Source organism: Oncorhynchus clarkii, chromosome 33 (genome assembly GCF_045791955.1).
Source record: "Oncorhynchus clarkii lewisi isolate Uvic-CL-2024 chromosome 33, UVic_Ocla_1.0, whole genome shotgun sequence".
Taxonomy (NCBI): Eukaryota; Metazoa; Chordata; class Actinopteri; order Salmoniformes; family Salmonidae; genus Oncorhynchus; species Oncorhynchus clarkii.
The window spans coordinates 15,403,782-15,662,861 of record NC_092179.1 but is presented as its reverse complement, the minus strand read 5'-3'; the positions used below and the strand labels follow the sequence as shown (position 1 = coordinate 15,662,861).

Sequence of the window (259,080 nt, the reverse complement as noted above, 5' to 3'; positions counted from 1 at the left end):
ACACACGCACGCATGCACACACACATACACACACCCCTTCACACCGAGCTAATCCAGACATGTTCATGTCTGAATGTTCACACACAGTGGTGAATGTTCTGTGTGTCGTTGTAGCGTGAGACAAACTACTATAGATCCCTACACATCCCAGCAGTTCTGAGTCCGTCCTCTATTCCACACCCAAAACCCTGAGCCCAGGCAGGAGGAGGAGAATCCCCAATGCGGTCCCAAAATTCCCAAAACCAGAAATCGAGAGTGCCTCCTATGTGATCTGGGACCGTTGGGCTGTGCCTGCGAGGGGAGATGTGAGGCTGTGTTCCTCGTTTATCAGGGACTGGCATCGCTGTAATTTCAGTGTTCAGATGCTATCGCTCCTCCTTCCCACAGGAGTAAACAATAACAAGCTCAAACACAATAGACAAACAAGACCTGCTGGGGGCACACACACACACACAGTCACACACACACACACACACACACAGTCACACAGTCGCAGACACACACAGACACACAAATGCGACGCCAAGGAGAAACATTTATCCAGGCTCACTAACGTCACACAGGTCACAGATGTATGTAAGTACATTAAGCCCTCTTAACTGGTTTGTGGTCTGTCCCTTATAATAATCAAGGTTAGGGCTCTAGTAACGGATGTACCCGATGCTGAACTTACATCAGCTGTTATGAGGAAAAAAATCAATAGTGTGTTTTAGGTTAAGTTGTTAGGATTGTTTTTGTACCTGGTACCACTATCAGATATCAAGGTAAGACCCAGATGCAGACCGTGTCGAAGTAACAATGTCCATTACAAGAACAGGGGCAAAGGTACAGGACGGCAGGCAGGCTCAGAGTCAGGTCAGGCAGAGGTCGGTAATCCAGAGATGGGGCAAAGTTCTACCGACAGCCTTGTTGAATCAGAGATCTACTAATGTTCTACTGACAGCCTTGTTGAATCAGAGATCTACTAATGTTCTACTGACAGCCTTGTTGAATCAGAGATCTACTAATGTTCTACTGACAGCCTTGTTGAATCAGAGATCTACTAATGTTCTACCGACAGCCTTGTTGAATCAGAGATCTACTAATGTTCTGCTGACAGCCTTGTTGAATCAGAGATCTACTAATGTTCTGCTGACAGCCTTGTTGAATCAGAGATCTACTAATGTTCTGCTGACAGCCTTGTTGAATCAGAGATCTACTAATGTTCTACTGACAGCATTGTTGATTCAGAGATCTACTAATGTTCTGCTGACAGCCTTGTTGAATCAGAGATCTACTAATGTTCTGCTGACAGCCTTGTTGAATCAGAGATCTACTAATGTTCTACCGACAGCCTTGTTGAATCAGAGATCTACTAATGTTCTGCTGACAGCCTTGTTGAATCAGAGATCTACTAATGTTCTACCGACAGCCTTGTTGAATCAGAGATCTACTAATGTTCTGCTGACAGCCTTGTTGAATCAGAGATCTACTAATGTTCTGCTGACAGCCTTGTTGAATCAGAGATCTACTAATGTTCTGCTGACAGCCTTGTTGAATCAGAGATCTACTAATGTTCTACCGACAGCCTTGTTGAATCAGAGATCTACTAATGTTCTGCTGACAGCCTTGTTGAATCAGAGATCTACTAATGTTCTGCTGACAGCCTTGTTGAATCAGAGATCTACTAATGTTCTACCGACAGCCTTGTTGAATCAGAGATCTACTAATGTTCTGCTGACAGCCTTGTTGAATCAGAGATCTACTAATGTTCTGCTGACAGCCTTGTTGAATCAGAGATCTACTAATGTTCTGCTGACAGCCTTGTTGAATCAGAGATCTACTAATGTTCTACCGACAGCCTTGTTGAATCAGAGATCTACTAATGTTCTGCTGACAGCCTTGTTGAATCAGAGATCTACTAATGTTCTGCTGACAGCCTTGTTGAATCAGAGATCTACTAATGTTCTACTGACAGCCTTGTTGAATCAGAGATCTACTAATGTTCTGCTGACAGCCTTGTTGAATCAGAGATCTACTAATGTTCTACCGACAGCCTTGTTGAATCAGAGATCTACTAATGTTCTACCGACAGCCTTGTTGAATCAGAGATCTACTAATGTTCTGCTGACAGCCTTGTTGAATCAGAGATCTACTAATGTTCTGCTGACAGCCTTGTTGAATCAGAGATCTACTAATGTTCTACCGACAGCCTTGTTGAATCAGAGATCTACTAATGTTCTGCTGACAGCCTTGTTGAATCAGAGATCTACTAATGTTCTGCTGACAGCCTTGTTGAATCAGAGATCTACTAATGTTCTACCGACAGCCTTGTTGAATCAGAGATCTACTAATGTTCTGCTGACAGCCTTGTTGAATCAGAGATCTACTAATGTTCTGCTGACAGCCTTGTTGAATCAGAGATCTACTAATGTTCTACTGACAGCCTTGTTGAATCAGAGATCTACTAATGTTCTGCTGACAGCCTTGTTGAATCAGAGATCTACTAATGTTCTACCGACAGCCTTGTTGAATCAGAGATCTACTAATGTTCTACCGACAGCCTTGTTGAATCAGAGATCTACTAATGTTCTACCGACAGCCTTGTTGAATCAGAGATCTACTAATGTTCTACCGACAGCCTTGTTGAATCAGAGATCTACTAATGTTCTACCGACAGCCTTGTTGAATCAGAGATCTACTAATGTTCTGCTGACAGCCTTGTTGAATCAGAGATCTACTAATGTTCTACCGACAGCCTTGTTGAATCAGAGATCTACTAATGTTCTGCTGACAGCCTTGTTGAATCAGAGATCTACTAATGTTCTACTGACAGCCTTGTTGAATCAGAGATCTACTAATGTTCTACCGACAGCCTTGTTGAATCAGAGATCTACTAATGTTCTGCTGACAGCCTTGTTGAATCAGAGATCTACTAATGTTCTGCTGACAGCCTTGTTGAATCAGAGATCTACTAATGTTCTACTGACAGCCTTGTTGAATCAGAGATCTACTAATGTTCTGCTGACAGCCTTGTTGAATCAGAGATCTACTAATGTTCTACCGACAGCCTTGTTGAATCAGAGATCTACTAATGTTCTGCTGACAGCCTTGTTGAATCAGAGATCTACTAATGTTCTGCTGACAGCCTTGTTGAATCAGAGATCTACTAATGTTCTACCGACAGCCTTGTTGAATCAGAGATCTACTAATGTTCTACCGACAGCCTTGTTGAATCAGAGATCTACTAATGTTCTGCTGACAGCCTTGTTGAATCAGAGATCTACTAATGTTCTGCTGACAGCCTTGTTGAATCAGAGATCTACTAATGTTCTGCTGACAGCCTTGTTGAATCAGAGATCTACTAATGTTCTGCTGACAGCCTTGTTGAATCAGAGATCTACTAATGTTCTACCGACAGCCTTGTTGAATCAGAGATCTACTAATGTTCTACCGACAGCCTTGTTGAATCAGAGATCTACTAATGTTCTACCGACAGCCTTGTTGAATCAGAGATCTACTAATGTTCTGCTGACAGCCTTGTTGAATCAGAGATCTACTAATGTTCTACCGACAGCCTTGTTGAATCAGAGATCTACTAATGTTCTGCTGACAGCCTTGTTGAATCAGAGATCTACTAATGTTCTACTGACAGCCTTGTTGAATCAGAGATCTACTAATGTTCTACCGACAGCCTTGTTGAATCAGAGATCTACTAATGTTCTGCTGACAGCCTTGTTGAATCAGAGATCTACTAATGTTCTGCTGACAGCCTTGTTGAATCAGAGATCTACTAATGTTCTACTGACAGCCTTGTTGAATCAGAGATCTACTAATGTTCTGCTGACAGCCTTGTTGAATCAGAGATCTACTAATGTTCTACCGACAGCCTTGTTGAATCAGAGATCTACTAATGTTCTGCTGACAGCCTTGTTGAATCAGAGATCTACTAATGTTCTGCTGACAGCCTTGTTGAATCAGAGATCTACTAATGTTCTACCGACAGCCTTGTTGAATCAGAGATCTACTAATGTTCTGCTGACAGCCTTGTTGAATCAGAGATCTACTAATGTTCTGCTGACAGCCTTGTTGAATCAGAGATCTACTAATGTTCTGCTGACAGCCTTGTTGAATCAGAGATCTACTAATGTTCTGCTGACAGCCTTGTTGAATCAGAGATCTACTAATGTTCTGCTGACAGCCTTGTTGAATCAGAGATCTACTAATGTTCTACCGACAGCTTTGTTGAATCAGAGATCTACTAATGTTCTACCGACAGCCTTGTTGAATCAGAGATCTACTAATGTTCTACCGACAGCCTTGTTGAATCAGAGATCTACTAATGTTCTACTGACAGCCTTGTTGAATCAGAGATCTACTAATGTTCTACTGACAGCCTTGTTGAATCAGAGATCTACTAATGTTCTACTGACAGCCTTGTTGAATCAGAGATCTACTAATGTTCTACTGACAGCCTTGTTGAATCAGAGATGTACTAATGTTCTACTGACAGCCTTGTTGAATCAGAGATCTATTAATGTTCTACCGACAGCCTTGTTGAATCAGAGATCTACTAATGTTCTGCTGACAGCCTTGTTGAATCAGAGATCTACTAATGTTCTACTGACAGCCTGGTTGAATCAGAGATCTACTAATGTTCTGCTGACAGCCTTGTTGAATCAGAGATCTACTAATGTTCTACTGACAGCCTTGTTGAATCAGAGATCTACTAATGTTCTACTGACAGCCTTGTTGAATCAGAGATCTACTAATGTTCTACCGACAGCCTTGTTGAATCAGAGATCTACTAATGTTCTACCGACAGCCTTGTTGAATCAGAGATCTACTAATGTTCTACCGACAGCCTTGTTGAATCAGAGATCTACTAATGTTCTGCTGACAGCCTTGTTGAATCAGAGATCTACTAATGTTCTGCTGACAGCCTTGTTGAATCAGAGATCTACTAATGTTCTACTGACAGCCTTGTTGAATCAGAGATCTACTAATGTTCTACTGACAACCTTGTTGAATCAGAGATCTACTAATGTTCTGCTGACAGCCTTGTTGAATCAGAGATCTACTAATGTTCTGCTGACAGCCTTGTTGAATCAGAGATCTACTAATGTTCTGCTGACAGCCTTGTTGAATCAGAGATCTACTAATGTTCTGCTGACAGCCTTGTTGAATCAGAGATCTACTAATGTTCTGCTGACAGCCTTGTTGAATCAGAGATCTACTAATGTTCTACTGACAGCCTTGTTGAATCAGAGATCTACTAATGTTCTGCTGACAGCCTTGTTGAATCAGAGATCTACTAATGTTCTGCTGACAGCCTTGTTGAATCAGAGATCTACTAATGTTCTGCTGACAGCCTTGTTGAATCAGAGATCTACTAATGTTCTGCTGACAGCCTTGTTGAATCAGAGATCTACTAATGTTCTACTGACAGCCTTGTTGATTCAGAGATCTACTAATGTTCTACCGACAGCCTTGTTGATTCAGAGATCTACTAATGTTCTGCTGACAGCCTTGTTGAATCAGAGATCTACTAATGTTCTACTGACAGCCTTGTTGAATCAGAGATCTACTAATGTTCTACCGACAGCCTTGTTGAATCAGAGATCTACTAATGTTCTGCTGACAGCCTTGTTGAATCAGAGATCTACTAATGTTCTGCTGACAGCCTTGTTGAATCAGAGATCTACTAATGTTCTGCTGACAGCCTTGTTGAATCAGAGATCTACTAATGTTCTACTGACAGCCTTGTTGAATCAGAGCTCTGCTAACTTGCTTCTATACATTTATGGAAGGCACGCATTTGTTATCAAATAACGCCAGCCGCTGGACATTGTCTGAACTGCAGGAGGTTGAGTCAGAGCGCAGTGGAAGTGGAGTAGAGTAGAGAGAGACATCCAGCTGAGTCCTGGCTCCAGGCCCAGTTAACTCTCACTGTCTGCCATCCTGCCAGTCTGGACCACACCCTCCTTACATCACACAAATAACACACACCTTTCTGTCCATTTAGACTGGCCCCCCACCACCACCAATACCACACCTCTCTATCCTGCTGTGTGGCGTCCTGGCAAATCAGAACTTGAGAAGACCACACAAACATCCTCTTCCTACACTTCACACAACCATGCTATAATGTCCACCCTAAGGACATGTGGGTAATTCTACCTCGGACAAGGCTTACTTTCTTTACTTACAGAGAAGTGGGGAGTTTAGTTTAGTAGGATCCCCGACAGCCACTGTACGTGAAGCAGCTACTCTTCTTGGGGTCCACATAAAACGTACAATTACATGACAAAGTGCAAAACGGTTGTAGACAAGAACAACATAAGATATTACATTTTTTAATAGTTATATATTGGAAAGACACCAAGAGACAGCAAAAATACTATTTACACACTACTCATATATAGTATCGTCAGAATGTATTCAAATCTAAATGGATAAAATATATGTTTTTCTCACCTATCTACACACAATACCCCATAATGACAAAGAGAAAACACGTTTTTAGAAATTTGTACAAACGTATTAAAAAGGAAATATGGGGTTGAATACGGAAATATGTAAATACATCTCATTTACATAAGTATTCACACCCCTCAGTCAATACTTTTTAGAAGCACCTTTGGCAGCGATTACATCTTTGAGTCTTTCTGGGTCTCTAAGAGCTTTCCACACCTGGATTGTGCAACATTTGATCATATTTTCTTTTCAAAATTCTTCAAGCTCTGTCAAATTGCTTGTTGATCCATCCTCAGTTTCTCCTGTCACCGCCATTAAACTCTGTAACTGTTTTAAAGTCACCATTGGCCTCATGGTCAAAACCCTGAGCAGTTACTCTCTAAGAACTGAGTTTGGAAGGATGCCTGTATCTAGTGACTGGGTGTATTGATACACTGTCCAAAGTGTAATGAATAACTTCACCATGCTCAAAAGGATATTCAATGTCTGCTTTTTTGTATTTGTACCTATCTAACAATAGGTGCCCTTCTTTGCAATGCGTTGGAAAACCTCCCTGTCTTTGTGGTTGAAACTGTTTGAAATTCACAACTGGACTGAGGGACCTTACAGATAATTGTATGTGTGGGGTACAGAGGTGAGGTAGTCATTCCAAAATCATGTTAAAACACTATGATCCATGCAACTTATTATGTGATTTGTTAAGCAAATGTTTACTCCTGCACTTATTGAGCCGTATCATAACAAAGGGGTTGAATACTTACTGACTCAAGATATTTCAGCTTTTCATTTTTAATTAATTTGGAAAAACATAACTCCACTTTCACATTATGGGGTATTGTGTCTAGCTCAGTGACCAACAAATCTCATTTGAATCCGTTTTAAATTCAGGCTGTAACACAACAAAATGTGGAACAAGTCAAGCGGTGTGAATACTTTATGAAGGCATTGTATACATATTCATATTCGTATATGCAGTGCAGTTAGATTTGAACTTTAGAAAGAGGAGTGCTGCTTTATTTGTCTTTTAAAGCTAAACTTGCTTTTTTCCTGAATAACTTCTGGTGGCAGAGCATTCCACGATGACATGGCTCTATAAATAACTGAAAGACGCATTAAATCTGTTTTTGGTTTGGGTACCGTGAAGAAACCCATAGTAGCGTATGTATGTACAGTATGTTTGTATGTATGTATGTACAGTATGTATGTATGTATGTATGTATGTATGTACAGTATGTATGTACAGTATGTATGTATGTATGTGTGTACAGTATGTATGTATGCATGCATGCATGTATGTATGTATGTATGTATGTATGTATGTATGTATGTACAGTATGTGTGTATGTATGTATGTACAGTATGTGTGTATGTATGTATGTATGTATGTACAGTATGTATGTACAGTATGTATGTATGTATGTGTGTACAGTATGTATGTATGTATGTATGTATGCATGTACAGTATGTATGTACAGTATGTATGTATGTATGTGTGTACAGTATGTATGTATGTATGTATGTACAGTATGTATGTACAGTATGTGTGTATGTATGTATGTACAGTATGTATGTATGTATGTATGTACAGTATGTATGTATGTATGTGTGTACAGTATGCATGTATGCATGCATGCATGTATGCATGTATGTATGTATGTATGTATGTATGTATGTACAGTATGTGTGTATGTATGTATGTACAGTATGTGTGTATGTATGTATGTTTTTATGTATGTATGTATGTATAGTATGCATGCATGTATGTATGTACAGTATGTATGTACGTACAGTATGTATGTATGTATGTATGTATGTGTGTATGTACAGTATGTATGTATGTATGTGTGTATGTATGTATGTATGTATGTGTGTATGTATAGTATGTATGTATGTATGTACAGTATGTATGTACGTATGTATGTATGTATGTATGTGTGTATGTACAGTATGTATGTATGTATGTATGTGTGTATGTATGTATGTATGTGTGTATGTATGTATGTATGTATGTATGTGTGTATGTATAGTATGTATGTATGTATGTATGTATGTTTGAACTGTATGCAAATAGATTATACAAGTGGTTCGGCATTTTCAACACCAAAATGTTTCTAAAAAGACTAGAAGAGAAGTAGTCTCCTCAACTAGAAGAGAAGCATTTATCCTCAACCCTCAACCATGAAAAACTATCATGCATGTTGTTGATGTTAGTTCTGTATGTGCAGCTAAGGGCAAGGCATGCTGCTTTGCTTTGACACAGCTGCAGCTTTTCTAGGCCTTTCTTTGCTGCATCTGACCATATTACCAGAAAGTTATCAAGATGGGACAACATCAGAGCCTGAACAACTAGTACAGTTGATATTTGCATCAAAAATTCAGAACATCTTTTAATAACAGACCTATCCCCATCTTCACAAGACCTTTGGTCAATATGACTTGACCTTGAGTACTGACCACCCAATGTTACTCCTAGGAGTTTAGCTTGTTCTATGGTCACATACTTTATGCACAACTCCAGTTGAGGTTTAGGTCTAAGAGACTGCTTTGAACCAAATACAATGCTTTTGGTGTTTGATGTATTTAACTACCCATTCTGGCACTGACTGCAACTCCTTGCAAAGAGTCTCAATGAGCTCACTGGCTGTAGGTGCTGATGTGTAGAGTGTGCAATCATCAGCGTACAAAGTCCTTTTATCTTTGTGTAAGACAAGTGGCAAATCATTTGTAAAAATAGATAAAAGTGACAGCCCAAGGCATCTGCCCTGAGGGATACCACACTGTACATATCTAATATTAGAGACATTTCCATTGAAGAACAGTCTCTGAGGTCTATTGGATAAGTAGCTCTCCAACCATGTGACGGCAGGTGATGTAAAGCCATAACAAGTGAGTTTTCTCAATAACAAATGATGATGAATAACATCAAAGACTGCACTGAAATCTAACAATAAAGCTCCAACTATCTTATTACCCATTTATTTTAGACAATCACCAGACATCTGAGTCAGTGCAGTACAAGTTGAGTGCCCTTCCCTATATGAATGCTGAAAGTCAGTAGGTTTCTTGTTTTTGAAAAATAGCATTGTATTTGTTCAAACACAATTTTCTCCATCAGTTTACCAAGAACAGGCAGGAAACTGGTGCCGAAGAACATGGCTGACGTTTTACATTCTCCCAACCAATTGTGCTATTTTGTTATTTTTTGTGTTTTGTGTAACTTATCTTTAAACTTATTATGCACATAATGTTGCTGCTACCGTCTCTTATGACCAAAAATAACTTATGGACATCAGAACAGCGATTACTCACCGCAGACTGGAAGAAACTTTTTCCTTTAACGAGTCCGACGAGAAGGATATCCTGCTTTCACTGGAACAGGCCCTGATCCACGCCTTTTGAGTGAAGAAAAGACGCTGAAAAAGGAGACGCAAATCGGGGATCCTTCTGAGAATCCAGAGGCGAGCTAGTAAACTCCCAATGCCTTCCATTCTCCTTGCTAACGTGCAATCATTGGAAAATAAAACTGATGACCTACTATTAAGATTATCCTACCAACGGGACATTAAAAACGGTAACATCTTATGTTTCACCGAGACGTGGCTGAACAAAGATATGGACAACATAGAGCTAGTGGGATATTCCACGCACCGGCAGAACAGACACGCTACCTCTGGTAAGATGAGGGGTGGGGGTGTGTGTTGTCTAAAATTAAAGAAGTCTCGTGTTATTGCTCACCCGAGGTAGAGTACCTTATGATAAGCTGCAGACCACATTACCTACCAAGAGAGTTCTCATCTGTATTATTCATAGCCGTCTATTTACCACCACAAAGCGAAGCTGACACTAAGACCGCTCTCAAGCAACTCCATAAGACCATAAGCAAAGAAAAAAATACTCACCCAGAAGCGGCGCTCCTAGTGGCAGGGGACTTTAATGCAGGCAAACTTAAATCAGTTTCACCAAATATTTACTAGCTTGTCACGTGCAACCAGGGAAAAAATTATCCCAGACCACCTTTTCTCCACACACAGAGATGCATGCAAAGCTCTCCTTCGCCCTCCATTTGGCAATTCTGACCATAATTCTATCCTCCTGATTCCTGCTTACAAGCAAAAACTAAAGCAGGAAGTACCAGTGACTTGCTCAATACGGAAGTGGTCAGATGATGCGGATGCTACACAGACTGGAATATGTTCCGGGATTCATCCAATGGCATTGAGGAAAACACCACCTCAGTCATCGGCTTCATCTATAAGTGCATCGATGACGTCATCCCCACAGTGTCTGTACGTACATATCCCAACCAGAAGCCATGGAATACAGGCAACATCCGCATCAAGCTAAAGGCTAGAGCTGCCGCTTCAAGGAGCGGGAGACTAATCTGGACGCTTATGAGAAATCCCGCTATGCCTTCAGACGAACCAACCTACTACACCGGCTCTGACGCTCATCGGATGTGGCAGGGCTTGAAAACTATTACAGACTACAAAGGGAAACCCAGACACGAGCTGCCCAGTGACGGGAGCATACCAGGTGAGCTAAATACCTTTTGTGCTCCCTTCGAAGCAAGCAACACTGAAGCATGCATGAGAGCACCAGCTGTTCTGGATGACTGTGTGATAACGCTCTTGGTAGCCGATGTGAACAAAACCTTTGAACAGGTCAAGGTTCACAAAGCCGCTGAGCCAGACGGATTACCAGGACGTGTACACAAAGCATGCGCGGACCAACTGTCAAGTGTCTTCACTGACATTTTCAACCTCTCCCTGACTGAGTCTGTAATACCTACATCTTTCAAGCAGACCACCATAGTCCCTGTGCCCAAGGAAGTGAAGATAGCCTGCCTACCTGATTACTGCCCCGTGGTACTCACGTCGGTAGCCATGAAGTGCGTTGAAAGGCTGGTCATGGCTCACATCAACAGCATCCTCCCAGAAACCCTAGACCCACTCCAATTTGCATACCGCCCCAACAGATCCACAGATGACGCAATCTCATTCGCACTCCACACTGCCCTTTCTCACCTGTACAAAAGGAACACCTATGTGAGAATGCTGTTCATTGACTACAGCTCATCATTCAACACCATAGTGCCAACGAAGCTCATCAGTAAGCTAAGGACTCTGGGACTAACCACCTCCCTCTGCAACTGGATCCTGGACTTCCTGGCGGGCCGCCCCCAGGTGGTAAGAGTAGGCAACAACACATCTGCCACGCTGATCCTTAACACGGGGGCCCCTCAGGGGTGTGTACTTAGTCCACTCCTGTACTCCCTGTTCACCCATGACTGTGTGGCCAAACACGACTCCAACACCATCATTAAGTTTGCTGACGACACAACAGTGGTACGCCTGATCACCAACAACGATGAGACGGCCTATAGGGAGGAGGTCAGAGAACTGGCAGTGTGGTGCCAGGACAACAACTTCTCCCTCAATGTGAGCAAGACAAAGGAGCTGTTCGTGGACTACAGGAAAGGGTGGGCCGAACAGGCCCCCATTAACATTGACGGGGCTGTAGTGGAGCGGGTCGAGAGTTTCAAGTTCCTTGGTGTCTGTTATGTGTTAATAACATTTAGACTACATTACCCAGCAGGCTGTGCAGGAGGCAGAGGGTTAAAGAATGCCTTGCATGGCTAAACATGGAGTTTAGCTGAAGTATATGTTCATTAAAAGTAGTTAAGATAGTAGTAGTAGTAGTTAGATACTGTAAGGGATTTCCTCCTCTTCATCCCGAAGAGGAGAGGCGAAAAGGATCAGAGGACCAATATGCGGCGTGGTAAGCGTCCATGGTTCTTTTAATACGAAAATGTACACATGAACAACTGAATACAAAAACAATAACCGTGGAATGAACGAAACCCAAAACAGTACCGTGTGGTGAACAACACAGACACGGAAACAAACACCCACAAACACACAGTGAAACCCAGGCTACCTAAGTATGATTCTCAATCAGAGACAACTAATGACACCTGCCTCTGATTGAGAACCATACTAGGCCGAAACATAGAAATACCCAAATCATAGAAAAACAAACATAGACTGCCCACCCCAACTCACGCCCTGACCATACTAAATAATGACAAAACAAAAGGAAATAAAGGTCAGAACGTGACAGCTACACGTTTTTCTCTCATGGTCAGAAACAGGGAGTCAGTTTTGACCAGTATTTGGCTGAGCTGAACACACTGAGCAAAACGTGTGAATTTGAAAATCTGAAAGACTCACTAGTGAAAGACAGGATAGTCTGTTGGCATACTTGATAATGGACTCAAGGAGAGATCGCTGCGTGAGCAAGATGTAACTTTGGATGAAGCAGTGAATATGTGTGGAGCAGCTGAAACCACCAGAGCACAAGGTAAAGAGCTGTGCAGGGATGAGACCTCAGTGTATGAAATAAAAAGAGGGGACCAACACACACAATGCCTTACTAAACAAAAACAAGCAAAAGAGAGAAATCAAAACACTACATGTGGAAAATGTGGATTTATCCACAAGCCCCAAAAAAAAATGCCCTGCATATGGCAAATCATGTGACAACTGTGGGAAAAACCCAAGCTGAGGCTACAAAGAAAAAGGTTCACACAGTCGAGGAGATGGGAGAATTCTTTGTTGATTCTGTGGAAATATGCAATGCAGTAAATGCTGAATGGATTGTGCCATTGAATGTGAATGAAACTGTAATACCATTCAAGCTTGATACTGGAGCACAGGTAAACCTGTTGTCGCTGGATGACTACAAAACACTGAAGGTGAAGAGCAAAATACACCCGGTGAAAATTAAGGTCACTGGTTATACTGGGGAGAACGTACCAGTCAAAGATAGCTGCATAGTAACTTTACAGCACAAAGGAAAACAGTTCAGAGCACAGCTGCTGATTGTGGAAAAGGGTGTACAGCCTATTCTAGGAATCAATGCATGTGAAAAGCTCAATTTGTTGAAAAGAGTGTATGTAGTGACATCACAGACTGAAAATGACCAAGAATCGCTACTGGCTTAGTATGAGGATGTGTATGAGGGTCTTGTATGTTAACCAGGAGAACACAAATATGTACTGATGACAAAATTACTCCAGTTGTGCATGCATGCAGAAAGGTTTCATTTGCACTGAGGAAAAAGCTCAAAGAGGAACTCGGACGCATGGAAAAGATGGACATCGTCACAAAAATGGATAAACCTACAGACTGGGTAACCTCACTGGTTATTGTGGTGAAAAAGAACGGCGATCTCAGGATATGTCTAGACCCGAGAGATCTCAACAAAGCAATCAAGAGAGAGCATTTCAAGTTGCCAACCAGAGAAGAGATAATGTTGCAGTTTGCTGGAGCAAAGTGGTTCAGTAAGTTTGATGCCTCATCAGGATTCTGGCAAATGAAGCTAGATGATGCAAGCTCAAGGCTATGCACATTCAACACACCTGAGGGCAGGTACAGATTTCTTTGTCTACCATGTGGGATTCTCTCAGCTCCAGAGGTCTACCACAAGACAATCCACATCATCTTCGAGCACATTCCAGGAGTGGAGACTATGATGGATGACATCATCGTCTGGGGGTCCACAAAAGAAGAACACAATGCGAGAGTGAGACAAGTGCTGGACCTGACACGGAAAGTCAACCTAAAACTAAACAAGGACAAATGGGAGTTTGGTGTGAAAACACTTACCTTTGTGGGAGACGTACTTTCTGAGGACGGAGTCAAACCAGACCCGAGGAAAACATCAGCCATCAACAACATGGAGCGCCTGAAGACCAAGGACAATGTGAGATGCTTCATGGGCATGATCACCTACCTTGCAAAGTTCATACCTCAGCTGTCAGCACAGTCCGCTCCACTCAGATGCCTTCTGGAACAGAAAAATGAATGGGAATGGTCCCATGAACAGGAAAACTGCTTCAAAAACCTAAAGAAGACAATCACAGAAGAGCCAGTGCTCAGGTTCTATGATCCAGAGAAAAGCACAAGGATTTCTGCAGACGCGTCACAGTTTGGCCTGGGAACAGTTCTTCTGCAACAGCATGACAACACATGGCAACCCGTCACTTATGCGTCCAGAGCCTTGACAGGCGCAGAGACAAGGTATGCACAAATAGAGAAAGGCTCCTCATTATCAGCTTCTACCTCCAAGCCATTAGACCGCTGAACATTTCATAAAAATCCCCACAAGACAATCTACATTGACCACCCCCCCCCAACACTGCTGCTATTCACTGTATGTTTGTTGCCTATGCATAGTCACTTCGCCCCCACCTACATACATGTACAGATTACCTCAACTAGCCTGTACCCCCGCACACTGATTAGGTACCAGTGCCCCCTGTATATAGCCTCGTTATTGTTATTCTTGTTGTGTACTTTTTATTATTACTTTTTATTTTAGTCTACTTGGTAAATATATTCTTCTTCTTGAACTGCACTGTTGGTTAAGGGCTTGCAAGTTAGCATTTCACGGTAAAGTCTACACTTGTTGTAGTCGGCGCACGTGGCAAATAAAGTTTGATTTGATTTGAACAGATTGGGCAGCTGTTTGAGCCAGCAAAAGGGGGCTTCACTATTTTTAGGTAGTGGAATTCCTTTAGCATCCTTCTACACTTGTGGACACAAACAATTAAAGACATGACAAATAGGGTTGGCAATACAGTCTGCTACCATGGCGACTGTCGAACCCTTGCATTTCCTTCCCGGAACCCTCCTGGACTCCTGAGGACACATGGCAATACACACACTGTAACACTCATGTACAGACAGGTATACACAGACATACTTACACACGGCAGGCAGTGACACACAGGTTAGCCCTGTCTGGACCGAGACAGGAAGACACAGCATCCCCACTCAGATGAGGTTACACTCAAAAGAGGCGCTATAGAGTGGGACAGACACACACTGGTTAATATAAAATCTTATGGATGTGTTAGCATAGTATTGGCGCTAAGCTCTTAAGAGCACCTTTTGCACTCATTTTTAAAGGTGTAAAAATAACAGACAAGAAATAGCATCCGGCTTTATTTTTCTAAGATGCTGGGCTGAGACTCATCTGATATCACGAAACTAACACCGCTTACAAGACCTACTACAGCAACAACAAAAACTCTTGAAATAACAGGAATAATGAGAACCCTTTATAAAGGTTATATAGCAATAGGTCAATAACAAGTATAGATGGTTTATAAATCTTTAATAACTCATTGGTTACACAGTGAGTAAATTGTGTATGACTGCACTGTTCATAAATGAACTGACGAAACGTTGCAGCCCCGGATACCATCAATGAAAAGCGTACTTAACCTTTCATCCCATTTCAGTCGTAGAATCAAGTTCTGCAACAAAATGACCAACATAAACATTACCATTGACTGTATTTAACAGAACAGTTATATCAGTGGGATAACAATATTGATAAATGCAGGTGGGATATACATTAGATATCACACAAACTCGTTGAATAACCAGTTCATTCATTGTTTCTTTGTTACATAGAATATCGCTGTGTTGAAAAATGTTGATCTACACCGAACAAAAATATAAACGCAACATGTAAAGTGTTGCTCCCATGTTTCATGAGCTGAAATAAAAGATCCCAAAACTTTTCCATACGAACAAAAAAACATATCTTTCAAATTTTGGGCACAAATTTGTTTACATTCCTGTTAGTCAGCATTCTCCTTTACCAAGATAATCCATCCACTTGACAGGTGTGGCATATCAAGAAGCTGATTAAACAGCATGATCATTACACAGGTGCACCGTGTGCTAGGGACAAAAGGCCACTCTAAAATGTGCAGTTTTGTCATCCAACACAACTCCACAGATGTCTCAAGTTTTGAGGGAGTGTGCAATTGGCATGCTGACTGCAGGAATGTCCACCAGAGCTGTTGCCAGAGAATTTAATGTTAATTTCTATACCATAATCTGCCTCCAATGTTGTTTTAGAGAATTTGGCAGTATGTCCAACCGGCCTCACAGTTCCAGAACACATGTAACCACGCCAGCCCAGGACCTCCACATCCAGCTTCTTCACCTGCAGCATCATCTGAGACCAGCCACCCAAACAGCCGATGACACTGTGGATTTGCACAACCAAAGAATTTCTGCACAAACGGTCAGAAACTGTCTCGGGAAGCTCATCTGCGTGTTCGTCCTCCACACCAGGGTCTTGACCTGACTGCAGTTCAGCGTTGTAACCGGCTTCAGTGGGCAAATGCTCGATGGCCACTGGCACACTGGAGGGGTTTGCTCTTCACGGATTAATCCCGGTTTCAACTGTACAAGGGAGATGGCAGATAGCGTGTATGGTGTCATGTTGGAGAGCAGTTTGCTGATGTCAACGTTGTGAACAGATGGCCCCATGATGGCGGTGGGGTTATGGTATTGGCAGGCATAAGCTAAAGGCAACAAATACAATTGCATTTTATTGATGTTAATTTGAATGCATCAATACGTGATGAGATCCTGAGACCCATTGTCATGCCATTCATCCTCTGCCATCACCTCATGTTTCAGCATGATAATGCATGGCACCATTTCACAAGGACCTGTACACAATTCCAGGAAGCTGAACATTTTTCAATTCTTCCATGGACTGCATACTCAAGACATGTCACCCATTGAGCATGTTTGGGATCGACAGTGTGTTCCAGTTCCCGCCAATATCCAGCAACTTCACACAGCCATTGAAGAGTGGGACAACATTCCACAGGCGACAATCAAAAGCCTGATCAATTCCATGTGAAGGAGATGTCTCGCCGCATGAGGCAAATGGTGGTCACCAGACACTGACTGGTTTTCTGATACCTTCTTTTTTTTAAGGGTCTGTGATCAACAGATGCATATCTGTATTCCCAGTCATGTGAAATCCATAGATTAGGGCCTAATTAATTTATTTCAATCGACTGATTTCCATATATGAATTGTAACTCAGTAAAATCTTTGAAATTATTGCGTTTATATATTTTTTCAGTGTAGACAAATACCATAACTTTTATTTCAAAGGAATTGAGTGCAATGATAACCTTTTGAGAGATACATTGATCTACATTGAACTTTTTATAGTCCCGTACCCCTTCAAACATTCAACCTCCAGCTGTCGTACCCCCTCTAGCACCAGGGTCAGCGCACTCTCAAATGTTGTTTTTTGACATCATTGTAAGCCTGCCAGACACACACTATACGATGCATTTATTAATCATAAGAAAGGGGGTGAGTTTTTGTCACAACCAGGCTCGTGGGAATTGACAAAGAACTCGTATAGGACCAGCGCACAAATAATAATATATTAATAATCAATAATTTGGCTCTTTATTCATCAAACATTGTGAATAACTCACCACGGGTTAATGAGAAGGGTGTGCTTGAAACGATGCACATAACTCTGCAACGTTGGGTTGTATTGGAGAGTCTCAGTCTTTTTCCACACACTGTCTGTGCCTGTATTTAGTTTTCATGCTAATGAGGGCTGAGAATCCACTCTCATATAGGTATGTGGTTGCAAAGGGCATCAGTATCTTGACAGCGAGATTTGCCAGGCAGGATACTCTGAGCGCAACCCAACCTAGAAATTTGGCAGTGGCTTCTGATTAAATGATATTGTCACAGAACCGCTTGTTGCAATTTTGATGAGGCTCTCTTGTTCAGATATCGGTAAGTGGACTGGAGGCAGGGCATGAAAGGGATAACGAATCCAGTTGTTTGTGTCATCCGTTTCGGGAAAGTACCGTAATTGCGCACCCAATTGGCAGCAAAAGCCTCTCAACTGCTTGCACGCGCATTACCACTCCACTATGTCTTCCTGTCATGGCTTTTGCGCCATTAGTACAGATACCAACATATCTTGACCACCAAAGTCCATTTGATGTCACAAAGCTGTCCAGTACTTTAAAAATATCCTCTCATTTTGTCCTGATTTCCAGTGGTTTGCAGAATAGGATGTATTGCTTAATTGACCCCCCCCCCCATAAACGTAACGGACATATACCAGGAGCTGTGCCAGGCCCACCACATCTGTTGACTCATCCAGCTGTAATGCATAGAATTTAATGGCTTGTATGCAAAGCATTCATTGTTTCAAAACATCCCCTGCCATGTCACTGACGCATCGTGAAACAGTGTCGTTTGATGACGGCATTGTCTGTATGGTGTTTTGGGCCTTTCCCCCCAGCTATATCCGCGGCAGCAGAATAGTATGGGGTTTACCTGTCCTAGCCACTCGGTAGCTCACCATAGACGCTTCTAGCCACTTCTTAATGGTATATGTTGCTTTTATACGCGTCTTAAATCTCACTCGAAAAACTCCCATGGTTTATTTTTCAAATTGGCATGTTTTGTTTCTAAATGTCTACGCAAGGGTGAAGGTTTCATCGAGTTGTGAGATAGTACTTTTGCACATATAACACACTGTGGTTGAGGAAAGGCACTACTCCCAATATAAGTGAACCACAAATCAATGTAGTTATATTTGCGCCTCTTCGATGTTCCCACATCCGTCTGTTGTTCGGTGCTTTCCCGGGTAAGGGGGCAGTAGCTCTTCAGCTGCATCAGATTCACAACTGTCAGTGTCCATGTTATCTGGGCTAACAACAAATGTAGAATTACTGATGCTAGCATTGGATGTGCTCGTGGAAGCAGAACAACTTGCGTCGTCGACAGGTGCAGGTGTAGTACTGCTAGTAGTGGCAGTACAACCAATAGAGCTGGTATGTGTCTCTTATGGACGCGGACCTTACTTTATTTATCAATTTTCGAGCAAATGGAAAGAGCAGCAGCTACGTTTGGCAACATACAGATCGTTAGTGAAATTCCTGCGAGAGTAACGGTTAATGTAATTGGATGTTAATTGTTTGACATGGTGTTATTTCACTGAAGACTAGATGGTTTAATTTTATTTTTGGCAGTGAAACGAGGCTACTCAGGCGAGAGAAGAAAAAAAATCTCCCAAATGTATAAATTGACTGTTTGAAATTAGGGGGAATTAAAAAATATATATATATTTGAAATGCATTTTTATTTGGCGGAAAACAAAACAGCAATGTAAAATTGTAGCCTAGGTTTATGTTCAAACATCTCAACACTCATCTTTTTCATGGTCACAAGTAGGATTTATTGTGAGTGGAACTAGGAGGACATCTGAAGGGAACATGTTTCTCTGTAAGAGGTTAATTTTTCCCTCATATATTTTACAAATAGAAGCACAAATGTTCACAAACTCTCGACGACAGCCGTTTGAAGTATTTAGAAGCATGTATTCCAGAACCACTGGCGATGGATGGCAGGAGGACCTCATCCATTTATCTGAAACCACAGAGAACACGCATTCAGATAAACAGGATGAAATCAAAATACCCAACCAAAATATCACAGTAAATGTGAGGGAATAACAGGCTTTCTAATCTGCTTTTAACAAAACACAGGATACATGATCGAACACTCTAGGCCCTAGAGGGAGCTATTCTATCTTAGACTACAGTGGGATGGTTTTCCGAATAGCACGTTTTTCTTCCTTTCTGTGTCCAGTGAGTGTATCCTAGAGACTTTTACCTACGATCACATGATTTAGGTCCTGATACCAACATGATGGGTTGGAGTGGAGTAATAAGGGTGACAAAATAATGGTTAGTGAACAAACTTAAAAATAACTCCATGTTTAATGACAAAGAATGGGTGGGCTCATGCAAGGAGTCAAATTATTTTCAAAGACGTAGGTAGCTAATCAAGGTTAAGAATGAGTGGGGTTGTTTTGTGTGTGGGGAAAAAAACATTACTGAGGGACAGATCAAACACCAAGGCAGAGTGAAACAGAGAGGGGCAAAGAGTGAAACAGAGAAAGAGCAAGATGGGCAGAAAGAAACTGACATCGTGAACAGTACTCACAGGGCAGCAGCTCCAGAGATGATCTCAATGAGCTCCTTGGTGATGACAGCCTGCCTGGTACGGTTGAAGGTGAGGGTCAGCTTATCAATCATTTCAGCTGGAGGGGAGAGAACAGAGCCAGGGTTGATATGAATCAGAGAACAAAGCCATCAAAGTGCAGGCACACAGACCTGGCAACCAGATTAGCTGATATTGTAATATCAATGGCAACCCTAGAAGCATTACACTAGGTCAATCAAGCAGTAGAGGGAGACTGAGGAAGATAATCACAAAGGACTACAGCTACTGTGTGTGCTATGAGGCAGGCAGGAAGACTACGACTTGATCTGGATGGTAAGTTGGTGGTTGAAGATATCCCTCTAGTGGTGTGGCGGCTGTGCTTTGGCAAAGTGGGTGGGGTTATATCCTTCCCGTTTGGCCCTGTCCGGGGGTATCTTCGGATGGGGCCAAAGTGTCTCCTGACCCCTCCTGTCCCAGCCTCCAGTATTTATGCTGCAGTAGTTTGTGTCAGGGGGCTATGGTCAGTTTGTTATATCTGGAGTACTTCTCCCGTCTTATCCGGTGTCCTGTGTGAATTTAAGTATGCTCTCTCTAATTCTCTCTTTCTTTCTCTCTCTCTCAGAGGACCTGAGCCCTAGGACCATGCCTCAGGACTACCTGGCATGACGACTCCTTGCTGTCCCCAGTCCACCTGGCCGTGCTGCTGCTCCAGTTTCAACTGTTCTGCCTGCGACTATGGAACCCTGACCTGTTCACCGGGCGTGCTACCTGTCCCAGACCTGCTGTTTTCAACTCTCTAGAGGCAGCAGGAGCGGAAGAGATACTCTTAATGATCGGCTATGAAAAGCCAACTGACATTTACTCCTGAGGTGCTGACTTGTTGCACCCCCGAGAACTACTGTGATTATTATTTGACCATGCTGGTCATTTATGAACATTTGAACATCTTGGCCATGTTCTGTTATAATCTCCACCCGGCACAGCCAGAAGAGGACTGGCCACCCCTCATAGCCTGGTTCCTCTCTAGGTTTCTTCCTAGAATTTTGCCTTTCTAGGGAGTTTTTCCTAGCCATCGTGCTTCTTCACCTGCATTGCTTGCTGTTTGGGGTTTTAGGCTGGGTTTCTGTACAGCACTGAGATATCAGCTGATGTAAGAAGGGCTATATAAATACATTTGATTTGATTTAAAAGACAAGTGAGGAAGATGAGCAATAAGCCAGTTGTTATAGAGGCTGGGGAGGAGGAAGATGCTCACAGGCGTTCTTGCTGGCGCTGTCCATAGCGGTCATCCTGGCACTCTGCTCGCTGGTTGTGGACTCCTTCAGGCCAAAGTAGATGATGTTGACCAGGGCAAACTCCTGGTAGTTCCTCAGCACGTCAGCATCAATGTCATCATAGATGCCCATGTTCTCTGTTACAGAAGTGGAAAAAGAAGACATATGATATCAGTCGGTCATTTTGTGGGGCATACATCTTAAAGCAGTCGGTCGATTTTTATCCCCTAGTCGATTGATGTACCGGTGCGTCAACCTATTTTACCAAAAACATCCCCATCAAAATCTGTCAGTTTAAGTTGGAGATGGGGTTTTTTCTTCATTGGATGCGTCTCAATCCACCGATGTAGCACTTCCACATTTGCAGTGAAAGGTGGCAGAACATGAGACATTCCGAAAATTGTTATTCTCGCGAAAACGTTTGGCCTACAAAACTATTATGAGCACTCTGGAAAGGGGACTCTCACAAACACAATAGTGTCTTCCTTTTCCTCAACCCCCCCCACCAAACGTCAGGAGACTCACATGAAGTCAGTACTGTCGATGTGGCAACTTCTGTTTGGTAGCGTCTGAACCGATTGGGCAACAAACTAATAGGACCCCTACTGCTGAAAGAAGATTCTCACGAACCCGATGGTGTTCTCCGTTTTGCTCTATGACCCCCACAAGTGTCATGGGATTCATCTGAAGGTAACCGGTACTAGTTTTAAAAAACAAATGGAAGTATAAGAGGTAGTTGTGCCTACCCCCACCCCCCATCAAAACCTCATCGCTTATGATTTATTTTTGGACTGTCCTTTTTGCCATGTATGAATGTGTTATTCAAGGCATTTCCATGGGCGTTAATAGTCAAGGCCAAAATCTATATTATTTGTATATATTCTTTTGAAACATAAAGGGGTCTTAAAATTGTAAATCAAATAGCTAAATGATCCATAGTATGACCACCTTAAAACAATTCCATTTGTCAGCTTAGCAACCCCCCCCCCAACAACTTAGATTAAAGAGTGGAAGCGACCTTCAAACCAATGGTGTTGTACCTGAATTAGCAACAGTATCAATGGAGAAGATGGGCTTCTCGTCAGTCTTGTAGGAGATCACAGACCTGAATGAGGGGGGAAAATAACATCCCTTCAAGACTTGTTCTGATAATTGGCTATGTAGTTTGAAGGATAAGGATGGGACTAGACTTGACGTGAATCTTCCCATTCAAACAGTTATCTCCTTATAGTGGCTCAATTAAGAAACCATTTGGAGGAGACAAGACACTGAAATGTGGCTGTGGAAGGAGTCCATTCATACCTGAATCTGTTGTAGATTACAGCACCCTGGTCAAACTCGTAGCCCATGTTGAGCAGCTCTGTGGCGACAATGGACGCGTCGGTAAAGGTGGGGGGCTTGCGGCCCACCTCTTTGCAGCTGAGCAGCAGGTAATTGCTATGTGTCCTGGGTTGCGAGGAGGGAGGGAGGGAACACTTGTCAAGATAATAAACTAAATTCCAAAAGGAAACCACTAGACTGGACCTGTTGCTGTGGGCATCAGTAAAGTGGCTGTATTTCTTGGTTATCATTCTGTACCTCTGCAGGATGTTCCTCAGCTTGTCCCCCACATTGACTACCATCACCTCCTTGCCCTCGCCGGTGAGGTTTGCAATCTTGGCCTTGATGGCCTTGGCCACATTGGAATGGACGGCGCCACAGAGACCACGGTCAGACGACACACCGATCAGGAGGTGCTTGTTGGCCACTCCCTCCGGGGCCTTGATCTCAGCCTTCTCGTACAGGGCTGGAGGACACACAGGCAAGAGAAGAGGGACCGTCAACAGGTTTGTTGAATGCCATTGGCAAACACCAGAAAAACATTTCCAATAAATGTGTGTGAAACGACCGTGACAGTACAGGGATAGTATTCAAGAAGCGCCTCAGTACCAGGTCTAATTTAGGATCAGGTCCCCTCTGTCCATGTAATCTTATTCATTATGATATAAAAGGCTAAACTGATCCTAGATCAGCACTCCTACTCTGAGACTATGAATATAGGCCCTGACCTACCCCTGCCTTCTCACTATGGTCCTAATAGAGGACCATAATAACAGACAGTGATGAACTTCACATAGAAACCATCCATTCCCTTAGACTTTAGTGTGTGTGTGATATATATATATATGAGAGAGAGAACATGCAGAGTTAGCAATGACATACCCACAGCACCATTTCCATAGACGCGGGCGGGCTTCAGCTGCCTCTCAGCGCGGGCATACTTAGCAGCGGCCACCATCTTCATGGACTTGGTGATCTTTTGGATGTTCTTGATGGACTTCAAACGGATGGTGACTAGAATGGGAAAGATGGATGCCACGGACTGACTAAACATTTGAGGTTCAATAACATTGAGACGCACAACTACAATATCATCATGATTCAAAAAAGTTTCACTTGTGCATAAGACTTAAAAAGAGGAAGCTAAAGGGTGAATGTTATGTAACACAGAGTAGTTAAAGAGATGGCAAGGTAAACACTTACTGTCTTTCAAGGTAGCCATGTTCCTGACCTGCCCACTACAAAACAAACAGAATTAGCTAGGTAAGTTAGAACATTATAATTGCAAGTTCGCGACATAACGTGGACATCCTCAATTCAGGGTTTATAAACCAATACAAATAGCTATGCATGTTGTTTGTACAACTATACTAGCAATCAGCTAGTTAACGTTAAACTACAGTCCATGTCACCAGATAATAGTTAGCATGTTAGGTTTATCCAGAGAATGCATGCTAACTTAGTTAGTGGGAGGGACAGTGAATGACAAGAACTGAACGCTGTTCTGAAAACATCTGGCATCGTACGAATTACTAAAAGGACCATTTAATCAACGTTAGTTAGTTGTCACACACTTCAATGACATGGTTAGTAAGCTAATGTCAGTTTAGGCTGAACCTGACCATTCACTCTGCACCACACACCATCTGCGGCCTGCGGGTTAGCGCGCCCTTGCAATGTTTCACATGGCTCGTCAACGCATACGGCGTACATTAGTGATTTATGTGTACGACAGCACAATGCTCAAAATCATGTTTTGAAATATACGTAATTTTGCTAATAAAACGTTACCATTGTGGGAGGAACACCAACGCGCTGGTCCTGGCGAACATAATTACTTCGATGAAGGTCAGACTCGCAGGACTGCGCAAGCGCAAGTAAATGGCAGGATGTGGACGGAAAAACAAACCTCGCGTTACTTCAAAGTACACGTAAAATGATGACGAAATACCGACGGAAGCGGCAGATTTTTAGGAGGAAGGAGAAGTGCATAACAACGTTTGAACGTGTTCGAGGCTTATTTCGAATTTAAATAATTTATATGTAGACGATTATTATTTGACATGGGGAAAGAGGGTTTTCTAAGCCCAAAGGCGATCGGGAATAGGATCAAAGCAAAAGGTCTTCAAAAATTGCGATGGTATTGTCAAATGTGCCAGAAACAATGTCGAGACGAGGTAAGAAAGATGGCTAGCTAAGTTAGCTATCTAACGTCATGTAGCGTAACGTTTGGAATATTTGCTAGTAGGTGCAAGCCAAATGTTGCAAGCGTTCCTAAACGATCAACTCGTTGGGACAGAATGTAAATTAACCATGTAAGTTGGCGAGCTAGATAGACTGTATTGTCCTCAGGAAAGTAACTCTAGAGCTTGATCAGGGATGTCAGAAGTTAGGTTCTACACACTAACGGTAACGCCCGGGACAAGAGCCAGTTTAGGTTGAACTAGCTTTCCCTTTCTGCCCATAGAATGGCTTCAAATGCCACTGCATGTCCGAATCCCACCAGAGACAGCTGCTGCTGGCCTCGGAGGACCCCAACAAGATCATGGACAACTTCTCACAGTGAGTCCATCTGCATTTACTTAGGTCTGGCTGTTGGTATGTCGTGTTCTATAACACTGTCTCCAAAAACAATGTTAAAATGACATGTCAATAATGGTGTGATGATGAGTCAGGGGAGGTGTTCCACCAGTGGACTTATTTGCTTTCTACTCTCTCCACTCTTCCTCTCACCAAGGGAGTTCAAGAATGACTTTATTGAGCTGATCAGAAGACGCTTTGGTAATTCTTCTGAAACTATATATTATAAGTGCATGCAATATTACACTAGCTACTTATAAAGAGACTGTAAGACAAACCTCAACCTGACTGAATCGCTCTCTCGCTCTCTTCCCCCCTCCAGGAACCAAGCGAGTGCAAAACAACATTGTCTATAACGAGTACATCAATGACCGAGAGCATGTCCATATGAACTCCACCCAGTGGGAGACTCTCACTGAATTCACCAAGTGGCTGGGGAAAGAGGGTACTGTCACGCTCATACCCCTTAGAACAGAAGTTATGTGTGTTTGTCTGTGTCTGTCTGATCCCTGACATTGCTGTGTCTGATGACTTCTCCCAGGTTTCTGTAAGGTGGACGAGACACCCAAAGGCTGGTACATCCAGTACATCGACCGGGACCCAGAGACCATCCGGAGGCAGGAGGAGCTGGAGAAGAAGAAGAAGCAGGACCTTGATGACCAGGAGCGCAGTGCCAAGTTCATAGAGGAGCAGGTCCGCCGAGGCCAAGGAGGCAGGGAGCCAGAGGTGAGGGAGTACCACTACTGCCCTCCTCTGACTAGGAGGTCATATTACACTCGGGTGTCTGCTGAACAGGGACTGGCCAAGGGTTGTGTTTACCAGGGATGTAATGATTCACTTATACGCATCGGCACCCGGTACAAATGTTTAAGATACAGTGCATCATAAAATCTATTTTAAAATTATACAAACCCCCAGTTCACTGATGTTTTTTCAAAAATACCTCTAATCTTTTGTGACTGAATGTATGTGTCCTTTCCTCCAGTAGCCTATCTAACTAAGCATGTCAATTCATATGACAGTCATTGATCTCCAAGTCAGATAACAGGGTGGCAGGTAGCCTAGTGGTTAGAGCATTGGGCCAGTAAACCAAAGGTTGCTAGATCGAATCCCCAAGCTGTCGTTCTGCCCCTGAACAAGGCAGTTAACACACTGTTCCTAGGCCGTCATTGTAAATAAGAATGTGTTCTTAACTGACTTGCCTAGTTTAAAAAAAACAACTGTGCACAGAGCAGCTTGCAGAGCCTGTTGGTATTATATACGGTATTATTATGGTATTATATACCTGTTGGTATATCTGTGCGGTACAATCAGCATTCAAATTGTAAAATGTAAAATGGCTTTCGCAATTCTGAATCTTAGGCTTTATTAGTTGGATGACAACCAATATAATTTGTTGAGTCATTGTTACCACTGTAGGAAATTACTTACTTGTTGTTTTACTCGAGTTGTATAGGCTACCGGAGTGGTCACAACTCTCATCTTTCTAACTTCTGATTGGGGCCTTTCGATTGCCAGGTTCACCTTAAGAAATAGTTTTGGTGGTTTTGCTTTAAACAATCAGTTATTTTTGTCATTTTTACATGAACAGGTTAAAGTTGTAATTTCATAAACATTTTGCAAGCCGCAATGTAGGCCGGTGGTCGGAGCGGGAGAAGACCAGCTCACCTGTGTAATGTTCCAAATGTTCACAACCATTCTATTTTGAGACGGGGGTGAAATCCAAAGCTGTGTTATATTCATTTGCTATTTCAGCTAATTTCTAAAGATAAATATTGACATTTTACTAGCAAAAAAATGACAAATTAATAAGTAGGTGAATGAGATTTCAAAAGTGAGGGGACAAAAAGCATAAATTCCTCTCCTAATCAGATAGTGGTAGATGCTCAGTCTGCCCTCTGGCTCAGCTCAGGCGCCTACACACACCATACATCATTCTCACGCACACACAGCTCAGAGATGTAATCTCTGACAGAATTCACATCCCTGCTGTTCAGCAAAGATACTGTTTACCTATGACATGTCATGGAATCATAACAATCTGTCCCTCTTTTTTTTCAGGAAGCACCAGTCTTCACTGAGTTGAAGCGAGAAAGTGAAGAAGAGAAAAGTATTTTTATTTTTTATGTAGATAGCTCATGATGCATTTGGTCAGGAATTATGCTGATTACACCGTTATGCCCGCTCTTCTCTCACTGGTTATATTTTTGATTATATTTCAGTTACCTTCAATCTGGCCAAGGGCTCCTGTTCCTCTGCGGATGGCCCATCTAAAGCCAGGTACAGTAACCTGGATCTCAGTAAGAATGACTCACTGTCATCAATGGCAATGCAAAACAGCAAAAGTAAATGACTGTGGGGATTTCACTCTGATTAACACTGTGTCTACCTCTTCCCCTTAGTGTGGCCCTGGGTCCCAGTGCCCTGAAGGCAGCAGGATCAGGGAAAAGGAAAGATGCGCCCTCCACCTCAGAAGCCAAAGAGAAGAAGAAAAAGTCAGCCCTGGATGAGATCATGGAGGTACGGTAGTGTTTCCAGTTCTCCCTCTCAGCTCTGACTTGATGCACTGTCAAGTTAACTCGGTGTTAAACACGTGCGTATGTAACCCTTTGTGAGCTGTGTTGTGTTCAGATGGAGGAGCAGAAGAAGAGGTCTGTGAGAGCGGACCACTGGCTGCACTCCGGCATCGTAATCAAAGTTGTTACCAAGAGACTGGGGGAGAAATACCACAAGAAGAAAGGAGTCGTCAAGGTAACACATTAGTTTCACACATGGTGGATGATTTGGGCCAGTTTTGTGTTCTTAGTAGCTTATAAGAGGTTTATAGTCAATAGAAGAATATCATACAGTTGAAGTCGGAAGTTTACATACACCTTAGCCAAATGCATTTAAACTCAGTTTTTCACAATTCCTGACATTTAATCCTAGTAAAAAATCCCTGTTTTAGGTCAGTTAGGATCAGTTAAGAATGTGAGATGTCAGAATAATAGTAGAGAGAATTATTTCTTTCAGCTTTTATTTCTTTCATCACATTCCTAGTGGGTCAGAAGTTTACATATACTCAATTAGTTTTGATAGCATTGCCTTTAAATTGTTTAACTTGGGTCAAACGTGTCGCGTAGCCTTCCACAAGCTTCCCACAATAAGTTGGGTGAATTTTGGCCCATTCCTCCTGAAAGACCTGGTGTAACTGAGTCGGGTTTGTAGACCTCCTTGCTCGCACATGCTTTTTCAGTTCTGCCCACAAATTCTCTATGGGATTGAGGTCAGGGCTTTGTGATGGCCACTCCAATACCTTGACTTTGTTGTCCTTAAGCCATTTTGCCACAACTTTGGAAGTATGCTTGGGGTCATAGTCCATTTGGAAGGCCCTTTTGCATCCAAGCTTTATCTTCCTGACTGATGTCTTGAGATGCTGCTTAAATATATCCACATCATTTTATTTCCTCATGATGCCATCTATTTTGTGAAGTGCACCAGATCCTCCTGCAGCAAAGCACCCCCACAACATGATGCTGCCACCCCCGTGCTTCATGGTTGGGATGGCGTTCTACGGCTTGCAAGTCTCCCCCTTTTTCCTCCAAACATAATGATGGTCATTATTGCCAAACAGTTCTATTTTTGTTTCATCAGACCAGAGGACATTTCTCCAAGAAGTACGATCTTTGTCCCCATGTGCAGTTGCAAACCGTAGTCTGGCTTTTTGATGGCGGTCTTGGAGCTGTGGCTTCTTCCTTGCTGAGTGGCCTTTCAGGTTATGTCGATATAGGACTCGTTTTACTGGGATATAGATACTTTTGTACCGGTTTCCTCCAGCATCTTCACAAGGTCCTTTGCTGTTGTTCTGGGATTGATTTGCACTTTTCGCACCAAAGTACGTTCATCTCTAGGAGACAGAATGCGTCTCCTTCCTGAGCGGTATAACGGCTGCGTGGTCTCATGGTGTTTATACTTGCGTACTATTGTTTGTACAGATGAACGTGCTACCTTCAGGCGTTCGGAAATTCCTCCCAAGGATGAATCAGACTTGTGGAGGCCTACAATTTTTTTTTTAGAGGTCTTGGCTGATTTCTTTTGATTTTCCCATGATGTCAAGCAAAGAGGCACTGAGTTTAAAGGTAGGCCTTGAAATACATCCACAGGTAAACCTCCAATTGACTGAAATGATGTCAATTAGCCTAAAAGAAGCCATGCCACCATTTTCTGGAATTTTCCAAGCTTTTTAAAGGCACAGTCAACTTAGTGTATGTAAACTTCTGACCCACTGGAATTGTGATACAGTGAAATAACATGTCTGTAAACAATTGTTGGAAAAATTACTTGTGTCATGCACAAAGTAGATGTTCTAACCGACTTGCCAAAACTGTGGCTGAAAAACGAATTTTAATGACTCCAACCTAAGTGTATGTAATCTTCTGAATTCAGCTGTATGTATTTAGGCTAACAGTTGTTGTGTGTTGTAGGAGGTGCAGGATAAATACACGGCCGTAGTGAAGATGATTGACTCAGGGGACAAACTGAAACTAGACCAGAGTCACCTGGAGACGGTCATCCCTGCTCCAGGTAACCTAGTTCTCGCCATGGTTACACACACATGTCCACAGGAAATTGATCATTTTCAAACTGTACATTTGACTTGATATCTGTAATCTGGCCTGTTATTTTACCAAATCGAATAATCAAGTCTAACTCATCTGTCCCACAGGTAAACGGGTCCTGGTTCTGAACGGTGTGTACAGAGACACAGAGGCCCTACTGGACTCCATAGACGAGAGAAAGTTCAGTGCCACCCTCACACTTGACTCGGTAAGGACCAGGCACAAAATGGCTCTCGTCATGCATCAGTTTCTACCGTTTGGTGTTGGAATAGATGTTTGGTGTGGCAACTGCTTTGGGATGATATGAATGGTTCTTATTTTCTCATACAAGGGTGTGTTTTTCTTCCTCAGGGTCGGATGAAAGGGAGGAGGGTGGACGGGATCGCCTACGAGGATTTCTCCAAAATGGCCTGATCTATCATGACTTCCGTTACATGACAGCGTAACCCAAGAGCCCCTACCCTTCCACTGAGAGGCCCATCAGCTGAGAGACTCTACTGTGTCAGAGTTACCCTCTGTAAATATCCCAGAATGCATTTTCTATGGAGGTATCACTTCCTGAGTTAGCCGAGTAATGATTGGGGGGGGGTTGTATTTTTATTTTGTATTGTTATTAAATGGTTCTCTGCAAATACATTTTAATGTTGTAATATTACTTATTGAATGAAGTACAACACAATTGACCTATGTATTGATTGAAAAACATTTGTATTTTGCCATGTAAGATGAGGTCTGAGAAATACAACAGTCATTGGAATGTTCTGGTTAAGAAGTCTGTGTGTGTGTACATAAAGTTCAAAGCCGACAGTGTAGTCTTCATGAAAATAAAGAAACATTCACACAGCTATACATACTGATACTGCTTTTTTATAACCTGTTGTAAAGAGTGAGAGTTGTCAGACAGAGCTGTGATATGAAAACAGGTAATAACACATGTGTCTAGTCAAATTGGCTGCAAATGTGTGTGTCTCCTGTACCTGTGGACTAGGATATCCATTATAACTATGCCCTGTCTCTTGCTGCCTGGGTTACATGGTACCCCCGTGTGCCTTACGATTGGTCGCTCAGAGCGGGAGCGGCAGGAAGCTGTCGAGTCGCGGGACGATGTAGTTGGTATAATGGCCGTCGATGAAGCCTTTGCCACTGTTGTGGATGAACCAGCAGAAGACGTCAGATCCGCGTTTCTTATCCCGCCTGTAGTCCTTCTGCCAGCCCCTGTCACACACGTGGACTAGTTACAACCTCGTCTACAAGCCTCGTCGTGTTAGCACTCACATGCACTATGTCCCACTGTGATATGGTGGAAGGATTGCCTCAACAGAGATGAAGTTTACTGACTTGAGTATGTGTGACATGCTGATGTTATTCCTATAGTGGTGTGTGTGGTTTACCTGGCAGCAGGGATGTGCATAAGAGAGTGTGTGTTCTTACCTGGTGACGACCAGCTTGTTGCCCTTCACCTCCATGGTGGCCTCCTTCTTCAGAGGGTCAGCTCCCTGGTGCAGGTTAAACACCCTCACCTCTGGCTCCTGGCCAAACTGACCTACACACACACACACACAGGTCAGTGAAACCTAGTGAAGTAGGCTGTAATTGAATATAGGGATACTGTTGCAGGATTCACTATAAGGGTGATGTAGGGTATCTTGTCAACTCATGCAATTAGCTTATAGCATTATTGTATTCTTGGTGACCTACCTATAAGGCCGTGGGCCTGAGAGGAGTACTGGTTGTTGTTGGGGATATAGAGGCCCAGGAAGTCCACGTGGGTTGGGTGTTTCTTCCACACACGATGTAGCAGCACCATCACAGTGATCTTGTCATCCACCGTCACCATCACCTTGGAGTCCTTCACTATGGAAACCTTCACCCTGAAACACACAGGGATCATAGCATGTGGTTCAAACAGGAAACCGTGTCCGTTTGAAATGTAGTTTTTTACCTTGCCATAGTAAAACAGGCTGATGGTGCCTGACCAGCGGTTCGTGTGTGTCTATGTGTGCGGGCGTGCATGTTCCTACCTGTCCTGGGTAATGTCGGCCGTGGCTCCCCAGGTGAAGGAGTGGTTGTTCCTGCCGTCAGTCAGGTCGATACGGTCGGTGGTGACTGACACCCTGATGCCGTCAGGCTGGTAGAACACTGATATGGTGCCAAAGTACGTGTTCACCTTCTCCTTCTCCTTCTCCTCCACCCTCTTAGAGCCAACCAGCTGGCCATTCACCACCACACCTAGAGGACAACGAGGGTGGAGGATAGAGTTAAGAGGACACAAGCACAGACACACACATTTTTGCAACCACACACACACTTACCTGCACCGGGGTCTGACACCAGATTGAGGATGTGTCCAGGCTCTGAGTCGATGTTGAAGCAGACGTCCATGTTGTTTTTAGGCAGGTGGACGATGAAGTGAGGGTCGTTTTCCACTGTCACACAGAAAACACACAGACAGACAACCGTTACTATGGTGACACAATGGACATGAGAGTATTACCCACTGCAAAATTGCCAGGTAGGGAGGTAGGTGATATTGATGGCCCAATGCAGCTGTTTTTATCTCAATTTGAAATGATTTCTGGGAACAATTAAGTAACTTACTGTGATTGTTTTCAATTAAAATGGTCAAAAAGAAACAAAAATAGTTACATGTGGACAGTACCAAAACAAAATATCTAATGATTCTGTCTCTTAGCAGCAAAATCTGCACTACTGGGATAGTTGTATAATATGTATAACATTCTATTTAAATTGAAAAACTCAAAGTTTTGAATCCAGCGTTGTTTTCTGTACCAGTTCATAAACCATGTGCCATGGAATCAATACATCGAAAATCTCTTCCCAACTATTTTGCAAATCTATATGGCACAGCTGTCATTTTTTGGGTCCTAAAATGAAACTGGTATACTTTTTTATTTATCGCAATTTTCTTTAGCCAAAATGAGGTAAGACATCCTTACTAATCTGATAGAGAACCAGTTTGGATTTAAGTACAACTTTTGAATGACTGAAGCCTTTATTGAGAGGTCTAATATTTAATCATTATTGTCCTCCGAATTCATATTATTTATATAAATAGGCCCATTTAATTTGGTCTGGCTTGCCGTTCCAAATAAAATGGAATCTTCTTTGTCCATATAACTTTAAAAACAAGTTGCTATGTAAACAGTAGTCAAGGCCATAAGCAAATAGGTAAACTGGGATATGACTAGAGTTAATGAGGGTGATTTTTCCACAATAGACAATAGACAGGTTCCACAGTATCAAGATCTTATCTATTTTGCTAACTTTCTATTAAAATGCATTGTAACGAGATCATTGCTTTTTTTCGGGATATGAATACCAAGTATGTCCACTTCACCAACAGACCATTTTATTGGTAAATTACACGCTAATGTAAAAGTTGTATTTTTTGTGATCCAATGCATAATATGGTACACATCATCATTTGGTTGTAATCCAGAGAGGTTAACACAAGTATCTAGATCATCTTTGTGGCTGTGGAGGGATCCAAACTGTGGATTTAAAAGAAAGCATGAATCATCAGTGTACAATGACACCTTTGTTTTTAAGCCCTGGATTTCTAGGCCCTTGATATTATTGCTGGATCTGATTTTAATATCTAACATTTCGATGGCCATTGTTTTACTCCTCTTGACAGTTTAAAACTTTCTGAGAATTAGACATTATTGACTATTTTACACCTAGGGTTGAAAATTGAAATATTCCACGCATTTATATATAAATTCCAGTCGTACTTTGTTAAAAGCCTTTTCAAAGTCAGGTATGAATAGCGGGCATCGTTTCCCAGATTTTTCGTAGTGTTTTATTGTTTCCAGTTTCCAGTACTTGTCTTATATTATCTCCAATGTATCGTCCATAAAAAACCTGTCTGATTAGGATGATAAATATCCGACAATAACTTTTAAATTCTAAGTGCTATGCACTTTTCTAGAATCTTTGCATCACAACACTGAAGTTAAAAAAAATGCTTCTTAGCAAAATGCAATTTCTCAAGCAGGAATTTAGCTAGGACTGTCTGGGAGTGGTCTGAGAGAGGGGCCTAATGGGAGGGATGTGTAACCTGAAAAGTAGCTGTTATAGGCAGAGAGGAGTGCAAACTCTCTTTGTTATTGGTCTATTAACTTATATCGCCTGGTGATGTCACCAGGCAGTCCAAAAACCCCACCCAGCAAAACAAGCTGAAATTTCAGGCAGACTTTTCAAATAGCTCTTTCACTAACAGTGCATTATCATAATATTCACAATTGGACAGCATTATTCCAACCTCATAGTGTGGAAATATAAAACACAGGATATTCACGTTTTTGTCCACACTGCCCCTTTAAAACACAGTGTATGTGTGTTTATTATGTATGGTGATATGGAGAGGTAGAGAAGTATTATACTGTAGCACAGATGTGTATAGAGGTGTTTGTGTGTTGTAATTGTCACCTATGGTGATGTGATCTGGTAGGGGCCTCTCGGCGTGGCTAGGGGGGGCAGGTGTGGTCATCCGGACCCAGGGGGGGAGGCTGTGAACTATCTGCATTGGAGTCCTTTGTCCGGGACCAGCCATACCAGATCCTCCTACACACACACACACACACACACACACACACACACACACACACGCACACACGCACACACGCACGCACGCACGCACACACACACACACACACACACACACACACAACGAGTTTGGGATAGCTTCATTCACTCTCTTGTACTCATGTACATTTACAAGCCCAAAGAAGGGGGGACTCAGGTGATTTTGATCAGGCACCTGCACAGCAGCCCTGTTTGGGGTCCCTAGGGGAGTCAGCGAGCAGCCTCTCCTTGGCCTCCTCACTCTCCACCAGTAGGGCAGTGAGGGGCGTGACAAACTGGTGCTCCACAGCCAGGTTCAGGATCCTCTGTGTGATCTTCCTCTTCTTACCAGCAGTGGGGGCCAGGGACCTGCAGGGAACAGGGATATAACATTCACAAAACGTTACTCCGTATGTTTATTCATGCTCTATAGTCTGGGTCAAAGTGCTGGCTATTTATAGCACAATCTTTTTATTCACTCCTTAGATTGAAAATAACGATGTGTTTAACTCTCTCTCTCCCTTTGTCCCTCTCTCTCACCTCTCGGCCAGTAGCTGGTTGACAGTGATGTAGGCCCACATCTGTCTGGCGAAGCCAGTGAAGGCATGCTGCTGCTGGGCCAGCGCAGCGTCTAGCTCCAGGTAGTCGGCTTCAGTCTGTAGGGACAGGTCCAGACGATCCTGGGAAGAAGAGGGGGACAGAGAGAGGGTAGGACACAGGTGAGTGTGTATGCAGTGGTGTAAAGTACTTAAGTAAAACTTTTTGAAAGTACTACTTAAGTAGGTTTTTTGCGGTATCTGTATTTACTTTACTATTTATATTTTTAACAACTTTTACATTTACTTCACTATGTTCCTAAATAAAAGTATGTACTTTTTACTCCATACATTTTCCCTGACACCAAAAAGTACTTTTTACATTTTGGATGCTTTGCAGGACAGGAAAATGTCAAATTCTCCCACTTATCAAGAGAACATCCTTGGTCATCCTTACTGCGTCTTATCTGGAGGACTCACTAAACACAAATGTTTTGTTTGTTAATTATGTCTGATTGTTGGAGTGTGGCTATCTGGTTTGGTTTATATAAGCAATTTCAAATGATTTATACATTTCCTTTTACTTTTGATTCTTAAGTATATTTTTGCAATTACATTTACTTTTGATACTTAAGTATATTTAAAACCAAATACTTTTACTCCAGTAGTATTTTACTGAGTGACTCACTTTACCTCGAGTCATTTTCTATTAAGGTATCAAATCAATCAAATCAAAGTTTGTCACATGCGCCATATTTCTTAATTTTTTACCTAGGCAAGTCAGTTAAGAACAAATTCTTATTTTCAATGACAGCCTAGGAACCGTGGGTTAACTGCCTGTTCAGGAGCAGAACGACACTAGGCTACCCTGCCATCCCTCCCATAAAACAGGTGTAGACCTTAAAGTGAAATGCTTACTTACAGGCTAAGGTATGTGTGTGTGTAGGAAAGTAAAGAAACAAAACAACAGTAAAAAGGCATTTGAAAAAAGAGTAGCAAGGCTATATACAGACACCTGTTAGTCAGGCTTATTGAGGTGGTATGTACATGTAGGTATCGTTAAAGTGACTATGCATATATGATGAACAGAGAGTAGCAGAAGCGTAAAAAGAGGGGTTGGCGGGTGGTGGCACACAATGCAAATAGTCCGGGTAACCATTTGGTTACCTGTTCAGGAGTCTTGTGGCTTGGGGGTAAAAACTGTTGAGAAGCCTTTTTGTCCTAGACTTGGCACTCCGGTACCGCTTGCCATGCGGTAGTAAAGAGAACAGTCTATGACTGGGGTGGCTGGGGTCTTTTTAGGGCCTTCCTCTGACACCGCCTGGTGTAGAGGTCCTGGATGGCAGGCAGCTTTGCCCCAGTGATGCACTGGGCCGTACGCACTACCCTCTGAAGTGCCTTGCGGTCGGAGGCCGAGCAATTGCCGTACCAGGCAGTGATGCAACCGGTCAGGATGCTCTCGATGTTGCAGCTGAAGAACCATTTGAGGATCTCAGGACCCATGCCAAATCCTTTTACTTTCCTGAGGGGGAATAGGCTTTGTCGTGCCCTCTTCACGACTGTCTTGGTGTGTTTGGACCAATCTAGTTTGTTGTTGATGTGGACACCAAGGAATTTGAAGCTCTCAACCTGCTCCACTACAGCCCTGTTGATGAGAACGGGGACGTGCTTGGTGCTCCTTTTCCTGTAGTCCACAATAATCTCCTTTGTTTTGGTGACTTTGAGGGGTTGTTATTCTGGCACCACCTGGCCAGGTCTCTGACCTCCTCCCTACAGGCAGTCTCGTCGTTGTCGGTGATCAGGCCTACCACTGTTGTGTCGTCAGCAAACTTAATGATGGTGTTGGAGTTGTGCCTGGCCATGCAATCGTGGGTGAACAGGGAGTACAGAAGAGGGACTGAGCTACCTATCCTCACCACCTGGGGGCGGCCTGTCAGGAAGTCCAGGATCCAATTGCATAGGGAGGTGTTTAGTCCCAGGATCCATAGCTTGGTGATGAGCTTTGAGGGTACTATGGTGTTGAACGCTGAGCTGTAGTCAATGAACAGCATTCTCACATAAGTGTTCCTTTTGTCCAGATGGGAAAGGGCAGTGTGGAGCGCAATAGAGATTGCATCATCTATGGATCTGTTTGGGCGGTATGCAAATTGGAGAGGGTCTAGGGTTTCTGGGATAATGGTGTTGATGTGAGCCATTACCAGCCTTTCAAAGCACTTCATGGCTACGGACGCGAGTGCTACTACAGGTCTGTAGTCATTTAGGCAGGTTGCCTTTGTGTTCTTGGGCACAGGGACTATGGTGGTCTGCTTGAAGCATGTTGATATTACAGACTCAATCAGGGACATGTTGAAAATGTAATTGAAGACACCTGCCAGTTGGTCAGCACATGCCCGGAGCACACGTCCTGGTAATCCGTCTGGCCCCGCAGCCTTGTGTATGTTGACCTGTTTAAAGGTCTTACTCACGTTGGCTACGGAGAGCGTGATCACACAGTCGTCCGGAACAGCTGATGCTCTCATGCATGCCTCAGTGTTGCTTGCCTCGAAGTGAACATAGAAGTGATTTAGCTCGTCTGGTAGGCTCGTGTCACTGGGCAGCTCGCGGCTGTGCTTCCCTTTGTAGTCTGTAATAGTTTGCAAGCCCTGCCACATCCGACGAGCGTCGGAGCTGGTATAGTACGATTCAATCTTAGTCCTGTATTGATGCTTTGCCTGTTTGATGGTTCGTCGCAGGGCATAGCGGGATTTCTTGTAAGCTTCCGTGTTAGAGTCCTGCACCTTGAAAGCGGCAGCTCTACCCTTTAGCTCAGTGCGAGTATGACTTTTAGGTACATCTTCCACCACTGTGTGTATGAGTGTGCATGCGTGCATGTGTATGTATGACTCACAGCGAATGCGGTGGTGAAGCTGTTAAGAGTAGTAGACTCAGAGGGCAGCACCTTCCCAGCCACCACCAGCTCTGAGCCACTGAAGTACTTGTCAAAGTGGTTCTGGGTGACGTCAGAGACAGAGTCCTCTGGGAACTGAACCGTGATCTTCCTCAGGAGGGGAGACGAGACCTGGCTGTAGAACCGCTGGAGGGGAGAACGGAGGAGGGAGGTCAGAGATGGTGGTGAGAGAGGCAGTGAAGATAGAGTGTTTACACAAGAATAGGAGGAGAATTCAGAGGAGAGGTAGTCATACAAAGGGGGATGAACAGAGGGAAGGGAAGGAGGAGGAGTAGTGATGCAACTATATGCAGGATTAGGGAGAGAAGGATGAATGGGAGTTTTAGGGACAGAGGTCTGTCGTACCCGTATCTGATCTGAGGCGTCGTGGCTGGTGTAGATCCTCTGGGCCACGCCCCTATTCTCCATGGCGATGCGTTCCAGGAAGTCGTAGTCAACATCGAAGCCGATGCCCAATGAGAAGAGAGAGAACTCCTCCCTCATGACCTTCTTCACATTCTTCTGGATGGCGCTGAGCTTGATCTCTCCTACAGAGAGAGGGAGAGATGGTGGATGACAGTAGCATAACAGTATGAAGGGCAGTACACCACTAGAGGTTATTAGATGGGGCGTGAGGGGGAAAATGAAGGGGGGTGAAGTGGTATGAGGTGGGTGATGAAAAGTCAGTCCGTGTCAGTTTTGGGATCAGCAGCGGTGTGATGTCTCACCGACAGTGGGGTCTCCATCAGACACCAGCATGATCATGGAGACAGAGCGTGGGTCGATCATGCCCTGATTGGACGCCTTCACCAGCATCTGCACCGCCCTCATCAATGCCTCGTTGATATTGGTGCCTGGATCGGGTCAAAGAGCAGTGAGAGCCAATCAGATACACATCCAGACAACCTTTCGTTATCCACCACTCTGTCCTCTCATCCTCTTTCCTCTGTCTCTCCCCATGACTTAAATCCATGCAACCTCCTACTTCCTTATAATCCTCCACATCTCTCTCTTTCTCTATCACTCTCTTTCTTTCATCCCTCCCTTCTCTCTCACCTCCATTGGGTTTGATGTTCTGGATGTATTTCTTGGCCTCAGCCACCTGTATGGTGCTGCCTGGAACCAGCTCCTCACTCCAGCAGCGCACATTGTGGTTGAAGTCAACAATGCTGAAGTAGTCATCCATGGTCAGGTCATCCAATATGGTCTGCATAGCCTCCACAGTCTGAGAGAGAGAGAGAGAGTTATAGAGCAAGAGAGAGCGATAAAGTCATAAATGAGATTGGACAGTCATTTTAGTGCAGTTTCACAGAATACCCACACAAGGGCGGTGTTGCATTTGTCAGGCAGGCCCTGCCGGTTGTGATGTACGACTGATGAGAGATGTACGACTGATGGGGCACAGATTGACCCCTGTGAGTTTTTCTATGGTTACGTCACACACCTGCTTCATCTTGACTCCCCACATAGATCCACTGACGTCAATGACGAACACAATGTTTTTCGGGAGGGGGGAGAGATTGGCCGGGGCGAAGAAATGCACAAAATGCCCGTCAGAAACCTAGTAGAAACATTGAAATAACAGTGACCAATACTTCCTGTATTACATTTCTGTTACAAAGTAAAGTGACACAAAGACTGTGTTACTACATGTGTTTCTGTCAGTGTGTGTACCCACATGTAGTTCCCCGGCATTGCTGTCTCTCAGGACGTCGTATTTGACGGTAAAGATGCCATCGATAGCGCTGGTGGTGCAGTTCTCGCACTTCCTCTGCTGCTGGAGCGAGGGCTTGAACACCACGTGAGCCTTGTCCTTCGAGGAGGTGAGTTTGGCCATGCCGCTGAAATGCTCTCCCAAGGTGTTCGGTGTCTCCACAGAGGCGATGCCGTTGGGCTCATAGATATACACATCCACCTGCAGAGAGACAGGGAGAAGGCCCAAATATGCTGACACAGAGGCACTGACCTATCAAATACAGTCGTTAAATACCACACACAGGCACGCACACACACACACACACACACACACACACACACACACACATACACACATACACACACACACACACACACACACACACACACACACACACACACACACACACACACACACACACACACACACAGGTAAGCTCTCTCACCTGGAACTGGGGCACCAGGCGTCCAGGCTGCAGGTATAGTGAGTGTTCATAGAAGCCCAGCTTCCTCTGCATCATTTCCTGGTAGTGCAACTCAAACTCTATCTTACTGCCGGGAGGTACGTGGACCTCCGTCTTAAAGGTCTCCATGTCCTGGGAGTTAGCCCTGTGGTGTAGGATTACCAGCTCTATAGTCAGTCACAGGACACTAGAAATGTCTTATGCAACAACAATGTCTGTTATACACGGCATAGACCATTATGAATGGCATAGGATTCATAACGGTCAAAAAATGGGTGGGAACCCATTTCCCTGTATTGTCCAAGATGTCATTCTTCAGTATAGCTACACTAAATACCATGGCCATGGTGCATTGTGGGCTGTACGGTACCTGACGAGGCCTGCGGCCTTCCCTCTGGCTCTAGCCTGAGCGTAGAGGTTCCTAGCCACAGTCTTCTCCTTCACTGAGCCCACAAACATGATCCCATTCACATTCCTAAAAACAACACACAACATAGTCCACAGCTCTGTCCATTAAGTCGAGGATTGTATTTCAGTGTGATTGTGATTGAAATTTGAGATTGTGCTTTTTATTCTGATTGAGACGGTTGCTCACATGGTGAAGTTGGTGATGAAGGCTCGTTTGGGGATCTGGACGTTGAAGCCAATGCTCTGGGCATTTGGACCAGAGTTGACCACAGAGCTCTTGACCGTGGTGTGGCAGAACCGCGACGTGATGCGGCTCTCCACCCTGTAGCTCTTAACCGTGATGTCATCACCCCGGATGGCCTACATAGGGAGGTGGAGAACGTGAGACTGACTTTGGCTGTGATGTCATCGACTAGGGACGAGTGCCGTTGCATAGGAATTGTGAGTCAAGCTCTCTACAACTTTACATCTAAACCACATAAAACAAGTGGTTTAGGGACACTTCTTTTTCCCATCTACAAATCTGAATATCTGACTGAAAAATGAATAGGAAACATGTTTCTTTGGAGTATCTACTTATACACTGAGTATAAATAACCTTAAGAACACCTGCTCTTTCCATGACACAGACTGACCAGGTGAATCCAGGTGAAATCCTTATTGATGTTACTTGTTAAATACATTACACTCAGTGTAGATGAAGGGGAGGTTAAAGGATTTTTAAGCCTTGAGACAATGGAGATATGGATTGTGTATGTGTGCCATTCAGAGGGTGAACGGACAAAGCAAAATATTTAAGTGCCTTTGAACGGAGTATGGTAGTAGATGCCAGGCGCAGCGGTATGTGTCAAGAACTGCAACGCTGCTGGGTTTTTAAAACTCAACAGTTTCCTGTGTGTATCAAGAATGGTCCACCACCCAAAGGACATCCAGGCAAATTGACACACCACCGTGGGAACCATTGGAGTCAACATGGGCCAGCATCCCTGTGGAATGCTTTCGACACCTTGTAGAGTCCATGCCACAATGAATTGAGTCTGTTCCCGAGGGCAAAGGGGAACCTCAATATTAGGAAGGTGTTCCTAATGTTTGGTGTAGTCAGTGTATAACAGGCTGAGAATTCTGAGAAAGAAAATGACACATTTTACCACAGAAACGTTAAATGGATGTAGCAACTGCAGAGTGAAGTCAATAACCTGTCTGTCAGCGGATTCTCTTCAAACAGGACCATTGATTAGTAGATAAGAGGACTAAACTCTGCCACATTGGACAGAGGGGTCGAACATCAAGCAGAGACCAGAGAGAGAAACCTACCTCAAAGTCTTCTTGCTCCTCACTGGTCAATATCGCCCTCTGGATACACACAGAAACAATCAGCTCTGTACCAATCAATCAAGCTAATGTATTTTATAAATCTCTTTTTACATCAGCAGTTGTCACAAAGTGCTTTACAGAAACCCATTCTAAAACCCCAAATAGCAAGCAATGCAGATGCAGAAGTATCTGTACTGTCCCATACTGCACTCAGAAAGAAAAGTTTCATATGTAACAGTAACTATAGGTAGGTGGTCATGGCATAACAATTCTATAGACATTCTAAATAAAAATTTGGAATTGTCAGTAAGCCTTATAGGACTGTCATTGGGTTCAATCCATTGACCTCTACATAACCCCTTTATCAATAGTTCAGAGGTCAATGAATCAGACTGCTTGCTTTTACATGTTGATGGTATTCTATTTCTGTAACTGGGCAAAAACAAAAACCCACCTCAAGACAGGATCATTTCCCTCATAATATGTTGCATTATTGAATCAATGGCATGTTGAATATAAGAAGATTATTAACGATTGTGAATAGCAAACTATGACATTATATAACATTAATTCAGACAAATTGTTTGGGAAAAAAGAAAATAAGAGTTTCATCTCACCTTAAATCGTCCATGTTGTTTCTCTAATGACTGGTAGAACAAAAGGGCCGTTTGTAAAACAGAGAATAAAAGTTGTGCATTAATCAGTCACATGAACGTCGCATAAAATATAGTTCTGTTAAAGGAACGTTATCAAAAAACAAATTTGACAGAGAGAACGCTGTTTCTACACACATTTGTATATTTAAGGCTCCCCATTAGCTGCAGCTACTCTCCCTGGGGACCATCAGCATTCAGGCAATTAAGACACATCTATAAAACAATCTCGTTGTCGTATAACAGTTGATATCGAAAAATATGAACTCACCGTTTCCGTCTCCCACTCGCCCTCGACCACAAACTCAAAGCAGTGGGTCTGGTGTAGGGCCAGCAGGCCTAGGAGGAGAGCCAGGCGTCTCATGGTTCCAGGCCTGTATGTGTTGCCTGAGGTTTAACACTCCCAGATATAGTCCTTCAGCCGGGACCCAAGAGGCAGCAGAGAGATCCCAAAAATAAGGGTTAAAAATCCACCGAGTGCTGATAGACGCTTGGCCCCAGTCAATATTTGTTGTGTTTCACGTAACCCGGAGAGGGAAACTTTGAAACTTGACCTGCCGTGTAGGAGGGTAAACACAGCATATTTGGGATCATACAGGTTCGGTTTACGGCTGGATTTCTCGTTGATTTATGTAGGTCTAAACTCTGCAACACGCCCAGACAATCAGAACTGGGTTTCCAATGCTGGTATGTACAGATTTAAACGCTGGCATGCTGTAGCAGTTGTTTCCTCTCTCTATGTGATCATAATAGTACCGGTGGATTGGCCACGTGGCAGTGGAGCTAACGTTTGGACTTTAGACAGGGTTCAAACATTACATTTGGCGCCATATTTGGCCATTTTGCATGGCAATCACTGTGAGGTCACGTCAATTCCATTTTTGCTGTGCAATAACAATAGAACAAAAACAGAAATAGAGGGAACAAATTGACCTTTGGCACCATGCTGGGTGTGCACTGCATTAAAGGAATAATCCACTAAAAAACAATATTTTGGTATTTGTAGTCCACTGTTGATACAGTCCCAAAATGTTTTGCATGTGAGCAATCAAGTTTTCAAGATATGGGACTTTCAAAAAGCACATTGTAACTTGCCACATCATTGTGATGATGAAAATCCCTTGATTGCTTGACTGCTGACGTGCAAAACACTTTGGGACTGTATCAAAAGTGGACTAATGCATTTAAAAAAATAGTTTTTGAGTGGATTATTCCTTTAAGGTGGAAGCACTGTTCCTGAATTATTCATTGACCAATCATAGGGAGTCTCTCGCAAGCTCTCTGGGGGAATCATGCAACTGGGTTTAGTTTTTGAGGGAGTGTGGTGCTGAGACGACTACTCATACTTTTTCTGACCAGACAGCATCAGATACATGGGCTACGTATGGTAAGACACAGGAGCACAGTTCTGCGAGCTAGTTTCAGCAGAGAGGAAGAGGCGAAGTGAGAGGGCTAATAATATGTAGACCTGTCACGTTCTGACCTCTATTTCCTTTGTTTTTGTATTTATTTAGTATGGTCAGGGCGTGAGTTGGGTGGGCAGTCTATGTTTGTTTTTCTATGTTTTGGGGCAGTTCTATGTTTTCGGCCTAGTATGGTTCTCAATCAGAGGCAGGTGTCATTAGTTGTCTCTGATTGAGAATCATACTTAGGTAGCCTGGGTTTCACTGTGTGTTTGTGGGTGATTGTTCCTGTCTTTGTGTAGTGTTCACCAGATAGGCTGTATTAGGTTTTGAGTTCTCACGTTTCTTGTTTTTTCGTTAGTTTGTTCATGTATAGTGTCATAATAAAATACAATGAACAACCACCACGCTGCGCTTTGGTCCGCCTCTACTTCACAAGAAGAGAATCGTTACAAGACCTAAGCTTGTCACCTGCAATCGAGCCTTTGGGACAATGACTCGCATTGATAGGATGGAGACAGATCTCTGATTTCAGCCTCTTGCAAATTAGAAAGGAAAGTTGGTGGGTGCACAGTGCACTGTTCAGATGCTGGCTTCCCCTAAAGTAAATTGATGTTTTGTCAAAATTATATCATTACTCCTGTCTAAATAAAATAATTGAAAATGCTTTACCAAAGAGCTTGACTTAGCCACAGATGACCATTAGCTTCCTTTAAAAAATAGCTGTGGATTGTTTCAAATCACAAGTGCATGGGCCTATTTGGGAAGCCAGCACTTTGGGCAGCGCGAATGGCAATAGGCCAAGCTGATTTTTGAGTTGTGGCTGTCAGTGGAAAGCATCTAAACTATGTGTTTGGAGTATCATTTCAATTGTTGAGGCAGGAAGAAGGGGAGGGTTGTGTTGTGAAGATATCAATCAACCAATCAAATGCATATATAAAGAATTTTTTTCATCAGCCGATGTTACAAAGTGCTACACAGAAACCCAGCCTAAAACCCCAAACAGCAAGCAATGCAGATGTAGAAGCACGGTGGCTAGGAAAAACTCCCTAGACAGGCAGGAACATAGGAAGAAACCTAGAGAGGAACCAGGCTTTGAGGGGTGGCCAGTCGTCTATGGGCATCTTTCTCCAGAATGCCTGCACTCTGCTCTCCAGAATGTGCTCTGCTGTCTGCCGCCAATTCTTGCACGTTCATTGTTTCATTTTGTGAAACAATGAACTGTTTGTGAATTGTTTTCCCTTTGATTGGTTAGGTCTACTGGTTATATATGTAACCAGTAGACCTAGTAAATGTAGCATTAATCCCTGTTATTTGGTTACATTTACTACTCTTAATGCATGCATTACAGTCATTTATGGTTCTCATTCTCAGAGTGGAATGTTGTTAGCAAAATTCACAACCTGCTACACTTGTGAGAAACACAGCGGTCTAAGCCACTACAGCTCAGTGCTAGAGGTGTCACTACTGACCCTGGTTCGATTCCAAGCTGTATCACAACCAGCTGTGATTGGGAGTCTCATAGGGCGGTGCACAATTGGCCCAGCTTCTGGGTTAGGTTTAGGCTGTCACTGCAAATAGGAATGTGTTCTTAACTGACTTGCCTAGTTAAATAAATACAAATAAAAATAACCAACAGAGAATGTTTTTTTAACACAAACTGAACCATTTTAATGTAAACTGCCATATCTTACACATGTTCTATAAATCTCTCCTGCAGAGTATGCTGTAATCTGGTGTGATATGCGTGTTTGGAAACGATTCAGCGCTTGATTAAGACGGCGGGAAGAATAATTGGTATAATGTAGATCCAGATTCAGCTTCCACCCTGTATACAAAACTTGAAAGCATATAACAGGACAGTACTCATCCCCTTCACTCAAAATTAAATCACAGCAGCAGCAGGACAAGGGGAAAGAAAATGAAAACAGATAGATATGGGGACTCTTTTATTCCAACAGCCATTAGGTCGTATAATAGACAGTCAAGTATACAGTATGTTGCACTTTCACTTTCAATGTGTGGCTTTAGCACTTTGAATGAATTCTATTGTGTAGTTTCTGTGTTCTCATGTTTTATGTACTGTCTTTTTAAGCACATGACCAAATGAATTTCCCCCTGGTGGGATAATAAAGTTGATCTGAATCATCTAGGAGATTTGTCCATTTTTGTTTCTCTATCCTAATAACATTGAGGGAGTGTGTGAGACCTAAGCACACCAACCTTCTGAGTTGATACACTTCCCTAGCAATAGCTCAAGTCAAGACATATAGAACAGGAGTAGAGAGGTTAATGTGATTGAAACCTACATTTTAATCAGGATATTTTCTGTATTTTTATTTGTCTGCTTTTTTTAACTAGGCAAGTTAGTTAAGAACAAATTCTTATTTACAACTGCCTTTTTCAGGGGCAGAACAACAGATTTGTTTTACCTTGTCAGATTAGGGATTTGATCTAGCAATCTTTCGGTTACTGGCCCAACGCTCTAAGGCCTAGGCCTATGTATTTGACTTAGTTGATGATGGAAGTTACAGGCCTACTACTGCATTGGCCGATAGGCTATCTCTGAGTTCCATGTGCTAATTTCTGGTGCTCTTGCATAAATGTAATTTATCTTTTAGATTTGTATGATTTTAATTAAGATTTTTAAGAGTAACTACATGACAATCATTTTGAAAATATAAAAACATTATTATTGAAATTATACTGTTCCTTGAAAATATGCATATTAAAATAATCAAATCTGGCACACAGATTGGTAGAAATGGTAGGATAAATTGGAGAAACTGTAAGCTTCCCCAAACTTTGAACTCACAAGCTGCCTATGGTCTTTATTATAACACCCATTAGTCAAATTTGTGCAAGCACAAGCGTGTGCACACAGGAAGTCCTGCGGAAAAAAAAGGCCCGCCTATAGAAATCAAATGCCTTTCCAACTGATTCATTCTGGCACCGGCACTGTTGTGGGTAGACTACTAGCCTATATTTTGGAGTTACTTTTTATTTTAGTGGCTGTCAGGTCCCCAGGGGCAAAATATGGGGCGGCTGCATATCTATATCTTCCAGGGTACATTCATTTACCTATGTGCCAAAATTGTTGCTTCTATCACAAAGAGCCCAATTGAGTCTACATGTTCATCTTAGCCACACCACCAGTATACAGTGATGGCAATTTGCATATACTCCAGAATGTTATGAAGAGTGATCAGATGAATTGCAATTAATTGCAATGTCCCTCTTCGCCATGCAAATGAACTGAATCGCCAAAAAACATTTCCACTGCATTTCAGCCATGCCACAAAAGGACCAGCTGACATCATGTCAGTGATTCTCTCGTTAACACAGGTGTGAGTGTTGACGAGGACAAGGCTGGAGATCAATCTGTCATACTGATTGAGTTCGAATAACAGACTGGAAGCTTCAAAAGGAAGGTGGTGCTTTTAATTGTTCTTCCTCTGTCAACCATGGTTACCTGCAAGGAAACACGCGCCGTCATCATTGCTTTGCACAAAAGGGCTTCACAGGCAAGGATATTGCTGCCAGTAAGATTGCACCTAAATCACCATTTATCAGATCATCAAGAACTTCAAGGAGAGCTGTTCAATTGTAGTGAAGAAGACTTCAGGGCGCCCAAGAAAGTCCAGCAAGTGCCAGGACCGTCTCCTAAAGTTGATTCAGCTGCAGGATCGGGGCACCGCCAGTACAGAGCTTGCTCAGGAATGGCAGCAGGCAGGTGTGAATGCATCTGCATGCACAGTGAGGCGAAGACTTTTGGAGGATGGCTTGGTGTCAAGAAGGGCAGCAAAGAAGCCACTTCTCTCCAGGAAAAACATCAGGGACAGACTGATATTCTGCAAAAGGTACAGGGATTGGACTGCTGAGGACTGGGGTAAAGTAATTTTCTCTGATGAATCCCCTTTCCGATTGTTTGAGGGCATCCGGAAAAAAGCTTGTTCGGAGAAGACAAGGTGAGCACTACCATCAGTCCTGTGTCATGCCAACAGTAAAGCTTCCTGAGACCATTCATGTGTGGGGTTACTTCTCAGCCAAGCTAGTGGGCTCACTCACAATTTTGCCTAAGAACACAGCCATGAATGAAGAATGGTACCAACACATCCTCCGAGAGTAACTTCTCCCAACCATCCAGGAACAGTTTGGTGATGAACAATGCCTTTTCCAGCATGATGGAGTACCTTGCCATAAGGCAAAAGTGATGACTAAGTGGCTCGGGGAACAAAACATCGATATTTTGGGTCCATGGCCAGGAAACTCCCCAGACCTTAATTCCATTGAGGACTTGTTGTCAATCCTCAAGAGGCAGGTGGACAAAAAAACTTTACAAATCTGACAAACTCCAAGCATTGATTATTCAAGAATGGGCTGCCATCAGTCAGGATGTGGCCCAGAAGTTAATTGACAGCATGCCAGGGCGGATTGCAGAGATCTTGAAAAAGAAAGGTCAACACTGCAAATATTGACTCTTCGCATCAACTTCATGTAAATGTGAATAAAAGCCTTTGACACTTATGAAATGCTTGTAATTATACTTCAGTATTCCATAGTAACATCTGACAATAATATCTAAAGACACTGAAGCAGCAAACGTTGTGGAAATTAATATTTGTGTCATTCTCAAAACTTTTGGCCACGACTGTACATTCCTCCATATTAACACCGAAATCATAGTAAATTGTGTTTTTTGTTTGTAAATAGTTGCTTGACAAAGTCATACAATTTCAGAAGGACAACAAAACGGTTTCGAAATTATGAGGTTTTGCTCAATTTACCCGTTTGCACTTTTAAGGTTAAATAATTTTGCCTTTGTGTCATACTGCATAAGTGTACGCCATTTGTATTTATAAATGCAGTTAATAAGCAAAACTATGAACCTTCTTGAGAGTTCAAACGTGACAGTGACACATGGCTAAATGAACCACATTGCCCTTGAAGTCCAAGTGATTTGTTGGGGTGGAAGTGAAAGTGGGGTCAACTTCAAGGCGAATAGTGAACGAAGACTATAGAGGTAATTGATGGGCTTTGGAGTGGCGTACACATTGTAATAGTTGTGTGCCTGTGTGTGTGACTCGGGTCAGGCGCTTTTTCTCTCAGCCCCGGCGCGACAAATCCAGTCGAGGTCGAAGACTCCGCGGGTGGGCGTGCCGCTGCGAGTCAAGTGTCCTCAGTCATCCATCGTCTCACAATTCGGTCACTCTGATCCGAACGACCCGCAGGCTCTTGTTCGTTAATACTGTAAATGGATATGGACGTAAACATGCTGTTTTTGACGTTACTGATGTGTTACAATCCGTATGTTTTTGGACTGTTTGAGGATATTAATATTGAGAAGGATCTTTCTCCCGACTTTGATTTGGATATTGTGAGTGTCATTTCCACTCTGAACTATTTAATTTGGCAACATTGATATATATATTTTGAGAGCGTCATTGGAACCCTATTTAACAAATCTACTTTGTTTCCCATTTCAGTCTCCCCGTAGAGTGCCTCGCCAGGTGAAATCCATGCTTACTAAGGTAAAGATTACAAAGTTGAATGTCTTGACATTTCTGCCCGTATGCATCTTTTGCGCTCTTGTGTGTCATTGTGTGTGTTGACTAGGCTACTGTAGACTAAATATCATCCGCATTAATTATCAGAGATCTGCATGTTGCATACTGTTGTTCATTGATAACAATTGAAGAATATGTCACAAAAAGTATTTCGTGAAAGCAGAGTAGAGGGATGGGTAGTTCAGCACTGCAGTTTGTCATCCTCGAAAACTCTCATTGGGTGTGACACGCAGAGACCTGACAAGCGCACCGGGCTGTACTGCAGATACGTGGAAATCGCTGGACATCCTATCCAGAAATACAATCAAACATATAAAATATATCCCGCCAACGTGGTGATAAGGAGTTTGGAACGATATGCCACTGGAAATGAACGGAATGGAACAGTGGCCAGTGCGCAGCATGTGTGTGTGCGTGAACGCAGTGCTGTGCTGTCCCATCGACGAGACATGAAAAACATAAATCACTGGCAGATTTAAATTAACCAAATGTATTTCAAACCTAAGGTATCAGCAATAAACATGAACCTAACATGTTGATGTCCAATCGCGTAGGAGACCAAACCGCATATCCAGGAGCTCTCGGTGAAGACCACCATTATCTCCCGATACGCCTTCACCGCGGTGTCGTGCACCATGCTCAACCGGCACTCCGCCGCCGCCGAGGGCGTCTTCCAGTTCCTGATTCCCAAGAACGCCTATGTCTCGAACTTTACCATGTAAGCGCCAAAACGCAACAGATGCGTAATTGTATTTTTTTTTTTAAATGTTTTACTTGTAGCCTAGATAGATGCTTCTGGGTAATAGATCATGTCAGTCTGAGTCTAATATGGTTCAGATTGTGTACACGTGTTGCAAGTGAACTACAATGTATCATTCCCCCTCAATTTATTTAGATTTCTCATTTATTTTCTCACTTTATTGTTGTGTGATTGCTACCCCTCTTTGCCATATTCTCCCTCTTCCCATGGCATGCCATTGTGGCCAGTCAATCATTGTATTGGTTTATGAGGGCTCTGTTGCTCTGGGAGAGGTTAGTGTGGGGCCTGTGACTGTTCAGTGGTGCAGAGGTCATTTACTATGTTGTGGTCACAAGCCTTCATTCATCTCCATTTACTAGATTGTTCACTGGACCATGAGAGACATAGTCCAGAAGCCTCGGAAGAAGCCTGTGAAAGGCTTGCCTGTTTACTTTTATGTATCACAGTAATATAGGCCTAACACAATGACATTAGGATTTCCCCAATGATTCTTAGACAGAGTTTTGAACTGTAAGGTTTACTTACTAGGGTGATCCTTATCATCATCTCCACTCTTAACCCCTGACCTCTACCCTGAACACAGGATCATTGGGGGGCGTGTCTACCCCAGTGAGGTCAGGCCCAAGGAGAAGAAGGTCAAACAGGGGAAGGGGGGTGAGGCCAAACCCAAGAACAAGGAGAAAGGTGAACAGAGGTAAAAGTGTGTGTGCTTGTGTGTGTGAGTGTGTTCTGTGTGTGTGTGTGTGTGTGGCCAATCACCAGTGTCTAACCTTGTCTGCCAGTACAACCTCTAGAGTCCTCTGGAGTCACTAGCTACTACTCTGCCAGTAGAAACAGGTTCATATCCCATATAAAAGCCTATTTTAAAGATGCACCCCGGCTATTTTTGAACTTTTCATGTTGAAATACAAAACTCCACATATAAATACAGTAATCTACACACACTTATGGTAAAAACAAAATAGTGCTTTTTTTTGTCACAAGTGAAAACTTAATGGAGTAAGGCCATTCAATGAGTTGATTTTATGATGCCCTCTGGCCTCCACCTTGTTTTTGGGAACAATAGAGGAGCAATGGAGAACCAAAGAGGAAAGGCTTCTGTGCCTTTTGTTAAGTAAATCAGGTGTTAAACGAGGTGAAAAGGAGACTGGAGTGCGACTTCAAACACCAACCTGACCACAGAAGATGTGTTTCTGACCTGCCTGGAGTTGAGCAGCAGGGCTCGATCATAGCTCCAGAGACTGGAAATGAAGAACTATTGTCACATAAATCTGTGACCAGTCTCTGACAGGAAGAAATTACATTGTGCTTCTACTTGCCAGTCCATAAAATCCCACTTGTAAAATGAAACCAGATTTACATAGAGGGTATTACATTTTCACAGAGAGGGAGAGAAGGAGAGTGATAGAAAGCATAAGGGAGAATGGGAGGGAGAAAATAAAGAAGGAGAGAGAGAGATAGATAGATAGAGGAATGGAAATGCTTATTGGTTAGTCCAGTGCTGAGTCCAGTGAGGAGTGCTCCTGGCAGTCACTGCCCTTCCACACTGATGATGTCACTACTTGGAATGACTCATTCCCTACTCCTCCTCTTTCCCCAACTATTTCTCTCCCTTTTTTTCCCTCTATATTCTTCTTATTTCTTCCTCCATTCCTCCCCTCTCCCCTCCCCAACTCTCTCTCCTCCTCTCTTCTCCCTCAGTAGCGAACCAGAGGTGGAGGTGTTCAGGATGGGGGCCAGTATCCCAGGTCGTAACCGGGCCATGTTCATGCTGACCTATGAGGAGCTGCTCCAGCGGAGGCTGGGGAGGTATGAGCATGTGACCAGCCTGAGACCCCTGCAGCTGGTCAGCCGTCTCAGTGTGGACGTCACCATTGTGGATCACTCCACCATCACCCACCTGGAGGTGCTGCCACTGCGCAACGGCAAGAGCAACACGGCAGTAGCCAGTGGTGCCAGTGCAGCGAAGACACCTGGTACAGTTTGAGTGTGGGATGTGTTGAGTCTGTGCTTTGTCCATACTAGGTGTGTAATATACAGTGCATTCGGAAAGTATTCAGAACCCTTTATTTTCCCCACATTTTGTTACAGCTTTATTCTAAAATGTATTAAATACATGTTTTCCCTCCTCAATCTACACACAATACCCCATAATGACAAAGCGAAAACGGGTTTTTAAAAATGTTTGCAGGTTTTTACAAATACCTTATTTACATATGTATTCAGACCGTTTGCTATGAAGCGGAGCTCAGGTACATCCTGTTTCCATTGATCATCCTTGAGATGTTTCTACAACTCGATTGGAGTCCACATGTGGTGAATTCCATTGATTGGACATGATTTGGAAAGGCACACACCTGTCTATATAAGGTCCCACAGTTGACAGTACATGTCAGAGCAAAAACCAAGAGGAGCTCAGGAGTTCCTCTGTGGAGATGGGAGAATCTTCCAAAAGGACAACCATCTCTGCAGCACGACAGACTTTGCCAAAAGGCACCTAAAGGACTCTCAGCCCATGAGAAACTAGATTTTCTGGTTTGATGAATCCAAGATTGAACTCTTTGACCTGAAAGCAAAGTGTCACGTCTGGAGGAAACCTGGCACCATCCCTACAGTGAAGCATGGTGGTGGCAGCATCATGGTGTGAGATGTTTTCAGAGGCAGGGACTGGGAGGTTAGTCAGGATCGAGGGAAGATGAATGGAACAAAGTACAGAGAATTCTTGATGAAAACCTGCTCCAGAACTCTCAGGACCTCAGACTGGGGCTATGGTTCACCTTCCAACAGGAATACCCTAAGCACACAGCCAAGATAAAGCAGGAGTGGCTTTGGGACAAGTCTCTGAATGTCCTTGAGTGGCCCATCCAGAGCCCGGACTTGAACAACGGACTTGTTTGATCACATCTCTAGAGAGACCTGAAAAGAGCAGTCCAGCGACGCTCCCCATCCAACCTGACAGAGCTTGAGAGGATCTGCAGAGAAAAATGGGAGAAACTCCCTAAATACATGTGTGCCAAGCTTGTAGCGTCATACCCAAGAAGACTCGAGGCTGTAATCGCTGCCAAAGGTGCTTCAACAAAGTACTGAGTAAAGGGTCTGAAAACTTATGTAAATGTGATATTTCAGCTTTATATTTTTTATAACTTTACAAACATTTCTAAAAAACAGTTTTTGCTTTGTCATTATGGGGTATTGTGTGCAGATTGATGAGGGAAAAAACTATTTAATAAATGTTAGAATAAGGCTGCAATGTAACAAAATGTGGAAAAAGTCAAGGGGTCTGAATAATTTCCGAATGCACTTTATCTAACATTAGATAATTTTCAGATTCCAACAGATTCCAATCTATTTAACCTTCCTATGAGCAATGTTGAGCATCTCTAGTTCAGCACACCCTTCCCCACACACACACACACATACGTGTGCACACGTGCGCACACACACACACACACACACACACACACACACACTTCCCAGCTTTTTCTCACACACACTTAATGTTTCCCTACCACCAGCCAAGCCTGCTCTTCCCGTTTCCACGGTGATCAAACAAAATAAGACGTTCTGTAGGATCACCTTCAGCCCCAACATCGTTCAGCAGGCTAAGATCACCACCAGTGGCATGCTGGGAGAGTTTGTGGTGCACTATGACGTGGAGAGAGAGCTGGGGATAGGAGACATACAGGTCAGATTTCACACACCAAAAACACACACACACATCCAACGCTCCCGCGATTAGTGTAAATGTGTCATGCCGTGACCAGGCCTGTCCAGACATGGTAGATATAAACATGTTAAACTATGTATCTCTGCTTCACAGTATACATGAAAACTGCATGCATTAATCAAGGATCAAACAGGACAAATACACATCTCTCTCATTCTCACACACACTCTCACACATCCTGGTCCCATAGCCTTCATCCACCGTCAACACATTCATTTTCCAGCACCATATCCACCCCCTCCCGGGTCACTCTACAACCACACCGTCAGTCCAGCAGCCCTGTGGACACTGTGTTGGTGGGCTCTGTTTAACTGCTCATGGCTACTGAGAACTGTCTAACATTTCTCTGGTTCTCTCTCAGGTTCTGAATGGCCATTTTGTGCACTACTTCGCCCCAAAGGATCTGCCGGTGGTGCCCAAGAACGTGGTGTTCGTGATCGACACCAGCGCCTCTATGCTGGGCACCAAGATCAGACAGGTAGCCAGTTACGGTCAAACCCTTCTCATCACACCAGTGTCCAATGCTTAGATAGGGTCAAGACATCTTGTTCTCTCGTTCTCCTTTTGTTGTTGTTGTCATTAACATGGTTTCCTTCTGAATACAATGATGAAAAACATATACTGTATAGCTTATGGGGAATCTGTGAGTTTTAATAAATTCCAGGTGGAGTCAACTTTAGTTTGACTTTAGTCCTTCACATTTCTGGGATCAAGCCGTTAAGATCCTGAGAGATCCTGAATTAGTGTAGTAGCGGAGGATGAATATTACCCCCAGTCCGCCCCCTCTCCGATCTCTGGAGCAATACTCCCACACTGGTCTGGTGATATCAAAATCAGATCCTTCCTTCTGGGAGATTGCGTTATAATCCCTCTGGTATCATCTGATACTTCATCTGAGCAGCTGCTCCACTGCAGATCCAGAAACCCAAAGACTTAGAGTGGCAAAAACAGAAAAGAGAAACTGATTCATGCACACTCTGAAAAACTGGAAACATGCTCAAAGTTCACTATTGCAGTCGTATTGAATTGAATGCTATGGAGGAGAGACGTCATTGTCTCTGGCGCAATGTAAACACTCCAGATGGCAGCATCATCACCCCTTGATCCCTCCCCCGTTCCCCTCCACCCCCAGTGGACCACTCTGTAGTGAACAAGTGGGCTTTGATCTCTCCCTACAATAGAGCCCTCAGTCTGTCTATGGCTCTGACCCTTGCCCCCTACAGTCTATAGGCATCTGGTAACCCCTCTAACTCTATCATACCCACTCGACTCCAGATTTCATATTCATTTAGTAGGCTTTTCGTTCTGTGCAACTTCTAAACCCCAGGACAGTCGAGAAACAAGCTGTAGCATGGATACGGTAAATAGCTGTGGTGTGTGTGTTTACGTGTATTTGTGTGTGTTTGAGGGGGTGAGAGAAACAGAGTTTCTGGAAATGGAATCTCACAGCTGTTCCAAAGGGCCGGGTCTTTGAGTGGCAGCGTCAGGTTAAGTCCAACCATTACAGAGTTAGCATGGCAACAATACTGCTCCCAAAAACCATGACTAAAACATTACATCTTGGTGATTACCACGGTATTGGTGCTAATAGAAACCATGACCATGGGTGTTATTATAGCCTTTTGTGTGACAAGGTGTCTCTTCCCGTCGGGAAAAGTTTTCCAGGCCTGTTTGGTTCACTATTCACAACTGAATAGAATGATTTTACACGAAGACAAAGGTATTACAATGATATCATTTGATTTATTGATGAAAGCAAAACAAAAATGCTCTCTCTCTGTCTCTCGCCCCTCTCCCTCCCTATCTCTCAGACTAAGGATGCCCTGTTCACTATCCTGAGGGACCTGCGTCCAGGCGACCGGTTTAACTTTGTCAGCTTCTCCAACCGTATCAAGGTGTGGCAGCCCAACCGCCTGGTCCCCGTCACGCCTCTCAACGTCCGAGACGCCAAGAAGTTCATCTATATGCTCCAACCCACTGGAGGTGAGAGAGATAGAAACACAGAAGTGCATTCTGGGATAGAGGAAGATTAGTTGTTTCACTGATAGGCCTAATCAGAATCATTTAAGGGTGCTTATATTTGTCCTTTTTACACACTTCTACAAGGGTGTAATGGAAATGTGTTTCTTGCATTTCCAACTCCCCCTGTGACAGCCCTAGGGAGTGGGGTCACGGTCAGGGTCACCATTAAATGCCTTGCTCAAAGGCATAGTTACATATATATCTGTTACTAATCACTATTTCCCAAGATCAATCTCACTCTCCATCCCTCCTCTACCAGGCACCGACATCAACGGTGGCATACAGACGGGCTCCTCATTGCTAAGCGGCTATCTGAACGCAGATCCGGACGCCAACCACCACAGTGTGTCTCTCATCATCTTCCTGACAGACGGGCGGCCCACGGTGGGCGAGCTGCAGTCTCCCAGCATCCTCAGCAATGCGCGGACGGCGGTGAAGGAGCAGTTCTGTGTGTTCACCATTGGGATGGGGAACGATGTGGACTACAGGCTTCTGGAACGCATGGCCCTGGAAAACTGTGGGATGATGAGGAGGATACATGAGGATTCAGACGCCAGCACCATGCTCAAAGGGTGTGTGTGTGTGTGTGTGTGTGTGTGTGTGTGTGTGTGTGTGTGTGTGTGTGTGTGTGTTTGTGTGTGTGTGCGTGTGTGCGTGTGCGTGTTTGTGTGTGTGTGCGTGTGCGTGTGTGTGAGAAGTGTTCAGTAGACAGCTAGTACAGAGGATAAGGCAGAAGTGGTTAGACTTTATTCATTATAATGAATTATAATCAAATGGTATAGAGAACGTCGGAGGGGAGATATAGGAATGTGTGTGTGACAGAGATAGAGAAAGGGAGCGAGAGGGAAATAGAGAGAGAGAGAGAGAGTTGTTCCTAATGTTCAGTAGACAGCTAGTGCAGAGGAGAAAGCAGAAGTGGTTAGAATTGATTCCTTATAATCCATTATAATCAAATGGTATAGAGAAGGTCAGGGGGTGAGATAAAGGAATAGGAACTAGTGAAATAATAACAAATGATACACATACTGAGAGAAGGCTCTTTAGAGTCTTGAACTGCAATCTTTCAAACCAAACCAAACACACACACATTCGGCGACAGCCTTACCGGACACTTTTCTGAAGTGTTTGTTTAGGAGTGAGGGGAGGAATGTGTGTGACTGTGTGTTGTGAAAGGGCCGTCTGGGTATGTCTGAGGGCTTAATTGATAGCCTCCTGAGATAATAACAGAGGAGAGACCTAGCTGAGTCAGCACACAGTTAAAGAGGTGAGGAGGTTGACTGTGCTACGGTTCAAGGCCTGGCTGGAAAACCAACACATTACAAACACACACAGGTTGTGTCCAAAATGGCACCCCATTCCCTAATCCCTACATAGTGCACTCCGTTTGACCAGGAACCACAGGGTGACATTTGGGACGCAGGCATACTCTCCGTAATACATCACCATCCCTAACCGGATCTCTGGGGGGGTGAGTGTGTATACACAGTCTCGCAGACATTTGAGGCCCCTAGAGCGTATCAGAGAGTAGTATACACAATGTCTTGATTCTTGTGTCCATGATACAGTGAAGTAGCTAAGGTACTGTACTGGGTGCTAGATTAAAAACATGTTATAACATGGTAACACTTTCCCTCTTTCACTCTTCCATATCTCTCTCTCTCCCTCCCTCCATGTCCCTCCCTCCCTCTCTCTTCCTCTAGGTTTTATGATGAGATAGGCACTCCACTGCTCTCTGACATCAGGGTGAATTACACAGAGGACTCAGTCCAGTACGTCACCCAGCACCTCTTCACCAACTATTTCAACGGCTCAGAGATTGTAATCGCCGGCAAATTGACCAATCAAAGTGCAGACTCCCTGCACGTCCAGGTCACCGCCAGCAACAGCGACAAGAGCATCGTCCTGGAGACAGACGTGGCGTTACGGCAAAGGGAGGTGGAGACGGAAAGGCATGTGAAGGAGGCGGCGGCCGGGGTGGGGTCAGGGGACACAGGGGCGGGCACGACAGGGTCAGTGGCGGATGATTTCGTGGAGCGCGTATGGGGTTTCCTGAGTGTGAAGGAGGGGCTGAGGTCCAGGCTGAAGAGCCACACCAGCAGGGAGAGAGAGGGACATACCCAGCAGGCAACTGACCTCTCCCTGACCTATCACTTCCTCACGCCCCTCACCTCCCTCGTGGTGGAAAAACCTCAGGTGCTGGCTGACGGAACCATGGCCGAGGACACACCCACCCCCACCCCTGTAACCACAGAGACAAATAAGAAGGCTGCTTCAGCCAATGAGCTGTCGGATGAGACGGAAGGGGAGGAAGACACGGCTCAGAGCCTGCACTTGAAGAAAGACCAGCCGGGCGGACAGAGTTCCAGAATTACCAAGACAACGGGTTAACAGGCTTGATTGAGGCTTTTGTTTCTGACTTAATCCGTTTGATCAAATGCTTCCTGTTATCGATGCCAACGCCAACAAATAGAAACTGAGAGGTATTTTTGGACTACTGAAAACCTGTGAAAATCAAAGTCTGTTTTGTCTATAGGTAAAGTTGTGAAGAAGCCAGTCCAAAAATCTATAACCATCTCCAAAACATCAGGTTAGTGGTTCTGAGGCTCTGTTAGAGGGAGGGGGACACACACACACACACACACACACACACACACTGAGACTGAGACTGAGAGAGAGGTCAGTAGACTAAAGAAGAAACGTGAGAAGACATCAATGAACCTGTCATTGCTGCTGCTTTCTCATCTCCTGAATCTTTACTTAGCTCAGCTCTCACAGGCCCACTCAAAGCAGGAAACAACTAACTGCGATAACTACCAGGCAATAACTAACTGCCTACAACTAACTCAAATCAAATCAAATGTTATTGGTCACATACACATGGTTAGCAGATGTTAATGCGAGTGTAGCGAAATGCTTGTGCTTCTAGTTCCAACCATGCAGTAATATCTAACAAGTAATCTAACAATTTCACAACAACTACCTTATACACACAAGTGTAAAGGAATTAATAGGAATATATACATATATATACAGTGCCTTGCGAAAGTATTCGGCCCCCTTGAACTTTGCGACCTTTTGCCACATTTCAGGCTTCAAACATAAAGATATAAAACTGTATTTTTTTGTGAAGAATCAACAACAAGTGGGACACAATCATGAAGTGGAACGACATTTATTGGATATTTCAAACTTTTTTAACAAATCAAAAACTGAAAAATTGGGCGTGCAAAATTATTCAGCCCCTTTACTTTCAGTGCAGCAAACTCTCTCCAGAAGTTCAGTGAGGATCTCTGAATGATCCAATGTTGACCTAAATGACTAATTATGATAAATACAATCCACCTGTGTGTAATAAAGTCTCCGTATAAATGCACCTGCACTGTGATAGTCTCAGAGGTCCGTTAAAACGCAGAGAGCATCATGAAGAACAAGGAACACAACAGGCAGGTCCGAGATACTGCTGTGAAGAAGTTTAAAGCCGGATTTGGATACAAAAATATTTACCAAGCTTTAAACATCCCAAGGAGCACTGTGCAAGCGATAATATTGAAATGGAAGGAGTATCAGACCACTGCAAATCTACCAAGACCTGGCCGTCCCTCTAAACTTTCAGCTCATACAAGGAGAAGACTGATCAGAGATGCAGCCAAGAGGCCCATGATCACTCTGGATGAACTGCAGAGATCTACAGCTGAGGTGGGAGACTCTGTCCATAGGACAACAATCAGTCGTATATTGCACAAATCTGGCCTTTATGGAAGAGTGGCAAGAAGAAAGCCATTTCTTAAAGATATCCATAAAAAGTGTCGTTTAAAGTTTGCCACAAGCCACCTGGGAGACACACCAAACATGTGGAAGAAGGTGCTCTGGTCAGATGAAACCAAAATGTAACTTTTTGGCAACAATGCAAAACGTTATGTTTGGCGTAAAAGCAACAGAGCTCATCACCCTGAACACACCATCCCCACTGTCAAACATGGTGGTGGCAGCATCATGGTTTGGGCCTGCTTTTCTTCAGCAGGGACAGGGAAGATGGTTAAAATTGATGGGAAGATGGATGGAGCCAAATACAGGACCATTCTGGAAGAAACCCTGATGGAGTCTGCAAAAGACCTGAGACTGGGACGGAGATTTGTCTTCCAACAAGACAATGATCCAAAACATAAAGCAAAATCTTCAATGGAATGGTTCAAAAATAAACATATCCAGGTGTTAGAATGGCCAAGTCAAAGTCCAGACCTGAATCCAATCGAGAATCTGTGGAAAGAACTGAAAACTGCTGTTCACAAATGCTCTCCATCCAACCTCACTGAGCTCGAGCTGTTTTGAAAGGAGGAATGGGAAAAAATGTCAGTCTCTCGATGTGCAAAACTGATAGAGACATACCCCAAGCGACTTACAGCTGTAATCGCAGCAAAAGGTGGCGCTACAAAGTATTAACTTAAGGGGGCTGAATAATTTTGCACGCCCAATTTTTCAGTTTTTGATTTGTTAAAAAAGTTTGAAATATCCAATAAATGTCGTTCCACTTCATGATTGTGTCCCACTTGTTGTTGATTCTTCACAAAAAAATACAGTTTTATATCTTTATGTTTGAAGCCTGAAATGTGGCAAAAGGTCGCAAAGTTCAAGGGGGCCGAATACTTTCGCAAGGCACTGTATATGGATGAGCGATGGCCGAACGGCATAGGAAAGATGCAGTAGATGGTATAGAGTACGGTATATACATACGAGATGAGTAACGTAGGGTTCGTAAACATTATATAAAGTGGCATTGTTTAAACTGACTAGTGATACATTTATTACATCCAATTTTGAATCATTAAAGTGGCTAGATTTGAGTCAGTATGTTGGCAGAGGCCACTAAATGTTAGTCTGATGGCCTTGAGATTGAAGCTGTTTTTCAGTCTCTCAGTCTCAGCTTTGATGCACTTGTACTGACCTCACCTTCTGGATGATAGCAGGGTGAACAGGCAATGGCTCGGGTGGTTGTTGTCCTTGATGATCTTTTTGGGCTTCCTGTGACATCGGGTGGTGTAGGTGTCCCGGAGGGCAGGAAGTTTGCACCTGGTGATGCGTTGTGCAGACCTTACTACCCTCTGGAGAGCCTTACGGTTGTGGGCGGAGCAGTTGCCATACGAGGCGGTGATACAGCCCGACAGGATGCTCTCGATTGTGCATCTGTAAAAGTTTGAGTGTTTTTGCCAAATTTCTTCAGCCTCCTGAGGTTGAAGAGGCGCTGTTGCGCCTTCTTCACCACGCTGTCTGTGTGGGTGGACCGTTTCAGTTTGTCCGTGATGTGTACGCCGAGAAACTTAACTTTCCACCTTCTCCATTACTGCCCCGTCGATGTGGATAGGGAGGTGCTCCCTCTGCTGTTTCTTGAACTCCACGATCATCTCCTTTGTTTTATTGATGTTGAGTGTGAGGTTATTTTCCTGACAACACACTCCGAGGGCCCTCACCTCCTCCCTGTAGGCCGTCTCATCATTGTTGGTTAACAAGCCTACCACTGTTGTATCGTCTACAAAATTGATGATTGAGTTGGAGGCGTACATGGCCACGCAGTTATGGGTGAGAACACACCCTTGTGGGGCCCCAGTGTTGAGGATCAGCGGGGTGGAGATGTTGTTTCTTACCCTCACCACCTGGGGACGGCCCGTCAGAAAGTCCAGGACCCAGTTGCACAGGGCGGTGTCGAGACCCAGGGTCTCGAGCTTAATGAGGGTACTATGGTGTTAAATGCTGAGCTGTAATCGATGAACAGCATTCTTACATAGGTATTCCTCTTGTCCAGACTGTCGACAGCTAACTGCCGACAGCTAACTGCCGATAACTAACTGCTTACAACTAACTGCCTACACTGGTATCTGGTGATATCTGATTATACATACATACAGTGTAGTCGTTTGTGCTTCACATTCACAGAAATATACAGAAACTTGTATTTAACAGACCTGGGTTCAAATACTATTTCATATACTTTTCAATACATTTCCAAACAAGTATTCAGATACTCAAATACACTGACTCAAACATACTCCCATGCATTTAACCCAGGTATTTCAAAATAGCATTTAAATCAGTATTTTAAATAATAAAAAATAAAAAACAACAACTTTCAAATACAATTTGGTTGACTATTTGGTTTTAATAACTATTCAGATACTCAAATAAAAGTACTTGTTTTGGCTGTGTATTTGAAAATACTCAAACACACAGAAAAAAGTATTTCAATAACAAATACTTCTATACACATGTATTTGAATCCAGGTATGCATAGATGTACTATTCCCTCATATTCAATACCAGTGTCTCTCCAACCCGTCTCTCTCACACCAACCCCTTGCCACAGCGGACGGCGATCCCCACTTTGTGGTTGAGTTCCCCCTCAGTAAACTGACTGTGTGTTTCAACATCAACGGAGAGCCAGGACACATTCTCAGAATGGTATCTGACCACAAGCACTCTGGTAAGACTGTCCTCTCAAGAGATTCTGACTTTATGTTTGATGTTTGGTTATGTGTTTTCATATGATTTGTGTGGTCTATTTGTGTGTGCGACCGTGCGTGTGTATGTGAGTCTAGGTGTGACAGTAAACGGTAAGCTGATAGGCGCCCCGGCACCAGCGGGCAGCCACAAACAGCAGAGGACATACTTCAACACCATTACCATCGTGGTGAACCGACCCAAACGTTCCTACATCGAGGTCACCCCCAAGAAGGTCATCCTGGATGGACGTGACCGCCTGGTCCTGCCCTGCGACACCACAGTCTCCGTGGAGAGTGGCGGGCTTGCGGTGACGATAGTGGGAAAGTCCACCGTGACCGTAACCATAGGAGGAACCATTAGTTTCGTCATACTGGTGCATCAGTACAAGAACCCTGCTCCCTATCAGAGAAACCACCTGGGATTTTACATCTCCAACAGCAAAGGGCTGTCACATGACTGTCATGGACTACTGGGTAGGTATCAGAAACTACTAGTGGGATGTCGGGGAAGGGGGCTTGAGCCGAAATGGAATTGGGCCCTAGTGAGGATTACCATTGTTTTGCCTATAGCTCTGTGGTTCTGTTCCATTCTGACCCTCTCTGATTCTACTTCCAGGTCAGTTCCTGTATGAGGAAGTGGGACTCGCAGAGCTTTCTGGCAATGCTACAGCAACAGGAGACAACAGCACGTCTTCACAGTCACCCATCCTGAAGGTCAAAGGGCGTTCAGTGCCGGTGGTCCAGAAGACCCGGCGTATTTACAGCGGACGTCAGAGCGTGGACTGCTGGTTCGCCAGGAACAACGCAGCCAAGCTGATCGACGGACAGTATGAGGACTATGTGGTGTCTCACCTGTTTGACACGGGCGATTGGCCCCACGGAAGTAACGGAGCCTGAAACAGGAGCCAATAAGGAGCCAGCAATGTACATGTCCCACCCACACTGGAACAATAACCCAGGTACAGCTATAGTAGCCAACAGGCTCTTCTCATATCCTCTGACACTAAACCTCTAAATCATCTTTCTTTTTGCCCCACATACTCACACTCCAAACACTACTCTACTACCCATAGTGTTAGAGGACTCATCTTTGTAACTGTGCCATATAGCGTCTGTGACATCATGGGCAGTGTCATTGAGTTTATCTCCATTTTAAAGTAGTAAATTTTCTTCTTCACAATTGGCTGATCCCTCCTGATGACCTAGTAAGACATGACTCCAACTGGGTCACCAGGAGAGATCAGCCAATGAAGTTGGAAGTCCCACCCAGTTGACTCCATTAAAATGGTTGAAGCCCTCAATAGCACAGCCCATGCTAATACCGCCTTTTGGCCACTAGAGGCCTCTATCATTCTCTATGCTACTACCCCAGCCACCCATCCCCCTCCAACCATGTCTTTCAACCCACTTCGTATTGCCTGCTTCCTGTTGTTCTTCAGTTTTTTCCTCAGGTGCACCTGCTCTGAATAACCAACCATCATATTCTTCAATATATTTTTTTACTATTTTTAATATAAATGTAATAAGGACATTGTTTGACTTGTATCATTGTATACTGTCATTTTGTACTTGTAAATATAACCCTTATTGAACCTGATGAACTTTTTGTGTGTAAAAACAAGATTTATTGGTAAAGATCAACTTTTTTTCTGAGCAGCTCTAGATTGTAAGAACACTTGAAACATAATACTAACAAAGTAAACAGTTCTATGAACGTAACTAACAGTTAACACAAACATTCAGTATAAAGTATGTGCTGTATGTGACCCAAGCAGGAATCACACTCAAAACTAGTACTGTGCTCCATCCTACCGAGTCAATCCCATCAAGGGCTTTAAAGACAATGTCCTCATGTTCACAGGGCTCACATTCACGGTAAATGCTGCTCAATCGGAAATTGTGTTTAACAGCCGCATTGTCTACAATTCTATTAGGACTGAATCCAGGCCTTAGTCATTGCAGGAAGACAGGCTCTTTACATGCTAGGTTTAGGTGCTAACTGGGAAAGCAAACAGGTGAACCCGATCATGTGGCGACACTGCTTAGGATCACACCTGGTCACCCCTAACTAACCCTTTCCTCTACATGTCCCAACGACTATCTCCCTCTCTAACCACCCCCCTCATCCCTCCTGTCATCAGTTTGGGGTCACAGAGGTGTACTACTCCACGTCCCGCTCAGGTGTGTCATCGAGCTCAGGGGCCACCGGGCTGAACTAAGCCAACAAAGGAATTCAACACCCGTGTTTGTTATTATACAATTTCACTTTAAATTATTATAATACAAAACAGTGACAACAGTTAAGACAAATAACAGACATTTTTCTCGTATCATATATGAATATATTATGGCAACATGGCACTTTCAAGTGGAAATCCATTAAACATTCAAACTATTTCAGTCACAATTAAAAATTATGTTTCCACAAACACATACATGATGGACTGGAGCAACGCTAAATAAAAAAAGATTTTAAAAAATGATCTAAAACAGTGAATAATTAGAATAAATGCAAACAGTGTAGTGGCGCAGGTCCTCACAGTACCTGTTCCAAACATTTGAGGTCACGTGAAATGACAGTCTCACAATCAGAATCTTTCATATCACATTAAAATGGTTCCAGGAACATAACTCAATGAATACAAAAATGGCAGTACTGTATTTTCATGTTAGAGTTAACAGCTCTATGATTGAGAAATGGGATCTATAAGAATGAACATACAATTGTAAACGGAACACTATTTTGGTATCTCGGGTAATCTCCGAATTGACCGTGATCATTTCTGGGATACCACTTGGAAATCTCCCATTACTGCAGGTTTAACCACAAGTAATATGAACACAGTCAAATAGACAAGAGAAGAAAATACATTAGAACATTCAAAATCACAAAGCTCTTTACTTCATATCAGAAACATTGCAAATATTTGGATAAATCCAAATCAATCCCAAAATGGACATCCATGAGGAATATAAAATGATCTGGTCCATTTTCCACCTTGTTAAACATCCTCTGGAGAAGTGTGAAGAACTGTTCCAGACCAGACCACTACAGTCCAACTCAGATAAAACATTTCCAACTTTAAAGGTCCAACTGCTCGGGCTGAGTTACAATAGTCTGACAACTGATATGAGTGGACGTTGAAATCCATATGATTGAAACTACCCAGCCCTTCCACTTGTTAGTGGCAAAGGAGGAAAGGAGACAAGGACACTAGTAGGGGATTCTACTGAAAACTACAGGTCCAAAACGTATTTAATTACAGATCATTAGATGATGCATGTCGAGGTTTGAACTAAGCAGTTATCTGTATGATGAAGGAAAACAGAGGAGATTGTACTGACACCTTACCGCTACTCTTTAGAAGTTGATACGGTATGTCAAGGAGCTCTTTGGAGATCAACAAACACCCTTTTCACAAAATCCCCCCGTGAGAGAGGACAGATTTACTCTTTCATCATCACTGTGCTCTCTAATCATCTCCATTACGAGACACTTTATAGCCCCCACCAAGCGTATAGCCCCCTCCATCATAAAGCATAGTTAATATAACATTCAACATCCTCTAACAGCCAAGTCATCAAAGACATCATTGGGATGTGTACAATGAAAAAAAGCAAATGCGTGTGATTTGTTTGTGTGTGGTGCAGGTCAGTGTGTGTGTCAGGGTCTTTTAGAGAAGGATACCAGAGCTACACCTCCACCCAGCTAGGTATTATGCCCACTACTGGGAGGCTAGAGTGGGACCCTCCTGGATCCATTGTTGAACTATCCTCCTCCTCAGCGTCTGTGTCGACGGGCAACAGGACCTGGATGAGGTAGAAACACGTCAAGGAACAGATACACAAACATACAGACATCGTCACACAGATACGTGAGCAGCTGTCGGCCAGGATGAGGTAATGTGTCCAGGTCTGGTGTGCTGTTATTTCCAACCCAAGGCTATAAAATTCCACTTTATTCCCAGTCTGGAATATTGTCCAGACCACTGCTCCACCATATATAATCACAACATAGCGGAATTCCAGAACCTCAAACGCTTTATGGAAAGCCTTTTATGGCATAATAAACCACCATATTACATTCAGAAAGTATTCAGACCCCTGGACTTTTTACACATTTTGTTATGTTACAGCCTTATTCTAAAAATGGATGCAATTTAAAAAATACCAAATCAATCTACACACAATACCAAAAAATGTCTGCAGCATTGAAGGTCCCCAAGAACAGGGTTGCCGTCGTCATTCTTAAAAATGTAAGTAGTTTGGAACCACCAAGACTCTTCCTAGAGCTGGCCGCTCGGCCAAACTGAGCAATCGGGGGAGAAGGGCCTCGGTCAGGGAGGTGACCAAGAACTCGATGGTCACTCTGACATAGCTCCATAGTTCCTCTGTTGAGGTAGGAGAACCTTCCAAAAGGACAACCATCTCTGCAGATGGTAGAGTGGCCAGACGGAAACCACTCCTCAGTAAAAGGCACGACAGCCAGCTTGGAGTTTGCCAAAAGGCCACTAAAGGACTCTCAGACCATGAGAAGCAAGATTCTCTGATGAATCCAAGATTGAACTCTTTGGCCTGAATGCCAAGCGTCACATCTGGAGGAAACCTGGCACCATCCCTAAGGTGAAGCATGGTGGTGGCAGCATCATGCTGTGGGATGTTTTTCAGCAGCAGGGATTGGGAGACTAGTCAGGATGGAGGGAAAGATGAACGGAGCAAAGTACAGAGAGATCCTTGATGAAAGGATCCTCATCCATGCTCCTCATCCAACCTGACAGAGCTTGAGAGGATCTGTGGAGGAGAAATGGGAGAAACTTCCAAAATACAGGTTTGCCATGCTTGTAGCATCATACACAAGAAGACTTGAGGCTGTAATCACATCCAAGGTGCTTCAAAAAAAAGTACAGAGTAAAGAGTCTGAATATTTCTGTTATTTTATTTTTATTACATTTGCAAAAAATTCTAAACTTCTTTGCTTTGTCATTATGGGGTATTGTGTGTAGATTGATTTTTAAAAATTCCATCATCAATTTTAGAATAAGGCTGTAATTTAACAAAATGTGGAAAAAGTCAAGCTATCCAAAAACTTTTCGGACATTTTGGATGAGATTATGGTAGTGTGTGCATGCACGCAATGCAGACATCTTGGATGAGATTATGGTAGTGTGTGCATGCACGCAATGCAGACATCTTGGATGAGATTATGGTAGTGTGTGCATGCACGCAATGCAGACATCTTGGATGAGATTATGGTAGTGTGTGCATGCACGCAATGCAGACATCTTGGATGAGATTATGGTAGTGTGTGCATGCACGCAATGCAGACATCTTGGATGAGATTATGGTAGTGGGTGCATGCACGCAATGCAGACATCTTGAATGAGATTATGGTGGTGTGTGCATGCACGCAATGCAGACATCTTGAATGAGATTATGGTGGTGTGTGCATGCACGCAATGCAGACATCTTGGATGAGATTATGGTAGTGTGTGCATGCACGCAATGCAGACATCATGATGAGATTATGGTAGTGGGTGCATGCACGCAATGCAGACATCTTGAATGAGATTATGGTGGTGTGTGCATGCACACAATGCAGACATCTTGAATGAGATTATGGTGGTGTGTGCATGCACGCAATGCAGACATATTGGATGAGATTATGATAGTGTGTGCATGCACGCAATGCAGACATCTTGGATGAGATTATGGTAGTGTGTGCATGCACGCAATGCAGACATCTTGGATGAGATTATGGTAGTGGGTGCATGCACGCAATGCAGACATCTTGAATGAGATTATGGTGGTGTGTGCATGCACGCAATGCAGACATCTTGAATGAGATTATGGTGGTGTGTGCATGCACGCAATGCAGACATCTTGGATGAAATTATGATAGTGTGTGCATGCACGCAATGCAGACATCTTGGATGAGATTATGGTAGTGTGTGCATGCACGCAATGCAGACATCTTGGATGAGATTATGGTAGTGTGTGCATGCACGCAATGCAGACATCTTGGATGAGATTATGGTAGTGTGTGCATGCACGCAATGCAGACATCTTGGATGAGATTATTGTCATGAAAGAAGCAGAAAGGGGGCTTTCCCAGCCTTCCTCTCTCACCGATATGAGGCCAATCCCAAATAAATGATCTTCATTCAGATACTGTACACTCAGACCAAGATGTCTATCGATGTTATGTCTGTGTTTCATCCCATAAGGAAACAGGTTGGAGATGTTAGGGCATTTACCTAGTCCGTTTGACAGCATACACCAGAAAGGCCATAACTAACAGCTCTAGAATAACTAAATGTTTGGCTGTTTATGATAAAAGTAAACAGCCTTCTCTGAACACCATATGGCCACAGCTGACCATGGGTGAAACCATTCCCCAACACTATCCTACAGACCGTGTCGGGAACTGAACTCAAACTCATTGCACACAGACTATTGACCAACCAAACTCCAACAGCTCTCCCTAATCAATGCCCTCCTCTCTCCCATGGACATAGTTCTCTCCCTCTTTTTTCTCCTCCTCCACTCCACTTTCCATAACATCACTGAATGGAAATTAATTCCAAATGTCACTTATTCCCGGGATGAAGGGATGATTTGTTGCTGCTTGGCAGAGTACCAGGGACGAAGAGGGAGAGAGGGCAACACTGCCAGTCTGTCATAATCATTGTGACTCCAGAGAGAGGGTGAGAAAGAGAGAGAGGACAGAGTGAGAGAGAGGAGAGTGTACAGTAACACATTGACTGCTGTGTAGGAGGTCAATTCTCTCTGATTCCCCAACACAGGAAGCTTCTGTCGACAGTCTCACTACTCCAATATACCGTAAATGATTTCCCACTCAAATAGACCAACACTATACACCCACTGGAGACAGTTAACTAATATCATAATGGCATCACTATTCACCACATACTGTTCTCTCACCAAATACAATTCTCACAATGGATCCATTGAAACAAAGTGATCACACACTTACGGTGGACTACAATCTCAACAGATTAGGAGCAACTCTACAACATGAAACACAGAAGACACTTGACTCAACGACGTGACAACTGGCAGTCCGATCTAGCGCCATCCATCCATCACTCGTGTCTTACCAAACAAGAAATGTCAATGACATTGCTATGACACTCATATTTTCCAGAACAGCCGGGACAAGACAGACATTGATTCAATTCCACACGGTACAATCCAACTCGGGTAACTGACCCACAGAGAAACAACACGACAAATTGACGGGCGAAAACAGAGAGAGAAACAAAAATGGAGAGAAAGGGGGATTTTCCCTGACTTAAGTCTTTCCTTGACAGTAACTGTGGGCCAGTTGCCCTTTAGACCAACCCAGAGAGCAGTGTGTGTGTAGGTGTGTGTGTAGGGGGGAGGGGGGAAGCCCCCCCCCTTCACTGTGACAAACATCTATCATAACTCTCACAGCCATCTTGTTTCTTGTCTTTCTCAACAAACACACGTCTTTAGCCAGTGTCCTATTGGGATATGTAGTGTCACGGTGATGTTTGGTGGGAAAGTCTCTTTGGCACCCATGGGCCTTAATGTTGTATCATCAAACAATGTCCCTTCATGATGCCACAGAGCAGTAGCTGCTGTAACAGCCTCCTCTCTTCTGGGAAGGCTTTCCACTAGCTGTTGGAACATTGCTGCGGGGACTTGCTTCCATTCAGCCAAAAGAGCATTAGTGAGGTCGGGCACTGACATTGGGCGATTAGGCCTGGCTCGCAGCCAGCGTTCCAAATCATCCCAAAGGTAGTTGAGGACAGTGCTCTGTGCAGGCCAGTCAAGTTCTTCCACACTGATCTCAATAAACCATTTCTGTATGGACCTCACTTGGTTGGAAGCACAGAATTGTTGGAAAGTTGGAAGCACAGAATCGTCTAGAATATCATTGTATGTTGTAGCGCTAAGATTTCCCTTCACTGGAACTAAGGAGCCTAGTCTGAACCATGAAAAACAGCCCCAGACCATTATTCCTCCTCCACCAAACTTTACATTTGGCACTATGCATTGGGGCAGGTAGATTTCTCCTTGCATCCGCCAAACCCAGATTAATCCGTCACACTACAAGATGGAGTCCAATGGCAGCGAGCTTTACACCACTCCAGCCGACGCTTGGCATTGCGCAACGTGATTCCAGGCTTGTGTGCGGCTGCTCTTCCATGGAAACCCATTTCATGAAGCTTCCGACTAACAGTTCTTATGCTGACATTGCTTCAAAGGGCTGTTTTGAACTTGGTAGTGAGTGTTGCAACAGAGGACAGATGATTTTTATGTGCTATGACTTCTGCACTTGGCGGTCCACGTTCTGTGAGCTTGGGTGGCCTACCACTTTGCGGCTGAGCTGTTGTGGCTCCTAGACGTTTCCACTTCACAATAACCGCACTTACAGTTGACCAGGGCAGCTCTAGCAGGGCAGAAATTTTACAAACTGACTTGTTGGAAAGGTGGCATCCTATGACGGCGCCACGTTGAAAGTCACTGAGCTTTACGCTATGGGCCATTCTACTGCCAATGTTTGTCTATGAAGATTGCATGGCTGTGTGCTCGATTTTATACAATGGTCAGCAGCAGGTGTGGCACACGAGACACCCATCTTATTTACGCCCATCTCAGTGAACTAATCCATTGCGGAGGCCGTGGGGGTGGCACAGTCCAAGAAGAGGAGTGTGGCTGCAAGTCTCCCTCCAGAATGGGCTCCCTCCTGACAATTTGTGTACATTCATTGTTTCATAAATTCATTGTGTGAATTGTTTGCATTTGACTGTTAGTTTATATCAATTTCCCATTACATCCATTTATCACCAGTAGTACATTTACAGTTCATTCCTATAATATCTAATCTACAAAAGTTTGGTTGGTTAAGGTAATGTCTTTTAATGCATTAAATATAATATTTCAGATTTTACCATTCTTATTGTTGGAGTGGGCACGTTGTTTGCAGAGCGCATAACCTATGCTACACTTGAGAGAAACAAGTTTTGGTTTATTTCATTCCATTTATGAGTTTTGTTCATTTAGTCTGTCTTTTGTTTGGAGCGTTCCTGTCGAGGTTGAGTAAGGACATGCACCTGATTAAGCATAGAAGTGGGTCTATAGGCTACCTTGCCTGAGTGCAAATGTAGGCATATAAATGTGCCCATTTGGGGATATGGTAGTATTTCTGATTGGCTTAATGCACGATCACTAATGAGCTGTAGAGCTTCTCAAAGTAATGTTTTCTTCACCTCAAACAAAGTAGGTTTTCACATCCATTGAAAATGACAATTCCTCAATGTATTTAAAAAATATATATTTCCAGCTCTCTCCCTTTCAATAACCACTCAGGATAAATGGTATGCTCTGATCCAGTGGAAACATAAAATAAGCCAAACTGATTACTTCTTATCCCTTAAGCAAATAGCCTACAGCTGTGTTTGTCCCGAGCTCATTAGCATGGACAACTTTGAGGGCCCAAGATATTTTATACAATGTTGCAAGGAGTTTCAGGCCAGACCCAAGTAAATAGTTGATACAATGTTTCAACGTTCGCTGCAGGCAGGCCATGCGTAGCCAATGTGTTTTATTGGATATACTTTTACCAGGACATTTTCTACCTGCAGGCAGCAATGTTTTAATTTGTTGGCTTTATAGGCTATTTTTCTATAAGTTACTTTTTAGGTTTGTATTATTTTCATTTAGATTTGAATAGAATTTTGATTAACCACATGACAATGATTTTGAGGTACGAAGATGTTATTATAAAAATGTGCATATGAAAACTATGACTGGCACGCAGATCGGTAGAAATGGTAAGATAAATGGTCATTCCACATGAGAAATGTTGCCGACTCCTTGTGTAGCCTATTACCGGCAACTTCAGGAGAGTAACGGCAGAATCTGGAAAAACCATTAGGAGCAGGAGGAGGTGAACTTTTTATTCTGGTGATCTCTCAAAATAAAAATATCAAAATAAAAATATGTTTTAAATTTGACCAATGATTGGTCGAAAGAACAGACGCCTTTCGTTTTTTTTTTTTTTGTCGGGGACATCTCTAGTTAACCGACACTCACCTGTGACTCGTCGCCAGTAACCCACGGCACCGTGGAGACGACCTTGGTCGAGGGGTCACAGGAGTCGTCCAGGCTCTTGTACTTCCTCATCATCAGACTGTCCACCACCCAGAACATGATGGACTACAGAGGGTCACACAGAAAACAAACTCAGTCAGTACAACTGGTGTAGTGGTGGATCCAAAAATACAAGCGTAGTGCACTGTCTGGGATACAAAACTCAGCAAAAAAAGAAACGGTCTTTCAAAGATCATTTGTAAAAAAAAACACAGATCTTCATTGTAAAGGGTTTAAACACTGTTTCCCATGCTTGTTCAATGAACCATAAACAATTAATGAACATGCACCTGTGGAACGGTCGTTAAGACACCAACAGCTTGCAGACGGTAGGCAATTAAGGTCACAGTTATGAAAACTTACTAAAAACTAACTAAAAAAAGGCCTTTCTACTGACTCTGAAAAACATCAAAAGAAAGATGCCCAGGGTTCCTGCTCATCTGCGTGAACATGCCTTAGGCACGCTGCAATGAGGCATGAGGACTGCAGATGTGGCCAGGGCAATAAATTGCAATGTCAGTATTGTGAGATGCCTAAGACAGCGCTACAGGGAGACAGAATGGACAGCTGATCGTCCTCGCAGTGGCAGACCACGTGTAACAAGACCTGCACAGGATCAGAACATCCGAACATCACCCCTGCGGGACAGGTACAGGATGGCAACAATAACTGCCCGAGTTACACCAGGAACGCACAATCCCTCCATCAGTGCTCAGACTGTCCGCAATAGGCTGAGAGAGGCTGGATTGAGGGCTTGTAGGCCTGTTGTAAGGCAGGTCCTCACCAGACATCACCAGCAACAGCTGGACCAGACAAGACTGGCAAAAAGTGCTCTTCACTGACGAGTCGCGGTTTTGTCTTACCAGGGGTGATTGTCAAATTCGCGTTTATCGTCAAAGGAATGAGTGTTACACAGAGGCCTGTACTCTCGAGCGGGATCGATTTGGAGGTGGCGGTTTTGTCATGGTCTGGGGCGGTGTGTCACAGCATCATCGGACTGAGCTTGTTGTCATTGCAGGCAATCTCAACGCTGTGCGTTACAGGGAAGACATCCTCCTACCTCATGTGGTACCCTTCCTGCAGGCTCATCCTGACATGGCCCTCCAGCATGACAATGTCACCAGCCATACTGCTCGTTCTGTGCATGATTTCCTGCAAGACAGGAATGTCAGTGTTCTGCCATGGCCACCGAAGAGCCCGGATCTCAATCCCATTGAGCACGTCTGGGACCTGTTGGATCGGAGGGTGAGGACTAGGGCCATTCCCCCCAGAAATGTCCGAGAACATGCAGGTGACTTGGTGGAAGAGCGGGGTAACATCTCACAGCAAGAACGGGCAAATCTGGTGCAGTCCATGAGGAGGAAATGCACTGCAGTACTTAATGCAGCTGGTGGCCACACCAGATACTGACTGTTACTTTTGATTTTGACCCCCCCCTTTGTTCAGGGACACATTATTCCATTTCTGTTAGTCACATGTCTGTGGCACTTGTTCAGTTTATGTCTCAGTTGTTGAATCTTACATTTATACAAATATTTACACATGTTAAGTTTGCTGAAAATAAACACAGTTGGGGACACGTTTATTTTTTTGCTGAGTTTACATATACCACAGGAGGTTGGTGGTACCTTAATTGGGGAGGACGGCTCATAGTAATGGCTGGAATGGAATGAATAGGACAGTATCAGACTCAAACACATGGTTTCCATTCCAGCCATTATTATGAGCCATCCTCCCCTCAGCGGCCTCCTCTGACATATACACAACATTATGTAGAGTGTTATTGCAGGCTGGTTGAGACTCACGTTGACAATGACGGGCACGATGAGCATGACCAACACAAGGTCCACCTGAGGGTTAGGGATGTAGTCCAGCAACACAGACTGCAGCTGGAACAGTAGCATGCAGAGAAACACAGCGTCACAACACACACTTTCAATTTGGGCAGGGCAAAATAACAGGCGCGTTACACAAAAGACTGTCATCCAATGACATTTAGATCGTCAATATTTTGCACTATAATAGAGCGAGTATCTCTTTGGCTCTCTGCTGTGGAACATGTGTGAGATTGGAGCTAATGTGATGATTATGTGGTATTCACCATGTCAGAGAGAGAGAAAAAAAACTCAAAGTATTAGATTTGTCTGGAATGAGCTACGGTATGTTAATGACAGTTTGTGCCCCCCCCCCCCCCCCCAGCCTTCTCCCTGAGAAAAAGCCACAGTGTCCCAAAGCAATGTGTACTGAAAAAAACTAAATGACCCTCTTCAAGAGAGGAGCAGTGAACAGAGCAACAACGACCCTAAAACACAAAGAAGGTTTGAGCAGGAGATCCACAGCCTCAGTCAAATAACCAACCAAACAAATTGTCTAAAGACCCTAATCCCAGGGGCTAGATGATATTCATTTGGCTGAAGGTCAATGTTCCCATTCTGTTCAAAGGACAACTCTTTCTCTTTGTTCTCTCCAAAACCTTTCATCCTCCCTTTCTTTTTCAGCCTTGACTTTCTGTTGACTTTAAATTGTCACCAGAGATTTCAAACACAGAACCGAGAAGAAAGAACATGATTGACACTTCCGCTCTCTCTCTCTCGAGTGGGTAGAGTCTCTCAGTTCTCTCAGGATCTGGGTTAGCCCATGTCCCTGGAGCAGGTGGTTGTGGGTACTGTAGGCCTACTCACGTTGGTCCATCCTGGAATGAGCAGCACCAAGCTGACTACACTCTTCTCCAGGACCATGATGAGAAGGTAGACACCACACTGACCGAGCCACGCTGCGGCCTGGGGAGGGTCACCTGGTCAGACAGAACAGACCATTACTTAATGACCACACAGAAACCACATGCACTGGCCAACGGACTCAGATCGTCACCTAGGGAAGATCAGCCATAGAGAGGACGACAGCAGACTGCACATTGACCCCATAGAGGCATTCATACACACAGACAAGCACCCACAAACTCAGTGCGCTGGTCTAAACACGTCTAAATACTATTTGCATCTCTCGGTCATCTCAGTGTACACAGACAGGAACATGTCTCTGTCATTAACAAACACTCTGCACCTGGGAACACAGCAGAGAGAAAGACAAGAGAGAGACAGACGAGAGACACAGACAGCGAGACAGAGACAGAGAGAAGTGAGACAGCGGAGAGAAAGGTATAAGAGAGAAACTGCATGTTGTTGTTCAGCTCTTTAAGAGGGACAGAGAGGATTTACAACTAACTCTACACAAACGGCTAAAAGTATTACTATTTGTTTAGTTTTCAGGACCAATAGTTATGACAGAGGGACAGTATTTGTAGCAGGCTTTTGGGGGAAAGGTCCCCACACAGAGAGAGAGTGATACAGATCGGATGGAAACTAAAGCCCACTAAAACATTTGGCCAGTGGTCATGGCACAGCTGCATTTACAATCCGGTGGATCATAATAATCAATGGGGAAAAAAACATGAAACAGAACCAAGCGCAGATACAGTAGAATATTACTTTGTGGAATACAGTAGATTAACAGACTGACATTTGAAATCTTATTTTGGTTATTTTTTCCCCCATTAAGATTTATGGACAAAGCGAGTGCAGCAATTGGCTAGAACTTAATCCCACAAGTCATCATCGCCCATCGGAGGATGTTTTTCATGCAATATTCTCATGAGCCTACAGCGGCCTCCAGTGGTGAAAGGAAGAAGTGTCAACCTTCCTGAAATATTCTGAAAATTAACTGGCACAACCCTCTCCAACGACACAGAACAGTAGATGTCTGAACTTTGGTCAACCTCCAAACATTTGACACAGCATAAACAGATGTCTAGGAGACTCACCGTATTCTCCAAAGGTGAGCAGTGTGAACTGCTTGTACTCCACGATCCTGGAGACAACCTTGACCCCTGCCCAGATGACCAGCATGCCTAGCGTGGCATCGAGCAGGAAATTTATCAAATACCTGTGGAAACCCACCAGGAAGTGAGTCAGTGATTTGACATGGGGCAGCAGGTAGCCTAGCGGTTAGAGTGTTGGGCCAGTAACTGAAAGGCCAGTGGTTGGAATACACGAGCCAACAAGGTGCAAAATCTGTCAATGTGTCCTTGTGCAAATTAGGTGATAAGTCCCTTGCACTAGGGCTACCATACTACTATGGATGACAGTGTAAAACAACACATTTCACTGCACCTGTCTGCTGTATGTCACAATAGAACATCTTATTTATTTATCATAATGATTGGTTGAGGCTTTAGATTGGAATGTGGTTTCTGCAAACCTGTCCAATCACAGCTATGGACTCACAGGGAACAGGGGTCCATTTCTGTGAGGTTGGAGAGGAACACATTGGCGAAGTGGATGAAGAGAGCGCCAATGGCCTGCTTGGACATGTCGTAAAACCTGTAGAGATGGGGTGAAATGTAGGATGGTCATCACCATGGTGACTTGTAATAGCCAAATATATAAGTCAACAAACATTAACATCTCTAAATCTAATAGAATCTTTGATCCTCAGCCATGTGATCAACCAACGGTCTCCGGTTCTTCCCTGGGGGTTTTGATACAGTCTCTGATAAAAAACACTGGTCTCTCACCAGATCCTCCACGGTCTTCTGATCCCTACGGGTTCACGGAACCTCTTCACTGTAGATAGAGATGGAGAGACGCAGGGAGAGAGAGAGAGAGAGAGAGACAGCCATAGAAGAGTGAAAAATTCCTATCTCTGAGGGTACATGTCCTCTGTGGGTCCAGGAGAGATGGATAAAGAATGGAACAAGTCAGAACCACATGCTCCCTCAGTCCACCCATCCCCATCAGGACACTGGTAGCTCAGGGCCACGTGTCTAACAGGAACCCACTGTTCCTCTCTCCCCATCTAACACAAGGTCTGAGTGTGTGACTGTTCACATACCAATCATCATGTTGTGGCTGCAGTTTGACTCATTATCACCCCAAAACTATCTGAAGGTTAGAATGCAAAGCCAGAATTGGTGCCTGGCATAAAATGATAGCAACTGTATCTAAGAACTCTGGCATGCAAAAGGTGTGGCCAGTGGTCTGTCAATGGGAGGAAGTCACCAAAATAGCCAAGAGGAAGAGGACTCTAAACAAAGATGGCTGCATCTTGGCAAGCGGAGGAGAGGCATTGAGATGGACAGGGTAGCTCTGCCGTGCATACCAGTGCAGCGCTTGGCTGAGTAGACCCTTGATTTTCAGCAGTATATTAACATACTTGGGTACTCTGGCTGACGCAGTACACACACACACACAGCTAAATATTGATATTCTTACTAATAAGTAACTGTGAGAAGGTCAAAGCTATTTGATCCTCCACTCACCTTTAGAGTCTGACCCCTTTCTGTCATAAATCACTCTGTTGTAAAGTACATGACTACAAAATGTCCTCTCACTGTAGATAGAGATATAGACAGAGCCTCTTCTCTTATATTCAAAAAGGCATGTATGTATTCGGTAGGATTTTATGACCACCCTCTCAAAGTAGTTTGCTCCATCATAGACCATAAACGTTCACCCCGGTCTTGAAGAGGATTTTCAATAATAAGAATAATATAAATTAAATGGGTTTATAGATCGTTTACCAGTAGTTTATCGTTTAGGGATAGTTTATAAATATACAATAGTCTAGTAGTTATAGGACACATTCGAGATCGTTTACATTTGTGTTGATGGGCCACGGATGACATATGGCTACGCGTGGCGCTGAATATTTAAAATTTAGCACATAAAAGGATATGGGAAACATTCTTATAATAGACTATTTAAATGGAATTATAATATAATTCTATATTTATTATCAGCCTTATAAAGTGCAACAGCAGCCTATCGGAATGAAACGTCAAATAGCATAAACAAACAAACTGCCACGTGCTCACAGATGGAGAGGAGCTCTGCAGTGGATACCAGAGCAGTGCTTGGCTGAGTAGACCCTTGATTTTTCCTTTAAAAGTGATTTCCAAGTATTTTATTTTAAACATGGCCTGCTATTTCGAAACAATAAGTTATCCTATACAATTATACTGCTCAGCCCTTGAAACATTGTTACGTTCTCGTCTGAAAGATACTCACCCATCAATGTGCTGAAGGTAACTATGGCCAGCAACCCTTGAATCAAGACTCCGAATCTGTTTGTCAAAGCCCCGTTATCGCATCCCTGAGGGTTCGCCTTCGTAATGTCTGACATATTCGAAATCTCAAAAATGGCATTATTAAACGGTCTTTTGACCAGAAAAACACCATTGTATCCGTAAATGTCCATGTCGAATACTTTAAAAACACCCGAAGCAGACAAAGGACAGGGGGCACTTCCCCTGTTGTTTGCGAGGAGAGATCTAGGAGCCTTCCAATCTCAAGAAAAACAAAACGAATTTGTCATGCTATCACTGCTCAATGCCTCTCTCGCGAAGTTAAAACAAAAGTATTTTGCGGGGGGGGGGGGGGGGGGGGGGGGGGGAGCCACCGAAAATGCGAAAACTAAAGTCAGGAACATGGTTAAATGTTCTACTCAATATCAACTGCAAAATACGGGATTCTGACGTCACCTCCTGCTGTTGAATTCCTTGGATCTCTGCGAGCGTTTGTTCCTTTTGTTAATTGCGGTCACGCGCTCCGGTCTCCGCAGTAGGGGGCCATCAATGTCCCGAGCGCCATTTGAAATGCTCTTTAACAGTTACCACGTTCTAATCACATGTATAGAGTTTAGCCTATAATTTAATCTAAATGGACGACCTTTGTTATATGAATTATCTATAATACAGCAGTCAGATGATGTGTCCTACACATGATGAGAGATAACAATAGTGGCTTTAACACTAAGCCTTGAGGCAGTCATTTTGACTTCATATTAATTACATTTAAATGTTTCTTCCATTTTTAAACTAATGCCTAAATAAGTCTATTTATCGCATACATTTGTGTTTAGAATTTCGATTTCAGAAACATAATTTGTGTTATATCCAGTTTTAAAAAGACATGTATTTCTTTCTTCCGCTCATTCACCGCCAGTCATTCACCGCCAGTCATTCACCAGCAGTCAGCCTGCTTAGGTGATGATGGCCCATCTAAACTACACCTAAACTATATTGAAAATAATTTCACAAATACAATAACAGATTTAGCCTAAAAACAATATTAAATTGACAAAAGTCTGATGGATAAACATATTGTCAATTGTCAAATTGATTATGAAGAGACAGTGCAGTTTATGCAGTTCAGTTGGAATTGACACAGAGGCAGGGAAACAGAGCACCAGAAAATGACTTTTTCAAATCCTCTGAGGCTCCTACAGAGTTGTATGCAGGTAAAACCTTCTGACTTCTATATAGTATTAGAAAGAGTCGATTCTGAGGTTTCCAACGCGCTTACCTTTGCCAATAACTCTAAAAATTGAAGAGATTAGCTCTATTTCAAAATATCACATTTTCCAAGAATAACTGTCCAATGTGCAACACTGATATCCTACACTAACATAAACCAATGAAAATTATCTTTGATTTGTTTTATTGGGTAACGTATTCTAATGTTACCCAAGCCTTCATAACACACAACCAAATGATTATTTGTGCAATAGTATATGAAATATATTTATAAGACTGTTATTTTGCAGTCAGAATAACTGCTCATTGGCTCAAAGTGGGATCCCTCACGGCCTTTCTAGTGTTAATAAGCAAAAACGACTTTGAATGGCCATGGCCTAGTCATCAAGCCACTATTGTCCAGTTATGGAATGAGGAGGGAATTGGAATCGAATTAATTACTGATTAATAACGTAGTCAAATCTATATCCATAGCCTATGGGTTTGCAATAGGCCTATGGCATTTTATTAAATCCAAAGGTTTATGATAGGCCAACTCCATGGTCATTGTCAAGGCAGGCTAGATGAATTTGGGAGTTATTGAGTTGTAGAGACAAACCATCACTTTTCTTCTGACTGGCACACAGACAAAGGGCAGTGGCCCGTGCAATGCATGCGTCGCACGTGGGGGATAATCTGTTCCCCCGCGCACTTGTTAAAGCCTCTTCTATGGCAGATCAAACCGCGCGTTTCTTACCAACCATCTGTTACCAGCACCTCACCACCACGTGCACACGCACACTTCCCTCCGCGGGGATGGACCGCGAGTGGCGAAGTCGCGGAGAGGCATTCGCGTCACCAAAGGGGTGCGGATGAGGCCGGTGGTGGCTAGGCAACTCAGACTATTCGGTAGGCCTATTTAAGGGACTGCTTTTTTTGTTTGAGTAGCAAGTGGAAAATGATGCTCATTCCTAATAGCACTGTTATGGGATGGTGACAGCCGAAGGAGGTTGCAGGATTTACCAAAATCATGATCCAACAAGTAGGTCTATATTGCGCAATTTAGATTTTGCATTATTGTGCCGCACTTTAAAACAATTGATTTACTCACAGTCTATACCAAATAGTATAGCCTGACATTCTACACACCTAAAACCTCCACAATACACTGTTGTAACTATAGTTTTCAAACAATCATGCATATTTTTTATGTACATTTATTTAGTCAAAAGAATATCCTCATAAGATATGATACCCAGTTCAAGACAGTTTAAAATGTGATATTTCATACACGCATCATGTCTGTCTGTTCCCATTCAGTTGTCGAGTGGGCCTACACACGCTCTGCCACTAGAGGATAGCATTGACTTTGGTATGAAATACCTTTAAATGTTACAGTAATGCTTGAACGCTATATCAATTATTTGATGAAATGGACAATCTTCCATATGGAGTAGGCATGTTAAATATGTGTCATTTAGTGAGAACAATAAAATGATGACAGCCACTTTAGTACATGAGGCATTCCAAAAATGTGACAGGACAGTAGGGCTGCTTCTAATGCAATATCCATTGAATGCGATGCTTTTGTTACATTGTCATGAAGATACCCTGATCATATTATAGTTGATAATACAATTCAATTTATGGAAACTCAAAACGTTCATGCCTTGCTGAGTCGCCTTCAGTTTGGGACTTTGGAGACATGGGCCGAACTGGGACCATATGAGGCCCGTATACCCCCATTTGCTTCTGGACCCCATGAATACAAAGGCTTGGTTGACGGACAGAATGATCATGAGCGTACTCGCTTTTATCAATGCATTGCTTATCAATGAATTTCAATGGTTTCATCTCATGTAGGCTGCTCTAAGTGTTTTAATAAAGTGCATAAACGTTTTCAGTTTTCAGTCAAGTGGAAACAGTTTTGACATTATGCACTAACATTACAAGAACAACACAAATTGAGCTGTTAAAAACCGATATCATTTTAACTTGTCTTTTAAATGAATACGACTTCTGTGCAGTATGTTACACTGAATTCCCTTGTAATCAGTAAGACATTCTGTCTCTCGTGCACACTGAACATTGAGTTATGTTTCATTATATGTTAAATAGCATAATTCTTAAGAAAAACACACAATTAACCGAAAGAAAATGGGTTAGCACATGCATAGGCCTATAGTTGGTTAATTGGTTTGAAAGTCAAATAGTTGTTAGACAAGCATTTTTGGCTCCAGGCTTAAACAGGTTTTTATCTTTGACTATACAGTATGCCTATTGGCTCCTGTTTGGATTTGTGTATTGGACACTTATATTTCACATGTAAAAACACCCTTAATAGAAGATATTAACTATATTCCCATTTTTAAACAATGAAAACAATTAGTCTCGACAATAAAAATAAAAATAAAAAACATCTATCATGAATTGGTCTCCCGAGTGGCGCAGTGGTCTAAGGCACTGCATCTCAGTGTTAGAGGCGGCACTACAGACCCTGGTTCGATTCCATGCTGTATCACAACAGGCCGTGATTGCCCTGCGTCGTCCGTGTTAGGGTTTGACCGGGGTAGGCCGTCATTGTAAATAAGAATGTGTTCTTAACTGACTTGCCTAGTTAAATATAGATTTAAAACTTGTTTCAGAATTGTACAAATGGTGGCTTCATCATTGTGTAAACACACTGGTAACAATAACTATGTGTTGTGTATTTCAGCTATGAAAGACCGAGGGGTTAAAATATGGGGTGGGTAGTCTACTTCGACATTCTATTTATAATTGGCTGAACAAATTTCGTAACTGCACTAAAGGTCATTGAAGGAGTTGGTTTGAAAATAATCTGAAGATTTTTTGGACATGCGCAGATGTGAGATGCCATATTGGAACGAGCTCTGTGCTGTGCAGTTGGAAGACGTCGCTCGCTGGCTTCCACCGAACGAAAAAGGCTCGCAAATTTGATTCGAAAAAAACATAATTAAGGTAAGACAGGTGACAGGTTGACGCTTCTTTAAATATTTATGTAGGTTACTAATCCAGAGCCGTCGTTTTCTCGACGAAATATCTACCGTGAATGGTTTTTCCTGGCTAAAACCTTTAACCATTCCTACCCGAGGCTGTTTCTCTAGAAACAGAAATACTGGCGTATTCAGGAGCCAAGTTGTTCAAAGTGTTTTTACGTGCGTAATTATAGCTTTCACATGCGGTGAGAACGTCGCTTCGTGGCACTTTAAATTTAGTTAGTATGATTGTTTTTCTTTATTTAATGTAAACCTTGATGCAAAATAAATTGGTTACATAAACATTTATTTTAATGCTTGCCGTGCATAGGAAAAACACATTTCAATAAGCCTGATAAATGAATTTCCATCTAACGGTCTGCTTTCTACTGAAAACGATAAAATAGTGAAATGCTCATAAGTTCACACCACTGACTTCGTTTTAAATGTTCATATTTACAGTTTAAACGTGTAGGTGTGTCATGCTTTTTCCACAGATAGGTGCGCAAAGGCATCGGAAAATACCGGACATTGCCAATATGCCAAACCACTTTCAACATGGCGGGTTTTGGTGTGTAAAAAACTGCATGTAAAATCTTTGAATGAGGAAAAAAATGAATTACTGCAGTTAACCGTCCAGTTTTAGTTTCTTTTGATGCACATTAACAAGCTCTAATGAATTAAATTAGAAGTGGACGCTTAGCAATAACGTTAGAGTTTTTTTCCGCTGCAATACTTTGTGAGCAAAGTACATTAGCGAAGTGCGAAATACAAATGACTGACTGTGTAACGCGCCGAGAGGACTTCGACGACACCCGTATCCCACGAATGCACAGTACGCCTAGCTACATTTCCTGTTTCACTTTATCAGCTTTAGCAGTTACAATCCATTTTTTTTCTCGTTATTTAGTAGACATAGAATAATGGTCTGATGAGCGGTTCCGTTTGTCTTTTTAATCATCCATCAAGGTTCTAACATCCAATCTTGATGATTGTAAAATTGCACGAGGTAATTCTTCCAATCCGACGTTATGCCAAATTTCTATGATGAAGTTTCTACTTGGGTTAAACCGCGCATATATCCATTTAATTATTTATTTTTTTATTGCGGGCGGTCAGCAAAACCGGAGTTTAGCTGCACATTATTCTGATGATCCCTCTTCGGAATTACATTCGGCTCCATAATGAATATAAAAATAAGCCACGCTTCCGAATGAACAGTGATGTGCATGTGCGCACTCATGCATATTCAGGCTGCGTATTGCCATAAAACCCTAAAACATACGGTAGTTCCGCGGCTGTCATATGTGAGATCGTTTTGCCTTGGTACTGGTGTAGCCTAGATGGAATGGAAGTAAGCAACATCACAGAGAAGATCTCGCCTCTTTACAGTAAAACCCTATGAAGTGTCCAGGGATCTGGTATAGGGGTAAAGATGATCAAGGATGCATGGTTATTGATGGTTTTATTCATGTACTCCTCAGCGCCGTTCATAATCGATATTTTGGTAGCAGATGCCATTGTATGGTTCTAATGGAAGAACAGATGAAACATTGATGGATTGGCACTGCTCTGTGAGTGAAGACAGAGAATTGTATTAGCCAAGAACAACTTACATTACTAACACATCTTTCACAGTGATTTACATAACACAATGATATGGAAAACGGATGAATTAAGTCATTAGGTCAAGGCTGTGACTTGACATCGTCAGTTCAGAAGTGTCTGCTGTAGTTTTAGGTGAAATAATGGCAAAGGGTAACCACATCCCCGGGATAATTGCTCATGGGAAGTGTCTGGCTGACTAGATTAATTGCAATGTAAAGAAAGCCAAATTTAGTTTTCTCCACTAAGAGTCTTCAGTGAGGTGTGTGGATGAATGATTCACAGGAGTTTAAAAATATATATATTTTCTTCTTTTGACCCGATCATGAGCGACTCAATGTCTGGAGGAGAGATAATGAGAATCACGTGGCACAAGAGTCAACATAACAGACACAACGTGCTCTGCGCAGAAAGGCTGTCCAATGATTGGCCTACATCGGATGTTTTTTCTTCAAAGAAGATAAAGACATCTTATTAAACAACACGACATTTGGAATAAGATCAAACAACATCCATTTCCATCTATTTTCGATTATTTTTTAGTTTATGGAAAAAGTAATCACATAGACCTTCTGGTGTGATGTTACTCAAACAATGGCTTGATGCTGGAGAAGTTTCCTGAAGACTGCTGCTGTAGGCAGTAGGCTGCCCATTGGTATGTTTTCTCATTACCTCTGTGCATTGTGGCCTGTCTGTCTGTCTGCCCGGGGCAGTTGTTTGCACTTCAGTCTTTTAAATATCTCAGTCAGCTGATCTCACACAGCATCACAGGCTGTTTAAGGAACACACCAGGCTAGATGAGCCATAGAGACAAGACACGATATTCTACTGATATATTATACTAATACATCATAGATACTAACAAATCATGAAATCTCTCTTTGGATGTAATATTGTAGATTACATAGTGAGTGATAAAACAGAAGTGTAGAAATCGTTGAGAGATCATTACTCTTAACAGGATAAATTGTTTCAAATTTTGATACCTACAAACAAAAACATGACGGGAGATGAGGAAGGACACACCCAGCCCAAATAGTGTTAGTTAATCTGTTAATTCCCCATTAAATCTTTCTATTGTCCTGGTTGGGGTTTCAGAGAAAGGCAGCTAAGGGACGGCGTGTGGTGCCTACTGGACTCATCAGGGCTAACCCATTACACCACCCCCCCACCATCTCAATCTGACGAGGTTTTAACCAGGAAAAACCTGCGTCTCAGATTAACACACAGATCAGCCTAATCCCCAGGATCCAATCTGGGCTGCTCACTAGGATACTGGGGACGAGTATGGACCAATATGTTTCAATTTAGTGATTTAGTTAGGATGCTTTTGTTTTTAAACAACAATTAGTGAACAAAATATATCAGAATTGGACTGCCTGTTTAAACGCAACCTTAGATCCTCCTGGCTGAATGCTATAATAGTGAACCTTTTCGATTTAAATCAGTGAGAACATTTCTGGGATAAGTGACCCTCTGTCTGTGAGATACGTTGCCCGGATCTCTATATCCTGTAAACCTACATGTACATCTGTGATTTTCTCTGATTGTGTCCGAGACATTGTGGTTTATACTACATTTGAGTTATTTAATGGACCCTGTGGACTGTGATCTCTGATAGTTTCTGGACTGAAGTCAGTAGATGGATCATATGTTTGCGTTCCGGAGAATGTGGACTATCAGACAGAGTGGAGAGGGACAGGGGGCAGCGTCATGTGAGTCCAATTAGACCAGCTTGTTGTTTACGCTATGGATATATGTGTGTTTGGATCCCTGCGTGACAGAGAACACATTCAGAAGGATTACATGTTGTGAAAGGACACAGCTATGCAATTAAGCATCGAGGTGATTTGAATGCATTTCCAATGATGTTCCTCATGCTATAAAAACGCATGATGACAAGCACAAAGCATTGCCTATTGCTCTTTTGAATGGGGATTTGAATGCTTAGGCAAATTTGCGAAGTCTGCAGAGAGTTGTTTTTGTGTATTAGTTTGATTGAAGGGAATTGGTATGAATCTGCTCTATGAATCAGTGTTAATTGAGCATTTGATGGAAGTGCGTGCAGTTCGAGTGAGTCATAGCGGAGGCTGAGCGAAATGGCAGTCATCCCAAAATATCACAATTGTGACCATGTGATCTGGCAAAGAGACAGAGTGGAAAAACAATAGGAAAATATTTTGTTTGTTTTTCTCTAAGATCTTTGAGATAAAACACAATTCTGAGTAAATTATGACTAAGCGTTATGATTCCTGTATGAGCGATTTAAGTCATTTGAAATACCTCTTCTTTCGTAATGGTTTATGTAACGCTGATCTTTGTGGCGTGTGTCGGTCCTGTTCATCTACCTTATTTCAACTGTGATTGGTTATCTCTTGTGGCTGAAGAGCTGTGCTGAGGCATGCAAATCCACGACAGCAGAAACTGCACATTGCTCTCGCAGACTGTACCAAGCAGAGACATCGAAATACACTGTGCTGAGCAGGTATTCTATGCTGTACATATACCATTTGTAGAACAGAGGCTATTCCTTCTGTGCAGTGCTTCTGTGCAGTGGGCTGTTGTGTAGGCAAAACCGCTCGTTCTCTCACAGAGTATTCGTGACCATTAAAGTTCAATCAGGAGAAACGACATCTCTGCCTTTAGATTTTGTGGCATAGAGAAAGTTAAGATATCAGACAGGGGAGGAGATAAAAAATAATACTCTGAGCAAAAGAGAATGTTTTGGGATTGTCACCCCCCCCAGACATTATTTCCTAAGTTCTTAATGATGAAATGCCTAATGTATGCTATGTTGTAAATGTGAACATGAATTAATGCCCCCATTTCAGATTACTCTGATGTTTTTCTTGCTGTACCCAATGATTTATGAAAACTTGCTTGGTGAGTCCTCATTGTGGTTTGTGGTACACACTTTATTCTAATATTTATGAAATGCATTGTTATATTTGGTAACACTTACTTATTTTCCCTCGACTCCAACCCCATTTGATGCATGGAACGGATGTGGGTGGAGCTCTGTCTACATAAGGGTGCTAATACATTTTCAAAAGCTCTGACGAAGGCCTTGAGGCAGACACGTAAAGCTCATTAAAGAGCGGTGACGCTATCAAGAGCAGTGTGCGGGTTTCTTCTTTTTCCTCATCTGTATGGTCTGAAATAATTGCCCGTATTGTCTTTCGTTACAGTTTAGATGGACATGGTATGGATTTTAATGCTCCATTCCTACTTAACTCCTCCTTTGTGTGACACAGTGGAGGAATGAGGGAGATGCAGTGAAGACTGGGGAGTCTGAAGACAGACGGACAAAGGGTAAAAGGGTAAAGGTTACCAGGAAAAGAGCAGGATGCAGTCCCGCCCACAGGACAGGCCGTTGGCCCTCTCCGCGGGGAAATCCCACAGCCCGACCAATGGGAGAGAAGAACGGGTGTACTCAGGTGAGGGATTTTACCTACACTTTTTACTCTTCGATCCCTTCCTCATTTTTTGTCTGCCATTGTTTGATGACACGTGAAGCGCACAACCGTTTATCTCCATTGTATCACAATTACAACAGGGGGTTGTGGTTTCAAAATGCTCAGTGATTGCATTGAAAAGCAGCCATTTTCCAATTTTTCCCATTCCTTTTGACATGCCACACCATTATTGACCTTTATCGAGGTCTCAGAATGCTTGTAGTGCAGGGCTATTCTTTTGTTTTGATTGTTCAGCAGGAATCTGCAGCAGCCACTGTGTCAAACTGTGAGAGAATCTGGTCCAGTTTACCTGGTCAGTGGTGTGGGGATGTATGAGCTGGCTCTAGAGTCATAGTTAGTCTCTCTGTCATTGTTTTCCTGTGTTCACTTCCTTGTTCTGTAATGTTCAGCCCGACAAGGTGCTTCTTATCAGATGAACAGACTGGAAAAGTGGAACTCGGATTAAAAGAAATAGAAAACAGGAATGTTTTGTCGGGCGGACAGGAAAGAGGAAATGCAACTCACCTAGGAACATTTTCTCAACACTACAGTTGATCTAACATCTTCTTAATTATAAACATATTTTTAAGGAAAAAGTGCTTTTCTGACTCCCAAATACAAGATTGCTTTTTGTTAAAAGCAGCGTTCGTAACGTGACCCCTTTGAATCAGGTGGAGATGGATAGTGGAAGGTATGATGTTATAGCCTTTGTAAAGGTCTGGGGATGTGGAGTGTGAACACACAAACACACACTACTATGTGTAAAGGAGAAGTGCAAGCCTAGCAGATTCTTTTCAGAAAACCCCCGACTGCAACAACTGGTAGTTTCTTCCCTCTCATTAGTGCAGGTTAAGTCCCACACACAAAGTCCCATGAGACACAGCCTAGAGGGGAGAAACCGCACACACACACACACACACACACACACACACACACACACACACACACACACACACACACAGAGAAGACACATTATACCTTGTCCAAGTAACAGTCTCCCACCGGCAAATTAAACAGTTCTCACCTTGAGGAGAAATATTAGTTGAATGATGTAGGACCTGGAACACACACACACATAAAACTCACTAAAGATCAGATACATTTTCAAGTGACCTCATTTGGATGGTTGAAAAGAGACTGAATTGCATTTCAGCCGGTTCCTGCTGTGTTCTGTATAAAGTTCCTTCCCCGTAGATTTAGAGAAATGACATTGGTGTGTGTGATCAGATCTCACCCTGCTTGTCTCATTAAATCTGTATGTTATGCTTATTACGACGTATCTGTTTACATAGTGACTTTGATCGTTGCAGAATGAAGGCGTACACATTTTTTCCCCCACTCCACACTAACTGTATTCCACTTGACTCTTTCGCTCGGGACTGAGGAAACATTCTGTTTTACTTACAACATTATTCTTGTTTCATTGCTTTTTCTCCACTCCACTGCATTGTATTTTATTTTAATTTGATTTAACCTTCATTTTGACAGGGAGTCGATGCTAAGACCAAGGTCTCTTTTCTAGATGAGCCCTGTTTAGCACAGGAATACTCATAAAAATACACTATACACATTAAACTACATATCCAAGAAATTAGAGTTCAAAAATCACAATAATGGATTTAATTTAACTGCAGATAATATTGTTATAAAGGCCACTTCCTTAGTAGGTGACGTCAGAGATCACCATGTCAGAGAAGTGGGTGCTCGGGACGATAGACGAGTTTCCCACTAGTAATTAACAGTTGGAGGGCTGTTCAAGTGGATTGTTTCCAGTCATATGTGATATGTTCCCACTTCCCACTTGGTTACGAACGCACCATGACACTGCCTCTTTAAGTGCCAGATGCACAGTTGTGACTCTGATGAAGAGGGCTTGTCTGTAGCATGGGACATCAACCATTCCGGGTTAATGTAATGGTCTGTACCTGTTAAGTGCCTTCACAGTGTGCACTGGTCAATTCATTGAAGGCTTTGGCTTGCATATATAGAGCAGATACTGTTTGCTGAAATGAATGCAAGAGGGACGTTTGTAACGTGGCTCTAGCTCTTTCACGAGGTGCTGAAACCCTCTGTTCTCAACCACCGAGAATGGGTGCATACCTGCGGCTCTAAACCAAAGACTAAATAATTATAAACATAGTCCACCTATCACTCCTGTAATTTCTTTGGCCCAGTCAGAATCAGCTGCCAAGGAATGCTTGAATGCAGAGGTGAGACGATGTTCTGTTTCTTTGCTCTTCTGTCTTGCTCCGGTATACTGGGGTGATGTCAGCGTATGTGTCAACATATTTGAGGTGTTGGCAGATGCGTAGGCCATTCTCGTTGAGCAGTGGCGACATACTGTTAATGCTTTATCCACAACTCTCTGTCCATCTGTGTTGTAATCTACGAGGAAGCCAAAATGTTCCCAAACTGGAGATTTAAACGATGATGGAAGAGATCCCCCATTTCTGGTTTATCGACCCCCACCACTCACCATCGTACAGAACTAGCTCCCAGCTGCGCCTCACCAAAGGACAGTTTGAAATGAGCCAATTAAGATTTTAATTTGGATTACAACGTGCGCATAGGCTCAAGTTGTTTGAACGGAATAGACTGAAAAAAGATTCCAGCTCAGATTTAGTGAAGAGACGTAGGACTGTACATTTGACACGTATTGATTTAGCACATCCAGGGCAACTTACATACATTTGAGTGCATACATGTTCATACTTTTTTCACCCATACTGGTCCACTGCAGGAATCAAACCCACAACCCTGGTGTTGCAAGGCCCATGTTCTACCAACTGAGCCACACAGGACCTCTGAAAGCCTATAGGGCTAGTGTTTATTTAACATTTTTATGTGTTCATTCGGGTTCAGTGTGAACCGAACTTTGATACAGAATGCAGGGATGTGTATTGAACCTATCGCCTGCAATAAATAATAACTGTGTCCAAGGGCTTCAATACAGTGGCATCCGCATTCATATAGACAATATCACCCTAGTCTGTAACCGGTATGAATGTCGACTGAATGATTTTGTTTCTGTTAGTTAATGAAATGAAACATGTCATTATTGAGTGTGATGGTTGTTTTTATGGTGATCTTTAATGTTTTGTGACTGGGTTGGTGGCAGTCAAAATGGTTGACGGCACTTTCTTCCTATCAGACGCAGACTCCATGGAGGAAGAGGCCGACTTTAATTGGGAGGAGTACCTAGAGGAGACGGGGGCGACCGCTGCACCCCACACCGCTTTCAAACATGTGAGTGAGAAACACACGTTTACATTTCCATAACCCCCACAACATCTTGTAAACACTGTTGTTGAATGAGTGGCAATCACGCAAATCCCTTTAAACATGTGTTTGAGTGAGAATGTACTTTAGCTAATGATGTTAAACACAGTGTAGTTAGGCTCACAGGCTCAGTCATGACTTACTTGCTGAAGACCACACTCAAACACAGTCACATATTCAGAGTCACTGCTGTTGACTGAGACTCAAATACCAAATCAAATCAAATCAAATGTATTTATATAGCCCTTCGTACATCAGCTGATATCTCAGTGCTGTACAGAAACCCAGCCTAAAACCCCAAACAGCAAGCAATGCAGGTGTAGAAGCACCTGAGCATACCAGAGATGACATACCCTGCATCGTCATTGTTGCATCTGTGCATTCGGAAAGTATTCAGACCCCTTGACTTGTTCCACATTTTGTTACGTTACAGCCTTATTCTAAAATGGATTAAATCGTTTTTTTCTCTCATCAATCTATACCCCATAATGACAAAGAAAAAACGGAAATACCACATTCACATTAGTATTCAGACCCTTTACTCAGTACTTTGTTATAGCACCTTTGGCAGCGATTACAGCCTCAAGTCTTCATGGATATGACGCTACAAGCTTGGCACACCTGTATTTGGGGAGTTTCTCCCATTCCCCACAGATCCGCTCAAGCTCTGTCCGGTTGGATGGGGAGCGTCACTGCACAGCTATTTTCCGGTCTCTACAGAGAGGTTCGATCTGGTTCAAGTGCTGCTCTGGCTGGGCAACTCAAGGACTTTCAGAGACTTGTCCCGAAGCCACTCCTGCATTGTTTTGGCTGTGTGGTTAGGGTCATTGTCCTGTTGGAAGGAGAACCTTTGCCCCAGTCTGAGGTCCTGAGTGCTCTGCAGCAAGTTTAAATCAAGGAGCTCTCTGTACTTTGCTCTGTTCATCTTTCCCTTCATCCTGACTAGTCTCCCAGTCCCTGCCGCTGAAAAACAACCCCACAGCATGATGCTGCCACCACCATGCTTCACCGAGGGATGGTGCCAGGTTTCCTCTAGACGTGACGCATTCAGGCCAAAGAGTTCAATCTTGGTTTCATCAGACCAGAGAATCTTGTTTCTCATGGTCTGAATGTCCTCTAGGTGCCTTTTGGCAAACTCCAAGTGGGCTGTGGTGCCTTTGACTGAGGAGTGGCTTCCGTCTGGCCACTCTACCACAAAGGCCTGATTAGTGGAGTGCTGCAGAGATGATTGTCCTTCTGGAAGGTTCTTCCATCTCCACAGAGGAACTCTGGAGCTCTGTCAGAGTGACCATCGGGTTCTTGGTCACCTCCCTGACCAAGGCCCTTCTCACCCAATTATCAGTTTGGCCAGCTCTAGGAAGAGTCTTGGTGGTTCCAAACTTCTTTCATTAAAGAAGGATGGAGGCCACTGTGTTCTTGGGGACCCTGAATGCTGCAGACATTTTTCGGTACCCTTCCCCAGATCTGGGCCTCGACACAATCCTATCTCGGAGCTCTACGGAAAATTCCTTCTACCTCATGGCTTGTTTTTTTGCTCTGACATGCACTGTCAACTGTGGACAGTCGTGTGCCTTTCCAAATGATGTCCACTCAATTGAATTTAACACAGATGGCTTCCAATCAAGTTGTAGAAACATCTCAAGGATGATCAATGGAAACAGGATGCACCTGAGCTCAATTTCGAGTCTCATAGCAAAGGGTCTGAATACTTATGTAAATAAGGTATTTATGTTTTTTTTTATATATATATATATATATATATTTGCAACAATATCTAAAAACATGTTTTCGCTCTGTCATTATGGGGTGTGTAGATTGATGAGGATTTGTATTTATTTGATCCATTTTAGAATAAGGCTGTAACCTAACAGAATGTGGAAAAAGGGAAGGGGTCTGAATACTTTCGCCAATGTGCTGTACACAGTGTATGTCTATTTTGGCGTCATACACATGTACATTCCTGTGTGACATTTAGCATTGATTCCATTTAATCCAACCCACACCAAACCAGCCAGCCTGAACACAACCCACACAATTACTCAGAGATTATGACTCAGGCTCCATGGAAGTTGGAAAAAGATGGAAAAAGGCATGTATATCTTATAATGTAGCGGAAAGAAAGAAGCGTACAGTATAGAAGTAGACCTTCAGTGTGTTTAATGACGTTGACTGATTTCATAGATGCCAGTTTAAGCGGGCTCAAGCTCTGTGTGTGAAGTCCATGAGGGGTGCGCTGATGTGATTGCCCGTTTTTTATTTTGTGATTGCCCGGGATTGCCCGGAATGGGAGTGTTTGAATATTTGAATGGGAGTGTTGCTGGTAAGTGGACTGAGTCACAGGAAAAGAGCATGATTTCCGCTGAAAATGTGAAATGGTGAAATATCTCTCATGCTCTCAACAGACCTAGTGCCAATTGAAAAAGTGATTAATTGTGGGGTCTTTCTGTCTCGCTCTCTGTCTCGCTCTCAGTCTTCTGTCTTTGTCTCTGTCTCTCTCGCTCTGCCTCTCTTACGTAAGCCATCCAGTGTGATACAGCATATTTGCTTTGTTTTTATCAGGAAGTCATGAAGCCATTTGCATTGTTTTTAGTTCTAAGATGTTGGCTTTTTTCCAGTAACACAGGCAGTGTGTGTGCGTTTGTGTGTTGTGTTTTTTATATAATTGGTTTTTAGATATGTGTGAGTGGGAGCCTGTGGCTATGGTTGAAACACATTACATTATCCATTTCCTGGTACTAGCCCATAGATATGTTCTCTCTCTCTCATCCTCATGTTCTCTCTCTCTCTCTCTCTCTCTCTCGTCCTCAAGTTCTCTCCGTGAGTCACTGTCCGTAAGTGGTTGAAAGATCAGTGGAACTTTAAAGAACCGTTGACTCTTGTGAACAAACAGATTCATAAACAGATAGTGTGGATGGGGAGTTTTTAGAAATGACCTGTTCATTACCTGTGGCCCACCTGTGTTTTACTCTGTCAATCATGGCTCAGCAAGCCATTCAGACTTCCCTCATTTTGCATGTAGACCTGTGGTGTCATCCACTTTAGAACGTCAATGTATAGATGTGCTTTATCTCGCCCAATGCACTTGATTGACCTCTTAAGTGCAAGCCCATTTAGAATCAAGCTCACCTATCACTGTCAGTAAGGGCTGCCTCTTGTGTGACATGGTGCTCTCTGATTGGCGTTCGCAGGTGGACATCAGCCTACAGAGCAGCTTCCAGCCGGGGATGAAGCTGGAGGTGGCCAATAAGAGCAGGCCAGACACTTACTGGGTGGCCACCATCGTCACCACCTGCAGCCAGCTGCTGCTGCTGCGCTTCAGTGGCTATGGAGATGACCGCAAGGCCGACTTCTGGTGTGATGTCATGACAGCCGAACTCCACCCAGTAGGCTGGTGCACCCAGAACAACAAGACCCTCCAACCCCCTGAAGGTAGGGGCAGCACCTGGGAACACGCACGCACACGCGCACACACACACACACACACACGGGGCTGTGAATTTTATATTTGCGTTTTACACTTGAATACATACAACTTAGCCTATAGTGGAAAAACACCCTCTTCATCTGCTGCTTTATAGATCATATACTGAACACACACCTGTAGCTGGACTTTACCTGACCTACTAGTATAATACAACACCTGTAGCTGGGCTTTACCTGACCTACTAGTATAATACAACACCTGTAGCTGGGCTTTACCTGACCTACTAGTATAATACAACACCTGTAGCTGGGCTTTACCTGACCTCCTAGTATAATACAACCCCTGTAGTGGACTTTACCTGACCTCCTAGTATAATACAACACCTGTAGCAGGACTTTACCTAACCTCCTAGTATAATACAACACCTGTAGCTGGACTTTACCTGACCTCCTAGTATAATACAACACCTGTAGTGGACTTTACCTGACCTCCTAGTATCATATAACACCTGTAGCTGGACTTTACCTGGCCTCCTAGTATAATACAACACCTGTAGCTGGACTTTACCTGACCTCCTATTATAATACAACACCTGTAGCTGGACTTTACCTGACCTCCTAGTATAATACAACACCTGTAGCTGGACTTTACCGGACCTCCTAGTATAATACAACCCCTGTAGTGGACTTTACCTGACCTCCTAGTATCATACAACACCTGTAGCTGGACTTTACCTGACCTCCTAGTATCATACAACACCTGTAGCTGGACTTTACCTGACCTCCTAGTTTAATACAACACCTGTAGTGGACTTTACCTGGCCTGTTAGTATAATACAACACCTGTAGCTGTACTTTACCTGACCTCCTGGTTTAATACAACACCCGTCGCTGGACTTTACCTGACCTCCTAGGATAATACAACACCTGTAGTGGACTTTTTCTGACCTCCTAGTATAATACAACACCTGTCGCTGGACTTTACCAGACCTCCTAGTATAATAAAACACCCGTAGTGGACTTTACCAGACCTCCTAGTATAATACAACACCTGTAGAGGACTTATCTGACCTCCTAGTATAATGCAAAACCTGTAGCTGGACTTTACTTGACCTCCTAGTATAATACAACACCTGTAGTGGACTTTACCTGACCTCCTAGTATAATACAACACCTGTAGCTGTACTTTACCTGACCTATTATAATACAACACTTGTCGCTGGACTTTACCTGACCTCCTAGTATAATACAACACCTGTAGTGGACTTTACCTGACCTCCTAGTATAATACAACACCTGTAGCTGGACTTTACCTGACCTCCTATTATAATACAACACCTGTAGCTGGACTTTACCTGACCTCCTAGTATAATACAACACCTGTAGCTGGACTTTACCGGACCTCCTAGTATAATACAACCCCTGTAGTGGACTTTACCTGACCTCCTAGTATCATACAACACCTGTAGCTGGACTTTACCTGACCTCCTAGTATCATACAACACCTGTAGCTGGACTTTACCTGACCTCCTAGTTTAATACAACACCTGTAGTGGACTTTACCTGGCCTGTTAGTATAATACAACACCTGTAGCTGTACTTTACCTGACCTCCTGGTTTAATACAACACCCGTCGCTGGACTTTACCTGACCTCCTAGGATAATACAACACCTGTAGTGGACTTTTTCTGACCTCCTAGTATAATACAACACCTGTCGCTGGACTTTACCAGACCTCCTAGTATAATAAAACACCCGTAGTGGACTTTACCAGACCTCCTAGTATAATACAACACCTGTAGAGGACTTATCTGACCTCCTAGTATAATGCAAAACCTGTAGCTGGACTTTACTTGACCTCCTAGTATAATACAACACCTGTAGTGGACTTTACCTGACCTCCTAGTATAATACAACACCTGTAGCTGTACTTTACCTGACCTATTATAATACAACACTTGTCGCTGGACTTTACCTGACCTCCTAGTATAATACAACACCTGTAGTGGACTTTACCTGACCTCCTAGTATAATACAACACCTGTAGCTGGACTTTACCTGACCTCCTAGTATAATACAACCCCTGTAGTGGACTTTACCTGACCTCCTAGTATCATACAACACCTGTAGCTGGACTTTACCTGACCTCCTAGTATCATACAACACCTGTAGCTGGACTTTACCTGACCTCCTAGTTTAATACAACACCTGTAGTGGACTTTACCTGGCCTGTTAGTATAATACAACACCTGTAGCTGTACTTTACCTGACCTCCTGGTTTAATACAACACCCGTCGCTGGACTTTACCTGACCTCCTAGGATAATACAACACCTGTAGTGGACTTTTTCTGACCTCCTAGTATAATACAACACCTGTCGCTGGACTTTACCAGACCTCCTAGTATAATAAAACACCCGTAGTGGACTTTACCTGACCTCCTAGTATAATACAACACCTGTAGCTGTACTTTACCTGACCTATTATAATACAACACTTGTCGCTGGACTTTACCTGACCTCCTAGTATAATACAACACCTGTAGCTGGACTTTACCTGACCTCCGAGTATAATACAACACCTGTAGTGGACTTTACCTGGCCTCCTAGTATAATACAACACCTGTAGCTGGACTTTACCTGACCTCCTAGTATCATATAACACCTGTAGCTGGACTTTACCTGACCTCCTAGTATAATACAACACCTGTAGCTGTACTTTACCTGACCTCCTAGTTTAATACAACACCTGCAGTGGACTTTACCTGACCTCCTAGTATAATACAACACCTGTAGCTGTACTTTACCTGACCTCCTAGTATAATACAACACCTGTAGCTGGACTTTACCTGACCTCCTAGGATAATACAACACCTGTAGTGGACTTTACCTGACCTCCTAGTATAATACAACACCTGTAGTGGACTTTACCTGACCTCCTAGTATAATACAACACCTGTAGTGGACTTTAACTGACCTCCTAGTATCATACAACACCTGTAGCTGGACTTTAACTGACCTCCTAGTATCATACAACACCTGTAGCTGGACTTTACCTGACCTCCTAGTTTAATACAACACCTGTAGTGGACTTTACCTGGCCTGTTAGTATAATACAACACCTGTAGCTGTACTTTACCTGACCTCCTGGTTTAATACAACACCCGTCGCTGGACTTTACCTGACCTCCTAGGATAATACAACACCTGTAGTGGACTTTTTCTGACCTCCTAGTATAATACAACACCAGTCGCTGGACTTTACCAGACCTCCTAGTATAATAAAACACCCGTAGTGGACTTTACCTGACCTCCTAGTATAATACAACACCTGTAGAGGACTTATCTGACCTCCTAGTATAATGCAAAACCTGTAGCTGGACTTTACTTGACCTCCTAGTATAATACAACACCTGTAGTGGACTTTACCTGACCTCCTAGTATAATACAACACCTGTAGCTGTACTTTACCTGACCTATTATAATACAACACTTGTCGCTGGACTTTACCTGACCTCCTTGTATAATACAACACCTGTAGCTGGACTTTACCTGACCTCAGAGTATAATACAACACCTGTAGTGGACTTTACCTGACCTCCTGGTATAATACAACACCTGTAGTGGACTTTACCTGACCTCCTAGTATAATACAACACCTGTAGCTGTACTTTACCTGACCTCCTAGTTTAATACAACACCTGTAGCTGTACTTTACCTGACCTCCTAGTATAATACAACACCTGTAGCTGGACTTTACCTGACCTCCTAGTATAATACAACACCTGTAGTGGACTTTAACTGACCTCCTAGTATCATACAACACCTGTAGATGGACTTTAACTGACCTCCTAGTATCATACAACACCTGTAGCTGGACTTTACCTGACCTCCTAGGATAATACAACACCTGTAGTGGACTTTTTCTGACCTCCTAGTACAATACAACACCTGTCGCTGGACTTTACCAGACCTCCTAGTATAATAAAACACCCGTAGTGGACTTTACCTGACCTCCTAGTATAATACAACACCTGTAGAGGACTTATCTGACCTCCTAGTATAATACAACACCTGTAGTGGACTTTACCTGACCTCCTAGTATAATACAACACCTGTAGCTGGACTTTACCTGACCTCCTAGGATAATACAACACCTGTAGTGGACTTTACCTGACCTCCTAGTATAATACATCACCTGTAGAGGACTTATCTGACCTCCTAGTATAATGCAAAACCTGTAGCTGGACTTTACTTGACCTCCTAGTATAATACAACACCTGTAGCTGTACTTTACCTGACCTATTATAATACAACACTTGTCGCTGGACTTTACCTGACCTCCTAGTATAATACAACACCTGTAGCTGGACTTTACCTGACCTCCGAGTATAATACAACACCTGTAGTGGACTTTACCTGACCTCCTGGTATAATACAACACCTGTAGTGGACTTTACCTGACCTCCTAGTATAATACAACACCTGTAGCTGGACTTTACCTGATCTCCTAGTATAATACAACACCTGTAGCTGTACTTTACCTGACCTCCTAGTTTAATACAACACCTGTAGTGGACTTTACCTGACCTCCTAGTATAATACAACACCTGTAGCTGTACTTTACCTGACCTCCTAGTTTAATACAACACCTGTAGCTGTACTTTACCTGACCTCCTAGTATAATACAACACCTGTAGCTGGACTTTACCTGACCTCCTAGGATAATACAACACCTGTAGTGGACTTTACCTGACCTCCTAGTATAATGCAAAACCTGTAGCTGGACTTTACTTGACCTCCTAGTATAATACAACACCTGTAGTGGACTTTACCTGACCTCCTAGTTTAATACAACACCTGTAGTGGACTTTACCTGGCCTGTTAGTATAATACAACACCTGTAGCTGTACTTTACCTGACCTCCTGGTATAATACAACACCTGTAGCTGGGCTTTACCTCGCCTCCTAGTATAATACAACACCTGTAGCTGGGCTTTACCTCGCCTCCTAGTATAATACAACACCTTTAGCTGGACTTTACCTGACCTCCTAGTATAATACAACACCTATAGCTGGACTTTACCTGACCTCCTAGTATAATACAACACCTGTAGCTGGACTTTACCTGACTTCCTCGTACAATACAACACCTGTAACTGAACTTTACCTGACCTCCTCGTACCATACAACACCTGTCGCTGGACTTTACCTGACCTCCTAGTATAATACAACACCTGTAGCTGGACTTTACCTGACCTCCTAGTATAATACAACACCTTTCGCTGGACTTTACCAGAACTCCTAGTATAATAAAACACCCGTAGTGGACTTTACCTGACCTCCTAGTATAATACAACACCTGTAGAGGACTTATCTGACCTCCTAGTATAATGCAAAACCTGTAGCTGGACTTTACTTGACCTCCTAGTATAATACAACACCTGTAGCTGTACTTTACCTGACCTATTATAATACAACACTTGTCGCTGGACTTTACCTGACCTCCTAGTACAATACAACACCTGTAGCTTGACTTTACCTGACCTCCGAGTATAATACAACACCTGTAGGTGGACTTTACCTGACCTCCTGGTATAATACAACACCTGTAGTGGACTTTACCTGACCTCCTAGTATAATACAACACCTGTGGCTGGACTTTACCTGACCTCCTAGTATCATATAACACCTGTAGCTGGACTTTACCTGATCTCCTAGTATAATACAACACCTGTAGCTGTACTTTACCTGACCTCCTAGTTTAATACAACACCTGTAGTGGACTTTACCTGACCTCCTAGTATAATACAACACCTGTAGCTGGACTTTACCTGACCTCCTAGTATAATACAACACCTGTAGCTGTACTTTACCTGACCTCCTAGTTTAATACAACACCTGTAGCTGTACTTTACCTGACCTCCTAGTATAATACAACACCTGTAGCTGGACTTTACCTGACCTCCTAGGATAATACAACACCTGTAGTGGACTTTACCTGACCTCCTAGTATAATGCAAAACCTGTAGTGGACTTTACTTGACCTCCTAGTATAATACAACACCTGTAGCTGTACTTTACCTGAACTCCTAGTTTAATAAAACACCTGTGATGTACTTTACCTGACCTCCTAGTATAATACAGCACCTGTCGCTGGACTTTACCAGACCTCCTAGTATAATAAAACACCCGTAGTGGACTTTACCTGACCTCCTAGTATAATACAACACCTGTAGAGGACTTATCTGACCTCCTAGTATAATGCAAAACCTGTAGCTGGACTTTACTTGACCTCCTAGTATAATACAACACCTGTAGCTGTACTTTACCTGACCTATTATAATACAACACTTGTCGCTGGACTTTACCTGACCTCCTAGTATAATACAACACCTGTAGCTGGACTTTACCTGACCTCCGAGTATAATACAACACCTGTAGAGGACTGTAGTGGACTTTACCTGACCTCCTAGTATAATACAACACCTGTAGCTGGACTTTACCTGACCTCCTAGTATAATACAACACCTGTAGCTGGACTTTACCTGACCTCCTAGTATAATACAACACCTGTAGCTGTACTTTACCTGACCTATTATAATACAACACCTGTAGCTGGACTTTACCTGACCTCCTAGTATAATACAACACCTGTAGCTGGACTTTACCTGACCTCCTAGTATAATACAACACCTGTAGTGGACTTTACCTGACCTCCTGGTATAATACAACACCTGTAGTGGACTTTACCTGACCTCCTAGTATAATACAACACCTGTAGCTGTACTTTACCTGACCTCCTAGTTTAATACAACACCTGTAGCTGTACTTTACCTGACCTCCTAGTATAATACAACACCTGTAGCTGGACTTTACCTGACCTCCTAGTATAATACAACACCTGTAGTGGACTTTACCTGACCTCCTAGTATAATACAACACCTGTAGCTGGACTTTACCTGACCTCCTAGTATCATACAACACCTGTAGCTGGACTTTACCTGACCTCCTAGTATAATACAACACCTGTAGCTGGACTTTACCTGACCTCCTAGTACAATACAACACCTGTCGCTGGACTTTACCAGACCTCCTAGTATAATAAAACACCCGTAGTGGACTTTACCTGACCTCCTAGTATAATACAACACCTGTAGAGGACTTATCTGACCTCCTAGTATAATACAACACCTGTAGTGGACTTTACCTGACCTCCTAGTATAATACAACACCTGTAGCTGGACTTTACCTGACCTCCTAGGTATAATACAACACCTGTAGTGGACTTTACCTGACCTCCTAGTATAATACATCACCTGTAGAGGACTTATCTGACCTCCTAGTATAATGCAAAACCTGTAGCTGGACTTTACTTGACCTCCTAGTATAATACAACACCTGTAGCTGTACTTTACCTGACCTATTATAATACAACACCTGTAGCTGTACTTTACCTGACCTAGTATAATACAACACCTGTAGCTGGACTTTACCTGACCTCCTAGTATAATACAACACCTGTAGCTGGACTTTACCTGACCTCCGAGTATAATACAACACCTGTAGTGGACTTTACCTGACCTCCTGGTATAATACAACACCTGTAGTGGACTTTACCTGACCTCCTAGTATAATACAACACCTGTAGCTGGACTTTACCTGATCTCCTAGTATAATACAACACCTGTAGCTGTACTTTACCTGACCTCCTAGTTTAATACAACACCTGTAGTGGACTTTACCTGACCTCCTAGTATAATACAACACCTGTAGCTGTACTTTACCTGACCTCCTAGTATAATACAACACCTGTAGCTGTACTTTACCTGACCTCCTAGTATAATACAACACCTGTAGCTGGACTTTACCTGACCTCCTAGGATAATACAACACCTGTAGTGGACTTTACCTGACCTCCTAGTATAATGCAAAACCTGTAGCTGGACTTTACTTGACCTCCTAGTATAATACAACACCTGTAGTGGACTTTACCTGACCTCCTAGTTTAATACAACACCTGTAGTGGACTTTACCTGGCCTGTTAGTATAATACAACACCTGTAGCTGTACTTTACCTGACCTCCTGGTATAATACAACACCTGTAGCTGGGCTTTACCTCGCCTCCTAGTATAATACAACACCTGTAGCTGGGCTTTACCTCGCCTCCTAGTATAATACAACACCTTTAGCTGGACTTTACCTGACCTCCTAGTATAATACAACACCTATAGCTGGACTTTACCTGACCTCCTAGTATAATACAACACCTGTAGCTGGACTTTACCTGACCTCCTCGTACAATACAACACCTGTAACTGAACTTTACCTGACCTCCTCGTACCATACAACACCTGTCGCTGGACTTTACCTGACCTCCTAGTATAATACAACACCTGTAGCTGGACTTTACCTGACCTCCTAGTATAATACAACACCTGTCGCTGGACTTTACCAGACCTCCTAGTATAATAAAACACCCGTAGTGGACTTTACCTGACCTCCTAGTATAATACAACACCTGTAGAGGACTTATCTGACCTCCTAGTATAATGCAAAACCTGTAGCTGGACTTTACTTGACCTCCTAGTATAATACAACACCTGTAGCTGTACTTTACCCTGACCTCCTAGTATAATACAACACCTAGTGGACTTTAGCTGACCTCCTTATAATACCTCCTAGTATAATGCAAAACCTGTAGCTGGACTTTACTTGACCTCCTAGTATAATACAACACCTGTAGCTGTACTTTACACTTGTCGCTGGACTTTACCTGACCTCCTAGTATAATACAACACCTGTAGCTTGACTTTACCTGACCTCCTAGTATAATACAACACCTGTAGGTGGACTTTACCTGACCTCCTAGTATAATACAACACCTGTAGCTGTACTTTACCTGACCTATTATAATACAACACTTGTCGCTGGACTTTACCTGACCTCCTAGTATAATACAACACCTGTAGTGGACTTTACCTGACCTCCTGGTATAATACAACACCTGTAGTGGACTTTACCTGACCTCCTAGTATAATACAACACCTGTAGCTGGACTTTACCTGACCTCCTAGTATCATATAACACCTGTAGCTGTACTTTACCTGACCTCCTAGTTTAATACAACACCTGTAGTGGACTTTACCTGACCTCCTAGTATAATACAACACCTGTAGCTGTACTTTACCTGACCTCCTAGTTTAATACAACACCTGTAGCTGTACTTTACCTGACCTCCTAGTATAATACAACACCTGTAGTGGACTTTATCTGACCTCCTAGTTTAATACAACACCTGTAGTGGACTTTACCTGGCCTGTTAGTATAATACAACACCTGTAGCTGTACTTTACCTGACCTCCTGGTATAATACAACACCTGTAGCTGGGCTTTACCTCGCCTCCTAGTATAATACAACACCTGTAGCTGGGCTTTACCTCGCCTCCTAGTATAATACAACACCTTTAGCTGTACTTTACCTGACCTCCTAGTATAATACAACACCTATAGCTGGACTTTACCTGACCTCCTAGTATAATACAACACCTGTAGCTGGACTTTACCTGACCTCCTCGTACCATACAACACCTGTAACTGAACTTTACCTGACCTCCTCGTACCATACAACACCTGTCGCTGGACTTTACCTGACCTCCTAGTATAATACAACACCTGTAGCTGGACTTTACCTGACCTCCTAGTATAATACAACACCTGTCGCTGGACTTTACCAGACCTCCTAGTATAATAAAACACCCGTAGTGGACTTTAGCTGACCTCCTAGTATAATACAACACCTGTAGAGGACTTATCTGACCTCCTAGTATAATGCAAAACCTGTAGCTGGACTTTACTTGACCTCCTAGTATAATACAACACCTTTAGCTGTACTTTACCTGACCTCCTAGTATAATACAACACCTATAGCTGGACTTTACCTGACCTCCTAGTATAATACAACACCTGTAGCTGGACTTTACCTGACCTCCTCGTACCATACAACACCTGTAACTGAACTTTACCTGACCTCCTCGTACCATACAACACCTGTCGCTGGACTTTACCTGACCTCCTAGTATAATACAACACCTGTAGCTGGACTTTACCTGACCTCCTAGTATAATACAACACCTGTCGCTGGACTTTACCAGACCTCCTAGTATAATAAAACACCCGTAGTGGACTTTAGCTGACCTCCTAGTATAATACAACACCTGTAGAGGACTTATCTGACCTCCTAGTATAATGCAAAACCTGTAGCTGGACTTTACTTGACCTCCTAGTATAATACAACACCTGTAGCTGTACTTTACCTGACCTCCTGGTATAATACAACACCTGTAGCTGGGCTTTACCTCGCCTCCTAGTATAATACAACACCTGTAGCTGGACTTTACCTGACTTCCTCGTACAATACAACACCTGTAACTGAACTTTACCTGACCTCCTCGTACCATACAACACCTGTTGCTGGACTTTACCTGACCTCCTAGTATAATACAACACCTGTAGCTGGACTTTACCTGACCTCCTAGTATAATACAACACCTGTCGCTGGACTTTACCAGACCTCCTAGTATAATAAAACACCCGTAGTGGACTTTAGCTGACCTCCTAGTATAATACAACACCTGTAGAGGACTTATCTGACCTCCTAGTATAATGCAAAACCTGTAGCTGGACTTTACTTGACCTCCTAGTATAATACAACACCTGTAGCTGTACTTTACCTGACCTATTATAATACAACACTTGTCGCTGGACTTTACCTGACCTCCTAGTATAATACAACACCTGTAGCTGGACTTTACCTGACCTCCGAGTATAATACAACACCTGTAGTGGACTTTACCTGACCTCCTGGTATAATACAACACCTGTAGTGGACTTTACCTGACCTCCTAGTATAATACAACACCTGTGGCTGGACTTTACCTGACCTCCTAGTATCATATAACACCTGTAGCTGGACTTTACCTGATCTCCTAGTATAATACAACACCTGTAGCTGTACTTTACCTGACCTCCTAGTTTAATACAACACCTGTAGTGGACTTTACCTGACCTCCTAGTATAATACAACACCTGTAGCTGTACTTTACCTGACCTCCTAGTTTAATACAACACCTGTAGCTGTACTTTACCTGACCTCCTAGTATAATACAACACCTGTAGCTGGACTTTACCTGACCTCCTAGGATAATACAACACCTGTAGTGGACTTTACCTGACCTCCTAGTTTAATACAACACCTGTAGTGGACTTTACCTGGCCTGTTAGTATAATACAACACCTGTAGCTGTACTTTACCTGACCTCCTGGTATAATACAACACCTGTAGCTGGGCTTTACCTCGCCTCCTAGTATAATACAACACCTGTAGCTGGGCTTTACCTCGCCTCCTAGTATAATACAACACCTTTAGCTGGACTTTACCTGACCTCCTAGTATAATACAACACCTGTAGCTGGACTTTACCTGACTTCCTCGTACAATACAACACCTGTAACTGAACTTTACCTGACCTCCTTGTACCATACAACACCTGTCGCTGGACTTTACCTGACCTCCTAGTATAATACAACACCTGTAGCTGGACTTTACCTGACCTCCTAGTATAATACAACACCTGTAGCTGGACTTTACCTGACCTCCTAGTATAATACAACACCTGTAGTGGACTTTACCTGACCTCCTAGTATAATACAACACCTGTAGCTGGACTTTACCTGGCCTCTAGTATAATACAACACCTATAGCTGGACTTTAGCTGACCTCCTAGTATAATACAACACCTGTAGCTGGACTTTACTTGACCTCCTAGTATAATACAACACCTGTTGTGGACTTTACCTGTACTCCTAGTATAATACAACACCTGTAGCTGGACCTTACCTGACCTCCTTGTATAATGCAACACCTGTCGCTGGACTTTACCTGACCTCCTATTATAAAACAACACCTGTAGCTGGACTTTACTTGACCTCCTAGTATAATACAACACCTGTAGTGGACTTTACCCGACCTCCTAGTATAACACAGCACCCGTAGCTGGACTTTATCTCACCTTCTAGTATAATACAACACCTGTCGCTGGACTTTACCTGACCTCCTAGTATAATACAACACCTGTAGCTGGACTTTACCTGGTGTCCTATTATAATACAACACCTGTCGGTGGACGTTACCTGGCCTCCTAGTATAATACAACACCTGTCGCTGGACTTTACCTGGCCTCCTAGTATAATACAACACCTGTCGCTGGATTTTACCTGACCTCCTAGTATAATACAACACCTGTAGTGAACTTTACCTGACCTCCTAGTATAATACAACACCTGTAGCTGGACTTTTCCTGACCTATTATAATACAACACTTGTCGATGGACTTTACCTGACCTCCTAGTATAATACAACACCTGTAGCTGGACTTTACCTGACCTCCGAGTATAATACAACACCTGTAGCTGGACTTTACCTAACCTCCTAGTATAATACAACACCTGTAGTGGACTTTACCTGACCTCCTAGTATAATACAACACCTGTAGCTGGACTTTACCTGACCTCCTAGTATCATATAACACCTGTAGCTGGACTTTACTTGACCTCCTAGTATAATACAACACCTGTAGTGGACTTTATCTGACCTCCTAGTATAATACAACACCTGTAGCTGTACTTTACCTGACCTCCTAATTTAATACAACACCTGTAGCTGGACTTTACCTAACCTCCTAGTATAATACAACACCTGTACCTGGACTTTACCTGACCTCCTAGTATAATACAACACCTGTAGCTGGACTTTACCTAACCTCCTAGTATAATACAACACCTGTAGCTGGACTTTACCTGACCTCCTAGTATCATACAAAACCTGTAGCTGGACTTTACCTGACCTCATAGTATAATACAACACCTGTAGCTGGGCTTTACCTCGCCTCCTAGTATAATACAACACCTTTCGCTGGACTTCACCTGACCTCCTAGTATAATACAACACCCGTAGCTGGACTTTACCTGACCTCCCAGTATAATGCAACACCTGTAGCTGGACTTTACTTGACCTCCTAGTATAATACAACACCTATAGCTGGACTTTACCTTACCTCCTAGTATAATACAACACTAGCTGGACTTTACCTGGCCTCCTAGTATAATACAACACCTGTTGCTGGACTTTACTTGACCTCCTAGTATAATACAACACCTATGGTGGACTTTACCTGGCCTCCTAGTATAATAAAACATCTGTAGTGGACTTACCCGACCTCCTAGTATAATACAGCACCCGTAGCTGGACTTTACCTCGCCTCCTAGTATAATACAACACCTGTAGCTGGACTTTACCTGACCTCCTAGTATAATACAACACCTGTAGCTGTTCTTTACCTCACCTCCTAGTATAATACAACACCTGTATCTGGACTTTACCTGACCTCCTAGTATAATACAACACCTATAGCTGGACTTTACCTGACCTCCTAGTATAATACAACACCTGTAGCTGGACTTTACCTGACCTCCTCGTACAATACAACACCTGTAGCTGGACTTTACCTGACCTCCTCGTACCATACAACACCTGTCGCTGGACTTTACCTGACCTCCTAGTATAATACAACACCTGTAGCTGGACTTTACCTGGCCTCTAGTATATTACAACACCTATAGCTGGACTTTAGCTGACATCCTAGGATAATACAACACCTGTAGCGGGACTTTACCTGACCTCCTAGTATAATACAACAACAGTAGCTGGACTTTACCTGGCCTCTAGTATAATACAACACCTATAGCTGGACTTTAGCTGACCTCCTAGTATAATACAACACCTGTAGCTGGACTTTACTTGACCTCCTTGTATAATGCAACACCTGTCGCTGGACTTTACCTGACCTCCTAGTATAAAACAACACCTGTAGCTGGACTTTACTTGACCTCCTAGTATAATACAACACCTGTAGTGGACTTTACCCGACCTCCTAGTATAATACAGCACCCGTAGCTGGACTTTATCTCACATTCTAGTATAATACAACACCTGTCGCTGGACTTTACCTGACCTCCTAGTATAATACAACACCTGTAGCTGGACGTTACCTGGCGTCCTATTATAATACAACACCTGTCGGTGGACGTTACCTGGCCTCCTAGTATAATACAACACCTGTCGCTGGACTTTACCTGGCCTCCTAGTATAATACAACACTTGTCGCTGGATTTTACCTGACCTCCTAGTATAATACAAAACCTGTAGCTGGACTTTACCTGACCTCCTTGTAAAGTGCAACACCTGTAGCTGGACCTCACCTGACCTCCTAGTATAATACAACACCCGTAGCTGGACTTTACCTGACCTCCCAGTATAATGCAACACCTGTAGCTGGACTTTACTTGACCTCCTAGTATAATACAACACCTGTCGCTGGACTTTACCTGGCCTCCTAGTATAATACAACACTTGTCGCTGGATTTTACCTGACCTCCTAGTATAATACAAAACCTGTAGCTGGACTTTACCTGACCTCCTTGTAAAGTGCAACACCTGTAGCTGGACTTTATCTGACCTCCTAGTATAATACAACACCTGTAGCTGGACTGTACCTGACCTCCTCGTACAATACAACACCTGTAGCTGGACTTTACCTGACCTCCTAGTATAATACAACAACTGTAGTGGACTTTACCTGGACTCCTAGTATAATACAACACCTGTAGTAGACTTTACCTGGCCTCCTAGTATAATAAAACACCTGCAGTGGACTTTACCTGACCTCCTAGTATAATACAACACCCGTAGCTGGGCATTACCTGATCTCCCCGTACAATACAACACCTGTCGGTGGACGTTAACTGGCCTCCTAGTATAATACCACACCTGTCGCTGGACTTTACCTGGCCTCTAGTATAATACAACACCCGTAGCTGTACTTTATCTGACCTCCTAGTATAATACAACACCCGTAGCTGGACTTTACCTGACCTCCCAGTATAATGCAACACCTGTAGCTGGACTTTACTTGACCTCCTAGTATAATACAACACATATAGCTGGACTTTACCTAACCTCCTAGTATAATACATCACCTGGAGCTGGATTTTAAATGACCTCCAAGTATAATACAACACCTGTAGCTGGACTTTACCTGACCTCCTAGTATAATACAACACCTGTAGCTGGACCTCACCTGACCTCCCAGTATAATGCAACACCTGTAGCTGGACTTTACTTGACCTCCTAGTATAATACAACACCTGTAGCTGGACTTTACCTGGCCTCCTAGTATAATACAACACCTATTGCTGGACTTTACTTGACCTCCTAGTATAATACAACACCTGTAGTGGACTTTACCTGGCCTCCTAGTATAATAAAACATCTGTAGTGGACTTACCCAACCTCCTAGTATAATACAACACCTGTAGATGGGCTTTACCTGACCTCCTAGTATAATACAACACCTGTAGCTGGGCTTTACCTCACCTCCTAGTATAATACAACACCTGTAGCTGGACTTTACCTGACCTCCTAGTACCATACAACACCTGTCGCTGGACTTTACGTGACCTCCTAGTATAATACAACACCTGTAGCTGGACTTTACCTGACCTCCTAGTATCATATAACACCTGTGGCTGGACTTTACCTGACCTCCTAGTATAATACAACACCTGTAGTGGACTTTATCTGACCTCCTAGTATAATACAACACCTGTAGCTGGACTTTACCTAACCTCCTAGTATAATACAACACCTGTAGTGGACTTTACCTGACCTCCTAGTATAATACAACACCTGTAGCTGGACTTTACCTGACCTCCTAGTATCATATAACACCTGTAGCTGGACTTTACTTGACCTCCTAGTATAATACAACACCTGTAGTGGACTTTATCTGACCTCCTAGTATAATACAACACCTGTAGCTGTACTTTACCTGACCTCCTAGTTTAATACAACACCTGTAGCTGGACTTTACCTAACCTCCTAGTATAATACAACACCTGTACCTGGACTTTACCTGACCTCCTAGTATAATACAACACCTGTAGCTGGACTTTACCTAACCTCCTAGTATAATACAACACCTGTAGCTGGACTTTACCTGACCTCCTAGTATCATACAAAACCTGTAGCTGGACTTTACCTGACCTCATAGTATAATACAACACCTGTAGCTGGGCTTTACCTCGCCTCCTAGTATAATACAACACCTTTCGCTGGACTTCACCTGACCTCCTAGTATAATACAACACCCGTAGCTGGACTTTACCTGACCTCCCAGTATAATGCAACACCTGTAGCTGGACTTTACTTGACCTCCTAGTATAATACAACACCTATAGCTGGACTTTACCTTACCTCCTAGTATAATACAACACTAGCTGGACTTTACCTGGCCTCCTAGTATAATACAACACCTGTTGCTGGACTTTACTTGACCTCCTAGTATAATACAACACCTATGGTGGACTTTACCTGGCCTCCTAGTATAATAAAACATCTGTAGTGGACTTACCCGACCTCCTAGTATAATACAGCACCCGTAGCTGGACTTTACCTCGCCTCCTAGTATAATACAACACCTGTAGCTGGACTTTACCTGACCTCCTAGTATAATACAACACCTGTAGCTGTTCTTTACCTCGCCTCCTAGTATAATTCAACACCTGTATCTGGACTTTACCTGACCTCCTAGTATAATACAACACCTATAGCTGGACTTTACCTGACCTCCTAGTATAATACAACACCTGTAGCTGGACTTTACCTGACCTCCTCGTACAATACAACACCTGTAGCTGGACTTTACCTGACCTCCTCGTACCATACAACACCTGTCGCTGGACTTTAGCTGACATCCTAGGATAATACAACACCTGTAGCGGGACTTTACCTGACCTCCTCGTACCATACAACACCTGTAGCTGGACTTTATCTGACCTCCTAGTATCATATAACACCTGTGGCTGGACTTTACCTGACCTCCTAGTATAATACAACACCTGTAGTGGACTTTATCTGACCTCCTAGTATAATACAACACCTGTAGCTGGACTTTACCTAACCTCCTAGTATAATACAACACCTGTAGTGGACTTTACCTGACCTCCTAGTATAATACAACACCTGTAGCTGGACTTTACCTGACCTCCTAGTATAATACAACACCTGTAGCTGGACTTTACCTGGCCTCCTAGTATAATACAACACCTATTGCTGGACTTTACTTGACCTCCTAGTATAATACAACACCTGTAGTGGACTTTACCTGGCCTCCTAGTATAATAAAACATCTGTAGTGGACTTACCCAACCTCCTAGTATAATACAGCACCCGTAGCTGGGCTTTACCTCGCCTCCTAGTATAATACAACACCTGTAGCTGGACTTTACCACGCCTCCTAGTATAATACAACACCTGTAGCTGGACTTTACTTGACCTCCTAGTATAATACAACACCTGTAGATGGGCTTTACCTGACCTCCTAGTATAATACAACACCTGTAGCTGGGCTTTACCTCACCTCCTAGTATAATACAACACCTGTAGCTGGACTTTACCTGACCTCCTAGTACCATACAACACCTGTCGCTGGACTTTACGTGACCTCCTAGTATAATACAACACCTGTAGCTGGACTTTATCTGACCTCCTAGTATCATATAACACCTGTGGCTGGACTTTACCTGACCTCCTAGTATAATACAACACCTGTAGTGGACTTTATCTGACCTCCTAGTATAATACAACACCTGTAGCTGGACTTTACCTAACCTCCTAGTATAATACAACACCTGTAGTGGACTTTACCTGACCTCCTAGTATAATACAACACCTGTAGCTGGACTTTACCTGACCTCCTAGTATCAAATAACACCTGTAGCTGGACTTTACTTGACCTCCTAGTATAATACAACACCTGTAGTGGACTTTATCTGACCTCCTAGTATAATACAACACCTGTAGCTGTACTTTACCTAACCTCCTAGTTTAATACAACACCTGTAGCTGGACTTTACCTAACCTCCTAGTATAATACAACACCTGTACCTGGACTTTACCTGACCTCCTAGTATAATACAACACCTGTAGCTGGACTTTACCTAACCTCCTAGTATAATACAACACCTGTAGCTGGACTTTACCTGACCTCCTAGTATCATACAAAACCTGTAGCTGGACTTTACCTGACCTCATAGTATAATACAACACCTGTAGCTGGGCTTTACCTCGCCTCCTAGTATAATACAACACCTTTCGCTGGACTTCACCTGACCTCCTAGTATAATACAACACCCGTAGCTGGACTTTACCTGACCTCCCAGTATAATGCAACACCTGTAGCTGGACTTTACTTGACCTCCTAGTATAATACAACACCTACAACACTAGCTGGCTGGTATAATACAACACTTTACCTTGACCTCCTAGTATAATACAACACCTGGCCTCCTAGCTGGACTTTACCTGGACCTCCTAGTATAATACAACACCTGTAGCTGGACTTTACCTGACCTCCTAGTATAATACAACACCTCGCCTCCTAGTATAATACAACACCTGTATCTGGACTTTACCTGACCTCCTAGTATAATACAACACCTGTAGCTGGACTTTACCTGACCTCCTAGTATAATACACCTGGCCTCCTAGTATAATAAAACATCTGTAGTGGACTTACCCGACCTCCACCCGTAGCTGGACTTTACCTCGCCTCCTAGTATAATACAACACCTGTAGCTGGACTTTACCTGACCTCCTAGTATAATACAACACCTGTAGCTGTTCTTTACCTCGCCTCCTAGTATAATACAACACCTGTATCTGGACTTTACCTGACCTCCTAGTATAATACAACACCTATAGCTGGACTTTACCTGACCTCCTAGTATAATACAACACCTATAGCTGGACTTTACCTGACCTCCTAGTATAATACAACACCTGTAGCTGGACTTTACCTGACCTCCTCGTACAATACAACACCTGTAGCGGGACTTTACCTGACCTCCTCGTACCATACAACACCTGTAGCTGGACTTTATCTGACCTCCTAGTATCATATAACACCTGTGGCTGGACTTTACCTGACCTCCTAGTATAATACAACACCTGTAGTGGACTTTATCTGACCTCCTAGTATAATACAACACCTGTAGCTGGACTTTACCTAACCTCCTAGTATAATACAACACCTGTAGTGGACTTTACCTGACCTCCTAGTATAATACAACACCTGTAGCTGGACTTTACCTGACCTCCTAGTATAATACAACACCTGTAGCTGGACTTTACCTGGCCTCCTAGTATAATACAACACCTATTGCTGGACTTTACTTGACCTCCTAGTATAATACAACACCTGTAGTGGACTTTACCTGGCCTCCTAGTATAATAAAACATCTGTAGTGGACTTACCCAACCTCCTAGTATAATACAGCACCCGTAGCTGGGCTTTACCTCGCCTCCTAGTATAATACAACACCTGTAGCTGGACTTTACCACGCCTCCTAGTATAATACAACACCTGTAGCTGGACTTTACTTGACCTCCTAGTATAATACAACACCTGTAGATGGGCTTTACCTGACCTCCTAGTATAATACAACACCTGTAGCTGGGCTTTACCTCACCTCCTAGTATAATACAACACCTGTAGCTGGACTTTACCTGACCTCCTAGTACCATACAACACCTGTCGCTGGACTTTACGTGACCTCCTAGTATAATACAACACCTGTAGCTGGACTTTATCTGACCTCCTAGTATCATATAACACCTGTGGCTGGACTTTACCTGACCTCCTAGTATAATACAACACCTGTAGTGGACTTTATCTGACCTCCTAGTATAATACAACACCTGTAGCTGGACTTTACCTAACCTCCTAGTATAATACAACACCTGTAGTGGACTTTACCTGACCTCCTAGTATAATACAACACCTGTAGCTGGACTTTACCTGACCTCCTAGTATCATATAACACCTGTAGCTGGACTTTACTTGACCTCCTAGTATAATACAACACCTGTAGTGGACTTTATCTGACCTCCTAGTATAATACAACACCTGTAGCTGTACTTTACCTGACCTCCTAGTTTAATACAACACCTGTAGCTGGACTTTACCTAACCTCCTAGTATAATACAACACCTGTACCTGGACTTTACCTGACTTCCTAGTATAATACAACACCTGTAGCTGGACTTTACCTAACCTCCTAGTATAATACAACACCTGTAGCTGGACTTTACCTGACCTCCTAGTATCATACAAAACCTGTAGCTGGACTTTACCTGACCTCATAGTATAATACAACACCTGTAGCTGGGCTTTACCTCGCCTCCTAGTATAATACAACACCTTTCGCTGGACTTCACCTGACCTCCTAGTATAATACAACACCCGTAGCTGGACTTTACCTGACCTCCCAGTATAATGCAACACCTGTAGCTGGTCTTTACTTGACCTCCTAGTATAATACAACACCTATAGCTGGACTTTACCTTACCTCCTAGTATAATACAACACTAGCTGGACTTTACCTGGCCTCCTAGTATAATACAACACCTGTTGCTGGACTTTACTTGACCTCCTAGTATAATACAACACCTATGGTGGACTTTACCTGGCCTCCTAGTATAATAAAACATCTGTAGTGGACTTACCCGACCTCCTAGTATAATACAGCACCCGTAGCTGGACTTTACCTCGCCTCCTAGTATAATACAACACCTGTAGCTGGACTTTACCTGACCTCCTAGTATAATACAACACCTGTAGCTGTTCTTTACCTCGCCTCCTAGTATAATACAACACCTGTATCTGGACTTTACCTGACCTCCTAGTATAATACAACACCTATAGCTGGACTTTACCTGACCTCCTAGTATAATACAACACCTGTAGCTGGACTTTACCTGACCTCCTCGTACAATACAACACCTGTAGCTGGACTTTACCTGACCTCCTCGTACCATACAACACCTGTCGCTGGACTTTACCTGACCTCCTAGTATAATACAACACCTGTAGCTGGACTTTACCTGGCCTCTAGTATATTACAACACCTATAGCTGGACTTTAGCTGACATCCTAGGATAATACAACACCTGTAGCGGGACTTTACCTGACCTCCTAGTATAATACAACACCTGTAGCTGGACTTTACCTGGCCTCTAGTATAATACATCACCTATAGCTGGACTTTAGCTGACCTCCTAGTATAATACAACACCTGTAGCTGGACTTTACTTGACCTCCTAGTATAATACAACACCTGTTGTGGACTTTACCTGTACTCCTAGTATAATACAACACCTGTAGCTGGACCTTACCTGACCTCCTTGTATAATGCAACACCTGTCGCTGGACTTTACCTGACCTCCTAGTATAAAACAACACCTGTACCTGGACTTTACTTGACCTCCTAGTATAATACAACACCTGTAGTGGACTTTACCCGACCTCCTAGTATAATACAGCACCCGTAGCTGAACTTTATCTCACATTCTAGTATAATACAACACCTGTCGCTGGACTTTACCTGACCTCCTAGTATAATACAACACCTGTAGCTGGACTTTACCTGGCGTCCTATTATAATACAACACCTGTCGGTGGACGTTACCTGGCCTCCTAGTATAATACAACACCTTTCGCTGGACTTTACCTGGCCTCCTGGTATAATACAACACTTGTCGCTGGATTTTACCTGACCTCCTAGTATAATACATAACCTGTAGCTGGACTTTACCTGACCTCCTTGTAAAGTGCAACACCTGTAGCTGGACTTTATCTGACCTCCTAGTATAATACAACACCTGTAGCTGGACTGTACCTGACCTCCTCGTACAATACAACACCTGTAGCTGGACTTTACCTGACCTCCTAGTATAATACAACAACTGTAGTGGACTTTACCTGGCCTCCTAGTATAATACAACACCTGTAGTAGACTTTACCTGGCCTCCTAGTATAACAAAACACCTGCAGTGGACTTTACCTGACCTCCTAGTATAATACAACACCCGTAGCTGGGCATTACCTGATCTCCCCGTACAATACAACACCTGTCGGTGGACGTTAACTGGCCTCCTAGTATAATACCACACCTGTCACTGGACTTTACCTGGCCTCTAGTATAATACAACACCCGTAGCTGTACTTTATCTGACCTCCTAGTATAATACAACACCCGTAGCTGGACTTTACCTGACCTCCCAGTATAATGCAACACCTGTAGCTGGACTTTACTTGACCTCCTAGTATAATACAACACATATAGCTGGACTTTACCTAACCTCCTAGTATAATACAACACCTGTAGCTGGATTTTAAATGACCTCCAAGTATAATACAACACCTGTAGCTGGACTTTACCTGACCTCCTAGTATAATACAACACCTGTAGCTGGACCTCACCTGACCTCCTAGTATAATACAACACCCGTAGCTGGACTTTACCTGACCTCCCAGTATAATGCAACACCTGTAGCTGGACTTTACTTGACCTCCTAGTATAATACAACACCTGTAGCTGGACTTTACCTGGCCTCCTAGTATAATACAACACCTATTGCTGGACTTTACTTGACCTCCTAGTATAATACAACACCTGTAGTGGACTTTACCTGGCCTCCTAGTATAATAAAACATCTGTAGTGGACTTACCCAACCTCCTAGTATAATACAGCACCCGTAGCTGGGCTTTACCTCGCCTCCTAGTATGATACAACACCTGTAGCTGGACTTTACCTCGCCTCCTAGTATAATACAACACCTTTCGCTGGACTTTACCTGACCTCCTAGTATAATACAACACCCGTAGCTGGACTTTACCTGACCTCCCAGTATAATGCAACACCTGTAGCTGGACTTTACTTGACCTCCTAGTATAATACAACACCTATAGCTGGACTTTACCTTACCTCCTAGTATAATACAACACTAGCTGGACTTTACCTGGCCTCCTAGTATAATACAACACCTGTTGCTGGACTTTACTTGACCTCCTAGTATAATACAACACCTATGGTGGACTTTACCTGGCCTCCTAGTATAATAAAACATCTGTAGTGGACTTACCCGACCTCCTAGTATAATACAGCACCCGTAGCTGGACTTTACCTCGCCTCCTAGTATAATACAACACCTGTAGCTGGACTTTACCTGACCTCCTAGTATAATACAACACCTGTAGCTGTTCTTTACCTCGCCTCCTAGTATAATACAACACCTGTATCTGGACTTTACCTGACCTCCTAGTATAATACAACACCTATAGCTGGACTTTACCTGACCTCCTAGTATAATACAACACCTGTAGCTGGACTTTACCTGACCTCCTAGTATAATACAACACCTATGGTGGACTTTACCTGGCCTCCTAGTATAATAAAACATCTGTAGTGGACTTACCCGACCTCCTAGTATAATACAGCACCCGTAGCTGGACTTTACCTCGCCTCCTAGTATAATACAACACCTGTAGCTGGACTTTACCTGACCTCCTAGTATAATACAACACCTGTAGCTGTTCTTTACCTCGCCTCCTAGTATAATACAACACCTGTATCTGGACTTTACCTGACCTCCTAGTATAATACAACACCTATAGCTGGACTTTACCTGACCTCCTAGTATAATACAACACCTATAGCTGGACTTTACCTGACCTCCTAGTATAATACAACACCTGTAGCTGGACTTTACCTGACCTCCTCGTACAATACAACACCTGTAGCGGGACTTTACCTGACCTCCTCGTACCATACAACACCTGTAGCTGGACTTTATCTGACCTCCTAGTATCATATAACACCTGTGGCTGGACTTTACCTGACCTCCTAGTATAATACAACACCTGTAGTGGACTTTATCTGACCTCCTAGTATAATACAACACCTGTAGCTGGACTTTACCTAACCTCCTAGTATAATACAACACCTGTAGTGGACTTTACCTGACCTCCTAGTATAATACAACACCTGTAGCTGGACTTTACCTGACCTCCTAGTATAATACAACACCTGTAGCTGGACTTTACCTGGCCTCCTAGTATAATACAACACCTATTGCTGGACTTTACTTGACCTCCTAGTATAATACAACACCTGTAGTGGACTTTACCTGGCCTCCTAGTATAATAAAACATCTGTAGTGGACTTACCCAACCTCCTAGTATAATACAGCACCCGTAGCTGGGCTTTACCTCGCCTCCTAGTATAATACAACACCTGTAGCTGGACTTTACCACGCCTCCTAGTATAATACAACACCTGTAGCTGGACTTTACTTGACCTCCTAGTATAATACAAAACCTGTAGATGGGCTTTACCTGACCTCCTAGTATAATACAACACCTGTAGCTGGGCTTTACCTCACCTCCTAGTATAATACAACACCTGTAGCTGGACTTTACCTGACCTCCTAGTACCATACAACACCTGTCGCTGGACTTTACGTGACCTCCTAGTATAATACAACACCTGTAGCTGGACTTTATCTGACCTCCTAGTATCATATAACACCTGTGGCTGGACTTTACCTGACCTCCTAGTATAATACAACACCTGTAGTGGACTTTATCTGACCTCCTAGTATAATACAACACCTGTAGCTGGACTTTACCTAACCTCCTAGTATAATACAACACCTGTAGTGGACTTTACCTGACCTCCTAGTATAATACAACACCTGTAGCTGGACTTTACCTGACCTCCTAGTATCATATAACACCTGTAGCTGGACTTTACTTGACCTCCTAGTATAATACAACACCTGTAGTGGACTTTATCTGACCTCCTAGTATAATACAACACCTGTAGCTGTACTTTACCTGACCTCCTAGTTTAATACAACACCTGTAGCTGGACTTTACCTAACCTCCTAGTATAATACAACACCTGTACCTGGACTTTACCTGACTTCCTAGTATAATACAACACCTGTAGCTGGACTTTACCTAACCTCCTAGTATAATACAACACCTGTAGCTGGACTTTACCTGACCTCCTAGTATCATACAAAACCTGTAGCTGGACTTTACCTGACCTCATAGTATAATACAACACCTGTAGCTGGGCTTTACCTCGCCTCCTAGTATAATACAACACCTTTCGCTGGACTTCACCTGACCTCCTAGTATAATACAACACCCGTAGCTGGACTTTACCTGACCTCAGTATAATGCAACACCTGTAGCTGGACTTTAATGTATAATACAACACCTATAGCTGGACTTTACCTTACCTCCTAGTATAATACAACACTAGCTGGACTTTACCTGGCCTCCTAGTATAATACAACACCTGTTGCTGGACTTTACTTGACCTCCTAGTATAATACAACACCTATGGTGGACTTTACCTGGCCTCCTAGTATAATAAAACATCTGTAGTGGACTTACCCGACCTCCTAGTATAATACAGCACCCGTAGCTGGACTTTACCTCGCCTCCTAGTATAATACAACACCTGTAGCTGGACTTTACCTGACCTCCTAGTATAATACAACACCTGTAGCTGTTCTTTACCTCGCCTCCTAGTATAATACAACACCTGTATCTGGACTTTACCTGACCTCCTAGTATAATACAACACCTATAGCTGGACTTTACCTGACCTCCTAGTATAATACAACACCTGTAGCTGGACTTTACCTGACCTCCTCGTACAATACAACACCTGTAGCTGGACTTTACCTGACCTCCTCGTACCATACAACACCTGTCGCTGGACTTTACCTGACCTCCTAGTATAATACAACACCTGTAGCTGGACTTTACCTGGCCTCTAGTATATTACAACACCTATAGCTGGACTTTAGCTGACATCCTAGGATAATACAACACCTGTAGCGGGACTTTACCTGACCTCCTAGTATAATACAACACCTGTAGCTGGACTTTACCTGGCCTCTAGTATAATACATCACCTATAGCTGGACTTTAGCTGACCTCCTAGTATAATACAACACCTGTAGCTGGACTTTACTTGACCTCCTAGTATAATACAACACCTGTTGTGGACTTTACCTGTACTCCTAGTATAATACAACACCTGTAGCTGGACCTTACCTGACCTCCTTGTATAATGCAACACCTGTCGCTGGACTTTACCTGACCTCCTAGTATAAAACAACACCTGTACCTGGACTTTACTTGACCTCCTAGTATAATACAACACCTGTAGTGGACTTTACCCGACCTCCTAGTATAATACAGCACCCGTAGCTGAACTTTATCTCACATTCTAGTATAATACAACACCTGTCGCTGGACTTTACCTGACCTCCTAGTATAATACAACACCTGTAGCTGGACTTTACCTGGCGTCCTATTATAATACAACACCTGTCGGTGGACGTTACCTGGCCTCCTAGTATAATACAACACCTTTCGCTGGACTTTACCTGGCCTCCTGGTATAATACAACACTTGTCGCTGGATTTTACCTGACCTCCTAGTATAATACATAACCTGTAGCTGGACTTTACCTGACCTCCTTGTAAAGTGCAACACCTGTAGCTGGACTTTATCTGACCTCCTAGTATAATACAACACCTGTAGCTGGACTGTACCTGACCTCCTCGTACAATACAACACCTGTAGCTGGACTTTACCTGACCTCCTAGTATAATACAACAACTGTAGTGGACTTTACCTGGCCTCCTAGTATAATACAACACCTGTAGTAGACTTTACCTGGCCTCCTAGTATAACAAAACACCTGCAGTGGACTTTACCTGACCTCCTAGTATAATACAACACCCGTAGCTGGGCATTACCTGATCTCCCCGTACAATACAACACCTGTCGGTGGACGTTAACTGGCCTCCTAGTATAATACCACACCTGTCACTGGACTTTACCTGGCCTCTAGTATAATACAACACCCGTAGCTGTACTTTATCTGACCTCCTAGTATAATACAACACCCGTAGCTGGACTTTACCTGACCTCCCAGTATAATGCAACACCTGTAGCTGGACTTTACTTGACCTCCTAGTATAATACAACACATATAGCTGGACTTTACCTAACCTCCTAGTATAATACAACACCTGTAGCTGGATTTTAAATGACCTCCAAGTATAATACAACACCTGTAGCTGGACTTTACCTGACCTCCTAGTATAATACAACACCTGTAGCTGGACCTCACCTGACCTCCTAGTATAATACAACACCCGTAGCTGGACTTTACCTGACCTCCCAGTATAATGCAACACCTGTAGCTGGACTTTACTTGACCTCCTAGTATAATACAACACCTGTAGCTGGACTTTACCTGGCCTCCTAGTATAATACAACACCTATTGCTGGACTTTACTTGACCTCCTAGTATAATACAACACCTGTAGTGGACTTTACCTGGCCTCCTAGTATAATAAAACATCTGTAGTGGACTTACCCAACCTCCTAGTATAATACAGCACCCGTAGCTGGGCTTTACCTCGCCTCCTAGTATGATACAACACCTGTAGCTGGACTTTACCTCGCCTCCTAGTATAATACAACACCTGTAGCTGGACTTTACTTGACCTCCTAGTATAATACAACACCTGTAGCTGGACTTTACCTGACCTCCTAGTATCATATAACACCTGTAGCTGGACTTTACCTGACCTCCTAGTATAATACAACACCTGTAGTGGACTTTATCTGACCTCCTAGTATAATACAACACCTGAGGCTGTACTTTACCTGACCTCCTAGTATAATACAACACCTTTCGCTGGACTTCACCTGACCTCCTAGTATAATGCAACACCTGTAGCTGCACTTTACCTGACCTCCAAGTATATTACAACACCTGTAGCTGTTCTTTACCTCGCCTCCTAGTATAATACAACACCTGTATCTGGGCATTACCTCACCTCCTAGTATAATACAACACCTGTAGCTGGACTTTACCTGACCTCCTTGTATAATACAACACCTATAGCTGGACTTTACCTGACCTCCTAGTATAATACAACACCTGTAGTTGGACTTTACCTGACCTCCTCATACAATACAACACCTGTAGCTGGACTTTACCTGACCTCCTCGTACCATACAACACCTGTCGCTGGACTTTACCTGACCTCCTAGTATAATACAACACCTGTAGCTGGACTTTACCTGGCCTCTAGTATAATACAACACCTATAGCTGGACTTTAGCTGACATCCTAGTATAGTACAACACCTGTAGCGGGACTTTACCTGACCTCCTAGTATAATACAACACCTGTAGCTGGACTTTACCTGGCCTCTAGTATAATACAACACCTATAGCTGGACTTTAGCTGACCTCCTAGTATAATACAACACCTGTAGCTGGACTTTACTTGACCTCCTAGTATAATACAACACCTGTTGTGGACTTTAGCTGTACTCCTAGTATAATACAACACCTGTATCCGGACCTTACCTGACCTCCTTGTATAATGGCAACACCTGTCGCTGGACTTTACCTGAACACCTAGTATAATACAACACCTGTAACTGGACTTTACCTGGCGTCCTATTATAATACAACACCTGTCGGTGGACGTTACCTGGCCTCCTAGTATAATACAACACCTGTCGCTGGACTTTACCTGGCCTCCTAGTATAATACAACACCTGTAGTGGACTTTACCAGACCTCCTAGTATAATACAACACCTGTAGCTGTACTTTACCTGACCTATTATAATACAACACTTGTCGATGGACTTTACCTGACCTCCTAGTATAATACAACACCTGTAGCTGGACTTTACCTGACCTCCGAGTATAATACAACACCTGTAGCTGGACTTTACCTGACCTCCTAGTATAATACAACACCTGTTGCTGGACTTTACCTGACCTCCTAATATAATACAACACCTGTAGCTGGACTTTACCTGGCCTCTAGTATAATACAACACCTATAGCTGGACTTTAGATGACCTCCTAGTATAATACAACACCTGTAGCTGGACTTTACTTGACCTCCTAGTATAATACAACACCTGTAGCTGGACTTTACCTGGCCTCTAGTATAATACAACACCTATAGCTGGACTTTAGATGACCTCCTAGTATAATACAACACCTGTAGCTGGACTTTACTTGACCTCCTAGTATAATACAACACCTGTAGCTGGACTTTACCTGTACTCCTATTATAATACAACACCTGTAGCTGGACCTTACCTGACCTCCTTGTATAATGCAACACCTGTCGCTGGACTTTACCTGACCTCCTAGTATAATACAACACCTGTAGCTGGACTTTACCTCGCGTCCTATTATAATACTACACCTGTCGGTGGACGTTACCTGGCCTTCTAGTATAATACAACACCTGTAGCTGGACTTTACCTGGCGTCCTATTATAATACTACACCTGTCGGTGGACGTTACCTGGCCTCCTAGTATAATACAACACCTGTCGCTGGACTTTACCTGGCGTCCTATTATAATACAAAACCTGTAGCTGGACTTTACCTGACCTCCTTGTAAAGTGCAACACCAGTAGCTGGACTTTATCTGACCTCCTAGTATAATACAACACCTGTAGCTGGACTTTACCTGACCTCCTCGTACAATACAACACCTGTAGCTGGACTTTACCTGACCTCCTAGTATAATACAACAACTGTAGTGGACTTTACCTGACCTCCTAGTATAATACAACACCTGTAGTAGACTTTACCTGGACTCCTAGTATAATAAAACACCTGTAGTGGACTTTACCTGACCTCCTAGTATAATACAACACCCGTAGCTGGACTTTACCTGACCTCCTCGTACAATACAACACCTGTAGCTGGACTTTACCTGACCTCCTAGTATAATACAACACCTGTAGCTGGACTTTACCTGATCTCCCCGTACAATACAACACCTGTCGGTGGACGTTACCTGGCCTCCTAGTATAATACCACACCTGTCGCTGGACTTTACCTGGCCTCTAGTATAATACAAATCCTGTAGCTGGACTTTACCTGACCTCCTTGTAAAGTGCAACACCAGTAGCTGGACTTTATCTGACCTCCTAGTATAATACAACACCTGTAGCTGGACTTTACCTGACCTCCTCGTACAATACAACACCTGTAGCTGGACTTTACCTGACCTCCTAGTATAATACAACAACAGTAGTGGACTTTACCTGACCTCCTAGTATAATACAACACCTGTAGTAGACTTTACCTGGACTCCTAGTATAATAAAACACCTGTAGTGGACTTTACCTGACCTCCTAGTATAATACAACACCCGTAGCTGGACTTTACCTGACCTCCTCGTACAATACAACACCTGTAGCTGGACTTTACCTGACCTCCTAGTATAATACAACACCTGTAGCTGGACTTTACCTGATCTCCCCGTACAATACAACACCTGTCGGTGGACGTTACCTGGCCTCCTAGTATAATACCACACCTGTCGCTGGACTTTACCTGGACTCCTAGTATAATAAAACACCTGTAGTGGACTTTACCTGACCTCCTAGTATAATACAACACCTGTAGTGGACTTTACCTAACCTCCTAGTATAATACAACACCTGTAGCTGGACTTTACCTGACCTCCAAGTATAATACAACACCTGTAGCTGGACTTTACCTAACCTCCTAGTATAATACAACACCTGTAGCTGGACTTTACCTGACCTCCTAGTATAATACAACACCTGTAGCTGGACTTTACCTGACCTCTGAGTATAATACAACACCTGTAGCTGGACTTTACCTAACCTCCTAGTATAATACAACACCTGTAGTGGACTTTACCTGACCTCCTAGTATAATACAACACCTGTTGCTGGACTTTACCTGACCTCCTAATAAAATACAACACCTGTAGCTGGACTTTACCTGGCCTCTAGTATAATACAACACCTATAGCTGGGCTTTAGATGACCTCCTAGTATAATACAACACCTGTAGCTGGACTTTACTTGACCTCCTAGTATAATACAACACCTGTTGTGGACTTTACCTGTACTCCTATTATAATACAACACCTGTAGCTGGACCTTACCTGACCTCCTTGTATAATGCAACACCTGTCGCTGGACTTTACCTGACCTCCTAGTATAATACAACACCTGTAGCTGGACTTTACCTGGCGTCCTATTATAATACTACACCTGTAGGTGGACGTTACCTGGCCTTCTAGTATAATACAACACCTGTCGCTGGACTTTACCTGACCTCCTAGTATAATACAACACCTGTAGCTGGACTTTACCTGGCGTCCTATTATAATACTACACCTGTCGGTGGACGTTACCTGGCCTCCTAGTATAATACAACACCTGTCGCTGGACTTTACCTGGCGTCCTATTATAATACAAAACCTGTAGCTGGACTTTACCTGACCTCCTTGTAAAGTGCAACACCAGTAGCTGGACTTTATCTGACCTCCTAGTATAATACAACACCTGTAGCTGGACTTTACCTGACCTCCTCGTACAATACAACACCTGTAGCTGGACTTTACCTGACCTCCTAGTATAATACAACACCTGTAGCTGGACTTCACCTGACCTCCTAGTATAATACAACACCCGTAGCTGTACTTTATCTGACCTCCTAGTATAATACAACACCTGTAGCTGGACTTTACCTGACCACCTAGTATAATACAACACCTGTAGCTGGACTTTACCTGACCTCCTAGTACCATACAACACCTGTCACTGGACTTTACGTGACCTCCTAGTATAATACAACACCTGTAGCTGGAATTTACCTGGCCTCTAGTATAATACAACACCTATAGCTGGACTTTAGCTGACCTCCTAGTATAATACAACACCTGTCGCTGGACTTTACCTAACCTCCTAGTATAATACAACACCTGAAGCTGGACTTTACCTCGCCTCCTGGTATAATACAACACCTGTAGCTGGACTTTACCTGACCTCCTAGTATAATACAACACCTGTAGCTGGGTTTTACCTCGCCTCCTAGTATAATACAACACCTGTAGCTGGGCTTTACCTGACCTCCTAGTATAATACAACACCTGTAGCTGGACTTTACCTAACCTCCTAGTATAATACAACACCTGTAGCTGGACTTTACCTAACCTCCTAGTATAATACAACACCTGTAGCTGGACTTTATCTGACCTCCTAGTATGATACAACACCTGTAGCTGGACTTTACCTGATCTCCCCGTACAATACAACAGCTGTCGGTGGACGTTACCTGGCCTCCTAGTATAATACAACACCTGTCGCTGGACTTTACCTGACCTCCTAGTATAATACAACACCTGTAGCTGGATTTTACCTGACCTCCTTGTATAATAAAACACCTGCAGCTGGACTTTACTTGAACACCTAGTATAATACAACACCTGCAGTGGACTTTACCTGGCCTCCTAGTATAGTAAAGCATCTGTATTGGACTTACCCAACCTCCTAGTATAATACAACACCTGCAGTGGACTTTACCTCGGTTCCTAGTATAATACAACACCTGTAGCTGGGCTTTACCTCGCCTCCTAGTATAATACAACACCTGTAGCTGGGCTTTACCTCGCCTCCTAGTATAATACAACACCTGTAGCTGGACTTTACCTGACCTCCTAGTATAATACAACACCTGTAGCTGGACTTTACCTGACCTCCTAGTATAATACAACACCTGTAGCTGGACTTTACCTGACCTCCTCGTACAATACAACACCTGTAGCTGGACTTTACTTGACCTCCTAGTATAATACAACACCTTTAGTGGACTTTACCTGACCTCCTAGTATAATACAACACCTGTAGTGGACTTTATCTGACCTCCTAGTATAATACAACACCTGTAGCTGGACTTTACCTAACCTCCTAGTATAATACAACACCTGTAGCTGGACTTTACCTCGCCTCCTAGTATAATACAACACCTTTAGCTGGACTTTACCTGACCTCCTAGTGTAATACAACACCTGTAGTGGACTTTACCTGACCTCCTAGTATAATACAACACCTGTAGCTGGGCTTTACCTCGCCTCCTAGTATAATACAACACCTGTAGCTGGACTTTACCTGACCTCCTTGTAAAGTGCAACACCTGTAGGAGGACTTTATCTGACCTCCTAGTATAATACAGCACCTGTAGCTGGACTTTACCTGATCTCCCCGTACAATACAACACCTGTCGGTGGACGTTACATGGCCTCCTAGTATAATACAACACCTGTCGCTGGACTTTACCTGACCTCCTAGTATAATACAACACCTGTCGCTGGACTTTACCTGACCTCCTAGCATAATACAACACCTGTAGCTGGACTTTACCTCGCCTCCTAGTATAATACAACACCTTTAGCTGGACTTTACCTGACCTCCTAGTGTAATACAACACCTGTAGTGGACTTTACCTGACCTCCTAGTATAATACAACACCTGTAGCTGGGCTTTACCTCGCCTCCTAGTATAATACAACACCTGTAGCTGGACTTTACCTGACCTCCTTGTAAAGTGCAACACCTGTAGGAGGACTTTATCTGACCTCCTAGTATAATACAGCACCTGTAGCTGGACTTTACCTGATCTCCCCGTACAATACAACACCTGTCGGTGGACGTTACATGGCCTCCTAGTATAATACAACACCTGTCGCTGGACTTTACCTGACCTCCTAGTATAATACAACACCTGTCGCTGGACTTTACCTGACCTCCTAGCATAATACAACACCTGTAGCTGGACTTTACTTGACCTCCTAGTATAATACAACACCTATAGCTGGACTTTACCTTACCTCCTAGTATAATACAACACCTGTAGCTGGACTTTACCTGGCCTCCAAGTATAATACAACACCTGTAGCTGGACTTTATTTTAACTCCTAGTATAATACAACACCTGTAGTGTACTTTACCTGGCCTCCTAGTATAATACAACACCTTTAGTGGACTTTACCTGACCTCCTAGTATAATACAACACCTGTAGCTGGACTTTACCTAACCTCCTAGTATAATACAAAACCTGTAGCTGGACTTTACCTCGCCTCCTAGTATAATACAACACCTGTAGCTGGACTTTACCTGACCTCCTAGTGTAATACAACACCTGTAGCTGGACTTTACCTGACCTCCTAGTATAATACAACACCTGTAGCTGGACTTTACCTGACCTCCTCGTACAATACAACACCTGTAGCTGGACTTTACTTGACCTCCTAGTATAATACTACACCTTTAGTGGACTTTACCTGACCTCCTAGTATAATACAACACCTGTAGTGGACTTGATCTGACCTCCTAGTATAATACAACACCTGTAGCTGGACTTTACCTAACCTCCTAGTATAATACAACACCTGTAGCTGGACTTTACCTGACCTCCTAGTGTAATACAACACCTGTAGCTGGACTTTACCTGACCTCCTAGTATAATACAACACCTGTAGCTGGACTTTACCTGACCTCCTCGTACAATACAACACCTGTAGCTGGACTTTACCTGACCTCCTCGTACCATACAACACCTGTCGCTGGACTTTACCTTACCTCCTAGTATAATAAAACATCTGTAGTGGACTTACCCGACCTCCTAGTATAATACAGCACCCGTAGCTGGACTTTATCTGACCTCCTAGTATAATACAACACCTGTAGCTGGACTTTACCTGACCTCCTAGTATAATACAACACCTGTAGCTGGACTTTACCTGACCTCCTCGTACAGTACAACACCTGTAGCTGGACTTTAACTGACCTCCTCGTACCATAGAACACCTGTCGCTGGACTTTACCTGACCTCCTAGTATAATACAACACCTGTAGCTGGAATTTACCTGGCCTCTAGTATAATACAACATCTATAGCTGGACTTTAGCTGACCTCCTAGTATAATACAACACCTGTAGCGGGACTTTACCTGACCTCCTAGTATAATACAACACATGTAGCTGGACTTTACTTGACCTCCTAGTATAATACAACACCTGTAGTGGACTTTACCTGACCTCCTAGTATAATACAACACCTGTAGCTGGACTTTACTTGACCTCCTAGTACAATACAACACCTATAGCTGGACTTTACCTAACCTCCTAGTATAATACAACACCTGCAGCTGGACTTTATCTGACCTCCTAGTATGATACAACACCTGTAGCTGGACTTTACCTGATCTCCCCGTACAATACAACAGCTGTCGGTGGACGTTACCTGGCCTCCTAGTATAATACAACACCTGTCGCTGGACTTTACCTGACCTCCTAGTATAATTCAACACCTGTAGCTGGATTTTACCTGACCTCCTAGTATAATACAACACCTGTAGCTGGACTTTACTTGACCTCCTTGTATAATACAACACCTATAGCTGGACTTTACCTGACCTCCTAGTATAATACAACACCTGTCGCTGGACTTTACCTGACCTCCTAGTATAATTCAACACCTGTAGCTGGATTTTACCTGGCCTCCTAGTATAATACAACACCTGCAGCTGGACTTTACTTGAACACCTAGTATAATACAACACCTGCAGTGGACTTTACCTGGCCTCCTAGTATAGTAAAGCATCTGTATTGGACTTACCCAACCTCCTAGTATAATACAACACCTGCAGCTGGACTTTACTTGAACACCTAGTATAATACAACACCTGCAGTGGACTTTACCTGGCCTCCTAGTATAGTAAAGCATCTGTATTGGACTTACCCGACCTCTTAGTATAATACAGCACCTGTAGCTGGACTTTACCTGACCTCCTCGTACAATACAACACCTGTAGCTGGACTTTACCTGACCTCCTAGTATAATACAACAACTTTAGCTGGACTTTACCTCGGCTCCTAGTATAATACAACACCTGTAGCTGGGCTTTACCTCGCCTCCTAGTATAATACAACACCTGTAGCTGGGCTTTACCTCGCCTCCTAGTATAATACAACACCTGTAGCTGGACTTTACCTGACCTCCTAGTATAATACAACACCTGTAGCTGGACTTTACCTGACCTCCTAGTATAATACAACACCTGTAGCTGGACTTTACCTGACCTCCTCGTACAATACAACACCTGTAGCTGGACTTTACTTGACCTCCTAGTATAATACAACACCTTTAGTGGACTTTACCTGACCTCCTAGTATAATACAACACCTGTAGTGGACTTTATCTGACCTCCTAGTATAATACAACACCTGTAGCTGGACTTTACCTAACCTATTAGTATAATACAACACCTGTAGCTGGACTTTACCTCGCCTCCTAGTATAATACAACACCTTTAGCTGGACTTTACCTGACCTCCTAGTGTAATACAACACCTGTAGTGGACTTTACCTGACCTCCTAGTATAATACAACACCTGTAGCTGGACTTTACCTCGCCTCCTAGTATAATACAACACCTGTAGCTGGACTTTACCTGACCTCCTTGTAAAGTGCAACACCTGTAGGAGGACTTTATCTGACCTCCTAGTATAATACAGCACCTGTAGCTGGACTTTACCTGATCTCCCCGTACAATACAACACCTGTCGGTGGACGTTACATGGCCTCCTAGTATAATACAACACCTGTCGCTGGACTTTACCTGACCTCCTAGTATAATACAACACCTGTCGCTGGACTTTACCTGACCTCCTAGCATAATACAACACCTGTAGCTGGACTTTACCTCGCCTCCTAGTATAATACAACACCTTTTGCTGGACTTTACCTGACCTCCTAGTGTAATACAACACCTGTAGTGGACTTTACCTGACCTCCTAGTATAATACAACACCTGTAGCTGGGCTTTACCTCGCCTCCTAGTATAATACAACACCTGTAGCTGGACTTTACCTGACCTCCTTGTAAAGTGCAACACCTGTAGGAGGACTTTATCTGACCTCCTAGTATAATACAGCACCTGTAGCTGGACTTTACCTGATCTCCCCGTACAATACAACACCTGTCGGTGGACGTTACATGGCCTCCTAGTATAATACAACACCTGTCGCTGGACTTTACCTGACCTCCTAGTATAATACAACACCTGTCGCTGGACTTTACCTGACCTCCTAGTATAATACAACACCTGTCGCTGGACTTTACCTGACCTCCTAGCATAATACAACACCTGTAGCTGGACTTTACCTCGCCTCCTAGTATAATACAACACCTTTTGCTGGACTTTACCTGACCTCCTAGTGTAATACAACACCTGTAGTGGACTTTACCTGACCTCCTAGTATAATACAACACCTGTAGCTGGGCTTTACCTCGCCTCCTAGTATAATACAACACCTGTAGCTGGACTTTACCTGACCTCCTTGTAAAGTGCAACACCTGTAGGAGGACTTTATCTGACCTCCTAGTATAATACAGCACCTGTAGCTGGACTTTACCTGATCTCCCCGTACAATACAACACCTGTCGGTGGACGTTACATGGCCTCCTAGTATAATACAACACCTGTCGCTGGACTTTACCTGACCTCCTAGTATAATACAACACCTGTCGCTGGACTTTACCTGACCTCCTAGCATAATACAACACCTGTAGCTGGACTTTACTTGACCTCCTAGTATAATACAACACCTATAGCTGGACTTTACCTTACCTCCTAGTATAATACAACACCTGTAGCTGGACTTTACCTGGCCTCCTAGTATAATACAACACCTGTAGCTGGACTTTATTTTAACTCCTAGTATAATACAACACCTGTAGTGTACTTTACCTGGCCTCCTAGTATAATACAACACCTTTAGTGGACTTTACCTGACCTCCTAGTATAATACAACACCTGTAGCTGGACTTTACCTAACCTCCTAGTATAATACAAAACCTGTAGCTGGACTTTACCTCGCCTCCTAGTATAATACAACACCTGTAGCTGGACTTTACCTGACCTCCTAGTGTAATACAACACCTGTAGCTGGACTTTACCTGACCTCCTAGTATAATACAACACCTGTAGCTGGACTTTACCTGACCTCCTCGTACAATACAACACCTGTAGCTGGACTTTACTTGACCTCCTAGTATAATACTACACCTTTAGTGGACTTTACCTGACCTCCTAGTATAATACAACACCTGTAGTGGACTTGATCTGACCTCCTAGTATAATACAACACCTGTAGCTGGACTTTACCTAACCTCCTAGTATAATACAACACCTGTAGCTGGACTTTACCTGACCTCCTAGTGTAATACAACACCTGTAGCTGGACTTTACCTGACCTCCTAGTATAATACAACACCTGTAGCTGGACTTTACCTGACCTCCTCGTACAATACAACACCTGTAGCTGGACTTTACCTGACCTCCTCGTACCATACAACACCTGTCGCTGGACTTTACCTTACCTCCTAGTATAATAAAACATCTGTAGTGGACTTACCCAACCTCCTAGTATAATACAGCACCCGTAGCTGGACTTTATCTGACCTCCTAGTATAATACAACACCTGTAGCTGGACTTTACCTGACCTCCTAGTATAATACAACACCTGTAGCTGGACTTTACCTGACCTCCTCGTACAATACAACACCTGTAGCTGGACTTTACCTGACCTCCTCGTACCATAGAACACCTGTCGCTGGACTTTACCTGACCTCCTAGTATAATACAACACCTGTAGCTGGAATTTACCTGGCCTCTAGTATAATACAACACCTATAGCTGGACTTTAGCTGACCTCCTAGTATAATACAACACCTGTAGCGGGACTTTACCTGACCTCCTAGTATAATACAACACATGTAGCTGGACTTTACTTGACCTCCTAGTATAATACAACACCTGTAGTGGACTTTACCTGACCTCCTAGTATAATACAGCACCCGTAGCTGGACTTTATCTGACCTCCTAGTATACAAATACAACACCTGTAGCTGGACTTTACCTACAACACCTGTACCTCCTACCTCCTAGTATAATACAACACCTGTAGCTGGACTTTACCTCGCCTCCTAGTATAATACAACACCTGTAGCTGGACTTTACCTGACCTCCTAGTATAATACAACACCTGTAGCTGGACTTTACCTGACCTCCTAGTGTAATACAACACCTGTAGCTGGACTTTACCTGACCTCCTAGTATAATACAACACCTGTAGCTGGGCTTTACCTCGCCTCCTAGTATAATACAACACCTGTAGCTGGACTTTACCTGACCTCCTTGTAAAGTGCAACACCTGTAGGTGGACTTTATCTGACCTCCTAGTATAATACAACACCTGTAGCTGGACTTTACCTGATCTCCCCGTACAATACAACACCTGTCGGTGGACGTTACCTGGCCTCCTAGTATAATACAACACCTGTAGCTGGACTTTCCTTGACCTCCTAGTATAATGCAACACCTGTAGCTGGAATTTACCTGGCCTCTAGTATAATACAACACCTATAGCTGGACTTTACCTCGCCTCCTAGTATAATACAACACCTGTAGCTGGACTTTACCTGACCTCCTTGTAAAGTGCAACACCTGTAGGAGGACTTTATCTGACCTCCTAGTATAATACAGCACCTGTAGCTGGACTTTACCTGATCTCCCCGTACAATACAACACCTGTCGGTGGACGTTACATGGCCTCCTAGTATAATACAACACCTGTCGCTGGACTTTACCTGACCTCCTAGTATAATACAACACCTGTCGCTGGACTTTACCTGCCCTCCTAGCATAATACAACACCTGTAGCTGGACTTTACTTGACCTCCTAGTATAATACAACACCTATAGCTGGACTTTACCTTACCTCCTAGTATAATACAACACCTGTAGCTGGACTTTACCTGGCCTCCTAGTATAATACAACACCTGTAGCTGGACTTTATTTTAACTCCTAGTATAATACAACACCTGTAGTGTACTTTACCTGGCCTCCTAGTATAATACAACACCTTTAGTGGACTTTACCTGACCTCCTAGTATAATACAACACCTGTAGCTGGACTTTACCTAACCTCCTAGTATAATACAAAACCTGTAGCTGGACTTTACCTCGCCTCCTAGTATAATACAACACCTGTAGCTGGACTTTACCTGACCTCCTAGTGTAATACAACACCTGTAGCTGGACTTTACCTGACCTCCTAGTATAATACAACACCTGTAGCTGGACTTTACCTGACCTCCTCGTACAATACAACACCTGTAGCTGGACTTTACTTGACCTCCTAGTATAATACTACACCTTTAGTGGACTTTACCTGACCTCCTAGTATAATACAACACCTGTAGTGGACTTGATCTGACCTCCTAGTATAATACAACACCTGTAGCTGGACTTTACCTAACCTCCTAGTATAATACAACACCTGTAGCTGGACTTTACCTGACCTCCTAGTGTAATACAACACCTGTAGCTGGACTTTACCTGACCTCCTAGTATAATACAACACCTGTAGCTGGACTTTACCTGACCTCCTCGTACAATACAACACCTGTAGCTGGACTTTACCTGACCTCCTCGTACCATACAACACCTGTCGCTGGACTTTACCTTACCTCCTAGTATAATAAAACATCTGTAGTGGACTTACCCGACCTCCTAGTATAATACAGCACCCGTAGCTGGACTTTATCTGACCTCCTAGTATAATACAACACCTGTAGCTGGACTTTACCTGACCTCCTAGTATAATACAACACCTGTAGCTGGACTTTACCTGACCTCCTCGCGTGACAATACAACACCTGTAGCTGGACTTTACCTGACCTCCTCTGGTACCTAGTATAATACAACACCTGTAACACCTGTACAACACCTGTAGCTGGACTTTACCTGACCTCCTAGTACAAATACAACACCTATAGCTGGACTTTACTTTACCTGACCTCCTAGTATAATACAACACCTGTAGCTGGACTTTACAACACCTGTCGCTGGACTAACCTCCTAGTATACAACATACAACACCTGTAGCTGGACTTATAATACAACACCTGTAGCTGGAATTTACCTGGCCTCCTACAACACCCTAGTATAATAAAACATCTGTAGTTGACTTACCCGACCTCCTAGTATAATACAGCACCCGTATCTGGACTTTATCTGACCTCCTAGTATAATACAACACCTGTAGCTGGACTTTACCTAACCTCCTAGTATAATACAACACCTGTAGCTGGACTTTACCTCGCCTCCTAGTATAATACAACACCTGTAGCTGGACTTTACCTGGCCTCTAGTATAATACAACACCTATAGCTGGACTTTAGCTGACCTCCTAGTATAATACAACACCTGTAGCGGGACTTTACCTGACCTCCTAGTATAGTACAACACATGTAGCTGGACTTTACTTGACCTCCTAGTATAATACAACACCTGTAGTGGACTTTACCTGACCTCCTAGTATAATACAACACCTGTAGCTGGACTTTACTTGACCTCCTAGTACAATACAACACCTATAGCTGGACTTTACCTTACCTCCTAGTATAATAAAACATCTGTAGTGGACTTACCCGACCTCCTAGTATAATACAGCACCCGTAGCTGGACTTTATCTGACCTCCTAGTATAATACAACACCTGTAGCTGGACTTTACCTAACCTCCTAGTATAATACAACACCTGTAGCTGGACTTTACCTCGCCTCCTAGTATAATACAACACCTGTAGCTGGACTTTACCTGACCTCCTAGTATAATACAACACCTGTAGCTGGACTTTACCTGACCTCTTAGTATAATACAACACCTGTAGCTGGGCTTTACCTCGCCTCCTAGTATAATACAACACCTGTAGCTGGACTTTACCTGACCTCCTTGTAAAGTGCAACACCTGTAGGTGGACTTTATCTGACCTCCTAGTGTAATACAACACCTGTAGCTGGACTTTACCTGATCTCCCCGTACAATACAACACCTGTCGGTGGACGTTACCTGGCCTCCTAGTATAATACAACACCTGTAGCTGGAATTTACCTGGCCTCTAGTATAATACAACACCTATAGCTGGACTTTAGCTGACCTCCTAGTATAATACAACACCTGTAGCGGGACTTTACCTGACCTCCTAGTATAATACAACACATGTAGCTGGACTTTACTTGACCTCCTAGTATAATACAACACCTGTAGTGGACTTTACCTGACCTCCTAGTATAATACAACACCTGTAGCTGGACTTTACTTGACCTCCTAGTACAATACAACACCTATAGCTGGACTTTATCTGACCTCCTAGTATAATACAACACCTGTAGCTGGACTTTACCTAACCTCCTAGTATAATACAACACCTGTAGCTGGACTTTACCTCGCCTCCTAGTATAATACAACACCTGTAGCTGGACTTTACCTGACCTCCTAGTATAATACAACACCTGTAGCTGGACTTTACCTGACCTCTTAGTATAATACAACACCTGTAGCTGGGCTTTACCTCGCCTCCTAGTATAATACAACACCTGTAGCTGGACTTTACCTGACCTCCTTGTAAAGTGCAACACCTGAAAGTGGACTTTATCTGACCTCCTAGTGTAATACAACACCTGTAGCTGGACTTTACCTGATCTCCCCGTACAATACAACACCTGTCGGTGGACGTTACCTGGCCTCCTAGTATAATACAACACCTGTCGCTGGACTTTACCTGACCTCCTAGTATAATACAACACCTGGAGCTGGACTTTACTTGACCTCCTAGTATAATACAACACCTATAGCTGGACTTTACCTTACCTCCTAGTATAATACAACACCTGTAGCTGGACTTTACCTGGCCTCCTAGTATAATACAACACCTGTAGCTGGACTTTACTTGAACTCCTAGTATAATAAAACATCTGTAGTTGACTTACCCGACCTCCTAGTATAATACAGCACCCGTAGCTGGACTTTATCTGACCTCCTAGTATAATACAACACCTGTAGCTGGACTTTACCTAACCTCCTAGTATAATACAACACCTGTAGCTGGACTTTACCTCGCCTCCTAGTATAATACAACACCTGTAGCTGGACTTTACCTGGCCTCTAGTATAATACAACACCTATAGCTGGACTTTAGCTGACCTCCTAGTATAATACAACACCTGTAGCGGGACTTTACCTGACCTCCTAGTATAATACAACACATGTAGCTGGACTTTACTTGACCTCCTAGTATAATACAACACCTGTAGTGGACTTTACCTGACCTCCTAGTATAATACAACACCTGTAGCTGGACTTTACTTGACCTCCTAGTATAATACAACACCTGTAGCTGGACTTTACCTTACCTCCTAGTATAATAAAACATCTGTAGTGGACTTACCCGACCTCCTAGTATAATACAGCACCCGTAGCTGGACTTTATCTGACCTCCTAGTATAATACAACACCTGTAGCTGGACTTTACCTAACCTCCTAGTGTAATACAACACCTGTAGCTGGACTTTACCTCGCCTCCTAGTATAATACAACACCTGTAGCTGGACTTTACCTGACCTCCTTGTATAATACAACACCTGTAGCTGGACTTTACCTGACCTCTTAGTATAATACAACACCTGTAGCTGGGCTTTACTTCGCCTCCTAGTATAATACAACACCTGTAGCTGGACTTTACCTGACCTCCTTGTAAAGTGCAACACCTGTAGGTGGACTTTATCTGACCTAGTGTAATACAACACCTGTAGCTGGACTTTACCTGACCTCCTAGTATAATACAACACCTGGAGCTGGACTTTACCTGACCTCCTAGTATAATACAACACCTGGAGCTGGACTTTACTTGACCTCCTAGTATAATACAACACCTATAGCTGGACTTTACCTTACCTCCTAGTATAATACAACACCTGTAGCTGGACTTTACCTTACCTCCTAGTATAATACAACACCTGTAGCTGGACTTTACCTGGCCTCCTAGTATAATACAACACCTGTAGCTGGACTTTACTTGAACTCCTAGTATAATAAAACATCTATAGTTGACTTACCCGACCTCCTAGTATAATACAGCACCCGTAGCTGGACTTTATCTGACCTCCTAGTATAATACAACACCTGTAGCTGGACTTTACCTAACCTCCTAGTATAATACAACACCTGTAGCTGGACTTTACCTCGCCTCCTAGTATAATACAACACCTGTAGCTGGACTTTACCTGACCTCCTAGTATAATACAACACCTGTAGCTGGACTTTACTTGACCTCCTAGTATAATACAACACCTGTCGCTGGACTTTACCTGACCTCCTAGTATAATACAACACCTGTAGCTGGACTTTACTTGACCTCCTAGTATAATACAACACCTATAGCTGGACTTTACCTTACCTCCTAGTATAATACAACACCTGTAGCTGGACTTTACCTGGCCTCCTAGTATAATACAACACCTGTAGCTGGACTTTACTTGAACTCCTAATACAATACAACACCTGTAGTGGACTTTACCTGGCCTCCTAGTATAATATACCATCTGTATTGGACTTTCCCAACCTCCTAGTATAATACAGCACCCGTAGCTGGACTTTATCTGACCTCCTACTATAATACAACACCTGTAGCTGGACTTTACCTCGCCTCCTAGTATAATACAACACATGTAGCTGGACTTTACTTGACCTCCTAGTATAATACAACACCTGTAGTGGACATTACCTGACCTCCTAGTATAATACAACACCTGTAGCTGGACTTTCCTTGACCTCCTAGTATAATACAACACCTGTAGCTGGGCTTTACCTCGCCTCCTAGTATAATACAACACCTGTAGCTGGACTTTACCTGACCTCCTTGTAAAGTGCAACACCTGTAGGTGGACTTTATCTGACCTCCTAGTATAATACAACACCTGTAGCTGGACTTTACCTGATCTCCCCGTACAATACAACACCTATAGCTGGACTTTAGCTGACCTCCTATTATAATACAATTCCTGTAGCGGGACTTTACCTGACCTCCTAGTATAATACAACACCTGTAGTGGACTTTACTTGACCTCCTAGTATAATACAACACCTGTAGTGGACTTTACCTGACCTCCTAGTATAATACAACACCTGTAGCTGGACTTTCCTTGACCTCCTAGTATAATACAACACCTATAGCTGGGCTTTACCTCGCCTCCTAGTATAATACAGCACCTGTAGCTGGGCTTTACCTGATCTCCCCGTACAATACAACACCTGTCGGTGGACGTTACCTGGCCTCCTAGTATAATACAACACCTGTAGCTGGACTTTCCTTGACCTCCTAGTATAATACAACACCTGTCGCTGGAATTTACCTGACCTCCTAGTATAATACAGCACCTGTATCTGGACTTTACCTGACCTCCTAGTATAATACAACACCTGTAGCTGGAATTTACCTGGCCTCTAGTATAATACAACACCTATAGCTGGACTTTAGCTGACCTCCTAGTATAATACAACACCTGTAGTGGTACTTTACCTGACCTCCTAGTATAATACAACACATGTAGCTGGACTTTACTTGACCTCCTAGTATAATACAACACCTGTAGTGGACATTACCTGACCTCCTAGTATAATGCAACACCTGTCGGTGGACGTTACCTGGCCTCCTAGTATAATACAACACCTGTAGCTGGACTTTCCTTGACCTCCTAGTATAATACAACACCTGTAGCTGGACTTTACCTGACCTCCTCGTACCATACAACACCTGTCACTGGACTTTACCTGACCTCCTAGTATAATACAACACCTGTAGCTGGAATTTACCTGGCCTCTAGTATAATACAACACCTATTGCTGGACTTTAGCTGACCTCCTAGTATAATACAACACCTGTAGCAGGACTTTACCTGACCTCCTAGTATAATACAACACATGTAGCTGGACTTTACTTGACCTCCTAGTATAATACAACACCTGTAGTGGACTTTACCTGACCTCCTAGTGTAATACAACACCTGTAGCTGGACTTTACTTGACCTCCTAGTATAATACAACACCTTTAGTAGACTTTACCTAACCTCCTAGTATAATACAACACCTGTAGCTGGACTTTTCCTAACCCCCTAGTATAATACAACAGCTGTCGCTGGACTTTACCTAACCTCCTAGTATAATACAACACCTGTAGCTGGACTTTACCTGACCTCCTAGTATAATACGACAACTTTAGCTGGACTTTACTTGACCCCCTAGTATAATACAACACATGTAGCTGGACTTTACTTGACCTCCTAGTATAATACAACACCTGCAGTGGACTTTACCTGACCTCCTAGTATAATTAAACACCTGTAGCTGGACTTTCCTTGACCTCCTAGTATAATACAACACCTGTAGCTGGGCTTTACCTCGCCTCCTAGTATAATACAACACCTGTAGCTGGACTTTCCTTGACCTCCTAGTATAATACAACACCTGTCGCTGGAATTTACCTGACCTCCTAGTATAATACAGCACCTGTATCTGGACTTTACCTGACCTCCTAGTATAATACAACACCTGTAGCTGGAATTTACCTGGCCTCTAGTATAATACAACACCTATAGCTGGACTTTAGCTGACCTCCTAGTATAATACAACACCTGTAGTGGTACTTTACCTGACCTCCTAGTATAATACAACACATGTAGCTGGACTTTACTTGACCTCCTAGTATAATACAACACCTGTAGTGGACATTACCTGACCTCCTAGTATAATGCAACACCTGTCGGTGGACGTTACCTGGCCTCCTAGTATAATACAACACCTGTAGCTGGACTTTCCTTGACCTCCTAGTATAATACAACACCTGTAGCTGGACTTTACCTGACCTCCTCGTACCATACAACACCTGTCACTGGACTTTACCTGACCTCCTAGTATAATACAACACCTGTAGCTGGAATTTACCTGGCCTCTAGTATAATACAACACCTATTGCTGGACTTTAGCTGACCTCCTAGTATAATACAACACCTGTAGCAGGACTTTACCTGACCTCCTAGTATAATACAACACATGTAGCTGGACTTTACTTGACCTCCTAGTATAATACAACACCTGTAGTGGACTTTACCTGACCTCCTAGTGTAATACAACACCTGTAGCTGGACTTTACTTGACCTCCTAGTATAATACAACACCTTTAGTGGACTTTACCTAACCTCCTAGTATAATACAACACCTGTAGCTGGACTTTTCCTAACCCCCTAGTATAATACAACAGCTGTCGCTGGACTTTACCTAACCTCCTAGTATAATACAACACCTGTAGCTGGACTTTACCTGACCTCCTAGTATAATACGACAACTTTAGCTGGACTTTACTTGACCCCCTAGTATAATACAACACATGTAGCTGGACTTTACTTGACCTCCTAGTATAATACAACACCTGTAGTGGACTTTACCTGGCCTCCTAGTATAATAAAGCATATGTATTGGACTTTACCTGACCTCCTAGTATAATACAACACCTGTACCTGGACTTTACTTCACCTCCTAGTATAATACAACACCTGTTGCTGGACTTTACCTGACCTCCTCGTACAATACAGCACCTGTAGTGGACTTTACCTGGCCTCCTAGTATAATACAACACCTGTAGCTGGACTTTACCTGACCTCCTAGTGTAATACAACACCTGTAGCTGGACTTTACTTGACCTCCTAGTATAATACAACACCTGTAGTGGACTTTACCTGGCCTCCTAGTATAATAAAGCATCTGTATTGGACTTACCCAACCTCCTAGTATAATACAACACCTGTAGCTGGACTTTACCTCGCCTCCTAGTATAATACAACACCTGTAGCTGGACTTTACCTGACCTCCTAGTATAATACAACACCTGTAGCTGGACTTTACCTGACCTCCTAGTATAATACAACACCTGTTGCTGGACTTTACCTGACCTCCTCGTACAATACAACACCTGTAGCTGGACTTTACCTGACCTCCTCGTACCATACAACACCTGTCGCTGGACTTTACCTGACCTCCTAGTATAATACAACACCTGTAGCTGGAATTTACCTGTCCTCTAGTATAATACAACACATGTAGCTGGACTTTCCTTAACCTCCTAGTATAATACAACACCTGTAGCAGGACTTTACCTGACCTCCTAGTATAATACAACACATGTAGTTGGACTTTACTTGACCTCCTAGTATAATACAACACCTGTAGTGGACTTTACCTGACCTCCTAGTATAATACAACACCTGTAGCTGGACTTTCCTTGACCTCCTAGTATAATACAACACCTGTAGCTGGACTTTACCTGACCTCCTCGTACCATACAACACCTGTCGCTGGACTTTACCTGACCTCCTAGTATAATATAACACCTGTAGCTGGAATTTACCTGGCCTCTAGTATAATACAACACCTATAGCTGGACTTTAGCAGACCTCCTAGTATAATACAACACCTGTAGCGGGACTTTACCTGATCTCCTTGTATAATACAACACATGTAGCTGGACTTTACTTGATCTCCTAGTATAATACAACACCTGTAGTGGACTTTACCTGACCTCCTAGTGTAATACAACACCTGTAGCTGGACTTTACTTGACCTCCTAGTATAATACAACACCTTTAGTGGACTTAACCTAACCTCCTAGTATAATACATCACCTGTAGTGGACTTTATCTGACCTCCTAGTATAATACAACATCTGTCGCTGGACTTTACCTAACCTCCTAGTATAATACAACACCTTTCGCTGGACTTTACCTAACCTCCTAGTATAATACAACACCTGTAGCTGGACTTTACCTGGCCTCCTAGTATAATACAACACCTGTAGCGGGACTTTACCTGACCTCCTAGTATAATACAACACCTGTAGCTGGACTTTACTTGACCTCCTAGTATAATACAACACCTGTAGTGGACTTTACCTGACCTCCTAGTATAGTACAACACCCGTAGCTGTACTTTACCTGGTCTCCTAGTATAATACAACACCTGTAGCTGGACTTTACTTGACCTCCTAGTATAATACAACACCTGTAGTGGACTTTACCTGACCTCCTAGTATAATACAACACCTGTAGTGGACTTTACCTGACCTCCTAGTATAATACAGCAACCGTAGCTGGACTTTATCTGACCTCCTAGTATAATACAACACCTGTCGCTGGACTTTACCTAACCTCCTAGTATAATAAAACACCTGTAGCTGGAATTTACCTGGCCTCTAGTATAATACAACACCTATAGCTGGACTTTACCTGGCCTCCTAGTATAATACAACACCTGTAGCGGGACTTTACCTGACCTCCTAGTATAATACAACAACTTTAGCTGGACTTTACTTGACCTCCTAGTATAATACAACACCCGTAGCTGGACTTTACTTGACCTCCTAGTATAATACATCACCCGTAGCTGGACTTTACCTGGCCTCCTAGTATAATACAGCACCTGTAGTGGACTTTACCTGGCCTCCTAGTATAATACAACACCTGTAGCGGGACTTTACCTGACCTCCTAGTGTAATACAACACCTGTAGCTGGACTTTACTTGACCTCCTAGTATAATACAACACCTGTAGTGGACTTTACCTGGCCTCCTAGTATAATAAAGCATCTGTATTGGACTTACCCAACCTCCTAGTATAATACAACACCTGTAGCTGGACTTTACCTCGCCTCCTAGTATAATACAACACCTGTAGCTGGACTTTACCTGACCTCCTAGTATAATACAACACCTGTAGCTGGACTTTACCTGACCTCCTAGTATAATACAACACCTGTTGCTGGACTTTACCTGACCTCCTCGTACAATACAACACCTGTAGCTGGACTTTACCTGACCTCCTCGTACCATACAACACCTGTCGCTGGACTTTACCTGACCTCCTAGTATAATACAACACCTGTAGCTGGAATTTACCTGTCCTCTAGTATAATACAACACATGTAGCTGGACTTTCCTTAACCTCCTAGTATAATACAACACCTGTAGCAGGACTTTACCTGACCTCCTAGTATAATACAACACATGTAGTTGGACTTTACTTGACCTCCTAGTATAATACAACACCTGTAGTGGACTTTACTTGACCTCCTAGTATAATACAACACCTGTAGTGGACTTTACCTGACCTCCTAGTATAATACAACACCTGTAGTGGACTTTACCTGACCTCCTAGTATAATACAGCAACCGTAGCTGGACTTTATCTGACCTCCTAGTATAATACAACACCTGTCGCTGGACTTTACCTAACCTCCTAGTATAATAAAACACCTGTAGCTGGAATTTACCTGGCCTCTAGTATAATACAACACCTATAGCTGGACTTTACCTGGCCTCCTAGTATAATACAACACCTGTAGCGGGACTTTACCTGACCTCCTAGTATAATACAACAACTTTAGCTGGACTTTACTTGACCTCCTAGTATAATACAACACCCGTAGCTGGACTTTACTTGACCTCCTAGTATAATACATCACCCGTAGCTGGACTTTACCTGGCCTCCTAGTATAATACAGCACCTGTAGTGGACTTTACCTGGCCTCCTAGTATAATACAACACCTGTAGCGGGACTTTACCTGACCTCCTAGTGTAATACAACACCTGTAGCTGGACTTTACTTGACCTCCTAGTATAATACAACACCTGTAGTGGACTTTACCTGGCCTCCTAGTATAATAAAGCATCTGTATTGGACTTACCCAACCTCCTAGTATAATACAACACCTGTAGCTGGACTTTACCTCGCCTCCTAGTATAATACAACACCTGTAGCTGGACTTTACCTGACCTCCTAGTATAATACAACACCTGTAGCTGGACTTTACCTGACCTCCTAGTATAATACAACACCTGTTGCTGGACTTTACCTGACCTCCTCGTACAATACAACACCTGTAGCTGGACTTTACCTGACCTCCTCGTACCATACAACACCTGTCGCTGGACTTTACCTGACCTCCTAGTATAATACAACACCTGTAGCTGGAATTTACCTGTCCTCTAGTATAATACAACACATGTAGCTGGACTTTCCTTAACCTCCTAGTATAATACAACACCTGTAGCAGGACTTTACCTGACCTCCTAGTATAATACAACACATGTAGTTGGACTTTACTTGACCTCCTAGTATAATACAACACCTGTAGTGGACTTTACCTGACCTCCTAGTATAATACAACACCTGTAGCTGGACTTTCCTTGACCTCCTAGTATAATACAACACCTGTAGCTGGACTTTACCTGACCTCCTCGTACCATACAACACCTGTCGCTGGACTTTACCTGACCTCCTAGTATAATATAACACCTGTAGCTGGAATTTACCTGGCCTCTAGTATAATACAACACCTATAGCTGGACTTTAGCAGACCTCCTAGTATAATACAACACCTGTAGCGGGACTTTACCTGATCTCCTTGTATAATACAACACATGTAGCTGGACTTTACTTGATCTCCTAGTATAATACAACACCTGTAGTGGACTTTACCTGACCTCCTAGTGTAATACAACACCTGTAGCTGGACTTTACTTGACCTCCTAGTATAATACAACACCTTTAGTGGACTTAACCTAACCTCCTAGTATAATACATCACCTGTAGTGGACTTTATCTGACCTCCTAGTATAATACAACATCTGTCGCTGGACTTTACCTAACCTCCTAGTATAATACAACACCTTTCGCTGGACTTTACCTAACCTCCTAGTATAATACAACACCTGTAGCTGGACTTTACCTGGCCTCCTAGTATAATACAACACCTGTAGCGGGACTTTACCTGACCTCCTAGTATAATACAACACCTGTAGCTGGACTTTACTTGACCTCCTAGTATAATACAACACCTGTAGTGGACTTTACCTGACCTCCTAGTATAGTACAACACCCGTAGCTGTACTTTACCTGGTCTCCTAGTATAATACAACACCTGTAGCTGGACTTTACTTGACCTCCTAGTATAATACAACACCTGTAGTGGACTTTACCTGACCTCCTAGTATAATACAACACCTGTAGTGGACTTTACCTGACCTCCTAGTATAATACAGCAACCGTAGCTGGACTTTATCTGACCTCCTAGTATAATACAACACCTGTCGCTGGACTTTACCTAACCTCCTAGTATAATAAAACACCTGTAGCTGGAATTTACCTGGCCTCTAGTATAATACAACACCTATAGCTGGACTTTACCTGGCCTCCTAGTATAATACAACACCTGTAGCGGGACTTTACCTGACCTCCTAGTATAATACAACAACTTTAGCTGGACTTTACTTGACCTCCTAGTATAATACAACACCCGTAGCTGGACTTTACTTGACCTCCTAGTATAATACATCACCCGTAGCTGGACTTTACCTGGCCTCCTAGTATAATACAGCACCTGTAGTGGACTTTACCTGGCCTCCTAGTATAATACAACACCTGTAGCGGGACTTTACCTGACCTCCTAGTGTAATACAACACCTGTAGCTGGACTTTACTTGAACTCCTAGTATAATACAACACCTTTAGTGGACTTTACCTGACCTCCTAGTATAATACATCACCTGTAGTGGACTTTACCTAACCTCCTAGTATAATACAACACCTGTAGCTGGACTTTACCTCGCCTCCTAGTATAATACAACATCTGTCGCTGGACTTTACCTGACCTCCTAGTGTAATACAACACCTGTAGCTGGACTTTACTTGACCTCCTAGTATAATACAACACCTTTAGTGGACTTTACCTGACCTCCTAGTATAATACAACACCTGTAGCTGGACTTTACTTGACCTCCTAGTATAATACAACACCTGTAGCTGGACTTTACCTTACCTCCTAGTATAATAAAACATCTGTAGTGGACTTACCCGACCTCCTAGTATAATACAGCACCCGTAGCTGGACTTTATCTGACCTCCTAGTATAATACAACACCTGTAGCTGGACTTTACCTAACCTCCTAGTATAATACAACACCTGTAGCTGGACTTTACCTGACCTCCTAGTATAATACAACACCTGTAGCTGGACTTTACTTGAACTCCTAGTATAATACAACACCTTTAGTGGACTTTACCTGACCTCCTAGTATAATACATCACCTGTAGTGGACTTTACCTAACCTCCTAGTATAATACAACACCTGTAGCTGGACTTTACCTCGCCTCCTAGTATAATACAACATCTGTCGCTGGACTTTACCTGACCTCCTAGTGTAATACAACACCTGTAGCTGGACTTTACTTGACCTCCTAGTATAATACAACACCTTTAGTGGACTTTACCTGACCTCCTAGTATAATACAACACCTGTAGCTGGACTTTACTTGACCTCCTAGTATAATACAACACCTGTAGCTGGACTTTACCTTACCTCCTAGTATAATAAAACATCTGTAGTGGACTTACCCGACCTCCTAGTATAATACAGCACCCGTAGCTGGACTTTATCTGACCTCCTAGTATAATACAACACCTGTAGCTGGACTTTACCTAACCTCCTAGTATAATACAACACCTGTAGCTGGACTTTACCTCGCCTCCTAGTATAATACAACACCTGTAGCTGGACTTTACCTGACCTCCTAGTATAATACAACACCTGTAGCTGGACTTTACCTGACCTCTTAGTATAATACAACACCTGTAGCTGGGCTTTACTTCGCCTCCTAGTATAATACAACACCTGTAGCTGGACTTTACCTGACCTCCTTGTAAAGTGCAACACCTGTAGGTGGACTTTATCTGACCTCCTAGTGTAATACAACACCTGTAGCTGGACTTTACCTGATCTCCCCGTACAATACAACACCTGTCGGTGGACGTTACCTGGCCTCCTAGTATAATACAACACCTGTCGCTGGACTTTACCTGACCTCCTAGTATAATACAACACCTGGAGCTGGACTTTACTTGACCTCCTAGTATAATACAACACCTATAGCTGGACTTTACCTTACCTCCTAGTATAATACAACACCTGTAGCTGGACTTTACCTGGCCTCCTAGTATAATACAACACCTGTAGCTGGACTTTACTTGAACTCCTAGTATAATAAAACATCTATAGTTGACTTACCCGACCTCCTAGTATAATACAGCACCCGTAGCTGGACTTTATCTGACCTCCTAGTATAATACAACACCTGTAGCTGGACTTTACCTAACCTCCTAGTATAATACAACACCTGTAGCTGGACTTTACCTCGCCTCCTAGTATAATACAACACCTGTAGCTGGACTTTACCTGACCTCCTAGTATAATACAACACCTGTAGCTGGACTTTACTTGACCTCCTAGTATAATACAACACCTGTCGCTGGACTTTACCTGACCTCCTAGTATAATACAACACCTGTAGCTGGACTTTACTTGACCTCCTAGTATAATACAACACCTATAGCTGGACTTTACCTTACCTCCTAGTATAATACAACACCTGTAGCTGGACTTTACCTGGCCTCCTAGTATAATACAACACCTGTAGCTGGACTTTACTTGAACTCCTAATACAATACAACACCTGTAGTGGGCTTTACCTGGCCTCCTAGTATAATATACCATCTGTATTGGACTTTCCCAACCTCCTAGTATAATACAGCACCCGTAGCTGGACTTTATCTGACCTCCTACTATAATACAACACCTGTAGCTGGACTTTACCTCGCCTCCTAGTATAATACAACACATGTAGCTGGACTTTACTTGACCTCCTAGTATAATACAACACCTGTAGTGGACATTACCTGACCTCCTAGTATAATACAACACCTGTAGCTGGACTTTCCTTGACCTCCTAGTATAATACAACACCTGTAGCTGGGCTTTACCTCGCCTCCTAGTATAATACAACACCTGTAGCTGGACTTTACCTGACCTCCTTGTAAAGTGCAACACCTGTAGGTGGACTTTATCTGACCTCCTAGTATAATACAACACCTGTAGCTGGACTTTACCTGATCTCCCCGTACAATACAACACCTATAGCTGGACTTTAGCTGACCTCCTAGTATAATACAATTCCTGTAGCGGGACTTTACCTGACCTCCTAGTATAATACAACACCTGTAGTGGACTTTACTTGACCTCCTAGTATAATACAACACCTGTAGTGGACTTTACCTGACCTCCTAGTATAATACAACACCTGTAGCTGGACTTTCCTTGACCTCCTAGTATAATACAACACCTATAGCTGGGCTTTACCTCGCCTCCTAGTATAATACAGCACCTGTAGCTGGGCTTTACCTGATCTCCCCGTACAATACAACACCTGTCGGTGGACGTTACCTGGCCTCCTAGTATAATACAACACCTGTAGCTGGACTTTCCTTGACCTCCTAGTATAATACAACACCTGTCGCTGGAATTTACCTGACCTCCTAGTATAATACAGCACCTGTATCTGGACTTTACCTGACCTCCTAGTATAATACAACACCTGTAGCTGGAATTTACCTGGCCTCTAGTATAATACAACACCTATAGCTGGACTTTAGCTGACCTCCTAGTATAATACAACACCTGTAGTGGTACTTTACCTGACCTCCTAGTATAATACAACACATGTAGCTGGACTTTACTTGACCTCCTAGTATAATACAACACCTGTAGTGGACATTACCTGACCTCCTAGTATAATGCAACACCTGTCGGTGGACGTTACCTGGCCTCCTAGTATAATACAACACCTGTAGCTGGACTTTCCTTGACCTCCTAGTATAATACAACACCTGTAGCTGGACTTTACCTGACCTCCTCGTACCATACAACACCTGTCACTGGACTTTACCTGACCTCCTAGTATAATACAACACCTGTAGCTGGAATTTACCTGGCCTCTAGTATAATACAACACCTATTGCTGGACTTTAGCTGACCTCCTAGTATAATACAACACCTGTAGCAGGACTTTACCTGACCTCCTAGTATAATACAACACATGTAGCTGGACTTTACTTGACCTCCTAGTATAATACAACACCTGTAGTGGACTTTACCTGACCTCCTAGTGTAATACAACACCTGTAGCTGGACTTTACTTGACCTCCTAGTATAATACAACACCTTTAGTAGACTTTACCTAACCTCCTAGTATAATACAACACCTGTAGCTGGACTTTTCCTAACCCCCTAGTATAATACAACAGCTGTCGCTGGACTTTACCTAACCTCCTAGTATAATACAACACCTGTAGCTGGACTTTACCTGACCTCCTAGTATAATACGACAACTTTAGCTGGACTTTACTTGACCCCCTAGTATAATACAACACATGTAGCTGGACTTTACTTGACCTCCTAGTATAATACAACACCTGCAGTGGACTTTACCTGACCTCCTAGTATAATTAAACACCTGTAGCTGGACTTTCCTTGACCTCCTAGTATAATACAACACCTGTAGCTGGGCTTTACCTCGCCTCCTAGTATAATACAACACCTGTAGCTGGACTTTCCTTGACCTCCTAGTATAATACAACACCTGTCGCTGGAATTTACCTGACCTCCTAGTATAATACAGCACCTGTATCTGGACTTTACCTGACCTCCTAGTATAATACAACACCTGTAGCTGGAATTTACCTGGCCTCTAGTATAATACAACACCTATAGCTGGACTTTAGCTGACCTCCTAGTATAATACAACACCTGTAGTGGTACTTTACCTGACCTCCTAGTATAATACAACACATGTAGCTGGACTTTACTTGACCTCCTAGTATAATACAACACCTGTAGTGGACATTACCTGACCTCCTAGTATAATGCAACACCTGTCGGTGGACGTTACCTGGCCTCCTAGTATAATACAACACCTGTAGCTGGACTTTCCTTGACCTCCTAGTATAATACAACACCTGTAGCTGGACTTTACCTGACCTCCTCGTACCATACAACACCTGTCACTGGACTTTACCTGACCTCCTAGTATAATACAACACCTGTAGCTGGAATTTACCTGGCCTCTAGTATAATACAACACCTATTGCTGGACTTTAGCTGACCTCCTAGTATAATACAACACCTGTAGCAGGACTTTACCTGACCTCCTAGTATAATACAACACATGTAGCTGGACTTTACTTGACCTCCTAGTATAATACAACACCTGTAGTGGACTTTACCTGACCTCCTAGTGTAATACAACACCTGTAGCTGGACTTTACTTGACCTCCTAGTATAATACAACACCTTTAGTGGACTTTACCTAACCTCCTAGTATAATACAACACCTGTAGCTGGACTTTTCCTAACCCCCTAGTATAATACAACAGCTGTCGCTGGACTTTACCTAACCTCCTAGTATAATACAACACCTGTAGCTGGACTTTACCTGACCTCCTAGTATAATACGACAACTTTAGCTGGACTTTACTTGACCCCCTAGTATAATACAACACATGTAGCTGGACTTTACTTGACCTCCTAGTATAATACAACACCTGTAGTGGACTTTACCTGGCCTCCTAGTATAATAAAGCATATGTATAGGACTTTACCTGACCTCCTAGTATAATACAACACCTGTACCTGGACTTTACTTCACCTCCTAGTATAATACAACACCTGTTGCTGGACTTTACCTGACCTCCTCGTACAATACAGCACCTGTAGTGGACTTTACCTGGCCTCCTAGTATAATACAACACCTGTAGCTGGACTTTACCTGACCTCCTAGTGTAATACAACACCTGTAGCTGGACTTTACTTGACCTCCTAGTATAATACAACACCTGTAGTGGACTTTACCTGGCCTCCTAGTATAATAAAGCATCTGTATTGGACTTACCCAACCTCCTAGTATAATACAACACCTGTAGCTGGACTTTACCTCGCCTCCTAGTATAATACAACACCTGTAGCTGGACTTTACCTGACCTCCTAGTATAATACAACACCTGTTGCTGGACTTTACCTGACCTCCTCGTACAATACAACACCTGTAGCTGGACTTTACCTGACCTCCTCGTACCATACAACACCTGTCGCTGGACTTTACCTGACCTCCTAGTATAATACAACACCTGTAGCTGGAATTTACCTGTCCTCTAGTATAATACAACACATGTAGCTGGACTTTCCTTAACCTCCTAGTATAATACAACACCTGTAGCAGGACTTTACCTGACCTCCTAGTATAATACAACACATGTAGTTGGACTTTACTTGACCTCCTAGTATAATACAACACCTGTAGTGGACTTTACCTGACCTCCTAGTATAATACAACACCTGTAGCTGGACTTTCCTTGACCTCCTAGTATAATACAACACCTGTAGCTGGACTTTACCTGACCTCCTCGTACCATACAACACCTGTCGCTGGACTTTACCTGACCTCCTAGTATAATATAACACCTGTAGCTGGAATTTACCTGGCCTCTAGTATAATACAACACCTATAGCTGGACTTTAGCAGACCTCCTAGTATAATACAACACCTGTAGCGGGACTTTACCTGATCTCCTTGTATAATACAACACATGTAGCTGGACTTTACTTGATCTCCTAGTATAATACAACACCTGTAGTGGACTTTACCTGACCTCCTAGTGTAATACAACACCTGTAGCTGGACTTTACTTGACCTCCTAGTATAATACAACACCTTTAGTGGACTTAACCTAACCTCCTAGTATAATACATCACCTGTAGTGGACTTTATCTGACCTCCTAGTATAATACAACATCTGTCGCTGGACTTTACCTAACCTCCTAGTATAATACAACACCTTTCGCTGGACTTTACCTAACCTCCTAGTATAATACAACACCTGTAGCTGGACTTTACCTGGCCTCCTAGTATAATACAACACCTGTAGCGGGACTTTACCTGACCTCCTAGTATAATACAACACCTGTAGCTGGACTTTACTTGACCTCCTAGTATAATACAACACCTGTAGTGGACTTTACCTGACCTCCTAGTATAGTACAACACCCGTAGCTGTACTTTACCTGGTCTCCTAGTATAATACAACACCTGTAGCTGGACTTTACTTGACCTCCTAGTATAATACAACACCTTTAGTGGACTTAACCTAACCTCCTAGTATAATACATCACCTGTAGTGGACTTTATCTGACCTCCTAGTATAATACAACATCTGTCGCTGGACTTTACCTAACCTCCTAGTATAATACAACACCTTTCGCTGGACTTTACCTAACCTCCTAGTATAATACAACACCTGTAGCTGGACTTTACCTGGCCTCCTAGTATAATACAACACCTGTAGCGGGACTTTACCTGACCTCCTAGTATAATACAACACCTGTAGCTGGACTTTACTTGACCTCCTAGTATAATACAACACCTGTAGTGGACTTTACCTGACCTCCTAGTATAGTACAACACCCGTAGCTGTACTTTACCTGGTCTCCTAGTATAATACAACACCTGTAGCTGGACTTTACTTGACCTCCTAGTATAATACAACACCTGTAGTGGACTTTACCTGACCTCCTAGTATAATACAACACCTGTAGTGGACTTTACCTGACCTCCTAGTATAATACAGCAACCGTAGCTGGACTTTATCTGACCTCCTAGTATAATACAACACCTGTCGCTGGACTTTACCTATCCTCCTAGTATAATAAAACACCTGTAGCTGGAATTTACCTGGCCTCTAGTATAATACAACACCTATAGCTGGACTTTACCTGGCCTCCTAGTATAATACAACACCTGTAGCGGGACTTTACCTGACCTCCTAGTATAATACAACAACTTTAGCTGGACTTTACTTGACCTCCTAGTATAATACAACACCCGTAGCTGGACTTTACTTGACCTCCTAGTATAATACATCACCCGTAGCTGGACTTTACCTGGCCTCCTAGTATAATACAGCACTTGTAGTGGACTTTACCTGGCCTCCTAGTATAATACAACACCTGTAGCGGGACTTTACCTGACCTCCTAGTGTAATACAACACCTGTAGCTGGACTTTACTTGAACTCCTAGTATAATACAACACCTTTAGTGGACTTTACCTGACCTCCTAGTATAATACATCACCTGTAGTGGACTTTACCTAACCTCCTAGTATAATACAACACCTGTAGCTGGACTTTACCTCGCCTCCTAGTATAATACAACATCTGTCGCTGGACTTTACCTGACCTCCTAGTGTAATACAACACCTGTAGCTGGACTTTACTTGACCTCCTAGTATAATACAACACCTTTAGTGGACTTTACCTGACCTCCTAGTATAATACATCACCTGTAGTGGACTTTATCTGACCTCCTAGTATAATACAACACCTGTAGCTGGACTTTACCTGGCCTCCTAGTATAATACAACACCTGTAGCGGGACTTTACCTGACCTCCTAGTATAATACAACATCTGTCGCTGGACTTTACCTGACCTCCTAGTGTAATACAACACCTGTAGCTGGACTTTACTTGACCTCCTAGTATAATACAACACCTTTAGTGGACTTTACCTGACCTCCTAGTATAATACAACACCTGTAGCTGGACTTTACCTGACCTCCTAGTATAATACAACACCTGTTGCTGGACTTTACCTGACCTCCTCGTACAATACAACACCTGTAGCTGGACTTTACCTGACCTCCTCGTACCATACAACACCTGTCGCTGGACTTTACCTGACCTCCTAGTATAATACAACACCTGTAGCTGGAATTTACCTGGCCTCTAGTATAATACAACACATGTAGCTGGACTTTCCTTGACCTCCTAGTATAATACAACACCTGTAGCAGGACTTTACCTGACCTCCTAGTATAATACAACACATGTAGTTGGACTTTACTTGACCTCCTAGTATAATACAACACCTGTAGTGGACTTTACCTGACCTCCTAGTATAATACAACACCTGTAGCTGGACTTTCCTTGACCTCCTAGTATAATACAACACCAGTAGCTGGACTTTACCTGACCTCCTCGTACCATACAACACCTGTCGCTGGACTTTACCTGACCTCCTAGTATAATATAACACCTGTAGCTGGAATTTACCTGACCTCCTAGTATAATACAACACCTGTAGCGGGACTTTACCTGACCTCCTAGTATAATACAACACATGTAGCTGGACTTTACTTGATCTCCTAGTATAATACAACACCTGTAGTGGACTTTACCGGACCTCCTAGTGTAATACAACACCTGTAGCTGGACTTTACTTGACCTCCTAGTATAATACAACACCTTTAGTGGACTTAACCTGACCTCCTAGTATAATACATCACCTGTCGCTGGACTTTACCTCGCCTCCTAGTATAATACAACACCTATAGCTGGACTTTAGCTGACCTCCTAGTATAATACAACACCTGTAGCGGGACTTTACCTGACCTCCTATTATAATACAACACATGTAGCTGGACTTTACTTGACCTCTTAGTATAATACAACACCTGTAGTGGACTTTACCTGACCTCCTAGTATAATACAACACCTGTCGCTGGACTTTACCTAACCTCCTAGTATAATACAACACCTGTAGCTGGAATTTACCTGGCCTCTAGTATAATACAACACCTATAGCTGGACTTTACTTGGCCTCCTAGTATAATACAACACCTGTAGCGGGACTTTACCTGACCTCCTAGTATAATACAACAACTTTAGCTGGACTTTACTTGACCTCCTAGTATAATACAACACCTGTAGCTGGACTTTACTTGACCTCCTAGTATAATACATCACCCGTAGCTGGACTTTACCTGGCCTCCTAGTATAATACAGCACCTGTAGTGGACTTTACCTGGCCTCCTAGTATAATACAACACCTGTAGCGGGACTTTACCTGACCTCCTAGTGTAATACAACACCTGTAGCTGGACTTTACTTGACCTCCTAGTATAATACAACACCTTTAGTGGACTTTACCTGACCTCCTAGTATAATACATCACCTGTAGTGGACTTTACCTAACCTCCTAGTATAATACAACACCTGTAGCTGGACTTTACCTAACCTCCTAGTATAATACAACATCTGTCGCTGGACTTTACCTAACCTCCTAGTATAATACAACACCTGTCGCTGAACTCTACCTAACCTCCTAGTATAATACAACACCTGTAGCTGGACTTTACCTCGCCTCCTAGTATAATACAACACCTGTAGCTGGACTTTACCTGACCTCCTAGTATAATACAACAACTTTAGCTGGACTTTACTTGACCTCCTAGTATAATACAACACATGTAGCTGGACTTTACTTGACCTCCTAGTATAATACAACACCTGTAGCTGGACTTTACCTTGGACCTCCTAGTATAATACAACACCTGTAGCTGGACTTTCCTTGACCTCCTAGTATAATACAACACCTGTAGCTGGGCTTTACCTCGCCTCCTAGTATAATACAACACCTGTAGCTGGGCGTTACCTGACCTCCTTGTAAAGTGCAACACCTGTAGGTGGACTTTATCTGACCTCCTAGTATAATACAACACCTGTAGCTGGACTTTACCTGATCTCCTAGTATAATACAAAACCTGTAGCTGGACTTTACTTGACCTCCTAGTATAATACAACACCTGTAGCTGGACTTTACCTCGCCTCCTAGTATAATACAACACCTGTAGCTGGACTTTACCTGACCTCCTAGTATAATACAACACCTGTAGCTGGACTTTACCTGACCTCCTAGTATAATACAACACCTGTTGCTGGACTTTACCTGACCTCCTGGTACAATACAACACCTGTAGCTGGACTTTACCTGACCTCCTCGTACCATACAACACCTGTCGCTGGACTTTACCTGACCTCCAAGTATAATACAACACCTGTAGCTGGAATTTACCTGGCCTCTAGTATAATACAACACATGTAGCTGGACTTTCCTTGACCTCCTAGTATAATACAACACCTGTAGCGGGACTTTACCTGACCTCCTAGTATAATACAACACATGTAGCTGGACTTTACTTGACCTCCTAGTATAATACAACACCTGTAGTGGACTTTACCTGACCTCCTAGTATAATACAACACCTGTAGCTGGAATTTCCTTGACCTCCTAGTATAATACAACACCTGTAGCTGGACTTTACCTGACCTCCTCGTACCATACAACACCTGTCGCTGGACTTTACCTGACCTCCTAGTATAATACAACACCTGTAGCTGGAATTTACATGGCCTCTAGTATAATACAACACCTATAGCTGGACTTTAGCTGACCTCCTAGTATAATACAACACCTGTAGCGGGACTTTACCTGACCTCCTAGTATAATACAACACATGTAGCTGGACTTTACTTGACCTCCTAGTATAATACAACACCTTTAGTGGACTTTACCTGACCTCCTAGTATAATACATCACCTGTAGTGGACTTTATCTGACCTCCTAGTATAATACAACACCTGTAGCTGGACTTTACCTCGCCTCCTAGTATAATACACCACCTGTAGCTGGACTTTACCTGACCTCCTAGTATAATACAACAACTTTAGCGGGACTTTACTTGACCTCCTAGTATAATACAACACATGTAGCTGGACTTTACCTCGCCTCCTAGTATAATACAACACCTGTAGCGGGACTTTACCTGACCTTCTAGTATAATACAACACCCGTAGCTGGACTTTACTTGACCTCCTAGTATAATACATCACCCGTAGTGGACTTTACCTGGCCTCCTAGTATAATACAACACCTGTAGCGGGACTTTACCTGACCTCCTAGTATAATACAACACCTGTAGCTGGACTTTACTTGACCTCCTAGTATAATACAACACCTGTAGTGGACTTTACCTGACCTCATAGTATAGTACAACACCCGTAGCTGGACTTTACCTGGCCTCCTAGTATAATACAACACCTGTAGCTGGACTTTACTTGACCTCCTAGTATAATACAACACCTGTAGTGGACTTTACCTGACCTCCTAGTATAATACAACACCTGTAGTGGACTTTACCTGACCTCCTAGTATAATACAGCACCCGTAGCTGGACTTTATCTGACCTCCTAGTATAATACAACACCTGTAGCTGGACTTTACCTCGCCTTCTAGTATAATACAACACCTGTCGCTGGACTTTACCTGACCTCCTAGTATAATACAACACCTGTAGCTGGAATTTACCTGGCCTCTAGTATAATACAACACCTATAGCTGGACTTTACCTGACCTCCTATTATAATACAACACCTGTAGCTGGACTTTACTTGACCTCCTAGTATAATACAACACCTGTAGTGGACTTTACCTAACCTCCTAGTATAATACAACACCTGTAGTGGACTTTACCTAACCTCCTAGTATAATACAACATCTGTCGCTGGACTTTACTTAACCTCCTAGTATTATACAACACCTGTAGCTGGACTTTGCCTAACCTCCTAGTATAATACAACACCTGTTGCTGGACTTTACCTGACCTCCTAGTATAATACAACACCTGTAGCTGGACTTTACCTGACCTCCTAGTATAATACAGCACCCGTAGCTGGACTTTATCTGACCTCCTAGTATAATACAACACCTGTAGCTGGACTTTACCTCGCCTTCTAGTATAATACAACACCTGTCGCTGGACTTTACCTGACCTCCTAGTATAATACAACACCTGTAGCTGGAATTTACCTGGCCTCTAGTATAATACAACACCTATAGCTGGACTTTACCTGGCCTCCTAGTATAATACAACATCTGTCGCTGGACTTTACCTCGCCTCCTAGTATAATACAACACCTATAGCTGGACTTTAGCTGACCTCCTAGTATAATACAACACCTGTAGCGGGACTTTACCTGACCTCCTATTATAATACAACACCTGTAGCTGGACTTTACTTGACCTCCTAGTATAATACAACACCTGTAGTGGACTTTACCTAACCTCCTAGTATAATACAACACCTGTAGTGGACTTTACCTAACCTCCTAGTATAATACAACATCTGTCGCTGGACTTTACTTAACCTCCTAGTATTATACAACACCTGTAGCTGGACTTTGCCTAACCTCCTAGTATAATACAACACCTGTTGCTGGACTTTACCTGACCTCCTAGTATAATACAACACCTGTAGCTGGACTTTACCTGACCTCCTAGTATAATACAACAACTTTAGCTGGACTTTACTTGACCTCCTAGTATAATACAACACCCGTAGCTGGACTTTACCTGGCCTCCTAGTATAATACAGCACTCGTAGCTGGACTTTATCTGACCTCCTAGTATATTACAACACCTGTAGCTGGACTTTACCTAACCTCCTAGTATAATACAACACCTGTCGCTGGACTTTATCTAACCTCCTAGTATAATACAACACCTGTAGCTGGACTTTACCTGACCTCCTAGTATAATACAACACCTGTAGCTGGAATTTACCTTGCCTCCTAGTATAATACAACACCTGTAGCTGGACTTTACCTGACCTCCTAGTATAATACAACACCTGTAGCTGGACTTTACCTGACCTCCTAGTATAATACAACAACTTTAGCTGGACTTTACCTGGCCTCCTAGTATAATACAGCACCTGTAGTGAACTTTACCTGACCTCCTATTATAATACAACACCTGTAGTAGACTTTACCTGGCCTCCTAGTATAATACAACACCCGTAGCTGGACTTTATCTGACCTCCTAGTCTAATTCAACTCTCGTAGCTGGACTTTACCTGACCTCCTAGTATAATACAACACCTGTAGTGGACTTTACCTGACCTCCTAGTATAGTACAACACCTATAGTGGACTTTACCTGACCTTCTAGTATAATGCAACACCTGTAGCTGGACTTTACCTGACCTTCTAGTATAATACAACACCTGTAGCTTTTAGATACCCCAATTAAACCTGTTCACACAGACACAGTGCACCCTATCCCAAGACACACACACAGTCTCAGCCTGTTATGACACTCTACCCTGCCCTGGCCCAGCCCATGTGAGTCAATAAGAGTGTGGGCTCATTCTGCGTTGTCAGCGAACACACAACAGCTGACTGCTCTGTTTAGTCAAACACACAACTGACACCCAAATACATTTAGCAACTTTAATTCAAGGTGGACTGGGATGAACACGACGTTTGCTCATAAAGTGATTGTTTATTTAGCTTGTTTAGTTTGTTGAACACACGCAAACACACGCACACACTCAATTTAACCTCATGTGATATTAGCCACGGTAAATACTGAAAGTCACCCTTTCTCCACCTCTAATGCTCTAGCTAACCTGACGTTCTCCCTTCCACCCCCGATCCTTCTGTTTCACCCATTTCCAAAGTTTGTCAAAAAGAAATCCTGTCTGTTATTTATCATCTGATCCTCCTTTTATAGGCCGTTCTAGAAGAGGCATTTTCACACCGGATCATCTCATCCACATGACTCAACCTCCATAACAGAGTTTTGATTTATTTATGCTGAATTTGCTTCTACCTGACCTTTTTTCACACTGCAATCTTTACCGGGTGGCAAATCTCACTGTGGGGTAAAAATAGGACAGTATAAAAATATATATAATAGACCTATAGAAACTGCAGCAGTGGGGGATAAAATGTGCTAGATTTTTATGTAGCTTTAATTGACCTTTTAACACACACACTGGAGCATGAGTGGCCACGAGACACAGAGGATCTCCGTGTTGGCAGAGAGCTGATGGGTTGAGGGGACTGGCAATGAAATGGACTCTGTAATAACCATGCGTGTTTAGTGGGCTAGATGACACCCAAGGGACTGGGTAGTTGACACACACCATGGCACGCACACACTCTCGTTTAGATTTGACTCAAGAGATTTTGCGTTTATGGGTTATATAATAACCCTTGTCTATAATAAGGGTTTGCATGAGAGGTGGACAGACTATTGGTGTGAGTGTATGTGTGTTTACTAGCTACTGTATGCGCCTCAGTGAATAGGGCTGGTAGACCTCATGTATTTGCAGAACAGGAACAGGGGGCAGTGGAAGGCAACCTTTCCTTTTCATGGGGCGGCAGGGTAGCCTAGTGGTTAGAGTGTTGGGCTACTAAATGAAAGGGTGCAAGTTCAAATCCCCGAGCTGACAAGGTACAAATCTGTTGTTCTGCACCTGAACAGGCAGTTAGCCCACTGTTCCTAGGCCATCATTGAAAATAAGAATTTGTTCTTAACTGACTTGCCTAGTTAAATAAAGGTAAAATAAATCAAATAAAATGTTTTCTCCTTGATATGATAATTGTTCAAATAACAGTGATTCTCCCCGTCATTGTTTTTGTCATCAAGCCTCTTGCATCACGCCAAGCAACGTGTGTGTGTGCGTTTGTGCGTGTGTGTGTTTCTATTTTACAGTTACCTTTATTTCTTTTTGTTTCTCAGATAACGTTTACCTAAGAAAAGGTAAGCAGCCCTATCAGTCTTCCTGACGATCTCGCCTGCCTGCCTGCTAGTTCTTCTCAGCAAGGAAAAGTCTAAATTGGATCCTTGGGGCATCCAACTCTGACGTCACCCCATTGAAGTTGACGTTTAAAACAGTTGTTAGGGTTAGCTAGGGTTTTGGTTATGGTTAGGTTCAGGCTGGGTTTGGGGTTGGGTTTAGGGTTGGGACGTCCCAAGGATTCTGCATATCACTAACCTTCTCAGCGTTGCATGTGTGCTTCCTTTTCCTCCTCCTTGTCAGCTTACAGGAAGTTGCCTCAGAGTTTGTTTGATTGTTATTCCCCCCACCCCCTGTCTTTCTGCATGCCCCCCTGTATTTCCCCATTTCTGCACCTCTCCCCCACCTATTATTTTGGAGGGATAGATGATAGAAGTGAGGCCAGCACACTTCTATCTGTATTAGGGGGGTTCTTGAATTACAGTGGCATTTGAGCATGGCATTTTGGTAACATCAAATATACCTGTTATGTCCATTAGGAAATGGAGTCCGCAAATTCTCAGGTCGCCAATACTTTTAAAATACTTTACCGTGATATGATTCATCATTTTACTCATGTTATTTCCTTTCATATACATTGACTAACATCAAGTGACACTGTATTTAGACACACCAAATTATTAATTTTGTAAAAAATGTATTTCACCTTTATTTAACCAGGTAGGCAAGTTGAGAACAAGTTCTCATTTACAATTGCGACCTGGCCAAGATAAAGCAAAGCAGTTCAACACATACAACAACACAGAGTTACACATGGAGTAAAACAAACATACAGTCAATAATACAGTAGAAAAATAAGTCTATATATGATGTGAGCAAATGAGGTGAGATAAGGGAGGTAAAGGCAAAAAAAAGGCCATGGTGGCGAAGTAAATACCATATAGCAAGTAAAACACGGGAATGGTAGATTTGCAGTGGAAGAATGTGCAAAGTAGAAATAAAAATAATGGGGTGCAAAGGAGCAAAATAAATACAGTAGGGGAAAAGGTAGTTGTTTGGGGTCAATTATAGATGGGCTATGTACAGGTGCATTAATATGTGAGCTGCTCTGACAGCTGGTGCTTAAAGCTAGTGAAGGAGATGAGTGTTTCCAGTTTCAGAGATTTTTGTAGTTCGTTGCAGTCATTGGCAGCAGAGAACTGGAAGGAGAGGCGGCCAAAGGAAGAATTGGTTTTGGGGGTGACCAGAGAGATATACCTGCTGGAGCGTGTGCTACAGGTGGGTGCTGTTATGGTGACCAGCGAGCTGAGATAAGGGGGGACTTTACATATCAGGGTCTTGTAGATGACCTAGAGCCAGTGGGTTTGGCGACGAGTATGAAGCGAGGGCCAGCCAACGAGAGTGTACAGGTCACAGTGGTGGGTAGTATATGGGGCTTTGGTGACAAAACGGATGGCACTGTGATAGACTGCGTCCAATTTATTGAGTAGGGTATTGGAGGCTATTTTGTAAATGACATCACTGAAGTCGAGGATCGGTCAGTTTTACAAGGGTATGTTTGGCAGCATGATTGAAGGATGCTTTCTTGCGAAATAGGAAGATTTAACTTTGGATTGTAGATGTTTGATGTGAGTCTGGAAGGAGAGTTTACAGTCTTAACCAGACACCTAGGTATTTGTAGTTGTCCACATATTCTAAGTCAGAACCGTCCAGAGTAGTGATGCTAGACGGGCAGGCAGGTGCAGGCAGCGATCTGTTGAAGAGCATGCATTTAGTTTTACTTGTATTTAAGAGCAGTTGGAGGCCACGGAAGGAGAGTTGTATGGCATATTAATGGAATTCTCAAATGTATGACAATCTAACATTCTAATATGCTAATACTTAAAATATATAGACCCGTCCCCGATAACAGGTTGCCACTGGAGAGAATGCTCAAGGTCCTTGTAATCAATGATTTTCAAGGTGGTAACACCAATGACATGAAACTGTTGGACATACATTATACTAGTTTAAAAAAATAAGGTATTTTAATGGCCTTCTTTGTATTTGTTGATCTACACAAAATATTTAATACATTTGTTCATTGTTCAAAATAATAGCCTTATCTATCTATCTCTAAATCTCCAACCATGGCAATACACCTCTGCACATCACCAGTGGGACAAGCCAATTTGCTAGCCCCCAGTAGTATCTACAATGCATACAAATAGATGTGTTTCAGTATAAAGGACCAATGTACACACATTCTGTGGTAGTCAGTCTCGCTGTTGTTTATAGGCTCTGTTTTAACTGGGGAGTGGGGCAGAGTTCAGAATATAACTTTGGAACGTGTGTATGTGTGTCAGTGGTGTAAAGTACTTAAGTAAAAATACTTTAAAGTACTACTTACTACTTTTTTAGTATCTGTACTTTACTTTATTTATATTTTGGACAACTTTTCCATTACTACATTTCTAAAGAAAATGATGTACTTTTTACTCAATACATTTTCCCTGACACCCAAAATGACTTTTGAATGCTTATCAGGACATGAAAATTGGTCTAATTCAAGAGCACATCCTTGGTCATCCCTACTGCCTCTTATCTGGCGGACTCCCTATACATGCTTCGTTTGTAAATGATGTCTGAGTGTCATCTGTAAAAGAAAAAAGAAAATGGTGCTGTCTGGTTTGCTTAATACAAGGAATTTGAAATAATTTATACTTTTACTTAGTATATATTTTGCAATTACATTTACTTTTGATACATAAGTATAATTAAAACCAAATACTTAGACTTTTACTCAAGTAGGATTTTACTGGATGACTTTCACTTTTACTTGAGTCATTTTCTATTAAAGTATCTTTTCTTTTCCTTGTGCTGCTTACGCCAAATCCTGACTCTGCCATCAGCATGACGCAACAGGGACCGGGATTCCATGCCCACTGGAGTTGCTTCTTCTTGGTTTTAGCTGATAGGAGAGGTACCCAGTGTGGTTTGCTGCAAAAGCCCATCCGTGACAAGGGTCGACGAGTTGTGCATTCCATTCTGCACACCACTGTTGTGCTACGCCATTATTTGCCTGTTTGTGGCCCACCTGTTAGCTTGCACCATTCTTGCTGTTCTCCATCGACCTCTTTCATCAGCGAGCTGATGCCCACAGGACTGCCCCTGGCTGGATGTTTTTGGTTTGTCGCACCATTCTCCTTAGACAAAGCCGTGCGTGAAAAGCCCAGGAGGCCGGCTGTTTCTGAGAACCTAGAACCAGTGCTTCTGGCACAGATGATCATACCACGCTCAGTCGCTTAGGTCACTAGTTATTCCCATTCTAACGTAAATGGATGCCTGTCTGCCTGCTTTATATTGCAAGCCACATCCATGTGACTCACTGTCTGTAGGAGCGAACCATTTTTGTGAATGGAGTGGCCACTGAGTGTGTTTTCTTAATAAATAGCAGTTAAATAAAACGTGTTTGTCATGTTAAATCAATTTTAAATGGTGCCAAACTCAAGCAACCGCATTTACCACCACAATTCAAGAATGACCCATTATTGTTTTTACCCTAGCACCGGTATTCTCAAGATCAGGATGTGTCTATCACCTTCCATTTCCACTAGTGTGTACTACCAGAATTAAACTCTCTGACAGTCTTCCACTAGACAGCAGGTGTCTCAGCCTAGGATCTTAGCTTGTCTAGACACGGCTGACACTCTGCCTGCTCGGCACATTCTACAACACATTCACAGAATTCACCAGGACTCCTACTCCAGAATTACCTGTGTGTGTGTGTGTGTGTGCGTGCGTGCGTGCATGCGGGACTCTACATTTATATTTTTAATTGGTAGCACTGGTGCGCCTAACTTAAAGTTAGAAGCACCACTCTTAAATGTGCACACAACACAATGTCACAGATCTCTCAAGTTGAGGGAGTGTGCAATTGGCATGCTGATTGCAAGAATTTCCACCAGAGCTGTTGCCAGAGAATCTAATGTTAATTTCTCTACTATAAACTGACTCCAACGTCATTTTGCAGAAATTGGCAGCGCGTCCAACCGGTCTCACAACCGCAGACCACGTGTAACCATGCCAGCCCAGGACCTCCCCATCCGGCTTCTTCACCTGTTGGATTGTCTAAGACCAGCCACCCAGATAGCTGATGAAACTGTGGGTTTGCGCAACCAAATCATTTCTGCACAAACGGTCAGAAACTGTCTCGGGAAGCAAATCTGCGTGCTCGTCCTCCACACCAGGGTCTTGACCTGACTGCAGTTTGGTGTCGTAACCTACTTCAGTCGGCAAATGCTCACCTTTGATGGCCACTGGTTTCAACTGGGCGAGCGGTTTGCTGATGTCAACGTTGTGAACACAGTGCACCATGGGGGTGGTATGGTTATGGTATATAGTATTATGGTATATAGTATTATGGTATAGGAAGGCATAAGCTGCGGACATTTTATCAATGGCATTTTGGCAATTTGAATGCACAGAGATACCGTGACGAGATCCTGAGTCTTGTTGTTGTCCTCCTTCACCTCATGTTTCAGCATGTGTTTGCTTTGCCCTAGCTAGTGCATTTTAAGTAAAGGTAACATTAGCGATGAGTTTCCTTCAGACTAACTGGCGTTTTGCAAAGAGCAAGATTCACAAACTATTACGACAATAGAGAAAACGACATGGGGATTCATATTTAGAAGCTATGTGGAAAGCGGCATCGTTGTTGTTTTGGAACAATCTGTTGAGTGACATGCTGAGGGAAACAGTCACAGCGTGGAGAAACTGTCCGTGTGCTGCCTCCCTGTTGAGTGACATGCTGAGGGAAACAGTCACGGCGTGGAGAAACTGTCCGTGTGCTGCCTCCCTGTTGAGTGACATGCTGAGGGAAACAGTCACAGCGTGGAGAAACTGTCCGTGTGCTGCCTCCCTGTTGAGTGACATGCTGAGGGAAACAGTCACAGCGTGGAGAAACTGTCCGTGTGCTGCCTCCCTGTTGAGTGACGGGGTGGGGCTTCAGCCTGTCTTGTTTCATATCAAATCGAATTTGATTTGTCACATGCCCCGAATACAACAGGTGTTACAGTGAAATACTTACTTACAAGCCCTTAACCAACAATGCAGTTTGAATAAAAATAAGGGTTAAGTAAAACATAGATAAGTAAAAAATAAAAGTAACAAATAGTTAAAGAGCAGCAGTAAAAAAAAATAACAATAGTGAGGCTACATACGTATACGTATGTAGCCTCACTATTGTTATTTTCTTTACTGCTGCTCTTTAACTATTTGTTACTTTTATTTTTTACTTATCTATGTACCGGTACAGAGTCAATGTGCGAGCTAATTGAAGTAATATGTACATGTAGGTAGAATTAAAGTAACTATGCATAGATTATAAACAGAGAGTAGTGGTTCCAACGAAATATTGTTACGCTTGACTTTTTTTTAAAAATTCGCACAAAAGTTTGTGTGTGTCAGGAGCTTTGAAGGAATCACAAGTTTAGTCATGTGATAACAGCGCTGCTCTCAGAACCCCACCGAGGTCATTTGCATAATGCATTCACCACACTCACTCCTTCCTGCCAGTACCTGCTAGAGAGAAGGCACTGAGATGCGGCTCAGGCCTACTTCACAGCTCTCTCTCTCTCTCTCTCTCTGTGTGTGTGTGTGTGTGTGTGTGTGTGTGTGTGTGTGTGTGTGTGTGTGTGTGTGTGTGTGTGTGTGTGTGTGTGTGTGTGTGTGTGTGTGTGTGTGTGTGTGTGAACACTCTTGACCTGCCTCTGTCCTTAATAGTGCAGGAATTAATCCTTAGTTGGCAGGAAGGACTACACACACATCAACCTGGTTAAAGACAAGCCAACTAACTAACACTAGGCAGTCAGAAAGAGCAGGCCAGGACTGATTTGATACCCAAATGACCCATCCTCCCCATCTCCACCACCTGATTTGCAACCGCTTTGTATTTACTTGGTGTGTAGTGTAGTGTTTATGTAGTCCCATCTCCAATCTCATTTGCTTGTGTTCCTTTTCATAATGATTATGTAACTAGTGCTGGATGTATTTAGTGTGGGCCAGTCTTGTTCTCTACCTAGCCCAGGTGATATTAAGTTTAGCCATGCATGTCATTATTGCTGCCATTTACAAACGCCCCACCCCACCTACACACACACTCTTAACCCCTTACGTCCTGGGGAAGTAAATTCACCGCACTTACTGTAAACACATCTGAGTTCATTCATATTCCATGGCTGTCTCTTATTCACTCCTGACTTCTCATCAACATGGCTTTACGTTAACTAGCTAGGGCGTCTCCCTCGTTGTAGAACGCCTACACGTGATTTAGCCTATCACAGCAGAGAGGTGTCTGTCTATCCTGTTGGCTGTCATTCAGTGACTATTGAGCTACAGTTCTGACTATAAATAACATTCACCTGTATCTCTGCTGTTGATTTTTGTCTTTCTACTTTGAGTTTTTTGATCATTTTTCTAAAAGGTAGTTTGTTGTCGCCAACCCACCTGGTGAAACAATGGAGTACTTATGTACTAGCAGTAGATTACTAGATTGTTACTGGTAGATATTAAAGCCTGATTTAGGGTCTGTGGTTATACTATTAATTTAGTCTTACAAGACTTGGTAGATAGGTATTGTATCTGTGTGGTTTACTATGCCACTGTAATAATACTCACTAGATATTATTCACTGTGTGAGACTGAGAATAAATCGTCTAATTTGGTCCCATTAGCCCTGATTAGAATCTGCTGTACTGCTGTGATCACAGATGAAAACATCCCTCCCTGCCATGATACAGGCCAGACTTGTTATTTTAGTAATCGCTTTGATTATCTTAAATACGCTTTTGAATTAGCCTTCACTGTCTGTTTACACAATGGCTTGTTGTTGGATATGCAAATCAGATATTTTTTTGGTATGTTGGATATTTGTTTGGATGTCTCCCAGTGTAGGAGAGGAGAGGAGAGGAGAGGAGAGGAGAGGAGAGGAGAGGAGAGGAGAGGAGAGGAGAGGAGAGGAGAGGAGAGGAGAGAGAATGAAAGATTGAAGAGAACCCCCTCTCCCCTTTTCTAAGTAAATTATGCAGTTATTGTTTTGTGGAAGTCAGAATTTGCCTCCGTGTCTATCGCCTGGAGGATGGGCAAGACAAAGGAACAAATATATAATTTACATGCAAACTAGTACTGTAACTACATTCTGGACCGGAGGGGGCCGAGGAGGTAGAAAAGAGAGGGAGAGAGAGGGGGGGATGGGCAGAAGTTCAGATGCCGAAGCAGCAGCCTGCATTCTGCACTGTGGCCTATTCTAAATGGCTTGATGACTAATCTAGCAGGATCTGTAAAAATAGTTGATCTATTTCTGCACACCGGAGATCAACAGGAGCAGTGTGTGTGTGTGGAAAAAACACTATTATTAACCAGGGGTGGTGTGGAGAGATGCACTGGGGCAGAGGGACATTATTTGCACCATGTATGGAAAAAGGATCGGTCATGTCCCGAGACAGTGATTTGTTTGTAGGAAAATGAATTGACTGTTTCTCTAAATCTGGCTTCAGAAGAATATGCCAATGAGAGAATATAAAATGAGGGAAAAATACCTCTGTTCTCTCCCATAGGAATGAATGATTCTATTTGTTTTCTAAGTGTGGCGTGGCTTAATAACATGTAGCGATGTAATACTCCATGATTTGGGCTACTGGCCACTAGTCGTTCTACTGTGACTCATGTCACCTTTCCCCGATTAGTCAGATATTCTCAGAATCTTTGCGTCCAATTGGTGACTGTAAACCTAGAGCATTAGATGTCTCTGGAGAGGGGTGGATAACTCATCACTTAAAAATAGATTACTCTAGTTTTTTTTTGTGTGTGTGTGTGTGTGTGTGTGTGTGTGTGTGTGTGTGTGTGTGTGTGTGACTTACTAGAACCACAGAGTTTCTAAACCACAGAGCTTCTAAACATCACAAGACTTCCGGAAACAATTGCGAAACCAACCAAGCAGACCAGGCCGGTTTTTGGGGTTTGATAAGTCAATGGGAGAATTGAAAAATTGTGTGTCAAACACAATAATAACGTAATGACTTGGATTGTCAATTAATTTTGGCCCGCTTCCATACCAACTGTATACTAGCACTACAAGTCAATATGGCCCTTGCGCTGTTTGAGTTTGACACCCCCGCCTTAGTTGTTCATTTTCTTGAAATCTAAAGGCACAACCTCGATTCGAGCCAATTTCTTAAGTAGTTGAACATATTACCGTGTGAAAGTGACAAACTGAAACATTGAACATTTGTGTCAATAACAACTTTATATCAAAGGAATGCCTTTTGATTTGACGGCCTGCACATGCTCAGTTCGATGCGAGACGACTGTTAAACCTGATGGAGTGTTTCTATGCGTGATCTTAGCTAGCCAGTGTCACCATGACATCGCCTACAAGTGTGTTCGGGGATTTCTATCGGAGAAGCAGTTTCTGCCTGTCTTTGAGAAGTCACTAGTCAGCGTGGAGTCAAAGTAAAATCAAGACCCACAATGCACCATGAATTAAACATCCCTACTGTTGCACTGTGGGAAACAGAAAGTGGAGTAAACAAACATGTCCTATGCAAATGACAAGGAACTAACCATTTAAATGGCTCTGGAAAGGGTGATACGTGTGTGTGTGTTCATTCATGCCTGCCTTTTTCTACCATGCTCCCATTGTATCTCTCTAAACACCTGCGTATGTGGACTGCTCTATACTGTAGTGCTCTGTATCTAACTGTTTTCCACTGTTGTTCACTGCTTAGCCTGGTGCAAATATATGTAAATGCATTGTCATGTATGGTTTCACTTGCACAGTACAGTATTTTTGACCGTCTATCTCTTCCTCTGCTCTGTCTCGTAGCCATCAAGGAGAAGTACAGTGACTGGACAGATTTTCTCATCCAGGACTTGACTGGCTCACGGACCGCACCAGCAAACCTCCTGGAAGGGGTGAGTACTGTCTCGGTGGGAGTGTGACGGAGAACGAGACGGAGAGAACGAGGGAGAGAGATAATGAGACTGTGTATGCGTAGGTGACACCCGTGTATTAACCATCAACACATTTAGAGCTTCAGCTGATCTGTTGAGCTCTGTATGTCAAGCTGAAGTTTCACCCCAGATAATACCAGTTCCCTCTCAAAGACCAAATCACACATGCAGTGCCGTCAAAGAATTAACACCTCTTGACTTATTCCGTTTTGTGTTGCCTTACAGCCTGAATTCAAAAATGGATTACATTTATATTTGGTCTCAACCATCTACACACGATACCCCCACAATGACTAAGGGAAAATAGGATTTCAGAAATGTTAGCAAATGTATTGAAAATGAAATACAGAAATATCTCATTCACATAAGTATTCACGTGAGTCAATACATGTTAGAATCACCTTTGGCAGCGATTACCGCTGTGAGTCTTTCTGGGTAAGTCTCTAAGAGTTTTGCACACCTGGATTTGACAAATTTTGCACATTATTCTTTTCAAAATTCTTCAAGTTGATTGTTGATCGTTGCTAGACAGCCACTTTCAAGTCTTGCCATAGATTTTCAAGACAATTTAAGACAAAACTGTAACTAGGCAACTCAGGAACATTCAATGCCGTCTTGGTAAGAAACTCCTGTGTATATTTGACCTAGTGTTTTAAGTTTTTGTCCTGCTGAAAGGTGAGTTTGTCTCCAGTGTCTGTGGAAAGCAGACTGAACCAGGTTTTCCTCTAGGATTTGGCCTGTGCTTAGCTCTGTTCCATTTATTTTTATCCTAAAAAGATGGGGGATTTTTAAAATCAAACCAAACTTTATTTGCCACATGCGTCGAATACAACAAGTGTAGACTTTACCGTGAAGTGCTTACTTACAAGCCCTTAAGTAGACTTTACCGTGAAATGCTTACTTACAAGCCCTTAACCAACAGTGTAGACTTTACTGTGAAGTGCTTACTTACAAGCCCTTAACCAACAGTGTAGACCTTACTGTGAAGTGCTTACTTACAAGCCCTTAACCAACAGTGTAGACTTTACTGTGAAGTGCTTACTTACAAGCCCTTAACCAACAGTGTAGACTTTACCGTGAAATGCTTACTTACAAGCCCTTAACCAACAGTGTAGACTTTACCGTGAAATGCTTACTTACAAGCCCTTAACCAACAGTGCAGTTCAAGAAGAGTTAATAATATATTTACCAAATAAACTAAAGTAAAAAATAATAATAAAAAGTAACACAATAACAATAACGAGGCTATATACAGGGGGCACCGGTACCAAGTCAGTGTGCAGGGGTACTAGTTGAGGTAATCTGTACATGTAGGTGGATTGAAGTGTACAGATAATAAACAGCGAGTACCAGCAGTGTACAAAAGGGAGGGGCGGGGTTGTCAATGTAAATAGTCCGATGGCGATTTTATGAATTGTTCAGCAGTCTTATGGCTTGGGGGTAGAAGCTGTGACTAGAGTCTCTGACAATTATGGGCTTTCCTCTGACACCAGGATCCAGTTGCAGAGGGAGGTCCTGGATGGCAGGAAGTTTGGCCCCGGTGATGTACTGGGCCGTTCGCACTACCCTCTGTAATGACTTACGGTCAGATCCCGAGCAGGCGGTGATGCAACCGGTCAGGATACTCTCGATGGTGCAGCTGTAGAACCTTTTGAGGATCTGGGAACCATGCCAAATCTTTTCAGTCTCCTGAAGGGGAAAAGGTTTTGTCGTGCTCTCTTCACGACTGTCTTGGTATGTTTGGACCATGATAGTTCGTTGGTGATGTGGACACCAAGGAACTTGAAACTCTCAACCTGCTCCACTACAGCCTTGTCGATGTTAATCGGGGCCTGTTCGGCCCACCTTTTCCTGTAGTCCACGATCAGCTTATTAGTCTTGCTCACATTGAGGGAGAGGTTGTTGTCCTTGCCAGCTCTCTGAGATCCTCCCTATAGGCCGTCTTGTCGTTGTCGTTGATCAAGCCTACCATTGTTGAGTCATCAGCAAACTTAATGATGGTGTTGGAGTCGTGCCTGGCCGTGCAGTCATGAGTAAACAGGGACTACATTAGGGGACTGAGAACGCCCCAGTGGCCCCAGTGTTGAGGATCAGCGTGGCGGATGTGTCATTACCTACCCTTACCACCTGGGGGCGGCCCATCAGGAAGTCCAGGATCCAGTTGCAGAGGGAGGTGTTTAGTCCCAGAGTCCATAGCTTAGTAATGAGCTTCGTGGGCATTGGTGTTGAACGCTGAGCTGGTGTCAATGAACATCATTCTCACATTGGTGTTCCCTTTGTTCAGGTGAGATAGTGGAGTGCGACTGAGATTGCGTCATCTGTGGATCTGCGAATTGGAGTGGATCTAGGGTGTCTGGGAGGATGCTGTTGATGTGAACCATGACCAGCCTTTCAAAGCACTTCATGGCTACCGATGTGAGTGCTACGGGGCGGTAGGTTAGGCAGGTTACCTTTGCTTCCTTGGGCACAGGGACTATGGTGGTCTGCTTGAAACATGTAGGTATTACAGACTCGGTCAGGGAGAGGTTGAAAATGTCAGTGAAGACATTTGACAGTTGGTCTGCGCATGCTTTGAGTACACGTCCTGGTAATCCATCTGGCCCAGCGGCTTTGTGAATGTTGACCTGTTTAAAGGTTTTGTTCACATCGGCTACCGAGAGCGTTATCACACAGTCATCCAGAACAGATGGTGCTCTCATGCATGCTTCAGTGTTGCTTGCCTCGAAGTGAGCACAAAATGCATTTAGCTCATCTGGCAGGCTAGCGTCACTGGGCAGCTCACGTCCGGGTTTCCCTTTGTAGTCCATAATAGTTTTCAAGCCCTGCCACATCCAACGAGCGTCAGAGCCGGTATAGTAGGATTCAATCTTAATCCTATATTGACGCTTTGCTTGTTTGATGGTTCATCTAAGGGCATAGCGTCGATTTCTTATAAGCATCCGGATTAGTCTTCCACTCCTTGAAAGCAGCATCTCTAGCCTTTAGCTCGATGCGGATGTTGCCTGTAATCCATGGTTTCTGGTTGGGATATGTATGTACAGTCAATGTGGGGATGACGTCATCGATGCATGAAGCCGATTAACATGCTCTTTGAAGAGGTAGGCTTTCAGGTGCTTTTGGATATGGGCAGGGATTCTGTTGTCCTAAATTTAGGGGGATGCTGGCTCTGGAAGAGCTTGGACTGGGCTGAGTGGGAGCTACCCTCCCGTATGGGTGGGACTGCCAAGAGACCAGAGGTGGCAGAACAGAGTGCTCGGGTTGGGGTGTAGGATTTGAGCATAGCCTGAAGGTAGGGAGGGGTAGTTCCTCTTGCTGCTCCGTAGGTAACCACCATGGTCTTGTAGGCGACGCTAGCTTCGACCTGAAGCCTGTGGATTGTGTGAAGGAACGGGGTGACATGGTAGAGCTTGGGAAGTTGCAGTTATCCAGACGGGAGATGACAAGTGCCTGGATTAGGACCTGCACAGCTCCCTGCGTGTGGTAAAGTCGTACTCTATGGATGTTGTAGAGCATGAACCTGCAGGAGCGGGTCATTGTTTTGATGTTTGCAGAGAACAACAGGGTATTGTCCAGGGTCACGGCAAGGTTCTTTGCACTCTGGGAGGGCGACACTGTGGAGTTGTGAACCGTGATGGAGACGTCTTTCAACCGGCAGGCCTTTCCCGGTAGGAAGAGCAGCTCCGTCTTGTTGAGCTTGAGATGTTGGGCCGACATCCAAGCTAAGATATCTGCCAGGCACGCAGAGATGCATGTCGCCATCTGAGTGTCAGAAGAGGGGAAGGAGAAAAGTAGCTGAGTGTCATCTGCATAGCAGTGATAAGAGAGACCATGTGAGGATATTTCAGAGCCCAGTGACTTGGTGTATAGAGAGAAGAGGGAGGGCCTAGAACTGAGCCCTGGGGGACACCATCCATTTTACATTCAGGCTACAACACAATAAAATGTAGATGAAGTCAAGGGGTTTCTGAAGGCACTGTTCACACAGATTTGAATACTTTCCATCAATTCCCTTTTTCCCTCCCTCTCCATCTCTCTCCTCTTCCTCTCCCTCTTCCCATCCTTCTCTTCAGGCTCTGAGGGGGAAGAACACAGTGGATCTGATTGTGGAGGGTTCGGTGATGGAGGTACGGGACCTCACTGACCCCTACCTCTACTGGGCTGCCCGCGTCACCCAGAACATTGGTGGGAGGCTCCGCCTACGCCATGTAGGTCTCCAAGACGACGCCCACGACACCTGGCTGTTCTACCTCGACGTGAGGCTCCGCCCACTGGGCTGGGCTCAGGAGAACCGCCTGTCACTGGAGCCCCCAGCAGGTAAGGGGTCATAGCTACATGAAGGGAGGGGCTCTGGGTCACATTCAGCTGCGGTAGTGGTAGTTTTAGTGGTGGGGTGAAACAAAAACCTGCAACTTTCAAGGACTCTCCAACTCTATTGGATTTACAGATTATTACGGGTTAGTTATGAATCATATCCAAGGAGAGCCATAGATTAGGATCAAATGGTAACCTTGATGTCGTGAGGATCAATGTTACACCCACACATAATCATCTATCGTGTGTCAACGTTTTTATGACTGTTTTACACCGTTCAGAGCAGCTGGGAGTTTCCCTTCTCTCTGTTCAATATCATAAACCACTTTATCAAGTCTCTCTGTCTGTCTCTGTCTGTCTCTCTGTCTGTCTCTATCTTTCTCTCTCTCTGTCTGTCTGTCTCTGTCTGTCTCTCTGTCTGTCTCTATCTTTCACTCTCTGTCTCTCTGTCTGTCTCTCTCTGTCTCAGTCTCTGTCTCTGTCTCTCTCTCTATCTCTGTCTCTCTCTGTCTCCGTGTCTCTCTCTGTCTTTGTCTGTCTCTGTCTTTGTCTGTCTCTTTGACTGTCTATCTCTCCCTCTCTCTTTCTGTCTCTCTGTTTCTGTCTCTCTGTTTCTGTCTCTCTGTTTCTGTCTCTGTCTGTCTCTGTCTCCATGTCTCTCTCTCTGTGTGTCTCTCTGTCTCTCTGTCTCCTTCTCTCTCTCTCTCTCTCTCTCTCTCCCTGTGTCTGTCTCCCGTGTCTCTCTCTGTCTCCCGTGTCTGTCTCCCGTGTCTCTCTCTGTCTCCCGTGTCTTTCTCCCTGTGTCTCTCTCTGTCTCCCGTGTCTCTCTCTGTCTCCCGTGTCTCTCTCTGTCTCCCGTGTCTCTCTCTGTCTCCCGTGTCTCTCTCTGTCTCCCGTGTCTCTCTCTGTCTCCCGTGTCGCTCTCTGTCTCCCGTGTCTCTCTCTGTCTCTGTGTCTCTCTCTGTGTCTGTCTCTGTGTCTCTCTCTGTGTCGCTGTCTCTCTCTGTGTCTCTGCTCTCTATCTGTTTATCTCTGTCTTCTTGTCTCTCTCTGTCTCCCTGTGTCTCTCTCTGTCTCCCTGTGTCTCTCTCTGTCTCTCTCTGTCTCCCTGTGTCTCCCTGTGTCTCTCTCTGTCTCCCTGTGTCTCTCTCTGTCTCCCTGTGTCTCTCTCTGTCTCCCTTGTGTCTCTCTCTGTCTCCCTTGTGTCTCTCTCGGTCTCCCTTGTGTCTCACTCTGTCTCTCTCTCTCTCTCTCTCTGTGTCTCTCTCTCTCTGTGTTTCTCTCTGTGTCTCTGTGTTTCTCTCTATCTCTCTCTGTGTCTGTCTCTGTGTCGCTGTCTGTCTCTCTCTCTCTGTCTCTCTCTGTGTCGCCGTCTCTCTCTCTGTTTATCTCTGTGTCTGTGTCTCTCTCTTTGTCTCTCTGTCTGTCTGTCTCTCCCTCTCTCTGTGTCTGTCTCTCTCTCTCTCTGTATCTCTGTGTCTATTTCTCTCTCTCTGTGTCTCTTTGTCTCTGTGTCTTTGTCTCTCTCTGTGTCTCTGTGTCTCTTTGTACCTCTCTGTGTCTCTTTGTATCTCTGTGTCTCTCTCTGTCTGTCTCTGTCTTTGTCTGTCTCTGAGTCTCTCTCTCTCTCTGACTGTCTCTCCCTCCCTGTCTCTGTCTGTCGTCTGTCTGTGTCTCTGTCTGTCTGTCTGTCTGTCTCTGTCCCTCTCTCCCTCTCTCCCTCTCTCCCTCTCTCCCTCTCTCTGTTTCTGTCCCTCTGTCTGTCTGTCTCTGTCTGTCTCTGTCTCCCTGTCTCTCTCTGTCTCTCTCTCTGTCTCCCTGTGTGTCGCTGTCTCTCTCTCTGTCTCTCTGTGTGTCTCTGTCTCTCTCTCTGTTTATCTCTGTCTCTCTTTGTCTCTCTCTGTGTCTCTGTGTCTCTGTGTCTATGTGTCTGTCTCTGTCTTTGTCTGTCTCTGTCTTTGTCTGTCTCTTTGACAGTCTCTCTATCTGACTGTCTGTCTCTCCCTCTCTCTCTCGGTCTGTCTCTCTGTTTCTGTCGCTGTCTATCTGCCGTCTGTCTGTGTCTCGCTCTGTCTGTGTCTCTGTCTGTCTGTCTGTCTGTCTGTCTGTCTGTCTGTCTGTCTGTCTGTCTGTCTCCCTGTGTCTCTCTCTGTCTCCCGTGTCTCTCTCTGTCTTCCGTGTCTCTCTCTGTCTCCTGTGTCTCTCTCTGTCTCCTGTGTCTCTCTCTGTCTCCCGTGTCTCTCTCTGTCTCCCGTGTCTCTCTCTGTCTCCCGTGTCGCTCTCTGTCTCCCGTGTCTCTCTCTGTCTCACTGTGTCTCTCTCTGTCTCCTTGTGTCTCTCTCTGTGTCTCTGTCTGTCTCTCTCTGTCTCTGTGTTTCTCGCTGTGTCTCTGTGTCTCTCTCTGTGTCTGTCTCTGTGTCTCTCTCTGTGTCTCTGTCTCTCTATCTGTTTATCTCTGTCTTCTTGTCTCTCTCTGTCTCCCTGTCTGCCTCCTGTGTCTCTCTCTGTCTCCCTGTGTCTCTCTCTGTCTCCCTGTGTCTCTCTCTGTCTCCCTGTGTCTCTCTCTGTCTCCCTGTGTCTCTCTCTGTCTCCCTGTGTCTCTCTCTGTCTCCCTGTGTCTCTCTCTGTCTCCCTGTGTCTCTCTCTGTCTCTCTGTGTCTCTCTCTGTCTCCCTTGTGTCTCTCTCGGTCTCCCTTGTGTCTCACTCTGTCTCTCTCTCTCTCTCTCTCTCTGTGTTTCTCTCTGTGTCTCTCTCTCTCTGTGTTTCTCTCTGTGTCTCTGTGTTTCTCTCTGTCTCTCTTTGTCTCTCTCTGTGTCTCTGTGTCTATGTGTCTGTCTCTGTCTTTGTCTGTCTCTGTCTTTGTCTGTCTCTTTGACAGTCTCTCTATCTGACTGTCTGTCTCTCCCTCTCTCTCTCGGTCTGTCTCTCTGTTTCTGTCGCTGTCTATCTGCCGTCTGTCTGTGTCTCGCTCTGTCTGTGTCTCTGTCTGTCTGTCTGTCTGTCTGTCTGTCTGTCTGTCTGTCTGTCTGTCTGTCTCCCTGTGTCTCTCTCTGTCTCCCGTGTCTCTCTCTGTCTCCCTGTGTCTCTCTCTGGCTCCCTGTGTCTCTCTCTGGCTCCCTGTGTCTCTCTCTGTCTCCTTGTGTCTCTCTCTACTCCTTGTGTCTCTCTCTTTCTCTCTCTCTCTGTGTCTCTCTCTGTGTCTCTCTGTCTCTGTCTGTCTCTCTGTCCCTCTCTGCGTCCTTCTGTCTGTCTCTCTGTCCCTCTCTGTCTCTCTCTGTGTCTCTCTCTCTCTCTGTCTCTCTCTCTGTTCATCTCTGTGTCTGTGTCCTTGTGTCTCTCTCTTTCTCTCTCTCTCTGTGTCTCTCTCTGTGTCTCTCTGTCTCTGTCTGTCTCTCTGTCCCTCTCTGTGTCCTTCTGTCTGTCTCTCTGTCCCTCTCTGTCTCTCTCTGTGTCTCTCTCTCTCTCTGTCTCTCTCTCTGTTCATCTCTGTGTCTGTGTCTGTGTCTCTCTCTTTGTCTCTCTGTCTCTTCCTCTCTCCGTGTCTCTCTCTCTCTCTCTCTCTCTCTCTCTCTGTGTGTCGCTGTCTCTCTCTGTGTCTCTTTGTCTCTCTCTGTGTCTCTGTGTCTCTTTGTCTCTCTCTGTATGTGTCTGTCTCTGTGTCTGTCTCTGTGTCTGTCTCTGTGTCTGTCTCTGTGTCTGTCTCTGTGTCCCTGCCTCTTTCTATGTGTCTCTCTCTGAATGACTCAACATGCTGGCTTCAGTTCATATTCAAGATGTAGATCTTTCAGTTTCAACTTCTACAGAACTGATGACTTTGTCAAAAAAACACCTTTCCACAGAACATAACACACACAATGTCACAATCATAGCAACACACTCACACTTGCAATGACACATATAAACATGTTCCTTCAGACATGCATACACTGGTCCACTGTTATAACATGGAAAATGTACAACTCCACAAAACTTTACAAATCTCCTCTCCAAATGATCGATAGAAATCCACATGATTGTCTCCAGTCTCAGCTGTAGTTCCAGGTGAGCCAGTCTGTAGAGAGTGGGAAGGGGAGGGTCATGTGGTTGGTTGTAAGATGTATTCATTTAAATGACATCTGATTTTTTTTTTAAACAACTTAAAAACATTTGGAAAACACTGGGAGAGTTTTGCTTAAAGGGATAGTGTGAGATGTTGGGGATGAAGCCCTCTCTACTAACCCAGTCATATGATCCCATGGGCACCATGTTTATGTCTGCATGCAGTTTGAAGGAAGTTAAAGCTAGTTTTGTGAGACATTGCTGAATATTTCCCTTTAAATAAACAGTTGAGAGCGATTTGTAAGGTCTTTCATTTGATGCTGAGTTTCAGTCATATTCTGACTGTCGTCTCTCTCTCTCTCGTCTCAGAGTTGCGCGGCCTGAAGAGCGCCCTCGAGTGGCAGGAGGCCCTGGAGGCGGTGCGTAGCGAGGCCCAGCAGAACCCACTGCCCCTGGAGGTGTTTAAGGTGAGGGTCAGCCACACAGGAAGTAGCCCTGTGACACAGGAAGTGCTTCTACACGCAACCATCTTAATGTGTACTCTTGTGCAGGTTTGTCAGTTCCCGTGACCATTCTTACTGCGTGTGCTTATCAGGCCATGTGGGGCAGATGGTTTAACTGTTACACGAATCAAATATGAATCAAATACTCACTTAATCAATGTAGTCAAGTTCCGATGGATCTTCAGATGGATGCACCAAGTCACTCCGGACAAGAGTGTCTGCTAAATCACTAAAATGTCAACGTAAAATGATTACGTTACGTAGCTCCGACACCTCCGCTCCTGCCTGTGTGTGTGTGTGTGTGTGTGTGTGTGTGTGCAGTGATAAGCTGCTGTCTTTCCCACGCCCCTAAGTCTGGGTGTGTACCTGTCGTACAGACGACAGTGATCTGACTGGACCTGTCTGATGGCCTCGGTGTCAGTGGGTTTCAAAGGGCCACGCTAGCTAGCTCTATTTGTCTCTATAGGTCAAACACACCTGTCACAGACAATTAGTCAGACTCACATAGCTTTTATTTGTTCTAACTCCGAGCATATTTGGGCGGTTGGGCAGACGAGTCAGTAATATCAAAGTAATAACATTTTAATTATATAGCCTAGTCCCACTGCTTAGTGTTTGTTATCAAAACCTGTTTGCAGTGACCGTTAAAAGACGTGTGTGTTTTCCACGGTGACCCGGTTATTTCAGGACCATGCAGACCTGACCAAACACTCCTTCAGGACGGGGATGAAGCTGGAGATGGTGTCGCCGTCGGAACCGTTCTACATCTGCCCTGTATCTGTCACACAGGTGGGCCTACCTGGCCATTTCAAACGTTAGCCAACTCTATCTAACCCCACCAAACAGTATCACACCCCACCAAACAGTATCACACCCCACCAAACAGTATCACACCCCACCAAACAGTATCACACCCCACCAAACAGTATCACACCCCACCAAACAGTATCTAACCCCACCAAACAGTATCACACCCCACCAAACAGTATCACACCCCACCAAACAGTATCACACCCCACCAAACAGTATCACACCCCACCAAACAGTATCACACCCCACCAAACAGTATCACACCCCACCAAACACTATCAAATCCCACCAAACAGTATCACACCCCACCACCCCACCAAACAGTATCACACCCTACCAAACAGTATCACACCCCACCAAACAGTATCTAACCCCACCAAACAGTATCTAACCCCATCTAACAGTATCTAACCCCATCTAACAGTATCAAAACCCACCAAACAGTATCACACCCCACCAAACAGTATCACACCCCACCAAACAGTATCACACCCTACCAAACAGTATCACACCCCACCAAACAGTATCACACCCCACCAAACAGTATCACACCCCACCAAACAGTATCACACCCCACCAAACAGTATCACACCCCACCAAACAGTATCACACCCCACCACAGTATCACACCCCACCAAACAGTAACACACCCCACCAAACAGTATCACACCCCACCAAACAGTATCTAACTCCACCAACACCCTACCAAACAGTATCAAACCCCACCAAACAGTATCACACCCCACCAAACAGTATCACACCCCACCACCCCACCAAACAGTACCAAACCCCACCAAACAGTATCACACCCCACCAAACAGTATCACACCCCACCAAACAGTATCAAATCCCACCAAACAGTATCTAACCCCACCAAACAGTATCACACCCCACCAAACAGTATCACACCCCACCAAACAGTATCACACCCCACCAAACAGTATCTAACCCCACCAAACAGTATCACACATCACACCCCACCAAACAGTATCACACCCCACCAAACAGTATCAAATCCCACCAAACAGTTTCACACCCCACCACCCCACCAAACAGTATCACAACCCACCAAACAGTATCACACCCTACCAAACAGTATCACACCCCACCAAACACTATCAAATCCCACCAAACAGTATCACACCCCACCACCCCACCAAACAGTATCACACCCCACCAAACAGTATCTAACCCCATCTAACAGTATCTAACCCCACCAAACAGTATCAAACCCCACCAAACAGTATCACACCCCACCAAACAGTATCACACCCCACCAAACAGTATCTAACCCCACCAAACAGTATCACACCCCACCAAACAGTATCACACCCAGCCAAACAGTATCTAACCCCACCAAACAGTATCACACCCCACCAAACAGTATCAAATCCCACCAAACAGTTTCACACCCCACCACCCCACCAAACAGTATCACAACCCACCAAACAGTATCACACCCCACCAAACAGTATCTAACCCCACCAAACAGTATCACACCCCACCAAACACTATCAAATCCCACCAAACAGTATCACACCCCACCACCCCACCAAACAGTATCACACCCTACCAAACAGTATCACACCCCACCAAACAGTATCACACCCTACCAAACAGTATCACACCCCACCAAACAGTATCAAATCCCACCAAACAGTATCACACCCCACCACCCCACCAAACAGTATCACACCCTACCAAACAGTATCACACCCCACCAAACAGTATCTAACCCCACCAAACAGTATCTAACCCCATCTAACAGTATCTAACCCCATCTAACAGTATCAAAACCCACCAAACAGTATCACACCCCACCAAACAGTATCAAACCCCACCAAACAGTATCACACCCCACCAAACAGTATCACACCACACCAAACAGTATCACACCCCACCAAACAGTATCACACCCCACCAAACAGTATCACACCCCACCAAACAGTATCACACCCCACCAAACAGTATCTAACCCCACCAAACAGTATCACACCCCACCAAACAGTATCAAATCCCACCAAACAGTTTCACACCCCACCACCCCACCAAACAGTATCACAACCCACCAAACAGTATCACACCCTACCAAACAGTATCACACCCCACCAAACACTATCAAATCCCACCAAACAGTATCACACCCCACCACCCCACCAAACAGTATCACATCCCACCAAACAGTATCACACCCCACCAAACAGTATCACACCCCACCAAATAGTATCACACCCTACAAAACAGTATCACACCCCACCAAACAGTATCTAACCCCATCTAACAGTATCAAACCCCACCAAACAGTATCACACCCCACCAAACAGTATCTAACCCCACCAAACAGTATCTAACCCCACCAAACAGTATCACACCCCACCAAACACTATCAAATCCCACCAAACAGTATCACACCCCACCAAACAGTATCACACCCCACCAAACAGTATCACACCCCACCAAACAGTATCACACCCCACCAAACAGTATCACACCCCACCAAACAGTATCACACCCCACCACAGTATCACACCCCACCAAACAGTAACACACCCCACCAAACAGTATCACACCCCACCAAACAGTATCTAACTCCACCAACACCCTACCAAACAGTATCAAACCCCACCAAACAGTATCACACCCCACCAAACAGTATCACACCCCACCACCCCACCAAACAGTACCAAACCCCACCAAACAGTATCACACCCCACCAAACAGTATCACACCCCACCAAACAGTATCAAATCCCACCAAACAGTATCTAACCCCACCAAACAGTATCACACCCCACCAAACAGTATCACACCCCACCAAACAGTATCACACCCCACCAAACAGTATCTAACCCCACCAAACAGTAACCCCACCAAACATCACACATCATCACACCCCACCAAACAGTATCACACCCCACCAAACAGTATCAAATCCCACCAAACAGTTTCACACCCCACCACCCCACCAAACAGTATCACAACCCACCAAACAGTATCACACCCTACCAAACAGTATCACACCCCACCAAACACTATCAAATCCCACCAAACAGTATCACACCCCACCACCCCACCAAACAGTATCACACCCCACCAAACAGTATCTAACCCCATCTAACAGTATCTAACCCCACCAAACAGTATCAAACCCCACCAAACAGTATCACACCCCACCAAACAGTATCACACCCCACCAAACAGTATCTAACCCCACCAAACAGTATCACACCCCACCAAACAGTATCACACCCAGCCAAACAGTATCTAACCCCACCAAACAGTATCACACCCCACCAAACAGTATCAAATCCCACCAAACAGTTTCACACCCCACCACCCCACCAAACAGTATCACAACCCACCAAACAGTATCACACCCCACCAAACAGTATCTAACCCCACCAAACAGTATCACACCCCACCAAACACTATCAAATCCCACCAAACAGTATCACACCCCACCACCCCACCAAACAGTATCACACCCTACCAAACAGTATCACACCCCACCAAACAGTATCACACCCTACCAAACAGTATCACACCCCACCAAACAGTATCAAATCCCACCAAACAGTATCACACCCCACCACCCCACCAAACAGTATCACACCCTACCAAACAGTATCACACCCCACCAAACAGTATCTAACCCCACCAAACAGTATCTAACCCCATCTAACAGTATCTAACCCCATCTAACAGTATCAAAACCCTACCAAACAGTATCACACCCCACCAAACACTATCAAATCCCACCAAACAGTATCACACCCCACCACCCCACCAAACAGTATCACATCCCACCAAACAGTATCACACCCCACCAAACAGTATCACACCCCACCAAATAGTATCACACCCTACAAAACAGTATCACACCCCACCAAACAGTATCTAACCCCATCTAACAGTATCAAACCCCACCAAACAGTATCACACCCCACCAAACAGTATCTAACCCCACCAAACAGTATCTAACCCCACCAAACAGTATCACACCCCACCAAACACTATCAAATCCCACCAAACAGTATCACACCCCACCAAACAGTATCACACCCCACCAAACAGTATCACACCCCACCAAACAGTATCACACCCCACCAAACAGTATCACACCCCACCAAACAGTATCACACCCCACCACAGTATCACACCCCACCAAACAGTAACACACCCCACCAAACAGTATCACACCCCACCAAACAGTATCTAACTCCACCAACACCCTACCAAACAGTATCAAACCCCACCAAACAGTATCACACCCCACCAAACAGTATCACACCCCACCACCCCACCAAACAGTACCAAACCCCACCAAACAGTATCACACCCCACCAAACAGTATCACACCCCACCAAACAGTATCAAATCCCACCAAACAGTATCTAACCCCACCAAACAGTATCACACCCCACCAAACAGTATCACACCCCACCAAACAGTATCACACCCCACCAAACAGTATCTAACCCCACCAAACAGTATCACACATCACACCCCACCAAACAGTATCACACCCCACCAAACAGTATCAAATCCCACCAAACAGTTTCACACCCCACCACCCCACCAAACAGTATCACAACCCACCAAACAGTATCACACCCTACCAAACAGTATCACACCCCACCAAACACTATCAAATCCCACCAAACAGTATCACACCCCACCACCCCACCAAACAGTATCACACCCCACCAAACAGTATCTAACCCCATCTAACAGTATCTAACCCCACCAAACAGTATCAAACCCCACCAAACAGTATCACACCCCACCAAACAGTATCACACCCCACCAAACAGTATCTAACCCCACCAAACAGTATCACACCCCACCAAACAGTATCACACCCAGCCAAACAGTATCTAACCCCACCAAACAGTATCACACCCCACCAAACAGTATCAAATCCCACCAAACAGTTTCACACCCCACCACCCCACCAAACAGTATCACAACCCACCAAACAGTATCACACCCCACCAAACAGTATCTAACCCCACCAAACAGTATCACACCCCACCAAACACTATCAAATCCCACCAAACAGTATCACACCCCACCACCCCACCAAACAGTATCACACCCTACCAAACAGTATCACACCCCACCAAACAGTATCACACCCTACCAAACAGTATCACACCCCACCAAACAGTATCAAATCCCACCAAACAGTATCACACCCCACCACCCCACCAAACAGTATCACACCCTACCAAACAGTATCACACCCCACCAAACAGTATCTAACCCCACCAAACAGTATCTAACCCCATCTAACAGTATCTAACCCCATCTAACAGTATCAAAACCCACCAAACAGTATCACACCCCACCAAACAGTATCAAACCCCACCAAACAGTATCACACCCCACCAAACAGTATCACACCACACCAAACAGTATCACACCCCACCAAACAGTATCACACCCCACCAAACAGTATCACACCCCACCAAACAGTATCACACCCCACCAAACAGTATCTAACCCCACCAAACAGTATCACACCCCACCAAACAGTATCAAATCCCACCAAACAGTTTCACACCCCACCACCCCACCAAACAGTATCACAACCCACCAAACAGTATCACACCCTACCAAACAGTATCACACCCCACCAAACACTATCAAATCCCACCAAACAGTATCACACCCCACCACCCCACCAAACAGTATCACATCCCACCAAACAGTATCACACCCCACCAAACAGTATCACACCCCACCAAATAGTATCACACCCTACAAAACAGTATCACACCCCACCAAACAGTATCTAACCCCATCTAACAGTATCAAACCCCACCAAACAGTATCACACCCCACCAAACAGTATCTAACCCCACCAAACAGTATCTAACCCCACCAAACAGTATCACACCCCACCAAACACTATCAAATCCCACCAAACACTATCAAATCCCACCAAACAGTATCACACCCCACCACCCCACCAAACAGTATCAAATCCCACCAAACAGTTTCACACCCCACCACCCCACCAAACAGTATCACAACCCACCAAACAGTATCACACCCTACCAAACAGTATCACACCCCACCAAACACTATCAAATCCCACCAAACAGTATCACACCCCACCACCCCACCAAACAGTATCACACCCCACCAAACAGTATCTAACCCCATCTAACAGTATCTAACCCCATCTAACAGTATCAAACCCCACCAAACAGTATCACACCCCACCAAACAGTATCACACCCCACCAAACAGTATCACACCCAGCCAAACAGTATCTAACCCCACCAAACAGTATCACACCCCACCAAACAGTATCAAATCCCACCAAACAGTTTCACACCCCACCACCCCACCAAACAGTATCACACCCTACCAAACAGTATCACACCCCACCAAACAGTATCACACCCTACCAAACAGTATCACACCCCACCAAACAGTATCAAATCCCACCAAACAGTATCACACCCCACCACCCCACCAAACAGTATCACACCCTACCAAACAGTATCACACCCCACCAAACAGTATCTAACCCCACCAAACAGTATCTAACCCCATCTAACAGTATCTAACCCCATCTAACAGTATCAAAACCCACCAAACAGTATCACACCCCACCAAACAGTATCAAACCCCACCAAACAGTATCACACCCCACCAAACAGTATCACACCACACCAAACAGTATCACACCCCACCAAACAGTATCACACCCCACCAAACAGTATCACACCCCACCAAACAGTATCACACCCCACCAAACAGTATCTAACCCCACCAAACAGTATCACACCCCACAAAACAGTATCAAATCCCACCAAACAGTTTCACACCCCACCACCCCACCAAACAGTATCACAACCCACCAAACAGTATCACACCCTACCAAACAGTATCACACCCCACCAAACACTATCAAATCCCACCAAACAGTATCACACCCCACCACCCCACCAAACAGTATCACATCCCACCAAACAGTATCACACCCCACCAAACAGTATCACACCCCACCAAATAGTATCACACCCTACAAAACAGTATCACACCCCACCAAACAGTATCTAACCCCATCTAACAGTATCAAACCCCACCAAACAGTATCACACCCCACCAAACAGTATCTAACCCCACCAAACAGTATCTAACCCCACCAAACAGTATCACACCCCACCAAACAGTATCAAATCCCACCAAACACTATCAAATCCCACCAAACAGTATCACACCCCACCACCCCACCAAACAGTATCAAATCCCACCAAACAGTATCACACCCCACCACCCCACCAAACAGTATCACACCCTACCAAACAGTATCACACCCCACCAAACAGTATCTAACCCCACCAAACAGTATCTAACCCCATCTAACAGTATCTAACCCCATCTAACAGTATCAAAACCCACCAAACAGTATCACACCCCACCAAACAGTATCAAACCCCACCAAACAGTATCACACCCCACCAAACAGTATCACACCACACCAAACAGTATCACACCCCACCAAACAGTATCACACCCCACCAAACAGTATCACACCCCACCAAACAGTATCACACCCCACCAAACAGTATCTAACCCCACCAAACAGTATCAAACCCCACCAAACAGTATCACACCCCACCAAACACTATCACACCCCACCAAACAGTATCACACCCCACCAAACAGTATCACACCCCACCAAACAGTATCACACCCCACCAAACAGTATCACACCCCACCACCCCACCAAACAGTATCACACCCTACCAAACAGTATCACACCCCACCAAACAGTATCACACCCTACCAAACAGTATCACACCCCACCAAACAGTATCAAATCCCACCAAACAGTATCACACCCCACCACCCCACCAAACAGTATCACACCCTACCAAACAGTATCTAACCCCACCAAACAGTATCTAACCCCATCTAACAGTATCTAACCCCATCTAACAGTATCAAAACCCACCAAACAGTTTCACACCCCACCAAACAGTATCAAACCCCACCAAACAGTATCACACCCCACCAAACAGTATCACACCACACCAAACAGTATCACACCCCACCAAACAGTATCACACCCCACCAAACAGTATCACACCCCACCAAACAGTATCACACCCCACCAAACAGTATCTAACCCCACCAAACAGTATCACACCCCACCAAACAGTATCAAATCCCACCAAACAGTTTCACACCCCACCACCCCACCAAACAGTATCACAACCCACCAAACAGTATCACACCCTACCAAACAGTATCACAACCCACCAAACACTTTCAAATCCCACCAAACAGTATCACACCCCACCACCCCACCAAACAGTATCAAATCCCACCAAACAGTATCTAACCCCACCAAACAGTATCACACCCCACCACCCCACCAAACAGTATCACACCTCACCAAACAGTATCACACCTCACCAAACAGTATCAAACCCCACCAAACAGTGTCAAACCCCACCAAACAGTATCTAACCCCACCAAACAGTATCAAACCTCACCAAACAGTACCAAACCTCACCAAACAGTATCACACCCCACCAAACAGTATCACACCCCACCAAACAGTATCATACCCCACCAAACAGTATCACACCCCACCAAACAGTATCTAACCCCACCAAACAGTATCTAACCCCACCAAACAGTATCACACCCCACCAAACAGTATCAAATCCCACCAAACAGTATCACACCCCACCACCCCACCAAACAGTATCACAACCCACCAAACAGTATCACACCCTACCAAACAGTATCGCACCCCACCAAACACTATCAAATCCCACCAAACAGTATCACACCCCACCACCCCACCAAACAGTATCACACTCTACCAAACAGTATCACACCCCACCAAACAGTATCTAACCCCACCAAACAGTATCTAACCCCATCTAACCCCATCTAACAGTATCAAACCCCACCAAACAGTATCACACCCCACCAAACAGTATCACACCCCACCAAACAGTATCTAAACCCACCAAACAGTATCTAACCCCATCTAACAGTATCTAACCCCATCTAACAGTATCAAACCCCACCAAACAGTATCACACCCCACCAAACAGTATCACACCCCACCAAACAGTATCTAACTCCACCAACACCCTACCAAACAGTATCAAACCCCACCAAACAGTATCAAACCCCACCAAACAGTATCTAACCCCACCAAACAGTGTCTAACCCCACCAAACAGTGTCTAACCCCACCAAACAGTGTCTAACCCCACCAAACAGTATCAAACCCCACCAAACAGTATCACACCCACCAAACAGTATCACACCCCACCAAACAGTATCACACTCCACCAAACAGTATCACACCCCACCAAACAGTATCACACCCCACCAAACAGTATCACACCCCACCAAACAGTATCACACCCCACCAAACAGTATCACACCCCACCAAACAGTATCAAACCCCACCAAACAGTATCACACCCCACCAAACAGTATCACACCCCACCAAACAGTATCACACCCCACCAAACAGTATCACACCCCACCACGCCACCAAACAGTACCAAACCCCACCAAACAGTATCACACCCCACCAAACAGTATCACACCCCACCAAACAGTATCAGACCCCACCAAACAGTATCAAATCCCGCCAAACAGTATCTAACCCCACCAAACAGTATCACACCACACCAAACAGTATCACACCCCACCAAACAGTATCACACCCCACCAAACAGTATCAAATCCCACCAAACAGTTTCACACCCCACCACCCCACCAAACAGTATCACAACCCACCAAACAGTATCACACCCTACCAAACAGTATCACACCCCACCAAACACTATCAAATCCCACCAAACAGTATCACACCCCACCACCCCACCAAACAGTATCACACCCTACCAAACAGTATCACACCCCACCAAACAGTATCACACCCCACCAAACAGTATCAAATCCCACCAAACAGTATCACACCCCACCACCCCACCAAACAGTATCACACCCTACCAAACAGTATCACACCCCACCAAACAGTATCTAACCCCACCAAACAGTATCTAACCCCATCTAACAGTATCTAACCCCATCTAACAGTATCAAAACCCACCAAACAGTATCACACCCCACCAAACACTATCAAATCCCACCAAACAGTATCACACCCCACCACCCCACCAAACAGTATCACACTCTACCAAACAGTATCACACCCCACCAAACAGTATCTAACCCCACCAAACAGTATCTAACCCCATCTAACAGTATCTAACCCCATCTAACAGTATCAAACCCCACCAAACAGTATCACACCCCACCAAACAGTATCACACCCCACCAAACAGTATCTAAACCCACCAAACAGTATCTAACCCCATCTAACAGTATCTAACCCCATCTAACAGTATCAAACCCCACCAAACAGTATCACACCCCACCAAACAGTATCACACCCCACCAAACAGTATCTAACTCCACCAACACCCTACCAAACAGTATCAAACCCCACCAAACAGTATCTAACCCCACCAAACAGTGTCTAACCCCACCAAACAGTGTCTAACCCCACCAAACAGTGTCTAACCCCACCAAACAGTATCAAACCCCACCAAACAGTATCACACCCACCAAACAGTATCACACCCCACCAAACAGTGTCACACCCCACCAAACAGTATCACACTCCACCAAACAGTATCACACCCCACCAAACAGTATCACACCCCACCAAACAGTATCACACCCCACCAAACAGTATCAAACCCCACCAAACAGTATCAAACCCCACCAAACAGTATCACACCCCACCAAACAGTATCACACCCCACCAAACAGTATCACACCCCACCAAACAGTATCACACCCCACCACGCCACCAAACAGTACCAAACCCCACCAAACAGTATCACACCCCACCAAACAGTATCACACCCCACCAAACAGTATCAGACCCCACCAAACAGTATCAGACCCCACCAAACAGTATCAAATCCCACCAAACAGTATCTAACCCCACCAAACAGTATCACACCACACCAAACAGTATCACACCCCACCAAACAGTATCACACCCCACCAAACAGTATCAAATCCCACCAAACAGTTTCACACCCCACCACCCCACCAAACAGTATCACAACCCACCAAACAGTATCACACCCTACCAAACAGTATCACACCCCACCAAACACTATCAAATCCCACCAAACAGTATCACACCCCACCACCCCACCAAACAGTATCACACCCTACCAAACAGTATCACACCCCACCAAACAGTATCACACCCCACCAAACAGTATCAAATCCCACCAAACAGTATCACACCCCACCACCCCACCAAACAGTATCACACCCTACCAAACAGTATCACACCCCACCAAACAGTATCTAACCCCACCAAACAGTATCTAACCCCATCTAACAGTATCTAACCCCATCTAACAGTATCAAAACCCACCAAACAGTATCACACCCCACCAAACAGTATCAAACCCCACCAAACAGTATCACACCCCACCAAACAGTATCACACCCCACCAAACAGTATCACACCCCACCAAACAGTATCACACCCCACCAAACAGTATCACACCCCACCAAACAGTATCTAACCCCACCAAACAGTATCAAACCCCACAAACAGTATCACACCCCACCAAACAGTATCACACCCCACCAAACAGTATCACACCCCACCAAACAGTATCACACCCCACCAAACAGTATCACACCCCACCAAACAGTATCTAACTCCACCAAACAGTATCACACCCCACCACCCCACCAAACAGTATCACACCCCACCAAACAGTATCACACCCCACCAAACAGTATCACACCCCACCAAACAGTATCAAATCCCACCAAACAGTATCAAATCCCACCAAACAGTATCACACCCCACCAAACAGTATCACACCCCACCAAACAGTATCACACCCCACCAAACAGTATCACACCCCACCAAACAGTATCTAACTCCACCAAACAGTATCACACCCCACCACCCCACCAAACAGTATCACACCCCACCAAACAGTATCACACCCCACCAAACAGTATCTAACCCCACCAAACAGTATCAAATCCCACCAAACAGTATCAAATCCCACCAAACAGTATCAAACCCCACCAAACAGTATCTAACCCCACCAAACAGTATCAAATCCCACCAAACAGTATCTAACCCCACCAAACAGTATCACACCCCACCACCCCACCAAACAGTATCACACCCCACCACCCCACCAAACAGTATCACACCTCACCAAACAGTATCACACCTCACCAAACAGTATCAAACCCCACCAAACAGTGTCAAACCCCACCAAACAGTATCTAACCCCACCAAACAGTATCAAACCTCACCAAACAGTACCAAACCTCACCAAACAGTATCACACCCCACCAAACAGTATCACACCCCACCAAACAGTATCATACCCCACCAAACAGTATCACACCCCACCAAACAGTATCTAACCCCACCAAACAGTTTCACACCCCACCAAACAGTATCACACCCCACCAAACAGTATCAAACCTAGTCATACCCTTAAGTGTTTCTATGTGTTAATGCAGCCATGGTAATATCGCCCCCATCATTCTGTCTCTCTGTAGGTCTACAATGAGCACTACTTCCAGGTCACAGTGGATGACCTCACTCCAGAGGCCACAACCCTGTCCCTGGTGTGCCATTCTGAGTCGCCGGGCATCCTCCCCGTCCAGTGGTGTCTGAAGAACGGGATTGATCTAGAGCGGCCCAGGGGCTACCAGAGCCAGGACTTTGATTGGGCGGACTACCTGAAACAGAGTTGGACTGAGGCCGCCCCCGACGCATGCTTCCCTGACGTAAGATACTTTCTCTTCCTTCCTCCTTAAATTCTTTCTCCTTCCCTCACTCCTTCCCTCTATCCATGCCTCTGATCCCCAATGTCCTCATCCTTCTCTTCATCCCTCTCCTCACCCCTCTCTTCCTCCCTCTTGTCATCGCTGTGCCCACCCCCCTTAAAGTTACATTCTGTCATCTTTTGGGAGACCCGACCAAATTCACATGTCAGTCATAGATCTGTCGTTATCATTGAAAGCCAGTCTAAGAAGCAGTGGGTCTGTTCTATGTGCACTTGTGTTAAATACACCAGCTTCAAACAGCTAAAAATACAATATTTTTGGTGATGGAAAATATATTTCACAGCAGTTAACATGGTACAATGATTCTCTACACTATGACTGCTTGTTTTTGTCACAAAATGAAATTAGGTGAACTATTAGAATTTTAGCAACCAGGAAATGGTGGAGCGATATCTGTGTATTGCACCTTTAAATTAACGATTATTCATAAACAACAGACATTCCCTCTCAATCAAACGAGACCAAGGAGAATGTGTGTGGCTTAAGTCTTTTGTGCAGAAGGATCCATTGTTATGTCTACTGTTTATCCCATTGTGTGTGTGTGTGTGTGTGTGTGTGTGTGTGTGTGTGTGTTTATCCCATTTTGTGTGTGTGTGTGTGTAGGCGTGGCAGAGCCGAGGCTTCGCTAAAGACATGTGGCTGGAGGCCGTTAACCCTGTCAGGCCCAGCGAGGTGTGTGTGGCTCAGATCACACAGGTCAGGGGTCGCCTGCTGTGGCTCAGACTGGAAGGTGAGTCCTGTGTGTGTGTGTGTGTGTGTGTGTGTGTGTGGACAGCTGTCTTACCCCATGCTCTTTTGTCCCTCTCCAGGCCTGCCTAAGTCTGTCCCTGAATGTATTGTGGATGTGGAGTCCATGGACATCTTTCCTGTAGGATGGTGTGAGACCAATGCTTACCTCTTGACTCCACCACTGAAGCCTGTCTGTAAGTATCCCCGTATCTTTCTCTCTCTCTCACACACACACACACACACACACACACACACACACACACACACACACACACACACACACACACACACACACACACACACACACACACAGTGAAAACCCTATTATTTTGTGTTGATTGCAGGCCAGCAGCAGAAGAAGATAGCCGTCGTCCAGCCAGAGAAGCAGTAAGTTCGCTGATGCTCCAAAACTACAGAGACCCACTCCAATTTAAAATCCTCACTGTTCCATTCCCTTTTTTAAAAGCCCCATCCAGCACTTTAACAGTTCCATCACACAGATTGCTATTCCACTCAAAAAAAAACAAATCAATGCATTGCCAAGCCATGTCAGCAGCCACAGAAATGTATGGCCTATACTTTACATTACAACCTCCTCGATGGAGAACACACTTAAGTGCATACCCTTAAAAGCCTTGAGGCCCCTCTCTCTTAAACCACTCCCCCCCTGGAACAGTAGCTAGCTGTTCACTTGGAAATTGCCATTTTATTTTCAGAGGACAGATTTATTATTGACAAATGACATGTTTCAGTCGCGGCTGGGAAACGCAGGTCTGAAGGATCAGGGTAGTGGTCGTTCAGAGACGACATATGAGGCTTTCAGTAACACTTTGTCAACCTCTCTCGTCTAACCTCTTTTACCATATCTCTCACCCAAGGGACTCATTCATCAATAGCCCTCATTGTTTTCCGTTGTTGTTCAGTTGTGTTAGGGGAAGGACATATATCACACTCAGCTAAATCTGACAGGGTCTTAAATAGCTGTGTCTTTGATTGGACGACTTTGCTGTTCACTCGATTGATTGATTGGCTCATGGGTTGATTGATATTCCGTCTGTAGGTTGGCTCCGCCGCAACCCGTGGAGACAATCCCTCTCGACCTCTGCGAGCCCGTTGCCATGGACACAGGTAAACAAGATTCATAATTAAAATATGAGATTATTTATTTACAGCTATTAATGAAAATGAGAGTTAATGATGATCATGATTAGCATGGAAAAGCCCTGTAGAGAGAGAGAGAGTGTGTGTGTGTGTGTGTGTGTGTGTGTGTGTGTGTGTGTGTGTGTGTGTGTGTGTGTGTGTGTGTGTGTGTGCCACACCTGTTTCAAAGCAGATTCATATTTATGAACAAACAGCATTCGTCTGTCTAACAGTTGCTCTTCACAATCACGGTTGGTACCTCACAGCTTGTCTCAGAAAAGTGTTGAGTTCGAACAAGCTTCTACATATTAATCAATATTACACTTCTGTTAGCACTCCTCTCAACATTTTACACAGCCAATGTTCTGTTTATTTAGTGTGTGTGTGGGGGGGGGGGTAGGTACATCAGTATTGTGTCCATAAGAGACTCATGCCCTTCTAAGTTCTGTAAAAAAAAGTCACTTGCTCATGCATATTTATAATTGGTCTAATTACTATTCAACCGGAGCTGTGCAATTCCAGTTGTATGAGTAAGAAAGTGTAAACTGAGGCGTGGCATCACACTACATTATGTACAGCACACCTCGAATACAAGCCTCATTAACAAGCCAGTGGAGTTTTAGAACAAGTCATACATAATGTAAGTGTTGGGCTGCTTTTACGCAGGCAGCCCAATTCTGATGTTTTTTCCACTCATTTGTCTGATCTTTTTCAGGGCTGATCTGATCGGTCAAAAGGCAAATTAATAAGAAAAAATATCACAATTGGGCTGTCTGTCTAAACTAATTGGACTTCTATATAGTCTATCAAGAGTTTGAACTTGATAGGCTGCCTGACATTCTTATACCTGTCTGTCATTGGATGATTGTCTGATGTCCCATGATGCTTCTCTCTCCTCCCCAGGCTCAGCCAATGGGAGATACTGTTGTTCCAGGATCTACGTGAACCACCGCTGTTTCTCTGGCCCTTACCTGAACAAGGGGCGCATCGCTGAGCTGCCACAGGCTGTAGGGCCGGGGAAATGCACTCTGGTCCTCAAAGAGGTAGGTAGAGGAATATCAACATACTGGTTGCATCCAAATCTATTCCCACTACTGTTGACCAGAGTCCTATGGGATCAGAAAACTAACAACAGACTCTGGAGGAGGTAGAGCGGCATATGCCTAATTAAAGGACCGGAGGGGGAGGGGGGGGTGGGGGAATGAGAGAGAGAAGGAAATGTCTTGTTAACCACCTGCAGTCTCTCAGCTTCAGTTTAATTTGAACTGTCAGTAATTTCTGTTTACACACACACACACACACACACACACACACACACACACACACACACACACACACACACACACACACACACACACACACACACACACACACACACACACACAGTAACTCAGCAAAAACAGCCTTTAATTTCCCTAGATAATCCCTAGTGTGAATGTGTGTTGACTTGAGTGTGTTTGTGTTCTACTGGTTTTAGTAGTTCTCTAGTTTTTGTGTCACGTTCACTTCACAACTAGGGAGAAAAAAATGACCATGTCTTGAAGAAAGTGTGTTCTCCTGTGTGTCCCCGTGCAGGTGCTCAGCATGCTAATCAATGCGGCCTACAAGCCTGGGCGTGTCCTGAGGGAACTACAGGATGTGGAAGAGCAGCACTGGGACTGCCACGAGGAGACCCTCAAAGCCAAGTGAGTCCCACCTGGAGGAGCTCGACCAGGATTGGAGCGACCATTAGGCTCCTGGTGAACATCCTGAGTGTAAGGTCCGGTATGAGCAATTCCGTTGGCCTGAGCTGACACGGTTTCTCTCCGCTCCTTAGATACAAAGGGAAGACGTATCGATCGTCCATCCGGATCGTGCGTCTGGCAGAGCAGATCCCAGACTTCTGTCGTAAAGTGTGTGTGAAGCTGCAGTGCTGTCCCAACCTCTTCAGCCCCGTCCAAGTCATAGGCCAGTGTCCTGAGAGCTGCTCCATGCAGACCAAGACCAAATATAGTGAGCGTATGTGTGTGTGGTTACTCTACTTGTGTGTTCATGTGTGGGTTTCTGTTGATGGGAACTAAGATCAACTTCATATATGTTTGTAGGTTGGTGTGTGCGTGCGCGAACAAATACAGTAATTTTCTACAAGTGTGAGTTTGTGTGTCTGTCACAAAAAAAAACACACACACACACACACACACACACACACACACACACGAAAATACACACAGCCATTTGTTTGATTAAACCTCCTTTTACATGAATAGCTAACCTGCATCAGAATTGAGCCCATATGAACTGTGTTGAGTGTTGTCCCCAGCGTATTATTACGGTAAGAAGAAGAAGCTGTCTAAGCCGTTTGGAGGAAAGGAGAGTCTGGAGGCCAAACCCACACGACGCAGGAAGAAGAGGAAGGCCATCTTTGTCCAGAAGAAACGGCGCTCGTCTGCAGTGGACTATACTCCTGCAGGGTCACCACAGGTCTGACAGAGCTCTCCATCTATGTCGGTCTGTCTGTCGCTCTCTCCATGTCTCTTTCTCTTGTGTGTAAGAGTGAAGGCTGTGTTCCCCTCCCCCTCTCTTTTTCGTTTTCTTTCTTTCTCGCTCTCTCTGTGGGTGTCTCTTTCTCTCTTCGTGTCTCTTTCTCTCTGTCTCTCTTTCTCTCTGTCTCTCTTTCTGTCTGTGTGTCTCTCTCGCTTTCTCTGTCTCTCTTTCTCTCTGTCTCTCTTTCTCTCTGTCTCTCTGTATCTCTGTCTCTTTCTGTCTGTGTGTCTCTCTCGCTTTCTCTCTGTCTCTCTTTCTCTCTGTCTCTCTTTCTCTCTGTCTCTCTGTATCTCTGTCTCTTTCTGTCTGTGTGTCTCTCTCGCTTTCTCTCTGTCTCTCTTTCTGTCTGTGTGTCTCTCTCGCTTTCTCGCTGTCTCTTTTTCTCTTTCTCTGTCTCTCTCTCTCTCTGTGTCTCCGTGTGTCTCTCTTTCTCTCTCTCTTTCTCTGTGTCTCTCTTTCTCTGTGTCTCTCTCTTTGTGTCTCTCTCTTTCTCTGTGTCTCTCTTTCTCTGTCTCTCTCTCTCTCTCTCTCTCTCTCTCCGTGTGTCTCTTCTCTCGTCTCTTTCTCTCTCTCTTCGTGTGTCTTTCTCTATTATATAATGGACTTGATTGTCACTGCACTAAGATGGACCCTATAACTCCCTACAGGACAGTGATGAAGACGAGGATGAAGATGATCTTATGTTGCAGTCGGGCAGTGAAGAAGGCACCAGCTCTGAGCCACGCGAGGACCACATAGACACATCCTCTGTGGAGGTGGCTAACAGCCGGCCGCGGCGTGCCGTGACGCTACGCAGGGCCACCCATACCGGCATAGCTTCGGGCAGCCGCGAGGGTCCTGAAAGCAGGAGCCGGAGCACTCGGTCCCTGTCATATAACCAGGGGAACAAGTACCACCCACCCAAGAGACAGGAGATGCAGGTGAGAGCAAATGCTACACGCAGAGACACACCCACATTAATGCAGATGTTATTAAGTATTTGACAGGTTCTTTGGCTCCCTGGTGGCCGGGTGGCCCAGATATGGTCAGTGAATGGCGTCCGGCTGTCACATCCAGTCAATAAAGGTCCTGTATGGAGATGAATCTTTGTGGCCATGTGTCCTGTGGCCCTCCAGGTGGAGTGTAGTGAGGCGGAGTGCCGGCTGGTGTTGGAGAGGAACCCTCTGGAGTGGTCCGTAGAAGATGTGGTCACCTTCATCACCTCCACCGACTGTGCTGCTCTCGCCAACATCTTCCAGGAGCAGGTACACACACACACTCTGAAATACATGCAGACACACACGTCCCCAATTCAACACACTTTCTCGTTTGATGTACAGACTCTCTCTTCACATTATCATTGACATCGTCATCCTTTCCTCTGTCTCTCTGTCCTGATTCTCTGTCTCTGTCTCTCTGTCCTGATTCTCTGTCTCTCTGTCCTGATTCTCTGTCTCTGTCTCTCTGTCCATATTCTCTGTATCTCTGTCCTTATTGTCTCTGCAGGACATAGATGGCCAGGCGTTGTTGTTGCTGACCCTGCCCACAGTCCAGGAGTGTATGGAGCTGAAGCTGGGTCCAGCCATCAAGCTGTGTCACCAGATAGAGAGGGTCAAGGTGGCCTTCTATGCCCAGTACGCCAACTGATCCTGGGCATCTCACCTGGCACCTTTTACCCTGTAGAGCACAGGCTGTCTGGAGACACCCCGCCCAGTACACCTTCATCTGAGGAAGAGGAGGAGAGATGATTTCGCTTAATGCCAAGTCTGGGATTACCTGGTCTGGAAGGCTGGGAGGAAAGTGGGAAAACTGGTAATGCTGTCGCTTAGGAATTCCTCAATTCTGGACATGGATTACCCAGCCACTTTTCCGGGGATTACTGATGTCACATAGAGAAGGAAGTGACTTCAGAGGAAGTAGAAGAGGAGCTACCCACGTACGGAGCTCAGGACGTCATCTGCGACAACAGGCAGAGATGGATTGTAAGGTTCAGATTTCCATAGTATTGTGTGGAAGGATCAGTCAACTGTGAATGGTTGAGTACGATACATATGAGTCAATCCGTATGGAATACAGATCTGTGAAGAAACTGATCGAAATTGAGGATTATTTTCTTGGGAAATCTTTTTTTTTTTTTTACATGCTGTTTGAGACTAATGGCCCTGGCAGCGTTTAACTTATGAACAAATGTTATTAATTATTTGTTCAATGTTTTCCCTCTTTGTTATATTTAAGTAAATTAGCTTAATATATTTCATTAACGAAAATCGGTTAGTAACCTACAATATATTTGCAATATTTATTGTATTCCTTATTGAATAGATATCTAATTTGGATGTAAGAAAAATATATTTAGAGAGAGTTGATAGGCTATTGAAATGTCCAAGTCTTTGGGTTCAAATATGTATTTAAGGAAGTTCATGAGTTATTCCAGTCAATAGTAATTTAGTCCTGTTATTAAATCATCTGTTTTTTCTTGTGTGCATAGGGAAATATTAGGTCCGTTGCATTTTCTCATTAAGTTTGCAAAAAATCCTGGTTACACTTTATTTGGATAGTCCATCTGTAGATGCTCTACGGGCTATCAGTAACATTTCAACTAACTACTAACCCTTATTCTAAACCTTACCCTAACCGTGACCTAACCCTTATTCTAAACCTTACCCTTACCCTAACCGTAACCTAACCCTTATTCTAAACCTTACCCTAACCGTAACCTAACCCTTATTCTAAACCGTACCCTAACCGTAACCTAACCCTTATTCTAAACCTTACCCTAACCGTAACCTAACCCTTATTCTAAACCTTACCCTAACCGTAACCTAACCCTTATTCTAAACCGTACCCTAACCGTAACCTAACCCTTATTCTAAACCTTACCCTAACCGTAACCCTAACCCTTATTCTAAACCTTATTCTAAACCGTACCCTAACCGTAACCTAACCCTTATTCTAAACCTTACCCTAACCGTGACCTAACCCTTATTCTAAACCTTACCCTTACCCTAACCGTAACCTAACCCTTATTCTAAACCTTACCCTAACCGTAACCTAACCCTTATTCTAAACCGTACCCTAACCGTAACCTAACCCTTATTCTAAACCTTACCCTAACCGTAACCTAACCCTTATTCTAAACCTTACCCTAACCGTAACCTAACCCTTATTCTAAACCGTACCCTAACCGTGACCTAACCCTTATTCTAAACCGTACCCTAACCTTGACCTAACCCTTATTCTAAACCATACCCTAACCGTAACCTAACCCTTATTCTAAACCATACCCTAACCGTAACCTAACCCTTATTCTAAACCGTACCCTAACCGTAACCTATCCCTTATTTTAAACCATACCCTAACCCTAAACCTTATTCTAACCCTAACCCTAACTCTTATTCTAAACGTTATCCTAACCCTAACCTAACCCTTATTCTAAACCTTACCCTAACCGTAACCTAACCCTTATTCTAAACCTTACCCTAACCGTAACCTAACCCTTATTCTAAACCTTACCCTAACCGTAACCTAACCCTTATTCTAAACCTTACCCTAACCGTAACCTAACCTTATTCTAAACCTTACCCTTACCCTAACCGTAACCTAACCCTTATTCTAAACCATACCCTAACTGTAACCTAACCCTTATTCTAAACCTTATCCTAAACGTAACCTAACCCTTATTCTAAACCGTACCCTAACCGTAACCTAACCCTTATTCTAAAATGTACCCTAACCGTAACCTAACCCTTAATCTAAACCGTACCCTAACCGTAACCCTAACCCTTATTCTAAACCTTATTCTAAACCTTACCCTAACCGTAACCTAACCCTTATTCTAAACCGTACCCTAACCGTAACCTAACCCTTATTCTAAACCTTACCCTTACCCTAACCGTAACCTAACCCTTATTCTAAACCTTACCCTAACCGTAACCTAACCCTTATTCTAAACCGTACCCTAACCTTGACCTAACCCTTATTCTAAACCATACCCTAACCGTGACCTAACCCTTATTCTAAACCATACCCTAACCGTAACCTAACCCTTATTCTAAAATGTACCGTAACCTAACCCTTATTCTAAACCATACCCTAACCGTAACCTAACCCTTATTCTAAACCATACCCTAACCGTAACCTAACCCTTATTCTAAACCGTACCCTAACCGTAACCTAACCCTTATTTTAAACCATACCCTAACCCTAAACCTTATTCTAACCCTAACCCTAACTCTTATTCTAAACGTTATCCTAACCCTAACCTAACCCTTATTCTAAACCTTACCCTAACCGTAACCTAACCCTTATTCTAAACCTTACCCTAACCGTAACCTAACCCTTATTCTAAACCTTACCCTAACCGTAACCTAACCCTTATTCTAAACCTTACCCTAACCGTAACCTAACCTTATTCTAAACCTTACCCTTACCCTAACCGTAACCTAACCCTTATTCTAAACCATACCCTAACCGTAACCTAACCCTTATTCTAAACCTTACCCTAACCGTAACCTAACCCTTATTCTAAACCGTACCCTAACCGTAACCTAACCCTTATTCTAAAATGTACCCTAACCGTAACCTAACCCTTAATCTAAACCGTACCCTAACCGTAACCCTAACCCTTATTCTAAACCTTATTCTAAACCTTACCCTAACCGTAACCTAACCCTTATTCTAAACCGTACCCTAACCGTAACCTAACCCTTATTCTAAACCTTACCCTAACCGTAACCTAACCCTTATTCTAAACCGTACCCTAACCGTAACCTAACCCTTATTCTAAACCTTACCCTAACCTTGACCTAACCCTTATTCCAAACCATACCCTAACCGTAACCTAACCCTTATTCTAAACCTTACCCTAACCGTAACCTAACCCTTATTCTAAACCGTACCCTAACCGTAACCTAACCCTTATTCTAAACCTTACCCTAACCGTAACCTAACCCTTATTCTAAACCGTACCCTAACCGTAACCTAACCCTTATTCTAAACCTTACCCTTACCCTAACCGTAACCTAACCCTTATTCTAAACCTTACCCTAACCGTAACCTAACCCTTATTCTAAACCGTACCCTAACCTTGACCTAACCCTTATTCTAAACCATACCCTAACCGTGACCTAACCCTTATTCTAAACCATACCCTAACCGTAACCTAACCCTTATTCTAAAATGTACCGTAACCTAACCCTTATTCTAAACCATACCCTAACCGTAACCTAACCCTTATTCTAAACCATACCCTAACCGTAACCTAACCCTTATTCTAAACCGTACCCTAACCGTAACCTAACCCTTATTTTAAACCATACCCTAACCCTAAACCTTATTCTAACCCTAACCCTAACTCTTATTCTAAACGTTATCCTAACCCTAACCTAACCCTTATTCTAAACCTTACCCTAACCGTAACCTAACCCTTATTCTAAACCTTACCCTAACCGTAACCTAACCCTTATTCTAAACCTTACCCTAACCGTAACCTAACCCTTATTCTAAACCTTACCCTAACCGTAACCTAACCTTATTCTAAACCTTACCCTTACCCTAACCGTAACCTAACCCTTATTCTAAACCATACCCTAACCGTAACCTAACCCTTATTCTAAACCTTACCCTAACCGTAACCTAACCCTTATTCTAAACCGTACCCTAACCGTAACCTAACCCTTATTCTAAAATGTACCCTAACCGTAACCTAACCCTTAATCTAAACCGTACCCTAACCGTAACCCTAACCCTTATTCTAAACCTTATTCTAAACCTTACCCTAACCGTAACCTAACCCTTATCCTAAACCGTACCCTAACCGTAACCTAACCCTTATTCTAAACCTTACCCTAACCGTAACCTAACCCTTATTCTAAACCGTACCCTAACCGTAACCTAACCCTTATTCTAAACCTTACCCTAACCTTGACCTAACCCTTATTCTAAACCATACCCTAACCGTAACCTAACCCTTATTCTAAACCTTACCCTAACCGTAACCTAACCCTTATTCTAAACCGTACCCTAACCGTAACCTAACCCTTATTCTAAACCTTACCCTAACCGTAACCCTAACCCTTATTCTAAACCTTATTCTAAACCTTACCCTAACCGTAACCTAACCCTTATTCTAAACCGTACCCTAACCGTAACCTAACCCTTATTCTAAACCTTACCCTAACCGTAACCCTAACCCTTATTCTAAACCTTATTCTAAACCTTACCCTAACCGTAACCTAACCCTTATTCTAAACCGTACCCTAACCGTAACTTAACCCTTATTCTAAACCGTACCCTAACCGTGACCTAACCCTTATTCTAAACCTTACCCTAACCGTAACCTAACCCTTATTCTGAACCGTACCCTAACCGTAACCTAACCCTTATTCTAAACCGTACCCTAACCGTAACCTAACCCTTATTCTAAACCGTACCCTAACCGTAACCTTAGCAAGCAGTTGCTTATCAACAGATGGTCAGTTGCTTATCAACAGACGGTCAGTTGCTTATCAACAGACGGTCTGTTGCTTATCAACAGACGGTCAGTTGCTTATCAACAGACGGTCAGTCGCTAGTATCTACAATGTGACCAAAGTCCTGAATTAGCTTTTTACCCATTTCACTTTTTAAGAAGTTGTTTTCACAATCATGTAAACAGTCAAATACGTTGTATCCATCTATGCAAAACCCGGTGTGTTGATAAGAAAATACATTTCTACTGATTTTGTAATGACGTTTTGTTTTCTAGTTTTTATAGAGATGAAGAATTCATCAAAGTGTTTTTTAAAACCACGTATAAACTCACAGGCGGGTAGGCCTGAATGAACTACGTAGGTAGTCATAACCATTCCATTACTGATCTGGATGTCATTGTGTTTCTTCATGCAGGCAGTGACTAATAGCCTGTTGTATTTCCAAGACTGTAACATGTTCTTAATGTAATATACATTTCATTGAATACAGACAGTACATATTCAGATGAGAGTATTTCACAGCAGCAAGACGAGTCGTGCTTCACCAATTCTCTGTTACTGCACAGTTGAATTAATTTAATAGCACATACACCAACTCTGACACTTTCGATTGAGCCAGTCTGAAAAGTGTTTTAATCAACTGCTACCTAAAATGGTTGCTTGGCAACACAATTTCTACCGTCTGTTTTGCATGATTTTTTCCCCTTTTCCCAGCTGTATCTGAAAACAAACTGGATACATTTTGATTGCAGAGGAGTAAACAACCATTTAACTGGTTACATTTTTTTTTAAAGCTGTTTAATTAAAAAAAATGTATCTCATGTACAAGACAATCTTCTGAAGTAAGTCGATGATTTTAATGTATTCAAACATTGAATGTAATAGTAGATATTTTGTTGACACAATAGTCCAATATTAAGAGTAAGAGCTGGCAACCGCAGACGACTACAATATTTTGTCATATCGTTTCTTGTATTTCCTTAATTTTGGGGGGCAAGTGTTGAGAGGCCTGTCACTTAAGATGGAGGGTTGGGATTGGATATGATCCCAGGTTAGTGGATCCTGGTAAGACCTACATAACTCCATTCGTATAGAGCAGTAGTACTGTGTGTCAGGACTCTGCTATGATAGACTGTACAGGCCTGGGAAACGAGCACGTAGAGGAAGAAGAGTTAACCATGTGTGTTTGTGGTTAACCACCTCTCTGTGCTCTCGCACTACAGCACTCCCATTGCAGCAGGCCTATATCTGGGTCACGACAGCACTGGTCTGGTCATTCAGAGAGATAAGGACAGAGAGACAACAATCAAGTTAGAAAATGATTTCTTTTTTTTTAAAATTATTATTATTTAATTTTTTTTACCCCTTTTTCGTGGTATCCAATTGTTGTAGTAGCTACTATCTTGTCTCATCGCTACAACTCCCGTACACTCGCACGGGAGAGACGAAGGTTGAAAGTCATACGTCCTCCGATACACAACCCAGCCAGCCGTACTGCTTCTTAACACAGCGCGCATCCAACCCAGCCGCACCAATGTGTCGGGGAAGGCTACACCTGGCAACCTTGGCTACACCTGGCAACCTTGGCGCACTGCGCCCGGGCCGCCATGACACAAGGACATCCCTACCGACCAAGCCCTCCCTAACCCGGACGACGCTAGGCCAATTGTGCGTAGCCCCACGGACCTCCCGGTCGCGGCCGGTTACGACAGAGCCTGGGCGCGAACCCAGGGACTCTGATGGCACAGCTGGCGCTGCAGTACAGCGCCCTTAACCACTGCGCCACCCGGGAGGCCCAGGCTATACCGTTTTCAGTAATTGTCTTGGTTAATATTCACACACACCACATTGACACTCGCACACAAAATCCAAACACATTCACATAAACGACCACACACGCGCGTGTGCAGACCGACACAATACAAATACACACAGTTGAAGTCGGAAGTTTACATACAATTTGGTTGGAGTCATTAAAATTTGTTTTCAACCACTCCACAAATGTCTTGTTAACAAACTATAGTTTTGGCAAGTCAGTTAGGACATCTACTTTGTGCATGACGCAATTAATTCTTCCAACAATTGTTTACAGACAGATTATTTCACTTATAATTCACAGTATCACAATTCCAGTGGGTCAGAAGTTTACATAGACTAAGTTGACTGTGCCTTTAAACAGCTTGGAACATTCCAGAAAGTTATGTCATTGCTTTAGATGCTTCTGATAGGCGAATTGACATCATTTAAGTCAATTGCAGGTGTACCTGTTGATGTATTTCAAGACCTACCTTCAAACTCCGTGCCTCTTTGCTTGACTTCATGGGAAAATCAAAAGAAATCAGCCAAGACCTCAGAAAAAATTGTAGACCTCCACAAGTCTGGTTCATCCTTGGGAGCAATTTCCAAACGCCTGAAGGTACCACGTTCATCTGTACAAACAATAGTATGCAAGTATAAACACCAAGGGACCACACAGCCGTCATACCGCTCTGGAAGGAGACACATTCTGTTCTAAGGTGTATGTAAACTTCCGACTTCAACTGTACATACATACACATTACACACTCGCGCACACACACAGTTTTACACATAATTTGCTGCTGCTACTCTGTTCTTTATTTGACTCTTATCATCTATCCTGATGCCTAGTCACTTTACCCTGCCTTTATGTATATGCACTATATAAACCAAAGTATCTGGATACCCCTTTAAATTAGTGGATTCAGATATTTCAGTCACACCCGTTGTTAACAGGTGTATAAGATCGAGAACAGTTACGCAATCTCCATAGACAAACATTGGAAGTTACTGAAGAGCTCATTGACATTCAACCTGGCACTGTCATAGATGCCATCTTTCCAACAAGTCAGTTCGTAGAATTTCTGCCCTGCTAAAGATGCCCCTGTCAACTGTAAGTGCTGTTATTGTGAAGTGGAAACGTCTAGGATCTAGACTCAGCCACAAAGTGGTAGGCCAGACAAGCACACAGAACTGGACCACCGAGTGCTGAAGCGCGTAGCGCTTACAAATCGTCTGTCCTTGGTTGCAACACTCACCGAGTTCCAATCTGCCTCTGGAAGCAACGTCAGCACAAGCAATGTTAGTCGAGAGCTTTATGAAATGGGTTTCCATGGCCAAGCAGCCTCACACAAGCTTAAGATCACCATGCGCAATGCCAAGCTTCAGCTGGAATGGTGTAAAGCTCGCCACCATTGGACTCTGGTGCAGTGGAAACGCGTTCTCTGGAGGGATGAATCACGCTTTACCGTCTGGCAATCCAACGGACGAATCTGGGTTTGGCGGATGCCAAGAGAACACTACCTGCCCCAATGCATATTTCCAACTGTAAAGTTTGGTGGAGGAGGAATAACGATCTGGGGCTGTTTTTTATGGTTCGGCTAGGGCCCTTAGTTCCAGTGAAGGGAAATCTTAACGCTACAGCATACAATAACATTCTAGATGATCCTGTGATCCCAACTTTGTGGCAACAGTTTGGGGAAGGCCCTTTCCTGTTTTAGCATGACAATGCCCCCATGCACAAAGCGTGGTCCATGCAGAAATGGTTTGTCGAGATTGGTGTGGAAGAACTTGACTGGCCTGCACAGTGCCCTGACCTCAACTCCATCTAACGCCTTTGGAATGAATTGAAACGCCGACTGCGAGCCAGGCGTAATCGCCCAACATCGGTGCCCGACCTCTCTAATGCTCTTGTGGCTGAATAGAAGCAAGTGCTCGAAGCAATGTACCAACATCTAAACTCTGCATCGTTGGGAAGGGCTTGTAAGTAAGCATTTCACAGTAAAGTCTACACCGGTTGTATTCGGCGCATGATAATAAACAAATACAATTGAATTTGTTTTATTGAAAAACATATTATTTAGTAAAAATACACACTCTCAATAAAGGAGCTGAAGTAAAGGACTTTTCCAAAGGGAATATACTTTGTACATTACAGTAGTTGATCAAAAACAGCATAATTCAAATGAACCTTGTCTTCCGTTAATTGTCTGCCACGAAACCATTTGATAAACAAGTAGTTCAAGCAGACAGATATGAAGTGGCGCTGTGGGTGCATCATCATTCAGAAATGATTCACTATTGATTAAGGTTTATCTGTGTGGAACGACTGTGTATCTATAGCATCACACCTCTGTGTAACCAGCCAAACAATTTCCTCTCTATTCTTCATTATTCATAAGTCATCTGTACTGCCCGTGGGACCATATCACCATCTGCTCCTCTCCCATTTCCATATGCCTTTCCAAAGGATGCATCTGAAATGGGAAAAACAGACAGAGAAAAGAGAGAGATGGAGAGATACAATATGAATCTTTTTCTGGACCCCCTCATCTCTCTCTCAAAGATAATGAATTCACTGATGTTATCTTTGGGGGAAATGGATAAAATTATACAAATGGAAATAAATTGCTCCTTTGAAAAATAATTAGCAGTGAAACACAACAGGAGTGTGTTAGAGAGGGAGGGAGGTGTGTGTGTGTGTGTGTGTGTGTGTGTGTGTGTGTGTGTGTGTGTGTGTGTGTGTGTGTGTGTGTGTGTGTGTGTGTGTGTGTGTGTGTGTGTGTGTGTGTGTGTGTGTGTGTGTGTGTGTGTGTGTGTAGGTGGGGTGGGAGGGGGTAGAAAATAGCAAAAAGCCATCAGTTGGATTTGAATTTCACTGCTTGTCTTTAGGCTTTCATACCAAATAGAATGCATTAAATGCATTAAAATGGTAGAAAATAATTTTTAAAATAATAATATTCTCAAATGATATGCACTGTCTGCATGTACTGTTTCTTCAAGATGTTGTATCCAATCAGGCTGTCGGTAAGCCTTTGATTTCCTTTATCATGTATTAATGCGCCACTGACTGCCAACCAGCCAAGCAAAGCAAGCAGAGAAAAAAAGAGACGAGTCGTGAGCCTCTTGAGGCAAAAAATACATCACTCCATTATGAGAAATATCAAACACATCTTTCCTCAGCTCTAACAATAAGACTGAAGGTGAGCTCGAACCAAATCATACACAGAGAGAGGTCAAGGAGGCTTCAAACTCAATACAATGGAACCCAGTGGAGAAGGACAGTGGAGGGCAAACTCTTCATACAGGCAGAACCAGGAAGAGTAAGCAGATCTTATATCTGCACGACATAGGACAGCTAGCTAAAGCTACAAGTAATGAACACAACTAAACTACAGCTCCACTTGGAGGTCAACTTCAGCTATTGGGTACTCTCTTTAACTACCTGTCACAGAGATCCAATTCAAGACTATGGGTGCCACCGAAATGGCACCCTATTCCCCACTTTTTACCGGAGCCATGGGTAGTGCATTATAAAGTAGTGCACTACATTGGGGAAAAGGGTGCCATTTCAGATCTATGAGTTGGATTTATTCCCTGTTGTTCTGGTAAAGGGATGTTATTGTGTGGTCTGTTAAAACCTCCCTAAGAGGACTATCTGTTAGTAGTTGGCCTAATGTGAGATGGAGGGGGTCTGTTGAAGGTTTTTTGTCCGTCTCTCTAAGGTCATAGTGTTCATGGTGATCACTAAGGCTTCACGCTGCGTCAGTGAAATGTAAAGCCTGCAAGGCTGAGAGCTGACAGGACATTACAGAGTGTCTACTCTTCTTTTCTCCTCTCTTCCTCTACTCTATCTCATCCCCCTCTCCCATGCTCCATTTTGAACCCATTTCCCTCTCATGCTGATCAGTATTGTATCCTATTGGAGTGATCAGCCCAGATGGTTAACGCAAGACATGTTCTAATTATCATGCTCCATTTCTGTGTGTGTCGGTGCGTACGTACAGGACATACAGTACCAGTCAAAGGTTTGGACACACCTACTCATTCCAGAGTTCTTCTTTATTTGGACTATTTTCTACACTGTAGAATAATAGTGAAGACATCAAAACTATGAAATAACATATGGAATCATGTAGCAACCAGTGTTAAACAAATCAAAATCTATTTTATATTTGAGATTCTTCAAAGTAGCCACCATTTGCCTTGATGACAGCTTTGCACAATCTTGGCATTCTATAAACTAGCTTCATGAGGTAGTCACCTGGAATGCATTTCAATTAACAGGTGTGCCTTGTTAAAAGTTAATTTCCTTCTTAACCTAGGACCCGGTTCCGCGAGTGGAACCCCTTGCCAACAGCCAATGAAATTGCAGGGCGCCAAATACAAATCAACAGAAATCTCATAAATCTAATTTCTCAAACATACAAGTATTAGGCACCATTTTAAAGATTACATTCTCGTTAATCTAGCCACAGTGTCTGATTTCAAAAATGCTTTATGGTGAAAGCTCCACAAACGATTATGTTAGGTCACCACCAACTCACAGAAAAACCCAGCCATTTTCCAGCCAAAGAGAGGAGTCACAAAAAACACAAATAGAGATAAAATGAATCACTAACCTTTGATGATCTTCATCAGATGACACTCATAGGACTTCATGTTACACAATACATGTATGTTATGTTCGATAAAGTGCATATTTTTATAAAAAAAATCTCATTTGACATTGGCGCGTTACGTTCAGTAGTTCTAAAACATGCGGTGATTGTGCAGAGAGCCACATGAATTCACAGAAATACTCATTATAAATGTTGATGAAAATTCTAGTGTTATGCATGGGACTTTAGATACACTTCTCCTTAATGCAACCGCTGTGTCAGATTTCAAAAAAACTATACGGAAAAAGCATAATCTGAGAACGGCGCTCAGAGCCCAAACCAGCCAGAGAAATATCCGTCATGTTGGGTAGTCAACATTATTCATAAATAGCATTATAAATATTCACTTACCTTTGATGATCTTCATCAGGATGCACTCCCAGGAATCGCAGTTCCACAATAAATGCTTGTTTTGTTCGATAATGTCCATAATTTATGTTAATTTACTGTATGTCCAATAGCTTCTTTTGTTAGGGCGTTTGGTAAACAAATCCAAAAGCGCGATCTGGTCCAGTCGGACGAAACGTTCAAAAAGTTATATTACAGGTCGAAGAAACTTGTCAAACTAAGTATAGAATCAATCTTTAGGATGTTTTTATCATAAAAGTTCAATAATGTTCCAACCAGAGAAATCGATTGTCTGTAGAAAAGCCATGGAACGAGAGCTAACTCTCTCGTGACCGCGCGTCATAAGGCTGTGACACTGTGACAGACCACTGCCTCAAAGAGCTCTCATCCGGTCCCAATTCACAATAGAAGCCTCATTAAAGTTTCCAAAGACGGTTGACATCCAGTGGAAGCCTTAGGAAGTACATCTTGACCCATAGCCCACTGTGTATTCGATAGGGCTGAGTTCAAAAACTACAAACCTCAGATTTCCCACTTCCTGTTTGGATTTTTTCTCAGGTTTTTGCCTGCCATATGAGATCTGTTATACTCACAGACATCCTTCAAACAGTTTTAGAAACTTCAGAGGGTTTTCTATCTAATACTATACAATATAATGATATGAAAATATTAGCATCTGGGACTGAGTAGGAGGCAGTTCACTCTGGGCACGCTATTCATCCAAAAATGAAAATGCTGCCCCCTATCCCAAAGAAGTTAATGCGTTTGAGCCAATCAGTTGTGTTATGACAAGGTAAAAGACCAAATCCATATTATGGTAAGAACAGCTCGTAAAAGCAAAGAGAAATGGCAGTCCATCATTACTTTAAGACATGAAGGTCAGTCAATGCGGAAAATTCCAAGAACTTTGTTACTTCAAGTGCAGTTGCAAAAACCAGTTACTTCTGCTGCAGAGGTTAAGTTCATTAGAGTTACCTGCACCTCAGATTGCAGCCCAAATAAATGCTTCACAGATGTCAAGTAACAGACACATCTCAACATCAACTATTCAGAGGAGACTGTGTGAATCAGACCTTGGTTGAATTGCTGCAACAACAAAAAACAGTACTAAATGACACCAATAGTAAGAAGAGACTTGCTTGGGCCAAGAAACACGAGCAATTTTTTTTATTTTTTATTTCACCTTTTTTAACCAGGTAGTCAAGTTGAGAACAAGTTCTAATTTACAATTGCGACCTGGCCAAGATAAAGCAAAGCAGTTCGACACATACAACACAGAGTTACAGGTGGAGTAAAACAAACATACGGTCAATAATACAGTAGAAAAATAAGTCTATATACTATGTGAGCAAACGAGGCGAGATAAGGGAGGTAAAAGGCAATAAAAGGCCATGGTGGCGAAGTAAATACAATATAGCAAGTAAAACACTGGAATGGTAGATTTGCAGTGGAATAATGTGCAAAGTAGAAATATAAATAATGGGGTGCAAAGGAGCAAAATAAATAAATAAATACAGTAGGGGAAGAGGTAGTTGTTTGGGTTAAATTATAGATGGGCTATGTACAGGTGCATTCATCTGTAAGCTGCTCTGACAGCTGGTGCTTAAAGCTAGTGAAGGAGATAAGTGTTTCCAGTTTCAGATATTTTTGTAGTTTGTTCCAATCATTGGCAGCAGAGAACTGGAAGGAGAGGCGGCCAAAGGAAGAATTGGTTTTGGGGGTGACCAGAGAGATATACCTGCTTGAGTGCGTGCTACAGGTTGGTGCTGTTATGGTGACCAGCGAGCTGAGATACGGGGGGACTTTACCTAGCAGGGTCTTGCAGATGACCTGGAGCCAGTGGGTTTGGCGACGAGTATGAAGCGAGGGCCAGCCAACGAGAGCATACAGGTCACAGTGGTGGGTAGTATATGGGGCTTTGGTGACAAAACGGATGGCAACGGATGTCAAAACGGATGTCCATCCAATTTATTGAGTAGGGTATTGGAGGCTATTTTGTAAATGACATCGCCGAAGTCGAGGATCGGTAGGATAGACAGTTTTACGGGGGTATGTTTGGCAGCATGAGTGAAGGATGCTTTGTTGCGAAATAGGAAGCCAATTCTAGATTTAACTTTGGATTGGAGATGTTTGATGTGAGTCTGGAAGGAGAGTTTACAGTCTAACCAGACACCTAGGTATTTGTAGTTGGCCACATGTTCTAAGTCCAAACGGGTGGGCAGGTGCAGGCAGCGATCGGTTGAAGAGCATGCATTTGGTTTTACTTGTATGTAAGAGCAGTTGGAGGCCACGGAAGGAGAGTTGTATGGCATTGAAGCTCGTCTGGAGGGTTGTTAACACAGTGTCCAAAGAAGGGCCAGAAGTATACAGGACGTTGTCGTCTGCGTAGAGGTGGATCAGAGACTCACCAGCAGCAAGAGCAACATCATTGATGTATACAGAGAAGAGAGTCACCCCAAGAATTGAACCCTGTGGCACCCCCGTAGGGACTGCGAGAGGCCCGGACAACAGGCCCTCTGATTTGACACATTGAACTCTATCAGAGAAGTAGTTGGTGAACCAGGCGAGGCAATCATTTGAGAAATCAAGGCTATCGAGTCTACCGATGAGGATGTGGTGATTGACATAGTCGAAAGCCTTGGCCAGGTCAATGAATACGGCAGCACAGTATTGTTTCTTATCGATGGCGGTTAAGATATCGTTTAGGACCTTGAGCGTGGCTGAGGTGCACCCATGACCAGCTCTGAAACCAGATTGCATAGCGGAGAAGGTGCAGTGGGATTCGAAATGGTCGGTAATATGTATGTTGACTTGGCTTTCGAAGACCTTAGAAAGGCAGGGTAGGGTAGATATAGATCTGTGGCAGTTTGGGCCAAGAGTGTCCCCCCCTTTGAAGAGGGGGATGACCGCAGCTGCTTTCCAATCTTTGGGAATCTCAGACGACACCAAAGAGAGTTTGAACAGGCTAGTAATCGGGGTTGCAACAATTTCGGCAGACAATTTTAGAAAGAAAGGGTCCAGATCGTCTAGCCCAGCTGATTTGTAGGGGTCCAGATTTTGCAGCTCTTTCAGAACATCAGCTGACTGGATGGGAGAAGGAGAAATGTGGAAGGCTTGGGCGAGTTGCTGTGGGGGGTATAGTGCTGTTGACCGGGGTAGGGGTTGCCAGGTGAAAGCATGGCAAGCCATAGAAAAATGCTTATTGAATTTCTCAATTATAGTGGATTTATCGGTGGTGACCGAGTTTCCTATCCTCAGATTTCAGAGTTTTTGGTGGTCTTCCTAAGCCAGGATTCAGACACGGCTAGGACATCCGGGTTGGCAGAGTGTGCTAAAGCAGTGAATAAAACAAACTTAGGGAGGAGGCTTCTAATGTTAACATGCATAAAACCAAGGCTATTACGGGTTACATAAGTCATCAAAACAGAGCGCCTGGGGAATTGGAGTGGAGCTGGGCACTGCAGGGCCTGGATTCACCTCTACATCACCAGAGGAACAGAGGAGGAGTAGGATAAGGGTACGGCTAAAAGCTATGAGAATTGGTCGTCTAGGACGTCTGGAACAGAGAGTAAATGAGGTTTCTGGGGGCGATAAAATAGCTTCAAGGTATAATGTACAGACAAAGGTATGGTAGGATGTGAATACAGTGGAGGTAAACCTAGTCATTGAGTGATGATGAGAGAGATATTGTCTCTAGAAACATCATTGAAACCAGGTGATGTCATCGCATGTGTGGGTGGTGGAACTGAAAGGTTGGATAAGGTATAATGAGCAGGGCTAGAGGCTCTACAGTGAAATAAGCCAATCAACACTAACCAGAATAGACGGTGGAAATCTGTCCTTTGGTCTGATGACTTTGGTCTGATGGCCGTGTCTATGTGAGACGCAGAGTAGGTGAACGAACGATCTCCGCATGTGTGGTTCCCACCGTGAAGGACGAGGAGGAGGTGTGATGGTGGCACACTTAACCAGCATGGCTACCACAACATTCTGCAGCGATTTGCCATCCCTTCTGGTTTGTGCTTAGTGGGACTATCATTTGTTTTTCAACAGTACAATGACCCAAAACACACCTCCAGGCTGTGTAAGGGCTATTTTACCAAGGAGAGTGATGGAGTGCTGCATCAGATGACCTGGCCTCCACAAACACCCAACCTCAACCCAATTGAGATGGTTTGGGAAGAGTTGGACCGCAGAGTGAAGGAAAAGCAGCCAACAAGTGCTCAGCATATGTGAGAACTCCTTTAAGACTGTTGGATAAAGCATTCCTCATGAAGTTGGTTGAGAGAATGTCAAGAGTGTGCAAAGCTGTCATCAAGGCAAAGGGTGGCAAAATATATATTGATTACACTTTTTTGGTTACTTTGTGATTTCATATGGGTTATTTCATAGATTTGATGTCTTCACTATTATTCTACAATGTCAAAAATAGTAGAAATAAAGAAAACCCCTTTAATGAGTAGGTGTGTCAAAACTTTTGACTTTTACTGAAAGTAAGTGTGTAACTTTTCATTCCATGTGGAAAATGACAGTAATGAAAGTACTTTATTGGTATGTCTTTGCTCATAGGCAACATGGTTAGATGGTAGATGTTTCCCTGAAATCGAAGGTCGCGGTTTGTTTTCTCTGTAGTAGCTGAATCATTTCCTTGCTTGTCTATCTCTCTCTGTTCTCGCTGTGCATCTCTTTGTGGGTCTGTGGGTCGCAGCTTTCAGTTTAATTTTTGGGGGAACTCAGTCGAGGTCTCATCTTACTGTTCAGAGTTAGAATAGTAGAATACACAAGGTGCAATTTCAAAATTTGGTTGTGCATCAGCAGTTTTCCACTTTTTATATGCCACTCATTGACAGTAACTCAATTAGCCCCATGTCAGTTAAAACTCTTCAGATTGGATTCATTGGTGTAGTTAGTCTAGCCAGCTAACTAAACGTAGGAATCATGACCAAATTACTGACCGGGCACGCAGCTCATGTGCCAAGGGGCCTTGACCTCCAGGGGTCTCCCATTGATTTTGTTAGTCACTCTCACTCACAGATATCATACTAACATGGTGTAAGTCATGACAAAATGTGTAGAATTACAGGGAATTAGCTTTTAAAACGGCTAATTTCTGCTAACAGATTCCGCTGTACGTATTGATTTATAGATTTTAATCCAGGTGTTGATTAAATGTGTTAAATGGCTAATTGTCTAGCTAATAGGCTGTGTGTCTCTAGATGGACTGAGGTAAATGAAGCTACAGCAGCCAAGGTCATAATGGCTGGGGTCATTTATGCTTGTTTTTGTTCTTCTCCAAATAGCACTTTAGTGTTTTAAAATGGTATTAGAGGAGTGTCCCTGGTTACTAGAGGAGAGTCCCTGGATACTGGAGGAGTGCCCCTGTTTACTGGAGGAGAGCCCCTGGATACTAGAGGAGAGCCCCTGGTTACTAGAGGAATGCCCCTGTTTACTAGAGGAATGCCCCTGGTTACTAGAGGAATGCCCCTGGTTACTAGAGGAATGCCCCTGTTTACTAGAGGAATGCCCCTGTTTACTAGAGGAGTGCCCTGGTTACTAGAGGCTTTACAGGGGTTCTGCTATAAAATCAGGTCATTTCATGCATGCGTTGTTTCCCAATATTCCCAGGTTTTCCAGAAACCGACTTGGAGGATGCCGGATTTCAAATCAAATCAACTCAAATCAACGTTTATTTGTCACTTGCGCCAAATTCAACAGTAAAATGCTTACTTACAGGCTCTAACCAATATTGCGGGGGAAAAATGTGTGTGTGTGTGTGTGTGTGTGTGTGTAGGTAAGTAAAGAAATAAAACAACAGTAAAAATACATTTGAAAATATGAGTAGCAAGGCTATATACAGACACCGGTTAGTCATGCTTATTGAGGTGGTATGTACATATGGTTAAAGTGACTATGCATATATGATGAACAGAGAGTAGCAGTAGCGTAAAAGGAGGGGTTGGCGGGTGGTGGGATGTATCGTTAAAGTGACTATGCATATAAGATCAACAGAGAGTGGCAGCAGCATAAAAGAGGGGTTGGGGGAGGCACACAACGCAAATAGTTACCTGTTCAGGAGTCTTATGGCTTGGGGGTAAAAACTGTTGAGAAGCCTTTTTGTCCTAGACTTGGCACTCCGGTACAGCTTGCCATGCGGTAGTAGAGAGAACAGTCTATGACTGGGGTGGCTGGGGTCTTTGACAATTTTTAGGGCCTTCCTCTGACACCGCCTGGTGTAGAGGTCCTGGATGGCAGGCAGCTTTGCCCCAGTGATGTACTGGGCCGTACGCACTACCCTCTGAAGTGCCTTGCGGTCGGAGGCTGAGCAATTGCCGTACCAGGCAGTGATGCAACCGGTCAGGATGCTCTCGATGTTGCAGCTGAAGAACCATTTGAGGATCTCAGGACCCATGCCAAATCCTTTCAGTCTCCTGAGGGGGAATAGGCTTTGTTGTGCCCTCTTCACGACTGTCTTGGTGTGTTTGGACCATTCTAGTTTGTTGTTGTTGTGGACACCAAGGAATTTGAAGCTCTCAACCTGCTCCACTACAGCCCCGTCGATGAGAATGGGGACGTGCTCGGTGCTCCTTTTCCTGTAGTCCACAATCATCTCCTTCGTCTTGGTTACGTTGAGGGTTAGGTTGTTATTCTGGCATAGCCCGGCCAGGTCTCTGACCTCCTCCCTATAGGCTGTCTCGTCGTTGTCGGGGATCAGGCCTAGCACTGTTGTGTCATCGGCAAACTTAATGATGGTGTTGGACTCGTGCCTGGCCATGCAGTCGTGGGTGAACAGGGAGTACAGGAGGGGACTGAGCACGCACCCCTGGGAGCTCCAGTGTTGAGGATCAGTGTGGCAGATGTGTTGCTACCTACCCTCACCACCTGGGGGCGGCCCATCAGGAAGTCCAGGATCCAGTTGCAGAGGGAGGTCTTCAGTCCCAGGTTCCTTAGCTTAGTGATAAGCTTTGAGGGTACTATGGTGTTGAACGCTGAGCTGTAGTCAATTAATAGCATTCTCACATAGGTGTTAGTTTTGTCCTGCTTATTCCCTCCATATTCCGGAATTTTTCCAACCATGTTTTCTGGAAAACCAGGGAATTTGAGGATATTTACCTGATTTTGGGATAATTACCTGATTTTGGGATATTTACCTGATTTTGGGATAATTACCTGATTTTGGGATATTTACCTGATTTTGAGATAATTACCTGATTTTGGGATATGTACCTGATTTTGGGATAATTACCTGATTTTGGGATAATTACCTGATTTGGGGATATTTACCTGATTTTGGGATAGTTACCTGATTTTGGGACAGTTACCGGATTTTGGGACAGTTACCTGATTTTGGGATATTTACCAGATTTGTGAAACCCTAATTGTGGATGTGGGAGATGTTTATGTGTGTACTATATGTGTGTATGTGGTGGGGAATGTGTGTGTGTGAGGTTATGTATGTGTGTGTGCATGTGTGTGTAGTATGTGTGTATGGGGGTGGGGTAGTATGGGGAGAATGTGTGGAGGAATTTCTTGGGATTCATACAGCTGCTGGGTGGCTGCTGGGCTGGTTTCCATGGCAACGTGTGAAAAAGAGGTACAGTCTGGCTCCCTCTGTACCGTATCTGTGAGCCGTACAAAGGAACAACACTTTGAAATCACACACATTCCCCTCCCCTCTCTCTCTCTCTATCTATCTCTCTTGCTCTCTCCCCTCCCCTCTTTCTTTCTTTCTTTCTTTCTTTCTTTCTTTCTTTCTTTCTTTCTTTCTCTCTCTCTCTCTCCCTCTCTCTCACTCTTTCTCTCTCTCTTTCTCTTTCTCTCTCTCTCTCTCTCTCTCTCTCTCTCTCTCTCTGTCCTCCATCTTCCCATCCTTACTCTCCTCATGTCAATAACATAGCTCTATCGTACTGCTGTGCACTAACTCACACACTAGGCATCATCTCTTTGCCCATTCATTCACATACTCAGAGAGATTTGCACAGATGGAAGAGTTGCCCCATTATAGGTTCATGTTAATAAGTGCAGTTTGGTGTGAGGCTTTGGTTGAGAGATTCTGAAGATACCATTTATTAATACATGGAAATTCAATGTATCATTAAACAGGAAAAGGATTGAGGAGTTTTATGCTATCTTTGTCAGCTAAATCCATATGTAACGTAACTCTGGCTGCTTAATTTAGCTGGAAACTAAGACGTTGAAGGTGTAGGGAGTTCTAACACACCTGAGTCACTATCAAAGAGGATTCCTGGCAAGGCAAAATAGATTCCCCCAGATATAGGCTACTGCAGAAAAGGAGAGAAAGACAGAGAGAGATGGGGGGACAGATAAAAACTTAAAACATGAACATGCTTTCCTCTTTCCGTGGAACAGAATCTACTGAATCTCTTGGATTTTATTAGATGAATTTAATAATGAATAGATGTTTTTTCCAAGAGGTTACGTCATAGTAAATAAAAAAGAAAAGAGAAATGAAAAATAAATGATGACTTTGTAAAATGGCACAGGTATAGAGTTGCTGTCAGTGAGTGGCATAACCCCAAAAGGGTTATTCAGCAGACTATTTTTGGTTCCAGGTAGAACCCTTTTTAGTTCTCGGGAGAACCATTTTGCATTCCATGTAGAACTATCTGTAGAAAGGGTTGTACAAGAAACCCAAAAGGGTTCTTTCTACCTGGAACCAAAAAAGGTTATTCAAAGGGTTCTCCTATGGGGACAGCTGATAAACCATTTTATGTTCTAGATACAGTAGCACCTTTTCTTTCTAAGAGTGTACTGTTACTATCATGTCTAATAGTAAGGGGCATTGACTACCAGTGTAGAGCAGAACTATTGAAAGATCATTATCTTTTATTTTTTCCGAAGAATCTATCTCTTGTTTACCACAGAAAAATGGAGAGAGAGAACGAGAGAGAGAAATGTCCCATGTGCTACACCATATGAGTCCGTCATGGGAAATGTAAAAAAAAAAGGGGGATATGACATTGTGAAGGGTTTTCAACGAAAAATAGAAGAAATGAATATGAAACTGCCCCGCGGTACTGTGTTTAAGCATGGCACTGGCTGTAGTAGGGGAATTACAGCCCAGCCTGGCTATCTCTCCTATCTCCTATCTCCTGACTCAGAGACTGCCTGGGCTGAGGCTGCAGGCGGGAGAGAGTGGGAGAACTGGTTTGCATGACCAGCATGGCATTAGACGCACAAGCTCTGAGATTCCAGACTAACATGCACCTACTGGGTGGAAGACAACTGACAGTCATTTTTTACCAGTGATAGAATAGCCTTCTTTCAAGTGTTTTTGGAAAGAAAAAGACAACATTGCAATATATCTAACCCCCCCCCCCCCCCCCCCCCCCCCCCCCCCCCGGTTTAAGTATCTGCGTCCAGATATGAGGCATTGTGGAGAATGTGTTGTGCATTCGCCAGACACCATTTACCTCATAGTCAAGTATCGCCATCTAGTGGATGCAGCTGACATGCTCGAAATGACTTGAATTAATAGAATTGCAACTGGAATGGGAATTGAGCAGCTCAACAGCTGCGGGACAGCTGGATTATCGTCCATCTTCCAATGACCCTTTACTGCTGACCCTTTTCTGGCGTGATAGCCTACCCCTGGTTTTCGGGAATTTTCCTATCCAATTATAAACTGATCAGACCCATACTGTTATCTATTTTATTTATTTTGCTCCTTTGCACCCCAGTATCTCTACTTGTACACTCATCGTCTGCCCATCTATCACTCCAGCGTTTAATTGCTATATTGTAATTATTTCGCCACTATGGCCTATTTATTGCCTTACCTCCGTTATCCTACCTCATTTGCACACACTGTATATATACTTTTTCTATTGTGTTATTGACTGTATGTTTGTTTATTCCATGTGTAACTCTGTGTTGTTGTTGTTTGTGTTGCACTGTGTTGCTTTATCTTGGCCAGGTCGCAGTTGTAAATGAGAACTTGTTCTCAACTAATCTACCCGGTTAAATAAAGGTGAAATATATATGTATTTTTTAAATGCATTGCGGAGATCCATTCCAGCCTACCCGTGCTTTGCTCACCAGTAATACCACTTCACTCCACAGGAGGGCAGCATTGAATCCTTCATTAATTGATCAGATTTATGGTAAAGGGGCGTTACCTTGATGGCTGCGGTAGTACCGCTGGTGCTAAAATAGAGGTGCACTTATTCTGATAGGTTATCATTGGTGCCTCCACAAGGCTACTTCGACACAGTTATTACAAAACTCTGAAGCAGCAAGATGGACATTAGCTTTAAATGAACCGCAACACCAAAGAAGTTGTGTTTTGGAGGTTGACTTTTAAAGGTAGGCATGAATGTTTTCTATTATATCTATTTATCATTTGCATATTGACACATTTCCAGTCTGTAATAGAAGAACATTGTATATTACTAGCTATGCCTATTTATTTTTTATTAATTTGGGTATTTTGATCATTCCACTAGTCTGAAATATAGACTACTGCATAAATTAAAATACCATTTCAAGTTTAAATCCCGATTGGCATTCACTTATACCCTTCCCACCCATGCACCAACTTGTCAGAGATTTTTTTTTAAATCTTTTGAAAACACACCAGAGACTTCAAAACGATGTAGGCCTATGGTCAACGGTAGAGAAAGATGACTGAAATATGAACGACATGCTGCATCGTAGCCTAATATGCATATGTGTGGAGTAGAGTTAGTTAGAATTAGTAGCCTACCATGGACACTTGTTTGCTGACATCATTGTCGTGTTTCATGTCTTCAGTGCTGCAAGACTTACCGTGTTTCTAAATGTCAGCCAGGAAGGAGTTAAGTAGTTGTACTTATGGACAAAGCTTCTGTTGTTTTTACTTGTACCCCATTGATGTGATCACTCCATGTTATTATGACGCACACCTCAAGGGTTGACGCTACACTCTTAGAAAAAAGGGTTCCAAAAGGTTATTTGGCTGTCCCCATTGCAAAACCTTATTTGCTTCCAGTTAGAACCATTTTGGTTCCAGGTAGAACTATTGTTCGGTTCCATGTAGAACCCTCTCTGTAAAGGGTTCTACATGAAACTCAAAAGGGATCTATCTGGAACTAAAAAGGGTTCTTCAAATGGTTTTCCTATGGGGACAGCTGCAGAACCCTTTTAGGTTCTAGATAGCACCTTGTTGTAATTCCTTTCAAAGGGATTTTGTGGAAACAGAGGCCAAACACTTTGCTCTTATTTTCCCCTTTGGTCTCATAACACTCTACCCACCAGCCACTAGTTAAGTGCCTTGTCGAACCGTCACATGTTCGAGGACCTCTGCAGATGTCACACACATGAGTCCTTGTCAATTACAACAAAGGGGAAGTTCTTCAAAGACACACACACACACACACACACACACACACACACACACACACACACACACACACACACACACACACACACACACTCTCTTCTCTGATGGTGTAGTCTACAGAAGAAGGTTTGATGGGAGGCACTTTGACCCTCATGAAAGGTCCACTAAAGGTCAAACTGAGGAAAAAGTTGTTCATATGGCGATGGTCATTGTGTTTGATCTCCTGTGAGTGTGTGTGTGTGTGTGTGTGTGTGTGTTTGAAGTGGGGAGGTCAGGATGAAAGAGATCGCTAGCCTTTCATGAGGGCTGTGGGGAGACATGCATACACACATTACAGTAAGTTGAGTAGTTGAGGGAAACAGTATTGAAATAGTTCATCTTGTGTCAAACCTCTATGACCCTTAAGGTGTCCACAGAGCATCATAACCAACACATAACGGTACAGGACATGAAGTGATTGTGTTTACAACAGAAATACTGGGGTTGCTAATCTATTGTAAGAACCTCTAAGAAGGAGGTAAGAAGGACCACTGTTGTTGTTCCAGTATAAATACATGGGAATTAGGGCCACTTATAGCACAGGAGAGAGAGAGAGAGAGAGAGAGAGAGAGAGAGAGCGACAGAGAGAGCGACAGAGAGAGCGACAGAGAGAGAGAGAGAGAGAGAGAGAGAGAGAGAGAGAGAGAGAGATTATTTTGGAACTTGTGAGTGTAATATTTACTGTTCACTTTTAATTGTTTATTTCACTTTTGTTTATCCATTTCACTTCCTTTGGGAATGTAAACATATGTTTCCATGCCAATAAAGACCCTTGAATTGAATTGCGAGAGAGAGAGAGAGAGAGAATGAGCAGAACATCACTAACACAAACAAACCCCGCAGAGCCCCAGAACAGCAGCACAATTAGACCCAACCAAATCATGAGAAAACAAAAATACCTTACACATTGGAAAGAATTAACAAAAAAACAGAGCAAACTAGAATGCTATTTTGCCCTAAACAGAGAGTAGACAGTGGCAGAATACCTGTCCACTGTGACTGACCCAAACTTAAGGAAAGCTTTGACTATGTACAGACCCAGTGAGCATAGCCTTGCTATTGGGAGAGGCTGCCATAGGCAACCCTGCCTCTCAAGAGACCAGTGAAGAACAAACACCATTGTAAATATAACCCATATTTTCCCTTCCCTTATTTTCCCTTGTGTTCTTTAACCATTTGCACATTGTTACAACACTGTATATATACATAATATGACATCTGTAATGTCTTTATTCTTTTGGAACTTCTGTGAGTGTAATGTTTACTGTTCATTTTTATTGTTTATTTCACTTTTGTATATTATCTACTTCACTTGCTTTGGCAATGTTAACACATGTTTCCCATGCCAATAAAGCCCCTTTAATATAATTTAATTGAGTGAGAGAGAGAGAGAGATCGACAGAGAGAGAGAGAGAGACAGAGACAGAGACAGAGTGGGAGAGAGAGAGAGAGACCCACGTGTAATTTCACAGAACCAAACTCAGAGACAGGAAGTGTGACTAACGAGTTAGACTACAGGAAGTCCCATCATGTTAACGAGAGCTTTATGTAACATGCAGAGAGGTGGTGGGTGCTAAAGAGAGCTGCAAGTAGTTTGGAGGTGCAGACTCACAGTTTGGGAGGTTTGTGTGTGTGTGTGTGTGTGTGTGTGTGTGTGTGTGTGTGTGTGTGTGTGTGTGTGTGTGTGTGTGTGTGTGTGTGTGTGTGTGTGTGTGTGTGTGTGTGTGTCTGAATGCTTGTTAATTAAAGAGAGCTGCAAGTAGTTTGGTGGTGCAGACTCACAGTTTGGGAGGTTTGTGTGTGTGTGTGTGTGCGTGCGTGCGTGTGTGTGTCAATGCTTGTTAATTAAAGAGACTGAGCACTTTATATTGTTGTATGCTGTTATAGATGTGTTCCCAATAGTTCCCGAGAACAGAAGAGGTTTGTATCTGTCCTGGAGCACAACTGAACTGTTCATCAATAGTGGTGTTTTAGCTTATGTACAGTAGCATATGGGGATGTGTGACACTTACTCCTCAGCCGGGAAGTGTCGCCACTTGCGCCGACTGGTTAGTCAGGAGGGCAGTCACGTGTGCTAGCAAGGCAGAGGTCCTAGGTTCGAGACTCGGTGTGAGACGAATCAGGAGGAAGCAGGCAGCGTGATGGCCGCTACATTTAGTTGTTGCTCCGTTGGTCCTTCTGCACAAATCACACCTGTCAACAGAAGTAATGGTGACATCACACATAGCATTTGGCAGTGTGTGTGTGTACACGCGTGCGCGGGTATGGGGGGTTTACGGGAGGTATGTTTGTGGGTGACCCAGGCCCGGGTTGGGCTGTAACTGCTGGAAGTTCTTCCCTGCGTATTCCCGATCAGAGTTTAGCATTACACATCTATTAATAGGGCCTTCCCTGTCTCCTCTCTGACACTGAGGCTGGCACACAGCTCTCTGACAACCTGGCCTCAAATATCACTCTGACACTCAGTCTCTTTCTCCACCATCAGCACTGCCACCTAGCTAACTACAGACAGCTCACTGGTGTTGGGAGCACCACAGCTTAGAGCTAGCTGGTAGCGCCTGATACTCAGGGATTATACTGGACTCCGAGGTGCCTGGGGAAATAGGCTAGCTGAGGTTTACTAGCCCCTGGAGGTATGAGCTGTTTTGGATACACAAAGAGTGCTGGTTTGTTCGGTCTTTAGTGCTAAATATATGCTGTTTTGCACTAAGAGGGCTGATTAGTTTGTTTGTAATGGTAACAAGGGGTACTGGTTTGTATTTGTTTGGTGTACTATGTACTGGTCTGGTGGAATTTATTCTAGAGAATTGGTAACTAATGCTGATTTGTGACTTGTCTCTCATCCTCTCTCTGTCTCTCTATCTCTCTGTCTTTATCTCTCTCCCTCTATCTCTCTCTTTATCTCCCTTCCTCTCTTTATCTCTCTATCTCTCTCTGTCTCTCTCTCTCCTTCTCTCTCTCTTTATCTCTCTCTCTCTCTCTCTCTCCCTCTCTTTATCTCTCTCTCTCTCTCTCTCTCTCTCTCTCTCTCTCTCTCCCTCTCTTTATCTCTCTCCCTCTCTCTCACTCTCTATCTCCATCCATCCATCCATCCATCTCCCTCACTCTCTATCTCTATCCATCCATCCATCCATCCACCTCTCTCTCTCTCTCTCTCTCTCTCTCTCTCTCTCTCTCTCTCTCTCCCTTTCTCTCTCTCTTTTTCTCTCTTTTTCTCTTTCTCTCTTTTTCTCTCTTTTTCTCTCTTTTTCTCTCTCTCTCTCTCTCTCCCTTTCTCTCTCTCTTGCTCTCTCCTTCTCCCTCTCTCTCTCTCTCTCTCTCTCTCTCTCTCTCTCTCTCTCTCTCTCCCTTTCTCTCTCTCTTGCTCTCTCCTTCTCCCTTTCTCTCTTTTTCTCTCTCTCTCTCTCCCTCTCTCTCTCGCGCTCTCTCTCTTGCTCTCTCCTTCTCCCTTCCTCTCTTTTTCTCTGTCTCTCCCCCCCTCTCTCTCTCTCTCTCTCTTTCTCTCCCTCTCTCTCTTTCCCTCTCTCTCTTTCTCAGGGTGACGGACAGCTCTTATCAGTACCAGAGGAGCGAGGCGTCAAGAGCGGAACTGCCGCTGCGAACCAAAGAGCCCTTCTCTCCTCTCTCTCCCTCCCTCCCACGCCAACCCATCTCTCATCTGGAGGAAAAGGGTAGTCAGCGCGTGGGGCCTGTGCCAGAGAGGGGGGTGACATCCACACAAAGACTACTCTCCCCAAAACAACACTGACACTATCTGCGAAGACAAGGACTAACTGAAACACAACTCTCCACTGTGAGGATCACTGTTTCTGTGGCGAGGGAGGTTCTCTGAAGGTTTTCTGGAGGTTGTGTGACCATTGAGGTTTTTGTCTGGAGGTCAGCGAGGGAGTGGTACCTGCAGCCATGTCTCCGTTCCTGCGTATCGGCTTCTCCAGCTTCGAGATGGACCCAGGTCTGGCCTACCATGAAGAGGTGATCAACCCGTACTGTGCTGTCTACATGAAGGAGGCTATAGACACAGGTCAGTTGGAGCATGTGTGTGTCTGTCTCATTTTCTGTACGACTGTTGTCTCGCATGGGCTGCAAGTGAGGGAAGAAGTGTCTATGCATTAAAGAGGGCAGATATATTTATAGACAGACATTTAATAGAACAAACCTTCCTTCTCCAAGGGTTCCATTACTGTAAATGGCCTTATGATTCATGTTAGTATTACCTATCAATAGCAGTACTTCAGAGTGCTAATGGACAGTTCTGTTTCCTTGCTGACTATATTTAACCGTTGGTAAAGATGACAGTTACAGGGCTGAAAACAGAGAGAGACGTGGGGAGGAAAGAGGAGGGATCTACGTTGTTTTCTCCCAATTCTTTCTCACTTCAACCACAGAGCTGTTCTGGTAGCTGGACAGAGATAGAGTGGTGGAGAAATGCTGTGTGTGTGTGTGTGTGTGTGTGTGTGTGTGTGTGTGTGTGTGTGTGTGTGTGTGTGTGTGTGTGTGTGTGTGTGTGTGTGTGTGTGTGTGTGTGTGTGTGTGTGTGTGTGTGCGGAATGTGTGTGGGTGTCTTAGCTCACAGGAAGACCTGTGTTATTCAGTTTCTTTTCAGGTCAGTTTGTACTACAGTTTGTACTGCTTTTTGGTCAGTTTGTACTGCAGATTGTACTGGTTTTGGTCAGTTTGTACTTCAGTTTGTACTGCTTTTTGGTCAGTTTGTACTGCAGTTTGTACTGCTTTTTGGTCAGTTTGTACTGCAGTTTGTACTGCTTTTTGGTCAGTTTGTACTGCAGTTTGTACTGCTTTTTGGTCAGTTTGTACTGCAGTTTGTACTGCTTTTTGGTCAGTTTGTACTGCAGTTTGTACTGCTTTTTGGTCAGTTTGTACTGCAGTTTGTATTGCTTTTTGGTCAGTTTATACTGCAGTTTGTATTGCTTTTTGGTCAGTTTATACTGCAGTTTGTACTGCTTTTTGGTCAGTTTGTACTGCTTTTTGTACTGCTTTTGGTCAGTTTGTACTGCAGTTTGTACTGCTTTTTGGTCAGTTTGTACTGCAGTTTGTACTGCTTTTGGTCAGTTTGTACTGCAGTTTGTATTGCTTTTTGGTCAGTTTATACTGCAGTTTGTACTGCTTTTTGGTCAGTTTGTACTGCTTTTTGGTCAGTTTGTACTGCAGTTTGTACTGCTTTTTGCAATGACATCAAAAGGCCCAGATGATAGTAAATAGCAGTACAGTATGAGGTTTAGCACCAATATTCCACTGTTGGTTTAGCTAGCCTACAAGCAGCTGTAAACCGACTGCATTTCATTGTGCCAATAGAGCGCTTGGAAATAGAACGGAACACCTTATTGAGGAGGAGAGTTCAAGGTCTGGAGTCAGAGTAGTTTAAGGGAGTCCTTACTACAAAGCTGTGACTGGCTCAGACTTGTTTCTTAACTCCACTGTGGCTAAAGCACCGAACAGAAAAATGAAAGCAACACCTCAGTCAAATGTCACATAACCACTACAGAGAAAAAAACAAAGGAACTGATCTGGACTGACAAAAGGGCTGACAGAAGCCTACTCAGAGCTGCGTGGGACTCCTAAAGCAAAACGTATCGCCTTCTCATGCCAAAGGCAGGTTGGAAACATGATGAAAATATACGCTGTCTGTCTGGGGAGAATAGGACAGTTTTTCCCTGTCAGAGAGAAATGATTTTCAGTATAGACAACAGCTGGTAGCGTTGTCTCTGTCCAGAGAAAGTCTATGGACCACTGATAGAGATATACGTATCATTCTATGGCAGGAACTTGTCAAATGGCGGAAGGAAAATACTGCGAAGTGGAGGTTATGCTGTAGGTATACATCACAGGAGGCTGCTGAGGGGAGGACGGCTCATAATAATGTCCGGAACGGAGTCAAAGGTATGGCATCAAACACATGGAAACCAGCCGTTACCACCAGCCTGTCCTCCCAAATTAAGATGCCACCAACCTCCTGTGGTAGAGACAGACCACTCTGGTCAGGTCACATGTCAGGAAGAATGTAGGACCAATGACAGATGGACTAATGTTAAGATTCTCGACTGTTTCTACCTGTCTTTCTCCCCCCTTTACATACACACCCTGACCCCTCCAGAGAAGGGCCAGGTGTACAAGCAGAAGAAGCCCACCATGTACCCCCCCTGGAGCAGCACGTTTGACGCCCATGTCCACCGGGGGCGTGTCATGCACGTGGTGGTGAAGGATAAAACCGCTGAGCTAAAGTCTGAGGCCGTGGTGCAGCTGGACACCCTGGCCTCACGCTGCAAAAAGGAGAACGGCAAGCTGGAGATCTGGGTAAGACAACAGGGAGGGGGGAGGGGGAGGGAAGCAGGGAGAGGGAAGAGAGGGAGGGAGGGGTTCCACTGGCTTAGGGTTGGAGCGAAGGGAATGTGTTGTGTCCACATAATTTGATATGGGGATATATCTGTCTCATTCTCTCTCTCTCTCTCTCTCTCTCTCTCTCTCTCTCTGTTTCTCTCTCTCTCTCTGTATATCTCTCTCTGTGTGTGTCTCTCTCTCTATCTATCAAATTATTTCTCTCTCTGTTTCTCTCTCTCTCTCTGTATCTCTCTCTGTGTGTGTGTGTCTCTCTCTCTCTATCTATCTATCTATCTATCTATCAAATTCTCTCTCTCTCCCTCTTTCTCTCTTTCTCTCTCCCTCTCTCTCCCTCTCTCCTTGTCTCTCTATATCTATTGAATTCTCTATCTCTCTCTCCCTCATTCTCTATCTATCTCTCTCTGTTTCTCTCTCTCTCTGTCTCTCTCTCTCTCCCCCTCTCTCTATCTTCCCCCCTCTCTCTGTCTCTGTCTCTCTCTCTCTCTCTGTCTCTCTGTCTCTCTCTCTCTCTGTCTCTCCCTCTCTGTCTCTCTGTCTCTCTCTCTCTGTCACTCTCTCTCTCCCCCCTCTCTCTCTGTCTCTGTCTCTCTCCGTCTCTCTCTCGGTCTGTCTCTCTCGCTCCCCCCACTCTCTCTCTTTGTGTCTCTCTTTCCCCCCCCCTCTCTCTCTCTCTCACTCTCTCTCTCTGTCCCCCCCCCCCCTCTCTCTCTGTCTGTCTCTTTTGCTCCCCCCACTCTCTCTCTCTGTCTCTCTCTGTCGCCCCCCCCCCCCCTCTCTCTCTCTCTGTCTCAGGTGGAGCTGAAACCACAGGGTCGTCTACTCATGGAGGCCAGATACTACTTGGAGAAGAGTGGTGAGGGTTCAGAACCATTGTAGACTTCGTATGGTCTGTGTATGTCTGTTCCTGTGTGGTTATAACCATTCCAAAAGCCCATCTATTCCCAATAGTTTCTGTCAGTGCCCTCTCTTATTGGGGTCTTATTTTCACACTCTGAAGAGTTATGAAGTCATATTGTAACAGCGTGAGGAAACCTCTCATATGTCTATCTATATATAAAGTCCCACCACTACTCATAATCAGCACTCACAACAGGTGGTCCAATGATTGTCCAGGACTAATCATCTGATCATTTAGCCCTTTCAATTACATTACTCACAAATAGAAAGATATTCACCTTTACCCTTTCTCTCTTTCTCTCCCTATCTCTCTGTCGTTGCACACACACACACACACACACACACACACACACACACACACACACACACATATTTGACAGACTGTCGTTGATCATGGAGGGCGTGTTAAATTTGCAGCTGTCAGTGTCTAGTGAATACATGCTTGTGGGGCTGTAGAACAGGAAGTCAGCCAAAGGCCTTCTTCCTCTCTCCCAAACACACACGCACACACACACACACACACACACACACACACACACACACACACACACACACACACACACACACACACACACACACACACACACACACACACACACACACACACACACACACACACACACACACACACACAGTCACTCGCACGCCCACAGACTGGGGCGGCAGGGTAGCCTAGTGGTTAGAGTGTTGGACTAGTAACCGGAAGGTTGCAAGTTCAAACCCAACTGGCAGAAGGACATTCCCATCATGCGTTCACAGAGGAGCAAATATGACTAACTCTCTCTCTTTCTCTTCCTCTGTCTTTTAACTGTGACAAGACTATGCATAACATACATAACTTTCATGTGTCTGCGCCTGTTTCCCAGACGCCGCAGGTTCAGGTGAGGGAGATGGATTTGGAGAGAGAGACAGGGATCCGGGAGTCTTTGCCCTCCACGCACGACGCGGAGCCATCAAACAGGCCAAGATCCATGAGGTCAAATGTCACGAGTTCAGCGCCACTTTCTTCCCCCAGCCCACCTTCTGCTCCGTCTGTAAGGAGTTTGTCTGGTACGTCCACTGAGCCAAAACAACAAGGAACACCTTCCTAATATTGAGTTGCCCTCAGAACAGCCTCAGTTTTGGCGGGGCATTGACTCTACAAGGTGTCAAAAGCGTTCCACAGGGATGCTGGCCCATGTTGACTCCAATGATTCCCACAGTTCTGTCAAGTTGGCTGGATGTCCTTTGGGTGGAGGACCATTCTTGATACAGACGGGAAACTGTTGAGCGTGAAAAACTCAGCAGCGTTGCAGTTCTTGACACAAACCGGTGCGCCTGGCACCTACTACCACACCCCATTTTTGTCTTGCCCTTTCACCCTCTGAATGGCACATCTCAATTGTCTCAAGTCTTAAAAGACCTTCTTTAGACTGTCTCCTCACCCTTCGTCGAACATCTCATTTCAAAACCATGGGCATTAATATGGAGTTGGTCCCACCTTTGATGCTATAACAGCTTCCACTCTTCTGCGAAGGCTTTCCACTAGATGTTGGAACATTTCTGCAGGGACTTGCTTCCATTCAGCCACAAGAGCATTAGTGAGGTCGGGCACTGATGTTGGGCGATAAAGGCCTGGCTCGCGGTCACCGTTCGAATTCATCCCAAAGGTGTTTGATGGGGTTGAGATCAGGGCTCTGTGTAGGCCAGTCAAGTTCTTCCACACCGATCTCAACAAACCATTTATGTATGGACCTCGCTTTGTGCATGGGTGCATTGTCATGCTAAAACAGGAAAGGGCCTTCCCCAAACTGTTGCTACAAAGTTGGAAGCACAGAACCGTCTCAAATGTAATTGTCTGCTGTAATGTTAAGATTTCCCTTCACTGGAACTAAGGGGCCTTAGCCTGAACCATGAAAAACAGCTCCGGACCATTATTCCTCCTCCACCAAACTTTACAGTTGGCACTATGCATTGGGGCAGCTACTGTTCTGGCATCCGTCGAACCCAGATTTGTCTGTCGGACTGCCAGATGGTGAAGCGTGATTCAGCATTCCAGAGAACGTGTTTCCACTGCACCAGAGTTCAATGGCGGCGAGCTTTACACCATTCCAGCCGACGCTTGGCATTACGCATGGTGATCTTAGGCTTGTGTGAGGCTGCTCGGCCATGGAAACCCATTTCATGAAGCTCCCGACAAACAGTTTGTCGCCCATGTCCACCGGGGTCATGTCATGCACATGGTGGTGAAGGATAAAACCGCTGAGCTAAAGTCTGAGGCCGTGGTGCAGCTGGACACCCTGGCCTCACGCTGCAAAAAGGAGAACGGTAAGCTGGAGTTCCGGGTTTCCACGTGCTGACGTTGCTTCCAGAGGCAGTTTGGAACTCGGTAGTCAGTGTTGCAACCGAGGACAGACAATTTGTACACGCTACGCGCTTCAGGACTCAGCGGTCCCATTCTGTGAGCTTGTGTGACCTACCACTTTGCGGCTGAGCCATTGTTGCTTCTAGACTTTTCCACTTGACCGGGGAAGCTCTAGCAGGGCAGACATTTGACCAACTGACTTGTTGGAAATGTGGCATCCTATGACAGTGCCACGTTGAAAGTCGCTGAGCTCTTCAGTAAGGCCATTCTACTGCCAATGTTTGTCTATAGAGATTGCATGGCTGTGTGCTCGATTTTATACACCGGTCAGCAAAGGGTGTGGCTGAAATTGACGAATCCACTAATTTGAAGGGGTGTCCACATACATTTGTATATATAGTGTATCATGGATAGAGCAGGTGTTCTTAATATTTTGTATGCTCAGTGTACGTGCTCTACAAGTACCCCTTCTGTCTGTACAGTGTGTATATCACAACCTAACTTTATTTAAAGCCTAGTACCCCTTCTGTCTGTACAGTGTGTATATCACAACCTAACTTTATTTAAAGCCTAGTACCCCTTCTGTCTGTACAGTGTGTATATCACAACCTAACTTTATTTAAAGCCTAGTACCCTTTCTGTCTGTACAGTGTGTATATCACAACCTAACTTTATTTAAAGCCTAGTACCCTTTCTGTCTGTACAGTGTGTATATCACAACCTAACTTTATTTAAAGCCTAGTACCCCTTCTGTCTGTACAGTGTGTATATCACAACCTAACTTTATTTAAAGCCTAGTACCCCTTCTGTCTGTACAGTGTGTATATCACAACCTAACTTTATTTAAAACCTAGTACCCCTTCTGTCTGTACAGCTGCAGCTGTACATAGTCTATCGGTAAATAGCCCACCCAATTTACCTACCTCATCCCCATACTGTTTATATTTATTTACTTTTCTGCTCTTTTGCACACTAGTATCTCGACCTGCACATGACCATCTGATCATTTATCACTCCAGTGTTAATCTGCAAAATTGTAATTATTTGCCTACCTCCTCATGCCTTTTGCACACAATGTATATAGACTCTCTTTTTTTTTATTTTTCTCTACTGTGTTATTGACTTGTTTATTGTTTACTCCATGTGTAACTCTGTGTTGTCTGTTCACACTGCTATGCTTTATCTTGGCCAGGTCACAGTTGTAAATGAGAACTTGTTCTCAACTAGCCTACCTGGTTAAATAAAGGTGAAATAAAATAAAAAAATATCACAGCCTAACTTTATTTAAAACCTAGTCATCGTTCACATAGATTTATTTCATTGTCACTCTGAAACAAACACTACAGTATTTCTATTTAAACATCACCCACATCATCCACATCATCCAGTGTTTGTTTTCTGGTTCCTGTTAATGTTGTGTTTCTTTTCCCCACAGGGGTCTGAATAAGCAGGGTTATCAGTGCCGACGTGAGTATCTCTGCTCTCTCTCTCTGCTCTCTCGCTCTGCTCTCTCTCTCTCCTCATCTTCTACCTATTCCATAATCTATCCCTACACTCCTCCGTCCTCTCTCCTGTCTACACTCTCATCCCCCCATCCTTGGTCTTTCAGAGTGCAACGCAGCCATCCACAAGAAATGCATTGACATAATCATCGCCAAGTGCACTGGGTCGGCCATCAACAGCAAAGAGACCATGGTAGGCCTGTACATTGTAGTCCATTTCTATACAACGATGACAGTAAGTGATCTTGAGCATTTTAGAGCATCTTGGATTTGTCATTATATTTAGTTGCTTGGGTTCCAATAATAGTGGCAGTAAATGGTGGTGTCCACTTTGTCTTGGTGTTTGTGACATGAGGAACCTCAATGTAAACGACTGGAGGTCCTCTTAGATTGCATGCAGACAGACTGACATACAGTGTATCTGGGCTGTGGTTTAGCTCAGAGGTAACACACTTGTTAATTGTCCGTTAAAGTCAACCACATACACACGGACTAACTCACTCTCTCACAGTACACACGGACTAACTCGCTCTCTCTCACAGTACACACGGACTAACTCACTCTCTCTCACAGTACACACTGACTAACTCACTCTCTCTTACAGTTCACACGGACTAACTCACTCTCTCTCACAGTACACACGGACTAACTCACTCTCTCTCACAGTACACACTGACTAACTCACTCTCTCTCACAGTACACACGGACTAACTCACTCTCTCTCACAGTACACACTGACTAACACTCTCTCTCACAGTACACACGGACTAACTCCCTCTCTCACACAGTACACACTGACTAACTCACTCTCTCTCTCACAGTACACACTGTCTAACACTCTCTCTCACAGTACACACGGACTAACTCCCTCTCTCTCACAGTACACACGGACTAACTCACTCTCTCTCACAGTACACACTGACTAACACTCTCTCTCACAGTACACACGGACTAACTCCCTCTCTCTCACAGTACACACTGACTAACTCACTCTCTCTCACAGTACACACTGACTAACACTCTCTCTCACAGTACACACGGACTAACTCCCTCTCTCTCACAGTACACACTGACTAACTCACTCTCTCTCACAGTACACACAGACTAACTCACTCTCTCTCACAGTACACACTGAGACAGTGGGTTGGTTCTTCGAAGCAGACAGCTCTGTGATTACCGTACTCACTGTTTACCAGTACTCCCCGATCCTAGACAGAGAAAAAAATACAGTTTTATCCCAGGGATTTTACTTCCCTAAAACGTCCAAAGCAGTTGTTGCCTACTTCCTGTGTCATATTTCCATGGCAACAAAGGGTTGTAGTGCGGTGTGTTCAGGTGACCGAGTGTGTTTGCTGTGTGTTGCAGATCCACAAGGAGCGCTTTAAGATCGACATGCCCCACAGGTTTAAGGTGTACAACTACAAGAGCCCCACGTTCTGTGAACACTGTGGCACGCTGCTGTGGGGGCTGGCCAAGCAGGGACTCAAGTGTGAGGGTGAGAGGACAGTCCACAGGAGGCTGCTGAGGGGAGGGCGGCTCATAATAATGTCTGGAGCGGAGCAGTTGGAATGGCATCAAACACATGGAATCTATGTGTTTGATGTATTTGATACCATTCCACCTATTCCGCTCCAGCCATTACCACAAGCCCGTCCTCCCCGATTAAGGTGCCACCAACCTCCCGTGGAAGAGACCCTGATCACATTATAACATCACATCACTGTCATTACACAATCACATCATACCATTACCAACTCAAATCATAACAGTGCCCTATCAAACCATTATATTGCACCATACCATTTCACATGATTCCCTATTTCACCGTCCAACTATCAAAATGTATTGATTTCATCGTCCCATTCCATCTGTGTCTGTATACTGTGTAACCATGTGTGTTGTCCATGCAGAGTGCGGTATGAACGTTCATCACAAGTGCCAGAAAAAGGTGGCCAACCTGTGTGGAGTCAACCAGAAACTGATGGCTGAAGCCCTGGCCATGATCGAGACTAAACAGCAGGTCAGACTTCAGGGGTCGAGGGGTTAGGAACGGTGATGCCAACTTAGCAATTTTGTTGCTAGATTTATCAACCTTTCAGACTACCCATTTTTTCAAACAGCACCTAGCAACAAATTTAGCTGCTTTTAAAAATGTATTTGGAACTTTTAGCAACTTTTGAAAAGTGACTCAAATACTAAAATGCAGCATTTTCCCTCTAAATGACACAAAACCGATTTTCTCTGTCACACACTCGGTCACAACACACTTGACTGGCTGCGAAAGTGCATTGTGAGTGACGTCAGCAGCAGGCGCTCAGATCGTGCCCAGGCAGCAGCAGGCGCTCAGATCGTACACAGGCAGCAGCAGGCGCTCAGATCGTACCCAGGCAGCAGCAGGCGCTCAGATCGTGCCCAGGCAGCAGCAGGCGCTCAGATCGTACACAGTCAGCAGCAGGTGCTCAGATCGTACCCAGGCAGCAGCAGGCGCTCAGATCGTGCCCAAGCAGCAGCAGGCGCTCAGATCGTGCCCAGGCAGCAGCAGGCGCTCAGATCGTGCCCAGGCCGCAGCAGGCGCTCAGATCGTTCCCAGGCAGCAGCAGGCGCTCAGATCGTGCCCAGGCAGCAGCAGGTGCTCAGATCGTGCCCAGGCAGCAGCAGGCGCTCAGATCGTGCCCAGGCAGCAGCAGGCCAGCATCAATTTCAGCAAATTGCAAATCATCGTTGGCTGACTGCAGCAGCAGTAGTACGGGTTCGACGAGACCAACCCAATGAATATAGTCGGTCATGAATGTTAGATTTTGAACAAACTTACAACGTCAATCAACATGTCTCAATCACAATTGTACAGCCAGAAGTACAGAAACGAGTGGGAGTCTGTACCTGAACAAATGTCAAATCATATTTTTTGCCGAGCTGGCCAGTCAATTTGAGTAGCGTTAATGTGTATTCTACGTAATGACGCAGTTTTACGTTATCACGCAATGACATCACAACGTCATTTAGCAACTTTTAGCAACAAATCAACCTGCCTCTAGCAACTTACCCTGAAAATGAGTTGGCAACACTGGTTAGGAAGTCAGTGCTGTCCGACAGATCCACAAGTGCATTTCAGAAAAAAATATTACAAAAATGTATGTTGATTGTAAGTAAGGAATCTATCCCTGCCCGTTATACAGATACTGTAGCATTGTGTTATGTTATTAATTATTACATGTGTCTATGCATTTTCCTATAGGCCAGGGGTTCCAGAGAGAGTGAGATCTATAGTCGAGGCGGGCCGGTGGGTGTGGGCCAGGCAGGGGTGGTGCGGGAACCTTCAGGTTTAGTAGCAGGTCTCCCCCCGACCGCAGCCCCCGCTGGGCAAAAAGGTAAGGAGACCACACATGGTCAACCTGGTCAGTCATGCAACTGTGAGGAATTTGTAGTCAACTTGAGACTTAATAGGACTAAATTACTATCTCCCCTTCTCCACCTATCGTGGGACACCCCAGCGGTGGGAGACATGCCTGCCCCTGTGATGGAGGAGCCTGAGACGCTGTACGCCGTCCCCAGAATAGAACACCTTCACAAGTTTACCCTGGACAACTTCGTCCTGCACAAGATGCTTGGCAAAGGCAGCTTCGGCAAGGTACCAGAGAGAGAGAGAAACCACTGCACCTACTGAGCCCCTAGATTCACTGGGGGTATACGTTTTCTATCTGGGCTTAAGACATAAACTGAGACATGAGTCTCGTGCTTCTATGACATACAGGGAGTTTACATTGACGTTTAGATTAGATTTGAGTCATTTAGCAGACGCTCTTATCCAGAGCGAGTGAATACATTTTCATACTTTTTTTACATACTGGTCCCTCGTGGGAATTGAACCCACAACCAGTTTCTCAGTCCGTTGATAACTAGGACATTTATCAAGCCCAAGTCTTGTCTCAGTTTATGGTGATTTGTCTCTAACTGATGGAAACCGTGCAGATGAAAGTGTACTTCGTTATTTATAACAAACATATACTGAGTGTACAAAACATTAGGAGGAGACAGGTTAAACCAGGATTTTTAAGCCTTGAGACAATTGAGACATGGATTGTGTCTGTGGTCCATTCAGAGGGTGGGTGGGCAAGAGAAACTATTGAAGTGCCTTTGAACGAGGTAGGGTAGTAGGAGCCAGGCGCACCGGTTTGTGTCAAGAACTGCAACGCTGCTGGGTTTTCCCATGTGTATCAAGATTGGTCCACCACCCAAAGGGCATCCAGTCAACTTGACACAACTGTGGAAAGCATTGGAGTCAACACTCCCCAGCATCCCTGTGGAACGTTTCGGCACTTTGTAGAGTCCATGCCCCGACGAATTGGGTCTGTTCTGAGGGCAAAAAGGTGTGTAACTCAATATTAGGAAGGTGTTCTTAATGTTTGTTATACTCAGTGTATATTTGGTTATTATACTCAAGCCTGTGAGCCTGGGTCAGCATGACCTAAGCAGATGTTTCTAGCAGGGGGAGAGGGCATGCTTGCCATCTGTGTATTGTGGTATAAGGAAGAGAGCCTAGCCATGAGGAGTAAGGTAACCTTAATTGAAGTACAATGTTGGTGTTGTGATGATTATGTTTGGACCTGTAAACATGTTGGTCAGAATGTTCCAGAACCAGAATGTATTAGAACTTCGCTAGAATGGACATCAATGGAGGAGTGTCTTGGACACTGATTGGCCAATAATCTTTAGTCATAGTTAGGGTTACCGGTAGCTTTCTAAGTTTACCAGTAAACTACCAGAATTTTGGAAACTTTCAGGATTTTATGAAATGTTCATAACATGTGAAGTGTATAAAATAATAAATTAAGATGATTTGAATAAACAAACTAGAATGACAAGCTTAAAAACATTATCCTAAATATAACCCATAAACTTAGTGAATACCATTGGTGTTGAATATGAGTGTATCAGTATAATATATCCTTTACATTTTTACATACTTTTATTTATTTTACTCTGTCAATATGTTTTTATTGCAAATGTTTTTATTACACCAAACTGGTGGCAACTGTGAAAAAAGTCAATAGTTGGAAGAGTTGCAGAGTTAATTGGAAATGATGTCATTGTTGATTAGATGCTTTTTTTTCATGAATCAGGCTGTTTTCTCGTGAATCATACTGTCTGTCCACTAGAAACTCACGGACAATATGGACACAGATATAAAGAGAAAGAAAAAATAAATATTGTGAGTGAAAACATTTTATAAAAATTTTTCTGGTATAAATGATTGAAGTTACCATAGATTGCCATAGATTACCTGTTAATTACCAGGAAATGTTCTGCGATAAATTACCGGTAGTTTTTCAACGCTAGTAATAATGATGTTATGAAACCAAAACATCTAAAAGTGTGTTGCTTGGTCTTTGAACATGTTCTAGCCATGCTCTGTGTTCCTGGATCCAGTGGACTGAAGAGACTTCTCAATTGTACTTAGACGTTGCCTGACTGATCCTTCACCTCCGTTTGACAAGCCCTGAATAGGTGAACACAGTGATTTCCTACATGTAGGTATCATCTGTGTGTGTTGCTAGGTGTTCTTGGCCGAGCTGAAGAGCAGCAGAGAGTTCTTTGCGGTGAAGGCTCTGAAGAAGGACGTGGTTCTGATGGATGATGATGTGGAGTGTACCATGGTGGAGAGGAGAGTCCTCTCCCTGGCCTGGGAACATCCCTTCCTCACACACCTCCACTGCACCTTCCAGACCACGGTAACACACGCACGCACGCACGCACACACACACACACACACACACACACACACACACACACACACACACACACACACACACACCACACACACACACACACGCACACACACACACACAGACAAACCACAGGTTTTGTTGATATGACTGTGTTGTGTGTGTGACAGGAGAACCTGTTCTTTGTGATGGAGTATCTGAACGGAGGTGACCTCATGTTCCACATCCAGAACTGTCACAAGTTTGACGTGCAGAGATCGACGTAAGTTAACCCGTGCACACTACCAGGCTATGTCTACCAGACACACACACAGACACACACACACACACACAAACATCCTCCATTCTCTCCACCCAATCCCTCTCTCCTCACATCCCCTCCCTCCTCCCTCTGGCTGTAGGTTCTATGCTGCTGAGATTATCTGTGGGCTCCAGTTCCTCCACTCCAAAGGCATTGTCTATCGGGATCTGAAGCTGGACAACGTGTTGCTAGACTCTGAAGGCCATATAAAGATAGCAGACTTTGGGATGTGTAAGGAGAACATGGAGGGAGAAACGCGGACCTGCACCTTCTGTGGAACACCAGATTACATCGCCCCAGAGGTGACTGCATGTCCAGCATCACTATAGGAATCTACACTTTTACTATCAGTATTGCAACACTTAAAAGGTGTACAGTGCCTTGCGAAAGTATTCGGCCCCCTTGAACTTTGCGACCTTTTGTCACATTTCAGGCTTCAAACATAAAGATATAAAACTGTATTTTTTTTGTGAAGAATCAACAACAAGTGGGACACAATCATGAAGTGGAACGACATTTATTGGATATTTCAAACTTTTTTAACAAATCAAAAACTGAAAAATTGGGCGTGCAAAATTATTCAGCCCCTTTACTTTCAGTGCAGCAAACTCTCTCCAGAAGTTCAGTGAGGATCTCTGAATGATCCAATGTTGACCTAAATGACTAATGATGATAAATACAATCCACCTGTGTGTAATCAAGTCTCCGTATAAATGCGCCTGCACTGTGATAGTCTCAGAGGTCCATTAAAAGCGCAGAGAGCATCATGAAGAACAAGGAACACACCAGGCAGGTCCGAGATACTGTTGTGAAGAAGTTTAAAGCCGGATTTGGATACAAAAAGATTTCCCAAGCTTTAAACATCCCAAGGAGCACTGTGCAAGCGCTAATATTGAAATGGAAGGAGTATCAGACCACTGCAAATCTACCAAGACCTGGCCGTCCCTCTAAACTTTCAGCTCATACAAGGAGAAGACTGATCAGAGATGCAGCCAAGAGGCCCATGATCACTCTGGATGAACTGCAGAGATCTAGAGCTGAGGTGGGAGACTCTGTCCATAGGACAACAATCAGTCGTATATTGCACAAATCTTGCCTTTATGGAAGAGTGGCAAGAAGAAAGCCATTTCTTAAAGATATCCATAAAAAGTGTTGTTTAAAGTTTGCCACAAGCCACCTGGGAGACACACCAAACATGTGGAAGAAGGTGCTCTGATCAGATGAAACCAAAATTGAACTTTTTGGCAACAATGCAAAACGTTATGTTTGGCGTAAAAGCAACAGAGCTCATCACTCTGAACACACCATCCCCACTGTCAAACATGGTGGTGGCAGCATCATGGTTTGGGCCTGCTTTTCTTCAGCAGGGACAGGGAAGATGGTTAAAATTGATGGGAAGATGGATGGAGCCAAATACAGGACCATTCTGGAAGAAAATCTGATGGAGTCTGCAAAAGACCTGAGACTGGGACGGAGATTTGTCTTCCAACAAGACAATGATCCAAAACATAAAGCAAAATCTACAATGGAATGGTCCAAAAATAAACATATCTAGGTGTTAGAATGGCCAAGTCAAAGTCCAGACCTGAATCCAATCGAGAATCTGTGGAAAGAACTGAAAACTGCTGTTCACAAATGCTCTCCATCCAACCTCACTGAGCTCGAGCTGTTTTGCAAGGAGGAATGGGAAAAAAATTCAGTCTCTCGATGTGCAAAACTGATAGAGACATACCCCAAGCGACTTACAGCTGTAATCGCAGCAAAAGGTGGCGCTACAAAGTATTAACTTAAGGGGGCTGAATAATTTTGCACGCCCAATTTTTCAGTTTTTGATTTGTTAAAAAAGTTTGAAATATCCAATAAATGTCGTTCCACTTCATGATTGTGTCCCACTTGTTGTTGATTCTTCACAAAAAAATACAGTTTTATATCTTTATGTTTGAAGCCTGAAATGTGGCAAAAGGTCGCAAAGTTCAAGGGGGCCGAATACTTTCGCAAGGCACTGTATAACCAATGGAAATGTTCCCTTAGGGAAGTAATGTTTCTCTCAATTCTGATATTATTGATTTGTATCATTAATCAATTACATACCATCGTCGTCTAATGTACTGGTTTTAGATAAACATCATGAAGTGATGATGATGAGGAAGAGATGTCATGTTGAACTGAACGGTCATGTTTTTTTAGATTCTGCTGGGGCAGAAGTACGGCAGCTCAGTGGACTGGTGGTCGTTCGGGGTCTTGCTGTACGAGATGCTGATTGGCCAGTCTCCATTCCATGGTCGCGATGAGGAGGAACTGTTCCAGTCCATCAGGACAGATGACCCCTGTTACCCCCGCTGGCTGGCCAAGGACGCACGAGACATCCTCATCAAGGTCTCACTCAATGCAACAACTTAGTCCACTCACTGCAATGCCACGACGAATGAACTACAGCAACGTTGTCCACTATGCACCAGATTACATACATCAACATTAATGATTGACGGTTGGGATGGATGTGATGTGTACTACGTGTGTCTGCGTGTGATTGGTTACCTTTCATGAGGGTGTTCTTGTGTCTTTTTCCCATTGGAGTGGAGGTTATGAATTTGGCGTCCTCTGTCCTGATGTGTGTGTGTGTGTGTGTGTGTGTGTGTGTGTGTGTGTGTGTGTGTGTGTGTGTGTGTGTGTGTGTGTGTGTGTGTGTGTGTGTGTGTGTGTGTGTGTGTGTGTGTGTGTGTGTGTGTGTGTGTGTGTGTGCGTGCGTATGTGCGTGTATATATGGTATCTTTGTTTTACAGCTGTTTGTAAGGGAGCCGGAGAGGAGGCTGGGTGTGAAGGGGAACATCCGTCAACACTCCTTCTTCAAAGACACAGACTGGAACGCTCTGGAGAAACGAGAGGTGGCGCCGCCCTTCAGGCCAACTGTGGTACGTACATCCTCAGGCTGCGAGTTGTGTGTGTTTGTTTACGTCTGAATTTGTATGCATGTGTGTGTGCTCACTGCGTGTGTGTGTGTGCATTGTAACCTCTCCCTCTCTCCTGTCCATGCAGAAATCCCCCAGTGACGTCAGTAATTTTGACAAGGAGTTTATCAATGAGAAACCCAGGTTGTCGTGTGCAGATCGTACCCTCATGAACAGTGTGGACCAAACCATGTTTAACAACTTCTCCTTCGTCAACCCAGCTGTGGGCCACATCAAAGGCCCCTGACCTGTGATAACCTTACAACAACCTACCAGCAACATATTCACAATCCATCAACAACCCACTGTACCAGCAACATATTCACAACCCATCTGTGACCTTCGGACAACCTATTCGCAACACATCAATTACTCATTACGACAACACATCACAGACAGGAGTCAGGGACACTTACCTAACAGATCAATAACGTATCCACAACCTGTCAATAACATCTCACCTCTTTTATAGAGCCAAGGTTCACAGCAGTGGAGGCTGCTGAGGGGAGGACGGCTCATAATAATGGCCAGAACAGAGCAAATGGAATGGTATCAAACACATGGAAACCATGTGTTTGATGTATTTGATACCATTCCACTGATCCCGAGCCAGCGGGGGTAACAGGGGTCACACACACCGCTCCAGTCATTACCACGAGCCAGTCCTCCCCAATTAAGGTGCCACCAACCTCCTGTGGTGTACAGACTACTGTAGGAGTCACTACCTGATTCCCCAGATTGTGTGGAATACTGAGAATGTTGTATTGTACTCATAACCTGTTATTCAATATTGTCTGTTATATCCCTGCACATAAGTGTCTGTTCAATCAAATGTAACCATTTCCTGGGACATTTTCTATTTAATTCTGAAAGTGTATCAGTAGTTTTATTAAATAGAGCCACGATTAGTATATTAAAATGTGTTGTTTTGCCATTGTTATTGCTCAGATCCAGGTAGATTGTCACACTATCGGACAGTGTAGTGGTTGGTTTCAATGTACATGGATAAATGAATGGTTTATGTTTACATGATACTGTGTTTTATAATGGCCCTTCAGAGGCTTGTGACCGCTGTGACTAAGTTATTATAGAATCTAATGACATAGATGATGCCTAGATTCAGCAGTGATTGTTTGTTTTCGTTCTGTTCATTAAAATAAGATTTTTGTTAATGCATGTCCCATTACGTATTTGCATTCTAGCATGAGTTTGTGTCACAGAGTGCGAGAATGAGAATTTAGTTGAAGTACTAAAACCGCTCTCTTCCTTCCTCTCTCTCTCTTCCTGCCTCGCTCTCTCTATCTCCCACTCTTTCCTTCCTGTGCCTCACCCTCTCAGAGACTAGAGTGACAAACTGGTCAAAGTTACCATTGCTCTTTCTGTCTGCAGTTGGGACCCTGGTGTTACGTTGTGATATAATGTATTATCATCTCACCAGCTATAAAGGTAATTTATGAATAATCTGTGATTTGATACTGTACCTCCTAGATAGATAGATAGATAGATAGATAGATAGATAGATAGATAGATAGATAGATAGATAGATAGATAGATACAGTGCCTTGCGAAAGTATTCGGCCCCCTTGAACTTTGCGACCTTTTGCCACATTTCAGGCTTCAAACATAAAGATATAAAACTGTATTTTTTTGTGAAGAATCAACAACAAGTGGGACACAATCATGAAGTGGAACGACATTTATTGGATATTTCAAACTTTTTTAACAAATCAAAAACTGAAAAATTGGGCGTGCAAAATTATTCAGCCCCCTTAAGTTAATACTTTGTAGCGCCACCTTTTGCTGCGATTACAGCTGTAAGTCGCTTGGGGTATGTCTCTATCAGTTTTGCACATCGAGAGACTGAATTTTTTTCCCATTCCTCCTTGCAAAACAGCTCGAGCTCAGTGAGGTTGGATGGAGAGCATTTGTGAACAGCAGTTTTCAGTTCTTTCCACAGATTCTCGATTGGATTCAGGTCTGGACTGTGACTTGGCCATTCTAACACCTAGATATGTTTATTTTTGGACCATTCCATTGTAGATTTTGCTTTATGTTTTGGATCATTGTCTTGTTGGAAGACAAATCTCCGTCCCAGTCTCAGGTCTTTTGCAGACTCCATCAGATTTTCTTCCAGAATGGTCCTGTATTTGGCTCCATCCATCTTCCCATCAATTTTAACCATCTTCCCTGTCCCTGCTGAAGAAAAGCAGGCCCAAACCATGATGCTGCCACCACCATGTTTGACAGTGGGGATGGTGTGTTCAGGGTGATGAGCTCTGTTGCTTTTACGCCAAACATAACGTTTTGCATTGTTGCCAAAAAGTTCAATTTTGGTTTCATCTGACCAGAGCACCTTCTTCCACATGTTTGGTGTGTCTCCCAGGTGGCTTGTGGCAAACTTTAAACGACACTTTTTATGGATATCTTTAAGAAATTGCTTTCTTCTTGCCACTCTTCCATAAAGGCCAGATTTGTGCAATATACGACTGATTGTTGTCCTATGGACAGAGTCTCCCACCTCAGCTGTAGATCTCTGCAGTTCATCCAGAGTGATCATGGGCCTCTTGGCTGCATCTCTGATCAGTCTTCTCCTTGTATGAGCTGAAAGTTTAGAGGGACGGCCAGGTCTTGGTAGATTTGCAGTGGTCTGATACTCCTTCCATTTCAATATTAGCGCTTGCACAGTGCTCCTTGGGATGTTTAAAGCTTGGGAAATCTTTTTGTATCCAAATCCGGCTTTAAACTTCTTCACAACAGTATCTCGGACCTGCCTGGTGTGTTCCTTGTTCTTCATGATGCTCTCTGCGCTTTTAATGGACCTCTGAGACTATCACAGTGCAGGTGCATTTATACGGAGACTTGATTACACACAGGTGGATTGTATTTATCATCATTAGTCATTTAGGTCAACATTGAATCATTCAGAGATCCTCACTGAACTTCTGGAGAGAGTTTGCTGCATCTATGGCTCTATCCTCCCTCCCTAATGTTTGTTCCTTTTTCAGACAAATCTCTCTCTGCCTCACCATGCCGCCCCACCATCCCTCTCCTCCTAGCGCTGTGGTACCCTGGGACAGACAGACTAATCTGAGAGCGAGCGATCCGTCACTGACCCACTTATACACAGCAGCAAACTACTTCCTGCCACTGGCCCAGGTACAGTCGCCACTTGACAACCATGTCACACCAACGAGGGTAGAGATGAGGATGGCAAAGCATTTTAATGTAGAGCTCCAAGGTACTATCACCTTTCAGGTAAGACCCAAATGCAGACTGTGTTGAAGTAACAAGTTTAGTACAGCAACAGGGCAGGCAAACGACAGGTCAAGGCAGGCTGGGGTCGATAATCCAGAGTAGCGGGACAAAGGGGCAGGACGGCAGGCAGGCTCAGGGTCAGGTCAGACAGAGTTCAGTAATCCAGAGTAGTGAGGCAATGGTACAGGACGTCAGCAGGCTCAGGGTCAGGTCAGGCAGAGGTCAGTAATCCAGAGTAGTGGGGCAATGGTACAGGACGTCAGCAGGCTCAGGCAAAAAAAGGTCAAAACTGGGGAAAAACAGGAAGAATCGATAGACAGGAACAGAGGGAAAACCACTGGTAGGCTTGACGAAACAAAACAAACTGGCAACATACAAACAGAGAACACAGGTATACGTACCCAAGGGATAATGGGGGAAATGGGCGACACCTGGAGGGGGGTGGAGACAAGCACAAGGACAGGTGAAACAGATCAGGGCGTGACAGGTACAAAGTGGTGAACAGAAGCTGGACTATACATTTAGATTAGAAATGTTTAGAAAGGTCTGCCCTTTGAAATAGTTTGATTAGATATTGTTTGTATAAGGTTATCAAACTGTTTGTATATTCTTGAGCAGTGTTTCTGAAACCTCTCCTGGAGTACCCACAGCCTGTCCACGTATTTGATGAATTCCAGAACTAACACAGCTTATTTAACTAATGAGGGGTCTGATGATTAGGTGACCATTTGAATCAGCTGTGTTAGTTCTGGAATACATTAATGAAGTGGACTGGCTGGGGTTACTCAATGAGAGGTTTGGGCTGGAGGAGACCATTTGACTGCATTCCCTGATAATTAAATCAACAAAGATGCATTTACACCCAGTGACCACTGGGGGGGCAGTGTACTACCACATATTCCCTCAGTTCCTCACAGGAGACCCACAAGTCATGCAGCTAGCTGAGCTCACATGATGAATGCTGTGACTCAGTAAGTGACTCATAGCTGGAATTTTTTGAATGTTTGATGTTATCAGTGGACAGGACTACACGCTTTCACAGTCAAACGTCATGCATGTAATCTATGAATGTAGAGTTATGTAAATGGCCCCGGGTGACATTTGATGGCATTATGAATTATATTTTATTTTGAAGGCATTATGGATTATATTTTATTTTGAAGGCATTATGGATTATATTTTATTTTGAAGGCATTATGGATTGAGTCCTATATCTATAATGTGACTGCCAGTCAGACAGTACGTATACTGTCTCATCACCACATAGGTCAATGCTCATCTCTATACATCTGTGCACACACGCACACGCACACGCACACGCACGTACAGGTGGACTCTCACCTCTAGACAGGTGACACTGTCTGTCTGTCTGTCTGTCTGTCTGTCTGTCTGTCTGTCTGTCTGTCTGTCTGTCTGTCTGTTTGTCTGTCTGTCTGACCGAGTGACACTCTCTTATCTTATCTAAGTCATCCTCATGTGCACGTGGCATTATGCCAACAGAATAGTTACATACAACAGTCTCGTTGTGGCAATATAATCTGACCTACCTGAGAAGGTCATGGCTATATAAGGCAGGGAATGTCTATATCGGCAGTGAATCAGTCTGTGTTACCACATCAGAAGACATGTGTTAAGTAGTAGTGGACCGTGCCTATCTGGCTGAATATGTGAGTTCTGACTCATTCCCAGACTTACTGTAAACACAGACAGGTCTGCTGACTGGACATTTACAGCTAACGGAAATTAATAATTCCACATACACACCCCAACCAAACACACACACACACACATGCATGAATATATGCACACACACACGTGCTAAACATTGAGCCATTTAAAAATGGATTCCCCTGGTTTACCATTGAAGCTCCTTGAGTGTGTGTGTGTTCATGTTGTGCTCCGTCGGGATTTAACTAGGCAAGTCAGTTAAGAACAAATTGTTATTTACAATGACGGCCTACCGGGGAACAGCAGGTTAACTGCCTTGTTCAGAACACAGAGTTTAACCTTGTCAGCTCGGGGATTCAATCTAGCAACCTCTCAGTTAATGGCCCAACGCTCTATCCACTAGGCTACCTAACTTGAGCCCTTTTTTACCATGCATCCTGTGACAAGGCCAGCTTCCTGGAGCAGTAAGGGAGCTAACGGGTTACAGCAGGTATTGGGCCGTCGTGACATCTCCATAGGCCTTCTCTTACACTCACACAGGTGGGATTCATGCTTAGCTAGTTGGCATGACGGGAACTGAGGAAGAGGTATTGTGTAGTTAGGAGTTACATGAGTCAGGCTGACTTGGTAAAATGACAGAAGAGAGAGATGGCACGATCACAGACCCCAGGGGCTGAGCGAGAGAGAGAGAGAGAGAAAGCGAGAGAGAAAGAGAGAAAGAGAGAGAGAGAGAGAGACAGAGTGACACAGAAAGAAAGACAGAGAGAAAGAGAGAGATCAAAAGAGAGACAGAAAGAGAGAGACAGAAAGAGATACAGAGAGAGATAAAGAGAGACAGAGAGAGACAGAAAGAGATACAGAGAGAGATAAAGAGAGACAGAGAGAAAAAGCGAGACAGAGAGAGAGAAAGCGAGAGAGAAAGCGAGAGAGAGAGAGAGAGAGAGAGAGAGATTTGTACATTTGTACATTGTTAAAACACTGTATATATATATATATATATATATAATATGACATTTGTAATGTCTTTACTGTTTTGAAACATCTGTATGTGTAATGTTTACTGTTAATTTTTGTTGTTTTTCACTTTATATATTCACTTTGTATGTTGTCTACCTCACTTGCTTTGGCAATGTTAACACATGTTTCCCATGCCAATAAAGCCCTTGAATTGAATTGAATTGAATTGAATTGAGAGAGAGAGAGAGAGTGACACAGAAAGAAAGACAGAGAGAAAGAGATCAAAAGAGAGAAAGAGAGAGAGAGACAGAAAGAGATACAGAGAGAGATACAGAGAGACAGAGAGAGATAAAGAGAGACAGAGAGATATAAAGAGAGACAGAGAGAGATAAAGAGAGAGAGAGAGATAAAGAGAGAGAGAGAGAGAGAGAGAGAGTGACACAGAAAGAAAGACAGAGAGAAAGAGAGAGATCAAAAGAGAGACAAAAAGAGAGAGAGGCAGAAAGAGATACAGAGAGAGATAAAGAGAGACAGAGAGAGAGAGAGAGAGAGACAGAAAGAGATACAGAGAGAAAAAGCGAGACAGAGAGAGAGAGAGAGAGACACACAGACAGAAACAGAGACAGAGAGAAAAAGAGAATGTGATGAAACTTCAGGACATCAGTGTGGTCTAAATCCCCTCTACTCTACCTAACACAGCCCCATGGGAACATGCTGAAACAACACTGAGGGAACAGTCAGAAAGACCTCAGAAAACACACATCAGCACACACACACACCGGCGTCAAATCCTATCAAATCAATCAAATGAATGTGCAGAGGTTCAAGGTATCTGATGTAGATATTGGACTGTATGTACATGAAGGCAGGGTAAAGTGACTAAGCAACAGGATAGATAAACTATAAGAGTGAAATAAAGAACAGAGTAGCAGCAGCAAATTATGAGAGTGAAGTGCACGTGTGTGTGTGTGTGTGCCAGTGGAGGCTGGTGGGAGGAGCTATAGGAGGACAGAGTCAATGGAATGGAGTCAAACATGTGGTTCCATATGTTTGATCTGTTTTTTGTTTTTTAAATGTATTTTTTGTTGTCATTGGTCATAAAAAAAGGTGTATATTCAATACATATATAACACTACAGACCAAACTAACAGAATTACATATGAGACATGTCTTATGAGTCACACTAGACAGAGAAAATGAATAAATAATAATAATAATAATAATAATAATAATAATAATGGAGAAGAGGACAAGGCAGTAATGTCAGCAATAGTTACAATTGAGTCATAAGTAATAATAATCTTCATGATAAAAATGTCATTATAAACTGGGTGGTTCGAGCCCTGAATGCTGATTGGCTGACAGCTGTGGAATATCAGAACGTATACCGCAGGTATGACAAAACCTTTATTTTTACTGCTCTAATTACGTTGGTAACCAGTTTATAAAAGCAATAAGGCACCTCAGGGGTTCGTGATATATGGCCAATATACCACGGCTAAGAGCTGTGTCCATGGCATCGTGCATAAGAACAGCCCATGGCCGTGGTAAATTGGCCATATACAACACCTCTTCGGGCCTTATTGCTTAAATAAAACAGAGACACAGGACAGTAATATAAAAAGGAAGAAGACAGAAACGAGATCGGGGGGTATCAGAAAAAAGGTTTCATAGGTGCCCATTTATAAATAAATGTTTCATCGAGAAGTCTTAAAGCTTATTATTCTCTCCATTTCACACATCTCTTTGATTTTAGACAAACACTGTTTGTGGGATGGAGGGCTGGATTGAAGACACTTTATTGTGATGATTTTCACAGCTGCGGTTAGCAGAATTTGTAACAAATAAATACTTTTCCTGCCTGTGATACCAGCAGGTATAACACCCAATACAGCAGTCTTAAAATCCGGTGGGATTTTTGCCTCAAAAACTTTGCACAGGTCCCAGAAGTTGTTCAACCTTGGCCAGGTGCAAAAATACATGATGGTGGTTACCTTTTTGTTCTTCACACTCCCTCGAGCACTCGCTGGTGGCGGTGATTCTGGCTTTTGCTGTAAGTTTGGGGGTTCAGAAAAAATCTCGAAGTCACATTCCACTGAAATCCTCTCCAAGAGTTAGAATGTGTCACTTTGTGTGCTTCAGTACATATTACGCGCCATTCTTGATCTGAGATAAGCTCCTGTATTTCTGTCTCCCTTTTAAAGTACATAGAGTCATAATCATCCATTGAAACAAGGTTCAGGTACGAAAGGGAGATTCTGTTGGTGACACGCTCTTGATTTTGAGACCTCATCAGGAACAGTTCTAGTGTTTTCAAGTACTGGATGATAGCCTAGTCTTTATGCTTCTCTAGAAAGTGTCTGGCTTGTTAGAATCTATAAAAAAATCTGTCCTAATGAGGCCGAACTCTTCTGTAAACTGCTGGAATGACTTTAATTGGTCTCTATGGAAAAGTTGGTGTATGAAAGATAGGTTAAATGCAGACCACCCTTTAAAACCTGAGTCCATCAGAGACGGTTCAAGGCCCTGAATAAAAACCATAGAGCTAACCTTTGAGACTGACGTTTGTATGTGGAATGTTTTCTGAACTGTTCTCCAAATCAAAAAGTGAGGCCAGGTGCTTATCGCATGTTGACTGATATCAAATCAGAAAATGGTAGAGCTGCCAGGGGTATTGAAGTACAAAAGTACTTCTCCGTGTTGAGCCATCACGACCCACTGTCATCAACAAGACAGGCAGAATGGTTTAAGTTGACTCAGAGAGTTGAAGTGTTTTTACAATCGCACTCTTGGACGTTTTCCTCGCCAAATAAAACGGGAGATCAATCGGTTCAGGGGGTCAAAAGTAAAGGTAGCTATAGGGATAGGTAACATCTGAAATGGGTACAGTAATCTTGGCAGGATGTTCATTTGGACTGATTCTACTTTCTCCATGAGAGAGAGAGGCAGAATGTTCATTTGGACTGATTCTACTCTCTCCATGAGAGAGAGAGGCAGGATGTTCATTTGGACTGATTCTACTCTCTCCATGAGAGAGAGAGGCAGGATGTTCATTTGGACTGATTCTACTCTCTCCATGAGAGAGAGAGGCAGAATGTTAATTTGGACTGATTCTACTCTCTCCATGAGAGAGAGAGGCAGAATGTTCATTTGGACTGATTCTACTCTCTCCATGAGAGAGAGAGGAAGAATGTTCATTTGGACTGATTCTACTCTCTCCATGAGAGAGAGAGGCAGGATGTTCAGGATTCTACTCTCTCCAGGCAGAATGTTCATTTGGACTGATTCTACTCTCTCCATGAGAGAGAGAGGCAGGATGTTCATTTGGACTGATTCTACTCTCTCCATGAGAGAGAGAGGCAGGATGTTCATTTGGACTGAATCTACTCTCTCCATGAGAGAGAGAGAGAGGCAGGATGTTTATTTGGACTGATTCTACTCTCTCTGTGAGAGAGAGAGGCAGTATGGTCCGTCTGTCCATATCCGCTCTACTTCTATTGATAAGTTTAATATCATTTATCTAGATCAGCAGTTATGGTAATTCATACATATTTAATACCACAGTCTGTCCATATCCGCTCTACTTCTATTGATAAGTTTAATACCATTTATCTAGATCAGCAGGTATGGTAATTCATACATATTTAATACCACAGTCTGGCCATTTAAAGGACAGCAAGTCCTTTGCTTGCTGTGACATTTCGCCTCCTATTTCCTATTTTCTGTTTTGTCAACATTGGCTTTGTACCCTGAGTAATGACCAAACAATGTAATAATCTCCATGAGACATGGGATAGATGCCTGTGGCTCAGATAAATAGAGGAGAACGTCATCTTCATATAGTGAAACCTTGTGTTCCTCTCCTCCAATCTTAATACCTTTAATATTCTCTTCATCCCTTTTCAGGTTTGATCTGTTTGATACATACTGTTCCATTTATTCCAGTCCAGCCATTACAATGAACCTGTCCTCCTATAGCTCCTTCCACCAGCCTCCACTGGTAGGTGTGTTTATATGTGTTTAACTATACTTGTGGGGACCAGAAATCCACAAAAGAATAGTAAACACATTTTTTGGGGGGACCAACTGGGGACATTTTGTTAGTCCCCACAAGAAAAAATGCTATTTTTTTCGGGGTTTAGGGTTAAGGTTAGAATTAATGTCTGTGTTAGAATTAGGTTTAGGGTTAAGGTTAGGTTTTGGGGTTAAGGTTAGGGTTAAGGTTAGGGTTAGGGTTAGAGGTTAGGGAAAATATAATTGTGAATGGGAATCAATTGTGTGTCCCCACAAGGTTAGTTAAACAAGACTGTCTGGTTTTGTGTGAGAGTACCAGTATAGTGTGTGTGTTACTGAGTGTATATACTGTACAATGTGTATATATAGTTTTGTGAGGGTGCATAGAGTCAGAGAAAGATAGGGTCAATGCAGATAGTCTGAGTAACCATTTATTTAACTCTTTAGCCTTATTTAACCATTTATTTAACTCTTTAGCAGTCTTATGGCTATTTTAGCCAGCCAGATCGCTCAAGATTGACTTCGGAGTTGGACGTTTTCAATCCCAGTGGTAGGCACTTGTTTATTATGGTTTTGTTTTAACCCTATCCCAAACCTTAACCCTTAACTTAACCATTCAGAATGAATGCCTAACTTAATGTTTTAACCCTATCCAAAACCTTAACCCTTAACCCTTAACCTAAAACGTGGTAATTGGTGGATGAAGTCTCTTGTCTTATCCGGTGTCCTGTGTGAATTTAAGTATGTTCCCTATAACTCTCTCTTTTTCTTTTTTCTCTCTTCTCTCGGAAGACCTGAGCCCTAGGACCATGCCTCAGGACTACCTGGCCTGATGACTTCTTGCTGTCCCTAGTCCACCTGGTCGTGCTGCTGCTCCAGTTTCAACTGTTCTGCCTGTGGCTATGGAACCCTGACCTGTTCACCGGACGTGCTACCTGTCCCAGACCTGCTGTTTTCAACTCTCTAGAGACAGCAGGAGCGGTAGAGATACTTTCAATGATCGGCTATGAAAAGCCAACTGACATTTACTCCTGAGGTGCTGACCTGTTGCACCCTCTACAACCACTGTGATTATTATTATTTGACCCTACTGGTCATCTATGAACGTTTGAACATCTTGGCCATATACTGTTATAATCTCCACTCGGCACAGCCAGAAGAGGACTGGCCACCCCTCATAACCTGGTTCCTCTATAAATGTATTCCTAGGTTCCTGCCTGCCTAGGGAGTTTTTCCTGGCCACTGTGCTTCTACATCTGCTTTGCATGCTGTTTGGGGTTTTACGCTGGGCATCTGTATAGCACTTTGTGACATCGGCTGATGTAAAAAGGGCTTTATAAATACATTTGATTGATTGATTGGAGCAACTTAGAAATGTAACGTTTGGAGAAAATTGGCAAAATGTCTCATTCTGCAGTGAGGCTGTGAGAGCTTGTTGGTTAGGGGGTAGAAGTTGTAGATGCTCTGGCACCGTTTGCCAGGCGGTAGCAGAGTGAACAGTCTATGGCTTTGGTGGATGAAGACTTTTTCTGGCTTTTCTCTAACACCGTCTTATATGAGGTCCTGGATGTCAAGGAGCTTGGCCCCACTGATGTACTGGGCCGACACACCACCCTCTGTAGAACCTTGCAGTTGATGGGGGTGCATTTGCCAGACAAAGCGCAGATGCAGCCAGTCAAGGTGTTCTCGATGGTGCAGCTGTAGGCATGTAAACACACAGGCACACACATACTATGTCATTCCGTTGTGGTAATGTGAAATCTAGAATTAGGAAGAAGTTGAGTAAGAAGTATGTCTTTTGTCAGGGTGATAGAAGGTCACTGTTGCAACATGGGAACTTCACAGATTACTTTACCCTTTATTGTTTAGATTCAGTGCACAAGATGTGTTGTTCTGTTTAAATCTAAGGAACCTCAGATGTATACGCAATAAAGGGTTAGGTTGGTGAATTACACTGTCAATGGAGAGCTTCATGTTAAACATAAGGGCAGGGAGTTGTCCAAATATATACAGAGTGGACAAATCATTAGGAACACCTGCTCTTTCCATGACGTAGACTGACCAAGTGAATCCAGGTGAAAGCTATGATCACTTATTGATGTCACCTGTTAAATCCACTTCAATCAGTGTAGATGAAGGGGAGGAGATGGTTTGAAGAAGTATTTTTAAGCCTTGAGACATGGATTGTGTGTAAAGGGTGCGTGCTGGTGGCAGAGATGTCAGGCGCAGGAGAGTGAACTTGGTATGAACAGAGCAGTTTAATAAATGCCCCAAAAAACTCTGAAAACCAAAATATACAAAAAATGATATAAGAGGGTACAAAACCTGTCACCCACCAGAACATACAACAAACAATCACCTACAATTACATGAGGGGAAACAGAGGGTTAAATACACAACATGGAATTGATGGGATTGAAACCAGGTGTGATGGAAGACAAGACAAAACCAATGGAAAATGAAAAATGGATCAGCGATGGCTAGAAGGTCGGTGACGCCGACGGCCGAACACCGCCCGAATAAGGAGAGGGACCAACTTCGGCGGAAGTCGTGACATTGTGTATGTATGCCATTCAGTGCCTTTGAACGGGGTATGGTAGTAGGTGCCAGGCACAGCGGTTTGAGTGTGTCAAGATCTGCAACACTGCTGGGTTTTTCACGCTCAACAGTATCCCGTGTGTATCAAGAATGGTCCACCACCCAAAGGACATCCAGCCAACGGCAGGCCAGTGGTCGAAAGCGGGTCATTGATGAAAGAGGACAATAGAGCCTGACACGAACTGTGCAGAGCAACAGACTGGCTACAGTTAGTCAACTGACAGTCCAGTACAATACTGCTGCCCAAAGACCCATAAAAGAATGCACAACTTGTCGTACCTTGATACGAATGGGGTTTGGCAGCTGACGACCTTACAGTGTTCCACTTCTTTCAGCAAAAAACAAGAAACTGCGGTTGCAGTGGGCTAAGGAATGAAAACACTGGACACTGAAGAATTAGAAAAACATTCCCTGGTCTGATGAATCCCGATTCCTGCTGTTTCGTACTGATGGTAGGACTAGGGTATGAAGAAAACCGTATGAGTACATGCATCCATCATGCCGCATATAACACCACATTACTTATACTGATGGTTAACTGCCACACTTTACTCGCATTTCTGTGTTGACATGCAGACACACACACACACGCAGGAGTACAGGCGGAGGACCTGATATTCCGGCTGTTTGAGAATGTGATGAAACGTCAGGACATCAGTGTTGTCTAAATCCCCTCTACTCTACTCTACCTAACACACACACACACACACACACACACACACACACACACACACACACACACACACACACACACACACAGGACACCAGTGTTGTCTAAATCCCCTCTACTCTACCTACACACACACACACACACACACACACACGTAGCTATGTTATTCTGGTGTGATAATGTGATCTGGAATTTGTAAGAAGTGGAGTTAGAAGTATGGATTTTTCTCAGGGTGATAGAAGGTTACTGTTGCAACATGGGAACTTACTTAATAGATTACTTTACCCTTTATTGCTTAGATTTATTGCACAACATGTGTTGTTCTGTTTTAATCTAAGGAACCTCAGATGTGTACGCAATAAAGGGTTAGGTTGATGAATTACACTGTCAATAGTCATGCTGTGCTTGATGCACATATACATGAGCAACGTCCACAAACGTACTGCAAATGAATCATCTGAACTGTGTTATTCAGGACAGTGTTTGTAAGGTCACATATGGGTCAAGGAGGACAGAAGGAGACATTTATTTTATTGTGTTTGTTATATATTATAAAAGTGATACAACACTATGTTACTTATGGTCCTTGATCATTGTCACGTATAAAACGGATAGTTTGGATCCTGGATGCTGAAACATAGTTGAAATCTCGTTTGATAACCAAATTACAGCTGATAGTTTAAATAGTTTGAAAACCAGTCACGTAACACAGTCAGTCATAATTGTGACCTGGCCCCTCCTCTGGGGCTGTCCAAGCATAGTTGGCCAGCACAGGGATCTTGTGATGTAAGAGATTCATTTGATGTGATCCACTGGGTCCAAACCTGCTGGCCACTGATATGTTTTCTGTCTGTGCTTCCAGTTGAACTCTCATCAGCTCCTCTCCTCATTCAGAATACTGTTCAGAGAGTCTATACACGCTGAAGTTAAGCTCTCACAATTATTCCCTCCATCTCCTCCTGCCTTTTTAGAAAACAACTCCTCCCATTTCCTCCTCTCTCTTTCTTTCTATACTTGGACCACACGGGTAAATAGTCTGTTTTTGTCCCTCTTCTACCCACTTGTTCTGACATAGTGTCTGTCTGAGTGAGACACCAAGCTTTGTAGCAGGTAGACAGTGGGTATGAAGTGTGTGTGTGTGTGTGTGTGTGTGTGTGTGTGTGTGCGTATGGGAGACATGACTCCTCTCCAGATGCACACAGTACAATGCAGCCTTGTTACCAGGGGACTAAACTCAGGGGAAATCTCCATAGTTGTTACTGCCGGGCCTCTGACCACTGCTGCTGCTGCTGCTACTACTATATCACACACACACAGGCTAGAGACCATTCAGAGAGCTCACAGGAAATGTAAGTCTTTTTTTGCGGGCAACTGGGGACCAGGGTCCGCTATGAGAACACGCTTTTGAAACGAGAAACTGTCCTTCCATGTCTGTCTGTCTCACATGTTCACTGGAAAATATCCACTCCTACCGCTCTTCTCATATAAAACATTGATCCCCTGTGTTGGAACAGTGTGAAGCTAAGCCCAATATTATTATTCTCATTCTGAACTAGAGTCTCACTGACTGGACAGTATGAAAGCTCACATCCCTACTGGACAGTATGAAAGCTCACATCTCTACTGGACAATATGAAAGCTCACATCCCTACTGGACAGTTTGAAAGCTCACATCCCTACTGGACAGTTTGAAAGCTCACATCCCTACTGGACAGTATGAAAGCTCACATCTATACAAGACCTTGTAGACCCAGCAAAAGGGAGAGTTAACTCTATCGTAACCTTTCTTCTACTCAATCATCTGATCTGTGTAGTTTACCTTAGTAGATCAATGTAGTTACCTTCCAATGGTAATATAATATAGGTTAGACGATGCCACCACATAGACAGGGTGGGTTACATTCAATGGTTGAAGGTACAAACACGCCTTCACACCTGCCTGGCATAGGTGAGGGTAGACAGGTCACCTTATGTGAGTAAGTGTGTCAGTTGACCATTAATGTGGATGAACGGTGAAGTGTGTGTGTGTGTGTGTGTGTGTGTGTGTGTGTGTGTGTGTGTGTGTGTGTGTGTGTGTGTGTGTGTGTGTGTGTGTGTGTGTGTGTGCAGTAGGTGTTTGGGTGGGTGTGTGCGTGTGTGCGTGTGTGCAGGTGCAGGTCACTCATGGGAGATATGGGTCATATGTTGATTCTGTTGCTGGGTAAATGGTATCTGGGGATACTGGTCTCTCAGTCCACCAACCCCATTCCATCTGTCACTGGGGAGTGAAGTGGAGCAGAGAGAACGAGAGGGCTGGGGGCAGCCTGGATCATGAGTCTGACTGGTTTCTCATGAGGCCAGACAGTCTGAAGGAGTCGGAAGCTGTAATGTTCAGATACAGCGGTGAGAGAGAAGATACTACACTGTAGTCAGCCTACTGGAACAGTAGTGTTGGAACATACTTTCACACAGCCATCCTGATTCATGCCCCTCAGTGGGATGTGAGTAAACTCACGTCCACCTAAATGACCCCACCCTCCTTCTAATCCTCTCCCTCTCTATTTCCTCATCCTCACTATTGAGCCTGACCCACTCAGGGGTACGTGAGCCTCCATCGTGACTTTATAATTGATCCCGGAGAGCGATGTGGAGGCTCACGTGCCCCTGAGTGGGTCAGGCTCAATAGTGGAGAGGGAGGGAGAGGAGATGTCAAATTAAAATGATTGAGGCTGAAAAGTCTGAAAGGGGGATTGGTGGAGACTAGAGTGTATTTCCTGGAGAGGAAAGGAACATGAACACTCACATGCACACACAGGGTGATGCCATCTGTACCAGTGCCAGTTGGCATTGCTGTGTCCTCTGCAGCAATCCTGTTAGCCCTCAGCAAGCTTTAACCCATTTACTGTAGTCAGGGAGGCCCAGATTATACCTCCATTTTATAACCCCCTTAAGCTTGTACACCAAATATGTCAGACCGACTGTACTCTAACTTCCCCTCGACAACAATCCTTCCCAGCCCATCTGGCAGTTTCAGCTGGGTCATCATGACTAGAGGCTGTCGAAAATTTGAAACACTGCCTTTTGTTTCTTTAGTGGAAATACCAAAACAGTCACAGGAAATACTGAAACAGTCACAGGAAATACTGAAACAGTTGGAACCAATTCTTATACAGCAGAACAGCTTGTCTATCTATCTGCCTATTAATGTGTATTTTCCTGACTCCAGGATTGTCCAATGAGGGAAAAATATAGTGACACCAGAAAGACACAACC

General features: G+C 43.7%; 7 protein-coding genes across 17 annotated transcripts; 4 read left to right on the top strand and 3 right to left on the bottom strand.

Annotated features, from left to right (window-relative positions):
- Positions 1-19,530: 19,530 nt before the first annotated feature.
- On the bottom strand, positions 19,531-24,805 carry LOC139392569 (ATP synthase subunit gamma, mitochondrial-like). 3 transcript variants are annotated; one of them, XM_071140619.1, is made up of 10 exons: positions 24,710-24,799; positions 24,122-24,156; positions 23,801-23,932; positions 23,177-23,384; positions 22,901-23,044; positions 22,639-22,703; positions 21,580-21,735; positions 20,325-20,421; positions 19,992-20,013; positions 19,677-19,745 (listed from the first exon to the last, which is right to left on the bottom strand). In XM_071140619.1, the coding sequence occupies exons 1-9, from the start codon at positions 24,748-24,750 to the stop codon at positions 20,007-20,009; spliced, it is 885 nt and encodes a 294-aa protein (XP_070996720.1). In that variant the 5' UTR covers positions 24,751-24,799; the 3' UTR covers positions 19,677-19,745; positions 19,992-20,006. The 3 variants fall into 3 exon arrangements, with proteins under 3 accessions (XP_070996721.1, XP_070996720.1, XP_070996722.1); XM_071140620.1 differs by lacking the exon at positions 19,992-20,013 and having other exon boundaries at positions 19,531-19,745; positions 24,710-24,805; XM_071140621.1 differs by lacking the exons at positions 19,677-19,745; positions 19,992-20,013 and having other exon boundaries at positions 20,321-20,421.
- Positions 24,806-24,869: 64 nt separating this feature from the next.
- On the top strand, positions 24,870-30,723 carry LOC139392522 (DNA/RNA-binding protein KIN17-like). The gene is made up of 12 exons (XM_071140567.1): positions 24,870-25,095; positions 25,386-25,480; positions 25,656-25,699; positions 25,821-25,943; positions 26,040-26,224; positions 27,560-27,608; positions 27,721-27,778; positions 27,901-28,018; positions 28,130-28,249; positions 29,962-30,061; positions 30,204-30,304; positions 30,448-30,723. Exons 1-12 carry the CDS (start codon positions 24,982-24,984, stop codon positions 30,508-30,510), a joined length of 1,170 nt encoding a protein of 389 aa, XP_070996668.1. The 5' UTR covers positions 24,870-24,981; the 3' UTR covers positions 30,511-30,723.
- A 64-nt stretch (positions 30,724-30,787) lies between these two features.
- On the bottom strand, positions 30,788-43,481 carry LOC139392521 (inter-alpha-trypsin inhibitor heavy chain H2-like). The gene is made up of 20 exons (XM_071140566.1): positions 42,951-43,481; positions 42,644-42,673; positions 42,027-42,065; positions 40,900-41,072; positions 40,675-40,779; positions 40,287-40,449; positions 39,824-40,060; positions 39,590-39,706; positions 39,202-39,370; positions 38,874-38,999; positions 38,512-38,693; positions 38,107-38,292; positions 35,224-35,363; positions 34,880-35,052; positions 34,549-34,683; positions 32,409-32,522; positions 32,118-32,325; positions 31,795-31,967; positions 31,528-31,639; positions 30,788-31,311 (listed from the first exon to the last, which is right to left on the bottom strand). The coding sequence occupies exons 1-20, from the start codon at positions 43,041-43,043 to the stop codon at positions 31,161-31,163; spliced, it is 2,826 nt and encodes a 941-aa protein (XP_070996667.1). The 5' UTR covers positions 43,044-43,481; the 3' UTR covers positions 30,788-31,160.
- Positions 43,482-43,975: 494 nt separating this feature from the next.
- LOC139393143 (inter-alpha-trypsin inhibitor heavy chain H5-like) lies at positions 43,976-64,305 on the top strand. Of its 4 annotated transcripts, none has more exons than XM_071141512.1 (14): positions 43,976-44,066; positions 49,569-49,613; positions 50,204-50,367; positions 50,993-51,103; positions 52,111-52,385; positions 53,925-54,094; positions 54,498-54,614; positions 55,948-56,119; positions 56,418-56,730; positions 57,859-58,541; positions 58,692-58,745; positions 62,514-62,630; positions 62,746-63,123; positions 63,266-64,246. In XM_071141512.1, exons 1-14 carry the CDS (start codon positions 44,064-44,066, stop codon positions 63,544-63,546), a joined length of 2,883 nt encoding a protein of 960 aa, XP_070997613.1. In that variant the 5' UTR covers positions 43,976-44,063; the 3' UTR covers positions 63,547-64,246. The 4 variants fall into 4 exon arrangements, with proteins under 4 accessions (XP_070997613.1, XP_070997614.1, XP_070997612.1 ...); XM_071141513.1 differs by having other exon boundaries at positions 43,986-44,066; positions 52,114-52,385; positions 63,266-64,244; XM_071141511.1 differs by lacking the exon at positions 43,976-44,066 and adding an exon at positions 49,090-49,459 and having other exon boundaries at positions 52,114-52,385.
- Positions 64,306-64,894: 589 nt separating this feature from the next.
- On the bottom strand, positions 64,895-79,347 carry LOC139393027 (store-operated calcium entry regulator STIMATE-like). Its single transcript, XM_071141346.1, has 8 exons — positions 78,855-79,347; positions 77,363-77,411; positions 77,073-77,168; positions 76,610-76,731; positions 75,471-75,583; positions 74,595-74,678; positions 72,733-72,855; positions 64,895-66,459 (listed from the first exon to the last, which is right to left on the bottom strand). The coding sequence occupies exons 1-8, from the start codon at positions 79,042-79,044 to the stop codon at positions 66,343-66,345; spliced, it is 894 nt and encodes a 297-aa protein (XP_070997447.1). The 5' UTR covers positions 79,045-79,347; the 3' UTR covers positions 64,895-66,342.
- A 3,620-nt stretch (positions 79,348-82,967) lies between these two features.
- On the top strand, positions 82,968-200,608 carry LOC139393160 (scm-like with four MBT domains protein 2). 5 transcript variants are annotated; one of them, XM_071141555.1, is made up of 22 exons: positions 82,968-83,059; positions 87,936-88,118; positions 91,288-91,382; positions 94,604-94,844; positions 162,012-162,032; positions 170,873-170,961; positions 175,071-175,314; positions 179,720-179,817; positions 180,541-180,642; positions 193,283-193,513; positions 194,177-194,303; positions 194,383-194,496; positions 194,647-194,689; positions 195,363-195,430; positions 196,346-196,485; positions 197,018-197,127; positions 197,259-197,434; positions 197,527-197,571; positions 197,742-197,902; positions 198,613-198,885; positions 199,081-199,209; positions 199,451-200,608. In XM_071141555.1, exons 2-22 carry the CDS (start codon positions 88,028-88,030, stop codon positions 199,589-199,591), a joined length of 2,739 nt encoding a protein of 912 aa, XP_070997656.1. In that variant the 5' UTR covers positions 82,968-83,059; positions 87,936-88,027; the 3' UTR covers positions 199,592-200,608. The 5 variants fall into 5 exon arrangements, with proteins under 5 accessions (XP_070997656.1, XP_070997654.1, XP_070997659.1 ...); XM_071141553.1 differs by having other exon boundaries at positions 197,259-197,440; XM_071141558.1 differs by lacking the exon at positions 197,527-197,571.
- Positions 200,609-226,138: 25,530 nt separating this feature from the next.
- On the top strand, positions 226,139-244,124 carry LOC139392816 (protein kinase C theta type-like). Of its 2 annotated transcripts, none has more exons than XM_071141095.1 (16): positions 226,139-226,618; positions 228,707-228,906; positions 229,744-229,804; positions 230,715-230,898; positions 233,628-233,659; positions 233,802-233,887; positions 235,060-235,189; positions 235,605-235,714; positions 236,930-237,062; positions 237,186-237,322; positions 239,250-239,423; positions 239,588-239,679; positions 239,819-240,020; positions 241,906-242,094; positions 242,502-242,630; positions 242,755-244,124. In XM_071141095.1, the coding sequence occupies exons 1-16, from the start codon at positions 226,501-226,503 to the stop codon at positions 242,911-242,913; spliced, it is 2,136 nt and encodes a 711-aa protein (XP_070997196.1). In that variant the 5' UTR covers positions 226,139-226,500; the 3' UTR covers positions 242,914-244,124. The 2 variants fall into 2 exon arrangements, with proteins under 2 accessions (XP_070997196.1, XP_070997197.1); XM_071141096.1 differs by having other exon boundaries at positions 226,272-226,618; positions 236,930-237,060; positions 237,157-237,322; positions 242,755-243,139.
- Positions 244,125-259,080: the final 14,956 nt, after the last annotated feature.

What these genes read in the sequence shown, in the direction of transcription:
- LOC139392569 (XM_071140619.1), bottom strand. Translation starts at nt 24,750, where the DNA reads ATGTTCGCCAGGACCAGCGCGTTGGTGTTCCTCCCACAATG. An exon ending in CTATGGAAATGGTGCTGTGG is followed by an intron (nt 23,385 to 23,800) that starts GTATGTCATTGC and finishes TGTGTCCTCCAG; the next exon opens with CCCTGTACGAGAAGGCTGAG. An exon ending in CAGCGCCAGCAAGAACGCCT is followed by an intron (nt 20,422 to 21,579) that starts GTGAGCATCTTC and finishes TCTCCCCTCCAG; the next exon opens with CTGAAATGATTGATAAGCTG.
- LOC139392522 (XM_071140567.1), top strand. Translation starts at nt 24,982, where the DNA reads ATGGGGAAAGAGGGTTTTCTAAGCCCAAAGGCGATCGGGAATAGGATC. An exon ending in CAAGTGGCTGGGGAAAGAGG is followed by an intron (nt 25,944 to 26,039) that starts GTACTGTCACGC and finishes GACTTCTCCCAG; the next exon opens with GTTTCTGTAAGGTGGACGAG. An exon ending in GATGGCCCATCTAAAGCCAG is followed by an intron (nt 27,779 to 27,900) that starts GTACAGTAACCT and finishes TCTTCCCCTTAG; the next exon opens with TGTGGCCCTGGGTCCCAGTG.
- LOC139392521 (XM_071140566.1), bottom strand. Translation starts at nt 43,043, where the DNA reads ATGAGACGCCTGGCTCTCCTCCTAGGCCTGCTGGCCCTACACCAGACC. An exon ending in TGATGGAGACCCCACTGTCG is followed by an intron (nt 38,694 to 38,873) that starts GTGAGACATCAC and finishes CTCTCTCTGTAG; the next exon opens with GAGAGATCAAGCTCAGCGCC. An exon ending in GCCGACATTACCCAGGACAG is followed by an intron (nt 31,968 to 32,117) that starts GTAGGAACATGC and finishes TGTGTGTTTCAG; the next exon opens with GGTGAAGGTTTCCATAGTGA.
- LOC139393143 (XM_071141510.1), top strand. Translation starts at nt 49,337, where the DNA reads ATGGATATGGACGTAAACATGCTGTTTTTGACGTTACTGATGTGTTAC. An exon ending in TGGGCACCAAGATCAGACAG is followed by an intron (nt 54,615 to 55,947) that starts GTAGCCAGTTAC and finishes CCTATCTCTCAG; the next exon opens with ACTAAGGATGCCCTGTTCAC. An exon ending in ATCTGACCACAAGCACTCTG is followed by an intron (nt 62,631 to 62,745) that starts GTAAGACTGTCC and finishes ATGTGAGTCTAG; the next exon opens with GTGTGACAGTAAACGGTAAG.
- LOC139393027 (XM_071141346.1), bottom strand. Translation starts at nt 79,044, where the DNA reads ATGGACATTTACGGATACAATGGTGTTTTTCTGGTCAAAAGACCGTTT. An exon ending in AGAAGACCGTGGAGGATCTG is followed by an intron (nt 77,169 to 77,362) that starts GTGAGAGACCAG and finishes CCATCTCTACAG; the next exon opens with GTTTTACGACATGTCCAAGC. An exon ending in GCTCACCTTTGGAGAATACG is followed by an intron (nt 75,584 to 76,609) that starts GTGAGTCTCCTA and finishes CTGTCTGACCAG; the next exon opens with GTGACCCTCCCCAGGCCGCA.
- LOC139393160 (XM_071141553.1), top strand. Translation starts at nt 88,028, where the DNA reads ATGCAGTCCCGCCCACAGGACAGGCCGTTGGCCCTCTCCGCGGGGAAA. An exon ending in GTCACTGGAGCCCCCAGCAG is followed by an intron (nt 175,315 to 179,719) that starts GTAAGGGGTCAT and finishes CTCTCGTCTCAG; the next exon opens with AGTTGCGCGGCCTGAAGAGC. An exon ending in TACAGTAATTTTCTACAAGT is followed by an intron (nt 197,572 to 197,741) that starts GTGAGTTTGTGT and finishes TGTTGTCCCCAG; the next exon opens with CGTATTATTACGGTAAGAAG.
- LOC139392816 (XM_071141096.1), top strand. Translation starts at nt 226,501, where the DNA reads ATGTCTCCGTTCCTGCGTATCGGCTTCTCCAGCTTCGAGATGGACCCA. An exon ending in CAGATTACATCGCCCCAGAG is followed by an intron (nt 240,021 to 241,905) that starts GTGACTGCATGT and finishes ATGTTTTTTTAG; the next exon opens with ATTCTGCTGGGGCAGAAGTA. An exon ending in CACGAGACATCCTCATCAAG is followed by an intron (nt 242,095 to 242,501) that starts GTCTCACTCAAT and finishes TTTGTTTTACAG; the next exon opens with CTGTTTGTAAGGGAGCCGGA.